Genomic DNA, 265,713 nt, shown 5'->3' on the forward strand with positions numbered 1-265,713 from the left:
TTACCCATCATTTGTAAGAAGAGGAAATTCATAGTGAAACACAGTGGAACACGTGTTGTCAGCAAATGGCTGGATACACTACAAAGATAGATAGATTTACTATTTTTCACAAGACCTGAACGGATTTTACAACTTCCATAGAAGATTATTAATGCCTCAATTTAGTTGTACGATTAAAAGTGCAATCATATTCAACATTTTCACATGAACTCTATTTCAACACATTTACTGCAAATTAAAATTCATCACAAATCCTTGAATTCTTCCTGTGCAATCCCTATAGACCTCTCAAATATGAAGTCAGCAATTTATCTTATGTACCTCTAATTCAGGAGCTTTCAATTTCAAAAACAAGTAAATGTGTGTATCAATAAAAAGGGAAGATAATAAGTATAACAATTTGCAATTAGCAAGATATATTTGAATTTAAAGTATGTATTTCGATTATGTACAATTGTTTTTTAATATTTTATTATCCAATACACTGTTTTCAGTTCTTCGAGCATCTGCAATGTATTTAATAAACATCACATACACTAACATAGTGAGAAATATGTATACAAAACTAAGAAAAAGGCTAAAGAAAACAAAATTACCCAAATGTAATCATAATTAAACAAACATACAAAATGTTAATGAGTATATAACATTCTCAACTGGTCATAAAATTCGTACATTTCTAAATTGCACGTATGTATATTTCAAAATTGGATAGACCTCAATCCTTCAATGCACTAATGCGGAAGTGCTGTATTTTTACAACAGTTAATGTCTGTAAAATATGCAAGTTAAAAGCTGATAAGGACTCCGTGTTTTGAAACTGAAAAATTATCATATGAAAAATATAAAAACTAACAACGAAAAAATGTGACTCGCGTATTTCATTCTTTTAGTGTAAAGATCTATCTGAAGACCACCACTTCTGTTACTTTTAAGCTGCAACATGAAGGTTTATTTTCTAAAAGAAGAACACAAAAATTAAATTTCATGCTCTCTAACTAGTGCACCATCTTAAAGAAAGCAAACACTGTACATGAGGTATTGACTAAAGATCAAAATTAGTAATTCTTCATCCCTTAAAAAAATACAAGTTGAAATAAAATCCAGAAATGAGAAAAAAAAAACGGTAAATGAAATGGTTTACTTTGCTGACCAATATTTGATGAGGGATTTACCAGGTCAGTGAGAAGGCACTAAACAACAGTTCAGAAATTATTGGTGCATATAATAAGTTTCATCTTTCTTTTACCACAGAGTTTACTATATTTGAAAGCTTATAAGTATCCATAGGATAGTACAATCAAAATCCATTTATCCGCAATGAGCTCTGGCAAACCTGTCTGACACATCCTGCCAGTTCACTACATCAAAAATTGCTTTTACATAATCAGGTCGCACATTCTTATACTGCAGATAGTAAGCATGCTCCCACACATCAATACCGAAGAGTGGAACAAGACCTGGAAAAGAAAACAGCATGAAGTTGAGTGAACAAATGAATCAAAGAGATAATATTGCAACTAACAAGAATATAGTATATTGACGTAAAAAGTTTTTCCAAAAATTGTAACAACTTTTTGTTATGATATTATGAATTACCATTTTTCTAATAAAACATATGTTGTAAAACTATAAGAAATTATAGTGTGACAATGGAAGGGTAATGGAATAATGATGGTGGTAGAAACAGAAATATTTAAGAGTAGCTTCATCTACCAGAAATTTACTCGAGCTAAGCAGCAAGTACATCTCTCTATGTATAATACATTTACATATTAAATAAAAGTAAATAAATTATGATTTAATTTCCATCTACAGTGGCTGTAGTGAAATATATAGTTATTTATGGGGTACTTGTGAGGTAAGTGCATCTTTATTGTGCGAGTGGAAAGATTTAAGCACGAGGCGTCAGCAGAGTGCTTAAATTACATGAGCGCAATAAAGATCACGCTCAAAAGTGCCATATATAATTTTATCCATGCCCATAACGAAAAATTCTGTTTTATAAAAGAAAATATGTTGAAAATAAGTCCTCATAATATAATCACGTATCATGGCATGGATTTTAGAATCGATACGTGTACTAGGTAAGTCATGATGTAGGAGGCCATGATTAGTGAAGAATGGTATCTAAGGCGTTGGATAAATAACTAATTATAATTAGTTATATAATTTTAATATGTATTTTTTTCATTTTAAATGTGTATTTTCATGAATTTAAATACTATTATAGTCACAATCATGCCATGGTATGAAAGAAAAATTACACAACCTCGAGCGGGAATCGAACCTGCAACTTCCTGTTCTCCGGTCAGACGCTCTACCACTAAGCTATCGAGTTCAGCTCACGCTAAAGGCTTGGAGTTATCCTTTCATACTGGCGACTCTGTTATCGAGTACTGTCCATAAGCGTCTGATCTAGTCAGCACTGATTATGGGTGTGAAGAAACTACGTCACCAAACATCGTAAGATGTAGATTACATTTGTAAAAAGTTTCTTCACACCCATAAGCAGTGCTGACTAGATCAGACGCTATGGACAGTACTCTATAACAGAGTCGTCAGTATGAAAGGATAACTCCAAGCCTTTGGCGTGAGACGAACTCGATAGCTCAGTGATAGAGCGCCTGACAGGAGAACAGGAAGTCGCAGGTTCGATTCCCCCTCGAGGTTGTGTAATTTTTCTTTCATACCATGGTATGATTGTGACTATAATAGTATTTAAATTCATTAATATGTCACATCAACGGACGTACGAGACCTGTCTAAAATGTATCCGACCTTAAATTTTCCCGCGCAAAGTAGTGATTCTAAGGCGGCGCCACTGTGCACGGTGGAAGAAGGAACCGTAATGCGCATGCTTGAATTTTTTCACCGCATTCGCTTGTGCCAGTCACTGGCTGGTGGTCGCCAAGTAAGGTGCTGTTCTAAGTGTTTGTCGGATTTAGTTTTCTCGCAAGATGACTGAACGAATTGAGCAAAGATACTGCATCAAATTTTGTCAAAAGCTTGGTAATTCTCAAAGTCAAACAATTCTTAAGATTCAGCAGGTGTTTGGGGAAGATGCGATGGGTGTAACACAAATTAAGGAGTGGTTCAACCGATTCAAAGATAGCCGCACATCAACGGAGAGTGAGCAGCGTTGTGGCAGGCCCCAAACTGCTCGGAGTGCAGCTGTTGTTGAGAGGGTGCGAAATTTGGTGATGGCAGATCGTCATTTGACCTTGCAGGAGATTGCCGAAGAAGTTGGAGTGAGTAAAGATTCTGCACATGCAATTTTGCGTGATGATTTGAACATGAACCGAGTGGCTGCGAAATTCGTGCTCTTGTTGTCCCCGGAACAAAAAGACCTCCGTCGTGACGTTGCACAGGACCTTCTGGACACCGCCAACACTGATCCTGGGTTTCTAAACACTGTGATAACTGGAGATGAGTCATGGGTGTACGGGTACGACCCAGAAACAAAAAGACAGTCGTCGCAATGGAAGCATCCCGAGTCTCCAAGGCCGAAGAAAGCGCGGCAGGTGCGAAGCAAAATCAAGGTGATGCTGACTGTTTTCTTTGATGTCCGTGGAATTGTGCATCACGAATATGCACCGGAAGGACAAACGGTGACAAAGGAGTACTATCACAATGTTCTCCGGCGACTCCGTGATGCAGTTCGGCGCAAAAGACCAGACATGTGATGGCGAACAACTGGCACTTGCATCACGACAACGCCCCCGCACATTCATCCCAATTAATCCACACTTTCTTGGCCAAACATGGAATTACAACCGTTCGCCAACCTCCCTACTCTCCAGACCTGGCACCTTGCGACTTCTGGTTGTTTCCAAAATTGAAGACACCACTGAAAGGATCCCGTTTTGAGAGTAGAGAAGAGATAATGCGGAACGCGACGACGGAGCTGAACACCATTCCAAAAGAAGACTTCCAGAGGTGTTTCCGGCAGTGGAAGGATCGGTGGGCTAAGTGTGTGCAAGCACAAGGGGCCTACTTTGAAGGGGATTAGGGTCCCAACCCCGTCAGGTATTTGAAATATTTTTTCTGGCTAAAGGTCGGATACTTTTTAGACAGGCCTCGTATATACATCACCAAACATGGTAAGATGTAGTTTACATGTGTATTTTCATGTTTTTGAAGTTTCAGAGATTATTTAGAAGTGTTCATGGGACTAATGTGATTAAAATAATTTCACATTTTACTTCTGTAAAATTAAGAGGAATATTAAAACGTAATTAATTATCGTGTCTGTTTAGCTCAGTTGACTAACGCGTGTTGTTATAAAATCCTATAAATCCAACTTCGCAGGTTCAAGTCTCCTCACCTCCCAAAAGGTAAATTATTACAAATTTAAAAAAAAAAATCATATTAGATATGGATGCAATGCACAAATTACGGCGTAGTAGAGAGAGAAGAGAGAAGGAGAATGAGTGTATGTACATTTAAGAAATGGTAATAAAGAAGTAGAGGTAGTGACATCTAGTAACTAATATATTAACTTCTTGAGTAATAAATAGAATAGTTTAATGGAAAAGTATACATATGTGCCCGGGTACTAGGAAAATAGTAATGAACTGTGAGATAAAGTTCAAACTGTGAGGTAAAGTCTTTATCTCACTAGTGGAATAAAGTAATGTTGAATAAAAGCTTACTTTACAAATGCAAAAGTATTTAGTAAAGGCATGTTTTTCGTTATGGTCATGGATAAAATAATTTATCTTCCACATTGTCATGAAATTTGATTTAAATTTTCAATTAAACCCTTAAAAGAATGTTTTGCAAGTTTCAGTTATATTAATTTTGTCCAGATCAGTTCACTGGATAGGAATACATTAGGTGAAACAATCTATTTCTTTCTTGCCTTTATTTTCAACAAATCTGTTCAATGAAAAGAGCTACAGCTGTAAAACTGTAATTTCTATACCATTACACTAAAGAACCTTTGTGAAGACTTCATAATAATTAAATTATGTAAAATATAGGGGAGGAGAGGGGGAAGTGTTGTCCAGAACCAGAAATGTTAGAATACAATCTACTTTTATACAATTTCTTATATGGTGCTATACTGTTGACCTCACATGGTGTACTGAGGGCAAGACCTACAGCGCGAAAAAAAAACTATGGTGCATTACTCATATATGAGGGTGAAGCACCCCGCAATTAGATAAAAAACAAGAACTTTTTTTATAAAGAAATAAAGTTTAAAGTTTTTGAAATCACATAAAAAAGTACATGTAAAATCTGTCCTACATCCAGTGTCTTACACAAACTAGCATGTACTGAATTTCTAGAACTTTCAGACCATAACGTTACCTGTTGTTGGCTCTAGGGGATCCTGATTAGCACATGCTGCTAATTGAAGTCGCTTTGTTTGCTTGTTGTAACCAAGCCAGCCCCAACCAGATCCCTGGACTCCTACAGACAATGCAGACAGTTGTGCCTTCATGTTATCTAGTGAGCCAAAATCTTTTTTAATGGCATCTGCAAGTTCGCCTGTAAATAATATTTAATAAAATGATTACCATTTGACAACAAAGGAGTCACTTATTACATATCTCAAAAGACATTTTATTTCAGGAATGTGTCTCTTCACCATGTGTCCTAGGATATTACTTTGTCGAAGACAATAGATTTAAACAGGTTGCTTTTGCTCCTGTGTGTTATAACAAGAGACCATATTTTAAAGGGAAAATTTTTCATTAAAAAAAAATAAATAAATAAAAAATAAAAAAAAAGGGGGGGGGGGAAGTTATAGCCAAAAAAACAACTTGAAAAAGGACTATGTTACTCCCCAAAACACACTTCAGCACATTCATCGATACACATAGCACACACATCTTATATTTATCGCTTCACAACATAAGAAAAGTGTTGTATTTGACCACATTCAACATTTCAATATGTTTCAATATGATTCTGCCTCTTCGAATGCAGAATGTCTTTATAAACAGAAAATGACTGTTCAACATCAACTGAAACTAAACGTAAAAATTTTATTTTTATCCTGAACTCTAAATCAGCACACTTTATTAGTTTTTCAATGTCTGGAATCAGAAGAAGAACGATATTTATTTTTGGTTGCTCAGGAAGTTATAGGCCTATCGGAAAAAAATATAGGAAAATTATCTAAATGTTTGCGATATTCTGTCAAAAAAGGACCAAAATAGGAGATGTTTTTAAAAAGGGGGAAGAAAGGGAATTTGGACTAAAAAAGGGAAAAAAGGAAAGTCAAAACCACATAATTTGGTTGGTGGAAGATAGTTTTGAACATAATTAATTATTTCATGTTTCGGGGATTCCCTTTAAAATCCGGTCTCTACTTATAACTAACAGCATTTCGAAAGACCATGAATGTAGAAGTCTAGAATCCATGTAACATTGTGAGCCGTTGTTGCATGAATGCAGCAACATACATATCACAGGGCTTATGACAAAAATAAACTTACTTACATCTTGGTTACAAGATTGCTCTCTATCCGAATTGTCCCACCTCTCTTCTCTCCTTCCCTATTCCTTCCTCCACTCGCCCCACCATTCAATAATTTTCTTTATGTCTTCTGTCTTGTCTCTATCAAATGTTACATTCTATATTAAAGACACTTTTATTTTTACATTTTAAACATATTTATCACTGCAGCCACTACGATCCGAGGCAGTTGAAGACATTACAATAACATATTCCTCATCAGTTGTCTTACATTGCATTACAGTGAACACAGAAGGTTAAAATTATGCCAAGCTGTAAATTGGTTAAAAACAGTGAAATAAGTAGATGTAGAATACCAGCTACAAACAAGATAGCTAGAATCAAACACAAGCACGTAGACTACTAGACGATCAGCATGAAATGTGGAAGTTACAGAAAAAACAAAATGAATTGCTGGTGTATACCAAAACTAGTGGTATTGTGCCCTGGACCTCTATGTGGGAAGAAGGGGCTTGAGTGATGCTTACTATATAATTACCTGTGCATATGATGTGTACAACTGCAGGTGAATGCGTGCAGTAACAGTTCAAATCGTTATATGGATTCTAGACTTTGCAGAACAATAAACGAATTGAATGATAAACTGTTTTATTTCTCAATCTTCTTCACTGCAAATTATTGTCATAAATACTGGCTTAAACATTTGCTAGCCATTGGTTATTTTTGTAGTATAAGAAGCTTAGCATTAACCTACCAGTAAGTGGCAGACATGGTAATGGTATAGGAAAAAAATATAGCTTTGCTATCAGACAGTATGAAATCTTCCTAGATGACAAAACTGCTGAGTTAATATCCCAGTTCAACTTTGGTTAACTTACTGCTTGGATTTCCCCCAGATGGAGACAGATTCTGCCAGAAAATTGTGTGGTTGATGTGACCGCCACCATTAAATCTGAGTGCAGGAGCCAAGCTGATGATCGTTTTAATGCAGTCTGTAAAAGTAATCAAGTTATGAAACAATACACTCGGACTAAGTTAAAGACATTTACACAAGGTTTAATGTGAAATTGACTTCTGTAAGTCATCGGAGACATTGGCTATGAACTGATAAGTTTTCAGATAGCCTTTTAGAAATTCTGAAGTATTTCTGTTAACACCTTAGAAATAAATTTTGAACAGATTTGAACATGTAGTTCTATTATTAATAAAATATTTTCTTTCGTGGATTGTAGTATAAATGTCTCAACCATCACAATGAAATGGGGCTTTTAATGTTCCAGATATGATCAACTAAGACCTTTCTGGAATTACGCTAGCAAGTTTATGGCGGAGTTGAATTCCAGTTCTAAAAGTGAGGCACAACAAAGGCAGAATTCATTACCTCCAATGATACAGTTGAGCATGGATGTCCAAATGTCTATAGAACCAGGAGATATTGCATGTCAAGTATGCTCTGCTAAGGTCAATACCTTTCCATATAAAATAGAAAAAAGATCTTAAAGAATATGTGGTGCGGGTTGCTTATGCCAGGGGTTACCTCGTACGAGTTACATTTGGACATCTATGCAGTAGAGAGTATGACTAACAGAAGAATGTTCGGATTGTTTCTATTTTTAGATATCAGAGAGGACCAATGCGAATTAGCCAACAGAGCCATCTGCACTTGAAAGTAATACTAAAGATTGACAATACAAAGAGTCTCTTAGGAATGCTGCTTATAGTATTAATCTGTAGAAAGTAGCTAGGATTTTTGTATGATAAGTTACAAACAGTGCCACATAGAATCCCTATATATAAGGAAGTAATCCTTCGATATTTTCATAGATGTTTAACCTCTTCCTTGGGCTGCCCGAGCTAGCTTGGCCAATGTGTACTGTCCAAACTTAACTCGGACACAGAACCTTTAAACATACAGTGCTATCCAGGCGCAAGATTGTTTTAGTGTGTGATGACAAACTACTGTTCATAAACAGGTAACTATGTGGTAAGCATTGGGCAGGCCATTTTCTCGCAATAGACGTCCAGGGCACATACACTGCCAGATATATACATATATTTTAAGATAATTATGGAGTTTGATTATTGTGCGGATTTTTAAATAAGGACTCTTGATTACAGGGTAATTTTATAAGGTGAAAACAGTGTTTTGCTTTTTATTTGTCAGAAATGACGGGAACATGTTTTTTGTTGTGCTTTTTTATTATTAATTTATTACGATTTATACAGTTGAATTCGGTGGGTTTTGTGTTGATTGGTGGCTCGCTTTGAGTGAGGGTTGTTGTGATTGGCTGCTGGGTGGGGAGTTCGATTGGTTGATCGATTGCAGTATTGAAGGATCTGTCTTTTGTCTCAACTTCAATTGAAGTGGATCGTGTCTTGTGCACGGGATGTAGAACAAGTGAGGTAGAGTTTATTAGATTGAGGGAAGAAGAATTGCGCGAGTTCTTAATTAATCATGGTGTGTTATCTAATAGTTGTGCGTGTGGCATTTGTGGAGATATTTTGAAAGCAGATTGGAAAAGGAAGTGTTTTAAGTGTCAAAGAAGGGTTAATGGTTTGAATGGGGGGCTGTAATTAGTTTCTGAGTGGGAAGTTCGATTGATCGATCAATTGCAGTATTTGAGGCTCTGTCTTTTGTTTTTTTGATTTGGATCTTGGATGGACGTCTGATGCAGTGGCAGCGTGGTTGTACATCTTGCATATACGAAGGTCAGGTTTGGTTAGTTTAGGTTTTTATCAACCAAGTCCTACCAAGAATAATCATGGTTTGTTGGCTGACAGTTTGGGAATAGTGTGGCTATGTTGAAAGCAGACTGGGAGACGCTATATTCACCACTTCACGTCTAATATTGGTAAGTTGCAGAGCTTATTATATTCGCTGGTAATTATGAATTTTGGACTATTTTTTTTCAAACTTCCATTTTCGCCTTATTTTACCGTCGTAAAAACGATAGAAATACTTTCAATTGTCGGAAATGACATATAATAACGTGTTCTTAGGTTAGGTTAGGTTGTAGTTCATTTTCGACAAATGAAAATATTTCTATCGTTTTTACGGCGAAAATGGAAGTTTGGAAAAAATTTTCCAAAAGTAGTCAAAGTCCATAATTATCTATTTTAATTAATTTTTCAACTTTTCTTATGACTGACATATTGTCAGTCTCTTTACACTCTAATGGAAAAGTTTGTCTCCTGACCTGTATTGCAGGAAGATGGTGGTCTGGCCGATGCTTACTACATAATTACTATGAACAATTCCTATTCGAGTTAAATCCTCCTCAGATGACAAAACCATTGCTTATAAGTTATAATTTCTATGTGAATTAAATCCTCCTTAGATGACAACAACCACTGTTTACAAATTATAACTTCTACGCGAGTTATGACATTCTAATACAAACCAGTAACACAGTAGTTGTGGTCACATCCCAAGTAATGTAAAATTATGTGTATACTGTTTCCGTAATTTCCAACACAGGCTATAGTAAGAAAAAATACCTGAGAAGTCACAAATTACAGTCCATTTATTACTGTTTAAAAAAGTTGAGAGCACTACTAATAAAAATTTTTCAGCATAATGATTCAGCAGAAATTTTATATTATACTGACTTAAGGACTTTCGTGTTCTCCAAGACTCCCTCTCTTCCTGAAGTGTTCCTAGGCTAAGTATCAAGAACTGTAATAGCTTATTAAGGGACTGCCTCACATTGCTCTGTTGTACACCACCTTACCAGGTAACCTTTTCTTCTGTATCTATTTCAAGGATAATGAATAGGCCTATATAATGAGTATTACAATAAAAATAGCAATGTATCGCTTTATTGATTCTAACAACTTACAGTAAATAAAAATTCAATAAAAAATATAAATCTTACTCTTTGCCTGCGCTTCTTGTAGCTTTTCCTCTGCAATATTGAGATTGTTCACATATGCAGCATGATGTTTGGAGTGATGAAGCTTCATAATCTCTGCACTAATAATAGGTTCCAAAGCATTGTAGTCATATGGAAGATCAGGCACAGTATGCTTCTGTCGCTGGCCTCCACTGGAGAGAATTCTGGCATGATTTCCTCTGAACATAAATGAAATGAAAGATATTGTAGTGCTTAAAGATTTTCATCGCAACTGGTCACGTTTACTCTATTTTCAATTACTCTGCCTATTTAAACGGCTTAATGTGGAGTTAAATGTAATTTCACACTTCATCTCAAATATCATATACAGTAAGTACAGATAATTCTTAACTTTATAAGCTAGTATAAATAAATATTATAATTTAACTTCTATTTTATGACATCTACAAGAATAATGCCACACAGTGCATGGTATAAGTTAAATCAGACAATATTTCCATTGAAGTCATTTCTCACATGAAAATATAACTGGACCTCCTAGATTTTTTAAGTTTAATAGTGTAACCACCCAGCAATTTCCATACGTAATTTATTCATTTTAACGTAAATGTATTAAAAGTGCACATAGGCCTATGCTTAGACATAAACGGCATAATTATACATTTTGGGCAGTACCGATACATTGATGTAATAATTACAGTTCCAGCCTAAAAACATAATCAATTAAATCACCTAATTAGTGACACCAGTCCTCGCTTGACAGAAATCATTGCAAGCTTTTTAATAAACACAATTAAATTCTAATATTATTCAAGAACAACTATTAACCGCCTGAAAATCTCTCATGCAAGAAATGGCCGGCCCCTTGAAACGATCACGATGTGATAAAAACTCAGTCACAGACCATAGACTACAGACGTGGCTCTATTATTAACTACGAAATTTCCCTCTCCAAAACGCTTCACTTCAGCTTTATCTATGGTAAGAATATATTGGTGACACTGAATCATAACCAGTAGACAAAAATTACGACCTAGCAGACGAAATGTAACGTAATACAAATATACTTAAAAACCTGTTTACGAACCAGAAAAGCTATATCTCCAAATTAAACTACTTCGACAACCAGTTTCCTTGTCTGTGAGAATGTTTTCCAAGGAAGTTGTTACATTCCTAATTCTGGGTAAGGAAATAAAACTTTGAGGTTAGAGTAGCAATTAAAAACATGTTACATTCGATATAAATATTAACATACTGTCTTGAGCAAAGTTGTTTTTAGTTTATCTGTTTACAGCAATACCATGGTCCTTATCAAGTGAAGTATATATACAAGACAATATTGTTCAAGAAGCAGCAACCATCCACACTGAAAATTCCAATGGAGAGGCCACAAGTGAAATTGACACTCGACCCGATGAATTACAGTCTGTCTCCGTAAATAAATACATTGATGAATTGCATGTAAGCTTTCATCCTAAAATATATTATGTAACTCGCTTTGCAGAATTTTACTAAGCTAGTAATGTCCACTTCTTTTCTCCAACCATTTGTTATATTGCATGCTCTTAGAATAAGTTACTCACTCTATAAAATGTATATAGTTTTACCCGTACATTGCAGAAACAGTTTGAGGAGCAGCAAGCTAAAATTGCGAAGGACAATTTAGAAGCTACCATAGATGATGCTGGTAGTCTTGGAAATATTGAAGTCCTTACTACCGCTCGTGGTGAAGAGCAGCTGTCAGCTGTAACCAGTGAGCAGCAAGACTGTGGAAATGCCACTGTCAATGCTACAGATACAACAGATGATACTACCAACTCAACATCTACTCTAGTTTCTTGTACTACCGGAAAAGAGACAGTTGGTCAGCCAGTGGAGGTAAGCCTCTTTATACACTGCAGCAGTGGTATAGCAGTGTAAAAATCACAAAAGCGTATTTAGGATAAGTAGATTATAGCTTCCATACTTTCCTAACATCAGTGGATATGCTGGGTGAAGCATTCACTATATTCATAAGAGAATCTAATATTTGAAAGATAGTGAATCCCCATGAACCTTCTTTAAGTCATGTCAAGGAGAACAATCCTTTGCTTTTATCCAATATGAATACCAAGTTAAGAGATAGTGAATTGATCAACTGTCAAAAAATCCAAAACCTACTAAGGGAAAGGCGAAACCTGGCGCCTAAAAACGAGGCCCTTCGACTAAGGTATGGAACCCTGACAGAAGAGTCCCTGGTCCTCCAAGTTGGAGGTTGGACGTGGGATTGACAATCCCATCCTGGAAAATTTTATTGTTGAGAAGCCCAAACAGAATGATGCCGGACGGATAGGGATGCCTGGAAATCAGTTTTGAGGGAGGCTATGGCCTGCTTTGGGCTGTTAAGCCGATGATGATGATGATGATGATGATGATGACTTACATTAATTGAGATTCAGAAGCAGAAAATACTGTCGTACAAAGAACCGTGATTTTAAATTATATTTTTCTGGAGATTATGAGTCCTGAAAAGTTACATAACATATAACTGTATATTAGAGACATCTGAAATGAGGTGTCACAGGGAATTCACGTATATGGGGCTGTCTAATATCTAAATGATTAAGCAGACGAAACATAGGATAAATGAAGAAGGTTTATGTTTTCTTTCTCTGCAGTTGGTGAATTCCACGAGATTACTAAACCTCCTGGTAACAGAGCCAAATGTGACAAATCGTCGTTCAGTAGCAGATTGTGTGGCACTGCTATTTTATGCCCGCTGCTGTCCTTTCAGCAGCTTGGCCGCACCTCATTTCAATGCTCTTTCTAGAGCATTCCCTGATATTAAGATGGCAGCTGTGGATGCAATGAAGCATCACAGGTAAATTTACAGAACTGGTTGATTATTGAATTATTCTAGGAAGTACATACTCACTATGAACCTTCACAGCTGTAATTTGAAACGAACTGTGATTGGATTTAACCTTAAACTAGCTATGAATTATGGTATTGAAAGGCCCAGCGCATGAATTCTTATACTATTTTTGGCAGTTCGAGCTAGTGTCATGCACTGTTCGAATATGAAAGGGAATATCAAGATACTACAAACTTCGTCCTACTCCATAGGCATTCCAACAGTATGTGGAAGTGAAGCATGTAAACTAAAGTAACCAAATCCATTGAAAACCGGCAAGAGGCCTTATGTTTGGTTCATGTTTGCCAAGTCTCTGTAGAACCGAAGGTCCCTTTGCATTTGTTCTATTTTTCTCTTTCCTTATATATGAAGAGTCCACTGCAAGAATGATGAATGTCATTTGGAATACATTTTTCAGGAGAAGCAATTGAAAGTTTGAAATGCTTAGCGCTCAAAGCTTATGTGATTTTCCGATCATTACTGGACAATGACTATCAGTGTTAATGCCATATAACTCTCTATGTACATTCTATATGTCTTAAGCTATGCATTGACAGTCATGGTTCATTTTCTACAAGAAAGTGACATCCATCATTCTTGCAGTGGACTCTTCATATGTTCAGTGCCTTTCTTCTTAGTTCCTCCTCTCCCTGCGCCTTTATGCTTTAGCTGCATAAGGATGTCAGGCACATACCTTGCGAAGTTACGTATAGGTAATTTGTCTTGTTATTAATATGACTAAATATTCACAAAAATATGTTGTTGATTTCTAATGCCAGGCGTTTGACAATAAAGTCATTTGGCCTCTTGCACTCCAATATTTTTCAAAGATATATTCACAAAAATATACGTATAAATAAATCAAACAAAAAAAAAAATATATATATATATGTATGTATAAAACGCATATGTTCAAAGTACTGACTAGTAATGTGCAATGTTCAAATGTGAGAGAGGAAACCAAGAAATTACAAACTTCGTCTTATTCCATATGAAAAGCTAATCGCAAGATTTGTGCTGAATCCTTACGTGGTTTAAAATAGTGTCCTGCAAATGTTCGAACATTAGAGAGGCAGCCAAGACTTCGTCTTATTTTAAATGAAAAAAACTAATCGCAAGATTTATGCTAAAATCCTTAAGCAGTTAAACCATGAAGGGGTGGAAGTGGAGGACAGTGAATATTTTTATAACAAGATGGAACAAACACGAGAGGCCTTCTTCTGCAGAGCAAACATCGACGAATGTCGAACTTCGTCATACTCGACTAACTTGAATCGAACATAGTGCCTGTAATGCATCTGTATATCTAGTCAAATATTGCTACCGAACAATTGTGATTTATTTGAATATTATACGAAGAATATAATAATTATAGCTACTTTCTGTCGGTAATTGGTATAGTAACAACTGTTCATGTATTTTTAAAACATAAGTTGATGTACCTATATATATGTATATTTCTGCCGATGTTTAATCATATTTTTTTTTTAAATAAAAATTACCTGTCCTTACATCTAAATAAAACTTCACAAGATTTTTTTCTAAAATCCTTATCCAGCTAAAAGCATTAAGAGATAGGAGGGGAGGGTAGGAGAGGTCAGCAAACTTAAAGGCACAGATCATACAAGGAGCAAGTTCGAGCGAGCTGTGACAGATCTACTTCTTCAAAGCAGACTTCGGGTCTTGTCACATTCGACAAACTTGAACCGAACATAGAGCTTGAAATGCACGACACTAGTTTGAGAGTTTATTTTTTTTCTCTGATCTCTTTGATAGATCAGTTATTCACATAAAATTCTCTTTTTTATCCTTTCAACAGACCTAAAATGAATGATCTTCTTCTCTCTTCTGTGAACACATTCTACCAATCTCAAATCACCTTCGTCTATTGAGCCTTCATGAAAGTGCACTTCTCCCTAGCACCATGTTTACTGAAAAAGAATAAAGTTTTATGATGAAAAAAAATTTGCATGAGTTGTAATTTAACATCTCATAGAAAATTAATTAATTTATACATGAGATTACGTTCAGTTGGTAAACATACCAGATGGATTAGCTGCATGGCAAAGAGTATGTAGACTGGGTTTTAAAAGTCCAAGATTTGATTCAACTATTCAGATAAGTTCCGTCATGCTATTATGTCTTTTGAAGAAAATTTCTGGAAAATTAAAATATATGAACACATTCAGAGGCTTTTTCTTTCCTATTTGCTAATATCATTACTACTACTACTACTACTACTACTACTACTACTACTACTACTACTACTACTACATCATTTAAAGTCTTAGTTTCCCAGGCCTATGGTCTACAAACTGAATAATAATTGTGTATTTTTACTTTAGCTTTAACACACAATATGGGATTGTTGGAGTTCCAACTGTAATGCTGTTCCACAATGGGCGACCAGCAGCAAAGTTCAATGATTCCGAATATAATCTCGAGATGTTTACAAGATTTATAACGAAATATACAGGTAAATGCAGTGAATTTTGATCCCATTGTATTTTAGCATTTAGAAATAATAGTCCACATACTTTATGTCGTAATGTAAATGCTTGTGGACAGGTATGGAGCCCCAAGGAAAGTTGGTTGTGACATCAGCAGACTTCGGAGGACCTGTACCAAGTGTTCCAGTGAAAGAGACTGATTACTGCCTTGCTTTATCATGGATTTTCATACTTGTGTGTGGAGTATATTTCTTCAGTAAATCCACATGGTGGCGGTGGATAGTAGAGACAATACAGAACACCTGGAGAGAAGCAGAAGCTCAACATGAGCACGTTGAATAAGGTGCATGAACTTACACTTCGACTGTGATAGAAAATGAACTGCTGCTGCATGTAAAAAATTATCACAGATATAAAGTTGTACATATTTTCTTCAATTATAATACTTGTGTATATGTCATCCACGGTTTTTATATTATAAAATATGGAGTATAGAACAGAGTTTCATTGGATGTTTTCTCACAACTGTTTACCAAAGTGTACATATATAATAAAATAAATGCGAAAATATTATATATAATGTGCCTATATTATGAGTGAACATCGGTTTATAGACACTAAAAGCTAAGAATATCACCAAGTATACTAGAGTGTATTGTGGTGTCTGTTGGGGGAGTTTTCCAGGCCTGATTCACAAGTCTCCAAATTCTAAATGTAGATAAATGACCCACATGGACTGCAACATGAATCTTGTAAGCCGCACGGTGATGTGTAAACTACGATGAAGACCATTAATGGTATCAAAAGAAAATACAGACAATACACTGTTAATGGTTTTAACCATCAATCACATCAGCATGCTGTGTAAACAGCATGTGGTTTACAAGCTGCATACTGCAGTCTATGTGACTCATTAACCCATTGTTAAATATCAGAGACTTGTGAATCAGGCTTAGAAACCTTCCCAACTGACACCCTATCCACCCTAATATATTCAGTGATATTCTTAGCTTTTAGTGCTTATAACTCTAATGTCTAATTACGAGAGACCAACAAAATATATCAGAATCTATTTAGAAATCGTAAAATTAATACTACAGCAGGTGAGGAACATTTTCTTAAATGACTGCAATACTTTATACTTAAGAAAAATGTATTATGTGTCTTACACGTGTTAAAGGAAACAAAAGACAGATCCAAAACCTACATCAACACATAAACAAAATATACTCAAAGCTACACTACACATTGGAAATTGAAAACAGCAAATCCATAACTTTTCTAGACATCACAATAACAAAAGTCGACAACAAACACATTCAAAGTCTACAGAAAACCAACAACACACATACACAACGCATCCAATCACCCAACACAACACAAACAAGCTGCATGCCAAACAATGATACACAGACTACTCAACATACCAATGAACCAACATGATTACAAAGAAGAGCTAAACACAATCAAATACATAGCACAAGAAAACGGATACAACCCCAACATAATAGACAACATAATACGAAAGACAAAACACAATCACAAAAAAACCTAAGAATACAACACAAACACAAGAACACAAAAAAATACATCACACTAACATACGAAAACAAAAAAAACACAAGATTGCAACCTCATTCAAGAAATTAAATTACAACATCGCATATAGAGCAAATAATACTCTACAAAAATATCTCAACACGCAAACAAATACAATCACACAGGTGTATACAAACTCAAATTTAACACCTGCAACAACTTATACATAGGACAGACAGGCAGATCATTTCAAATACGTCACAGCCATAACAAAATTACAAAACACTTCCATATATGCAGACCACATCACAAATGCTAACCACACCTACAGAGACATCAACACAGACATGGAAATTCTACACATCCAACCAAAAAGCCAGAAACTAAACACACTAGAACAATACGAAATATGCAAACACACAAAAACACATCCAAATGAAATTCTCAACACACACTCTTTGACTCCACATTGCACTACACAAACACACCCTCACAGGAAACAAAACAAAAGGTGCCAAGACCAGCAACAACCAGTTCTAAAGATGGCCAATAGCAGGTCGAAACATGTTAATAAGGTAATATAAAATTTAACACGTGAAAGATACATAATATGTTTTCCGAAGTGATATAGTGTTAAAAGTTGTGTAATCAAGATTTACTTACAAATGACTTAGAGAACACAGAGATTCACTGTCGCACTCACATAAGCCTGCCATCAGTACCTATCCTAAGCAATATTAATCCAGTCCCTAGCATCATATCCCACCTCCCTCAAATCCATTTTAATATTATCCTCGCATCTACGTTTCGGCCTCCCCAAAGGTTTTCTTCCTTCAGGTCTTCCAACCAGCATACTATGCCACTTGTTTTCAACCTGTGGTACGTGTATATTTTATGGAACACTCAATTAAATAGACCCTGAAAAAGACACATGACGCTTTCCCATAATAAATTTGGTAAGTGGTGGAGCAAATTTCATAAGTTAAGAATGGTGGTACATCATTAAAAAAGGTTGAGAACCGCTGCTCTATGCAATATTTTATACTAGGTGAGTAAATTATTTATCATGAATCGGTAAATTAGCTAGAGAGAGCATCTTATCAATGGTTTGACAAGACCCAAAACTACTTACTTAAAATATTAACTATACACAATTAGAAAATTATGCACTTGCCCAAATTAACAAGGAGATGCTGAAACTGCCTGTTCTCTTGCTCCAAACATTTATGATACCCTGTGTAAGAAATTATGCATCACTTGCTGCTGCTCCTTTTGAGATAACAAAATTTCTGTTAGTGATTGTGTCGCAATTTCAATTTATCTTATTCTTAGTGAAAGCCGAGACGAGATTAGTGTTGTACACATGTGTTTGTTTTTATATTTCTGGCTTAAAATGGTATTTTATTAAACACCTAGTGTATTTACGATAATTGTGTTTTAAATTGGGCTCACGAAGTTCGAAGATGATATCAGGAAAAATTCCCTGGTGTTAATATCCCAATGCCCACTTTCTCGAACAAAGAGATATCCATTTGGTTACTATAGATTTGTTAAATCTTTGTAGTATTTCTTGAACATCGCAGGCTCTAACTTATCGATCTCTCTACAATTGATTGGTTGATGAAGTTTCACAAATATCTGCTAGATGCCATGACCATCTAATTTGCATTTTATGCGTTTATTTATTATCCCATTTAATTTTTAGGCTCATAGATATAAACAGGGAAATATCCTTTTTTATTTAAATTTTCTTTATAGAATTTAGTAACCTTTATATGAAACGAGTCAAAATCAGGATAAGAGAAGAAATGTCAGAAGGAAGTGAAATAGGGAGAGGAGTACAAGGATACCCTTTATCACCTACTCTATTCAACATCTACTTGGAGGATTTAGTAAAGAACTGTTTTCAGAATATGGGAGGGGTAAAAGTAGAAGGCAGAAGAATAAAGTGCATAAGATTTGCTGATGATATGGTGTTAGCAGAAGAGGAGATGATACTAAGGGATACGCTACTGGAGCTAAATGACAGCTGTGAGCAGTATGGAATGAAGATAAATGCCAACAAGACGAAGACCATGGTCATAGGAAGAAAAGTAAAGAAGGTAAACTTGCGAATTCTATATGAGCCAGTAGAGCAACTGGACAGCTTCAAATACTTGGGGTGTACTATAAACAGTAACATGAGCTGCTGCCAAGAAGTCAAAAGGAGAATAGCAATGGCAAAGGAAGCTTTTAATAGAAAAAGGAGCATCACCTGTGGACCTCTGGAGAAAGAACTAAGGAAGAGTCTAGTGAAGTGCTTGGTGTGGAGTGTAGCATTGTATGGGGCAGAAACGTGGACATTACGACAAAGTGAAGAGAAGCGAATAGAAACATTTGAAATGTGGATATGGAGAAGGATGAAGCATGTGAAATGGACACAGTAAGAAACGAAGCTGTGTTGGAAAGAATGGATGAAGAAAGAACGATGCTGAAACTGATCAGAAACAGGAAAAGGAATTGGCTGGGTCAATGGTTGAGAAGACACTGCCTACTGAAGGATGCACTGGAAAGAATGGTGAACAGGAGAAGCGTTTAGGGCAGAAAAAGATATCACATGATAGATGACATTAAGATATATAGATCATATGCGGAGACAAAGAGGAAGGCAGAAGATTGGAAAGACTGGAGAATGCTGGGTTTGCAGTGAAAGACCTGCCCTTGGGCAGAATAAGAATGAATGAAAGTCTTCCTCTTCTTCTTCTTCTTCTTCTTCTTCTTCTAATGGCCTTCCTTAGGGGTTCTCTAGTCCATTTGGAATCTGGCATCCCAATAGAGGTGCGAGATCATGTTAGTACATAAAGTTCCATGGTCTATTCATTATACTTCTCATTTGGTCTTTACTTAACTAATATCTAATTTCAATTCCACAGTGTGTCAGCCAGATTGCTTCACATAGATGACTCTGGACCAATGAAAAGTACGAATCAATATGTTTCCATTCTTTCATCAGAAGTCTTCCCAATCGTTATCATGAACACATCTGCTTAATCAAGAGTTCAAAACAGATTTGGGGTTTGGATATAGAATTCTTTTCTTTATTCACCTTAGAATTGTTTCCTTTATACACAGACAGAGAGACTCTTGACATGCGATAAATACAGTGCATGGAACCAACAGCATTATCTCTTTAACCAATGAAATTTAATTTTCTTCGCCTAAATATTCACTGCTCGTGTCGAACTTGCATACACTAACTTATGGCAAGCAATGGCAACCACGATACCACGAGCATCATCCTCATAAAAATAAATGGGGGAAGGGGGAGGATCAAAATGAAACCGACTATAGAGATGCTGCAAAAACTCTGAATTTTTCACTATAAATATTACAAATGAAGAGTTTATACATTATATTGTGACGGCCACTTCGAGACTCGAACACGCGTCCCACAAGAGTCGCGCGGGAATCGACACGGGCTCCACGGAGCACTGGGGGGGGGGGGGGCGGCATGGAGAGGAGAGGAGAAACGGCGGCATTCTGGGCCACGGGAGAGAGGGGAAGTAGCAGCTGGTGACTGAGCGGAGAAATCCAGTGAAGTCTGGGCGTCTGTGGATTGTTCGCGAGATCGCGAACTCTCCAGAAACTATGGTTTGGGTTATAAAAGAAGAGATGCGAGTGAATTTGAGTAGTTAGTTAGTCAGTCAGTCAGTCAGTAAGCCAGTGTTGTTACAGGCAGATTTGGACAGTAAGCGAGTTAGTCTTGTGTAGCAGTGAAGCCAGCTTCGAGACCAGAGCGCGACTTGAGTGTGTCCGTAACTGTGGAGCCTGAAGCCCAGAGTTCGAATGCAGTGAACCGCAGTTGGGGGACCTGAGTTCGAAGTTCAGCGGATCGTCTCTGAAGGTCTGGGGTTCGAGATTCTGTGAACGCGAGTGACTGAGCTAGAAGAACTAGCCAAGACAAACGAGCTGTGAACTGAGAACTGACAGTTGTGTTGTAAATAGTGCTTTGTGAATATTAGTTAAGATTAACAGTTCATTGTTGTTCGTAATAGTCCAAGTAAATTGTCATTGTCGTCTGTGGAGTGCACTAACGAATACTGTGTTACTGTATGGAGAGCAAATCCTATTGTTGAGATAATAAAATTACATTGTTGTTCAGTATAAAAATTTACAATATTTAAAAATTTGGTAATTATGCAGGACACATTGACAAGGCCGCCTCATATTGTAAATTATTTATTTAGGAAGTATGTGCCGTGGACTTCTACTGCAGGAAGCAATCATTTAAGTACACAAGCTTGTGAAATGCTAATATGCAGTAACACCAGTGAGGGAAGTGCGATGGTATGGAATACCGCCACTGGTTTCTATGGCCAGAAAACATACTGTTGGTGAAAAATGACATACCGTCACTGAAAAAATATAATCGCAAAAATTTGTTTATACATTTCTTCACAAAATCTAAACCACAGCCTTCTGCAACTGTATTCAGTGTGTATTAAGACACGCTTATTTGATAAGCTCAACCCCTGGAATGCTTACAATGGTAGTATTTCAAGTATAGAAGGCTGTGATCTGTACCTCGTGGTGGTCATTGTTGCCAATTTAGTGAGTGTCATATTTTTGTTGCACTTTTTATTAATAATTAAGTAAGGCACTTTGAAGCTTTAACATTATTTTAAATTATGTCTCAAAAGACATTGTAAAATGATCTAGTAAATAACCGAAGTAACTTGAAATTATTTTATTAAGAAATTTAATGTGCTGCGTAAACTTCAAAGATTCGCGTTACTGACTGCATGAAACAATTTATTGTATACATCATTTATGTCTATGTTGTAAGGGAGGGGATATGCCTTCTTTTAAATCAAGGTATGCCAGAGGAAAATCTTGGGGTAGCATACTGCCTCTGGTGCTTTCCCACTTCTCTCACTGAGTAACACACACACACAAAAGTTTGTATATAGAAGTGAGAAAGATGCATCCTGCATAATTACCAAAAATGTACTTAAGTAGAGCAGGAACTCTGCCTACAAACTCTCCGAATAGCTCTATGTGACTCTTTCTACAGGTGTCGGGAAGGGTATCATAAATTTCAGAGAGAAATTGTAGTTCTACAATATATGAGTAATTACAATAGTTTCCTTACTTTATAAACTTAATACATTTAACAATACAGTTGTACTCTGTGACCCAAAGGTAGTCACAGACATGCATGCTTTAGCACGAGTTTGAATTCCAAAAATTACGAAATTTACATATATATACTATGTGATGTGATTAAACAAATACAAATTTTTAGTAAGAAAACTGTTCTGCAATGGAAATGATACTGCACACATACTAGTAGAAAAGAGGGATAAAATCCAACAATCAGAAATGCAATTATGTTATACATAACCAAATATTCTCATATATTTAATCTGAGAAAAAACTTCGTGATTGCAACTCATGTGAGTCCAAGAAATTCAAAATGGCAGAAACTTTTATATAATAAAAATTAAATCCCTAATTATTTCACAGATAGTTGTTTGGGCTTATCTTGTAAAACTTCTACACAGTTGGGAAATTATTTTTTGTCTTCGTGTATTAAGTAATGGACAACAAGAAAAATGAAGAACTGCTACATATTATAACACTAGATCTAACTAGATGGAACAGTCTAAATTTAACGTATTCTCTCTATTTCTCTCTCGGGATAACAAAAATTAAGGTACTGTGACACAAACAAAACAAAATCAGGCCCAGAAACAAAATTTGGGCCACCTGAATTTTCCAAGTTCCAATTATAACATACTGTGCTTGCTCAGTGAAAATTCAGGTGACCCAAATTTTGTTTCTAGGCCTGTACAAAAGTTTAAATGCAATAAATTCTGTCCAATGAAAGAGTAAAGTGATGTAAACATATGTACATGTTCTTGATCTCTGATTGGCTCTTGGATGCATCACACATTTTGTCCCATAAAATAAGCCTAGAAAATTGTTTCTATTTTATGTATATTATATATTTTTAAAAATTGCTTAAAATATATTACATAAAAATACAAAAAAGAATGTTTTTCTTTCGTTTGTTGCCATGTGAACACATAATATATTGAATATACAGAGCGACCCATATTTATATCCAACTTTTTATTGCACTGTAGTAGCGTAAACAATCAGATTAAGTGACCCATTCCACCGCTAAAATGTACTGTGTTCCATACCATTTGAAGTAAATATGAAGATTTAATTTTATTTTATTCTCAGTGTGGTCCGAAACATGTGCACTCAATCAGAAAATTTACTGGAAAATGTTTTATATAAAGAAATAAATCTTGAAGGAATAACCATGGCGACAAGACTGTGTATGATCGTACCAAAATTTCCTCTCAAATGGAACTGGAGTGACGCTGATGTTGTGCACTTCATGCATGACGGTGCACTGCCCCATTTTGCATTGATAACATGGGGATGGGTTACCAATGCGTTTCCTGGACGAATCATGGGGCTCCGTGGGAATGTCGAATGGCCTGCAAGAAGCCCAGATTTAACACTGTTGGACTTTTTTCCTGTGGGGATATCTTAAAGAAAAGGTTTACGCCAGGAAACCTCGGGATGTGATTACTTTAGAAGCGGTAATTTGAGAGGAGTATGGTCGGAAGCCAAATTATATACATCTTGATTACACAACTTTTAACACTGTATCACTTCGGAATATGTATTATATGACTTTCTTGTGTTAAATTCTATTGTACCTAGTTTACATGTTTTGACCTATTATGGGTCAGCCTCAGAACTGGTCGTTGTTGGTTTTGGCACCTCTTGTTTTGTTTCCTGTAAGGGTATGTTTGTGTGGTGTAATGTGTGTCAAAGAGTGTGTGTGTTCTGAAATTGAGTTGTGTGTTGAGAATTTCATTGGGGTATGTTTTTGCGTGTCTGTATATTTCATACTGTTCTAGTGTGTTTAGTTTCTGGCTTTTTGGTTGGATATGTAATATTTTCATGTCTGTTGATGTCTCACAGCCATAACAAAATTACAAAACACCTCCACATATGCAGAACACATCACAAATGCTAACCACACCTACAGAGACATCAACACAGACATGGAAATACTACACATCCAACCAAAAAGCTATAAACTAAACACACTAGAACATTATGAAATATGAGTCATTCCACGTCAAATCGCACAAATTTAGTCTCGAATTGATATTCATGTCTTTGATTTAGATAAAACAAATTTTACACATTCTAAGGATTGAGAAAATAAATACATGTTTTATTATTGTTGTCTATATCGATTATTGTAGTAGATATGTGTTATCAAAGATTCTGAAATAGTTCACGCATCATTATTGTTAAACGTGATTATCTCCACTAATAATCATCACAGAGATTTGCTCTTTGTCTCAATTTGAAGGTGACAGTACACACTTTATTCTTCGCATAATAATATAAAAATATAAGTTTGTTAACTTTGTTTTAAAAAACATTTAAATGTATAAAAATATGTTTTAATGGCAGAGACTTACTTTAAAATTACAGAAAAAATCCTTAAATACCTTGAAATTATTTTAACTGCCCTTAAAAAAATCAGAACGCTACTCCGAGCCGTTGAAGAATAATTAAATGACTCACCAAGCTGCGCGTCTTGAGTTTGCGGGCTGCATAAGTACTGTTGCAAGATGATGTGCAGGTGCAGCTCTGGATGAGAGTCGTGTGACCACTTTACACTGTTCCACGGTCAGAATATCACTCTTTTACGTAATTCACATAACACAATACTGTATTTAAATATTGTTTTTGTAAAATCTTTCTATTTTGAGATTTCTGTCGTCTGTTTCATGGAAGGAGTCTATCAGTTCCTGTATTATATCTGAATTATTTGAATTTTCAGCTAAAGTTGAGTCTTCTGTGATATGAAATATTTTATGTTTAAGTGTATCTGTAACTTTCTGCATTTTTTGTTTTGGATATTTTTTTTAGATAATTTTCTCTTCTTCATTGGCGATTCTCCAATCGTCACTAAGCTCTCATTTAGTTTCTCTACGTCTACGTCAACGATACCGACTGAACTACCAGAAGATGAGATAGGGGTATAACTCTTCACAATTTCTATTACCACGTTCACATCATTAGTACCAGGTGCACACAATTCACTTACACTTTGTTCCTTAGGAAGTTTTGAAATTTTAACACTGCAACTTTTACACACTTTCGGATCAGATGACAAGTTTATGTCTTGCATTTTCAGTTTCACAAGCATTGCAGATGTCACACGCCTTAATATTTTACTTCTTTTTCTGTGATTAGGCAGTTTGATCGGATTGAAATAGTAACTGTAACTTCGTTTTACCATGTCACTCATGATTGCAGCAACACAACACACTTCTGATCTTATAGAGTCTCAACTGGATCGTTTGTTGATACAGAAACTGTTGGGGTTGCTGGAGGGCGCCTTGCAAGTTATTAATACTCTTTCACATCCCTTCAACATGCTCGCCTTACCAAGGTCCAAGGTCAGATTCTTGTCACTCGATACAGTATGCATAGCACCACTGGTGCACCGCGAACACATCTTCAAAAAATTATTTTTAGTTATTTCTTACTCGAAATCGATCTGAAACCAACGTAGTTCTATGTAAAATATAATAGATTGTAGGTATATTTTTTTGCGTTTTTAAAGTAAGCTGTTATTATAAAAAAATATTAAGTTATGTTTAAAAAATGACCCTCTAAAACAACCCCATTTGTATTTCAACTTATACTTAAAAAAAAATTAATATAATAGTTCATTTCTTCCCATTTCAGATGGCACCAAAACTCAACGTCCATGATGCATAGAATCTTAACAATGAGCATTTTCATACTGCGTCGTGCATGAATTTGTCATATAATTAAAAGAGTATAAATAGTAAAATATTAAAGTATGATCCCAGAAAAAATTACAAACCTCTTATTTTGATCTGCACAACATATTTTAGAAGATTTAAGCAAATACTAAATGGTCACGTTTCGTATACAGGTGTTTGATTTGACATGCACACAACACAACACGATACCTACTTTGAAAGACTTAGGAATTATTGTTAGATAAATTAAAGGGAAACTGCTAAGTGTTGAAGGGACATTACGTGCTTTTAGAACTAGAGGTTATCTGTTTATTTACGTAAAGTAACACCGCACCATTGATAATGTATTACTCACTCTCGCTGCGGCTATCGCAGCTGCATGCTCCGCCACGCGGTCTCACTCAATCCGAGCCTTCCGATCCGAACACACCATCAGTAAATTATTTGTACAGCGACTTCTTATTCGAATAGCATTCTAAAACCAACGCAGTTCTACGTAAAACATTTCAAAGAATATAATGATATTTTTTCCCCTTTTTAGAAGTAAGTCCCTGATATATGAAAACGTATTTAAAAAATATAATCCCCTAAAAGGGGCCCATTTTATATTTTGATTGAACACCAAAAATTAGTATATAATACTAATTATTGCACTTTAAAATGATATAAATACGAAATTTCTACGATTTATTGAATCTTCAGTATAACCATTTTCATAATACGTTGCATCCTAATTTACGGAAAAAGTAACATTTAATAAATGACTAAATAAGTGTGTCAGTCCGAAAAAATTACACATGGGTTATTTAATTTCATAAATAAAATATATAAAAAAAAAATTGGAGCAAATATTAAGTTGTCATGTTCCGTAGGTGTTCGATTTGACATGGAATGACTCATATACAGACACACAAAAACACACCCCAATGAAATTCTCAACACACATCTCAATTTCAGAACACACACACTCTTTGACTCCACATTACACCACACAAACACGCCATCACAGGAAACAAAACAAGAGGCACCAAGACCAACAACAACCAGTTCTGAGGATGACCCATAATAGGTCGAAACATGTAAACCAAGTACGACAGAATTTAACACAAGAAAGTCATATAATACATATTCCAAATTATATGTTTGTGTGGGCAGTACGAAATGTTCAGCCACGTCTGGAAAAATGTGCAACAAATGCTTGTGCTTACATTTAATTTTAAGTAATCCTAATGACTGTACTACTGTTTCATTATAATTTGATCCTCTCATGTAATGTCATTTATGTATAATAAATGGATGAAAAGTTGGATATAAATATGAATCACTCTGTAACGACCATTTATTGCATTTAAACTCTTGTACAGACCCAGAAACAAAATATGGTGTCATAAATATTTAACAACAAAGTGATACATTCCGGTTTGTAATAATTGGAGCATTCAGAGCACAAGGGAATCGAGTCCACTTTCGGTCAAATGGAAGATATTTCGACTGTACATACTTTAGATGAGGCTACTTTCAGAGCATAAAAGAATCATGTCCTCACAATCTTTGCAATGGTGCAGATGTTTAAAATCACACTCACCTTTAATGGGTTATTAACTATACATAAAGACTTTGGGTGCTATTCATAGACATTTCGCAGCACGCGCTACGAGCATACTAAGCTAGCCCTGGCTATCCACTGGTTACTTGTACAGAATTCAAATCATATCCTATCGCTAACACTGATTTATGAATACGAAAAACACTGATCATCCACCGGAAACCCGCGCTAAAAATGTCTATGAAAACAGCCCTATAAGTCTAATTTTCAGAAAAGTTTATTTTTGTGACTTGATTTCCTTGTGCTCTTAATGCCCCAATTATGGTTTACATCACTTTCCTCTTTCACTGCAAACCTCCATTCCACTTTAAAATGCATATGATTGATTATTAACTCCAGATTCTGGCAAGATATTTGCTATCACAAAGGATAATGTTAAACAGTGCAATTTTGAATGCATGTGGACTTAGGAGTATATAGTCCTTCTTTTACAATGTAATGAGAGATTCATTTCACAATATATTTTTAAATTATGTTCACAGACTTTTACTCAAACTGTGAAGTTTCTCTTGAGAACAAAAACAGGTAAAAACATTATTAAGAAGCTAAATCTATAAAGTTAATGTAAATCAGGACTTATTACAAATACACTGTTACTGATATGGAGATCACTATAAAGGATGATATGAATTCAATTTATCACATCACACACAGAAGTAGGTATATGTCCATTATAATGAAACTGAATAATTGGAAATCTGATATTATATGCCAAATAGAAATTCATAGTGAAACATGTGTTGTCAGCAAATGGCTGGATACACTACGAAGATTGAAGATATGCTAAATACAGTAGTTTAGATCACAGAGCTAAGAAACTGATTTATTTAATGGCTTGGTTCACATCAGTTGTTGAAAACACTTCAGCCAAAGTAAAGGGGCAACAATTTAAGTTGTGCCAACTTAATAGGATTGTTATTTACATAAGCAAATAACACAGAAGTATTGGAATCAGACCTTAGCAATATGGAGACAGACATAATCAAAATTTGTAAATTCTATGATACAAGTTACCAGTATCACTAACTTACATATGAATGTTTCTTTCATTTTTCGTAATTTCAAAATATATGTAGCAAAAATATTAAATATTGCTATTTTCAAGTACAGTAAGGTTCAAAAGTACATTTTATTTCATTGGTCCCTCAGTTATCCCCTTCTCCTTCCTCAGTTATTACACCAACAATGGACATGTAATATAACTTTGGTCTAATACAATTTCGCGCATTTACAGGAACAAAAAAGTGTGCACGAAAGTATTAGTCGTTTCCTTTCATCTGAAAAATAAAAGTTTAGTCTGACCATACCATCTGTTGTTCATGGTTGTAAGTGTAATATCTACAATAATAAAAATGTTAATTTCAGAGGCGTCATTTGGGGGAGGGGGGAAAGGGTAGAGAAACCCCCCCCCCTCCGAGTTTAATATTTACAAAAATTAATCATAAAATTAAGTATTGATAGTAGTACTACTAAAGAAAAAGAGAACTGTAGCATTTCTGTATTAATTTCTGTTGCTGCATGGTGTCACCTGTTGGAAAGGGAATATTTAGGCTCAGCCTGTAATAGAATTTGAGCACATGAAATCGGAAATTTTAGATAGACTAATTTTTACAATTTAACTGCACAGCCAATCACAAAAAAAAAAAAAAAAATCATATCTTAAAGCAACAATGCTGTTAGCTTATTTTCTAACAATTAAAGACTTAAACATGATTTTTTAAACGAGGAAATAACTATGACACTATTTACCTATTTTAGGCTGAAGACATACAGCAACACAACTCACCCACTTAACAGTGGACCATTGGAATTGCCCATTCAACCAGTCACAAATTTTCCTCAAACCAACAGTAGAAAATTTTCTGCTCTATAGTGTAGTGTAGCTGAAGATGCTATGTATTGTTTCCCATGTCTCTTAAAATCTATAGTTCACTCAGGTGAAACATAAGAGAACCGTACATTAATGAACAAAGGATTCAAGAAGTGGAAGGATGCTTCGGCTCTTTTTCAGTAACATGAAATGAAAGTGAAGGGCGCAAAATGTCGGTGACTGCCTGGGCTGATCTAAAAAGCCGAAGTTCAATTCAGTTGTCAGTAGCCTCTCTGTTAGACTCCGAACATCCGAAATCGAAGAAAACTGAAGCCATGTGAAGAAACTTCTGAAAGTGGTCACTTTTTTGGACTGGACAAGGCTTAGGATTCAGAGACCACGATGAGTTGGAAGATTCTGTGAATAAAGGAAATCTTCTGGAAATAAACACTCTGTAAAGACGATCTCAAACTCAAAGAAAGAATGAGTCATCAATACGGCCATTACAGCTCTCCTTTGATAACTACTCAAAGTTTAAATAATGTGATTGGAAAAGCAAAAAAGTCCGGCTTTACTCAATTATGGCTGATGAATTCAAAGATTTCTTCAAAACGGAACAATTGATCATTCATTCTAATTAGATATGTTGATTGCAACCAGTGAGGGAAGTGAGACAGTATGCGCCGGTATGGAATACTGCCACTGGTTTCTACGGCCAGAAAACATACCATTAGTGAAGAATGACATACCGTCACTGAAAAAATATGATCCGTAAACATTTATTTATACATTTTTTTACAGCAAAGAGTACTTATCTACTTGGTTAGTAAATCTAAACCACAGCCTTCTGGAACTGTATTCAACGTATATTTAGACACGTTTATTTGATAAGTCAATCCCTGGAATGCTTACAACGGTAGTATTTCAAGCTACAGAAAAAAGGCTGTGGTCTGCAGCTTGTGGTGGCCATTGTTGCCAGTTTAGTGACTGTGTTATTTTTGTTGTTGCACTTTTTATTAATAATTAAGTAAGACACTTTGAAGCTTTAACATTATTTTAAATTATAAGTCTCAGAAATTCAATGTGTTGCGTAAACTCTAAAGATTTGTGTTACTGATTGCACGAAACAATTTATTGTATACATCATTTATGTGTATGTTGTAAGGGAGGTATGCCAGGGAAAAATCCTGAAGTAGCACACTGCCTCTGGTTTTTTTCCCTTCTTCCCTCACTGGTTGCAAGGATAGAAAACTGAAAGAGTAATGGATTTAACCATTTAAAAGATTGCAGTACAGAGAATATTACAAACACTTTTCCCTTACTTCAGAATTAGGACAACATTGAATACTGTGCTAGACAGTGTCATGATGGTACCAAGGTGGTGATAAGAGCTGAAAATACCAGTATCAGAGCTAAAATACAGCAACTGGGCATTACATATTCCCTCTTCCAGCAGCTTCAATTCCAGGATTTAGATTTGAAGACAACTGAGTGCCTGATCAAAAGCATCAAAAAAGAATTGGTAAGAAGTGACGACAAAATAAATGAAGAATTAGTGGAAAAGGCAAAGTTGCAGGCCAATAATAGCAACATAGAAAGGACTGTGACAAAATGACAAAGAAATATGACATCACATCTAACGGGTAGCATAGTCCTTACTTCAGTGGGACAAAGTGAAAGAAACACGATGTCCCTCTACTGGATACAATTATGGATGAGTTTGACAGCCGACTATCACAGAATTAAGACGTTATAAAATCAACTTGTGTGCTTAAAAAAGTTATTTTCCTGGGTGGTGAAGTTTTGAAACCTCTAATCAATAAATATCAGACTTCTCTAAATGCTGGCCTGTTGGAAAAGCTGCTTCTTCTGGCAACAAACTTTCTTCGACTTATCATTGATTCAGTCTCTCCTACTGAATACTTATAGAACCTACAGAAGCTTCCAGTACCATATTCAGAAGTAACTTCTCTAATAACAATTTTTCTCACATTACCAATCACTTTTTTTTTTTACTTGGTTATTTAACGACGCTCTGTCAACTATGAGGTTATTTAGAGTCGATGGGATTGGTGATAGCGAATGATATTTGGCGAAATGAGGCCGAGAATTCACCATAGATTACCTGACAGGTGCTTATGGTTGGGAAAAACCTCAGAAAAAACCCAACCAGGTAATCAGCCCAAGCGGGAATCGAACCCACACCCGAATGCAACTCCAGATCGGCAGGCAAGCACCTTAGCCAAATGAGCTATACCGGTGGCTCATTACCAATCATAACGGCCTGTAACAAACGATTGTTTTTCTATTCTAAAGAGAGCGAAGAATTACCTCCAACCATCTTCCAATGCTCAAAAAAACGAAATGACGCCCCTGGTTAATTTACATCATACTGTACAACATTGTGTGATATATCAACAATGTATGCTACTGACTGCGCAGAATTGTCCTCTTCACAACGTAATTTACACCACTGTCAGTGCACAAAGACTCAATACCAAACATGAGTAGTTGATCATTTGCCTTTGTCAAGTCAACAAGAGTCTGCCTTACTTTTCTACGTGTTTCAGGATCTCTAAGGAAAGACCATACTGTACAACCTGTAACAATGTAACAAACAAATATTATGTAACAGGGAAATAATTTGAACATTTCTGCTGTACATACAGTTAATGAAGGACATATAATTCAATAATCAAATAACTGGAATACATTAAATAAGCATATCAATCAAGCTCACAATGTAACAGATAATATGGCAGTAGATTCTCTCTCAGATAGGCATAACAGAAAATAAAGCAGTAGACATGCTCGCAAAAAAGAAACATCAATAATTTACAAACAACCCAGAGGAGTACGTCAAGAATGCCCTTTATCATTTATAATGTTCAACATCTACTTGAAGGATTCAGTAAAAAAACTATTTCCAGAACATGGGAGGAGTGATAGCAGGAGGAAGAAGAATAAAGGGCATAAGATTTGCTGATGATATGGCATTATTAGCAGAAGAGAAAATGATGCTAAGGGATATGCTACTGGAGCTAAATGACAGCTGTGAACAGTGTGGATGAAGATAAATGCAAATAAGACGAAGACAATGGTCATAGGAAGAAAAATAAAGGAGGCAAACTTGCGAATTCTAAATGAGACAGTAAAGTGGACAGCTTCAAATACTTGGGATGTACTATAAGCAGTAATATGAGCTGGTCCTAGGAAGTGAAAAGGAGGATAGCAATGGCCAAGGACGATTTTAACAGAAAAAGGAGCATCTTCTGCAGACCTCTGCAAAAAGAACTAAGGAAGAGACTAGTGAAGTGCTTTGTATGGAGTGTGGCATTGTATGGGTCAGAAACATGGACATTACGACGAATTGAAGAGAAGTGACTAGAAGCATTGGAAATGTGGATATGGAGAAGAATGGAACGTGTGAAGTGGACAGACAGAATACGAAATGAAGTTGTACTGGAAAGAGTGGGTGAAGAAACTATGATGCTGAAACTGTTCAGGAAGAGAAAAATGAATTGGCTGGGTCACTGGCTAAGAAAAAACTATCTACTGAAGGATGCACTGGAAGGAATGGTGAACGGGAGAAGAGTTTGGGGCAGAAGATATCAGATGATATACGACATTAAGATTATGGCCCGATTGCATAAAACTTGAGATATCTACTACATAGCTATCCATTTTATATCTTTTTTCTAATGGATAAACACACGTCCGTTTCTGAAAGCAAATCAACAGATGAAATAACAATGCATTGGATAAGAAGTTACTTCTGCTGCTAATAGATGTCGACACTTGTATTTGCATGGTTGTACCATGGTTGAATATCCATGGTTAGATTCTCTCTGATCACGTGGTCAGGGGCATTACATATTACTACTGGACGAAATTTAAAATAAAAGTATTGCTATTGATATTAATTACACAATGGCTGCTAAACGTGGCAAGAATTTCGACGATTTTGAAAAGAACTTTCTGATTGAATTAATCGCCGATTACAAGTACATAATTGAAAATAAAAAGACCGATTCTGTAACCGTAAGAACAAAAAACAAAGCATGGGAAGAGATCGCTATTAAATACAATGCGTCTTGCCGTACAGGGCCACGCTCTGCAAAGCAGCTTCATGCTTTGTACAACTGTATGAAAAAAGCAGCTAGAAAGGATTAAAAAGAGACAAGGTAAGAATAATTTTAAACATACAATGCTCGTCGAAAATGGTGAGTGTGTATCTCTTATGACAGTCTGTATAAAATAATGGTTTCTGTTTAATTAATTGCAGATGGAGAGGTACAAAACTGGTGGTGGGGTATTCATTCCTAACCTGAGTGAAACGGGTTCAAAAATAATAAACTTGCTTCAGCCTCAGTTTAAACCACTAGACACGGCATATGATTCAAGTGCACAATACTTTGGTCATGGTAAGTCACGTAAATTTATGTAGGAATGAGTCCTAAATATATGAACATCCCAGTAATTTTACACGTTTAAGTTTTATGTTATTACGTTTACGTTTAACTTTCATTGTGAATGGGCCTTAAATTTCAATACTTTTTATTTTTAGACGATGTGATATACGAAGTAGAGGTGGATGCAGCTGACTATTTAGGAACATCTGGAGCACAAGACAATCAAGTAGACCTGTGTGTATTAGAAGATGCATCGCTTCGTGTTTTGGACTCACAATCAGAAGAAACTGCAGTACCGGTACATCAACCTTCAACAGCCTGTACCACACAATCAACAGTATCATCAGTCCCTCATCTTACAACTATTTCAACACAAACAACACTAGACACAATACCACACCCTTCAACTGACACATCACAGTCAACACCAACTACCACACAGTCTCATCCTACAACTGGAACTTCACAACAGAAAGGTGCTGTACGAAAGTGCATAAACAAAAACAGTACGATCGAAATAAAACTGAAAAAAGCAGAAGAAGAAATACGTTTAATTCAAGAAGAACATAAGGTAAAATTACAGCATATGGAAATGGAACATAAAGCGAAAATGCAATTAATTGAGTATGAAATTGAATTAAAAAAACTAGAGATAGAATACAAGAAAGCTGAATATAAAGCAAAATGTTTGGATTAGGCTATATTTTGTAATTTGTGTCCAATAAGTCCAATTATATTATAAGTATTAATTGAAAAATGTGTTAATTATTTCCATTCGTACTGCATTCCCTTCAGCATCATTGTTATGAACAGCATGGTCATAATCCACGTCAGGTAATTGTTCATGTAACTCATCAGGTAGGTCATCTCTCTTCGCCATGTTATGTAGTACAGCTGTTGCTACTATTACAGCTGCTGTAGTTTGCAATTTTGTCCTCATTCCTAAAGACAAGCAAGGAAACCTCCTCTTCCATATTCCAATTGTTCTCTCCACACAATTCCTCGTCTTTGTGTGAGCTGTATTGTACCTGATTTCGGCCGCTGTTCCTGGATTAATAATAGGTGTCATAAGATACCCTCGGCAAGGATAGGCACTATCACCAAGAATGTAACTGCTAACTATTTCTCCTGTCTCTAAACAGGCACGAAGATGTGAAGAATCGAAAACAGTACTGTCATGAGTTGAGCCTTGCCACCGGGAAACAATGTCACATATTTCTAGCTTTGCATTACACACCACTTGCACATTCAAAGAAAAATATCCTTTTCTATTTCTATACACTTCGGCATTGTCTCCACCAGGAGACTGAATTCGCACATGCGTACCATCCACACATCCGAGCACACCAGGAAACCCCGCAATATTAAAAAACCGTGTTTTAGTGTTAGTCACCCCTGCATCAGTTTCTGGCATTTTTACATAATTGGGTCGAAGTAGGGCGATATAATGTGTCACTTTCCTAATGATCCTGCTAACTGTAGATTTATTAACATTTATACTGTCCCCAATCACAATCTGAAAACTGCCACACGCATAGAAACGAAGACATAAAAGCAGCCGGTTCATTCCTGATATCGCCATATTTCTTCTTGTTCTTGGTTCCAGATGTGGGCCAATTTCATGAAGGAGATTCATTACAAGTTCTTTCGATAACCGGAATCGTTTCTTGAATTCACCATCATCATATACATCAAAAGGGTTATTTTGGTCACGAAATTGTCGCTGTCGTATTGGCATTAACATTTCTTCTTCTGACGAGGAAGATGATGATGATGAGGATGAAGAAATGTTCATCTTGCTATTAATACGATATTTACTAGCAATTTGTAACATTTACGCATTCGCCATATTGTATAACTTATTCAGTGGATAAAGAGTTATTCCTTCATTTTTCGGGGGATAAGTTACTCTGAGATTTATACATTGGATGAACGCTATCTCACATTTCGGCAACACTTCTCCATTGGATAAAGCTATATAGTGGATATCATATGTTTCAGAAACCGGGCCTATATGAATCATATGAGGCGAGAAAGAGGAAGGCAAAAAATAGGAAAGATTGGAGAAAGCTGAGTTTGCAGTGAAAGACCTGCCCTTCGGCAGAACATTGAATGAATGAATGAATGAATGAATGAATGAATGAATGAATGAATGAATGAACCCAGAAAACATAATTCAAAAAATAAAAACTAGTTAAAATTAAAATTCCAACAAACAGTGCATAAAAATTGAAAGTAAGTATATATTAAAATATTCCATTAGAGGCTTTAAATATACCCAAAAATTCAGCAGAACTTGCGTTCAGATTTCAAGCTAGCCATGATTGCTTGCTATAATATCCTACAGAGAATGGGATGCATAATATACCTAAGTTGCATAATATACACAAACTCTGAATGAAGAATACTTCTTGACTCGCCAAAAATGGGAAATAAGCAACTATGACCTGACATTTGTTTTTAATCATAATCAGAAAAACAATAGAAAAATGCAGTAGGTCAGTTAGCCTTATCACTACTTGACAATCACTGCAAAAGATATACAAAACTGAAAATATGGAGTTGTTAAAGTACTTGATCAAGCCCTTCTGAAATCCTTAGCAATATAAATGAGTATCATTTGTCACTAGAAAATGAGATTCTGAAAAAGGAAGGTGAAGTGAGCTAATAAATGCATATTTCGAACTTTATGCTTGTCAGTAGCAAAGTTAGTAAACGATTAGTCATCTTCTTTTGGCATTAGTGATGTAAGTACAAATTCCTGAGAGTTCAAGTAAGATTTGTAAGAAGGTGCTAGAGTATGTTTCCTCAGGGCAACACTATTTACCCCAGCAATATTTTATCAATTCTCCATCGTCTGTTATCATCCTTTTCAGTCAGAAAATTTGCTTCAAATCTGACAGCTGAAAACAGACTGAAAGAGAGAAAGAGAAAAAACTAGCATACAGTCTGCTACTTATTGTCACTGTTGTTGGTGGTGGTGGTCATGGTGGGAATGGGGGATGGTAGTAGTAGTAATCGTAGTTGTGGTAGTGATGGTGTTGGTTGAATTGTATCCCATAGCTCACGACCATTAAAATGGAAAAATGATGAAATGGCAATAGACGAAACAAGAGTATCCTAAGAAATAGTGATCATGATCATCATCTTTGTCCACAAATTTCTCTTGGACGTCCTGGGACCTGAAACTGGACTCTCAGCTTGGAAAGCAGATACAATAACCATAGAGTGAGTCGAACTTGTGTTAGTGGCAGTACTAAGCCATAAGGTTGCTTTTTCATGGGCAGTCCCAGTTTTAAGGAAATCCACCAGAGTACATCACGCATGTCCCAAAACATCATCAATAGGACTTTTTTCGCAGACTGAGTGACTCTGAATTTCTTCAGTAGCAGGAAATAGGAATGTTTTCATATCACACTGATCTTTGTCTCAGGCGTGTAATGGTAAGTCTAAGACTCATCACCAGTCACTAGAAAGTCATGACCTCCTCCGTTGTAACGCATCAAGTGGTCCATGCAATACATCATTCTCTGGCCCATCTGCTCATCCAACAGATCGTTAGCCATCCCACATGCACTGACTTTACAAAATCGCAATCTATCATACACATTGTCACACTGTCCCATACAAAGTCTAAATTGTTCCACCAGGGTTCGAAGATGGATCCACCAATCGTTTCAAATTACCACCTTAATGCCTGTGACCCTGGAAAGATTTGCAGCAGTCACTGGTCAGCTGGAACATGGTTCATCAGTATGGTTTACTCGGTCCTCTTTAAAAAAAATAACTACGCCATTATTTGGAGATGTTGCTATGGTCTACACAATCAGCACTATACATGTCTAACATTTCCCTGTGGATTTCACTCGAACTTTTCCTTTTTGTCCACAAAAACAGACTACACCTCACTGCTCTTCACACGAAGATGATGTTAGTAAACACATTATCTACTCAGTAGTTACTGCCAGGGTGACACCTGATAGAGCCATTGCTGTCTGTAGTGCAATATTCAAATTGTCTACTAACTTTGAACGTCTGGACCAAAATAATATTCTTTAAAAAAATTGTTGTGTGTTACTTTCCAATCCTTCCCAATATATTTATTTGCTTTTAATCTGAACTTAGGAATATAAATAAAGTGTTATTCTTACCTAGAAATTCTACTGCATTTTCAGAACAAACTGTTGCAATGAGTTTATCATTGCTCTCATCTTCGAGATGTAGGTAAAATAAAAAAGATAACACAACTACGACTTGTGTCCCTGTAAAACAATGAAAACATTGAAAACAGTCACTGTTAGCTGTCACCATTTGAATTATCTAATTAATGTCACAGCGTGTACAGGATGAACTATAAGTAATGTCATTAATTTCAAGGGGTTATTCTTTGAGATATTTCAAACAAACAAACTTCATACAATTTTGCACGTTTTTGCTTCCTTTTCGAGATAAAAACTGCTTTAAATTAAATATCTCGCAGTGTGTTTTTGGAAAGCCATTGATTTAATTCCCAATATGCTCAGTCACTTTAAGAGAGCAGTGTATTACGATAATACATAACTGAAAGAATTGTAGTTTTGTCCTTTAAATGCGTAGATATTTGAACAAATGTAACATTTTAAAATTCCTTTGCAGAAGGAAAAGTTACATTTGTTCAGATCAAATTTCTCCACATTTAAAGGACAAAACTAAAATTCTTTCAATCATTTATTATCATAATACAATGATTTCTTAAATTGACGGCTTTCCTAAAACATGCTACGAAATGTTTCATATGATACAATTTTTATCTTGAAAAGGAAGCAAAAGCGAGATTAAACTTTGTTTGAAATATCTGAAAGAATAACCCTATGAAATTAATTACATTACTTACGGTTCACCCTGTATATATTACTTAATATTTCTAATAATAGTGAATGCAGCACTTCACCTTTTAGTTTACTTTGTATAGGAAACATTTTCATGACAGTGGCAAAAGAAAATGACGAACTTATTAAAAAAAACTTAAAACTTTTGAACTACACTGCACTGGGAACAGGGCAATACTATGCACATGTGAGATCTCAACCCTCTCGAGACAAACCTAAGACCAACCATACACATGGCGACCATATCTCTCACGAACTGACATGGAGCCACATGAATCTATATAGGAAGTGTGAGGTCTAAAAAATAAGTTTGGTTTTATAAATCCAGTATACAGAATATCACCAAGGGACTGTGAATAGTTTCTAAAACCGATAAAGTTTCAAGGCTGTTTAATGAACTCTATCCTTCTGTTGTAAGATAATGGGCTCATCTGAATTCAAATGCTGAAGTGTCGTCAGTCAAAAAAGGTTGGGAACCACTCTTCTAAACCATTCCTCCTTGTAGTATGGGAACACGAATTTTCCAGTTTCACTATGTGTTGAATGCAACAATTAACACTAAAAACATTTTCATATTTCATACAAATCTTCAGGTTCCCCCCGCCCCCCTTAGTATTTCTATAACTGCTACTGAACCGACCTTTCTAGATACATATTATAAGAGGACAACAGAGATGTTTTCCATAAAACACTTGAAAACCCCAAGTCACACATTTCACTAACATTCCGGAATTCCCAAGAGCAAGTGAAAACTCTTGACCTAAGTTCTTGTTACTGGATAAAAAAAAATTAGTTACGTGTAACCTATAAATCCACATTCTGATAAAAAGTGAATGCCCTTTTTCTACCATAAAACTTGGTACTTTCTGGACTATATGCTACTACAAGGCTACAGCAGAGTCAAGCTCTTCATGGAAATACATATAATATGAGTTTCACTAACCTTTCTTAAAACAAGACATACACAACAGCTGACCAGCTTCAAGCGTTGTAACTAATGAACTGTATGCAGCTGGAATCCCACATAAAGGACAAAAGCTGGTAATGATGTTTGTTGCTGTCAAGTCATCTGTAAAGGTTAATGGTAAAGTATATTTCATTATTATTGTATTATTATACAAAATGACAATGCTCAAACCATAAGTATCCACATAGGCAAAAATAACGAAGTTTCTTCCACCTACTGGTCTGAAAAAAATAGAAATCCAGTTACTTTAGTATGTCTTCATACAAGTGTCAAAAGTTGTAGAACTTACTGCAATTTTTGTGGTCTATTTGTGTTAAATTTGTAATAACTTAAACACATATAAGACAATTAAATAGAAGCCACCGAGATAAATATATAGTGGACACGAAACACAACTGACATGAAAGATAAGATAAAACATATAAATTCATACAAAACAAACCAAGAACAAGACAAGACAAAGGAAACTAAAAAATCACCACACTGAAAATTTCAAGAGAACCTAAACACATCTAGATTCTTGGCATTGACAGCAGCTATTTTTCTAAGAGATGACTTCCTAAACAGTATCAGATTTTATGTCTAGGTACCTATCGATATCAGAAAGAATGGCTGAAAAGATAGCAATGTAACTAGTATGCATTAGACCCTAGTTAGAAACTTTGGATTTTTACTTTCCGCTTTTTATTATTTTATATTGTTCATTAAACTTTACACTATCATTGTAATAATGATATTTTATATTTCACGTGTTTAAACACATTTCTTGCTTATATATAACTACGGAAACTCATGGCTCGTTAAAAAAGTGTTTTTAGCTAGCTATTTAACAATGCTGTATCAGCTACTAGGTTATTTAGCGTCAATGGAATTTGTGATAGTGAAATGGTATTTGGCGAGATGAGGCAGAGAATTCGCCAGATTACCTGACATTCGCCTTATAGCCAGAGAAAACGTCAGAAAAAACCCAACCAGGTAATCAACCCAAGCGGGAATCGAACCCACACTCAAAATAAAAATATTAAAAATGAAAATTCAATAAAAAAAGTTTCAATATAATAATAATAATAATAATAATAATAATAATAATAATAATAATAATATAAAAAATATTGAAAGTAGAAACCACAGTCTACTATATACAGTCACGAAGCTTGAGTTTTGAGGGTGCTAGAAACAATAGACTGTGATGGTACTATTTTGCATTGCCTGTAATGAGGCGATATTAGCGATCCTAGTGGTGAGCAACTATCTAATGTTTGCATATTTACTACGTATTGAGCTTCGCGACTGTATATACTAGACTGTGGTAGAAACCATTACAAAAATACCCCTTGGAGTGTGGAGAACTGAACCAGAACTGTCATGTATACTGGTTTACATCATTATAAGTTCAGCTATTCTGACATGTGGCAAAGAGTTGGAACCAAAGGGTATAAAACATCCATTTTAAAGGAAAAAAATATCTGATCACTTGTGCCTAATGTTACTCTTCAAAATCTTGCAATTTAACAAGTGTTCGTGTTTTCTGTCAGACACCCTTCCCTATGACTTACAAGAACTCTTTTCCTCTTGTACCATCTTTTACTTGGACATCTAACAGGTTTCTTCTGCTTTGTGGTGTATAACAGTGCTTGAAGTGGGCCAGTATGAGCCAGGTACACATCCAAAACCTGGTAAATGACCCGGTATGGCATGTGATAGGTTCTCGCAAAGGGTAGGAATTAGCAGACTGTGTTCTGCTCTGCTGTGCATTATTCTGCTTGTGATTGGTTCTCACGAAGGACAGGAATTAGCAGACTGCCCCGTTCTGCTGTGTGTATGTTATTCTGTTTGCGATTGGTTCTTGCAGAGGGCGGGAATTAGCAGATGAATAGGAATGCAGCTTCATGTAGACGTGGTGAGAGAGGGGGAATCATGTGGTACTGAGGCAGCAGCATTGCCAAGTCATTGATTCTTTAAAAAAATTTGTATTTCATGCATTCAATTGAAATGCATTTATTTTTGCATTAATCGAGATTTTAAAAAATCATTTCAGAACAATTTTTAACAAAAAATGCGGGTTTCACAGCAAAGAAAATAACGTTAAATCGAATATAAAAATATATTACTCATATGTAGTAATTACTGGGACCGTGAATTTCAATGTTAAATGCGGAAAAAATGTTACATGGAGGTTGCCTAAAATCGGGGTGCTACTTATTTCATATTTTAGTTAATAACTATTGATATAGTACATAAATACACTTCTACTGACAATAACAGAAAACAAAGGATAAGACTCTTTCGTTACTTACAAAGTACACAATGAAAATGTATTTTTCTAATGAAGTTCATTGCTATAGCATTTCACTTTTATTCATTTCTGTAAAATGTCTACTTAAGATAATTTTCAATAAATCAAAGTCTTCATTACTTTTAAATCCCTACAAAGTTTTATTACAACAAGATCACAACTTACCATTTATATCAGGATCCATGTGTGTGACCCTTGCCTTCAGTTTATAAATACAAGGCATTTTCAATCTAGAATTTTTAACGGCAAAAATATTTGCCGTAATCAACTTTTCTCCTTGGAAGGAAAAAAAAAAAAAAAGGAATATTAGTATGAAATAAATCTACAGTTGTAATTATTTTACAGGCTGCGTCAAAAACACCTGACGGTTTTTGCAATGCAATACAAATCATACCCGCTGAATGTCGCTGGGTGTCCTTGTGTTGTGTACGTTTTGGAGTTTAGTTGAGATGGAACATTGGTCGCAATACCTTGGTATTGTGTGTAGCAAAATGGCGTACAGAGAGGTCATTAAAGGATACCAAGCCACTAGAACGTCCTCATTCGGCTCGTACACCTGCAAATGTGGAATGGGTTCTGAAAGCAGTGCGTCGTAGTCCCAGGTGGTCAACTCTGCGACATGCTGTCGCTCTTCGTTTGCAATCTTCTAAGAAGGCCATGGAGATCCTAGATGTGTGAGCTGTTGCTCCATCTTGCTGGAACCACCACTCACGATGACCACGGACGAAATTCGGAGGAAGAGTTTCCAGCATGTTCATATAACACTCAGACTTCAGTAACTGTTGCTCCTTCCTCATCCTCGAAGAAATAAAGCCCAATGATGCCATCCGAACAATTTCCGCATCAGACTGTCACCTTTTCACTGTGCAGTGGGAGTTCATGCAGTTCCTGAGAATTGTTGGGAGCCCAGTATCGGTAATTCTGCTTGTTGACATATCCACAGAGGTGGAAGCGTGCTTCATCGGACATGATTAACGTACCCACAATACCAAGGTATTGCGACTAGGTGCATGATGTGTATCAAACTGCAGTCGAAACCCACGCTGCATAGCAGTAACGGACTCTGTTTTGATGAACAACTTCTACTGCAGCAATGTGGTGTTCAGTAGATTAACATTCCATCTCAACTGAACTTCAAAACATACACAATACAAGAACACCCAGTACAGCAGTGACATTCAGCGGGTATGATTTCTATTACATTGCAAAAACTATCAGGTGTTTTTGACGCACACTGTATTTCTCTAATATTTTAAACTAAGAATCTCATATTAACAAACAAGGATGTTAACTTAACAATTAAAATCTATATTACAAAACACAATCAAAAATAAAATTCTAGCATCTGGCATAAAAAAAATTAAACAAAGCACAACAAAACATTTACTCAACATTAATCTAGAAACAAATTCAGAATAAAAACAGAGATCATTTAGGGACAGTAAAATATGATGACAATGTAACAATTCTACTAATATGAGACTAAAGAGGGTAATTACAGTGCTTGGAATGATACCTATTCACAGCCATGCATTCATCATTAATTTCCTAAGGATTGAATTCTCTGATTCCTTTGTTCAGACACAATCATCTGACTGAACTGTGTCTTGCCCAGGTAAGAACGAACAATAAAATTATACTGTTTTTTTTATGATGGGTACTTAACTGTTCGTCATTCACCTATATGAAGCCAGTTTCAATTCAATACCAATACCAATTTCACTTCATCAAAGAGATCAAAGGACAAAAATAGCCTTCTAGATAACATTGCAGATTGAAAGGGATGACAGGGTACACTTCAATGAATAGGAAATTTATATTACATTTTGTGATTAAATGCAATGTTAATTAGAAAATTAAGTTTGAAGTTTCAGTAGTCCGGCAACATCACCATTAACACACACTACTCGTGATACAGATGTAAGAGGTCAACGAACTCTGTGTGTCTCTGTAGGTGAGCTGCTCTCTGCCATGACATTGCCACTTCCTAGCATCGTGCAATGGCTTGAAATTAGAGGTTCTTTAAATTAAATTTACACAAAAACCGTTCATGCTATTGAAATATGCCAGAGGGGTTAAACATTTGGGAAAAAACTTTTTTTTCCCGAAAAAAAAAAAAACTATGAACTTTCCACCAATATGATATTATAATTTTTTCTTACACACAACATGAGCTATTTGCTCTGAAAATCTTCAAGGCTATTTCATTTCCATCCTGCGCGCGCGCACGCGCGCACGCACGCACGCGCGCACGCACGCACGCACGCACGCACACACACACACACACACACACAATTTGGGGGTTATATATATATATATCTAACCCCCAAATTCTATTTAATTCTTTTAATGCCTATAGTGTTGTATTAAAAGTTTTTTTGCTCACTATAAACTGTAATGTAAGGAGGGAAACAAAAGGTTTCGGGAGTAATGTAAAAAATTCACTAACCTGCAAGACAAATTTCAGTAACAATGTTCCTTGATAATGAACAGCTTTGTTTCGACTGATCACGGTTTCTTGTTATCTTAGGTTTTTCTCCTGATGAATCAATCAGTGGTAGACATTCCATCAAGCTATGTACTTCATCTGTCACTGTACAATCTTGATCACATTCAGAATGTTGCGACAATGATAAGACTGGAAATTCTGTACTATTCTCATGAAGTCTAGATGAAGTGGGAAAAGTGCCTTTCGACCTAAAGACATGTTTTATTTCTTCACTGCCACTTTTATTATCATATCTTGCATTAGTAGTGAGCAAGTCAAGGGAATTATCACAATTACCATACTTTACTGAAGAAATGTTTGCCTCAATGGAACAATCCATGTCTTCTATTTTGTCAATACTTCTGCTTCTTGATTCAAGTGCTATTCTCATCAGGTGCTGCACTTTTGTGGCTCTACTAGTAATAGAGCTGAAACACTCTGTTGCTCTAGACGCAGAAACCTGAGGATGCTCAATCTTTCTTTTCTCCTGTTGACTTCCCATGCATGTACTTGAGTCTATCATGCTTTCTGTATCAGATAATATAACACTATTCTCCTCGTCAGACAAATCAGTTTCATTCTCAAGTACATCCATCTTCCTGCCAAGTTCCAAACCTGGCCACTTCTTGGGGGAAGTAGAATATACTTCTGCGGTTTTATATAACTGTTTCAGGCAATTTTTATATCCCATGAGCAAACGCCTAGAAAAAAAGTAGTAAAACATTTATATTGATAATGTGTAAAAATGAGAATTTACAGTGTATAACTGAAGTTCGATGGTCTAACAACATGGCAGTGTAACAAGCGTACTTACTGTTTCGCCATATTGTATTGTTCTATAGAAAATCTTAACCTTAAATGACAAGAATATTTAATTCAATTTTATTATTAACAGTAATATACCTCTTTTTGGTTTCAGTTAAAAATAAGGATAATATTTATCTAAATATCAGGTCGAAACTGATTGCAATTAATTGCTTCTTATTTAAGATAGATTGAATAATCAATACTTTTTGAATGCAACCCAAATGTTATATTTAACTACTATCCTATGAAAGTAAATGAAGAATTTTTCTCTTTTTCTAACACATGAGTTTTACCATTAGTGCTCTACTTTTCAGATACTGCTATGTTGCCAAATAGGCTTAATATTACAAATTTAAATGTACAGTAGGAAATTTAAAGCAGTGAATATTCCGTAAAGGCTTTTACATTATATCTGATAGATGACAGATTCATGATACCATATACAAATTATGAGTCAGAAGTTTTCAATTGAGATATGTGCAGTGTGACACCATCTGTCACCAAGTTGAACATTAATTTTTGCACGTTATCATTGGGATATCAGATTGAAGTTCTACCGCTACACAAATTCTGAACTTCTGAAAAGGTGACAAAAATACGTATATCTTAATAGTGATTTCACAGAGAAGTGGAGAGAGAAGAGTCTGACATTTTTTCCATATAACAACATATATTTATGTGGATTCCTTTCTATCATCATAATATCAATATGCTTGTGCCTTCAATATAAATTTTGTAATCCTATAGCATTTAAATATGATATAATAAACAAAACATAAAGGTTATGTAACATTTTTGCCAAAGAAACTTACTTTTTCAATTCACGAACTTTAGGTTCTGTATTCCTCAAAATCTCGACAGAACCAGAATTTGTACCAAGTCTAAAGGTGAAAATAGGGTGACACATAATATTGTCCCCTGGAACAACATTCACTTGCACGCACACATTTGTCAGCTTTATGAATTTACCAACCTGAAAAAAAATTGGCTATATACATTACACTGACCAGGAAAGAAATACAATATATGATATAACAAAATAATCAGTTGGATTCTCGACAGTTTCAATACCTCTATACTTGGAGGGATAGGAGGTTATTTGAAAATAACCGGTTATTTTAAAATTAATTTAAGCTGTAGGAGTTAACCAATCAAAAATAACCGATTAACAGCTTATTTTCCGGTTATTATTTTTTTAACATTTTTAAGTCACCAAACTAGTCAGGAAAACAGTATGAGAGGTTAGAAATCAAAGAACAATTTTTAATAAACTGTAAATCAACCATAAGATAGTTAAAAGAGCATCATTAGATGCTGAATTTCAATGACGTCCCTAAACAAAATACAAGTAAGAGGTTATGAAATTGCATTTAGTTAATTACTTCACTCACATAAAAGATGTAGGTAAGATAAATAAAAAAATAATACAAATTACATAATTTTTACAATAATAATCTTGATTATGATACATTTCAACGAGCAATCTTTTCTCCAATAACCTATAAATACATAAATCAAAGTTTCTTGCCGTATGGATAGAAAACATCTACAACAATGTCCAACACTGAAGATCACATGTGAAACTGATCGCTATTGGGAAGCTAGAGATCTAACAGGACGATGATATTTATATCAACAACCTATGCCCTTAAAAAAAAAGGTTCCCACCGTTTGAAATGCGCCAACACCCATAAATGTAAGCTTATATTATAAATCAATCAGGGAAAGTCAGCAATTAAGACAGACATATATTACAGTACTGACATCGATTTGCAGACGCATTTCATTTTGCCATCTATGGACAGATGTAGTAAGTAAAGCAGTAACCCATACCCCATATAGGAATGGCCAACGAGACAATTTGTATACGGGGTTGATTACATAGAGTACAAAATAATAAAAGGAAATGATGTTCGACTGACATTAAATTTTAGATAAACTTAAAATACATTTGATTCGGTGTATGTTTTAAAAAATAACCGGTCATTCAGTTGAGGAAAATAACCAGTTATCAGGTTAAACAAGCAAGCAAAAAAACCACTAATTAACCGGTTAACCATATGAGAATAACTAGTTATTTTTGCCCATCCCTAGTACTTGGGAGGATCAGAGTAATGAATACTTCTGGGAAAAGGAATCAATACTTTTTAGGGGCTTCTCTTTTTTTTTTTTAAATCCATTTCAGTGATGGTTAGAATTTTATTACAATAATGTTATAGAATCATATAGCATATTCAAATCTATTCCACGTTTTACTGAAATTTGTCTTTTCCACCTTTCAAAATTAGTTTATAACAGAAAGCTGTAAAATAATCATCACCCTTAGTGAACCAAAAGTTCCGATAAATCCTGTAGTGGGGTTAGGAAATCCTTTAGCAGCAATGTGTGAGAGCAAATCCTAGGGAAATTCAAAACATTGTAAAATGCTTAGAATTGTCATCATTTATCCAAAATGGTTTTGTCAAATATAGTGTAAATGAACTGCATGTGTAACTAAAACTGTAAAGTCCTATATTCTGCAGAAAAATAATTCACTTAAGCCCAGAAATTCCTTACCTGCTTCATATACAAGACGTGATCAATGAGGATCAGAATATATTAGTAAAGTGTTATTAAGCACAAGTGATTTGGTGTTTCAAACAATTGTAATTGTTACTATCAAACCTCTAAAACAGACTTAGGCCAGTTTGGAATTCACCTCTTCAATTGAGGTATGGTGTGCTGTAAATGCATACAAAAATAATAGGGCCTATATTTCATTTCATGAGAATATCATCACAGAGATATAGCCATAACTCACTATTCTTCAAACAATTATCAGACACTGAATGCCAATATGCAATTTTTTCAACAAGACCCTGTTTCTGTGCACACAGCTGATAACTGAGGAAATTTTATAAGATTTGGTCATTAGTAAAGAATTAAGGCCAGCTACAACCCCAGATCTCAATGTGTGTGATTTTTATCAATGGGGGGAACTTGAAAAATAAAGTGTATATAAATAACCCACACTGGAGGAGAATATAAGGAGAGAATCTGCAGCGATTTCAGAAGATGGACTAATGTGCATGTGGATGCAAACTTTCTCACAAGATTTTAAAAATGTGTAACAATACAAGGACAATATTTCCAACACCTTCTGTGACAAAGGTAGGCGATTACTTTAATTGTAATTGTGAAATACTATAAAATATTTTAATTAAAATAAAGCTATGCATAGAGTTGAGGGGTTATATAACCATTTTTATAGCAGTCAACGTGCTTTCTGCTAATATGCAGGCCATGTTCTAACATGAAGATACTCTAGAAAAAAAAACAGAGAATTCAATTTGTCAACATTCATGGCCATCATAGGCTGTGAAAAGGCTTCTCATAATGTTGAAAGAATGAAGTTATGGAATATAATGAAGCAGGAAAACGTTCCTGGACATCTGACCATAGCTATACACAAGTTACATTTTGAGAACAATTTTAATTAACATTAGTTTTAACAACGAATTCCAACTAATCGGGAAATAAGACAATGTCCTAGAAGCAGCATCAGTGGCAGTGATGGCAGCAGCAGCAATAATGAACATTCAAAAAGAAAGACTACAACAGTATCTTAATGATGTTTCATATTTCAAATATGCCCACAATACCAATATAAAAAGATGTGAATGTGATAAAAGCTTACCTTAAGTTTCAGCATCTCATTGTTAGGATTAACAATAAAAATCTTTACTGTAAGAGTTTGATATTTTTCACTGTAAGAATATGGTGTATAGCAGATTGGGGTGCCATCTGTGACAGTCAAAATTAACATGTGTGGACTCAAAATGTTTACACCACAAACCTAAAACAAAAAATAGCATAATAAAAAGTGTTCTTTTTCGTTAGTTATTTCTATGTGAAACAAAATAATATCACAACTTCTTGATATTTGATGCCAAATTCTAAAATAAAAATTAAAAGTTCAATATCTTACAGTTAATGCTACATACTTTCTCTGATCATGTTACAGTGCACACAGCTTTCATGATCACATCAGAATGCTGCTAATATAACATTAACTGATAACAATGACTGAAAAAAGTTGTTTTCAGTTTTCGAAGTTACTTACTCAAAAAATAAGCTTATTCACTAAAATACAGCACACTGTAATAGAATATATAAAACTGCAAGACAATTAATAAGTCGTTTATTGTTAATTTTTCACCAAAATCAAGTAGACTGACATTGCAATACAATAAAAAACTGCAAAGATAACTTACATTACCAGCACTTAAATGAATCTTCTATTGTTGTTTGTTTTTCATTAAAATCAAAAAGGCTTACACAGTAATACAATATAAAACTGCAAGACAAAATTATATTATTAGCACTTATATATAAATAAATCATCTGCTCACCACACGTTTGTACACAATATTTTCTCATTTCTTCCATCAGTGAAACCATACTTCTATTGCTACAAAATCGTCTTTTCCCATTTTCTTAGCAAGTTCCTCTGCTTTTTATCACATGAAGGGTCCATCAACTTGAGGATCTTGTTCACGAACATTGGTAGACCATAGCTTTAAAGCTGACTCAACCTGACTGTCTTTCCCACCACAGTTCCGCTTTTCTCTGTTGCTCTTAGGGCACTATCTTGGTTTTTTAACAGCTTGCACAAAAAAGACTGTGAAATTTGTAACTGCACTGCTGCATTGCGTTGATTAATTTTCGGTAATTTGTGATAGTGTTCATTAATTGAGAGTTTATCTTTAATGTTGAAGTCTTTATGTTTATTTTCCACATTTTCCATAGTTTCACTGCACTGATATGACCATCACAGATCAAAAACTGAAGCTATACTGTTGATATCTTTGATTTTACAGCTGTTAGCACACGATTTGAAAAATGAAAAGCTACTATAGCTCCTATCAAGTTTTTTACAGTGTTAAGTGCTGTCTCTTCTCACTTTATAGATCTCTTGGATATGGAATAACAAGTTTTGATGGAGAAATCATTGCAATAAGTGAAAGTCTCAGGAATCTTCTATACCACATCAATAAATTTAAGAATGCAGTTATATTGTCAGACTCCAAAGCAGCTATTCTATCAATAGTCTCTAAACACACACCTTCATCTCAAACAGCAGAAATAACTAAAATGCTCTCTCAATTAACATCACTCAATAAAAGAATTGTATTCCAATGGATACCATCCCATTGTGGAATCCTGGGAAACGAGAAAGCAGATGCTTTGGCAAAGAAGGGCAGCACTGCTACTTACAGACCTGTTACTAAATCTACTTCTTACTCTGTGAAAAGATTCATTAAATCTACACACTTAGACTTCAACAAACAAAATTTGATAGCACAATCTCAAGGGAAAAAATGGAACTCTCTGCATCATAATCTACAGTTAATTCCCGATTTACCACGAAAATCATCTGTTGCTGCATTTAGACTGACAACAGGCCATGACTGTTTGGCCAAACACCTGCATAGAATTGGAATATATCAGCCCCCTAACTGCCCATTGTGCAACTCAAACCAAGAAATGGATTCGGAACACCTCAAAATCTGTGCTTCAGTGGCTGACTATGATAATAGCTTTGAAAAATATTGGAGTGAAAGAGGTCAAATGACTTTATTGTCAAATGCCCCGCATTAGAAAACAACAACAATAGTGTTCGGATGTCAGGAGGGAGGCAAATGTGACTGCATTGTGTTTCTATCCCATCCGTTCTTAAAAGTTTATGCAACACAGACAATATGAGTTTTATGGCTTGAGAGAGAAAATCACCTCAACTGGTGATTATTCTTGAAAGATTGGAACATTTACCAGAGACACATACTACAGTACAGTAATCCAATGCATATCCAGGCAAATCCATATATCGGCAAAAAAGTGGTAACATAAACCAAATTATTGATTACAATAAACAACTTTTTTGCAATGTTTTAGTGTCTCTCAGTACTACAGCATTAGCCAACTCATAACATTATCAGTGGTTACAATAAGCAGCAGGCACTGCACACTCTAATAGCCAACATTTTAACTCTGTAAAGTTATTAAAATTTAATAAACATGTTTCAAATTATTCCTTTTGTTACAACGATAATTTTCCATACATCCATACATATTTTCCTCTGAAGAGAAATAATTATTTCATGAAGATTCAACCAATTCAGAAGTATACTTGTAAAATGTAACTCTCTTCAAAAATTAGTCACTTACTTAGTTACCATTAAAGGACTCAGACATGAGTATTCCAAGATGATTCCAAATATGTGATACAAATTCTCTCTCTGAAAATAACAATACGTAACAAATAGTTTTAAAAGTAATTTCCTACAGCTTGAAAAGAATACATACCTTACAGTGGAGAATATAACTTCCTTCCTTTTTCAAATTCTTGAGAAGAACTTCAACAGGCTCCTTTTTGCAAACTTGGCCTGTACTTCTTAAATCAAAAACACTATTGGCAGAAAGGTTGCTGGTAGTAGCAGCAACAACAGTAGCACTGTTAGTAGCGATTGCAACTGTGGTTGTGGTTGCAACAGTAGCACTATCAGTAGCAGTCCCGGCTGTGGTTGTGATTGCAACAGTAGCAATGCCAGCAGCAGCTGTGGCTGTGGTTGCAACAGCACCAATGCTAGCAGTACTATCAGTAGCAGTAGCATCAGTCATTACTACAGAAGCAGCAGGAATAGTAGTAACAGTGCTACCAGTAACAGCAGTAGTAGTTGTAGAATGTGGACTTATATGTCTACCAACATCTAGTGACAGAAAATACATTAAGTGCTTCAATGCAAAGGTAAGAACACAAGGTTAGAATGAGATAGTCCAAAGCCATACTTTTAACAAAATTGTTTTTTTGTGCGAGTTCATTTCTTACACACATGGAGAAATTACTAGTAAAATATTATAAAAAAATGACGTAAGTATATGCCAAAGAAATTATGATACCGCACCTAATAGCATTGGACTCTAAACCTTTAACATGCTCTCCTTTAAAGACAGAGAGACAGACAGACAGATTTATTCGTTCCATAATATTCTTACATTTGCTTTATAGCACAGAATAAAGAACATGTCCAATTCTTACGTTTAACATATAAAATGCAATACATATGTATAAAATGCAAATATGAAATATGTACAGAATTAATACCTTAATAACAATAATATTTTATACAATGTAATATGTTTACCATTTAATAGTATTAAAATATTTACACAGTTCTGTGAAATGTCAAGAATTTATCTACAGAATAGAAAGTATGAGATATTATGTAATTTTTTAGTTTTATCTTAAATAATGAAGGGTTTTGGCTATGATTCTTAATGTCTTCGGGAAGACTATTGACCATTTTTATCGCCATGTAATGTACTCCCCTTTGATAGCATGATAAATTTGATGATGGCGTATGAAAATCATTCTTTCTACGGGTATTTATACTATGTATGGCTGAATTAGTTGGAAAATTTTCTTTATTACATAAGAGGAAATCTATTATAGAATATATGTACTGATTTGTTAAGGTTAGAATCTCTAATTTTTTTTTTAAATAATCTACATGATTCTCTAGCCTTTGCTCCAACTATTATTCTAATGGCTCTTTTTTGTAATAAGAATATATTTTTACTATCTGCAGAAATTCCCCAAAATATTATTCTGTAGAACATAATGGAATGAAAATAGGCAAAATATATTGCTGTTAGAAATTGTTGAAACGACTTAATTGCAAAGCATGCTGAGCTAAGTTTGGGGGTTATTTCTTTGATATGATTTTTCCAATTTATTGTATTATTAATAATGCAAACCAAGAAATTTGGTTGTTGATGTTTCTAGTAGAGGTATATTGTTGATAGTTATGTCTAATGTTTCAGAGATTAAATTTGAAGTGGTTTTAAATTGAATTATGTTAATTTTATTAATGTTTAATGCTAGTTTATTGGTTGTAAACCAGTCATAAATTTTAAGGAGAATTATTTCTGTTTTATATTTTAATGTGGCAAAGTTCTTGTCTGTAATTATGATACTTGTGTCATCTGCAAATAGTATAGGATAACCTATTCCTTTTATGGGGCCAAGGTCATTTATAAAAATTAGGAAAAGAAGAGGCCCTAATATAATTATATTTGTGTGGCTTAAGGCTCGTCCCCACTATTAAACATTTCACAACAACATGTTAAATATAATACGTTGAATTTAATATGTATATGGACATTTCAAGTCTCAATTGACTTAACATGTTGACTGAGTATATTGAAGTTAACACTTTTAACATGTTGGTGTGTTTTCCAGCAGCAATGGAAAACATGTCAAATCAATTCATTTGCTCGTGCAGCGTCGATACAGTTCAGCAAAGTTCGTACAGTTTCCATAGCAACAACTAACTTCCGATTTTGTGGTGCGTATCTTGATCATTTTTATACTATCATTGGTCCTTGGTGATGGCTGTAAGTTGTTCGAAGTAATGGAGTGGACAAAAGAAAATACGTTAGAATAAAATTAATGCACTGATGGAAAGGCCTTGTTTGTGGGATGTGTCTGCAACAGAATACAGACACAAAACAAAGGTGGCAGACTGTTTCAGAGAACTGGAATTATATTATTTAATTGTTCTCGAGAATACAATAGAGAGTTTTCGCACTCTCGTCATACACTAAATGTTAATGCTATGTTGACGTCAGTAATGGTCGTATTTGGTGATGTGTGTTGTTGTTCTAAAACTTCGGAAAGAATAATTAATTATATGATATTACCCTCCTTTAACATTTATCATGTCATAGGTCTTATGATAGTCAATCAATCGCGCTGTAATTTTTTTAATTGATATGAAATGGCTGTTCTTAATTGTGTGTCTTTCTTTGATGTAACAGGAAGTATTTTTGCAGCACTATATTAAAATCGTGTTCTGACATTCTCAGCAAATTTTTGAATCCAAATCCATCTTCAACTTTAAGCTCATTTAGAATGTCTTCTGCATATTGTCTTTTACTAAGATATTGCCACACCCACATTCTCATTTTCTTCCTTTTCATTCATTCATTCATTCATTTATTTTATTCCATAGATCTTACATGAGCAATGAAGCTTTAAGATGTGGAACATGTCAACATTTTACAATATTACAATTACAATTTTTACAAATTTTTATAGTTTTACAATTTAGTAATTTTCTACAATTTTTACAATGTTGTACAATTTTTTTTTTTTTTTTTTACATTTTGGCGAGATGTAGTGAGATGAAATGAGGTCCGAGGATTCGCCAAAATATTACCCGACATTTGCCTTTTCGGTGGGGGAAACCTCGGAAAAACCCAACCAGGTAATCAAATCAAAGGGGGTAATCAATCAAAGGTGTTGATGCCAAGGACTCGCCATAGACCATCCGGCTTCAGTCCCACGGCCTTGTAACACGCAATAAAAGCAATTACAAAAGTCAAATCTTCATCTGAGTCCATTGTCCAAGGTTTGAAAATAAGACATTATCTACATTAAAATCTCATAGACTGTTTGCGGTTGACTATGCAAAGAAAGACAAGTTTAACATGTTTAACAGTGTGGACAAAGTGTTAAATGAAATTAGCATTAACATGTTCAATCAACATGTTGGGATGTTAACGGTAAACAATTTAACATTTAACATGTTGTTGTCAAATGTTTAATAGTGGGTATTCCACTGTGCCCTGGAATTTGACATTACCAACGTTTTGGAGTCACTTACAGGTTCCATCATCAGGGCAGATAGGTGAGACCAGAGGACTCATTATGCCAGGCTAAACTAGATCACTGAGCTCATTAGAAGTAAGTAATTCTGAAACAATGGAAATGTCAAATTCCAGAACATGGTGGAATACCCAGAAGCCTACTTCTAATCAGAGTCACATTTGAAACAAATTAATTCTCATATAAAATATTATAATCAATGTCCTTAATGTATCGAGAAAGAATAAAATAACTCAGCTAATTCACAATATTAATGAGGATGAGCTCGAGCTAGTGTCCCAGAACTTCATATGTTGCTCAATATTATTCTGTACAGAATGTGATGGGGGGGGGGGATATTCAATCAAGATTCTCTTCATTTCCTTAAATAATTCACTAGTTACACAAATGATCATTTGTCAGACTGTAGCACTGAGAAATGTAGGAATGCTGAATCCTTAGGATTTACTCTCTTTGTATACGTGTGTCAAATAGTGTAAATGTTTGATTAAAAAATCTAAAGGCAACACTTAAAATGAAAAAAAGTTAAAACCACAGTAAATACCGTCACATCAAAAATCCTCATACAGTAAAACCTGTCTGAAAGACCACCCCTATTGAGAGATCACTCTTCCTAAAGATCGATTTTTTTTAAGAACCGAATTAAAAATTCTTAAAACCAATGTAAACCACAACCCTTCTAAGAGATCACCTCTCTTCCCGATCACTGACCAGTGATTGAATAGCCATTTCCTTAATTTTACCCCTTTTAAAAGACCATACTGTATTTTAAAAATTTACAATTTAGTATTTTATTACATTACTGTAGAGTAAATAAATTCCAAGAAATTCGTACAGTACCAGAAGTTAAAATGATGTTTGGCAATGTTGTTAAGTGATACCATATTCACGTTGAATGTCCATCTCTGTCCTTAATCCCCAAGGAATGTTGGGGATTGCTATGACAAAGGTACAATGACCGCTTGCAAATGGCGTCTGAGGTATGACAAAGGGTTATTTGCACTGCTGTTTAACAGTTTCTTGAAAGGTAAGATTTCTCATGCCGTATGACAGTTTTACTTTTCGTTTTGTACATTAAAAATCAAATCGTTACTTGTTAATTACAGTGCAATAATTTATTTTTTCGTCCTCCTACCTATTAGAAAAATCCGGTGATCAACCCACTGATGACGAGGATGAAGGCAAGAGAGAATTTCAATTCGAAAAAATGTGACTAGAACAAGCCTTATGTAATATTGAGTTAATTCAACAACCAGCACCACTGAAAGACTGTATAAATCGAGAACGTACAAATGAATTCTTAACATGTTAAAGAACAGTTTTGAAAATGAGATTGTAAAAAGGAAATGTAAAAAACTTAATCAGAGTTCAATTTATGATTTTGTGAAGGGGATTCAAAGGAGAAAATTGGAAACGTAAAATAGAAATAAAGTTCTGATTTCAAGCTTCTATTATTAGTAATATTTTACACATTTTTATAGAAACGTTTTAACCCATTATTTGTGTAAAATAACTGCCCTAATTGAGAGACCATCTCTCTGAAAGACCAGTTTTTCATGGAACCAGCAGAGGTCGTTTAATACAGATTTTACTGTATAAAAATATACTGACTCATATTTAATTAAAGATAAAATAACTGCCTGAAAATTAGATATGTAAGACAAAGGTGTCTGCATTATCTGCAGTGCTAAAGTGTGTAGCATATGCCTCTCAAATCTGAATGTTCCATAGTAAAGAGAAAGAATGTACATCAGTTTAGCTGATGACCGTCAGTCTGTTTCCATGCCATGGCATAGAGTGCCAGTTTTGCGTTTTGTTTCAATCTTATCTACGTTATATTTTAATCAAGTATTCACGTGTGCATTATATATTACGGCAGAAAATTGTAAAAGTGTGATCTTTATGCAAACAAACACAAACAATGATATATGAATTGCTCCAGTACTTCAAATTCAGTCTCATAGCATGCAAGACATGCTTTATAGAACGATATGTGGGAACCACAGTTTTTATTTTGTTTCTATTTGTGGAACTGGATTTTGCAGGGTGCTACAAAATTGCAAGAGAAGCTGCAATTATTAATGGAAGTGGATCTCTTGTTTTCGATCACCTGGGAAACATAGTAAGTAATTAAAATTGATCTGAGAAAGGTGGGATATGATTGTAGAGGTTGCATTAATCTTGCTCAGGATAGGGACCAATAGTGGGCTTCTGTGAGAGCAACAATGAACCTCCAGGTTTCTTAAAAGCCATAAGTAAGTCTCATTTTCTGGTGATATGTTGGCTTCTTGTATGGAGGCCACATCAATGTGTACTATGCAAAAAGCCAGATTCAAGAATGAATAGGAATTATCTTCCTTAATGGGAAGCCATTCTGAACATCTAAGATGATATTTCAATAAAGCTCAATTACTATTTGAAAGCCAGATGAAAAATAGATGAATTTCAATTTCGCGAGTAACAGTATACTTTGAAGTGTACTTTCAGTTGACGTGTTCCATGGCGTGTACACAACATCACAATATTATTCTCCCATTCCTGTACAAACAAGTTTCGTTTACTCTATAGATATATCCTGTGCTGGCACAGGGTTTCCCCTTCTCCCTCCCTCATCTTCATCATCATCCTCACCCATTCCTTACACTACACTTATAGAAACACTAAACACATACACTCACCCTAGTACACGACATAACTCTCCACAGATATATCCTGTGCTGGCACAGGGTTTCCCCTTCTCCCTCCCACATCTTCATCATCATCCTCACCCATTCCTTACACTACACTTACAGAAACACTAAACACATACACTCACCCTAGTACACGACATAACTCTCCACAGATATATCCTGTGCTGACACAGGGTTTCCCCTTCTCCCTCCCACATCATCATCATCCTCACCCATTCCTTACACTACACTTACAGAAACACTAAACACATACACTCACCCTAGTACACGACATAACTCTCCACAGATATATCCTGTGCTGGCACAGGGTTTCCCCTTCTCCCTCCCACATCTTCATCATCATCCTCACCCATTCCTTACACTACACTTACAGAAACACTAAACACATACACTCACCCTAGTACACGACATAACTCTCCACAGATATATCCTGTGCTGGCACAGGGTTTCCCCTTCTCCCTCCCACATCTTCATCATCATCCTCACCCATTCCTTACACTACACTTACAGAAACACTAAACACATACACTCACCCTAGTACACGACATAACTCTCCACAGATATATCCTGTGCTGGCATAGGGTTTCCCCTTCTCCCTCCCACATCTTCATCATCATCCTCACCCATTCCTTACACTACACTTACAGAAACACTAAACACATACACTCACCCTAGTACACGACATAACTCTCCACAGATATATCCTGTGCTGGCACAGGGTTTCCCCTTCTCCCTCCCACATCATCATCATCCTCACCCATTCCTTACACTACACTTACAGAAACACTAAACACATACACTCACCCTAGTACACGACATAACTCTCCACAGATATATCCTGTGCTGGCACAGGGTTTCCCCTTCTCCCTCCCACATCTTCATCATCATCCTAACCCATTCCTTACACTACACTTACAGAAACACTAAACACATACACTCACCCTAGTACACGACATAACTCTCCACAGATATATCCTGTGCTGGCACAGGGTTTCCCCTTCTCCCTCCCACATCTTCATCATCATCCTCACCCATTCCTTACACTACACTTACAGAAACACTAAACACATACACTCACCCTAGTACACGACATAACTCTCCACAGATATATCCTGTGCTGGCACAGGGTTTCCCCTTCTCCCTCCCACATCTTCATCATCATCCTCACCCATTCCTTACACTACACTTAGAGAAACACTAAACACATACACTCACCCTAGTACACGACATAACTCTCCACAGATATATCCTGTGCTGGCAAAGGGTTTCCCCTTCTCCCTCCCACATCTTCATCATCATCCTCACCCATTCCTTACACTACACTTACAGAAACACTAAACACATACACTCACCCTAGTACACGACATAACTCTCCACAGATATATCCTGTGCTGGCACAGGGTTTCCCCTTCTCCCTCCCACATCTTCATCATCATCCTCACCCATTCCTTACACTACACTTACAGAAACACTAAACACATACACTCACCCTAGTACACGACATAACTCTCCACAGATATATCCTGTGCTGGCAAAGGGTTTCCCCTTCTCCCTCCCACATCTTCATCATCATCCTCACCCATTCCTTACACTACACTTACAGAAACACTAAACACATACACTCACCCTAGTACACGACATAACTCTCCACAGATATATCCTGTGCTGGCAAAGGGTTTCCCCTTCTCCCTCCCACATCTTCATCATCATCCTCACCCATTCCTTACACTATACTTACAGAAACACTAAACACATACACTCACCCTAGTACACGACATAACTCTCCACAGATATATCCTGTGCTGACACAGGGTTTCCCCTTCTCCCTCCCACATCTTCATCATCATCCTCACCCATTCCTTACACTACACTTACAGAAACACTAAACACATACACTCACCCTAGTACACGACATAACTCTCCACAGATATATCCTGTGCTGGCAAAGGGTTTCCCCTTCTCCCTCCCACATCTTCATCATCATCCTCACCCATTCCTTACACTACACTTACAGAAACACTAAACACATACACTCACCCTAGTACGCGACATAACTCTCCACAGATATATCCTGTGCTGGCACAGGGTTTCCCCTTCTCCCTCCCACATCTTCATCATCATCCTCACCCATTCCTTACACTACACTTACAGAAACACTAAACACATACACTCACCCTAGTACACGACATAACTCTCCACAGATATATCCTGTGCTGGCAAAGGGTTTCCCCTTCTCCCTCCCACATCTTCATCATCATCCTCACCCATTCCTTACACTACACTTACAGAAACACTAAACACATACACTCACCCTAGTACACGACATAACTCTCCACAGATATATCCTGTGCTGGCACAGGGTTTCCCCTTCTCCCTCCCACATCTTCATCATCATCCTCACCCATTCCTTACACTACACTTACAGAAACACTAAACACATACACTCACCCTAGTACACGACATAACTCTCCACAGATATATCCTGTGCTGGCAAAGGGTTTCCCCTTCTCCCTCCCACATCTTCATCATCATCCTCACCCATTCCTTACACTACACTTACAGAAACACTAAACACATACACTCACCCTAGTACACGACATAACTCTCCACAGATATATCCTGTGCTGGCACAGGGTTTCCCCTTCTCCCTCCCACATCTTCATCATCATCCTCACCCATTCCCTACACTACACTTACAGAAACACTAAACACATACACTCACCCTAGTACACGACATAACTCTCCACAGATACACATCATACACAGCGTGGCCTGCCAAAATGGTGTGCAACTTGAAAATGCGTCAGTCCTGCCATCTATCACCAATATGCGAAACCAAGAAAATAAAAAAAACACGCATGCGCACACACTCTCTCTCTCTATCACTCACACTCACACTCACACTCACTCACTCACTCTCTCTCTTTGCCTCTCTTAAAATGAATTTAATGTAGGTCAACAGAGTAATGTGCACTTACTGAAAAATAGATTGAGTGCGTTTTCAGAGCATATTTTGTGTAAGTCACGTTTATAATACCATAATACACGAAAATATTCAATTCAGTGGTTTCCTCATCAAACATATTATATTTTCTGCAGAAGGTATACCTGTATCTCCAGGCAAGTTACCAACATATGGAGTAACTTCAACCTTCGCTGAATGGGATGGAAGTTCTGGCTGCACTGTTGAATCATCAGAAGACTTACTTAGAAGCGAGCGGCATAGCACTTGTGGTGCTGTTTCAATACTAGAGACTGCCTGAAGAGGGAGGGGGGAAAAAAGTTAACACCTCAGTAAATATCTTCACATCAAAAATCCTCATATAAAAATATGATGAATCATAAACAACAACAACCACTGTTGTTGTTGTTGTTGTTATTATTATTATTATTATTATTATTATTATTATTACACCCTTTTTTGACTAATCACTGTTGCCTAGCACATTAATGACGATAATAATAATAATAATAATAATAATAATAATAATAATAATAATAATAATACATGCTTATGGTAAATACTGTTACTGTGATGCAAGCAATGGAACAGAAAGTTTGTAGTACCATTATAGGGCATGCAGAGTATGGATTCAATGAAGGCTGCATGCAAAAGTAGTATAAGTTGCGAAGTGTTTAAAACAATTTCTTTTTACTATAGTTCTTTTCTAGGCTTATGGTGGCCGGCCCACATACTGTGAAGGGGAGCAAATTCCTCATGAGAGTACCTCTCAGTGCCACCACTAGGTAACCTGTTCCCTGATTGGTCAGAGGCATCTTCCCTGCTCCGCACTTTCCTTCACAGCATGTAGGCCTGCCAAAAGGAATAGTATAATGGCGGGTACTTATACTGACCAATTGACGAAAAAGTGACACGACTATAACTACATTAATCAGTGATTCATAATTAGCATTTTATATAATTTTCATCAAAATCGAGATCTTGCAGTTCATGTCCTTCCCTTGTTAGTAAATATCAGCTGAAAGATAGGTATCAATAAAAGATAAGACTATTCTATGAAAAGTAGTGATTTACACTACATAAAAATTGCAGTAGTACAAGAAGTAGAATATACACACATTAAGTTGAAATGTGAAAAGGAAATGCAAAACAAAAAAGAATGTAAAAATGAAGAGAAAGTGAATACTTAAAAAGATAAATAAATACAAATAATAAAATTAAGTAGAAATAATTAATAAAAAAAAGATACATTGGAGTATGAGGCCTATGAAAATAGTATCAAGATTGAATTCTGACCATATAAAACAATTACAGTAAACTCACTTTCTTAATTTTACTTATGCAGAATATTCTTGACTGCTTATTTGAAGAAAAATCCAATAACACCTCCAAGAAATGGAAATCTTTTCGAAGAAAATCCCTTCTTGGGTTCTCTTCAATGGATGCAGCGCGAACACCAACATAGTCACCTATCTGAAGACCAACTGCTACCAGGGGTTTAATAAATTCTCCGAAGCAATGTATTCCATAATCTTTACCTACTATCCCGTTTGAAAAAACTGAAAGAGAAAAAACAGTAATGATACACAGAATGCAAATCAGGTGTAGCTCCCTATGAAGCTGATTTGAATAATTTCAAGAAAAAAATTGTTCCATGGCCGGGTATCGAACCCGGGACCATTGGCTAAACGGGCCAAGGCTCTACCAACTGAAGTCTGTGGATATAAGGGGAAAAAATTGAGTAGGGGTCTGGTATAGTTCCTGGGAAGTTCAGTTGGTAGAGTCTTGGCAAGCTTAGCCAAAGGTCCCGGGTTTGATACCTGGCTCCAGGAACAATTCTTCCCTTGAAAAAAAAAAATGATACACAGAATGTACCGCAATTCTCTAGATAGAATTTAAAGCCATGCTTGGAAGAAGTGTTTTTCAAGATACAGAGCCAATGATCATCAGAACCTTGTTTCACAATAACATAAATTATTCTTGTAAATACTCTTCACATCACGTCTTACAATTGCATTATCTTCTACTTTTTGCCTCTCTCATCTTTCATAATACCTCTCTCACACTGCCTTTCTCGTTCCATAACTTCAATAAATTACAAGTTATCCTCACTTACATGATAAATTTCTACAAAGTTTACAATGAGTGATCTTCATTTGCACATTTTGCAATGATAGAGTACTAATATTTCTAGTAAATTTCTATTGTTTCTGCAAACTTGAATGGAAGAAAACTGTATTATTAAATTCAGGTTTAAGTCACGAAGGCAAATTTTTCAGTATTTAGCAAAAACCTTCAGAGACGAACTTATGATAATTAAAAAAATTGTTTTTTCATTGTTACATAGTTAAATGTTGTACATTTAGTTCCCTCGATATTTAATAGTTATTTATGCAACAACTGGACAATCTTGATGATTATGGCATGAGTGAATATTTGTCGCACTCACTATTGTTTGTGTGACAATTTTCACTATTGTCATAATAAGATTATCCACGAGTTGAATACAACACTTTATGACATCTTAGCATTATAAATTGTATGAAGTAAATTATAAATCATCCATAGCTGACAAAGTCTTCATACGTTCGTATCGATTAGCTGCACCTGGCATTGGCGTTGAATAGAGAAATGGAGGACCTTGCAGGCATTACAAACTCTAGTTATAGGTTAGGTATCAAATTTTATGTTACAAATGTTCCTTTAGTTTGTTATATAGTTCCTCTGAACCACAGAACTGTTTTATGTGATATTACAAAAGTGATACAAAATTGTTAAAGATTGAAAATAAATTATACATTACTCTGCATTTCATTTCTTGTTACATGGTGCGTGTCATAATAAGCCGATTACGAATTATATTGGATGTAGTAACAACCTGTTTATAATGCTAGGATGGTATAAAATCTATTTCGTAATTAATATACTTTTGTGCGAGATCGTGCATATTTGCTTGGTTTCCGCACAAAACCAATCCGCAGAAAGTCTAAAATTCCACATTCAGTATTCCCAACCTAACACACATAACAATTTCCCTCTTCTTACCGCTTAAGTGACATATTGATTTTACTGTTTTAGGCTTTTAACAAATTATTTTTAGAGACGTTCAATATAGTAATAATTATAAATTGGAAACTTACCACTGCAATTTCACCTAAATTGCACAGTTAATTATTGTTTTTAAATATTTGCAAAAATTAAGTAAACTCTACAACTCCACTAAAGTTACTGCATTCGTGATGCAAGTAACCTTACCATTTGTTTTAAGTTCGCATTTATAGAGTGGGGGAAAAAAAAAGACAGACGTATATCACGGCCTGCTGGAGTATAGTAAACACAGAAAACATTTTAAAGCAACAATGTTGAAGATAGATATTTTTGTTTTGCAAATTTGCCGTCATTAAACAGAAACCAAGATGGAGATTTCATTGCAACTAATTAGAAATTCCTCTTTCAGGTATGTAATAAACAAAATAATGTACGATACACGAGCGGTTTTCTTTCAATTCTCGGAAATTAAAAAGGCTCAACTATGTTTCGCTTTTTCAAACTTTTCCTCGAACATGAAAACTTCAACATACCACTCTTGTAACGCATATTACTATTTTACTTGTTTTTAATTTTGACTTGGCCGGTTTTGTTACAACTTTATGCAAGACAACCAGCAGCTTCATTAACAGAGAATCCACAGTGTGCCGGTATGCACTGAAAAACTACCCCTTTGTTAAGCTTCATCAGATGGTTTATATTTTCCAACAATCAGTTGCTTTCTTTACTTTTAGGTGACAGATTGGTTGTCATAGTGATAATAGCTGCTTTAGAATCGCTGATTATAACAGCTTGTTGAAAATAAGAGCTCTGATAAAACAGATTTTCAAGTATCGAATAGATGGTCTCCACTGCTCCATTAAAATTTATAGCTCCATAACCTAAGGATTTAAAAAAATGAAAAAAGTGGACATGTAGCAGAAGTACCTGCTCCATTTTGGTTTGACAGTAGGAATCCATTAGTAAAAGTACGAAATTATTCTTTGTTAGAGAATCTACTAGGAATAGTTTTCAATGCTAACAATTTAGGATATCTTTTCGAGTGTCACTTTTCTTGGTATCTTCAACCAGATCCAGATAAATGATCTTCTCTATTGCTTGTGTAGAGTTAGTTTAATGAATGAGATTTTCTTTACTCTTTCTTTTTATTGCGTTATTTTACGACGCTGTATCAACATCTAGGTTATTTAGCATCTGAATGAAATGGTGATAATGCCGGTGAAATGAGTCCGGGGTCCAGCACCGAAAGTTACCCAGCATTTGCTCGTATTGGGTTGAGGGAAAACCAGGTAACTTGCCCCGACCGGGATTCGAACCCGGGCCACCTGGTTTCGCGGCCAGACGCGCTGACCGTTACTCCACAGGTGTGGACTCTTTACTCTTGTTGAGAGATTTATCCCTTTCCTAATTTCATGTATCTACTTTAGAGAGAAAGTTTTCTTGGGATTTAAAGTTAACTGGAATGTTTCTTAGTTCCCAATTGTTAACCGACTACAAAGAAGGCAGTCTAAATTTGTAACACAATTCAATTAAGGTAAAAATAGAAGTCAAGGTAGTTATGGATTATGTACAGTTTAAACAGAGCAGCAACTTCCTATCAATGTCTGTCAAGAATACTGAGAAGTTTATTTCTTTAGATTTCATTTCTCTTTCCCATTTTCAGTATTTCTTTTAAACCTTCGATGTTTCAAAGCCTATACATCACAGCAGAAATAAATTTGTTTTGAATCATTGCCTTTTTGTAGTTCATTAAACAACATAACTTATGTGAGATTAGTACTCCCATGTTTTAGTGAAAATGGAAGATTTGAGACTTACAATGGCTCGAACTGCAATTATCGTAAAATATGTTAACTCTAGGGATTTTTGGTCAGTAAATGAGCTACAGTAATATAGCACATAAATGTAATATATTTTTATATTACATTTTTAACTTAACTGTCAAAAACTGTATTGTTGCAACAAACTTGTATTCATATAAAATCAGAATAAATCGGAAAATTCTTGCTCTTGACATGAATTCCTTTGAAGTTTACTATCAGAGTAAATGTGGAGCCACTCATATGATGGACATGCTGAATGGTTTCTATTACACAAATTTGAATTAATTTATAATTTTGACTAGTGCTGTCGATCGATCAAAATATTTAATTGATTAACTATTTGAATTTAATCGATTAATCGAGCTTTGATCGATTTGAAAAAAAGTTTTAATATGCTGCAATACACAATTATTGTTAAATTTAAGTTGTGTTCGGTGATAAGCATAAGTATAAAATGTTGTATATCTATATATATTGTATCATTATACGAGGCCTGTCTAAAATGTATCCGACCTTAAATTTTCCCGCGCAAAGTAGTGATTCTAAGGCGGCGCCACTGTGCACGGTGGAAGGAGGAACCGTAATGCGCATGCTTGAATTTTTTCACCGCATTCACTTGTGCCAGTCACTGGCTGGTGGTCGCCAAGTAAGGTGCTGTTCTAAGTGTTTGCCGGATTTAGTTTTCTCGCAAGATGACTGAACGAATTGAGCAAAGATACTGCATCAAATTTTGTCAAAAGCTTGGTGATTCTCAAAGTCAAACAATTCGTAAGATTCAGCAGGTGTTTGGGGAAGATGCGATGGGTGTAACACAAATTAAGGAGTGGTTCAACCGATTCAAAGATGGCAGCACATCAGCGGAGAGTGAGCAGCGTTGTGGCAGGCCCCAAACTGCTCGGAGTGCAGCTGTTGTTGAGAGGGTGCGAAATTTGGTGATGGCAGATCGTCGTTTGACCATGCGGGAGATTGCCGAAGAGGTTGGAGTGAGTAAAGATTCTGCACATGCAATTTTACGTGATGATTTGAACATGAACCGAGTGGCTGCGAAATTCGTGCCCTTGTTGTTGTCCCCGGAACAAAAAGACCTCCGTCGTGACGTTGCACAGGACCTTCTGGACACCGCCAACACTGATCCTGGGTTTCTGAACACCGTGATAACTGGAGATGAGTCATGGGGATACGGGTACGACCCAGAAACAAAAAGACAGTCGTCGCAATGGAAGCATCCCGAAAGCAAAATCAAGGTGATGCTGACTGTTTTCTTTGATGTCCGTGGAATTGTGCATCACGAATACGCACCGGAAGGACAAACGGTGACAAAGGAGTACTATCACGATGTTCTCCGGCGACTCCGTGATGCAGTTCGGCGCAAAAGACCAGACATGTGGACGGCGAACAACTGGCACTTGCATCACGACAACGCCCCCGCATATTCATCCCAATTGATCCACACTCTCTTGGCCAAACATGGAATTACAACCATTCGCCAACCTCCCTACTCTCCAGACCTGGCTCCTTGCGACTTCTGGTTGTTTCCAAAATTGAAGACACCACTGAAAGGATCCTGTTTTGAGAGTAGAGAAGAGATAATGTGGAACGCGACGACGGAGCTGAACACCATTCCAAAAGAAGACTTCCAGAGGTGTTTCCGGCAGTGGAAGGATCGGTGGGCTAAGTGTGTGCAAGCAAAAGGGGCCTACTTTGAAGGGGATTAAGGTCCCAACCCCGTCAGGTATTTGAAATATTTTTTCTGGCTAAAGGTCGGATACTTTTTAGACAGGCCTCGTATTACAAAACAGCTATTTTAATTATTTACTAACATATTTATTATGAGGCTTATGTGTCAATTTCTCCGGCAATTTTTGAAACAAACACAAATAAGAAAAGTATGAAGACTAGTTAATACTGCTTCATCCATGATTTTAAACATGTGAGTGCATTCACATGCTCCAAATTAAGTTTACCTCTCAAATTCTCATAAGTCATAATAGAAATCTTTTTTCTTTAGCCAACTAAACACACAAGCTTCATCTAGAAACTCAGTAAAGAAACTGCAACAAAACGGCAGACTGGTTCCTATTGTAATCGGGTTACAAAATTTTAGAAAGAGAAGAAGAAGAAGGTTACTCTCTCACTTGCACACAGAGTAGCCATGACTAAAAGATGAGGAGGGCGAATCCCAGAAAAGTATGTATTTCATATGCTAAGAAGACGAGCTGACAAAAAGGTGAAAGTTTTTTTGAAAATCATAAAACTTATAAGGGTTTCGCGTTGTGTTTCAACTTTCAATAGGGGTAGACTATCCTCATATCTCCATTTCTTTCTGAAGTGTTTCTGCAAAGATTTGCTGTAACAGTACTATTGTGCTTTGAAGTAAGCAATTTCTGAGAGACGGATGTTGTCTGAGTTTGCATTAACAAATTAATAATTAATTAATATCAAGTACAACCAATTAATTTTAATTGACTCGATTATTCGATTAAATATATTTGATCAATTAATCTTACAACATAAATTGATCGATTAATCGATTAAATCCCACAACACTAATTTTGACCCAATATAATTTGAGTCATGTTAAGACTTATAACCAGGGAACGGATTTATATGGACTAAAAATATATGAAATATGTAAATATATATGTAGTTATTTTTACCAAAATATGGAATTAAATATGGATTTTTACCAAAATATGGAATTAAATATGGACTTAAAATTATAAAAAAATGACTATGTACGTTAAATATTGGTACATTTTAATCAAACTAAACAAAAAATATAATGGACGTACCTTATCTTCCAATGTAGTTTCAACAAAACACAATTTTTATTGTCTGTTACCATAACAATAGGTTACAAACATTTCTTTCAAGTGCTGAAAAGTGAATCTTCTTCTATTGTCTCTGAGGATAGATTTATACTGACTAAAAGAGCGTTCGACGTCACAAGAAGTAACTGGTACATAATTCAATTTCACAATGTCTGCTGGGGATAAGTCCAAGTTAATCTTCACTGTTGATTCACCACTCATCACAGCAACAACCTTTTGTAGTTCTTCATATCCAGGGTTTTTTGAAAGTACAGTGTCCACCTTAGCTCTTACTGCATCTGCAACTTTACCTCTACCACGATTCAGTTGTTCCACAGTACTATTTATAATTTCAAAACTTTCAGATAGTGAAAGGTGCCTATTTTGGAGACTTTTGAGCGTTTTTATGATGCATGAAAATGTATGCTGAATGTGAGCTAAGTCATTCTTCACACTTATGTCACAGGTAACTGTTTTCGCAGTATCAATTGAGACTGCATCTTCAGAGTCCAATGCAAGGAGAACATTGTTAATAGAGTCTACATGTTCGGCATAATATTCAACTGCTTCTAGCCATGTACCCCATCTAGTTAAAATTGGCTTTGGTGGCAATGGAATTTCAGGGTACATTTCTTTCAACACGTTAACTCTACTGGGAGCTTTGAGAAATACTTTTTTCACTGATGAAATCAACAAATCTACTTTAGGGAAATTGTCTCTGACCACTTCTGCCACACGATGAAATGCATGCGCCACACAAGTAAAATGAGTCAATTTAGGATATACAACAGATAATGCTTGTCCAGCTTTGACCATATAAGGGGCAGCATCGCTAATAAAGAATAACACATTATCGTACATAATACCCTTTGGCCACAGGATACCCATAGCTTCGTTGAACAGTTTAACTATAGTTTTGTTATTGCACTTTTCTAGAACATCACAATGTAAAAGAATTCGTTCAGAATATTGTTCACTTAACAAACCGATAACTACATTACCAACAAGTCTACCTTCTTTGTCGGGAGTCTCATCAATGGAAACCCAAATTGAACTATCTTTAATTTCATCTCTTATCTTCTGTATTGTCTCATCGTAGATGGATGGAGCATACGTCTTCCTAAGTGTTGACTCATCCGGGATTGTATGTTGAGTATATTTTTCAAGGAATTCCCTGAAGACCTTATTCTTTAGTTTGTAGAGAGGAATATCAGCAGAGATGAGAGAACGGCACAGGTCGATGTTAAACTCAGATCTTACATTCGATGTTGTTGGTTGTGTTAAAAACAATTGTCTCTGCTTGGAATTTAGTTGTTTGTTGGCCTGATGTTTACTAGTTGTAATGTGTTGTTGCACCAGGAACTTTTGTGTAGATGATACTGCACACTGACACAAATTACAAAATAATATTTTATTGTCAGTTGATAAACCATCTTCTTTAAATTCTGAAATGTAACTTGTTAGTTTTGATTTTAAATTGACTGAATGACGTACTTTTGGCATATTTACCGTCTTTATAGTATGATTTACAAAACTGAACCTATGTGTACTCTGACTGGCATTTAACTGTTGAGCTGCACAACTGAAGTCTGTTAAAAATTTTAAATTAAATTAATACAGTTTTGTAACTTACTTTCCCATTGTTGATAGGACTGCTAATTTTCAAATAACTCTGATGTTAAAGGGATTACTGAACATGTGTTTAAATCTCTATTGTTGAAATGTATTTTTAAAAGTTAATGGAATTTTGTTTTGTTTTATTGTTAAACCTAATATAATATGGACTGTTTTATATGAAATATGGAAAATATATGGAAATTAACGAAAATATGTACTAAACTCTAAAATATGGAAAAATATGGAAAATAAAAGTAGGATTTTTCAACCCTACACATTGTGAAACATAAAGATAATGCAAAATATAAATTATATTAGCTTTATAAGTAAATATGTATTTACATATAAATCCTTTCCCTGCTTATAACATAGTGTATATCCATATATTATGGTTCTCTGTTAGAAACTAAGGTTTACATAGGTACTTACCAGTACACCACTTCAACATTACTGCACCTACACTATGATACAAACCTTCTTTCATGAGGATAGATGCTCGTAGGTGATGTCCATTGTCAACGACTATGCAAGGAGACATGATTTTACCCTGAAAGGAGATGAAATTATAACATTTGAACCGTAACATTTCATAAAGATTAGAAACTTACTACAAAAAGCACACTAACCACCAAAGGCACATTGTTAGCCGAACAGCTAGAGTGTTGTCAGTTTTCCACGCTGATAAGCCTGGGTTCTAATCCCAGCAGGTCTAACTGAAACATTTTTTGGTGGAGAAAGACAGTGTTTGGTGGTAGATTTTCGTGGGGTACTCCCATTTCCCCTACTGGCATTCCACTACTGTTTCATAAATTATTCGTCATCAAACAGCGTTACTTAGTTCGCCTCCTATGGTGTACCAAGGATGCCTGCATGGCAACTGAAAGAATATAACCTTCAGTGTGTCACTCACTAGATGGGGACACTTGAGTGAATGATGCAATTCAAATGCTAGTTCAAAAAATATCAATAAAATAAATCTTGAACCATTTATTGGCAGGTAAATATTTTATGTAGAAAACTACATGTACTGTACACCATAATTTTAATGAAAATAACTGCATTATAAAATCGATCTTTATTAATTGTACCATTTATATCATAATTTTAATCTATTTAATTTTAATTCAACATGTTCTCAAAGATTAGCACAGTGTAATAAGATAATACATCCTTTAATTCAATACTTAAGAATCCAGAATTAGATTAAATCGTCAACATAGTGTTCATTATAAATAATAATAATAATAATAATAATAATAATAATAATAATAATAATAATAATAATGACCTGAAGATCAAAGCGAAAACGTTAGTCCAAATATAGTAATGTATAATAAGTTGTAACATCAATGTATTCACCTAATGATAAGTAAAGACTGAAATATTGAAAAGAAATTTGTTATACAAATACTTATCGGAATAGAAAAATGGCATTGAAAATCATGGCACTTTGCCAGATTAATACTTACCATAAAATGAGGGGAATAGAGACAGTTTTTAACGTTTCTCATATATAAATCTAGTAATATTAGAAGCTATGTTTATTTTTTATTTTATTTCGAAACATAGGGTATTAATAGACTGTTTTTTGCTTACCCTGCTTCCAAAGTGTCACAATAACATTATATATTTATGTTCAAAATGTGTCCCTATTCACCCCAAACATGGGGTCAATAGGAACAATGCAATAAGAATATTGTTTGTCCCTATACAAACATGTACTGAGGATAAGAGGGCAAAGCACCATGAGTTCATGGATGCAAACAGTAATAGCAGTGGGGGAGACCTACAGCAGTTGACCAACAAAAACATCGGAAACATTATTTGCTGAGACTGCACAAACAAAACTGAAATTATTAATAAAGACCATGGAAGTAATAACATTTACAGATATGTGAGCAGTAAAATTACAGAAAAAAAAAAAAAAATATATATATATATATATTCCCCCCCCCCCCCAATAATTCTCAGTAACATTTACAGAAATGTGGACAGTAAAATTACAGAATATATTTTATTTTTTTTTTATTAATCCTCATTACAGTGCCAGTTCAAAAAAGTTATTTTCATCCTCCTTTCATCTGTATTCCTAGTAGGCCTGTCTTTTTTATAAAAATAAAGGACTATTATGCCATTTTAGTCAAATACTCACTTGAAAAATATTCCTTGAATCCTTTAAAAATATCTGTTTCATGTGAATATTCTACAACTTTGTTGAAGTTTTGTATTACCTATGGTGTATGCATTTGATCCCATTATAATACTAACTTTTTTCTTGTACTTACCAAAACAATTCCTCTGTTCTTCCTTGGTCCTGGAGCCCTCCATAACTTGTCAAGTGAGCTAATTTTACCTTTCTTTTTCAATTTCTTAATGAATGTAAACAAAGTTGCTGGCTCGCACAATATATCTTGGACCAGTAAATCATCCATGTTTTATCTGAAAATACAAACAATAAGATGAAAATTATTTCTCGATGTCACTGACTATGACTAACAGAACTGGAATATTGAGAAACTCCACATGTCTAGAAACCTAAACTGTTCAGAAGATACAAAAACATCTCAGGTCCTAGATTTATGCTCAAGTTATTTTTTTCTTAGCACTTCAGTTAAAATGAATGTTGATGAGAATATGTGGGGTTTCTCTTCAGAATATCATGAGTCTACATGTTTAGAATACGAAATAATAGGCCTATATAACTGAATTTCATAAAAAAAAAAATGGATATGTGGAGTTTCTCAATATTGTGATTCAATTACGGGAGTGGATTTTCCCCAAAATACCTCAGTCTTCATTTAAACATTTTATATAGCCTATAATGTCGACAGCACTTCCTTTTATTTGCTTCTTCTCCAACACAGTTTCAGTTCAGAATAACCAGAAACTAATTTCGAACTTCATATAATTCAGCTTGTTGTGTCACAAGCCCAGAGTTAATGTCTATCACCATGATGTACTTTGGGTCGAAGATGGTCAGCTTCTCAAAAATGTTTAATTGGGTCAGATGACATCAATCAACAAAGTTTTGTTGAGGTCTCTATCATAGTCTGTGTAAATGTGGCCTTAAGAGCAGCAGTTGTATCAGTCATGGAAATGTCATCTGTTACATTCTCAAAATTTGTTTCAAGTTTTTTTTTTTTTTTCAGTTCAGTGTGCTGTGGGATAATTAGAACCCTCCAACATTATTAGGTCTACTAAACATTTTGCAAGTTCACGAACGAACACTGTTTGAGTATGAATTTCAGATAGCCTACGAGTTACATCCAGGAAATAAGTTCCAGTGACAGATTAAAAAAAAAAAACAAAAACATCAATAAGTAAGAAATATTTTTTGCACTATTTACAAAGATTCACTGCCTACTTCACAACATAGTCACCACCGTTGTTGAGGCATTTATCATACCGGTGAACCAACGTTTGTATGCTCGTGTCATAGGAGTCTACCTCCAACGTCTGAAGCCATGAAGTCACTGCTGTCTGTACCTCAGCATCGTTGTGGAAACTTTTCCCTGCCAGAAAGTGCTTCATGAGACGAAAGAGATGAAAGTCATTTGACGCGGAGCTGTATGGAAAAACGGTCGAAGATCTCCCATCCAAACTGAAGCAACAGATTTCGTGTGGCTTTGGCTGTATAGGGTCGTGCATTGTTGTGCATAAGCGTACTGCCTATTATCTGCATTCCACGTCTCTTGTTGTGGATCACCCTCCTCAGATTTCGCAATATCTGACAACACCGCTCAGCATAAACAGTCTCTTCTCGCAGTAGTGTGACACGCCACATTGTGGGGGGTGACAAGGTTAAGTACTTTATGTTTCGTCTTTCATGTGGAGATAGGTTAATGACAACTGAATATCAGGCCCATTATCAGCATTGTCCATCTGTTTCATATACTAAATTTATTTTGGTATAATCCAATAAACTGTTGCCAAGGCGAACTGTCATGGCGGACGCGCGCAAGGCTACTACGTAAATCAAATTAAGCATGTATGCATGGGAGCCAACACTACACTCCTTAGCGATAGCGATGAGAGAAAAGCTGCCATCATGTATTTGAAAAGGTAATAAGTTGTAACTGTATTAAATCGTGGACGTAGTTTACAGACAGAACACCAGAGTCGCAATGACACTATGCTTACAGCTCAAGCTACCCGTACGGCAAAGAACTGTACAACAAACAAATTATTACCCGGGTTCGAACCCCGAATAAATGCAATCCCAAAAAATATGTATGAGTATGACAGATATGCAAATTGTTGCAAAACCAGATCATATAATCCCCAATGACAGGAAAGGAAATACACTGAGAGCACATACAGTGGACTGAGAGGACAGAGAATGGACTGAAAGAACACTGCGTGGACTGAGAGGACATAAAGTGGACTAAGAATTCAGACAGGGGAATATGAGTACAGAGAGAGTACTGGTTTGACTGTGAGTGAACTGAGAGGAAGCAGACAGGACTGAGAGGACAGAGAGTGGACTGAGTGCACATAGAGTGGACTGAGAGGACAGAGAGAGGAGTCCAAGCTCAGAGAGGGGACTCAGTGGGCAGAAAATGGACTCAGAGGACAGAGAGTGGACTGAGAGGAACCACATTGGACTAAGATGAGAGAGAGAGAGTGGACGGAGAAGAAAGAGTGGCCTGACAGGACATTGAGTGGACTGAGAGGACATAGAGTAGAGTGACAACTCAGAGAGTGAACTGGTGGGACTCTGAGCAGACAGAGAAGAACCAGATATGACTGAGAGGAGAGAGAGAGTGGGCCCAGAGCACATAGAGTGGAATAAGAGCACATAGAGTGGACTGAGAGGACATACAGTGGACTGAGAGCATACAGAGTGGATTTAGAGCACATTGAGTGGACTCAGAGGACATAGAGTGGACTAAGAGGACATAGAGAGGACTGAGAGGACATAGAGTGGACTGAGAGGACAGGGAGAAAAACTAAGAGGACATTGAGTGGACTCAGAAGACAGGGGGTGGACTGAGAAGACAGGGAGTGGACTGTGAAGACAGGGAGTGGACTGGGAGGACATAGAGTGGACTGAAGGGACATAGAGTGGACTGAGAAGACAGGGAGTGGACTAAGAGGACATAGAGTGGACTGAGAAGTCAGGGAGTGGACTGAGAGAACATAGATTGGACTGAGAAAGCAGGGAACTAAGAGGACATAGAGTGGACTGAGAACACAGGGAGAGGACTGAGAGGACATAGAGTGGACTGAGAGGACATAGAGTGGACTGAGAACACAGGGAGTGTGTTCTGAGAGGACATACTGTGGACTGAGAAGACGGAGTGCACTCAGACGACATAGAGTGGACTGAGAAGACTGGGAGTGGACTGAGAGGACATAGAGTGGACTCAGAAGACAGGGAGCGGACTGAGAGGACATGGAGTGGATTGAGAGGACATAGAGTGGACTGAGAAGACAGGGAGAGGACTGAGAGGACATAGAGTGGACTGAGAAACAGGGAGTAAACTGAGAGGACATAGAGTGGACTGAGAAGAAATAGAGTGGACTGAGAAGCCATTGAGTGGACTGAGAAGACAGAATGTGGACTGAGAGGACACAGAGTGGACTAAGAGGACATAGAGTGGACTGAGAGGACATAGAGTGGACTAAGAGGACATAGAGTGGACTGAGAGGACAGAGAGTGGACTAAGAGGACATAGATTGGACCGAGAAGACATGGAGTGGACTGAGAGGACATAGATTGGACTGAGAAGACATAGAGTGGACTGAGAAGACTTAGATTGGACTGAGAAGACATAGAGTGGACTGAGAAGGCATATAGTGGACTGAGAAGACAGGGAGTGGACTGAGAGGACATAGAGTGGACTGAGAAGACAGGGAGTGGACAGAGAGGACAAAGAGTGGACTGAGAGGACATAGAGTGGACTGATAATACATGGAGTGGACTGAGAGGACAGCGAGTGGACTAAAGGACATAGAGTGGATTGAGAAGACAGGGAGTGGACTGAGAGGACATAGAGTGGAATGAGAAGACAGGGAGTGGACTGAGACGACATAGAGTCGACTGAGAAGACAGGGAGTGGACTGTGAGGACATAGAGTGGACTGAGTAGACAGGGAGTGGACTGAGAGGACATAGAGTGGACTGAGAAGACAGCGTGGACTGAGAGGACACAGAGTCAAGTGAGAAGACAGGGAGTTGACTCAGAGGACATAGAGCGGACTGAGAAGACAGGGCGTGGACTGAGAGGACATAGAGTGGGCTGAGAAGACAGGGATTGGACTGAGAGGACATAGAGTGGACTGAGAGGAGATAGAGTGGACTGAGAACACAGGGAGAGGATTGAGAGGACATAGAGTGGACAGAGAGGACATAGAGTCGACCGAGAACACAGGGAGTGTACTGAGAGGACATACTGTGGACTGAGAAGACAGGAAGTGGACTCAGACGACATAGAGTGGACTGAGAAGACTGGGAGTGGACTGAGAGGACATAGAGTGGACTAAAAGGACATAGAGTGGATTGAGAAGACAGGGAGTGGACTGAGAGTACATAGAGTGGAATGAGAAGACATGGAGTGGACTGAGAGGACATAGAGTGGACTGAGAAGACATAGAGTGGACTGAGAACACAGGGAGTGGACTAAGAGGGCATAGACTGGACTGCGAAGACAGCGAGTGGACTGAGAGGACATAGAGTGGACTGAGAGTGAACAGAGAAGACATAGAGTGGACTGAGAGTGAACATAGAAGACATAGAGTGGACTGAAAAGACTGGGAGTGGACTCAGAGGACATAGAGTGGACTGAGAAGTCAGGGCGTGGACGGAGAGGACACAGAGTGGACGGAGAGGACATAGAGTGGACTGAGAGGTCAGGGAGTAGACTGAGAGTACATTGAGTGGACTGAGAAGACAGGGAGTGGACTGAGAGGACTTAGAGTGGACTGAGAAGACGGGGAGTGGACTGAGAGGACATGGAGTGTACTGAGAAGACAGGGAGTGGACTCAGACGACATAGAGTGGACTGAGAGTACATAGAGTGGACTAAAAGGACATAGAGTGGATTGAGAAAACAGGGAGTGGACTGAGAGTACATAGAGTGGACTGAAAATTCAGGGCGTGGACTGAGAGGACGTAGAGTGTACTGACAGGTCAGGGAGTAGACTGAGAGGACATTGAGTGGACTGAGAAGACAGGGAGTGGACTGAGAGGACTTAGAGTGGACTGAGAAGACGGGGAGTGGACTGAGAGGACATGGAGTGGACTGAGAGGACATAGAGTGGACTGAGAAGACATGGACTGGACTGAGAAAACATAGTGTGGACTGAGAGGACATAGTGTGGACTGAGAACACAGGGAGTGTACTGAGAGGACATACTGTGGACTGAGAAGACAGGGAGTGGACTCAGACGACATAGAGTGGACTGAGAAGACTGGGAGTGGACTGAGAGGACATAGAGTGGACTAAAAGGACATAGAGTGCATAGAGAAGACAGGGAGTGGACTGAGAGTACATAGAGTGGACTGAGAAGACGGGGAGTGGACTGAGAGGACATGGAGTGTACTGAGAGGACATAGAGTGGACTGAGAAGACAGGGAGTGGACTCAGACGACATAGAGTGGACTGAGAAGACTTGGAGTGGACTGAGAGGACGTAGAGTGGACTAAAAGGACATAGAGTGGATTGAGAAGACAGGGAGTGGACTGAGAGTACATAGAGTGGAATGAGAAGACATGGAGTGGACTGAGAGGACATAGAGTGGACTGAGAAGACATAGAGTGGACTGAGAACACAGGGAGTGGACTAAGAGGGCATAGACTGGACTGAGAAGACAGCGAGTGGACTGAGAGTGAACAGAGAAGACATACAGTGGACTGAGAAGACTGGGAGTGGACTCAGAGGACATAGAGTGGACTGAGAAGTCCGGGCGTGGACTGAGAGGACACAGAGTGGACTGAGAGGACATAGAGTGGACTGAGAGGTCAGGGAGTAGACTGAGAGGACATTGAGTGGACTGAGAAGACAGGGAGTGGACTGAGAGGACTTAGAGTGGACTGAGAAGACGGGGAGTGGACTGAGAGGACATGGAGTGGACTGAGAGGACATAGAGTGGAATGAGAAGACACGTATTGGACTGAGAGGACATAGAGTGGACTGAGAAGACATGGAGTGGACTGAGAACACAGGGAGTGGACTAAGAGGGCATAGATTGGACTGCGAAGACAGCGACTGGACTGAGAGGACATAGAGTGGACTGAGAGTGAACAGAGAAGAAATAGAGTGGACTGAGAAGACTGGGAGTGGACTCATAGGACATAGATTGGACTGAGAGGACATAGAGTGGACTGAGAAGACAGGGAGTGGACTCAGACGACATAGAGTGGACTGAGAAGACTTGGAGTGGACTGAGAGGACGCAGAGTGGACTAAAAGGACATAGAGTGGATTGAGAAGACAGGGAGTGGACTGAGAGTACATAGAGTGGAATGAGAAGACATGGAGTGGACTGAGAGGACATAGAGTGGACTGAGAAGACATAGAGTGGACTGAGAACACAGGGAGTGGACTAAGAGGGCATAGACTGGACTGAGAAGACAGCGAGTGGACTGAGAGGACATAGAGTGGACTGAGAGTGAACAGAGAAGACAGAGAGTGGACTGAGAAGACTGGGAGTGGACTCAGAGGATATAGAGTGGACTGAGAATTCCGGGCGTGGACTGAGAGGACACAGAGTGGACTGAGAGGACATAGAGTGGACTGAGAGGTCAGGGAGTATACTGAGAGGACATTGAGTGGACTGAGAAGACAGGGAGTGGACTGAGAGGACTTAGAGTGGACTGAGAAGACGGGGAGTGGACTGAGAGGACTTGGAGTGGACTGAGAGGACGTAGAGTGGAATGAGAAGACATGGATTGGACTGAGAGGACATAGAGTGGACAGAGAAGACATGGAGTGGACTGAGAACACAGGGAGTGGACTAAGAGGGCATAGACTGGACTGCGAAGACATCGAGTGGACTGAGAGGGCATAGAGTGGACTGAGAGTGAACAGAGAAGAAATAGAGTGGACTGAGAAGACTGGGAGTGGACTCATAGGACATAGATTGGACTGAGAGGACATAGAGTGGACTGAGAACACAGGGAGTGGACTAAGAGGGCATAGACTGGACTGCGAAGACAGCGAGTGGACTGAGAGGACAGAGTGGAATGAGAGTGAACAGAGAAGACATATAGTGGACTGAGAAGACTGGGAGTGGACTGAGAGGACATAGAGTGGACTGAGAAGTCAGGGCGTGGACTGAGAGGACACAGAGTGGACTGAGAGGACATAGACTGGACTGAGAGGTCAGGGAGCAGACTGAGAGGACATTGAGTGGACTGTGGAGACAGGGAGTGGACTGAGAGGACTTAGAGTGGACTGAGAAGATACTTAGTAGTGATACTGGTGAAACAATTATGTGTGTGTTATGTATGTGTGCATTAAAAAAGATAACAAAACAATTCGTTAGAAAATTAATGTAATACACAGTAAATTCCGCCTCACATATGTCATATGACTTTTGCCAGGATTTGTGTCGAATGATAAGTTTGCAATAATCTATTCAAAATGTTGAACAATACTCACTTTGAAGGGTTTATAGAAAAATTTACAGAATATGCTATTGCAATAGTTATAACAACGTACAACCTATATTCAGTGATTATTCCGAGGGTAAATTTACATTTCCCTCCGGCCTATACCTGCACGTGCCTCTAGTATGCCTACTGTGCTTATGTAGACAACAACCCTCTGACGAGACAAATTAGTTGTGTTGTAGTTACATTCACATCCGAATGACTTTTTTTCCACTGTCTAGTGATAATCATGCACATTTTGACACATAATTGTTACAGTGCCGAAAAATATTACCATGCCTACTAAAAAGTAATGACTTGCCAACTTGCAGTGACGAAATTCTTAAGAGCTTTTGAGACTTATCCTACCGGTTCCCACATTTATTTAAGTTATTATACCTAGTAACAATAGGCCAGTAAGTTCGTAACATCGATGTATCGTACCACTTGATTACACTCCAATCCTTCCAAAAAAATAAGTACACTGTTGGCACTCCTTCCAGTATGGAGAGTTCATTGCGAGGGGCTTGTGGCACATGCGTCTTAAAGACGGTAGCTACGACCTTGATTCGCAATGTAGAGGGGGATTCTGGGGAGGAGATATCGATTCGCTACATTTCCATACAAAACATCACTAGCCTCTCATTCACAATTTGATATGTCACTTTATATTTGGGGCTCTGTATATGCACTGTGTTGTTGAGTGTTAGTTTCGTTGAGAGTCCATGCCTGTGAGTGTTACATATTTTCTGTATTATGAATCTTAATGAGAGAACATTAAGGTAGATTTAAAAGCTAAACAGTTTTCAAGTTGGATGTATGAAACATAAGTGTGCTTAGAAAGTTAGTGATGGACTCCACATTTACACTTTAAGATCAGTGCTGTAGTTGGGCCGGTATGGGCCAATACGCCATACCGTCTAAAATAAAAACTTGCTGTTACCATACCAGCAAAAAATATAGACTTGAAAACATTCATTATGTTCAACTAGTCTTTCATACACTTTGAAATGAAGGATGTTAGATATCTGAAAAAAATTTAGTTCTGATTTCTGGCATAACAGTAACAGCTGGTATCTCATATCCTTTGCTTACACACTTGTATATTCGTTGTCTTATTGAAAACTATGGTCTGGCACCTCATGAATAGTAGTTATCTGTTAATTTCAAGCCTGTCGTGATATTTCTAATTAATAGGTCTACTAATTTGACGACACGACACCTCACAACTGAAGTTTCCCATTATATTAATAATAAGTTAAGAGACTCTGAATTAATTAAGGTCTAAATACGCAAGTTTTCCTGAAATTACAATGTCTGATGATTTTGTTCAGAATATGGCAGTAGTTGTGATGGCCTTATTATGAGACATATAACAATTTCGTAAGCTTAATAGCATACTGTACTGTTAAGGTCTTTGATTCTATGGTACATTCGCCTGGATCTTATGTTGAAGAGGCATTTTCTTCTTCATAATAGGAAGTTTTCAAAGATAGTGAGCTACATTGCAGGACAAATATAGCTAATATAAAACCTAGTCATTTTTACAGAACCCTGGCAGAAAATTTCAATCAGAGGCTTTTCAATCCCACAGTAACATCCTACTTATGTTGACAGTCTGAGATTAGTATTATAGAATGGAAGACACGTAAAATAGAGAATGTTGAAAGATTTCATTTGTAAATACAAACATTTACGTGTAGGCCTACCTATAACCTGTACTAATATGTTCATCTTAAACTTGTATGAGCATTTCCATTTTGAAGAAAAGCGAAAGTACATTCTGGCCTTTAGGGATTATACTGACTTCAATATGAAACCTCCAGACCTTCGTAATTTGTAACATAGACCTATAATGCATTCTATTCTAATTTCAACTTCAGAATACAAAGGCGCTTTAGTGTAATGAACGATATTTCGACTAAGAATAGGAATACTCTTCTAGTAAAATAAATCCTAGGCTTTTGTTCTCAATCCTGTGTTGGGCCATCATTGTCAACATTTAACCCCATGCCTTATGTGCTATTGTGGCTGCGATCTGGATGGCGATCTCCAACCTAGGAGATTTGAACAGTACCCCTAAAATTATTTTCCAACTACAGCACTGATTAAAACAGCGGATGGAGGAAGACTAAATGTAAATATTCTATTGCCTTGGTGTTAGAAATATCTTTGGTTAACTGGGAGTTCTTGGTCATATAGTTCAAATTGTTTTACCCGTATTCTATTGGATTTTTTTTTTTTTTGAGGGGATTATGTAACTATATTTGTCTTCAAAATGCCGTGAATCATCTAATGTATAAGATGATAGAAGGATAACAGATTTATATCACCCTATTTAGTTTTGACACATTTGCTTCGCCACTGTTACCTTGTCCCTTAATGTTAATACATATGAAAGTATTTTCTGTGCAGTTTTGTGCATTATTCACTTTTTCTTTGCAAACACATTTTTCCTACGTTAGGGAATTATATCGAAATACCATCCTTTACAGTTCATGCTATTTCCTTATTTTTAATGTTTATATTGGTGTTGTAAAATAATTGCATCTGCAACGCGTTTTTAATGTTTTACCGTAATTGCATTCATCATTACCTAAACATTGTCTTGCAATAAGGTATCGGTACTGGTATAACATTATTTATTAGTTTCTTCGTATATTGTGTACTCAAATCTGTTGTTTATTATTGATTATACAAGTATTGGTTAGGATTGTTCAATATGTGTACAATAAATATTGGTATTGGTACTAGTTTCATGATTAATGTCTCCCTTTCCCTGTGGATCACTTTCCCTCATACTAGGCCTATCCTTACCATCTCTGCCAACTGTTGTTATTAGATCACATTATTCCACTCAAGAAAATAATGCCCTTCCAGGTGCGATACTAAGGATATTTTAGTATATGGGCAGATATCATGTATAAGCCTAATAAACTTCCAATTTTTTTGGCTCTCCATACATACACTTATATCTTATAAGTTCACTATTCTCGAACTTAGGGATTAATGCCCTCTCAGCCTTAAATCAACTGCCTATTACCATTTCGCACCGGGACTTCTTTACAATTTCTGCATTTTTTAGAATACTAACTCCTTAATAGCCATACTAATGTCACATGATTACACTAGACATGAATTAGGAAAGTTATTCTTTACTTCAAAGTACGGCCTGTTACCATTCCAGTAACGGCATTTATATTTACAAATTCTACAATTTTTTTTTTTTTGCATTTTCTTCATACCTGTACCGGCTCAACCTGTCATTCATAAGTTTACATGGATCGAATTATGGAAATAATGTCTTGAGAGTATTCTAACTAAGGCCTGCCAATACGTGGTCATGGGACATTATGTTTAGAAACATTGCCCTCAATGAGTCAGTCCACTTTCTGTCCTCTCAGTCCACTCTATGTCCTCTCAGTCCACTCTATGTGCTCTCACTCCATTCTCTGTCATCTCAGTCCACTCAATGTCCTCTCAGTCTACTCCCTGACCTCTCAGTCCACTCTATGTCCTCTCAGTCCACTCTGTGTCCTCTCAGTCCACGCCCTGACTTCTCAGTCCACTCTATGTCCTCTGAGTCCACTCCCAGTCTTCTCAGTCCACTCTATGTCTTCTATGTTCACTCTCAGTCCACTCTATGTCTTCTCTGTTCACTCTCAGTCCACTCTATGTCCTCTCAGTCCACTCGCTGTCTTCGCAGTCCAGTCTATGCCCTCTTAGTCCACTCCCTGTGTTCTCAGTCCACTCCATGTCTTCTCAGTCCCCTCTATGTCCTCTCAGTCCAATCCATGTCTTCTCATTCCACTCTATGTCCTCTCAGTCCACTCCCTGTCTTCTCAATCCACTCTATGTCCTTTTAGTCCACTCTACGTCCTCTCAGTCCACTCCAAGTCTTCTCAGTCCACTCTATGTCGTCTGAGTCCACTCCCTGTCTTCTCAGTCCACTCTATGTCCTCTCAGTACACTCCATGTCCTCTCAGTCCACTCCATGTCTTCTCATTCCACTCTATGTCCTCTCAGTCCACTCCATGTCCTCTCAGTCCATTCCCCGTCTTCTCAGTCCACTCTAAGTCCTCTCAGTCCCCTGCCTGACTTCTCAGTCCACTCAATGTCCTCTCAGTCTACTCCCTGACCTCTCAGTCCACTCTATGTCCTCTCAGTCCACTCTGTGTCCTCTCAGTCCACGCCCGGAATTCTCGGTCCACTCTATGTCCTATGAGTCCACTCCCAGTCTTCTCAGTCCACTCTGTGTCTTCTCTGTTCACTCTCAGTCCACTCTATGTCCTCTCAGTCCACTCGCTGTCTTCGCAGTCCAGTCTATGCCCTCTTAGTCCACTCCCTGTGTTCTCAGTCCACTCTATGTCCTCTCAGTCCACTCCATGTCTTCTCATTCCACTCTATGTACTCTCAGTCCACTCCCTGTCTTCTCAATCCACTCTATGTCCTTTTAGTCCACTCTACGTCCTCTCAGTCCACTCCAAGTCCTCTCAGTCCACTCCCTGTCTTCTCAGTCCACTCAATGTCCTCTCAGTCTACTCCCTGACCTCTCAGTCCACTCTATGTCCTCTCAGTCCACTCTGTGTCCTCTCAGTCCACGCCCGGACTTCTCAGTCCACTCTATGTCCTCTGAGTCCACTCCCAGTCTTCTCAGTCCACTGTATGTCTTCTCTGTTCACTCTCAGTCCACTCGCTGTCTTCTCAGTCCAGTCTATGCCCTCTTAGTCCACTCCCTGTGTTCTCAGCCCACTCTATGTCTTCTCAGTCCACTCTATGTCCTCTCAGTCCACTCCATGTCTTCTCATTCCACTCTATGTACTCTCAGTCCACTCCCTGTCTTCTCAATCCACTCTATGTCCTTTTAGTCCACTCTACGTCCTCTCAGTCCACTCCAAGTCTTCTCAGTCCACTCTATGTCGTCTGAGTCCACTCCCTGTCTTCTCAGTCCACTCTATGTCCTCTCAGTACACTCCATGTCCTCTCAGTCCACTCCCCGTCTTCTCAGTCCACTCTATGTACTCTCAGTCCACTCCCTGTCTTCTCTATGCACTCTATGTCCTTTTAGTCCACTCTATGTCCTCTCAGTCCACTCCCAGTCTTCTCAGTCCACTCTATGTCGTCTGAGTCCACTCCCTGTCTTCTCAGTCCACAGTATGTCCTCTCAGTACACTCCCTGTGTTCTCAGTCCACACTATGTCCTCTCAGTCCACACTATGTTTTCTCAGTCCAGTCCATGTCTTCTCAGTCCACTCTATGTCCTCTCAGTCCACTCCATGTCCTCTCAGTCCACTCCCCGTCTTCTCAGTCCACTCTAAGTCCTCTCAGTCCACTCCCTGTCTTCTCAGTCCACTCAATGTCCTCTCAGTCTACTCCCTGACCTGTCAGTACACTCTACGTCCTCTCAGTCCACGCCCTGAATTTTCAGTCCACTCTATGTACTCTCAGTCCACTCCCTGTCTTCTCAATCCACTCTATGTCCTTTTAGTCCACTCTATGTCCTCTCAGTCCACTCCCAGTCTTCTCAGTCCACTCTATGTCGTCTGAGTCCACTTCCTGTCTTCTCAGTCCACAGTATGTCCTCTCAGTACACTCCCTGTGTTCTCGGTCGACTCTATGTCCTCTCTGTCCACTCTATGTCCTCTCAATCCTCTCCCTGTGTTCTCAGTCCACTCTATCTCCTCTCAGTCCACTCTATGTCCTCTCAGTCCAATCCCTGTCTTCTCAGCCCACTCTATGTCCTCTCAGTCCACGCCCTGTCTTCTCAGTCCGCTCTATGTCCTCTGAGTCAACTCCCTGTCTTCTCACTTGACTCTGTGTCCTCTCAGTCCACGCTGTCTTCTCAGTCCACTCTATGTCCTCTCAGTCCACTCCCTGTCTACTCAGTCCACTCTATGTCCTCACAGTCCACTCCCTGTCTTCTCAGTCGACTCTATATCGTCTCAGTCCACTCCCTGTCTTCTCATTCCACTCTATGTCCTCTCAGTCCACTCCCTGTCTTCTCAATCCACTCTATGTCCTTTAGTCCACTCGCTGTCCTCTCAGTCCACTCCATGTATTATCAGTCCACTCTATGTCCTCTCAGTCCACTCTTTGTCCTCTCTGTCCACTCCCTGTCTTCTCAGTCCACTCTATGTCCTCTCAGTCCACTCCCTGTCTTCTCAGTCCACTATATGCCTTCTCAGTCCACTCTATGTCTTCTCAGTCCAATCTAAGTCTTCTCAGTCCACTCTATGTCTTCTCAGTCCAATCTATGTCCTCTCAGTCCACTCCATGTCTTCTCGGTCCAATCTATGTCCTCTTAGTCCACTCTCTGTCCTCTCAGTCCACTCTATGTCCTCTTAGTCCACTCTATGTCCTCTCAGTCCACTCTATGTCCTCTTAGTCCACTCTGTGTCCTCTCAGTCCACATTCTGTCTTCTCAGTCCACTCAATGGCTTCTCAGTCCACTCTATTTCTTCTCAGTCCACTCTATGTCCTCTCAGTTTACTCCCTGTTTCTCAGTCCACTCTATGTCCTCTCAGTCCTCTCCCTGTCTTCTCAGTCCACTCTATGTCCTCTCAATCCACTCCATGTCCTCTCAGTCCACTCCCTGTCTTCTGAGTCCACTCTATGTCCTCTCAGTCCACTCCCAGTCTTCTCAGTCCACTCTATGTCGTCTGAGTGCACTCCGTCTTCTCAGTCCACAGTATGTCCTCTCAGAACACACTCCCTGTGTTCTCAGTCCACTCTATGTCCTCTCAGTCCACTCTATGTCCTCTCAGTCCTCTCCCTGTGTTCTCAGTCCACTCTATGTCCTCTTAGTTCCCTCTATGTCCTCTCAGTCCACTCCCTGCTTTCTCAGTCCAATCTATGTTCTCTCAGTCCACTCCCTGACTTCTCAGTCCACTCTATGTCCTCTTAGTCCACTCCCTGTCTTCTCAGTCCACTCTATGTCCCTTCAGTCCACTCTATGTCCTCCCAGTCCACTCCCTGTCTTCACAGTCCACTCCCTGTCTTCTCAGTCCACCCCCTGTCTTCTGAGTCCACTCAATGTCCTCTTAGTTTTTCTCCCTGTCCTCTCAGTCCACTCTATGTCCTCTCAGTCCTCTCTATGTCCTCTTAGTCCACTCTATGTCCTCTGAGTCCACTCAATGTGCTCTAAATCCACTCTGTATGCTCTCAGTCCACTGTATGTCCTCTCAGTCCACTCTATGTGCTCTTATTCCACTCTATGTGCTCTGGGCCCACTCTCTCTCTCCTCTCAGTCATATCTGGTTCTTCTCTGTCCGCTCAGAGTCCCACCAGTTCACTCTCTGAGTTGTCACTCTACTCTATGTCCTCTCAGTCCACTCAATGTCCTGTCAGGCCACTCTTTCTTCTCCGTCCACTCTTCTCTCTCATCTTAGTCCAATGTGGTTCCTCTCAGTCCACTCTCTGTCCTCTGAGTCCATTTTCTGCCCACTGAGTCTCCTCTCTGAGCTTGGACTCCTCTCTCTGTCCTCTCAGTCCACTCTATGTGCACTCAGTCCACTCTCTGTCCTCTCAGTCCTATCTGCTTCCTCTCAGTTCACTCACAGTCAAACCAGTACTCTCTCTGTACTCATATTCCCCTGTCTGAATTCTTAGTCCACTTTATGTCCTCTCAGTCCACGCAGTGTTCTTTCAGTCCATTCTCTGTCCTCTCAGTCCACTGTATGTGCTCTCAGTGTATTTCCTTTCCTGTCATTGGGGATTATATGATCTGGTTTTGCAACAATTTGCATATCTGTCATACTCATACATATTTTTTGGGATTGCATTTATTCGGGGTTCGAACCCGGGTAATAATTTGTTTGTTGTACAGTTCTTTGCCGTACGGGTATCTTGAGCTGTAAGCATAGTGTCATTGCGACTCTGGTGTTCTGTCTGTAAACTACGTCCACGATTTAATACAGTTACAACTTATTACCTTTTCAAATACATGATGGCAGCTTTTCTCTCATCGCTATCGCTAAGGAGTGTAGTGTTGGCTCCCATGCATACATGCTTAATTTGATTTACGTAGTAGCCTTGCGCGCGTCCGCCATGACAGTTCGCCTTGGCAACAGTTTATTGGATTATACCTTTATTTTAATTGACGACTTTATTGTTTACATACACATTGGCTATTGCATGAAAATGAACTTCATTGCTTACTTACACATAAGCTACTGCATATGGAAATAAACATTTTCAAAGTAATGAGTAACGTTTTAGCATTTCCTGTCACTTGTTCTGTCATAATAAGTACGCGTCGTGGATTATTATTGAAACTAACGTAGAAACTTGTTCCTCTATCCTGATCCTCGAAATGTAGGCCTATGTGCAAGGTGATTGGATTACGGTAGACATGTATTGGGACTACTAATTACTAATGATAACATTATTACATCTTTAAAATCGGAATAATATCGCACTAAAGAGGCAATTAACGTATACGTTTTACTTACCTTGTACTATAAAACCATTTATAACAATCAACACTCCGCCGTTGCAATTTCCACTTGCACTTTTATTCTCCACTTCTCCAGAAATTGGCGCGTATTTCAATAGACAGTGCTGCCAACAGCGTCGCCAACTCGACTTAAAAACTCGCTAAGAAAAGTACAGAAATCGCTAAATTGCTATATTGTTGTTAGGATGGGGGGGGGGGGAGGGAAACCGTATTTTGTGGAGATTTGAGTCCCAAAACGGAGGTAGGGATATTTTTAGAAATTGTTTTTCTCTCTCGCAGCGGCATATATTATATATATATATATATATATATATATATATATATATATATATATATATATATATATAAGCTAATGGTTTAACGACGCTCGCAACTGCAGAGGTTATATCAGTGTCGCTGGTGTGCCGGAATTTTGTCCCGGAGTTCTTTTACATGCCAGTAAATCTACTGTCATGTGCCTGTCACATTTAAACACACATAAATTCCATCGACCTGGGCTGGGATCGAACTCGCAACCTCGAGCATAGAAGGCCAGCGCTATATATATGTCCGGCTGCTGGCCTCACGTCCACATGCCGAAGCAGTGGTGGACGATCATCAAACCAATATGGAAGTATCGTGTGGTTAGCACGATGATCTCCCCCAGCTGTTACAGCTGGTTTGCGAAACTGGATTTTCACTACCTACTGTAGCTCCCCAACGACATCACGATGATGGGTGGGCACCGATCCTATACACTGGCGAAATTTCATGAGAAAATTTCTTCCCCCATGAGGACTCGAACCAGCAAGTCGTAAGTAGGATGTCTTAGACCATGATGCCACAGCACAGGATATATATTAAATTTAGCGATTTCTGCACGGTTTTGTAGCATGTTTTCTAAAATCGAATTGGCAACACACCAATTGAGATACAAGAAATCCGATCTGTGTTGCTAACATAATTACAGTAGGCCTATAACAATTTTTTTTTGTACATTTCACAGCCATAAACTTATCTGTTTGCGGCGCGAAAGCCCATGAAGAGTCAAGGGCGACTAACAGATTGCTGGCTCCATGCTTACATGCTTCAGTAGAGGTGAACGATCATCCAACCAGTGGGGGTGGGGGATCATGTAAGATGGCCAATTTTTAAAATCGAAATGTCTGGACTCTATAACTACGGTACATATTTTGTAGGGAGGAGCCGTTAATAAAAACATGAATTTGCCTTTAATTTTATTGATACTCTTGTTGCTCCTGTGGTCTTTTGAAGATATATTTCTGATTAGTAGTTGAAGCCTTTAAAAGATGTTTTTCTTTGATAAGGTGATAAACTGATGAAACTCCATACAAGTCATCCTATAGTTGAAGTTCACTCTCAACTGTTTTAACAGGAAGTCTTGTGCTTATCTGTCCACAGGTTTTTCATTATCGAGAACACGTGTTCACCTGCAGCACTGCTCATGTGAATATACAGAACAAATTTGACTATTTTAAGCACTTCTACTGTATTTAATAAGAAAAACTCCACTCGTTTATGACCCGTTGGTGTATTCTTTATTAATTTTTGGAACACTATGTAAAACTTGCTGTGATTGGTGCTTCCAGTGGTCATTCACTTTACAGGAATCATGTAAATAGAAACTTCGACTTTGGAACAATGTATGTGTCTGCTGACTTAGAAAAGATTATAATGTTGCTTCATATTAACAGTTTAAAAAATCTTCATTAATATGCTTATCACTTATAACAAGATGTTTGCACCTGTAGGAATACATCAGAGCAAGATATACCCTTTTGCTACTTTGTTACATGAAAATATAAGAGGAGAGGGAAGGAAGAGTTCATAATGTTTCACAGGATTCAGAACAATTCATATTTTGGCTAGATAATATTGTACTGCCCAAAATAAAAATTGAACCTTTTATTTTTTCTTGTTTATACAGTAAATTCTTCAAAAGTGAGTGAAAAGTCAATCAAAGTGAATTATTTTGAATTCTAACATACATTTGTCTTGTGACAGTTTTTCCATCAAGTAGAACTATTGTTGTAGCATCAAGAGAAAACATAATAATGGCTATGATTTCATCACTACTGTACAGACAGAAAATGAAGGTAAAATGATTAAGTGATGAACATTTCATACTTCTAACATTTTTTGGATTTTTCTTCAGTAAATAGTAAATACAATAGTCCAAGAAAAGAAATTTGCTACTGCTATAATAACACCTACAAATAATAGTGCTTAATATATAATACCAAATCTGGACCAATTAGGCTACTTTCCTATAAGAGACAAGTTTGTAGAAGATACAGACGATTTCGGCAAGCAGAAGATAAAACAGAAGTAAATGCTCTGACCAAACGAATTCATAACTTAAGTTTAAGCCATCGTCTCAAACTATTAGATGATGACATTGAAGAGGCAGTTTCAAAAAACAATATCTAGTCAGTGGTGAAACATTTTAAGTCCAGAACTAAAATGCGTTCAAATGCTATTAAAGGATGTAATGGCATATTATATCTACCCAAAGATAAAGTAGACGCAATAGCAGACGTTTTACAAGAACAGTTCCAGCCTCATCCTCCTCATGATGATTTAGATACCAGAAGAAATCATCAGGAAATAGGATCTGCTGTACTTGATTTTTTAAATAAACCATCATCTGTTGGTGACATTACTATAACAGCATCTCAAATAAAACTGTACATAAAATATACAAATTCTAAAAAGTCTCCAGGTCCTGATAATATTACCAATAAAATTCTCAAAAATCTTCATGTTGTCATAAAATACATTACAGAATTAATAATCAAGGCACTTTCTTTTAATTATTTTCCAAAACCTTGGAAAATTGCGCATATCATCTCAATTCCAAAGCCTGGAAAAAACGCAATATATCCTCGGAATCGGAGACCAATTAGTCTCTTAAGTAGTATTGGAAAAATATATGAAAAAGTAATTCTTGCTCACATGACAGCCATAATAGATTCTGTTATATCCAGTATCCAATTTGGTTTCATGCCACATTGTTCAATAACCCAGCAACTCGTAAGAGTTGTAGAATAAATTCAATCAGGATTTAACTCACAAGAACATACAACAGTAGCTTTCTTGGACTCGAAAAGGCATTTGACACTGTATGGCACACTGGGCTTCTATACAAATTAATACAATTAAAATTTTCAGAATCTATTATTTTCATACTTGCATCATATTTACAAGATAGACCTTTTCAAGTGAAAATGGAAACAAAATTGTCATGACCCAGAAAAAATTTTATAATCACGAAATCAGATGATAATGAGGTTGCTAACAGCTGCTATCTTAAAGCAATCAGAAAGGTACATCACACAACTTATATTTTTTTCAAGATTATAATCCTAACAGTCTCTGAAAAAGAAAATTATATATACGCACTTTTAACATTGGTAAGCTAGGACTTATCCGGAAACTCGTACAAAGGTAGCTTCATTAACTCGGTCGTGATCTAATTTGACCCACTTGATAATAAAACTTCACTTTTGTTTGCCGTTATAATCTAATTATATACTATAAACAAAGAACGTATCAAATATTATATGGTTAAGAGTATTCCATTTTTTTCTCTAAACAAAATCGGGACATCTATACGAAATACTGGCAAAAGGAAAAAGAATGATAATTTGCTAAGTTGCATTATTAAATCGAAGCAAATGGATCAACCTATAAAAGTAATTATTATAGGTTAGCATGTTTATTGCACCAGTAGCAAAATAAGGTCAAAGTTTTATCTTCCTTTTTTATCATTATTGTTTGTTTAAACTTCCAGAGTACCTATTAAATACCATACTGCAATTTGAAGAGCTGTCAATTTAAATATGTATATATGTGATTTATCGATGACAGTTGTGCAATTTTTGCTAAAAATACGTGCCTAGCGATTCTGTATTACGAAACAAACAAGAAAGTGTGAGTCCTTCATGAAATTAGGGACATATGGAATTCCTATTATCATAAGATCTTCTATAACATAATAACTATTTTGCAATGTTTTGGTAGCAACAAGATGGCGTCAGGTCCATCAAACCGGCTTCACTCCGTCCAATGGTATTAAGATGCTAGTGTCTACTCTATGTATTCTGTGCTCGTTGGCTAAAACAAATGACTACACCAACTAAAGGCACATTCAGTAAACTTTCATACAATCACTGTTTCTTTGATTCCTGTTACATTACTCTTAACATCATGTTACCTAACCAAAGTACCTCAAATGATTGATGAAACAGTATTACACTAACAGGATGTTTAACAACATGTTAGTTAACATGCTGTTAGTATTATTTTAACGAAGTTTGGTGAAACTGGGCCTTAATCGCATAATTTTATTGCAATAAATTACTCTGAAGTACGTATAAAAACATGCACTTAGTACAACTTTATGTGGATTTCAACAATTTGCAAAGAAAAAAAAAACAATAATGTAATGAATACCATTGCAACGTTCCTTCTGCTAACTTTGTGAACTTTCAACATCACATTTTTAAACATATGAACTTACCATATACTCTGAACAACACGACAATAAAACAATGTCTTTCGCTTTTTGTACTATTAATTGTGAACACATTTAATGCACATACATATACTCACATAAGTGTTTACAAAAAAAAAAAAATCAAAATAAAGATCTCCTACCCTTCTTTTTTCTATCACACTTGAGCAAATTCCATAAAGCCAGACATAAAATCTGGATAAGTACCTGACAAAATCTGGAGAAGTACTCCTCTCGTAGCTGTCATAAATATAGTACACATGCATTGAGATTCTTTGAATAGTTCATTAGGTCTTTAAACAAGCACTGTCAGTCTTCTTCAAATTGCAAGTATTCTTTTACATTATCGTATCCTTCACTCTTGACAAATGGGACCAGAATTCCTGTTGGCTTTTTACCTTTCCTTGTACGGCAAATAGAACAGTTGCATAATCCTCGGCATGGTGGACAAGCCCAATCCTAAAAAAGACAGAAAATACGCACATCAATAACAGGAACAGGACAGTTAATTTTAATTTGGTCAACGCACCAATTGATATTTTTCACAACTTCAAATCTAAAAGTACGAAATTCTTTGCTTAGATAACAACTATTGTGATCACTGGTTCTTTGTCATGCTTATCACATAACAATATTGATGTGATGATCACTGACTGTAAGGACAGGACTGACTGCATGATCAACACAAAAATGTTAAATGGGTTTTAAGAGTTGTTAAAAAAAAAAGTTGTGGCATTCTACCACTTTACAGCCTGACAACCTTAAGGCTTTTTTTCCTACACATTTATATCGTATCATATATCATTATGATATATGTCATAACATATCATCGCACTCATAATCGTAATTCTACGGAGTATAAGAGAGTGCTTTTCTGGCCTTAATATGTTACAGTTCACCACTGTGGAGTAATCGTTAGCATGTCTAACTATGAAATGTGCGAACCTGGATTCAAATCCTGGTTGGGACAAGTTACCTCGACGTTTTTCCGGGATTTTCCCTCGACCTATTAAGAGAAAATTCTGAGTAACTTTCGGTGCTGGACCGTGGACTCATTTCACTGGCATTATCACCTTCATTTCAGTCAGAGACTAGATAACCATCGCAGGTGATATAAAGTGCTGTTAAATAAACCATATACAGAGTGTATCAAAAAGGATGACGCAAACTTACACAGTTGAAAAGTACACGATAATAGAAACAAAAAAGTCCCAGTAAACAACGGTCCTCAAACAAGCCGTTTGTGAGAAAATTACGAATGTATGCTTACAAGCCACCACTGACTTCATTGTAAACATCGTCCTAGTTGGTACAAATTAATTTGAATTTAGAATTTACTATTAATTTTTCATCTGATCCATTTTCTCTGAGGTGCTGATGGACTCTTGCAAATGTATGACTTTCGAAGTATCTTCAATCAGGATGGGTTTCTTGGTACAAGTGTGCAGCCTCCCGTGCATTGCTGTTAGCCCTACCATATATGATATGCATATCCGCATACTCTTCGTTACTGTAAGGTTCCATTGTAACTGCAGTACAGCACAACTGGCACTCCTCAGACAAGTGAAGTGACTGATACCTTTTGAGACTGTGTACTGCATCCGTCCGTCCTATATGTTCTGCGTACATGGTTTGATTACAACTCCACCTCTCGGCATTGTTCAGTTTTGTAAACAAAGAGCATAGGACCGTTTCTAGTGCGCAAGGAGTAAACCATACGATATTATGAAAGTTTGCGCCATCTTTTTTGATACACTCTGCAAATCTGTTATATTTCCTTATGTCTTTTCAGTTACTCTAATTCCTTTTCCTGACAGTTAAAGCCAGCAATGGAGTCTATTTCTATTCTTTCTTGATTTTTCAATACATGTTTTTATAAACTCCTGTTTAGAGAAACAAAATTCTTGATTTGACTTCATATGTCCCTCATTTTTCTTTGTTGTCCACATCTCACGACCATGTAAAAGTATCAGAATATTCACGGTCTTCTATTTTCTTGTTAATATGCTATGACACTCGGCCAACATAAGTGCACGAATTAAAATTAAATACCCATCACCACCACATTGCCACTGTGATTACCACCACCATTATCACCATCACTACTACCACCACACCACCACAACCAAACAAGGTTTAGGCCACTAGAGCCTGTTCCATGTCTCGAAACTGATCATTAATCTCCTTTCAGACCTTCCAACAGTATGCATTGTAATGCCTTCTTAGGGATCTCGAATCCTCCTTTGTCTTAACATTGTTCTTCTATCACATATTCATTATATATGAGGTCTCGCCTACCTCATTGAATATTACACGACTACTATGAAGTAGCCAATGTGTATTATCATAATTTAATTCGAGAAAAATTCGTTCCGGCACCGGGAATCGAACCCGGGACCTCTCAGCTCTGCGCGCTGAGTGCTCTTTCCACCTGAGCTATGCCGGGACACGAATTTTTCTCGAATTAAATGATGATAATACACATTGGCTACTCCATAGTAGTCATGTAATATTCAATGAGGTAGGCGAGACCTCATATATAATGAATATGTGATGTATTAACTGTTAGCAGTTGTCACAAACTGAGATTGAATATGATCATAAAGTCATTTAAATATGCGCTCCTGCATGTATGACTTACATTGTCTAAAGTGCAGGTAGTAAGGCCGTAAAACATTACAACGAGAGGAGTTCGGCCAGCACCGTGGATCGTGTCCCGGCATAGCTCAGTTGGAAAGAGCACTCAGCGTGCAGAGCTGAGAGGTCCCGGGTTCGATTCCCGGTGCCGGAACGAATTTTTCTCGAATTAAATGATAATTGTTCTTCCATTTCGATTAGAAACCACCTGGCAATTACTTTGAGACATATAAGAGCGTTATTTCTTATATGAATGGGAATCCAACTCATTGCACAGCTTCTATATTCAAAGAAAGGGTTTTATTTCCAAGCTTTCTTTCACCTACACCAATTGCCTTCACTACAATTAAGAGTTTGGCCCACTATACCTGTTGGTCCATGGGAGATATTTTATTTTCCTCCTACCCACCACTGTGGCTGAGTCGGGCACTCCCCTATCTGCCACCTGGGCACTCAACCTCTATTGTTATAGATTACATATTCCTGTAGTCAAATATATGCCTTCAGAATTACTGATTAAAGACATTAGTTAAAAGTTCATTCAGCAAATTAAAACGATATCCTAAAATTAAAACAGATTTGGCAAAGACCACTTAGGGGATGAGAAATGTACTGATTTCTTTCAGGTTAAGATCTAGCAGAATGTTTTGGTGAGTTGGGTCCCTCAACCATCTTACAATAGGGATCAACTGAAGGATACGCATTTACTGAATCACTAGAGGATATGGAGGTTGGTGACTGAATTTTAAGGCAGGATCTTCAAAGGTGTAGAATATCAAGAGTATCTCTGCATCAAGATATGGAATCAAATCATCTTAAATGCTAAATTAGCCAGTATAAATTGATTGTATTGTTGTATGTCAAGAGTTCCTGTGGAAGGTAAACAGCAGACTCAAACATACATGCTACAAACTGTTTTCTACTCTCATGCATATTCTGTAAATATCTAGTGGGGCCAACCAAAGCTGATCTCTGACGTCAATTGATGAATTCAGGGCAGTGGCCATGAGGGGAGAGGGATGACTCTCCTGAAACTCGAAAGTTCCCCATCTCCCAGGGATTTCCGTTGAATTTAGCTTAGTTTTAAAACATTTATGATAAATTCAACTTCAAAATACATACTATAAATTAAAAAATAACGAATTGCTTTTATTAAGCCATGCACAGATCATGATGACAATAGTGGCTCTCTTCCACAGAAAATGATCTCTCTGCTTTAATAATTGTCCTAACATAAATTGAGGTGGTATACGGAAAAAAGACACATAGTCCAACATGGCATTCTGAGGAAAAAGCTTTTAAAGTTTTCAATATGTTATACTTATTGTTCTAATTTGTATATCACCGTACCTTTTACAAAAAACTGCATGGCATAATATGCATATTGCTAATATCATAATATTATATTAAAATTAAATAAAGTATGTGTCCCTTCTCCAAAGAACATACTTATTATCATTTAAAATGCAGTTTTTCAACAACATTCTTAATTTATTAAGCTCAGTAATACTGGTAAAAGTGAATTTAATCATCATGAAACATCTTTACTATCCAATTTTTGTCTTCTTCTATTAGAAAAGACTTTCGATGCTTTAAAAACTTAAAATTGTTTAACGACATGTTAAAAGTGTTAACATTTTTAAAAAAGGTTATGTACCTTAGACGGCCCATTTCGACGCCGGTGCTGCATCAACTTCAGTGTCCTATGAACTACTTTAAAAAATTGTAATACTTTTAACGTGTCGTTAAACAATTTTAAGTTTTTAAACAAAGTGTTAACATGAACCAAAATCAATGTTTTGATGCTTTGTATGATTGGTCATATTATGTTCTCCGTTCCACTTCATATAAACTTCACTGTTTGGTCGTAACACAATGTACTCTGTAGGTCTATTAATTGATCTGAAGATGGTTCCTTCGAACCGAAAATGTTTATCATTATCTTTCATTATGTAAAAATAGCATCTGTGTGTTCAATCACATTTGTATACTGATAAGTTTGATGGTTGTTACAATACATTTTGAATATTATTGTACAGCTTGTCAGACCCAACGTGGTTTTCAAATTTATAAAACTTGTGCAGGTCACAGATAACCATCCCTTCACCTTTTGTTTTTTTGTTTCCATACTAACTTCACTTTGTTGCAAAATTTAACTTCTTAACTTTTCAAACTTTTCTACATGTTTCTTACTTTCCCTCACTTCTATGTGAGACAGAATTAATACTGCACGAGCTGCTTATGCTATTATAAAGTTACTTATTATACAAATTTTCAAATAAATTATTTTTGCATATATCATTATTCGTAATCCCTTGGACTTTGTAGTTTATTATTGCAGTATTTTAAACAGTTTACAATATATTTAAGGAATTATCTGTCAGCAGTGCTCAGAATTTCTGATTTACCAAGTTGAAATCAAATTTTCAGTATATAATTTTATCTTTCATCATACACAGACCATGTGTTTTATCCACAATACATGGCACAAATCAACTTTGGCTGCTCCTCCCCAAATATACAGAATTATTTTTATATGACATTTACTGAAGGTTTATTTATATATATCTTTTTCTTTTTACACATTCTAATAAATAGTGTAATATTTAATACTGGGAAGATGTAAGTGAGATTCAGATTGCATTTCTACTTAATTCTAGCAAGAAAATATGTCACATAAAAAGCCTGTCAGCACCGTAAATCAAATCATATGGTACCTAGTGAATAGGAGGCAGATTTGATGACCTAAAAATCTACTTAAAATGATCATTAAAATGCCCTTAAACTAATGGAAAAATGACATAAAATTAAAAGAAAATGGCATTTAAATATTATTCAAAGTAGTCGCACCACAACTTCTTAAAAATTAGCCACCTTGTTTCAATAACTCTCGGAGAGAGAAGGCAACTTCCTGGAATTTGGCCAAGATAAAGGAAAAGAGCATGCAACAAAATGAAGGTTCTAAGGGAAAACTATAGATTTTAATGAGGGTTTACAATGTGTTTCAATCGGTGGTCCATGTCAGTGCCTTCATTCTCCGTCTCCTCCTTCTTGCATTCTTCACTTTTGTTAGCAGATCTTCCAGATGGGGGAGTGTGGTGCAGCTTGCATTCTTGCAATCTTTGTGTTAAAAATACTGTCCTTCCCTTCTATGGGAACACAACGTCCTGTCCAGGATACGGTGAAAGTTTCTCCTCTTCCAAACATAAATTCTAAAGACACCCTCGTACTGATAAAAGAACAGTAGAGGTCAAAGCCCTCACTTAAACTAAGCTGTTGTCAAGCATTTTATATTACGTCCGTTGTGTGAGGTGAAGCCTTCAGTGGAATGAGGGATGGTCTTTACAGTTTCTTTCAAATTATAAAACTCAAACTTCACTGTTATTCATTTATTCAGTAGGTAATTACTACTGACCTATTTGCTTAGAAAAAGATTTAACAGACCTATCGGTAAAGAAGAAAGTAAATGCATTCCAAATGATCTAAAAGTTCTTCAAAGTATTAAAAATTACCAAAAAAAAAAAAATGCCAAAAAAAAAAAAAATATAAAAATGACCTCTTAGTTAAAAAACGTCGAAAAATGCAATAAATGCAATATAATAAATTAATTTTTTACGTTGATATTAACGTAGAAAGGATTTTTATATTAATAGGCATCATCCTAATGTGAAAATTAAGAAGATGACTTTTCATCAACATCCGCCTCCTACTAATGAATATAACTCAACATATTTACTTTATATTGTGAAGAGAAACTTTTAAAAGGAAAATAAGTTTAAAGTTTAGTTAGTAAAGGAATAGTTATTTAACAAATAACTACAGAAAGTATCTCAAATAAAGTGGTATATTTACCGGATCTTTCAAAGCTTTTTCTGCACTTTCCCCGTATCTGTTTTTAAGACAGGGGCCACAAAACTGTCCTCGAACACCTATACAATTACCCGAACGACACATAGTTTTGGTGTCCAAGGTCTTCTGTCTGTAAGTAAACATAATAAGTAAATATACAATTATATTAAAGCTATTTTTGTTTTTTTATCATTAGGATTCTCAAACATAATACATATTCAGCTGTAAAAGTAACAAGCAATATTTTCCTACCTGCATTGATGACAACATGTGCCACGTTCTGATGAATAAGTTTTGCCTCCAGTTTTTTGAGCAACATTTCTTAAGTGTTCTTCTGTTATCTCCTCAGGTGGCAGAACAATTGCCATATCTGTTACACGTTTAACAACTCGTCTCTCTTGTGAATGTTCTTTATCCAGATCCTATAGAAATGAGAAATATTCCAGTTATTTGTGTGTTTAAATACTTCACAATGGCTGGACAGGCAGTTCCCAGCCACTGGATCAGCTGACAAGGACTCATCAATTGGCCACCCTGCTCCCAAGATCTCAGACACCTTGATTTTTACATCTGAGGTCATCTCAAGTAGCAGACCTACTAGAAGAAAATCCGGAACTTGCACTATCTGCAGGCCTGCATCATCGACACCTGCGATCATGTGATGCTGGACATGTTGCAGCATTTGCTTCAGAACTAGATGGAATGCATTGACCTGTGCATTATTCTCGAAGACTGCCATGTTGGGCACATTATGTGACACTTCTCTATATTGAACTGACGTAACTATATATGAAGACTTTTTGTAGAAATAAAGTATAATTTTAAAACTAAATTAAATTTCATGAAATAATTATAATGATGTGAAGATATGCGATGGATTAGTGGATTTAATTGACTGTCAGAAGGAATCTCTGAAGAGTGAGAAAGAAAAAAAAACATTGAACAGCTTCTGTTGGAAGTATGTAATTTGCAGCAGGCACATTAGGTACCTCTCAGCAAAATTAATAGTCACTTCTCGCCCAAAGTTGAATTTTAATGCTACATAACCCAGTTGTTGAAAAGAGTTGTTAAATAGGACAATACTAAATATAACGGATATCTATAATATCAGTGGTGTATTTCTAAATAGAAAAGTGCACTGGCTCTGGGATTTAGGTAGTATCGGTAGTAATTGTTTTTGTCATCATCACATCTTTTCTTCTTAATAATAATTATCATCTTTATTGATGAAAAAATCTGTTAAATTGAATGTATGTAAGTTTATTTCCTCAAATACGAATGTTCTAATTGTTTATTTTAATCTCTTAACCCTATTCATTGCCCAGCCCTGGACTAGAGCATCAGCTTTACATGCTGGTAACCTGGGTTTGATTCCCAGTGAAATTTGTGGTGTACAAAGATTGTACTTGGTAGTAGGTTTTCACAGGGTACTCCTGTTTCTCCTACCAACATTCCACAATTGCTCCATTAATCATCGTGCAGTGCTATGTTGTTGTTGTTTTCTAATGTCAGGCGTTTGGCAATAAAGTCTTTTGACCTCTTGCACTCCAATGTTTTTCAAAGATATTGTCATGGTCAGCCACTGAAGCACAGATTTTGAGCTGTTCCGAATCCATTTCTTGATTTGAATTGCACAATGGGCAGTTAGGGGACTAATATATTCCAATTCTATGCAGGTGCTTGGCCAAACAGTCATGGCCTGTTGCCAATTTAAATGTGTTACAGATGATTTGCGTGGTAAATTGGCAATTAACTGTGGATTATGATGCAGAGAGTTCCATTTTTTCCCTTGAGATTGTGTTATCAAATTTTGTTTGTTGAAGTCTAAGTATGTAGATTTAATAAATCTTTTCATAGAGTAATACGTAGATTTAGTAACAGGTCTGTGAGTAGCAGTGCTGCCCTTCTTTGCTAAAGCATCCGCATTCTCATTTCCTAGGATTCCACAATGGGATGGTATCCATTGGAATACAATTCTTTTATAGAGTGTTATTGAGTAAGCATTTTAGTTACTTCTGCTGTATTTGCAGTGCTATGTAATTCACTTCCCATGGTGCACCAAGGTCAACACTTATCAGCTAAAATAACTTGAGCTTCGATGTGTCACCTGCACATGCTTGGGTGAATGACGGAAATCAAGTACGCACCCCTGGGAGAGGGGAGGAAGTATTACTTGAAGATGTTTAATTTAGAAAATCTCTTGAGTGTAGGTATCCAAAAAGATTAATGTAATTGACTGTTCAGAGGAAACATTTTTCTACACAAGGAGAATGAAAGGGCTGAGAACACTGACATTGCCTCGACATGCTTGAAATCAGATTTTCAATGTCTTCTTGCAGAAGATTATCCCAAACCTGAATTAGAACAGTCTGGAAGTCTGAAATGTTATCTACTTAGTATATTCTCCATACATGGTATTACAGCCCTATGAAGTTCATCCCATGCATGTTCTATGGGATTAAGATCCGGAGACTGACATTGTGAGCAGGCCAAGGCAGTATAGAAATCTTTTCTTGCTGAAACCATTCACAAACTGCTTGAGCAGTATGACCGTGGGCATTGCCATGCATAAGAATAAAATGTTCTCCCAAGGGAATAGCAACTGGTCTCAAGGCTTCTATACACTCAATAGGTTATCTCATTTTTCATTAGCCAATCAAATGGCTAGTTGGCTGATGAAGCGCGAAGAGTCCATGCTCATTGGTCCTTCTCTGGTGGTTGCAGTTAGGGCACAAATGCAGGTATATTATACTATACTATATTTCGGGTCTCTGCATATACATCTCACATCGTAATTATGTATGAAGTATGGTACAATATTCTATACTCTCAGGACTCAGGGGAGTATATGTATTTCTCTATTTAAGCCACACAAATTATGACTTAATAGGCATGAACTGGATGTCAAAATATTAGTTGTTTGATAGCCAGCAGTGATTTTCATAACAATTTGTTGACAATTAAATGAAGTTCTTTTAATGAAGAATAATGTGACCGAATAATGTACTAAAATTTAAAGAGGGCCAAGATGGTGGTGTTTTTGTTTATGTATGTTTATAAAAATCTAACATTGAATGATTTTGATATCTCATTCTAAAGTTCGGAAAAAGGAGCATTAACCGGTAGTAAAATGTCAGCTACACATTCATTTACAATAATCATTATAACTGAACAATTGTCACTGGAGGCTTTTATGATTAACCCACTGAATATGCCATAAGGACAAAATGTCATAAATCGTTAATATAAAATCAATACGAGAATTATAGTGAAAAAACATCACTGGTATCAGTTGCTAACCCTCTACCCCTTTGGTATAAGTAGCATGATTATTTTGTTACTTGTAAGTTATGCACGACCCAGCAGAGATTACAAAATGAAAGAAAATAATCTGAAGGTTAACATAGATGAACCTAACCTAATTATTATGCAAAGCTAGTATTAATGTAGGCTACTTATATAGGCCTACATGATTTATTTAAACTTACCTGTAGGTTTTAACATTCTCGGTTGTTTCGGTTTTATTTTCATTAATGCTGCTCGAAAATCAGGAACAAAATCGTCGTCTTTAAAATGATCAGAGCATACTCTGCATGTATCAGAACAGAATTTATCCTGTCTTTTGCACGCAATTACTCATTTTTTTTCTAATTCCTAATTCTTTAGGAATGGTAAGGAAAGACAACTCTTTATTTTTATCATTAGAATTGTTGCATACCGCAACAGCACACCTTTGACCTAGTATAATTCATTTAAAACAACATAAATAAGAAAAAACACGAAATACTGCTTTGAAGCATTTGAGCGTTTAGCAATCTTGTGATGTCAGAATCACTCTCCTTTCCCCATCGATCCCTCACCATCAAGCTCGATACTAATGCAACCTATGAGAAGTTTAGAAGCCTTGAACTGGTCTCACAATTGGTTGCAGAACAGAATTTAAACACACATTATGATTCATTGTCCCTTCCAGGAAAACTAGCCATGTTCTTCTGTCCATCATTACTCCTGCCAACACCATGACTAAACCAGCTCAGTAGCTATGGATTTCCTGAACATAAAGTCTTTCTGCTGACCCAGGTTGATGCCAAACCCTGATACACTTTTCATTGAAGTGAAAGCAGAATCTAGACTCATCAGAAAACAAAACATGAGCCCATTTCTTCATAACCCCAATTGACATGTTCTTGTGCCCATGTTAGACACACTGTTCGATTCTTTCTCTGAAAGGCTGATACTCTAAGAGGGCGTCGAGAGAAGAGTGATGCTTCATGAAGTCAGTTTCTCATAGTCTGGTCACTTACAACAACTCCTGGAGGACAGATACAACTTGCCTGGCAGTGAAAGTCCGCTGATGCTTAGTGTAAAAACCAGAAATCGGTCCTGCCATGCTGTTGTTTTCCTTCCTCAGCCTTGATAATATTCCTTAACCTCACCTGTGACTTGATAACATAGTCATAATCGGTTAATAGCACTCCATGATGTGTTCAATACTCGAGTAACATAGCCTGGCTTTGACCACCATCTATCATTACAACAGCTCTGATCATTTCAGAAGTTGCATGATTAAATTAAATGACTTCGTAAGATTATAGGAAGAAAACAAGAAGATATCTTAAAAATGTTACATTGAAGAACCAAACAAAAATCTTTAACAGGATAAAATGTATAAAATAAACAATTAATTGTTCAAAATGTTATCACGGAAATTCCACGGAGTAAGTATTGACTGATGTCATTAACAGAAATGTAGCATAAAATACACAAGAAATGTGGTACAAATTATAATTCTTTGGTCAGCGGGAAAAGGCACATAAGTAAAAAAAGTCGATTTTTCTGTTGTACTTAATCACATAAGTCTAATATTTTTTCTAATTTTTTAAATAATAAATTTTCTTGTATTTTAAATTGAAAAGGGTTTTACTTTAACATACATGAATTTCATTATTATACTTATATTCAGTTAAGAGTAAATTAAAAAGAAAGTCTCTCCTGAAAAATTATTATTTTTTTACTTATGTGCCTTTTCCCGCTGACCAAAGAATTGTCTCAGACTTTTTTGAGCAGTGTATTCCAGTTTCCTTTGCCATTCAAATGTTTCCATTATCGCCATGATATCTCAAAACTGAGAAAAGTCTCTCTAAATTGAAAGAATCACATCTAGACAACTGCCTTACACATACTTATGTTGCTGCTCTGTGTTTCTTATATATATAAAAATGGTCTCAAGAAATAAAGAAATAATATTTTTCTGTATTATTTACAATTTCTACAGCATATAAATTTGTAACAACGTGATGGCCGAAAGAACAGAAAAAAGTAAAGTTTCACGAAATTACTTATCAAACTGAAAAATATCTTTGTAATGTATCTCTACTTACATTGAAGGAAGTATGAAAAACGAAATGCAGTTCATTAAATAAACACACATATACACATTCATTCACTCACTCCTAAATAGAAATTAATTGCACACAGAAGAAAAGTATATCAGTACCGATGGAATCATAATTACAATTCGTTATGTTACTTTATAAATTAAGATGCAACTTAAACATGTATTACCTCATCTTCCTCCCCTTCCCACACGTCAATAACTTCATTTCGGTTAACATCTACTCTGTATTTTACTTGAGAAGGAAAACACACAACAAGTCTGTTTTTTGGGTCATAATTTTCATCATCATAATCGTAGTCAGAATCATCTTCAGATTCATCTTCTGAATCACACCTATAATCTGCATCATCCTCTCTGCAAAAAAAAATAAATAAATAAAATCCTTGAAAACTGTTTCTCAATATGCAGGCACCACAGAATCAAACTGAACCAATTAATATCTATCTCTGTGTGTGGGAGAGAGAGAGAAAGGTATCACATTAGAGGAAGTAATACAATGCACAGAATCAACATGAGAAAGAGATCTATAATCCATAACAATATCACTTAATTCATGGGCTGTGGCAAAACTTGCAGGAATAAATTAACTATCATGTAGCTAGAATAAAATGGTAAAAAAAAAAAAAAAAAACAATTACAAAACTTTTTACATTCTTTGATGCTGACATTCTGATCAACAGCACTTAACAAATTAGCCAGTTAATTCTGCCAGTCAATAATGCCTTACAAAAAACGCACGCATACACGAGGTGCAGTCATATGCAGTCAGACTGAATTTTTCATGCAAGAATAAATCATTAGTTCCACAATGGTATTAATTGGCTATAGTACCGCTCTGGTGGGGTAGGCTGATGTGTGGAATACTGCTGTTCTGTGTGAACTGAGCAACATCAGTTGAATACCCCCCACCCCCAGAATAAGGGTCTAAGTACATAGGGAAACCATGCACCATAAACCCTTATTCCGGGGGGGGGGGGGGGATTCAGTTGTTTTGAATGCAGGCTATATGCGATTTTCGCCATGGCCCATTTTCGTCTTCAAAACCCAACCATGCTTTAAAAATAAGCATTTATTGTTTTGATAGGTTTCATTTACTTAAAGGGACAGACTAAAATGTTTAGTCAGTTGTCTCCAGTCTTTTCCATTGGATTTTTGTAACAGAAATTGGATCCCCACTTAACATAAAGAAACTATTGTGTCGCCACCTTTTTCGTAGAATATAGAAAAGACAAGTGGAAAAAATGTGTTGATCATGTTAAAAATAACGAAGAACAATATTCTTCTAGTGCTAATGTAATAGACAGTGACACTGACGGAATAATTTTGTTAGGAGAATGTTTAACTGATAGCAGTGATGCATCAGATGACTTGTCAATCAATAGCGACAATGCTTCAGATTAATGGAGGGAAACTTCGACTCTGCCTCCAGCGCAGTGGTGAGGTTTAGTAACTTCCCTTAGCAGAGTTTTGCCAGTTGTTAACCTATACATGCCTATATCAGGAGTAAAAACGTGTAATTTTGTTGTCAAAGGAAAACCAAAAGAGATTGCTAGCCATGAAGTTACTAATGCAGTGCAACCTGTGTATTTGTGCTGGAGAGCTTGTAGACACAGTGGGTAGAAGGGAAAAGATAATTAGTTTCTATGCGAACACAAAGTGAGATTCACTGGTCTCGTGACGTCATGAACCTTCTCTCGTATGAAATAGCACACTCCCACGATATTGGAGAGATAAATAAAGTGCGTGAATGGCAAGGAAAAAATGCACACTGTCCAAATTTCCTTATGTATTATTGTTTAAAATAAAGAAAACTCGCACAGTTTGAAATACATTCACCTCTGGATATAGTGAACTCGGTTACAGTAAACAATCGGCTATAGTGAACCTAAATCATTGGTCCTGATCCACAAACATTAAAACGTACATTAATATTTCCAGGAAGCTTTACCTGAAAGATTAGATTTGCATATTAATATTTCCGTTTATAGTAGACCCTCACTTCAGTTATAGTGAACTTTGTATTCCGACAAATTATTATTTGAAGTCAGACCTTTTTGTATAATATTTAAAGAATGTGTTGAGAACAACATTCTAAATTTCTTACTCCTTTAGTCAAAGGACAAAGGTAGGATTAGTGATTCCTAGACAATGAGCTGTACTGTAAATCCAGGCAACTCGTGACGACCTTGCCTCACTCCACTACCGAAGGGTTGACATTCTGTTCTTAGGCACTCTACTCTACTGTTATTCCTAATCCTCCATCGTCAAAGGGTTGCCTTTTGTTCTCAGAAACATTTCTATCATAACAGATAGCATCGAAACAACGGAAAATAAAATTGCCTTCTTTTATTAAAAGGAGACGGCATTATGTCCAGAGCATAAATGAAGGTAAGATTCCGATGGCTTTCTCAAACTCCATCAACCCTCTCCCAGTTTCCATTAAGTGACCCAGGAAATTCCAAGGCTGAGTACGCAGTCACACCATAACAGTCATTTCTATGTCGAAGCATAAAGTGTTTTTTTTTGAGGGGGGGGGGAGATAAGGCGAATATTATAAGTGACATTGAACATGGTCTTTCGTAAGCAGACTTGGGCCAACAGCATAGTTTAAGTAAATCAACTGTGAGTAACAGTATACAGTGTGATTCATTCCACAAAAATTAAATATTTTATTTTCTTGTTCACAATTTCATTCATTTCTGTCATTTGAGGTTAGGAAAGAGACACTACGGGTATAGTGAACTTCGGATATAGTGAATGAAATATTCAAGTCCGCAGAGGTTCACTATATCCAGAGTTAACTGTATAAAGTTTTTCTTTCTTTTCTTTCCTTTTTTTTTCAAAATTAACTGTGTTGCAGTACCCCAACACATATGGAGCAGTGCCACTGTTTACAACTTAATATTTTATTGCATTATAAGTTAAATATAGAACATGAAGATGGAATATATTTTAATATATACACATCCTACGTAAAAGTGCTATAAAAATAGTCACAATCAAATATGTGAAGCACATTCCTCTCTTCAATGTGAGGGTGAAATATGTTCATTATTACAGTACGGTATTTCAAAATCATTAAGAAAATCACACATTATAATCACTATGACTACTATTACTGGAGAAAGAACCACTCAACACAACATGAATATTTACTGTTCGATTCCACCACCTATACCATAAAATCATCTGGTCTCTGATGAATAAGTACACTGTCATGGAATATATAAGTATTATCATGATAAGAAAAAAACTGACCACAACACCCATCCAGAACCGTGATATGCCAAACTTAAGCCCATTCACCACAAAGTGTCGAAGTCCCATCACACACACTCCCACTAGACCCAATGCAAAGAGCGAAAGTAAACCTATAATAATGAGACATGTTCGAACATGTGGCCAATTCCTAGGATGCCGCATCCAGATACATAAAGAATGACACAGTCCGTAACGTCTTGTCTCAATTGTTGTATAGCGATACTTGCACAGCTCACAATAATTACGTTCTGTTTGATTCAGCCATTTATCCAAACACGAAATATGTACATATGCCAAAGTTCCTTTACAGTTACAAGGTGATATTATAGGTTCTGGCCCCTCGTTTAATTGACATATTCGACAAACATATGACTCAACACTAGGCAAGGTATGTTTAGATTCTGCCTGGTCTGCAAAATTTGTTTCAGGAATCACTTCAATTTTATCGGGATCCGAATCTCCCTCAGCCTTTGTATTTACTTTTCTTCTATTAGCACTAGCTACCACAGAATCTAGCAAATTGGATTCAATTTCTGTGAAGGAAATAATGTCTTCTGCTAACTCCACATTTTGGTTAATTTCCACTGTTTCTGAATCTTGTCTAGGTGTTGATGAGGAAGTAAGTACATTTGGAGAAGTCAGTTGGTTATCTTTTGAAATGTGATCTTTACTCATTACCTTAGCTTTACAAATGAACTGTTTTACTTATATTAATTCCTAAAACAATCACATTACAATGATCACTAAAACAAATACATTTCATCGCATTCCTGTTAGATAAAAAGGACATTCAAAGTTTAAAGCTAATGAAAACAAAGAAGCTTGCAGAAATCATAAACCATGTAACAATGAATTTCTGCATCCTCTTTTGTTTCAAACCAACCATGGCCAACTATGACGACCTATTTGACTTATATTCATGAACTTCATAAATCACGTTTATGCTGGCTATGTACTATGTATATAGACTAATTTTTAAGTCTAATATGAGTGGGTTTTTACTACAAACTATTTAATTTATGTGAGGTAGTATCACATTAAAGTAATTGCAATGTAACGTCCTTTGGCAACTTTTTTATAGATTGCAGTATTCCTATTTCCAGATAATTTGTTCAATAAAAAAATTTACGGAAAATGAGCCATAAAAAAGGAACATCTGCAATGTCTTTAAAGTGACATGGTAACACAGTGGATACAATTACCAAGGACTTAAATTTATAACACCTTTAATCATATGTACTGTAAATTTATACCCTAGAATAATTTTACAACATACAAACTCATTAAGAAAATAGTTTCTTACATTATTACAGTACCACGACTGAAATATAAATTTAGGGAGCACTCTACATAGTTCCCTTTTCAACTAATAGCAGTATTTATCTCAGACATAAAACTACATTAACTTCCTTTAACTATAGTATTAGCAAACTGATCAAATGATCATGAAGTGATTCGTGAATAATATTTGATATTAATTAATATAGTGATTAATGACATGAGCACATGACTAATGAGGATTATGTAAGTAAGCCCAATTATAATTTAATTACAAAATAAATTCAATGAAAGAATAACATAATTCCATTTTTATCATTAATTCATTACATTTATTACTTGAATAAATTTATGAGAAAATTGTGAATTTCACTGAAAATCAACACTTTTCTTGGTGCATATTTCTCAATTTTTAGAGCATATTTTCAACGTTTTTACTGCATAAATGCATGCATATATTCAATAGTTTCAGTGCATATAAATCCGCCCTCTATTGATAAGACATCTTGCAGCGCAGTGGACAAACTTTGCAAAACTGCCTACTGTAATAACTAAGTTGGGAACTCTGGACCTACCACTTGTTGATTCTCTTGGAATTATTGATGATGTTCAAATGTCATTAGAATCTGCTTATGTGGATGAAGGTACGTCACCTTTCAACAAACTGGACAAAGTCATTAATGGAAATCCCAATTATAAAAAAAAAAAAAACTAATTTCTGGTAAAAATGTTGAAAACATAATTTGCCTCACTTCGTCTCAAATTTTATAATTTAAATTTGCACGTCACTTCTTTTGACATAGGAAGGTTATTTTCTAGGTACAAAAACATTTTGACAGATAAATGTATGAACTTGACTTCACTACTTAAAATTTGGAAAGGCTATTAACAGTACATGGTGCCATTCCAAAATAAATAAAATTAAGTTTCAATTTTGACAGTGCATATTTTTAGTGTTTTTTTCCTTCATTGTGCATATTTGGTTATTTGAGAGTGCATGAATGCATACATATTTTACGATTTGATGGTGCATAAAAATTCTGTCCCTAGTTTGACTGTTATGACTAGAGACGAAAATTCCATGCATATGCATGTTTTTATAGGAACATATGACATAGCTCAAACTTAGTACTTATCCAGTTCATTATTTTCCGGTTCCAAATATGTGTACTTTCTCCATGCATATTTGCATGTTTTGGCCTTTTTGAAGATGAAAACATGCATAATGCATATTTAAGCAATTTTTAGCTTAATAATGCATATAATATACATTATATTCAGTTTAAATGCATGTTTTAATGGTTTTGAGTGGACACCTCAGTTTCTCGATTTCTATGTCCCTTATTTTAGCTTCAGGAATCAGGAGTGAAGAAGGAAAAGAAAGAAAAAACCAAATAACAGAAAAAGGTTCATTCAAGTTTACACCCATAACTTCTTGCGATGTAGAGAGGTCATTCTCTGCCTACAAAAACATATTGACTGACAAGCGCAGGAACCTCATAGAAACTAATTTATAAATGTTGGTAGTTGTTAACTGTGCAAAAAAAGTGAAGTGAAATAAGAAATTTGGAACAAAAATAAAAGTGCATATTTTAATGTATTTTCTGCTTGATCGTGCATGTTTCATAGTTTGATAGTGCATGAATGAATGCATATTTTGAGATTTTATAGTGCATGAAATTCTCGTCTCTAGTTACGACATTGCATCACGAAATGGTGTTTTCGAGTCTCGTGGCTTTTCTTTTTTAATTTTATGGAGTTTTACTTGTATTTTTACCTACAAATATAAAGTTTCTCCTATTTTCGAATTGTCTACATATTATGAGATTATATATTTTCCATTAAATAGCCAATTTTTTATGGAAAATAAAGATTAGAAGTTATGTGTCGTACTTCTATGATACCTACACATAAAAAATTTTTTATCCCTAATGGAAAGGATTCCAAGTAAAATTACTGACCAGCTGTCTCTCATTCCAGCGTGGTCTCTATTCTGTGGATAATAACTCTTCAGGTCAATAAGTATATAATTTTAAACTCCAGATATCTCTGGAGATGTCTTATAAAACTACAGAATCCCGTGACAAATAAAGCAGAAAAAAAAATGGGAAATGTGAGATAGACATAAAAAGCTGCCATGTATTTGGGACTAGATCGTGAATAAGTTCTCGAAAGAAAAATAAACCGAAGATTGTAGAAGTGATTTCAGCTACATAATACACATCACTATTTTCTTCCGAATACGATAATTCATCACTGTTGTGACTACTGTTAAGCGTTTCTTAAAATAACTTAATCACTTATGGCTTAAGCGAACCACAATGCAAATCGTAGGCTACCTTTCTACCGGCACTTACTGTTTTAGTCTTGTAGATCGTCTGATTCTAACAGATCTTCGTATTCGATTTAAAGGAAGAGGAGAATATGAACTTCTTTGCTTTGAAGCTGAATGTCGCTGAGCAGATTTTGTATTGGATGACTCGAGAGATTTCTTGATTGGTTCACTAAGATCTCTCAGCTCTTTGAAGAGGGTGGAAAACTGAAAATAGAAAAAAAGATGCTTATACCACATCACAATCTTCTAAAAAATAATCAGCATCGTGTGACGAACAATTAGTCAGATGAACCTTATAAAAGACAAATTCAGATCGTCATTAGAAATAAACATTTTATCTCATTGGATTATGTATAATATGAATGGACCTACAGTAAAGGAATTTGATCCTGCAAGGCCTGTGAAGCAGTGGTTTTTAGTAGCAAGATCACAAGGCTCATCCATGGCCACAAACAACCATGCAAGAAATAGTATATCATTATTATATAAGACTGTAAGTCCACATTGAATATTTTTTTGCAATTTGTAAAATGTAGATTGCACTAGTAATCGTTTAAAGTCAAATAACATTTCATAATTATTATTACTAATTATAAATCAATAACTAAAATAATTACTTAAATCCTCTAAAATTGGGAAATAAAAAATACATAATAAACTAAATACCAAACCACGAAAAAAATATATAAATAAAAACCGAAAATCTCCATACAATTTAACCAACTCATCAACTTTTTACTTTATGCCCAATATGGCGTTGTTCGCAGAAGAGGAGATGATACCACCACAGTCTAGTATATACAGTCACGAAGCTCAATACGTAATAAATATGCATACATAGATAGTTGCTAACCACTAGGACCGCTACTATCGCCTCATTACAGACAATGCGAAATAGTACCGGCACAGTCTATTGTTCCTAGCACCCTCACAACTCAAGCTTCATGACTATATATACTAGACTGTGATGATACTAAAGAGTACCGGTATGCTACTAGAGATAGATAACAGCTGTGAGCAGGGGATGATAAATGCAAATATTATGAAGACTATAGTTGTGAAATAATTCTTCTTGGGTTCTCAGCCAGGTGAGTTGGATTGTTGCTACCAAGTTTTCGATTACTAGCTCTGACATCATCTTCCGGGATTGAAGATGGCAGAGCTAGTCATCGAAAGCTTGAAAGCAACAATCCAACTCACCTGGCTGAGAACCCAAGAATTATTCCATATCCAACACTGGGAAAGCCTCAAGTCTTACAAGACATGGTTATAAGAAGAAAAATAAAGAAGGTAAACATGCGAATTCGAAATGAGCCAGTAGAACAAGTGGACAGCTTCAAATACTTGAGGTATACTGGAAGTAGTAACATGAGCTACTGCCAGGAAGTCAGGAGGAGAGTAGCAATCGCAAACGATGCTTTAAATAGAAAAAGGAGCATCTTCTGCGGACCTCTGGAAGAAAATTTAAGAAAGAGACTAGTGAAATGCTTTGTGTGAAGTGTGGCATTTGAATGGGAAAGGAACGTGGACATTATGAAGAAGTAAAGAGAAATGACTGAAAGCATTTGAAATGTGGATATGGAGAAGAATGAGAGATGAAAGAATAATCCTGAAACTAATTAGGAAGAGAAAAAAAAATTGGCTGGGTCAGTGGGTCATTGGCTAAGGAAAAAAATGCTGCTAAGTGGAGAATTAGGTACAGCACTTATAACTGTTTCGTTACGATGAGAGTCAACTGTAACTAAGTACATGATGTCGCCAACACATGGGCACAATGTTTACCTGTGACATCGTTGCCAGTAGAAATTTCCTATCTTTTCTCTCTCCCTTCATCGTTCTTAATGAGGAGATATATTAGTGTCAATCAGACGCACCGTTAGTGTTAAAATTAGAGTTTGATAAGGGTATATATTAGTGAAATGTAGGTCCACTATCAGTGACAAGGTTAGGTAAGGTTCGGTGAGGAGATATATTAATGACAAGTGCTTCGCGAAAAAAAGACACAAGTGAATGTTACGTCCATTATTCCTTTGATATAGTATTTTCGTTCCTAAAAGCAGTCGATTTCAATTATATTCCCTCAACCACATCATATTTCTCCTTCATTTTGCTGTGTTACATTCTTTAGTCTGATTAGTGTAATATGTAACTAGTCAGCGATGTAATGAAGGAGGAAAGGAACTGACCACTCAACTCCATGATCTCCTGGCTTAGTTGCCTCATGACTCATGAGTAATGCCTTCTTGGTGTTACCTACGAAGTTCTGATCTGTCTCCGGATAGTTGACTAAGCAACATCAACAGCAGTAACAACAATAACGTGTTACGATATCCTCGAAAACGTGAATTTTCTTTTAGTGCCTTAAAAATTCCTATACGGTACACGAAAGAATGAAGCTTTTTTTTTTTTACTTGGTTATTTAACAACGTTGTATCAACTCTTCGGTGGAATTTGTAATAGCGAGATATTTGGCAAGATGAGACAGAGGATTCGCATAGATTACCTGACATTTGCCTTACGATTCGGGAAAACCTCGGAAGAAACACAAGCGGGAATCGAACCCGCGCCCGAGCGCAACTCCGAATCGGCAGAGAAGTGCGTTAGCCGAATGAGCTACGCTGATGGTTGAATGAAGATTTACAGTTCTGCCGATATTCGAGTTCGATTTATACCAAGCGCAAATATCACACTTTTGGATTTGTATATCATCGTGTTTACTACCTTCAAAGCAATAAAATTAGAAAATGCAGGCCTACTTACTAATATTTAATAATATAATACGTATTACTTACAAGTGCTTCCCTTTCTTGGACATTTTTATTTCGAAGATATTCATATTCGCTAATACCAGTCATTATAGTATATTTCAGACACACAACAGACAATATAAACGTATCCTACATGAAGTCCCACCAAAATCCTCTTGAGCTTTCAGCTTTGAAGTACTTTGAACAATGATTTGCGCGCCAATAAGCAGCTGATACGTATTACGTAATATCTCTTCACAGTATCGCCAACATAACTCTCAAGTCAATCAACGTGGAACATAGCACAAGAAATACAGCTATCAATTGGTTCCAAATCCGCCGCTAGAAGCGGTGTTTGATACAAAAGAATCATTAAGTCATGTAAGAAACATAACCAAAGTATATTTATGTCACAATATGAGAAGTTGTGAAACAGCTGTTTATAATTGGAAATGTTGATTATCGGTAACAACAAATACGCAGATAGCAAAGATGTGATGTAATGCGCCCATGTGTGCACGCCCACACCTCGCATTATACTTGTTTTGGCGTGCCCTTGTTCTTTTTTAAAGACGGGACATGACAGGACGTGCCCTTGTTCTTTTTTAAAGACGGGACATGACAGGAACGTTGCGGTCGGAAAAACAACTGAATATCACATAGCTTGGTAGGCCTGTTGCAACGAGTTAGAAAGAGAAGATCTCTCTCTTTCTAAAGCCCGGTTCAGACGGTGCGTGTTTCTGTGATGGATTCCAAGGTGGCTGCGCGGATGGGTCGCCTGCGTGGTCACTCACCGTTAATAATGCGCTGTGGTGGCTCCGTGGATGGCTAGCTTGCTGGATTTCGAGGATAGGTTCCTTGCTATTTTTCCTGCGTGCTTCCCTAGATCATATATACTAACAGATAGCTCTTTTATATAGGCTTTAGGGTTTGCAGTCGAGGCCGGCTTGATGTAGTTCAATAATCGTCAACAGATGGCACAATGACCAACACCACCACGAGACACGAACTCTGAACCGGTCTGGTCGGTCTAAATCGATTATTTCATGCTTACGAGATATTCTACTGTCGACAATTGATGACCTTGGATAAATATTATTGGCCTATATGACCTAGGCAAGTTCGGAACGAGGGAGTTCTAATTATAGTTGTCACGTGGGCGAAGCGGAGAGATAAGATAAAGTACGCCTTTGTATTGAATAGAATACAATGCAGAGTCTCGCGCAAAGCCAATCTACCTAGAATTTTTAGACCATGTTATAAAGTTATCGGTGGGCTAAATTATGATTCGTTATCTCTCCTGTTTTTATATATTTGTCGTGAATATTATTTATATTATCAACTGAGTGTATAACATAATTTATCCGTTAATTGATATTTCACTAATGATAAATCCAAAGAACAATGGGAAATAAGGGACTAACACTGAAAAATAAATAAAATAAGAGAATTTGACGTTCATAATTATAATGTTGTCGGAGTTTTGTCATACTTTACTTTGAATTATTTTAATTTGCACCACAAAAACTTATGGAAATTAATGTTAACATTACCTATTTAGTTATGATAGTAGTATATTGGAAAATTTGTGCATATAGCCTGATTACAATATATAAGTAATCCTATCCTAACCTAACCAATGGTAGTCTTGTTTATTTCATACATGTTCGTATAATTATACAAAAACAAGAATAATCTAGTTTGCAGCCTGTGATATTGTCTCGTTTACAGTATTATATAATATACATATTACGATATTTACTAGGTACTTTAACAATATATAGTTAATAATATTATAAAATATACGGGCCTAATCCATTACCAAGAAATAGCCCTTCCCTCACATGTTCAATACTGTTTACGTCAAAAGGCCTTCAAACCTTAAAAACTATTAGAAACTGGATTAAAATAGTCATGTTGATGTAGGCCTACAACATTACATTTTTTGTCACTACTCCTGATCCCATTCTAACAGTTTCAGGTTTTGTAATTTGTAACAATACTAACAATACTGATGGGTCATTCCATAGTCACACACGTAACATTTTCGAAGTAACTATAATCTTCACAGGATACTTAATCAAATACTTAGGAGTTCATGAAAGACACATCACTGTTTTTTAACGTAAGCATTCCAAAATATAAACAGAAAATCATAATGAAAAGGAATAATTAATAATGTAAAAAATATTAAATATTATATGGTGTGACACATGAACATTTTCTTGCCACTTAATTTATTACCAAAATGGAAAATGTTCATATTATTGTGCCAAATGTCATAAATGCATTTAGTTGTTTTTGAAACAATTAAGACATTTGTGAAGTACATGTAACTGCTAAATCGCATACTTTAATAAAAATAACAGTGCCATTAACAAATAAAATATTACAAATTATATTGTGACACACGAACATTTCTGTCAAGTTGATTACTAATCTTTTCAAATGCATATAGAGATTTACCGTATACACTGTGCCTACAGTTCTTATTATACAAAGCAACACTTGATTACACTAAAGTGTCCACACCTGTGGAGTAACGGTCAGCACGTCTGACTGCGAAACCAGGTGGCCCGGGTTCGAATCCCGGTCGGGGCAAGTTACCTGGTTGAGGTTTTTTCCGGGGTTTTCCCTCAACCCAATACGAGCAAATGCTGGATAACTTTCGGTGCTGGACCCCGGACTCATTTCACCGGCATTATCACCTTCATATCATTCAGACGCTAAATAATTTAGATGTTGATACAGCGTCATAAAATAACCCAATAAAAAAAAATTACACTAAAGTACACTTTCAGATTTAAAATATCCACGGTTGTTTACAACTATATGTGGTGATATCTCCTGTGTAATGTCACGTAACAAATACATCAATATAGGCTATCCACTTTTTCTGCCATTTGTAGTACTTCCCTTTTTTTAACAACACAGACGCTTTAAATTCTTCGCCACTACAAGCTTTTGTAACTTCCTCTGCTTATCTGACGTCTTTTTTTAAATTGATTATTTAACGATGTTGTATCAACTACTAGGTTATTTAGCCTCGATGGAATTGATGACAGTGAAATGATATTTGGCGAGATGAGGTTGAGGATTCGCCATAGATTACATGACATTCGCCTTACAATTGTGGAAAACCTCGGAAAAAACCTCAACCAGGTAACTTGCCCCAATCAGGATTTGAACCCGGGCCCACTCATTTCACGGTCAGATGTGCCTACCATTACTCCACAGCAGTGGACCGAACATGGGTTATGTACATTAATTCTTTTGACTTTCGGTTAGCTTTCTTAAGAATACGCATAAAGAAATGTAGTGTTTTCCAGGCTATCCTTGTAATATTAGTGACTTATTTCAACCAGTTTGTTACTAAAATATATACAGTACCTAAGTGTTTACTTGTGACACTGGTGATCCATTTAATTGGTATATGAGACGAATTTAATTTTGTGTTTTACAGAAGGATACATATTGATTTACATTTGCTCACATTGATTTTAATTTTATTTGTTGTAGTCCAGTTTTCAATAACGTCAAGCTAGTTTTGCAAGGCGGTGATATAAGATTTATCACTAATTTTTTCTGTATATTATACAGTCATCCACGAATAACCTTGCCTGAGAAGTGACATTTCTATTCAAATCCTACAATAATTTTCAGTAAATATTTTGCACCGAGAAGCTATTATACATTTAATTTTACTTCTGAGACCAGTGAAATATATGCCAATTTTATTAGAAAGGCGCATGTATAATTATCCAATAGCATGATATTATCTGCAACAAAAACCAAAGGGCATGAAAGAAAAGAAGAAAACATTAATGCTGTGGTTCTTAGAGTTCCATTAGAGTTACACGTTCATTGTCCACTGAAAGTTGTATTTCTCTATTGAAGTGTAAAAGAGAAACTCTCATAAATTATGTCAGAAACAAAGAAAGGCACCACCCAAATATGTGGGATAATTAATTTAATAATGTTATTACCGGGACTTGAAAAAAGCAATCATATGTAATGGGTGGGGAAAAAAATACTTTTTAATCGCGCTTCTATAGTTCGACAATGCTGACTATTCAGAGTTTTGCCTGACAGGGTGAGCTACCATAAATTCCTTGAAGTCCTAGTTATTACTGAAGCCAAATGTGTGTCTCTTGTCAAGAGTCCATTTTATTTATATTTGTTAAGACATCATTCATAGACTAGTTACCGCTTTCAGTTTTGATACTACATACACTGAAATTAATTTATTATTATTCGTCCTATTTATACATTTATATTGAATGATTCGGTCTACCTTCATAACACATCTCATCAACATTACTCGATAAGAGTTGAATTAGCTTCCATGCTGCGTTGTATTTATTTTGTCATGTTCCTATAGCAGGAATATTAAATAGGAATTCCTTAAAACAGATTTATATTCACTCCTATGCCTTTATATAGAATACCAGTACATATACTGTATTTCTTAAGATTTGGTTACTTTATAAACAGTATGTTAGTGCAAGAACTCTTTTTTTCATATTTAATAATTCTGGCATGTGTCAATAAATATGCTTGAGACCTCTGTCTCTCTGAATTACTCTTTACTAACTGGAAACATATTCCAAATTTATACTTTAAATAAGTATTAAAATATCCTCACAATTTAGAGCATAACAATTCCCGAAATAATCATCCTACATTAAATTATTAAGATAAAAATGATTCAATCTATCGCTTGTAACAATACCTTTATGGTCCAAATAAATTAAGAAATAATTTACATCCAACAGATTTATTTTAAAATGGCCTGCAGTTATTATTTTGAATTTTATTTTACCTTAATAAATTGAGTTAAGGTACAATAAAATTTCATCAAGTTTCAAACAAAGTAATTCCATCTTTCCAACAGGGGGACAATAAATACTTAAAGTAATGCTAAACTCGAAAAACTTATTGATGCAACTTAATTTCATATTCTATACCACTAACACCAAAAAAAAGTGTCCTATTATTCATACTGATACAAGATGAATAGTTTCTTAGTGTTTGTCCATTCCACTTTTTTTATTGCCCTTCCCATTTCTGTTTCTCTCATATTTAGTAGGTACTTCACATGTAGTATATGTTTTATTTTAATACATATAATAACCATGAAGATATTTGGATATGTCTTACAAAATTCTTGCTGAAGACCATTGTGGTAATATTCTGCCGCATCTGTAGTTTGTACATTTCGAAATTTTCGTGCTTCAGCCCAGAATTCAGGCGGGGGGAGGGGAGGTTGATGTGCCAATGTAGTTTTCCAGAATATAATTATATTCAAAACATTCTCTAATAGGAGGGGCCTCTGATATTAGCTCTGCAAAAAATCTGATACCGGTACTTCTGTTGCTGGTAAATAAGAAAGAACGAAATATAAACATTTTTAACCACTTTCGAATTTCAGGTGCTTTGTGTCTCAGCTGCTGGTTTGATATACTGTTTGTTTCCTTTAATTTTCCAGAGCAAAACTGTCCTAAGCGAAATTTACACTCTGTAATTTTAACACTGGGAACATTTATTTTGGCAGCATTGTGTGATGCAATTTCATAATATAACAAGAGCTTTGAAATGATTAACTGCTAACTACTTACCTGGGTGAAGCGGTTCCTGTGATTTCTGAAGTGAAAACCGTTCAATTTATAAGGAATTTTTTTGTGGAGATGCATTTGATTGTATATGCAAGGTGTAAAAGTGCCTAAACTAACTGACCCCAGTGCTGTCATGGAGGCCACACCAGGCCATATATCGTATGGAACCTACAATTTTTTTTAATTAATCGTATGGGGAAATTAAAATTTTGTCTGTAAGGAGCCATACGGCATATGGGTGCCTAAGTTTTGTACGTGGAGATCTATACAGATCTTAGATGATCTCTTCCTGTTCCTACTGTACCTACCGCCTATTTTGTTTGATGTTCATAAACAAAAATTATCCACCTCTTCAGCACTGGAATCCAGAATTATATAAAATAATGGTTGAAAAACAAGAAGTGCTGCAAATATACACTCCAAGATTCATCGAGACAAGTGTGCATCTATGGTGGTGCTACATGGTGTATTCTTTAAATCAAACTTGTACAATTAAATTGTAAAGCAAAACAATTTCTTTACTTCTTCTTTAATATTAAAAAAAATAATTAAATGACAATTGGAGAAATAGAGAGGAGAGTAAAATATATTTCAAGGGAGAAAACAAGGGGTGGAGTGTATCACCAAGAAAAAAATTACCATGACAGCACTGACCAAACCTAACCTGTTACAGACTCATGTATGTAAGGTGAATAAGCTGAGTATGAAGGAAACTACCTCAGCGCTAATTTAACTCTTATAGATGAACTATATAAAGAACTTCAAGTGTCAATATTGTCTCAAAGGTTTCTGTGTAACAAACTTCATTTAGAAATGCCCATCTGCGATTATGTTAACTGTAGAAGAAGGAAGAAATATTGTCGTCATATGAAGTTACTCAAATTTCCAATTAAGGACAAGGAAAGGCTACAAAAGTTATTTTTGATTTCACCCTTATAAATTGAACGATTTTCACTTCAGAAATCACCGTAACTACCTCAGCACTAGTTTCAGTAATTTAAGGACCAGTATAAAGTAAATTTGATTAAAGTGAGAAAGAAATTCGTAAGGGAGGCGGTCAGGAGGGATTGAGGTTGTCTACTAATTCGTTGCAAACAACTATTATAGGCTATTTCATTTGACTAACGATGATTTGTAGAGAGCAAAATACCTACAGTAGGGTAAAGAATCTAAATCAGTACGTTTGAGAACGGATATAAAAGTGTCAGGAAAATAACAGAATTACCGTATATTGCAATTAACTCTGCATTGGCAGAGAAACTGCACAGGGTATCGTAAATCTGCTGAAAATTGTGTAAAAAAAAATGCATTCAGAGCGAATTTTCCAGCCTGACAATATCTCGCCCACGTTATGGACATAATTCAATACCGTAAGACTGATATAAAACGAATACTAGAACAATTTGTTAACCAAAGACGATGTTCAGTAGTTATTTAACAACATACAGGGCAAATAAAAACACAAACGCATATTCTAGCAATAGTTCAGATGAAAAGAAAATGATTAGTACGACCGCTTATTCGTAAAAAGAACACTGCCGGCTGTGTAGCCTACATGAAGCAATATATCAGGTCTACGTTATGAACACGTTGAATTTAATGTGGACGAGAAACGTACAGTTATTATTTATCTGCTTCCATATCGCATCATATAATACACCTGTAAAATGAAAACATATAGGCCTAGAAAAGAGGAAACATGTTTGGGGATAGGGAGTTGTAATTCTTCCCCTTTCGGATAAATTTCAGAAGAGGGATACCTGCTTTTCCTTCATATTCAAAAATTGTAATCTTGTTCACACAAAATAAATTAGTGCCTTTTCGTGAGCATCATGATGTGCATTCAACAAACGCAGACAAATCTGCTCTTTTTAGTATTTTGTGATAATTGTTGCTAGGGAGGTATTGTATACTGAAAATTAAAAACAATTAGATTTCGTACATCAAATGATGACAGATTATATATTGAACGCAAACAACATTATATCAGCCATGTACCAAAATGTCATCTATGTGTGTTGATGAATTTGGGTAAAGCAAACTTCTGTATACTACAATTTAGCGACACATCAAAGTCTTATTGTAACATAACCTCACATTACAATGAGAAAGAAATTTGGAGGTGGCATGACGTAAAAAAGTCATCCCACAGTCGTATTACTCTATGTACTGTTCAGGTACTCTGCCATCTAGTGTTTGTTATTGCAAGCTCATTTCTCGACACTAGCGACGCATAGCGTCCGTTATTTTCCAGTTGCGTCTAAATTTAATATAAGCTTGAGCAATCTGTTTTATATATGATCTAGGGTGCTTCTGTGCTGGTTCAGTGTCACCAAAATAGTTGTTCTCCAACTAAATCTTTTTTTTTTTATGTATTTCTTAGTTTCTAAGGATAGAATAATCAAATTTAGAACTTTAGTTGTTTTAAACTTCTTGTTTAATTACTTTGTTGCAACATTTACTATTGTTAATGTAGAATTTTAGTTGTTTTCCACTTATGGTTAGTTTCTTATTTATGATGAGTGTTATCAGTCTGTTCTGGGACCTTGGGAGCGAAAAAACAACAGTGTGGAACAACCTCGGGAAGGTTGCAGAAGCTACTATTTTAAGGGAAGAGGATGGTATTTTGATGAAAAATTACTAAATTAAAAGAAAATTTATATTCTTTAAAATACCCTGTGATATGTGTGGATCGCCATTTTTAAACTTCCTGCATTATGGATTTTTAAATCACTCGTCCACTTTTATTGTTGTTTCCGGTAAATTAAATTTTCAAAAAGTTGTTTTTTTTTTCTTTAAAATACCCTTTGATATGTGTGGAATACATTGCATAACATTTTGTGGGTATTTGTGCCCTTATCGGATGTTGAGACGTCATTTTTAAACTTCCTTTGCTATGGATTTTAAAATCACACGCCCGCTTTTATTGGTTTCCAGTAACTTCATTCTTTTTTTTTTTTTTTTGCTACATTGCCAGACAAAATGAATATAATTTCTGAACTATTAAAGATACATGCATGATATTTAGAACACGTATTCTTTAGACTATTAGGAAACTTTCCTGTGTAACAGAATTTTGTTAATTGATTTCATTTTAGAAATACGTGCGTTGTTTGCAAGAAAGGAAATCAGAAAATTGTTATTAAATTTTAATTATTTATTTTACCAACGTGGGGACTAATATCAAAATTCTGTTACAGACAGTTTGTAGAACATACTTTTGCAAATACCTACATTGCAAAAACTGTTTGAATCTATCTTTAAAAACGGTTTAGATATATCGGTTTTAGTACAATCCTGCATTGGGTATGTATATATATATATATATATATATATATATATATATATTTTTTTTTTCAAAATATTTTTATTTGGTTGAGTTGCCACAGCTATGAGCTCTCTACATACAAAAATTTAATAATTTACACCAAATAGGAAAAAAGTTTTGAAAAATACCATCCTCTCCCCTTAAGAGCAAGTCGAAAATTTTGATTATGAATTCCTACGGTTGGACCAAAGATCAAGTCAGAACTTTAATTGAGGCGTACAGAGAAGAAACATGTTTATATGCTATACAAACAGCATTGTTAAGACATCTTGGCCCGTATTTCTACGCAGTAACCATTCTCGGCTCCACCTTCTACTCTTTTTAATTTGATCCGTCTCCTCAGCGTTAAAAGCTAGCTGCTAAACGTCTTCTTCGTACAGCTTCACATACAGCTTCCATATTTGATGTTTACAAATCGTACCGCGCCAGCAGCATCTCCAACTTCCGAACTGGGATCCAGCCAAACAGTTTGTAATACTTCAAACTCTTTGGATCCAGCATGCAAGGCAGCTCGCTCCGTGTGAACGAAAACCATCACCGCAGCCACCACGGAACCCAGCACCGTAGCCACCACGGCACCCAGCCTGCTAGCCACCTTGGAATCCATCACAGAAACACGCATCGTCTGAACCAGGCTTAACTCGTTGGCCTGTTGCTATGATAAAACGGTTGAGTTGCCAAACTTACAGTTCGCACGTGGCGAATGCTTAATAGCTCTCTTGGCGACATTTATTGTGCAATAATGTTAGCATTGTTACGTTTCAGCTTTGATTCTCTGTCGATTTTTGTATTGTTTTCTTACCTTCACGTCAATTGTCAATGAATGTTTTAACGTCATCCATCTGCTACCTTCCATCAGCTGGCAGCGTGGTAGTCCATATTGGCAACATGGCACTGTAGTTCCAAGCTCGGCCGCTTAACTGTCATGTCCCATCTTTCAAAAAAACAAGTTATAGTGCCTAGCTACCAACGAGTTAGAAAGTCTTTCTAACTCGTTGCTAGCTACTCCTCAGCCAGAGCAGCGAATAGGGATTATAAAGAATGGACACTTCGCGTCGGTACCTTTGATGTAGCCGGACCGATTTCAATGGCCTTCAAGCCAGCTAGAGCGTCAGATTCAGCTTTCTCCCTAGAGTTGGCGCTGACATCACACCAGCTAGCAGTCGATACAGCGGAAATATAACACATATAATTAATACATCTAGGTACATTATGTACTCAAATAAAATAAATTGGATCCATAAAATAATAAATCCTTCATTAACTGTAATGTCTAGACTCTAGAGTTCCTTTATAATGAGAGTTCAGACGTTGACCCCAATAACAATTAAAATATGTAATGATTTGATAGCGCTGAAAATGGAAAAACAAAACTCTCACGAGAAGAAAAACCATATACCTATATTATATTATATTACAAAATATTAAACGAGTTTGATGTTTAATTTTATAATGTATTATATTATTTTATAATATAATTTATGATATCTGAAATATAAAATATTATTATAACTAGTTTGTCACTGAGAAATAAGGAAAAGTTGTTAACTTGAATTTATTTGAAGCAAAGCGTTACTGGATTATGCAATGAGGTAGGCGATGTTTGGATCCTGTGTCTCAACTCTATTCTCAATTATTATCACAGTCTAATAGATACAGTCACGCAACTCATACGTATAAAATATGCCAACATTTGACAGCTGGCGCGACAGTAGCCCTCTAGCGGCAGGCAAGTTAAAATTGTGCACACGACATATGATAACACATCAGAAAACGGGTTTTGCGTAATTAATTTTATATGTTTATGCTATACAATAAGTGTATATGGTTCTTATTAATTGTACTTTAGAATCCTGGAAGAATTTCACACGCAGTTAATCTACAACTTTCAGAAGCTGGGAATAAACGTAATTCTTTCTGCTCCTTACAACTGAACCATGGCCCTGATCACGTATCATGGTTTGAAATAATATAACTGTTCGTGCGTGGTCGGTTAACTAAATTGATTCCTAAATATATTTATGAATCATTGGAACTTTGTATTTCCTGTGAGAAGAGTAAAAATTAGTAGCTTCAAAAATTGTAGGGCATATCTCGTAGGGTACATCGCGTGGTGAACTCCTCTCACCATTTCCTGAGAAATTAACTATTTTCCATACCGCAAATTGTGGTAAACTCGGCCGCTGAGGTAAACTTGAAAATAAAGAAAAGGGGAGAATTTAAACCTTAATATGAAGTTCATTATTTTTCCATTTCTTAAGAACCGGTATTTCCTTTATTATTTTGAGTCGCAAATAGTGCTGATGTATGGTTTAAATTTTTATGGCAAGTTTACTGCATTTTACATTACATTTCCAGTTTTCACACATAATACCCAATTTTAACGTATCCTACCTATATAATACGTAATTTACATGCACTTACTGTTAATATGACGTAGGTGAGAACAAATAAATGAACACATAATTTTGTTGAAAAAATTGTAACTTCAATTAACTCAGAAAATGTAGGCCTAATTTTATTTTCAGAGCAGAAGTGGTGTAAGTCAAAAATGGGTAATGAGGGGTTAAAGTAAACATTCTGTAAAATACAGCGCAAAGTGGCAGTTAATATTGAATGTATTTAAACTATTAATAGTCAGTGAATAGCACGAAGGATATATTAATTGCTACTTTGCGCTGTATTTTTACAGAATTTTTACTTTAAACCTCATTACCTGATTTTGACTTACACCACTTCTGCACTGAACGGCTCAAATAATAACTGGGAATGTAAAATCAACACCAATAACAGTCATGCAAATTATTACAGAAAAGATTGCTTTTTATATTAAATTTAAAAAGGCTGTTTTATTTCTTGAGAACTTAATACGTCTGCCACATGAATCTACACCAACACATCAGAAATTTACCGACACAGTTTGGATTTATTCAAGAAGTGAATATTTTGCAAAAGGATTACTATACTCCATGAATTCTTGCAAAATTAACACCATGATACCTACTTGAATGCTATATAACATTCTTGAAAAATATAAAGAAAAAAAAAACACGAATACAAAACTTATGGAATTACTTGCATTAAAAACTGTAGATATATTATCCAAAATCGGAATGGTTACACATTTACACATATGATCTCTGCAAAAAAATAATATACTGTAACAGGTATTTACTTTTTTTTTATTTAAACTGTCCTCCCTGACATACAAATAGGTAACTGATAAGTAATAAATGTTTTATAGAACACAATACGTAGGCTACCTACAACGTGGATTGTTGCTTATGAGTTATGATTTTCTCTTGGTCTTCAGGGAATCTGAAGAACGACAAATTCGGAGATTTAAATTTGCAGTTACTGCAATTTTCGTCATTGCACACATTGCCTTTATTCCGACGCATGATTAAAACGTTATTATAACATCTCGCATCCCTTTAAAGCACGTGCTGGCTGTATCAACCCTATGATCAGTGCCTTGCCTGCCGCTTGGGCGCTAGTGTCGCGAATGTTGGCTAAAAAAAGTGTTGAAGTTGCGCGACTGTATATATTAGACTGTGTTATTATGTTAGCGTATGCTCGATTACACTACCTCTAGCGCTTGAAAGTGGAACCAGCGAATAGGGATTATAAAGAATGGACACTGAGCGAATTTTCCTGTGTTTTGTTTGCATCAGTTGGCTGTGGTACGCGGTGGAGAGCAGTGCTAGTCAGTTAGTAGCTGCGTCTTGTTGCGTACAGTGCTTACATTGTGTTTAACTTTCACTAGTGTTCAGATTATTTAAAATTTGTGCTGAAAGCATGTTCTTAATTTTTGTGTGTTAATTACAATTATTATATTTATTTGAGTTACATTCTCTTCGTTTTTGGGCCGTCTGTAGACGGACCCATTGTGTTGTTTATTCAATATGACTTCTAATGAAAATTCGAGTGATTTCAGTGAAATTATAACTACTGCTCAGGTTCATTCAGACATCTATGATGCTGCTATAAATCCACAACTGGAGAAGAATGCCATTTCTTCGCATATTGATGAAGTTCATAACTCTTCTGGAACACGGCGTAAAGTCGGAAAAATGTCCTCAGCTAGAGAAGCCGACATACATGAATTTAAATTCAAGTCAGTACATAGTAAAATGAAGGGAGTTCTTCCCCGAACTTCAGCTACTCGTTTGTATAAGAAAATGGGAACTACAGTTCCGGTGAAAACTAGCAATGTTTTCCAACCACTATTAGAAGATCCAGAAATTGAAATAGATAATTCTATAAGTCAACAACCTACATCACAAATGGATTTTTCCACCACAGAAGAAAAATCTGCAAATTCCCAAAATGGAAGTCGGAAACATAAGCCACCACCCCCTATTGTGGTAACAAGTAAAGTTGATTACTTTAAGTTGCAACAAACTTTGAAGAACTCGCTTAAAATATTAGCAGAAGGAAAGTTTAGTCCTGTCGGTCTGAAACTATATGTTTCAACAAAAGATGATTTTGAGAAATTACAAGATTATTTGATTCTCCAAAAATATAATTTCTATACCTTTCCTTATAACATTTCAAAAGTATTGAAGTTGTTCTAAAAGGACTTCCAAATGAATCCTCGTCTGAAGAAATCCTAACTGAACTTCGGAGTTTAAATTATCCTATTGAGTCAGTTCGACAATTAAGGAAAAAAGTCCAAGATGAAAACACAGGCTTAATGACACGGTTGCCTATGCCAATTTGGGTCCTGACAGTAAATCAATTACAAGACAAACCCGATATTCGTCAGTTACGCAGTCTTTGCCATCTTAGAGTGGAAATTGAAGATTACATCTCCCGGCAAGGGGCGATTCAATGTTACAAGTGTCAAGGGTTTGGCCACAAGGCTCATTCATGCCACATCCAACCACGATGTGTTAAATGTGGTGAGAACCATGAATCATATTCTTGTCAAAAACCTACTTCTATTCCTGCAAAATGTGCAAATTGCCAAGGGGATCATCCTGCTAATTTTAGACAGTGTCCAAAATACCAAGCTTACGTAAATGGAGTGAAAACCAGGAATCCTACCCATAAGAAGCAGCCAGATCTTTCTGCCCAGTCTTTTCCTCCACTTCCTGTCACTCAACAGGTTATTAAAGGATTCCGAAAGGTAAATATTGATAATAATACTCGACAGGCACCAGATCAATTTGCTGACAGTTCATCTTTTAGTCAATTTTTTCATGAATTGAGAGAATGGTGGAACTTTTTAAAAACATTCAACATCAGTTATTATTTAAGATGTTTACATCAAACCTTCTTGCAAGTGAAGCAACAAAATGATATTTTTAATAAAATATCAGTGTTCATTGATGGTGTTTCTAGTCTGTTTGGAAATGGAACAAAATAAACCCAGACAAACGTTACACAAGCCACTAAAAATAGTGACCTGGAATGCCAATGGAGTGACTAGGGATAAAAATGTACTTGACAACTTTTTACATCAGCATGATATAGATGTGTTTTTAATCACAGAAACTCAATTAACACCTAATAAGAGACTCAGCGTTAAAAATTATACAGTGTATCGCTCTGATGGAAGTAATGGCCCTTTTGGTGGAACAGCTATCTTAATTAAAAATTGTATTAGACATTACAGAATACAATCACCCCAGCTTACACACATATCTATAACTTTAATTGAAATTCAGTACAATAACGAAACCATTTTAATTGGATCGATGTATTGCTCTCCAAATAAGCCTTTCTTAGTTTCAGAACTTGATGCAATATCCTGTATATCAAATAATTTTATAATTGGCGGTGACTTCAACGCTAAGAACATTGAGTGGAATTCACGCGTAACAACAACCAGAGGTCGCATACTCTCAAAACATGCTGACAAGCACGGCTATCAAATCTTAGCTCCTAACAAACCTACTTTCTACCCTCAAAATGCAAATCATAAACCAGATGTACTTGATGGATTTCTTTTCAGATGTAATACTGTACCTCTGTTTATAGACACTTTACAAGAACTGTCCTCTGATCATAACCCTGTTGTTTTAATCATTGAAAGAGCAACTACTGAGAGGCTATTTCCTCAAGCTTTCTTAAGCAGCATGGATTGGTCGTCCTATCGGGGATATATTTCACAATCAATTTCTGCTAATCCATTGATTACAACAAAAGAAGACATTGATGAAGGAATTAAAATCTTTGAAAATACTTTGAAAGCAGCAAAATATGCTTCACTAGAGAAAGAACCAATACAAAGTTATCTCCATCAAAACTCGAATTTACGTCTACTAAGAATGGCTAAACAGAGAGCTCGTAAGCGCTGGCAAAAAACTAGATCACAAATTGACAAAAACGTATATAACATTATGAAAAATAGAGTGCACAAAATGGCACTAGAAATCAAAGTTTCGAAATTTGAAAAAGATGTTGCTGATGCAGGACAGTCAAATAAAATTTGGACAATCACCAAACGGTTAACCAAACATGATTCCTACTCTAAAAATCAACCTTTACATGGCAAAGATGGCCCAGTTTATAAGTCTTGTGAAAAAGCTGAACTTATAGCCGATTGTTTTGAGAACCAATTTAAACCTGCTACTGAATGTGACAGCTTAGTTGAACATTATCGCCATGTCGAGGAAACTGTCAGCACATTCCTACTATGTCCCGTATCCCAGTACATTTGTTTAACGAGCCCGTCAGAAGTCAGAACCATTATTAAACGCCTTAAACCAAAAAAGGCACCAGGTCCTGATAAAATTAACAACATGGAACTTAAAAACTTACCTAGAAAGGCACTTATGTATATTACCAAGCTTTTCAATCAGTGTATAGCTCATCGATATTTTCCAGATGCTTGGAAACTTGCATATATTACTGCCATTCCCAAACAAAAGAAAAATCCAAAGGTTCCAGCAAATCGCAGACCAATAAGTTTGATTAATGCCCTTGGCAAAGTATTCGAACGAATTCTTATGACCAGACTTCTACAAAGTGCACCAAACCTTATTCCACCCTATCAGGCTGCATATCAACAAGGTCTCTCTACAACACACCAACTGCTGCGTCTTGTTGAACAAACAACTATCGGTTTCAACAACAGAGCTACTACCGTAGCAATATTTCTCGATGTCAAAAGTGCATTTGACTCTGTGTGGCATACTGGTATAATTTATAAATTAATCCAATCAGAGGTTCCTGATGCACTGATTCATATTATTGCTGATTTTCTTCGGAACAGACGATTCTGTGTTAAGGAAGACGGCTGTTTATCAAGACAAAAGAAAATTCAAGGAGGAGTTCCGCAAGGCTCAGTACTGGGCCCTTACTTATATTGTGCATATACTTCAGATCTTCCAGAAACTGACGTCACCAGGTTAGCCTTATATGCAGATGATACACTAGCATACACTACACATCGTAATGCCGATCTAGCCATTGGTCGACTTCAACGGCATGTCCACCTTTTAGAAGAATGGTTCCAACATTGGCGCTTAACTGTAAATACAATGAAGAGTCAAGTCATAGCCTTCAGTAGAACTCGAAGTGTACCACAAACTAAACTCACACTGTATGGTACTGCCCTTGAATTTCAGGATTCTGTTAAGTATCTTGGAATCCATTTGGACAGTCGTCTGTTATGGCATACGAACATTGCAAATATACGAGCAAAAACAATAGCAAGAATGGTACAACTGTATCCCCTTTTAAAAACACGTGCATTGTCAACATCTAAAAAAGTAACAATTTATAAATTGCTGATTAGATCAGTGCTTTTGTATGGTTCTACAGTATGGGGATACGCACCTAAGACAACATTAGATCCCATTCGAGTTGTACAAAATAAAGTATTACGTGTAATTCATAACAGCGGTTGGTACACAAGAAACGAAGAGATACATCAAGATCTAAAAGTGGAAAGTATCCCAGTTATCATTAGGAGATTCGCTGAAACATTTTATAAACAGGCACATTCCCACCAAAATGTGTATGTATCAAAACTAGGAACTTATAACCCTCAGTACTACACAAGACATCGTACACCTTTGTTCCTCTTCTCACAGTTATCTGTCAAATTTGTTTTCATGCTGTTCATCCTGGTTATGACGGGAGTGCAGCATCATAAATGAACTACCTCTCAGCAATAAGTAAAAGTAATTAGGAACAGTCGGGAGATCACCCAAGATTTCGATACTGTATCCAAAAGTTGACGAATTAAAAAAAAAAAAAAAAAAAAAAAATGTGTTTTGTTTCTCCGTGCGCCACGGCTAGTTCCACTTTCAAGCGCTAGAGGTAGTGTAATCGAGCATACGCTAAGATAATAGAGTTGAGACACAGGATCCAAACATCGCCCTAGATCATATATACTAACAGATAGCTCTTTTATATAGGCTTTAGGGTTTGCAGTCGAGGCCGGCTTGATGTAGTTCAATAATCGTCAACAGATGGCACAATGACCAACACCACCACGAGACACGAACTCTGAACCGGTCTGGTCGGTCTAAATCGATTATTTCTTGCTTACGAGATATTCTACTGTCGACAATTGATGACCATGGATAAATATTATTGGCCTATATGACCTAGGCAAGTTCGGAACGAGGGAGTTCTAATTATAGTTGTCACGTGGGCGAAGCGGAGAGATAAGATAAAGTACGCCTTTGTATTGAATAGAATACAATGCAGAGTCTCGCGCAAAGCCAATCTACCTAGAATTTTTAGACCATGTTATAAAGTTATCGGTGGGCTAAATTATGATTCGTTATCTCTCCTGTTTTTATATATTTGTCGTGAATATTATTTATATTATCAACTGAGTGTATAACATAATTTATCCGTTAATTAATATTTCACTAATGATAAATCCAAAGAACAATGGGAAATAAGGGACTAACACTGAAAAATAAATAAAATAAGAGAATTTGACGTTCATAATTATAATGTTGTCGGAGTTTTGCTATACTTTACTTTGAATTATTTTAATTTGCACCACAAAAACCTATGGAAATTAATGTTAACATTACCTATTTAGTTATGATAGTAGTATATTGGAAAATTTGTGCATATAGCCTGATTACAATATATAAGTAATCCTATCCTAACCTAACCAATGGTAGTCTTGTTTATTTCAGACATGTTCGTATAATTATACAAAAACAAGAATAATCTAGTTTGCAGCCTGTGATATTGTCTCGTTTACAGTATTATATAATATACATATTACGATATTTACTAGGTACTTTAACAATATATAGTTAATAATATTATAAAATATACGGGCCTAATCCATTACCAAGAAATAGCCCTTCCCTCACATGTTCAATACTGTTTACGGCAAAAGGCCTTCAAACCTTAAAAGCTATTAGAAACTGGATTAAAATAGTCATGTTGATGTAGGCCTACAACATTACATTTTTTGTCACTACTCCTGATCCCATTCTAACAGTTTCAGGTTTTGTAATTTGTAACAATACTAACAATACTGATGGGTCATTCCATAGTCACACACGTAACATTTTCGAAGTAACTATGATCTTCACAGGATACTTAATCAAATACTTAGGAGTTCATGAAAGACACATCACTGTTTTTTAACGTAAGCATTCCAAAATATAAACAGAAAATCATAATGAAAAGGAATAATTAATAATGTAAAAAATATTAAATATTATATGGTGTGACACATGAACATTTTCTTGCCACTTAATTTATTACCAAAATGGAAAATGTTCATATTATTGTGCCAAATGTCATAAATGCATTTAGTTGTTTTTGAAACAATTAAGACATTTGTGAAGTACATGTAACTGCTAAATCGCATACTTTAATAAAAATAACAGTGCCATTAACAAATAAAATATTACAAATTATATTGTGACACACGAACATTTCTGTCAAGTTGATTACTAATCTTTTCAAATGCATATAGAGATTTACCGTATACACTGTGCCTACAGTTCTTATTATACAAAGCAACACTTGATTACACTAAAGTGTCCATACCTGTGGAGTAACGGTCAGCACATCTGACCGTGAAATGAGTGGGCCCGGGTTCAAATCCTGATTGGGGCAAGTTACCTGGTTGAGGTTTTTTCCGGGGTTTTCCCTCAACCCAAGCAAATGCTGGTTAACTTTCGGTGCTGGACCCCGGACTCATTTCACCGGCATTATCACCTTCATATCATTCAGACGCTAAATAATTTAGATGTTGATACAGCGTCATAAAATAACCCAATAAAAAAAATTACACTAAAGTACACTTTCAGATTTAAAATATCCACGGTTGTTTACAACTATAAGTGGTGATATCTCCTGTGTAATGTCACGTAACAAATACATCAATATAGGCTATCCACTTTTTCTGCCATTTATAGTACCTCCCTTTTTTTCACAACACAGACGCTTTAAATTCTTCGCCACTACAAGCTTTTGTAACTTCCTGTGCTTATCTGACATCTTTTTTTAAATTGATTATTTAACGATGTTGTATCAACTACTAGGTTATTTAGCCTCGATGGAATTGATGACAGTGAAATGATATTTGGCGAGATGAGGTTGAGGATTCGCCATAGATTACATGACATTCGCCTTACAATTGGGGAAAACCTCGGAAAAAACCTCAACCAGGTAACTTGCCCCAATCAGGATTTGAACCCGGGCCCACTCATTTCACGGTCAGATGTGCCTACCATTACTCCACAGCAGTGGACCGAACATGGGTTATGTACATTAATTCTTTTGACTTTCGGTTAGCTTTCTTAAGAATACGCATAAAGAAATGTAGTGTTTTCCAGGCTATCCTTGTAATATTAGTGACTTATTTCAACCAGTTTGTTACTAAAATATATACAGTACCTAAGTGTTTACTTGTGACACTGGTGATCCATTTAATTGGTATATGAGACGAATTTAATTTTGTGTTTTACAGAAGGATACATATTGATTTACTTTTGCTCACATTGATTTTAATTTTATTTGTTGTAGTCCAGTTTTCAATAACGTCAAGCTAGTTTTGCAAGGCGGTGATATGAGATTTATCACTAATTTTTTCTGTATATTATACAGTCATCCACGAATAACCTTGCCTGAGAAGTGACATTTCTATTCAAATCCTACAATAATTTTCAGTAAATATTTTGCACCGAGAAGCTATTATACATTTAATTTTACTTCTGAGACCAGTGAAATATATGCCAATTTTATTAGAAAGGTGCATGTATAATTATCCAATAGCATGATATTATCTGCAACAAAAACTAAAGGGCATGAAAGAAAAGAAGAAAACATTAATGCTGTGGTTCTTAGAGTTCCATTAGAGTTACACGTTCATTGTCCACTGAAAGTTGTATTTCTCTATTGAAGTGTAAAAGAGAAACTCTCATGAATTATGTCAGAAACAAAGAAAGGCACCACCCAAATATGTAGGATAATTAATTTCATAATGTTATTACCGGGACTTGAAAAAAGCAATCATATGTAATGGGTGGGGAAAAAATACTTTTTAATCGCGCTTCTATAGTTCGACTATGCTGACTATTCAGAGTTTTGCCTGACAGGTGAGCTACCATAAATTCCTTGAAGTCCTAGTTATTACTGAAGCCAAATGTGTGTCTATTGTCAAGAGTCCATTTTATTTATACTTGTTAAGACATCATTCATAGACTAGTTACCGCTTTCGAATTTCAGGTGCTTTGTGTCTCAGCTGCTGGTTTGATATACTGTTTGTTTCCTTTAATTTTCCAGAGCAAAACTGTCCTAAGCGAAATTTACACTCTGTAATTTTAACACTGGGAACATTTATTTTGGCAGCATTGTGTGATGCAATTTCATAATATAACAAGAGCTTTGAAATGATTAACTGCTAACTACTTACCTGGGTGAAAGTAGCACTGAAGTGGTTCCTGTGATTTCTGAAGTGAAAACCGTTCAATTTATAAGGAATTTTTTTTGTGGAGATGCAGTTGATTGTATATGCAAGCCTAGATCATATATTGTAAAAGTGCCTAAACTAACTGACCCCAGTGCTGTCATGGAGGCCACACGAGGCCATATATCGTATGGAACCTACAATTTTTTTTAATTAATCGTATGGGGAAATGAAAATTTTGTCTGTAAGGAGCCATACGGCATATGGGTGCCTAAGTTTTGTATGTGGAGATCTATACAGATCTTAGATCATCTCTTGTTGTTCCTACTGTACCTACCGGTATTTTGTTTGATGTTCATAAACAAAAATTATCCACCTCTTCAGCACTGGAATCCAGAATTATATAAAATAATGGTTGAAAAACAAGAAGTGCTGCAAATATACACTCCAAGATTCATTGAGACAAGTGTGCATCAATGGTGGTGCTACATGGTGTATTCTTTAAATCAAACTTGTACAATTAAATTTTAAAGCAAAGCAATTTTACTTCTTCTTTAATATAAAAAAAAATAATAATTAAATGACAATTGGAGAGATAGAAAGAGGAGAGTGAAATATATTTCAAGGGGGAAAACAAGGGGTGGGGTGCATGGCCAAGAAAAAAATTACCATGACAGCACTGACCAAACCTAACCTGTTACTGGCTCATGTATGCAAGGTGAAGAAGCAGAGTATGAAGGAAACTACCTCAGCGCTAGTTTAACTCTTATAGATGAACTATATATATATATATATATATATATATATATATATATATATAAAGAACTCCAAGTGTCAATATTGTCTCAAAGGTTTCTGTGTAACAAACTTAATTTAGAAATGTCCATCTGCGATTATGTTAACTGCAGAAGAAGGAAGAAATATTGTCGTCATATGAAGTTACTCAAATTTCCAATTAAGGACAAGGAAAGGCTACAAAAATTATTTTTGATTTCATCTTTATAAATTGAACGATTTTCACTTCAGAAATCACCGTAACTACCTCAGCACTAGTTTAAGTAATTTAAGGACCAGTATAAATGAAATTTGATTAAAGTGAGAAAGAAATTCGTAAGGGAGGCGGTCAGGAGGGACTCAGGTTGTCTACTAATTCCTTACAAACAACTATTATTGACTACTTCATTTGACTAACAATGATTTGTAGAGAGCAAAATACCTACAGTAGGGTAAAGATTCTAAATCAGTACGTTTATGAGAACGGATAATAAAGTGTCAGGAAAATAACAGAATTACCGTATATTGCAATTAACTCTGCATTGGCAGAGAAACCGCACAGGGTATCGTAAATCTGCTGAAAATTAGAAAATTGTGTAAAAAAAATGCATTCTGAGCGAATTTTCCAGCCTGATATCATCTCGCCCACGTTATGGACATAATTCAATACCGTAAGACTGATATGAAACGAATACTAGAACAATTTGTTAACCAAAGACGATGTTCAGTAGTTATTTAACAACATACAGAGCAAATAAAAACACAAACGCATATTCTAGCAATAGTTCAGATGAAAAGAAAATTATTAGTACGACCGCTTATTCGTAAAATGAACATTGCCAGCTGTGTAGCCTACATGAAGCAATATATCAGGCCTACGTTAAGAACACGTTGAATTTAATGTGGACGAGAAACGTACAGTTATTATTTATCTGCTTCCATATCGCATCATATAATACACCTGTAAAATGAGAACATGTAGGCCTAGCAAAGAGGAAACATTTTTGGGGGGAGGGAGTTGTAATTCTTCCCCTTTCGGATAAATTTCAGAAAAGGGATACCTGCTTTTCCTTCATATTCAAAAATTGTAATCTTGTGCACACAAAATAAATTAGTGCCTTTTCGTGAGCATCATGATGTGCATTCAACAAACGCAGACAAATCTACTCTTTTTAGTATTTTGTGATAATTGTTGCTAGTGAGGTATTGTATACTGAAAATTAAAAACAATTAGATATCGTACATCAAATGATGACAGATTATATATTGAACGCATACAACATTATATCAGCCATGTACCAAAATGTCATCTATGTGTGTTTATGAATTTGGTTAAAACAAGCTTCTGTATGCTACAATTTAGCAACACATCAAAGTAACATAACCTCACATTACAATGAGAAAGAAATTTGGAGGTGGCATGACGTAAAAAAGTCATCCCACAGTCGTATTACTCTATGTACTTTTCAGGTACTCTGCCATCTAGTGTTGGTTATTGCAAGCTCATTTCTCGACACTAGCGACGCATAGCGTCCGTTATTTTCCAGTTGCGTCTAAATTTAATATAAGCTTGGTCAATCTGTTTTATATATGATCTAGGACATCGCCTACCTCATTGCATAATCCAGTAACGCTTTGCTTCAAATAAATTCAAGTTAACAGCTTTTCCTTATTTCTCAGTGACAAACTAGTTGTAATAATAATATTTTATATTTCAGATATCATAAATTATATTGTAAAATAATATAATACATTATAAAATTAAGTATCGAATTCGTTTAATATTTGTATATAATATTATATAGGTATATGGTTTTACTTCTCGTAACAGTTTTGTTTTTCCATTTTCAGCGCTATCAAATCATTACATATTTTAATTGTTGTTGGGGTCAACGTCTCAACTCTCATTATAAAGGAACTCTAGAGTCTAGATATTATAGTTAATGAAGGATTTTTTATTTTATGGATCCAATTTATTTTATTTGAGTACATAATGTACCTAGATGTATTAATTATATATGTTATATTTCCGCTGTGTCGACTGCTAGCTGGTTTGATGTCAGCGCCAACTCTAGGGAGAAAGCTGAATCTGACGCTCTAGCTGGCTTGAAGGTCATTGAAATCGGTCCGGCTACATCAAAGGTACCGACGCGAAGTGTCCATTCTTTATAATCCCTATTCGCTGGTGGAACTATCCGCTGGCGCACAGAAAAACAAAACACAGGAAAATTCGCTCAGTGTCCATTCTTTATAATCCCTATTCGCTGCATGACAACTCTGCTCCCCCTTCTCTGTAAACTGTCAAGTCGGAAGTAGTTTTGGTCAAGGTTATAATATGATGTTTTTTTGTAAATGAATTCGTAAATCCGAATTGTATTTGAACGATACCGCACACCCTTCCAAGCACTTGAAGACACAAACATCTTTGTCATATTCAATGACTTCTTTTTCTCTACAATCGTGAACTTCTCTTTTGTGTCTATTCACATTAGTCTGGTTTGAAAAAATCTTGTTACATAACAAGCAGGCAACACCTATTTGTCGTCCACGTGGCATACGTGTCGCGTGAATAACGGTGATACAATGGCCATGGATGATTATATATTTATCCATGCAATGGCCTATCGACGTGGCGGGCGCAGTTCTGGTAACGTCCGCGTGGTTAACGTAGCTTGTGCCGTCACTTCCGCGCATGCGTACTTACTGGAACTCGTTCCTGCAATCCGTGCGTTTTTTTTAAACCACTTCACTGAAGCGCTTCATGCCTGCTGCAGCAAAATGAGGGTCGAAAAAAACGTAAGTAGGTCAACTGACTGCAAAATGGTGGACAATTAATATTGGCTTCTATTTCTGCCGTAATAAATTTAACCCTAAAAGAACCAAACATGTTAAATAATTTCGACTTCCATGATAATGATATGGAATTATTATTACTAGACGATTTCGACAATAATAAACGTTGCAAAAGACCAAAACACACATTCCGCCATGATGGATCGTGCAGCAAACTCGTAAAGCGAAGTTCTGATTTGCTGCACGCTTGCTACAGCGCTGCTGCAGCGACGGTGAAGCAAATGTAATAAAAGAACGGTCTTGCTGCAGCGCTTTACGTCTTGCTTTAAAAAAAACGCAAGGTTTGCTGCACGCTTGCTACAGCGCTGTTGCAGCGACGGTGAAGCAAATGTAATAAAAGAACGGTCTTGCTGCAGCGCTTTACATCTTGCTTTAAAAAAAAAACGCAAGGAATTAGTCGCTGCTTAAAAAAGTACCGTCACAGTAGTGATGGGCGAAGTTGTTCTTTTCCCGGAACAGTTCCGACGGTTCCGGTTCCGAAAAAATACTATGTTCCAAATAACAGTTCCGAAATAACAGTCACCAGTGGTGATGAGTTGGAGTCGTTCATTGATACGACGTGCCTTCTCTTGTTTCTTTCGAGGAGTCGTTCAAACGAACGGTACAGTATGCAGCTCACACTGGAGCATGACATAGTACACATTCTTATCTATAGATGACACTGCAATGCACATTCGAATTGATTTTGGAAAATTGCTGTGCATGCGGACAGAACTCAAAAGCTTAATGTTAGTAATTAAACAGCTGTTGCCTACAAGGACAGAATACAACACTTTGTTTTCGTACATAAAGTTATAAAGACATGGTAGCCAACTAAAAAAAAATTAACATGACATTTAAAACATGTGGTATGTAATTTCTGTTCTCTCTATTACATAATAAAAAAACAAATCATTAATTTTTATTTTTACTTTTCTTAATGCACAGTTATAATAATAATAATAATAATAATAATAATAATAATAATAATAATTACAATTTCATAAATAATAATAATTATATATATATATATATATATATATATATATATATATATATATATATTTGCAGTACTACTGAAACCTGGAAACCCCGCAGTGGGTTAATAAAATGTTGGAAACGCATCTTTACCAAAGTGTAATTTAAATTTCGCATTAAACCTCGCTCTCCAAATCAGTACTTATATGGGCAGTTTCCAACAAATAATGCTACAACATTTTTGTCGTTCTTTGATAACAGAGAAGATATCACAAAAACTTGTGTTTGTCAGACTTAACCTCAACAAACGACATGCAGACATTGTAACTAAACCACTCATTACTATTTACGACTTTAACCTTACATGTATAGAATCAGCTGATCAATGAATTAATAATAGTATGCATACTTTATGACTTTGTAGAATGTTTATAAAACAGAATTAGTCAACTAATGGTGAAATAAACTATAAAGCGGGAATTAACAATGAATATTACAGATTATTAAATACTTACTATAACATTACAGATGATTGGCCAGTCTTCCAATTGTTGATATTAAAGTTCGCGCCACCGCAAGGATTTCAGTTTCCATGCGTCCCCCTCCAACCACGTGAGAGTTTCAAGTACCAACTTCATCCAACGAAGTTCCAAGTACAACATAAGGAACAACGAGAACAGTGTAACCGCAGCTGTCATTGGTTCATCGGAACGAGCTCCGACGTTCAGACTGTTATCTCGGAGTCGGAACATACCTTGTGCAACGCAGTACTGCGAGCCCGCAACAGCTGGGCAAGTGAGCAGCTCAGAGTCGGAACACTGTTATTTCGGAACAGGAGGTTCCGACCTACTGTTCATTTTTGCAACAGTTCCGAGACCGGAACAGTTCCAAAATAACTGTTGTGTTATTTTTTACCCATCTCTACGTCACAGTCTATTGTTTGTAGCACCCTCAAAACTCAAGCTTCGTGACTGTATGTATATATATATATATATATATATATATATATATATATATATATATATATATATATATATATATATATATAAGGCTGTGGTTTTACTTCTCGTAAGAGTTTTGTTTTTCTATTTTCAGCGCTATCAAATCATTACATATTTTAATTGTTGTTGGAGTCAACGTCTCAACTCGCATTATAAAGGAACTCTAGAGTCTAGACATTACAGTTAATGACGGATTTATTATTTTATGGATCCAATTTATTTTATTTGAGTACATAATGTACCTTACTTACTGGCTTTTAAGGAACCCGGAGGTTCATTGCCGCCATTGGTCCCTATCCTGAGCAAGATTAATCCATTCTCAATCATCATATCCCACCTCCCTCAAATCCATTTTAATATTACCTTCCATCTACGTCTCGGTCTCCCTAAAGGTCTTTTTCCCTCCGGCCTCCCAACTAACACTCTATATGCATTTCTGGATCCGCCCATACGTGCTACATGCCCTGCCCATCTCATACGTCTGGATTTAATGTTCCTAATTATGTTAGGTGAAGAATACAATGTGTGCAGTTCTGTGTTGTGTAACTTTCTCCATTCTCCTGTAACTTCATCCCTCATAGCCCCAAATATTTTCCTAAGCACCTTATTCTCAAATACCCTTAACCTATGTTCCTCTCTCAAAGTGAGAGTCCAAGTTTCACAACCATAAAGAACAACCGGTAATATAACTGTTTTATAAATTCTAACTTTCAGAGTTTTTGACAGCAGACTGGATGATAAAAGCTTTTCAACCAAATAATAACAGGCATTTCCCATATTTATTCTGTGTTTAATTTCCTCCCGAGTATCATTTATATTTGTTAGTGTTGCTCTAAGATATTTGAACTTCTCCACCTCTTCAAAAGATAAATTTCCAATTTTTATATTTCCATTTCGTACAATATTCTCGTCACGAGACATAATCATATACTTTGTCTTTTCGTGATTTACTTCCAAACCTATCTCTTTACTTGCTTCCAATAAAATTCCCGTGTTTTCCCTAATTGTTTGTGGATTTTCTCCTAACATATTCACATCATCCGCATAGACAAGCAGCTGATGTAATCCGTTCAATTCCAAACCCTCTCTGTTATCCTGGACTTTCCTAATGGCATAGTCTAGAGCAAAGTTAAAAAGTAAAGGTGATAGTGCATCTCCTTGCTTTAGCCCACAGTGAATTGGAAACGCATCTGACAGAAACTGACCTATACGAACTCTGCTGTATGTTTCACTGAGACACATTTTAATTAATCGAACTAGTTTCTTGGGAATACCAAATTCAATAAGAATATCATATAAAACTTCTCTCTTAACCGAGTCATATGCCTTTTTGAAATCTATGAATAACTGATGCACTGTATCCTTATACTCCCATTTTTTCTCCAATATCTGTCGAATACAAAATATCTGGTCAATAGTTGATCTATTACGCCTAAAACCACACTGATGATCCCCAATAATTTCATCTACATATGGAGTTAATCTTCTCAAAAGAATATTGGACAAAATTTTGTACGACGTCAACAAAAGTGATATTCCTCGAAAGTTACTACAGTTAGTCTTGTCCCCCTTCTTAAAGATAGGTACGATTATAGACTCCTTCCATTGTTCTGGTACAATTTCCTTTTCCCAAATAGCACGTACAAGCTTATAAATTTCGTTAGATAATGCCCTTCCACCCTCTTGTATTAATTCTGCTGGAATTTAATCGATACCTGGAGACTTATAATTTTTCAGAGTTTCTATCGCAATTTCGACTTCAGGAAGTGTGGCTCAGCAGTTTGTATTTCAATTTCGTCCCAATCATTTCTATTTGGAATATGTACATTTGTACATAATGTACCTAGGGAGAAAGCAGAATCTCACGCTTTAGCTGGCTTGAAGGTCATTGAAATCAGCCCAGCTACATCAAAGGTACCGACGCGAATTGTCCATTCTTTATAATCCCTATTCGCTCGCCAGATAACAGGCTACCATCTCGGGCCTCAATAAATGCTCCTTTCTGTATGTTACAAGAATGAATAAATACAGATTGCTTCTATGAATTTGAGCTACTCTCATGAAGGATTACATTATAACAATTTCTCAAATTTATTACTTTAAAATGAAAGAAGAGTCAGTGTCCTTCGCCATCTAAATAGAATTTGTATTCGACTCAAGACAGTAAATCATGTAGGAGTTCGTTAAATACATCAAGATCACTTCAATAATATTGGCAACAAAAAGTGGCCGTGATTTTCGTTTCAGAAAATAATGGAAGAAGATGATGGTTTTTCTACTGGTCATCAAGATGTGAGATTAAAAAAATTTGATATCTGGTAAAATTGGGACGTTATCTTGCTGTGAATTGATTTTTTTCATTAAAATATTATCTTTTTAACTACAGCAATTTTGAATTTGCAGTATTACATGTACATGTAGACTAGTTGATATAATAATAATAATAATAATAATAATAATAATAATAATAATAATGATAATAATAATATTTTTTTACAAAAAAATGAAATGATATATGATTCATACAGTTAAACACACTTTCATATCAACATTATGTGCACGTGACGTTCTATTCTGGAATGTCCTCTCTAAAAATTAACAGCTATGGACACTGAGAAATTAAGAGATGAAGAAAAGACTATATGGATGTTTCCAACAGAATAATGCTGCCATGTATGCCAGGCTCCATCATTATATTGCCCTACCAAGTCTGCACGGGGTGAATGAATCAAGGTCGAGCACCGTATGGCTATGATGCTTGTTATCACTGCAGTTATTCCTACTATTTATACACAACGTAACCTCTCCTCTGCCTGCTCACTGACCACGGAGGGGAAATGTACCCACTGCCCAGAATTGTGCTATCTGACAGTGACTGATGTATGCTGTTAATCTAAAGAGGGAGAAAGGAATGACACATTGTTTAGAAGAGGTATAGACTGTGTCAGTTAAGCAGATTTAGCCGTTTGCAACAACTCCAACACATAGTTTGTCCTCACACAATCTTTTCACCTGAAGACGAAAATAAAAGAAATCTTTGAAATGCTGTCAGTTTCTTATTCATTAACAGCAATAGATAAAGTCCAACCAGTTAACTGCTGTGGAGTAACAGCATGCCCGACTGCAAAATGAGCAGGATCGGGTTCAAATCTGGTTGGGACAAGTTACCTGAGTGTGGTTTTTTCCGGGGTTTTCATTCAATCTATTAAGAGCAAATGCTGTGTAACTTTTGGTGCTGGACCCTGGACTTATCTCGCTAGCATTATCATCTTCATCTCATTCAGACGCTAGATAATCATAACAGTTGATAAAGCATCGTAAAATAACCAACTAAAAAAATGAAGTTCAACCTATACCTATTCTAAATATACAGGGTGTTTCCAGGCTGGTGTTACGAACTTTCAGGGATGATGGCGAAGGGCACCTGTATCAATTTGAGATAAGGAACCATGGTCCGGAAATGATTGAGTCGAAAGTTATAAGCAAAAATAGTTGTGTGGAAGTGGAATTGTAATTTGCCACCACGTGCCCTCCTTCCCTTAACCTTTGGAACAGTCGTGGAAAGATGGTATTGGTCTAATGACTCCTACATGGGTACTTGGCCCGATACATTGTGAGTTTGTCTACTGTTCCCATTGGCTCATCCGTATTCGAAAATCAGGTCTGCTTATTTCGCTCTCGTGTACTCCTACATTTCACTAGGACTGATCAACTGCACACTGCAACTTGTACACCTATACTGCTGTCTACAGACGTGCATATCAGGACCGACCATGTCCGTTACACATTACGCCATCTGCATTGCTTTAGTGTAGTTTCCTGTCCCCATCCCTCAGACAGCGCACTGAATGGAATACTGTAAGTAGACAACGTAAACAACGTCAGATGAATACAGTATGTGTACAGATAAATACACATAAATAAGGTGTACAGAGGAATAAAATTATTTCATTTCCACACAACTATTTTTGCTTGTAACTTTCGACTCGGTCATTTCTGGACCAGGGTTCCTTATCTCAAATTGATACATGTGCCCTTCCCCATCATCCCTGAAAGTTTGTAACACTAGCCTGGAAACACCCTGCATATGCTGTTAGTTATTCCATGCATATATAGTGTGTGTGTTTTTTGATCAGCTAAGTCACATTGTATGGTCACAAACATCTTTTCATCTTAAATTATGAGGGTTTTACCTGTAGAGAGATTTTAAAGACAGGTTATATGAGGGGAGGGGGGAACCTTGCGAACTGCAATATCTGAAAAGTAATAACTTACAATCAGACTAATTACACTTGTTGAGCACTGTATGTGCCTTAGCTTTTATTCACGGGGAGGGCGGCATTTAACAAGAGGGCAGACATTTTCAGTAGTACATGTAATGGTGAAGTGCTGATTTTAATGAAATTATACTGTTTTGGTTACCAGTGCCATTTAACAAGATATCTTCTTACTGGGACCTGACCTCTAGTTTGCTGTCATCACTATCAATTCATATTCCATCACAGTGGAACAAAGCTGTTAACAAAACCTTTACACAATGAAAATCTCGCTAGAAACAACATTTATTTTATCAAGATGTCTAATATTGCACAATAAAATTCTCTGTAAGAAAACAGAAATTATTAATTTTGAAGAGAAGTTGGTTTTACTTTTTATAAAATGGAATAATTTCTGTTCACCTTTGTTTCACTTATTTTGTTATTTTTATTAATAATTTTATTCTTGCCATTTTTCACTTTTACTTTTGCTTTTGTTTTGGCATAATATAAAAATACAAATTGAATCCATAAAATTGAATAGTTCAATCAATTTAAGCGAAAGAAATGAACATCTTATTGCTCAGTATATATTTATACGATAATCGAAGTTTGTAACAATTCAAAATGTATGGTTAAGAAAGATACATTGTGAGCAATGGCACAATCATCATATATTGGCATATACTATAGTATGATACAAGTAGAGAGGCGAGATCATATGCTCTTATATACACGTTGCATACAACATAATATGCAAAATATATTTTCAACCTTTCATTTGAAGCAATGAAATAAAACGTCAGGCACCATAGCAGTAATACTGAGATGTTAACTCTATACAGTACATAAACTGTCATTCGAAGTCTGTTTTTAATCTTTACTTAAGGACGACACATTATTGCAAGTTTACTCATTTTATGTCGTGCCTAAGATTAAACAAGCATCACTTATACAATAAGCTGTATCAATAAGAGAGATTAGTAGTTTGGCTCAATTTTTAAAAACTAATGATAATTAATTAAACAACCCTGTCAATGAGCTTATACTTTACAGGGATACACGAAGCTGTCCAACTGCTCAATGAGCTTCAAAATAATATATTCAATAATTCAATATAATACTGAAATATAGACTTTTGTATTTTATCATATATGAACAGAAATAATCAATCCATGACAAGATCACAACCCACTTTCTATAATTTACTCGCATTATTATATTATTTTCCTTCTCTATGGTTTAGTATATTTTCTTTGTATGCAAGTGATGTTACCTTCCTTAGAGTATTCGAGAGAGTGAATAATTCAAATAGTATATCTACAAAAATAAGATTAGAAGTTGTTACTGTGAAATGTACTTGAATTCAAAGTTTAGTATGAACTACGAGTACAACTGAACTGTACTATATCACATAAGAATATAATACAATAATTATCTGTCCTTTCGAGAAAGGTAATACACGTAAATTTTCCACTTTTTCATATTTATTCAATGTACAAAAATATGTAATTTCGTATGAATTAAAAACACTTTTTCATTATTATTATTATTATTATTATTATTATTATTATTATTATTATTATTATTATTATAATATATATATATATATATATATTTTTTTTTTACAATGTGTCAACTGCAGAGGCTATTGATATCGCGATTTAGGATGAAAGATTTTGTGTTTCAAGGAGTGATGAATGTGCCCAACTTACAGATATGAAGCATCACTTACCTATGAGCAGAATTTTCAATTCCTTGAACTTGATTCTATGATAATGGCAATATTAAACTTACTATAAGCATATGAATTTAGCAATAAAGTTAAAATCTAATACTCTGGAAATATATAGCACTGATATTGAAATCTGTCTAGCTAGGATAATTCTTATCTTAAATGAAAATAGTTACATAACTTACCTATATGTTTATATTCATCACAAAAGATAGTATCTTAGCATAAGTTTCCTAATTTAAAGACAAAGCACCTTACAAAATGGCAATATCTTATGAATCCAATTCAGAAATTTACGTCTTCACAATACAGGAAGAGACTCAATTGTAATATAAACATAACTTAGAACAGATATGCCCTATAAATTCATGAACAATAATTAATTAGCAATTAGTTCACAGTCTATTCAGTGAAAGACAAATGATCTCATAAAACTTTATTCCTCTTTAACAGATGGTAGAGAAAAATTAATAACAGTAGTAATATTGTCAATACAAGATGAAATTGTAATGTTGAATCAATAATTGAAGGATTCAGAGCTATAGTGGGCCAAGCGCCATTTATTAAAAATGGAGAAAACAAAGATTAAAATTAAGTGATTATCACAATTTAATTAAACATATAACTAGGGCTAGGATTTTTAGGTAAATATTTTATTTGCACTGTAATAGAAACTCGTAATTGCGTTTTAAGTTCTGTACAAGGTCACCTGAGTATATATTTTTAGTTTTATTTCACATAACACATATTTTGATTTTTTTTATATAAATATATATTTTCAAATATTCACATAAAAACACGTACAAATTAAGTTTTCATCAAATAATTTTCGACAAAAGCCCCATTCCAGATTAATCACCATCAGTGCAGTTGCTTAGACGTGACAGCTGACAATTGTTTCTCGAAATTGCCTATCTGTGGACCTGTGGAAATGCAGTATGCTCTGTCACCACTAAAACATTGTACGGTAACTAACACACATAAACACTGATGTGTCATTTAGGAATTCTTTGTAAATTATCATAACACTGATTCAGGAAGCAATAAACATCAACTGCCTCTGTTTTCGTGTCGAATCATAAACATGTCTCTAAAGAATGTGTTTTTATCTTAATGGCCAGGGCACTCTTTTTCCCAGTATGGCGCAGTGTTCTGCAATAATAGTCAGTCATTTGTGATGGACAACTTGAGAATTAATCTCATTGTGCACTGTAATTCTTCAGCAGTTGGCAAGACAGCATAATTTATACTGGTGAATACTGCATATTGATTTATTCACATAAAATAATTGAAACATAATTAAATATTTTTTCCTTTTTAGTCACATATTTTCCCGATTTTTAGCACCTAAAAATCCGGGCCTTATATATATAGCAAGTAATATAAAGCATGCACATTAAAACTAAATGATATTTCAATCTTCATTAAAATGTGGTATTCACTTAACTTTAACCCTTGATTCTCCATTTTTAATAAATGGCATTTGGCCCACTATGGCTTTGAACCTTTTGAAAATGGGTAGTTATTTTCGATAAAAAAGTAGTAGAGAGCTCGAGTTGTGAAGTGGAAAAATTGTATCTAATTTAAAGACACTGGAAAAAGTATTAAATTGTGGTGGGTATGGTAGGAAACATAGTTTGCAAAAGCTAAGTTTACGGTTCGAAAATCCTATGTTATTACAATAACCATACATAAGTAGTCTGCCATAATGCAGAGCAATCTTTGCTTATATTCTGAATACCATTAAGACAGACAGACCATGATCACAATACAGTAAGATGCTACCTGACATCTTCAGCATATCTTGTAACTACTGCTTACATATCCTCGTTTAAACATCAACACTTAGATTTGACCAGTCACTTACTACCACATGTAAAACACACACTGGGCTCTATATAAAAAAAAAGGTATAACGTATAACATAGGAGTAATGTAACAATTTGATTTGAACTCAGTGAAATTTTAAGTTTATTTGAAGGTACAGACTTAGTATAAATAGCCTGTAAGACTCCTAGCTACTTACTTAATATTAAAAATAACCACTTGAATGAATGGTGATAAAGTCTTACTGTGATACAAAGTTGTTTCTACAGCGCGAAAATTTGAGACTCTATAGTTGTTTCAATATGTACAGTAGCTTATTTTTATTTCAGTAAACAATGTACGTTAGTACATTAACAAATTTAATGTATTAATGAATCTACTTCAGAAACTTTTTAATGATGATGATGATGATGATGATGATGATGATGATGATGATGATGATGAAGAATAACAATAATGAAGAAGTGGTGGAATGTTGGTAGGATGTTGAGAGTACTTCGTGGAAAACCTGTCCTATACACAGTCTTTATCCACAACAAATTCAATTTGAACTAATCGGAATTTGAACCTAGGTCTCTGATGTAGAAAACAACTGGTTAGAAAAAATTATATGCCTTCTGTAGCACGTGTGTGTAATAATTTTATAATGAGAAAAAAAAAATTTCAGAATCACTTTAATAACCAATGTTGACTTACACAGAATTAGATATTTCAAAGTGATTTTGTCGTGAGATATCTGTGTATTTTCATTGTGGAGTGGAAGAAACTGTCTCCAATGGTTCGGAAAATGTTCCTTGTGATTTTTATAAATAAATAAAGATAGCTGCAGTGCCTCGCAAATCGTGCAATTTTTAATATTCACCTTACGAAGAATAGTCTATTCTGCTGGGTCTATTATGCCCATAATTCTAAATTCGCATAAGAGACCATACTGCACAACTACACTTCACAAGACGCATTTTGCTGTCAGAGAATCGAAATCATCCCTGTAGAAAACGTATGCTATTGTCACCCTTTCTCTAGATAAAGTAGTAATACAAATGCTAATAGGAAAAAATGTTGTTATTCAGGGAATCTTAAAAACAATCTCTGTTAATGATATGGTGCCTGATCATTGCCACCACAATACAATGTATTTATTTACAAATGACTAGAAAAGGAACCACACATCACGTTGCAAATGGATTTAAGTTCTTATCATAATCGTCTTCATCATCATCTCCACTAAATGGATTCAAACTCTCTTCATCAGCAAACGGATTTTTACTTTCATCATAGTCATCTTCCTCAAATGGATTCTTGGAATGCTCAGTTCGTGGCTTGGATGGGGGAGTGGTTCTAGCAGATGGTGAGTGGCGAGGAGTTAAGGTCTTGTTGATAGGAGGCTGAATATTTCGAACAGGAACAGGTGAACCTCGGGCAGGGGAGCCTCTTGCTGGTGATGGCGACTTTCGAGGGGAGGATTCAGTCAGATTGCGGGTCAAGTTGGCTTCAAGAGAAGAACTATACTGGTCAGAACGGCGACTCTCCTCCAGCCTCATCCTACCCTCTGCAGGAGTGATGATGGTGCTGACATTATTGGGATTCCTTCGATCACCTGGACCTGCACGACCGTCAACTGCTGAAAAATGTATAAAATGTTAATAATACGCATCAGAGTTCAAGTTTTATAATAACGTAATGTCTGCGGCATTACCTAAATTACACGACATCCAAGATTGTACTTTATGTACTTTCTTCAGAATTAAGGTACGGTCACACGTCGCTACTTTTGCAGCGCTGCAATACAAAAAACTGCGCAACTCTCGTACTGCGACATGTGAACAACGGTGCAACTCGAAAAGTAGCAGCTGCCGAACCTGCTGCCTGCTACTTTTCCATGCTGCGTGCAGCTTAGAAGTAGCGATGTGTGAACAGGGTTCTCAGGGTTGCAGCCGCAGCATTTTTGATATCAGTTTTGTTGAAACTTTTGCTGCGGTTGTAACCAGTGTTGCCACCCAAATGTGCCAATGATACTTTTATTGTTTGGATATATTTTAATGTTAGATGTGATGAAAATAAATTATTTGTAACAGTTATTAAATACACAACACAGTCTGAGCATAATTGCTGACGATATAATTCATTTTTTTTAATTTTCTGTAGCATAGTTTCAAACAGGAGGGTTGCCAACATTGATTACGTGAATATGCTGTTGGTTATCATTTAAGTATATAGACGTTTTTAAAAGCTTTATAGTAAAAATAATGCCAATTTCTGAATACTAGTTAGGACAGAAAAGCAAATAATAGATAAGGAAGCTTTCGCATGAGTTTCTTAATAATGAGAACATAACCACAAAATGTATATTGAGAAGTCAACACGGAAATGGAAACCTGCAGCATGACTGCAGCTGCAAAAGTAGCGCCTAGTGTGTGAACAGACTCGCAACCTCTAGTTGAAACTTTTGCAGCACTCGGGTTGCGCAGCACGAAAAGTAGCGTGCAGTGCGCTACTTTTGGTTTACTTGTGAACACGACACACAACTTTTGCAGCTGCAGTACAAAAGTTGCGCAGCGATGTGTGACCGTACCTTTAGAAAGGAACTGACAACTCAGTGGTTCCATGCTGTCTCCATGGTAACCATTCGGATGAAGCAATCAGAAGTGGCCAGTTATGGAAACAGTTTGAATGATCACGTCATAGGCAGCTAATTTGAAAAGTTACTTTTGGCATGGAGGAGGAGGGAGGGGGAGGGAGGGAGAGAGAGGGGGAGGGGGAGAGGGAGAGAGAGAGGGGGGGAGGGAGAGAGAGATATTTTGTTTCTATACCAATCTACACGCTTTGACCGATATGCTACATAGGCTACATTAAAATTGTGCAAATGGAACTTAAATTAATTAAATATATAAAAAATTAATTAAATATATAAAAAATAAAAATAAATAGATCAAATATTCATGTATTATATTAAAATTCAAAATCTTCTACAGTCAGTTGTTCTTTATTATTGTCTGTTGTATTCAACATCGACTTTCACGAGGCCTTGGAAATTTTAACACCAAATTAAATTACATTGTTGTTACACATCATGAAACTAGATAATTCATGCAATAAGTATCTTTACGCAGTCCAGGACCGTATTATGAATTCCTCGATGCAGTTTTGTAGGTAGTGAGCAGACTGTTTTATCCAATTGAATTCTAGAATTCTTTCAAACTACAAGGATTGCTACCACATAATTTACTTAATATTGAATAGCCATAGTAGACCTATTATTGCGAAATATTGACTCACCAAAATTATGCACTAACAAAAATTTGTGTCAAAAGCTCATGCGAAACGTAATATGAGTGCCAATATTAACTGGAAAAACGAAAGAAGATTATGTTTTTATCCCACGTATTGCTATTATAGCCATTCGATTTCAAGCAATTATTATAAGTTATAGTAATATTTGTGATAATATTATAATATTGCAATAATAATATAGAGCCTATTTTACTGTTACTGTTAACCCGTCTCTTATTAATAAGTTATGGCCACTAATGACTTGGCTGTTTATAGAAAAATATGATTTTCTGTTGCAGTAGTGTTCTACATTGCCTTCTCCAGGAGAGTGAATTCTGATGAGTATAGTCTCCGTTACTGCAAAACACCCTGAAATCCATGTATTTGATAGAATCCATCCGTTACCGATTGTAGTTTGGCCTTGAAGGAAATTAAATATATTGTGGGCAGAAAGACTTAATAATGCATAATGCCGTGGTACGATAATTATTATCATCAATCACAATGTTAAATATCTTAAATATCCCTGTAGGATAAGGTCTTAATGTTGTTAAAGCTCTATTCATAGGTGAGATGGAATTATTTCGATTAGTCAGTTTCTTTGGATATTAGTGGCACTTTCTTTAATATTCGTCACTAGGGAGGAGAAAACAAGTAAATATGGTTCATTTTGGTTTTATATAGTTCCCTTGCCGAGGTCTCCGATAAGTCTAATAAAACAGTTTATTTAGAAATAGACCAAAATTTAAAGCCCGGGCAACGCCGGATAATTTAAGCTAGTTTTGTAATAAAATAGATATTAACATACTTTTAATATGATATAAGCCTAAATCTGTACTGTAAATATTTTTTAATAAAATAGATATTAGCATAATTTAAAGTATAGTATAATATAGGCCTAAACCTAAATCTAAGTACATATTTTGTCCTTTTTTTTCAAACGATGTCCTCGTTTTTTAAGCTTTGTGTCCTCTTTTTTATCGATGTGAATCTGGTCACCCTAGTAGAACCTCTATTCGTGATAATGAAGGGGATAGAATGAACAGTTAATCGAAAAAAAAAAAAGATAATCAGGACCGTAAAAGATTTTCATAACTTATGTTCACAATACTTAACTTACAGTTTCATAATTTTCTCCGTAGTTTTGCTTTTAACATGTAGGTAGTGTATCAAAAGTTTACCAATTTAGGTCCTGTTGTCAGCGACTGATTTTTAAGGGCAAGGAAACTCCTTGTGATGATTGTTCATGGAAAAATAGAACAGGAGAGATTTCGTGTTGTAGATTTACATACTTTATAAATTTTATCTTTACTGTTAAAGTCACCAACTATTATAAACTTGCGATCAGATGGGATCAATTGTTCTATATCATCCATTACTAGGTTTAGGCCTGGAGGTCTATATACATTGACAAGTGAAAATGAAATGTTATTTTAAAGTAATAATTTTGTCTTAATGTATTCAATTTAGCCTTTAAATTGTTGTTTAAATTCAATTACATGGAGTTGTGGATCATGGTAACAACACCTCTACCCCCTCTATCTTCACGAAACAGATTAAAAATTTTGTAGTCAGCATACATACTTTATAAATTTTATCTTTTTTTTCACCCCTCATTTCTCGTGAAAAACAACAACTGAATAGACTACAGTGGACTATAGTGGACTTTATGTTGTCAGCAAACAGCTGGATACATTAAGAAGACTGATAAATTTTATCTTTGTTTCTTTATTAAATCGCTCACAGTTGTAACACTAGACTCGTATTCTGTTGCACGGTTTCTTCTTTTCCAAACTGCTAAATTATTTGCACATTTTCTTTTAACACCCATGGTTTACTTTTGCATAGAATTATACATAATGACCACTTGAACAGTAGGACAGTGAATGGTGCACAGATATTGCAATTATGTGGAAGTTCTTGGGCGTCACTTCTTTGAAATCAGAGAGTGGCTATTTTCCAAGTTGGAGAAATACCCCCTCCCACAAGTAACTGTACCTAATGCCGCTAGTGCCAGCATCCTATTACATACTATGTAAAATGGTATAGACTATAATAACCCTTTCTAGAAAAAAAATACAGTACTACTAAGATTTATTTTAAATAAAAATGTACATTACTTCATTTTCCCTCATTTTTTTTTTTTCTGAAAAAAAAAAAAAAATCTGAGAGATATAGTCTGATAGTCTGCCAATTGCTTAAAGACAACTACACTTTAAGCTTTTAAATTTCGATAGTTAAAGTATTCATAGGTCATTGAGATTTTTGTTGTTATTGTAGACGCATAGGGTTCATCATCACTTTTAAAATTATATGTCTGAAGACAGGTAAATGTAATTTGAAATTCAAAAGTGGGGGAGGGGGTAAAAAGGTGGAACAGAAAATTCAGTCAGCAGTGGTTTTTAACTCTCACTTCGAAAACTAGATTGACGCATTTTCCCTCAAAATCGTGTTCCCTGCACATCTAAAATTATTCAAGGTGGGAGGTATTGAAATAAACACACGATATAATTACAACACTGTCATAGAGGAAGAGCGGAGACAGTTGAAAACAAATTTTAAATAATATAAATCGACTTTAAATATAGTAGTTCGTAGGTTATCGAGAATGCTCAGAAAAAATATATACCGGTATATATACATACACAAATGGTCACACAATTATTTCAGCATAAAACGTCGAAACGCAATTTAGAATTTATTACCCAACAACAAATTTAAATTAATGGCCTTTCATGGAAAATGTCCAAGAGTATAATGTAGATAATAGTAATAAACCAAATGCTATGGGCAAATCGGTAATTTAAATTAGCTACTCGGATTGTGATATATTTTGTTATAAGGATGAATTCTTCCAAATACAATGTATTAATTTCAATATAATGCGACATCATATTATGAAGAACTTTTAAAAGCAAAATATGAAGACCCAACTGACATTTTATGACGTACTAGCAACAGCAAATAATTCTGTATGATGTAACATTTTAACATTCAATACAGTATCTACAAAAAGAAAAAAAAAATGTAAAAATTAATTGCTTTAGATACGTTGCTGAATGTAAATTTATATTGAAAACTTATTAAATGATAAGAAAGAAAGGAGGATAAATCTGTTATCAAATTAGATATATTATCTTTCATGATTCATAACCTTAACATTTATAGACCTCTCTATGTAGCATAAAACAATTCCATAATTTTTTAATGCTCGTTATTTTGAAAGGAGTATGCAGATAATGTGATAACACTTACTGAACAAATTAGTAATGAGTAAAATAGAAATCTAGCAAGAAAGAAACTGAAAACATCGTTTGTACTTACCAGTTCGGGACATCTGTCCCTCTCCCAGTCTCAGACGAGCCTCAGCTCCTGGACCATATGTTAATGTGTTCACATCTGGAGGTTTGCTAGACACTGGAAAAAACAAAGAAAACAAACAGCTCATGACTTCTATACACCTTAGCTTTCAGTTCTCAACTGAAAAAAAAAAAAGCTTGTATTTTGTTCGAGCTCAAGTAATAAGCCAGGGACTGATAGGTTATCAGATACCTATACTAATGGTATTCAAACGACTGTGTTTTATCAATAATAACCTATTTGTAGCGACACACTTGAGTAATGTTTACTTAACCTTGAATACAGAGAACAGGGGTGTCCAGATATTATATATTTACTTACTTATATTCAGTTTATCTTTCATTGGCGAATCAGTGATAACTGTTAACTTGTTGAATACTCCACGGCCAAAATAATCTGCCACCAATGAAAAGCCATCTTCAGCTCGCTCCAACTGACTATGGAATGTTTCATGTAAGTCTCGACTTTGTTCCTGCAAAGAAGAATGAACTTGCTTGGTAACAATATTTTACCTGTACCATATTGTACATTAACACAAAGACAAGGTGTGTGATATAACATTATATTAAAAGTTATCTAAACCACATACACGAAGGAGAAACATATGTTAGTATAATGGTATTTCCAAATGTAAATAATGAGTTGATGGATGCCAACGCCTCTAAATATGTTTTACTAATATTTTTGTGAACTCTATTACTCGACAGTATAAAGACTCCCCACTTCTCACAGAATTATGAATTTTTACCATGCTGAAGTAATAGCTGGTATAATTAATTAACTAGTGGACTTACTCGTGTTAATTATGTAAGATTTGTCCGGCTTACAGCTGTTTCAGTGCTTCACGCACCATCTTCAGAGCCTACTAGATCACGGCGTCATCTCGAACTTCTCTGCTTGTTATGTGGGTGTGTTTGATTGTTGAAAGGTGTTGAAGAGTGGAGTCAAATAGTGTGTGTGTGTGTACTGAAATTGATCTGTGTGTTGAGAATTTGATCGGGATGTGTTTTAGTGTGTTTGTATATTTCGTATTGTTCTAGTGTGTTGAGTTTTTGGTTCTTGGGTTGTATGTGTAGGATTTCCATGTCCGTATTTATGTTATTGTATGTATGGTTAGCATTGGTTATGTGTTCGGCGTATGTAGATGTATTGTGTCCTCTGGTTATTGCTTTAATGTATTCTTTGTAGCGTGTTTGGAATGATCTGCAATAGCAATAACCAGAGGACACAATACATCTACATACGCCAAACACATAACCAATGCTAACCATACATACAATAACATAAATATGGACATGGAAATCCTACACATACAACCCAAAAAACCAAAAACTCAACACACTAGAACAATACGAAATATACAAACACACTAAAACACACCCCGATCAAATTCTCAACACACAGATCAATTTCAGTACACACACACACACACACACACACACACACACACACACACTATTTGACTCCACTCTTCAACATCTTTCAACAATCAAACACACCCACATAACAGGCTCTGAAGATGGTGCGTGAAGCACTGAAACAGCTGTAAGCCGGACAAATCTTACATAATTAACACGAGTAAGTCCACTACTTAATCAATTAATTATATTCAAGTGTTAAAAGTAGTGTACGCAAGATTCAAAATGGAATAGCTAGTAATTGTACATAGGAAACCCTCTATTACGCATGAACAGTTCAACAGCTAAAAACCCTGTCCCTGCTGTTCCTACATTTATAACATCAAAAGGGCGATGGTAACTTAACAGTCTTTAAAAAATACATCAGTTGGAGAAGTTTATTCACAATCCCTTTAGGTGATTCTGCACAAAATTTAATATATCAAAGAATGGACCCTTTCTGAAGCTTAATGTATTAAATTCCAAGATTTGCAGGCCAAGCAGTTTCTTCTTCTAGCTCACAAATTTCACATTTGTGGGTTCTCTCACAGATTTCTATCTTCTAAATTAATTTTCTAAGGATATAATGCCTTCTTAATAGGACCATAATAATCCCCTATTTGGCTCATACTCTTCAAATATTCGTCCACTAAATCATCTTGGTTCTCATAGGCTAAAGAATTGAATATACTATGTTGTGTTTTTTTCATTATAATTATGTCATTGGCATATATACAATGTATTGTTGCACGTGATAAGGTAAACATAGATTAAGAGAAAACTAATTTATGAATTTAAGTCAATTTCTTCAGAAGAATCAAGTCATTTCTTTAGTTTTTTCCAGAGGATTTTACACTGAACATTCTAGCAGAATTTTTTTAGAGTTTCAGTTTCAGTTTGACAATCTTGCAAAGTGGGATATCTCATTCTTGTTCATGTTTCAGATGCTTGTTTGAATGCTGTGCCTTAATCACTACAAATATAGATAATGTTTGGGGTAATTTTTAATATTATATAACATACTTATACAAGAAGACGTTTGTTATGACAATAGACATTCGTGAAATTCGCGAGATATGGTAACACAAATCGTTCTCATTTTGAAAATTTTGACTTCCTCTAACTCAAAAAAACGCACTTTTGAATTGCTAAATAACGCGAATTCGTATAGTAACGTGGAGAAAACATAATTAAAGTTTTTAAAGGAATTCCAGCGATACTTGTTTAATTTGCGAAATCATAGCAAGAATCTGTTTTTAATTAATATTTTTACAATTTCATTTTTTTTTTGTGGCACTTTTATTCTACCATTTTGATAAATGAATGCAGCCGTGTATTAAAATGTATAAAGATGTAGAAACTAAAAATGGATGCTGAAAACACTGCATATACCACTCTTACCATGTTCAATTTCTTTATCCATGATTGGTATCTAAACTCGTCCTTATTCCACCGCCCTTACAACTAAAACAATGGTTTTATTCACAGAAGTGAATTAAAAGATTTTAATTCACTTGTTGAGTTAATAGTAATATGCGTTACAAGAGCGGTATGTTGACGTTTTCATGTTCGAGGAAAAGATTGAAAAAGCGAAACGTAGTTGAGCTTTTTTAATTTCCAAGAACTTGAAAACAAACATACCGCTCGTGTATCGTACATTATTTTGTGCGAAGATCGTTTATTACATACCCGAAAGAGGAATTTCTAATTAGTTGCAATGAAATCTCCATCTTGGTTTCTGTTCAATGACGGCAACTTTGGAAAATATATCTATCTTCAACATTGTTGCTATAAAATGATTTCTGTGTTTACTGTATTCCAGTCTATAAATGCGAACTTAAAACAAACGGTAAGGTTATGTAATGATTTATTTTTCATTTTAATATTTTAACAATATTATTTATATAACATATTGCAGTAATAACATCGGCATCTCTGGAATCTTGTTAATTTTTTCACAGCTTCCTTAATGTTACTTGCATTACAAATGCAGTAACTTTTGTGGTGTTGTAGGGTTTACTTAATTTTTGCAAATATTTAAAAACAATAATTAACAGTGCAATTTAGGTGAAATTGCAGTGGTAAGTTTCCAATTTATAATTATCACTATGTTAAACGTCTCTAAAAATAATATGTTAAAAGCCTAAAGCAGTAAAATGAATATGGCGCTTAAGCGGTAAGAAGAGGGAAATTGTTGTGTGTGTTACGTTGGGAATACTGAATGTGGTATTTCACACTTACCGCGTATTGGTTTTGTGCGGAAAGCAAGCAAATACACACAATCTCGCACAAAAGTTTTTAATTCACCCTTTCCTTGACAACCAACACATTAAGCAACAATAAAATCAAAACATTCATTCATTTATAACTTCTTCACAAACAACACATTACAAAGATAATGCCTACAATTTAAAATAAAATTTAAATACCAGTAATGGTTAAAATATTGTATAACACACGAAAGTAAACAGATTTTATGTGCTCGTGGAAATTATCAACCTCGGCTTCACCTCAGGCACTAAACTTTCCACTTGTGGATAAAATCTAATTTTACTCTCACAGTATAAATTACTACCACTATCATGAAACTTGCATATGATTATTTTAAAATATCACAGTCAAATTGACAATAACACAAAATATTGACATTTTAAAACGAATTCTCTTTAAAAAATAAAACTACTTTTACGAGACTCTAGTTATTACTATCTATTATCACATTGATTACTTATTTTGTTGGTAGTGTAATTAAATGTTCAAATTCGTCTGGAGCAGGTAGTAAATTTGAAGCTTGAAGGTAACAATCTAAAATAAATATGATTTCAATTTACCTGAGATTTGATGATATCCAGTATCTTCTTGTTGTTTGGAAGGCAAGCTGGACATTCATTTTCATTCTCTGCATAGCTTTGGAAGCAGCTGTAATAATTAACATACCCATTACATCTTATCTCCATTAATTTATCATTCTGCGCCTTATGTGATGATTATTCCAGTCTAACAGGTGGCCTAAGTGGCATTCGTGACTCTGATGCTGATAGATGGGTCATCCTCAGCCCTGACAATACCAGATGTCATCCCCAGATGAATACCAGCTAGGGATCGTCGCCATGCACGTCATGCTGTTATCAAGGTGGTCAAAATGTTAAAATAAATCCTTCTGTGTATGTTAAGCAAACAACTGATTGTTTTCTACCATTCTCAGATATGGTCAATTAAGAAAGTTTGGAATTCTGCTAAGAATTCTAAAGTGATGGCAACTAGTGTCCTGCAATGTTCGAATATGGCAGAGGCAACCAAGACACTACAAACTTCGCCTATTTCATATGAAAAACTAATCACAAGATCTGTGCTACAATCCTTAAGCAGTGGGGTCCACACCTGTGGAGTAACGGTCAGCGCATCTGGCCGCGAAACCAGATGGCCCGGGTTCGATTCCCAGTCGGGGCAAGTTACCTGGTTGAGGTTTTTTCCGGGGTTTTCCCTCAACCCAAAATGAGCAAATGCTGGGTAACTTTCGGTGCTGGACCCCGGACTCATTTCACCGGCATTATCACCTTCATCTCATTCAGAGGCTAAATAACCAAAGATGTTGATAAAGTGTCGTAAAATAACCTACTAAAATAAAAAAAAATAAATAAATAAGCAGTGGGAGTGGAGGACAGTGAATAACATGATGGAATAAACGTGATAGGGCTCTTTCTGCAGAGCAAACATCCGCGAATATCGAACTTGAACAAAACACAATGTCTGTAATACACAACACTAGTGGCAACTACAATTTGGAGGCTTACTGTATATGTAGGGATGATGTCTAGTTGAGGAATTATTATAACATTCCTATTTTTAGAGATCAGAGGATAAGACAGGATTAGCCATTAGAGTCCTCTGCACTCAGAAGTAGGAACTGTATGCATTATTCCATATTGTAAAAAGAAATCTTAGGTAAACAAACATTTTATGCATAATGTATTATGCTGCCATAATACTGTATGTAACCTAATTCATCTTTACTATGTAGTATGTTAACTCATCATATGGTACAGTCTGTTAATATTAGTAATAGTTGTTACAGTGAAAAACAGCAAGTTTCGTTTAGATATTTTTTTCAACTTTCTTCAGTGGCGAAGCTAAGGTGTAAACACTGGACAGGCTGAAAAAATCTGCTTACCTTGTATCTTTTTCTAGGGTAGATTGTTCATCAGCTTTTCTATCAACATTTTTTGTGACACAGACTCCACAAGAAGATGATGACTACTCATTTCCACCCCCAAACAGAATACAGGTAAAACAATATAACTTATTTGTTTCAGAGCACCCTGTTAGCCGAGGATATTTCTTACACCATGAAAATTGGAAATTTATATTTTGTCTTCCTCTATCCGCTATTTTAATATGTAAACGTGGTGTCGATCTCCTATCCTTGTAAGCACATTTAGTTTCATACGTCCAACTTGAAAACAGTTTCTCTTTTAATTCTACAAATAATTACCTCAATGTTCTCTCAGTATGAGCCATTTTAAACAAAATTAATATGTAAAACACACACATGCACTTTTGATTAAACTAAACTCAACAACGCAGCACTTTCAGAGAACATCAATATAGCACGACATAATATTGTGATGAAGGCTAACCTCGTTTCATATGGAGATGTAGTAAATCAATACCCCCTCTCTGGTCCCCCCCTCCCCCAAGCTTGCGAGTCAAGATCATACACACATCTTCTGTCACTAACATCTCAGACTGTACTAAGCTGTGGCAATGACCGATAACATACAGACCCGTGCAGCCTTGAAGCATGAAGCAATTAGCAGTTGGGACCTTTCTGCATTCTTCGGATCAAGCATGACGTGACCGCACTGTACTTGAGTCCAAGAACAAATACTGTAACAATTAGGCCACTAACAACGACTTTTGGGGGAAAGCAGGAACACTGATGACATTTCTTATAAACTGATGAAACAAATGTTTGATATAAGAGAATAGTATAAAAAGATGAAGAGAAGAGAAATGCTATAAAATACTGCAATTATTTAAAATCTAAGTCAATATACTCACTGCTGATGGAAGGAATGTTGGCAAAGGAAGTGAATAGATGGCAGTTCCAGCTGGTGATTGCAAGCATTACACCTGGACCCCTGGAATATCATTGTGCTGCAACAAAGAACAAATTCCTTATTCCCTAACCACTATGTATGATAAAGCAAGAGCCACTGCAGATGAATAGTTTCACATACCTAGTTTGGATAGAATTGATTTGAGCACGAATCCGTTCTGTCTCTTGCCGGTATTTATTTATCAGTTGCTGTTCCTGTTCTGTGAGCTCACTCTCTGACTGCAGAACACTCAATAAGTAGTTGCGCACTTCACCTAGTGTTGCTGTTGAAGAATTAGACAGAGCATCCACTACCAGCAATGGAGATAAAAGTCGCTCTTTTTCTGTGAAGCATAACATTCTAATTATAAATTACGGCTTGCAAAAGATGTGATAGAAACTACTCAATAGTATACTTTATTAATTTATATTAGTTATACACAAAATTTACTAAGCACTAACGAGGTGGAAGGTTAAGTATCAGGTTGAAACCGAAAAGAGGTCCTGGTGGACTTTTTTCTCCTTTTATCCTAATCAATCAAACGTCTGGGAAAATATAAGTACGAATATCTGACAATCAAATGCTAGATATTATTCACATGTTCATATAAGATTTCAAAATTTGTTTTTGAAAATGTTGTAGTTCTATTATGAAATTTGGAAAATGTAAAGCAATATGTTTATAATAAAATACCGGTAGTTCACATCTGTCAAAATATTAAACATCGATTTTTGTGGCACTTGCATATCTTATTTCACGTAATATTAAAATGAAAAAAAATATATATAGTATTATAGCATATATTGATGGCTAAGAAGTGATACCGTACCTCATATCTTTAAATTTGCATGTGAATAAAAATCAATATATATACAGTATATGTTTCTGCTTTACAAGATCTTCTACTTGAGGACAAAATATACTTAAATGTCAAATTTTCTGAACACAATAATAATATAATAAGGGGTGTAAGGGATAGTGATGCGTCTCCTATCCAAACCCAATCTCTACCTGCTCGCTGTACACCCTGCTTTATCGAATGAGGATATGGGGACAGAGTAACAGCGGTATAACAGTATCATCTCAATGGAGGAAATGCCATTAAATATTCTAATAAATCTGGTCTGTCACGGCGTGGAGGGACGTCCCCCAGGTGGCAGATGGGGGAATGGTCAGTGGATTTACTTATGTAATCCTCCTGGCTAGGTCCGAGGGACCCAATGACCAAAGACAGATGTGGTCCTCCATTCATATTGGGGGGTTTTTTTTGGGCGATGTAACCATAGACAAATGTAACTGCCAAAATGTAAAACTGATGCCCGGTAAAAACAGTTATGATCCTGCCAATGAATGCTAATGGCTTCATTGCTAGATGCAAGGCATTCAAACATCAACATAATAATAGTAATAATAATAATAATAATAATAATAATAATAATAATAATAATATAGTTAATCTAAATAATAACGTAATTAAACTAAATTACCATTCTTGTAGATACGAGGTATCATTTCTTAGCCATCAATATGTAGAAAAACAGTTTTCCTTAAATTTGTTTACTTTTATGGATATTTCATTATAATAATCCGTGGTACTACAGCCCTTTAAGGGCCCAGACTGATCAGCCAGCTGCTGGTCTCATGCCCACATGCCAAAGTAGGGAATGGACAATCATTCAACCAGAACAAAGATATCTGCTACCTTTTGTAGCTCCCCAAGTGCACCATAACTGCTGGGTGGGCACTGGTTTCATACAATGGCCGAAATTTCATGAGAAAATTTCTTTCCCATGAGAACACGAACCAGTGCGCATTCCGTAATGCAAGTCTCATGCAACATTCTGAAATGTTTCTTCCATAACATTTTACGAGTAATTAAAAATTGAAGCTCCAACTTCAAGAGAGGAATCTTTACTGACATATTAGTGTCTGATAAGTAGGGGGCGGATGTTGATGAAAAGTCATCTTATTTTTCACATTAGGACGATGCCTATTAATATAGAAATCCTTTCTATGTTAATATCAACGCAAGAAGGTAATTTCTTACATTGCGTTTTTTTTTATTTTTGAACTAATAGGTAACTTTTATATTTTTTCGGCATTTTTTGGTCATTTTTAATACTTTGAAGAACTTTTAGATAATTTGGAATTCATTTTACTTTCTTCTTTACCAATAGGTCTGTTAAATCATTTTCTAAGCAAATAGGTCAGTACTGGTAGTAATTACCTGCTGAATAAGTGAATAACAGTGAAGTTTAAGTTTTATAGTTTGGAATAGACTCTAAAGTCCATCCCTCATTCCACTGAAGGCTTCACTTCACAGAACGGAAGTAATATAAAATGCTTAGTTTAAGTGAGGACTTTGACCACTACTGTTCTTTTGTCGGTACGAGGGTGTCTTTAGAATTTATGTTTGGAAGGGGGGAAAACTTTCACCATGTCCTGGACAGGACGTTATGTCCTCAACATGGTTCGGAAGGGATGTCTATTGTAGTAGACAGTATTTTTAACACAAAGATTGCAAGAATGCACGCTGTGCCCACAATTTGTTTTGCCATTCACACTCCCTCATCTGGAAGATCTGGCAACAAAAGTGAAGTGCGGAAGGAGGAAGAGACGGAGAATGAAGGCACTAATATGGACCATCCCTGATTGAAATACATTGTAAACCCTCATTAAAATCTATAGTTTTCCCTTAAAACCTTCATTTGTTGCATGTTCTTTTCCTTTATCTTAGCCAAATTCCAGGAAGTTGCCTCCTCTCTCCGAGATTTGCAAGGCAGTCATTGAAACAAGGTGACTAATTTTAAGAAGTTGTGGTCTGAATAGTGTGAAAATTATTTAAATGTCATTTTTCTTTTAATTTCATGTCATTTTTCCATTAGTTTAAGTGCATATTAATGATCATTTTAAGCAGATTTTTAGGTCATCAACATCTGCCCCCTACTGATAAGTTACTTACTAAAATGAATAAACTTTGTATTATTGATCCATCTATAATTATCATTCGTAAATATATTTAAACATTAGACATATCTTAGTTTCATCTGGACAAACGTTTTCAACTTTACTAAGTTATCTTCAGGTCAAGTGATTACACTGTAAATGTAATGAAAAGTAAATAGGAGAGGAGTTTAACTAAAAAAAAATTAAAAGTCTTGACAAGAGAGTAATTTCGCACCAAGGACAGTTCTTTTCACCTTAATAATAGCTACTTAAAATGTACTGGCCATTTACCTATGACACTAAGAATCTCAGCAAGAAGAGAACTGGGCATATTAGGATCCTTGGCACAGGACCAGAGTGCCTGCACCCACAGACTTGGGTCCTGGTGGCCAAACCGACGACAACTTGCAAGCACTGCCTTGTGATCCTGTTGTCTGATATGGTACTGCACTATCTGTTGATACCTGACAACACAATAATATTATTTTAATGATTAATTTAGGATTTAATGTTATTGTTATTATTATTATTATTATATCATACTTACTTACTTACTGGCTTTTAAGGAACCCGGAGATTCATTGCCACCCTCACATAAGCCCACCATTGGTCCCTATCCTGAGCAAGATTAATCCAGTCTCTACCATCATCTCCCACCTCCCTCAAATCCATTTTAATATTATCTTCCCACCTACGTCTCGGCCTCCCCAGAGGTCTTTTTCCCTCTGGCCTCCCAACTAACACTCTATATGCATTTCTGGATTCGCCCATACGTGCTATATGTCCTGCCCATCTCAAACGTCTGGATTTTATGTTCCTAATTATGTCAGGTGAAGAATATAATGCGTGCAGCTCTGCGTTGTGTAACTTTCTCCATGCTCCTGTAACTTCATCCCTCTTAGCCCCAAATATTTTCCTAAGAACCTTATTATATCATACACTTCTCTATTTTTTGTCTCAAATTATCAGTCATTTGTTAGTGAATTTATATGGAAATTATTATATATTTTCCACCATTAATTTTAATTTCTGCATGTTCAAACAATATTGTCAGTTGCTTTCCTGTCAACTGTTCCCTCTGTACTGGTGAAAATTACTTTTTATGTTTTTTTTTTCTTTCTTTAATTTTTACATTTATAAAAAATAAAATCACTGACAAGAAACAAAATATATGGCTGGCCTTTTTCTTTTTTTTTCCAAATACAGTCGACTCACGGTAATTAATGCACAAACTTCTGCGAAATATCGAAAATCGCAAATTATATGCAACGTTTTTTTATTATTATTTGAAGTTCAGTAAAAGTTACTCTCACAGGTTAAATTACTAAAATACACTTCAAAATGAAGTGCAAAATGTGAAACAGTGCAAAATATCTTGAAACTGTGTAACATTATGCAGTACTACAGTGGAATTGAATCTTAAAACAGGAGACATAAGTTTTATAAAATATCGTAAGACACTAGTTTAACAGAAATAATCTTCTTTTGTTTCTTAGAGGATTATTCATTTTTTCTGATTTTAGATCGCAAATTTCTTAAGAGGAAAGGAGAAAGCATAAATCGAGCAAGAACAGAAATGGCGTAACTTCGCCCCCCTCTCTGCCAAAAAGGATTGCAAATTACTCACAAAGCGAATTAACCCACGCAAATTATCGGGAGTCAACTGTACTTGAAAACTATGACATTAGTTCTTCTCAACTCATTTCGACTTAATTTATATCTCTTTTCGATTTGTATATTATACCTATTGCTAGTACATTGATGAGATCATTACACAGATGACTCAGGACCAGAGATTATGAATCAACATTATTATTGTGACATGTTACTTGTACTAAGGGTTTAGAATTGAGTAATGGCAGATTTTGATATAGAATCGTGCTTTCAATCAACTTTATTCATGAACAAAGGAATGGCTGTACTTTATCATATAAAAGAGGCGCACTTTCGCCTAAAAATACATCTCTCTAGGTCAGGAATGAATACCTTGGATCCAAAGCAAATCATAACCAAGGACAATAACATAGATAAATTCACGTATTTAAAATTTTAGTCACCTATTGGGATCCATCAATTTTTCTCGTCTAATTAGGATTTCTCGCAATTCCAGAGGTTTCTGGAAAGTGTAACCTTAACTGAGTTAAGTGGATAAACAGTTGAAAGCAGCTATCTCTAGATGTGATTCTTAATAGTAAAGTTCTACAGAACTGTTCTCTGTTATGCAAGCGAAACTTGGACATTATCTAAGGAGACAGAAGCTAAACTAGGTATATTTGAACGCAAAATACTCAGAAGAATTTCTGGACTAGGGCAAGAAAATATGCAATGGAGAATACGTTATAATAATGAGCTATATAAATTATACAGAAGTTTCGATATTTGTCTGTCTATAATCTGCCTATGAAGCTTACTTTTCGTTTGTATGAGCTTCTGGAAGTTAGATTTCTTGAAATTAAGAATATGATGGATAATAACAATATCTAATTCATCATTTATTAGAAACGATGATGTTAAAAATCATAACAGTGAATTTCCTTCCTTAGTCGATCAAAATGAAGTGGATCAAAGTGTTTTGAACTTTAACACATGCTGTGCACGAATCAGTTTCGATATTGTTACTTTCATCAAATTGGAAGACCCAAAAAGAGATGTATAGATGCGGTAACGATTGATTCTCAGGACTATCTCGGAAAAGCTGCCTGGAGAAGATTAGCACAGGACAGGGACAGTTAGAGGAAGAAAATTGAGGAGGCTAAGCCTCGACATTGGGCTGTGATGTCATCGTAGTAGTAGTAGTCTATAAAACTGCAGATTTTGCAATGTTTAACCAGAGTTTCTTAAAAGACAATATAGCTGATATATCTGTTAACGAAACTTGTAATTAGTACACTTTGTTGTAACCTTTCAGTGGTCGTTTATTGTTGTCTTTAATTACTTACAGTTTGCTCTCCTCGTAGAGATAAAGAATGCCGCTCTTGAAATTGTGGATCTGACAGAGAATAAGAGTCTGATCTTTGTCGTAGTTTGCTTCTGAGTTCTGCAATAGACGCACAACTTTTTGCTCATACTGTGTCTTACTGGTTGGATCACTCAATGATGCCCATACATGTAGGTAGTGCTCAATAAGTGTATTGTACACAAGAGTGCTCCACCGAGGCTGAACCTGTAATAAAATTGCTTTTGTTAAATTTGGTAAGCTTGAAACTGAATGCTGATTATTTTTTTTTAATATGAGATTTTAGTATAATGAAGGCATAAATTAATTTTATATTTATTTTCACATCAAGCAAATGTAGATGAAGTAATTTTTACTACTTGCTATCTGAAGTTTATTCAAATGCCTTTCCCTTTAAGTTTTGTTGGTATATTTTGTGACAGTTACTTTTATTTTTCTTAGTTTGTTGTATAAAACGCTTATTACATTCTAAATTCAAAATCATCAGAATTTTCCTCTTAAAATACATAATTCTTGGGATAGATTCATGTTCATTTACAAATAGAATTAATTTATACTTCATTAGATTAGATTAGATTGAAAGGGGCAGTATTGTATTGTTTTGTATTGTATTGTATTTATTAACATTCCAACATGGCAACAGGCCATGATTGTTTCGCCAAACACCTGCATAGAATTGAAATATATCAGTCCCCTAACTGCCCATTGTGCAACTCGAACCAAGAAATGGATTCAGAACACCTCAAAATCTCTGCTTCAGTGGCTGGTCATGATAATATCTTTGAAAAATATTGGAGTGCAAGAGGTCAAATGACTTTATTGTCAAACACCTGGCATTAGAAAACAACAACAACATTCCATGGTATTCATACATTGCTTACAGCTAGAATATGGAACAAGTCAAAAAACTTAATACTATTATAAAATCTTAATTTATAGTCATAATCTAGATGAAATATATACAGACGAGATTTACAATATAGTCTACTAGTACAACACAAAGTTTCAGTATCAATTTCATGAAGTATTATTGAATGTCATGAATTCACCTACAGAATAGAAGGCGTGAGAAATTAGGTACTTCTTTAATTTGGCCCTAAATAATTTTATGTTTTGAGTTTCATTTTTTATATCGATAGGGAGGCTATTAAAAATTTGTACTGCCATATAACACATTCCTTTTTGATAGCACGATAGACTTGCCAATGGAGTATGAAAGTCATTTTTTTGACGTGTATTTATGCTATGAACTGTTGAATTAGTTCCAAAGTTTTCACGATTACATACGAGGAAGATTATTAATGAAAAGATATACTGACAAGCCATGGGGATTATAGTTTTTTTTTTTTAAATAGTCCTACACGATTCCTTAGATTTTCCTACACGAGTCAATTAACCTTTAGCACAACGTCCATTTTTAACACAGTATTTACTAGTGTAATTTCGCAAAATTCGAAGGCGAAAAATCAGGACACATTAATAAAAAAAAGTCAAATAAAAACATAATAAACTAACACAAACATAAAATGACGATAAAAACATAACAATTAACATATCACAATACCAACACACACAAAATGCAATAACACTAAAGAGCCTATTGATTGTAAATATTAACTTGCACTATGTATTTTATAGTTTTCTTCTTCAATACATAGTCATCGTGGTTCATTGATATGTTAATCAATTTGTGTACAATGTACGGAAAGCTGCCTGTTTGCCTTCTTGTTTTAATTTGTTATTTTATGACGCTTTTTCAACTGCTATGGTTATATAGCATCTGAATGAGATGAAAGTGATAATGCCAGCAAAATGAGTCCAGAGTCCAGTGCTGGAAGTTATCCAGCATTTGCTCTTAATGGACTGAGGAAAACCCCCAGAAAAACCAGGTAACTTGTCTCAACCAGGATTTGAACCCGGGCCCGCTCAGTTTGTGTTCTATGGGAGGGTTTGAACTGTTGTGTATGTGTATTATGGTTGTTGTGGGTTTTCTCTATATCTCAAATTCGTTCTTATAGTTTCCTTTTGTTATCGTAATGTCTAAAAAATTTATAGATTGTTTGTGTTCTATTTCTGTCATGGACATTTTGATATTGTAAACATGAGTTTCAGCAATAAAATAAATTTTTGAAAATATTCAACATTTTTTTTCCTCCATTACTGTGTCTTGTACAATAATGAAAATTGGTATGTGTAAAACACATAGGCCTAGGATGAATTTTGTTAGGTGTTGATGTAAATTTTCTATTTTTTGTCCTTTATTGCCTTTGTATAGAACTAGTATATCATCTATGTATCTGTGCCAGTGTGTTATTTTCTCTGCATGTTTATTATTCTCGTTGCTGGTATTTAGTAAGTGTATTTGTTATGTATTGTGTATGAATATTTCTGCTAATATGCTTGATATGGGTGAACTCTTTGGTAATCCTTCTGTTTGTGTCTAATATTTATTGTTGCATTGGGTGATTCTGTTTTGTAATGATCTCTATCTGTACCTTAAGGGGTTAGGTACAGCTTGCAGAAGTAAAATTTTTGGAAATATTCAACATTTTTTTTTTCCTCCATTACTGTGTCTTGTACAATAATGAAAATTGGTACGTGTAAAACACTGTCCTTCTGCTATATGAAAAAAATATTTTTACGATTTAAAATTATTTATATTTATTTTTTCAAAATTCAAAATGTTGGCAGTTCACTGTGCAGTGATGAAGCGTTTCCTTATAATTCATAACCTTGTTAACTTTTTCATGTTCTCTCTCTTTTATTTTATTGCTGAAACTCATGTTTATAATATCATGCTCTTTCAACTACATTCCTTAATAAATATTTTTTTTTTATTTTGTGTTAGAAGAAAAGACTGATATTTGATAATTTTTTAAAATGAATTTATTTCTTATCAGACAATCTATCAAAGGCGGAGAAGTGATTTTGCATCATATTGTAGATATGACAGGCATAAATACACACAAAAAATTTCATCACAGTTTTTTAGTTATGTGGGAAATGCTTCATAACTGCACAATGAACTGAATTTGGGGGGGGGGGGGGAAATGTAAATAATTTTTTTTAAATTGTAAAAATATTTTTTTCATATAGCAGAAGGACAGTATTTTACACATTAATTAATTAATTTTCATTAACTTATTGTACAAGATACAGTAATGGAGAGAAAAAATGTTGAATATTTCCAAAATTTTACTGCTGTAAGCTGTACCTAATCCCTTATTATGATGTGTGTGATTTCGTTAATATGTAGATTTAATGATTTGCAGGTGGATATGTATCAGTACTATGCTAGAATTAAGAGTAGTTATATCTGAACTATTTGTGGTTATCGTGAAAGCCTCTACAACAGACAGATTGATGGATCTAATGTCTTTGCGTCAGTTATAGGTATCTTTTCTGGGCTTGGGTATGTCGACCATTTTAACTTGTCTACTTAATTGTAACACTACTGCAATATGAAGCAGAAAATTCATGTAAAATCATATAGAGTTATCTTCAATTCCGTGAAGATATAATGCTGTATTGCAAATGCCTTACAGTGCAACTATTACAAGCTGTCCAAAAAAATCACTATTACATACCTTGACTAGATGCTCCAGGAACTCCACCAATCTTTCTGAATTATTGAGAAATAAATGAATGAAGTCTTCTGGATTTGCTCGTTCAACATGAGGGATATTTGATCCATCTAGCATACTCTATAAGAAAAGAGATGTTAAATAATTCACAAATATATAAACAATTTTTTAAATCCATGTTGAATCTTTCGTACACTACTTTTAACACTTGAATATAAATAATTGATTAAATGGCGATCTTACTCGTTAATTAACATAATTAACACGAGTAAGATCGCCATTTAATCAATTATTTAATTTTTTAAACATTAACTTCAGAACACAATTCAATAATTCACTAGTGAGACAAATGAGACTAACACGAAGTACTACTGGAAAGTTAAGAAAAAAAAAACTTTCTTCCACAATTCTTATAATGACCATATCAGAAACTAGGATTCATGGACTTTGATTAATCACTATTTACCACTTATCCTTATTAATCATTACTTAGTTGTTTATTATTATTGAATCTCCAGATAAATAGAAACCCTATTTCACACCATAAGGTATGTTAAGAGTTATAGTTTGATACACAGTTAAAAACATACATATAACTAGTGTTGGACAAGCACGTGGTTCAGGCAACACAGGGGTTTTCTCTGGGTACTTCATTTCCCTCCATGACATCCAACATTTCTCCATCATCATCACTCATTACGAATGTAAAGTAGGTCCATCATCTTGGTGGACTCTGGATAGTCTTTGACAAAGTGGTCTACACTTCTTGGCACTAGTGGCATCTATGAGCTCACAAATATAAAGGCAAGTTAAGGACCCTATCACTGGACCAAAAAAAAAAATCGTAATTCTAATTGAATTTTTTAATCTAGTCTTCACTAATTAAGATTACTAAATAAATAACAATAATAATTTTTTTAAGATTTGGTAAATTTGTTATAAAAAGAACTTTCCTGTGTTAATTTGGAACTATGATTTTATAACAAATCTTAAGTGATGAAAGTGTGTAATCAAGATGTATATTTAAGACGATAATAATTTTTGTTTTATAAAACATATTTTGTAAATCCTTATATAGCTTTTCGATCTTTTTGACAGCTAATTCTATTTTACGGCCAGTTCCACAGCCCGCAAAATAAAATTGTATAGAACCCACGGAATAATTCAAATCTTAAATTATACTAGTTTTTAAAGAAATCAAACTTCATTCAAATATTTATTAATAAACAACTGGTACTCACTTGATCCACAAGAGGCTTATTGCTCGGTCTATAATCAGTGCACAGCTTTTTGAGGAACTGAGTGGACTCTTCAGATGCATTCTGAAGCAGGATGTTGCCATATTTCTTCATATTGGATTCTGCCTGCAATTTGCATGCTGAAGTATTATAATCCAAAGATTGCTAACTAATTTATTAATACAGTACATTAAACCAGCTTGCAAAACAAACTAAAATTCTCACTTCACCAAACTGTCCTATACATGGAGGATCATCCAATGCATGCAAATCACTTATTGGGATTGTGAAGATCATATTAATAGTATTTATTATTATTATTATTATTATTATTATTATTATAATTGTCACTGCTACTATTACTATTTCTATTGCTGTATTATAATAATAATTATTATTTAAATCAGTACTAGGTTGCAAGACAGTGGGTAGCTTCATTGTCAAATTCAGACAGGAAGGAATTAAATGTCAAAAACAGAATGTTATTCTGGACCCATAAATACAGAGAGTCATATCTAAAGAACTGGCATACCTGCCATCTCTCAGCACTACAGTCTGCCAAACAGATTGCCAGCTCTCATGGGTAACGTTCTTGCAATCTCATGTCACTACATTGTGGCAAATGATATTTCACGTAACTACTGAATTATTTATTATTTATTTAAGCAAATGAAAAAAATCTTACCTGAATTTCAGAACAGTTGCACAAAATGCCCTCCATTATGTCCAGACGCATGGTTATTTATTATTATTATTATTATTATTATTATTATTATTATTATTATTATCACTATTATTATCAGTCACTATTTATTATTATTATTATTATTATTATTCAAATATTATCGTAATAAACCTATGAAAAATATGGTCATGTCTCATTATTACAATGATATCTGAATGTCACTGAACACTACACTTTTAATTACAAGAAAAACAATTGAAAAATTATTTACAATCATTAATTTTATTCTTTAACAAACAGTTACTATTCTCCGCAGCAAATCTCCTGCATATAAGGAGAACCAATCGGAGATCGCTAAGGCATTGTATTATAGATGGCTTGTGCGAGAGAGTGACATCTCGTGTGAGAATGAGACAGTGATACCGGAGCCAGAGAGAGGGAGAAATCAGTTTCCTGCTGCATGAAATATTTATCACGTTGTAAGATCAATCAATCGCACTGTAATGTTTATGATCGATAGGTAAATGTCTGAGAAAAGCATGGAAAAAAATTTGAAATCAAAATCTTTTTTGGAAACAGAAAGAAAAAATAGTAACTTCGAAGTATCTGTTCAAAATAGACATTTACATCTTCAGAAGTTGGTAAGCAGCAAACTTTTTTGTTTTTCACATTAGATAGGGGGGCCAAAGTGAGAGAAATGTTGAAAAAGAATGGAAATTATTTTTAAAAGTTATTGCTACTCAAAATCTTTACTGGTTTCCGAGTTATGGCGAGTTAAACGACAGTTTTCGCTTTGTTGAATGACTCAAGTCTCAGTCTTTTGTCTGTTAAAAGAGAAAGAACGCTGGAATAAAAAAAAAATCATAAACTCTAAATATCAATTGTGCGTAGTCTGCATAGAACACAACCTTCTATCCCTCTTTTATCACTATCACTTACTTTACGGAATGACAAGGTGTAAAAGAAATATTCTTTGACATGAACAAGAAATAACCTGTGTTTTGTGCAAATATAAATACAGAGGAAGAATGATAAGTGTGTGTCAGCTTTCTTGTATATACGTGTCTTGAGTAATGCAGGTGTTCTAAACAATAGCATTATTCTTCTGGAATGTATTAAGATTGAACACTGCGTATAACTCATATCCTTGTAATAACAGTACAGAGGGAACAGTTTGTCCTAAAATTACGGTTTTTTAAACGTACTTATAAATGCATTCTCTTTATATCTGGCAAGCTACTGAATTTCAGAATTAAATAAATGTTTGACCACCAATGTCCACTTTGATAGCGATATTCCTTTAATAGGTAATGCTGCACTCCTGTGATTTGCGGGATCTGTGAAGTTACTGAAGGTCATATGCAGGAGGTTTACCGCAGAGAATAATATCAATTGTTCTGTTACGTCCTTCCTTGCACCATGTTGACCACTCAGTCAAAATGATAAGTGATAAAACTTTTGCTATCACTAAGCTTATGTCCACATCCTCAAACTCATTAAATGTATCTTCAGAAATCAGATTAAATATTTGAAAATATCTGAATGGAAAGCAATGCAAAATTAAATTCACCTCCTCAAACTCGAGACTACTGATGTATTCCAGAGCTTCTCTGTATTTGCCACGATCCTCAATCTGGATCTTGAGGTACCAATCATGCATCCCATGCTTCTTTGCGAGCATTAACGCATCTTCTGATGATGCCTGACGACATACTTTGATGGCAATTTCCACATCGAAATCTACCTCACGATCTTTTGTCTGAAATATGAATTCAATATTAACATTAAATGAGGGACATTATTCTCACATATTTGCAACTGAACACATATTGCACTCACCATGATAAATTCCTTCAGTTTCTCAGTGTTGTTCAGCTTAGTGTAACAATTCAGCAGTAAAGTTGTGTGATCTTCTGTTGCCAAACCTTGCTTATGAAGTGCTTGTAAATATGTTGTAAGCTTGTCTATGTGTTGGGAGTCTAGGAACTGTAACAGAAATTTTCTTCATTTTTAGATACACTCTTTTAACACTTATATAATCACTGATTAACTTTATAACTTCTTTACTGTGTTAACATTAGAAAATTACCTAGTTGACTAGTTTCAAAGTGGTATTCTTCATTGTCTGAAGCATAGTGAAAATCCCACGCTATCTTCTGGTGGGGTGTGTTCATGATTGTATCGAAAAGGGTGTGTGTTTTGAAATTGAGTTGAATGTTCAGGATGTGATGTGTGTGTTTTTGTATATTTGTAAATTTCATATTGTTCTAGAGTGTCAAGTTTCTGGTTTCTTGGCCGGATATATAGTATTTTCATGTCAGTGTCTATGTTGCTGTAGTTGTAATTGGAGTTTGTGATGTGTTCTGCGTAGGTTGAATTGTTGTGTGGTTTGGTTATGGCTGTGATATGTTCCTTGTAATGTGTTTGAAATGATGTTCCAGTCTGTCCAATGTAGATGTCATTTCAACTATTGCATGATAGTTTGTATACACCTGTTAAGTTGTATTTATTTGTGTGTCTGTGTGTTAAGATGTTTTATAGTGTGTTCTGTATGCAATATTGTATATCCCACACCACTTCATCCCACCACAACAGGAAACCAGAAGATAGCACAGGACCTTCATTAAGCTTCGGACAATGAAGAATATCACTTCGAAACTAGTCAGCCAGATAATTTTATAATGTCAAAACAGTAAATAAGTTATAAGGCTACAGAAATGATCTAATCGAAATCTATACCAGCGTTATTTGAACTAGATATCTTGGTGCAATCAAAAGGGTTGAAAAACAGAAATACCTTAATGTGTACAAATGGAACACATTTTCTAAGAAAAAACGAACACATTTATTACACACAAAATTGTTAAAACACGTTATTAAAAACTTCAGTCCAATTTTTTAATGTGTGACTTCTGTGAGCTAAATTTCCATATTCACTTCTACAGAAAAATCCACAACTTAACTAAATTTTCCAATGTAAATTGTAGTTGTAATGTTTTAGCAGCCAACAGTTTGATGAGTTGGTTGTGACTCACAATTCATAATTGCAACTGCAACAGCATTTTCATGAAAAGGACTGATTAAGTTTATCTATCTCTTCGAGAAATCATGATCATCTGGGAAATAATCCAACAAATGAATTCTCAGCTAATGTAAAAAAGTCATTATACTCTTCAACATGCTATCAATAATAGACTCTCCTTGTCCCATATTTTTCTCAATATAATCGTCAGTGTAAACATGTAAAAAGTTATTTTTTCAAGACAGATAATCAAAATTCCAAGTTTTTAATGAAAGTATTGAGTCTGTCATTAACAAAATGTTTTTGTCACGCCTTTTTATATTCTAATTTAGGTCATTTAATTGCGAAAATGTATCAACTAAGTAAGCAATATAGTCATTATTTTGTAAAATATCTGTAAATGAAGTTTGTTGATCCTGGAAAAATATGATCAATTCATCTCGCAATTCAAAAAGTCTAGCTAACACTCTTATCCCCATTTGCCCAAAAAAACTACTTGACCTTTATGTGGAAAAGGAGTATTATGTTGTTTGTACCCATTTCATCGCGTGGTTTAGCACAGGGATGGACAGACTTGGCTAAAATAGCCAAATATGTCACAGCATGACATACTGCCTTTCCCCCACCACTTTAGCAAAGGCACACTCTACCTGCAGAACAGAGGACAGTGGCATGAGTGTTATACCAAATGAAGGAACAGATGGGTCGCAATGAACTGTTTCATTTTCCATCTCTGAAAGCTTTGCCAGATATTTCAGATGACAGATATAAAGAATATGGTAATGGCCTTGAAAATCTATAAGAAATGAAGAAAAATATTCCAAGATAAGAAAAATTGAGAAAAGTTTACAAATGGAAGTAACTGAACAAACATGACATGCACATCAGGAATGAATATTGATTTTAGAGGAAAGATAAATACCCACATAAGTATGCTTTTAGAGCCAGGATAATGACAATATTTAGATCTATGCATGTTTGTGAGAAATTCTTGTCACACATGTACATCACGAGATTTGTAAGGTCAAACATAAGCAACATACGCTTGAATTCGGCTCTGAAATTTGTGACATCAAATAATTCGCCATAATAATTCACAGAAAATGTAAATCTGCTTTTCGTAACACTAATACTATGTACACTATTAAATTAAAAAGCTGATTTATAAAATAACTGATTAATAATTTATTTAATGCAGAAATTGTAAAGAAGTCTTACGTTCATTTTATTGTATATTGCATTGTATCAGCTAACAAGCAAACATTCTGATGGGGGCAGATAAGAAAGTTAAATTTTTTTCTTCCACCATGTTAATAATGTCAAAAGAAATGCTTATACAATTTTTGGCCACTCGACGGAAATTACGAGGCCGCCCAGAAAATTATTTTTCCTGTGGCCGTTTACAGAAAAAAGCAGAATTGTATGGAAAGATTTATTGAAACAGTTACATCAATTGAAGCGTCGGCTGGAACAACGTTATTTTCATTCGGCTGTTTCCGTGTAATAATGTTGTATGTCATGTTACCTTGCTATACTCTTTGGCTTGCAACTGTCCATCAGTGCAGTATGTGAAATTTGTCCACTCAAAAGTTTGCTACCCTATAAGAACAACGTTGTACGTGTACACATTTTTGTTGCTCCTGTAAATTTTACCAAATATAACTTGTAACGCTGTTCCAGCCGACGCTTCAATTGTTGCGCTAGTTGTCAACATATCCCCCACTGGAATAGAGACATTTGTCATACCATGGGATCAATTTTTGTATCCTTGTGTCCCGCGTGGGATCAGAACCAGCATTTGACAGCCATCTGCACCTCTCTGTCGATCCCATGATATGAAAAATGTCTCAATTCCGGTGGGGAATATGTTGAAAAATAGCTCAACAATTACTGTGTCTGTTTCAATAAATTTTTCCAATGAAATTGTGGTTTCTTTCTGTTAAAGGCCCCTGGCAAACATATTTCTTTACAGCCCTTGTAATTGTGATCGAGTGGCCAAAATTTGTATAAGCACTTATTTTGACATTATTAACATGGTGAAAGGAAAAAATTTAACTTTCTTATCTGCCAGCATCAGATTACTTTTCATCAATGGTTTAGTTTGAACGTTCTACCACAGTCTATTATATACAGAGATGAAGCTTGAGTTGTGAGGGTAATAGGAACAATAGACTGTGCTGGTATTATTTCGCATTGTCTGTGATGAGGCGATAGTAGCGATCGTAGTGGTTAGCAACTATCTATGGATGCATTATTGAGCTTCGTGACTGTATATATTAGACTGTGGTTCTACTGTGCTATGTTGTATGATTAAACTTAAAATTTAAAATAATTCATACATATATGGGTGATTATTGTGTTATATCTAATAATAAGCTATATAATAAATATACCATCATTTATGCTTGAAATAAATGTCAATATAAAACGTCGTTTGCAGTCTGATTCTTTCTCTCTTTCTATCAAACCTGTTTTCAAGCTTTGTGTGCCCTCCCTTCTTCCCCTACCATGTCCATGCCTGGTTTAGCAAACAGTACTATGTAATGACAGACTTTTACTAAAATTAGCCATTCTTATAGCTTCACATAGAATATTTTTCAGATCCCTAAGCATAATTTTTGTGGAAAAGTATAAATCTGTGAATATGGCTATGGATATGTGAAATTATGAATTAAAATATTTCCACATGCTTCCAATAGACGTCTCCTCAATCATTATTAAGATGGCTACCAAATTAAAGAGTCAAGAACAGAGTAATTGTGGGTATATAACATAAGACCAAAAATTACCTTTCTAATAACGTATGAAGGTTCCAACTTTCCAATTGTTTTTATGTACTGTTCAATGGCTGCATTATGATCTCCTTTGGTATATAGATGATCCCCATACTGCCGGAAGATATCAATCAGACCCTCTGAATCATACTGTTGACTCTTTGCGATCCTATACAGAAGAAAGCATACTACACTAAATAATTTTAATCAACTCTTTCTTACTTCAGATCTAAAATATAACTCACTAATAAAAACAATTACACTCAAATGTTTGAACCCAATGAAACCTTCAAACGTGTTTATATATAGTCTACATTTTTATAGGCTACAGTCGTAATTGCAAATAAACACTAAATAAACGTTACACATTTCTCAGTTATTAAATATGTTCAACACATTTGTTCCTGCCAACATAGTGGAATTCAATCAGCGCCTCAAAGGTATAACATTAATGTCAGCTTCTATTTTTTGCTGAAATAAACGAGTTAGAACGTGCTTGCCACCTTCATCCACAAGAAAATACCTCTGGTACTCATTTCTGTTAGAAGATGAGTGAAATCCACGGCCATAATGCAGCCTGAAGGATTAGATAAATATAGAAAATCTATAACCCCATCAGAATCTAAGCTGCGACCTTCTGACTTTCAATGCAATGCTTAAATGCGTCCCCAAGACAATAAGTGATTACTATTTAAAAAAAAATTGTTGTCAAAAGATCATGCCCAAAAGAATAATTTTTCTACAAATAACTGTAATTTCACACACAGAAATTCAAAACAGACACTTTAATTAATTAACTAGCAGCAATAAAAGAAATACAAAAGTTGTCCCTGAAGGTTAAGATTCCATCTCATTTTGATTTAACATAATTTCTTGCAAAATTACAATAAATTCGGACTTACCTTATAGAAACATCATACAGATTTTTCTTGAACAGAAGAGCCAACTTAGACTGCAAATCCTTTTCTTGGAGGTGGTAGAGTTTCTTATCACCCCCCAGCACATAGAATGAGCCCCATTCTGTGAGAACAGCCTGCACCTCACGCATTGGAGCGGAGAACACAATGAACTTGTTCTGAATGTCCAACACTGTCACCATGTGCTTCTCCATGTCACCATCATTACTGCAAAGTAAAATCGAGGTTTGTGGATTGCGAACAGAAAAAGGAACATATAACCACAGTCTAGTATATACAGTCACGAAGCTCGAGTTGTGAGGGCACTAGGAACAATAGACTGTGCCGGTAATATTTCGCACTGTCTGTAATGAGGCGATATCAGCGATCCTAGTGGTTAGCAACTATCTGTGGATGCATATTTACTATATACTGAGCTTCGTGACTGTTTATACTAGACTGTGATATAACCATGTTCCTGTTTGGTATTCACACTTCAAAAGCCTGAGGCTGAATTAATATTATTAATACTATAATATATTATTATCAATATATTAATATTATTAATATTTTAACGTAACCAATTTATCATTACTGGGACTTTTAAGATGAAACAATATATATAGTAAGAAATCTCTGGAATCGAAACCTTATTTGTATGTATGTATTTATTCACACTGCAAATGGGTGTATACCTGGTGGCAGTGGTAACTAATTACACTAATAATGACAATTAATAATAATAAACACAACTAATAAAATACAATTAATAATAATAATAATAATAATAATAATAATAATAATAATAATAATAATAATAACAAGGAGCATCCTAAATTAAATGAAGCAGGATCACTTAAAATAACATTTAAAGTAAATCTAATTTGTATCTTAACCCTAAGTTCGAACTAAAACCCACAAGTATGACATGTTCATACCTGCACAAGTATCTTTCAGCACTACACTTATTTCGCTGTTAACTCACTCACTGCACTGGAACTACGACACATTTCACTGATTCTATCCTGATTTCACTAGCACTTCAAAAATATTTCACTGTTCAAATACTTTGCACTTCACTTAAACAACACACTTCACTGACACATCACACTTCACTGACACAACACACTTCTTCACTGATACAACACTTCAAATAACAAAATATCAATTACACCCTTTAAATAGTGTGTATACTAATACTACCGTCTATTAGTAAAGTCCTTAAGCCTATTTTTAAATACATTTTTGGTTATCAAATACATTTTTGGCAAAGATGTAACCATTATAACAGAACAAGTTATCAACATGAAAGCAAGACTAATGTTTCATAATAATAAAACGTGAAAACAGGGGAAACACTGACCAAACCTCATAATTTCACATTCATTCATAGTTTTCTGCCCAAGGACAAGTCTTTCACTGCGAACCCTGCATCCTCCAATCCTTCCTATTTTCTGCCTTCTTCTTTGCCTCCACATATGATCCATATATCTTAATGTCGTCTATCATCTGATATCTTCTTCTGCCCCAAACCCTTCTCCTGTCCACCATTCCTTCCAGTGCATCCTTCAGCAGACAGTTTCTTCTCGGCCAGTGACTCAACCACTAATTTCGCATAATACTCGTACTACAGTATTTTTAAATATTTTTTATGCTCGACCATGCCGAAATGTAGTAATTATACACCTGGTAGCAGATCTTTAATGCATGTCATTAAAGTACACCTACTCATTAAAGGTCAGGTCTTTCAGCCAATGACGACTCAGGTTACAACTGTTCAGCCAATGACAGGTCAGCTTTCTACCGTTATAAAACCGCAAGTATCGATTATTCTCGGATATGTAATCGAAAGAGAATTAGCGAAAAGTCATGGAGGCTGGAAATCCAATACTGTCGCAGAAGGTTATGTTCTGTTACTATAATAATTAGCGTTAATTGTAAATAATACTCAAATAAATTCAATTTGTCATCTCGTTTTTCAATGTCTAATTTAATTTGAATGTTATCTCTGTAGGTTCTTATGGCCTAGCAAGGTCAATGTGGACATCTGTTCCTCGGAAAAAATCAATATTTTCGCGTCTGCGCACATCTCACAACATACGGGACATTGGTCAAGGTCAGATACAAAGAAAATTAATAATATCAAGTTAGAAATATGGTCAAGCATAAAAAGTCGTATGAAACTCGCCTATAATGGTAATTAAGAAACCCGTATGAAAATTATGAAACGAGCGCAAGCGAATTTCATAAATATCCACACTCGCTTCTTAATTACCTTCATTATAGGCTCGTTGCATAATGTACTATTATCATTTATTTAACAATAGTGTATTAATTATTATTTACTTATTTATTTATTTATTTATTTAATACTTTACACTTGAGCTACATTAGGCATTGCAGCCCGAAAGAGCAGAAGCTCATGCTCGGGCGCAGTTCAGATCAGTTATACAAAATATATCACAAAATTAAGAGAGTTCATTGAGCACAATAGCATTAATAAATGGTAAAATAATACAGCATGTAATAATAGGGTCTATATACAAATAGAAAATACAAAAGTACATAAATATTAGGGTATCAATTTTTAACTCAATTAGCTTAAACAATTAAATAATTAATCTGATTTGTTTCTTAAATCTATGTGTGTTAAGTGTACTTAGCTCAGGGTAAGCTCGAATTAATTCATTATATTGTGACAGTGACGTGAGATTCGAACTCACGACCAGCGTCCCACAAGAAAGCAGATCGAGCGGGCTTCACGGAGCACTGATGGACGGCGCGCGGCGGGGAAGGGGGAAAGGGCCTACGCGGCGAGAGAGTGGAGAGAGAGTGCGCGCGCAACTGCTGCGTATGGAGTAAAGGGGGGGGCGGACCCTCCCGACTCTTCGAGAAGTCCGTCGAAGTGGAGATATCCAGATAATTCTCTGCACACCTGTAGAAATTTCTCGCAACTATGATTTCGCTATAAAAGAAGAAACGCCAGCGAACTCGAGCAGTTTTCAGTTTATTCAGCCATTCAGTGAGTAAGCCAGAGCAAGCAAGCAAGCCAGTATTGTGTACTGGAGTTCGACTCGAGTGTGCGTCCGCAACTGTATCAGCATCCGAAGGCCTGAGTTCGAGTGCAGTGGACCGCAGTTGGAGGGACCTGAGTTCGAGTGCAGTGGACCACAGTTGGAGGGACCCGAGTTCGAGTACAGTGAACTGTCTCTGAAGGTCTGTGGTTCGAGATACTGTGAACTCGAGTGACTGAGATAGAAGAACTGTGAACTGAGAACTGATAGTTCTGATTTGTAAATAGTGCTTTGTAAATATTAGTTAAGATTAACAGTTCATTGTTGTTCGTAATAGTCCAAGTAAATTGTCATTGCTGTCAGTGGAGTGCTATAACGAATACTGTGTTGAGTGAAACTTCTATTGTTGACGAGAGCGTTTAAGGTGAATTGTAGAAAGGAATTATTGTTGGAAGAATAAAATCCTATTGTTGAGTTGAAATAAAATTCACAATATATTTTGGGTCCAAAATTTCTGCTGTGTTTTAAATCAGCAGTTGTGTAGCATTTCGGAGTATTTAGAAAGAAACTGTAATTTTGTCTCATATGGTATTCGTGAGGATCAAATTTAAATTTATTGTGGTTTTTATGGAAGTAAATCAGCAATGTTTGTTTATAAATTTGTTCTAGATTTGATACACCAAATTCCTGAAAAATTAATTTTGTTGGGTAATCAAACGGTTTATATAGACAAATTTTGGTAATTCTTTTTTTGGAGCAAATTTAAAGGATGGAGAGTCGATTTTGCCATTCCTCTCCAACCTAAAATATCATACTGAATTATTGATTGAAACAGAGCTAAGTACGCAGTACGCAGTATTAGGTTATGTAATGTCAATTGAATTGGTGACAGTGGGATAGTATTTGGCGAGATGAGTCTGATTTGCCATGACATTACTTGGTATTCACCTTACAGTTGCAGAATACCCAATAATTTTCACACAAACATGAAATGGTCTTTATTTGAAATCAAAAGCATAACAGTGACTCAGTCAAAATGAGGTGTAACAATTTGTTTTTAATTCTGCTTCTTATATGAAATGAAAATATATAGTCATTATGATCGTCAGAGTAATTAATTATCACTTACAGAAAATATTTTGAAATTTCTCTGAAGAATGATCAAAATAAATTTGAGATGTACAACTCAATAAAGAGCTATTCTCGAAAATCCACAAGCTGTACAATGAAGTGTCGTGTTAATGAATATGCCTGAGGAAGTCTAGGTGGTATAGTGTATTCAGAACTCTGCATAAGCCTTCTCAAGGATTCTTTCACTTCGTTTCTATACTTACTTAGTGGTTGTAGTTGGGACAGTCGTAGTAGCTCGAGTAACAGTCTTTGTATCTTTGGCAATAATAACAAGGTAACTCCGGAACCATTGCAGCATTATCTTCTGTCCTTCCACAGCATAACATGGCCCACGACCATCTGGAGTATAGCAGTACACTGCCTGAAATAATCAATCACCTTATGTTTACTTTGAAACGTTCTCAGAGAGCTGCATTAATATATTAATTTATCACTATTCAACTGTTTAATTTTCCAATTTGAAACTAATATGCTTGTTAACACGTAATTTACTGTTTCAGCTCAATATTTTCAAATTGTGGGTTGTGTCATACTTTGTTATCATGACAGACAGCTGAATAATGTTGCAATATTTGCATTACTGACAAGCAAACCTTCAAAAACCTGTCGTGTAGAATTTTCCATTCGAATTTTGTATGCAGGAAAGTCTTGTAAAGATAAAGTTTATAACAACAAATGAACTTTTAATAAAAACTGCAAAGCCCTCTAAATGGAGGCTGAAAATTTTGAAGATAACTTGGGTAATCCTTTCAATTGGTGCTTATGGCAAGTAAGAGGTGCACATTTCTTTAATGAGTCAAATTCAGATAATCGAAGCAATAAAGCTGAATGAAGGTGGGAAGGAACTGTATTCTTTGCTAGCTAATATGTATATGTTTGTATTTCTGCCAGTAGAATATTTCCTGCTGTTGCAAATGTAAGATTTAATTGTGTCTTATCCATTTAGTCAATTGTTAAATCCATTAAATGTTCTTCTTGCCGCGAAATACTTTATGTGCGAAAAATGTCAAAGAAATTACAGTTAACTTTGTACAAATTATCAAATGAGAGAAAATGTAAATTTAATTAAACTCTGTAAAGTAATTTCAGATGAGGATACTAATTCTTTAAAATTCAATAATAATGATGGTTTTTACTACTTACTTAATATTGTGTTATGACTTTCATATTTCAGAAAAAAAAATGTAATATAAGATTCTTCAGCTTAAATTAAAACTGAAGGACAACCTATTTTTAATTATTTTTGTACCTCTAACTTAAATAATATCAGACCATGTTTGTAATTTTATTTTTCCAAATAAAAACATGTATAATTTGATGAAATTTTTTTGTGTATTGATTTTATGCTACATCTGTGACACCATTTTGTAAACATAATACCTGGGTATATTAATATTCAGTTGATGCAGTACACTTCCTTATTTCCTGCATGTACACTTTGTCAATAAGAATCTATCTTCGTAGTGTACCCAGCTATTTGCTGACAACACGTGTTCCACTATGTTTCACTATGAATTTCCTCTTCTTACAAATGATGAGTAAAAACACGATGCTGGTTGTATATTTCAGCAGCCACATTCCAAAGATGAGTTGTATTCAGAATATATTGGAGAGAATTGTCCAAGGTTACAGGGATTGCAGATTTTAGATTAGTTCTATGGATGTTTGTGACAGGGCAGTTTAAGAGGATATGTTCCAAATCTTCTTCGTTATTGTTGCACCAGCAACAACTACTAGAATCTTGTCAATAAGAAGAGTACTCAACAATTTTTTAGAAATATTTTTACCTCCTTAAAAAGGGGCCTCGCAGTTTTGGTCACAACCTAATTTTTTATAAGTCTTTTCTTTACATGACTTTTGCATGTACAAAATCTGAACAAGAATTTCAACACAACACTGATAACAGTTCCCTTGCGAGGACATCAAGATCCAAAACTGCAGTAGCAGCAACAGTGGCAGTTGCGACAATAGCAGGGGTAGTATAAAAGGCGTGTAGCAGAGTTAATGGATTTGGCTCTTTATGTAGGGTTTGGAATTGAACGGGTTACATCAGCTTCTTGTCTATGCGGATGACGTGAATATGTTAGGAGAAAATACACAAACGATTAGGGAAAACACGGAAATTTTACTTGAAGCAAGTAGAGCGATCGGTTTGGAAGTAAATCCCGAAAAGACAAAGTATATGATTATGTCTCGTGACCAGAATATTGTACGAAATGGAAATATAAAAATTGGAGATTTATCCTTCGAAGAGGTGGAAAAATTCAAATATCTTGGAGCAACAGTAACAAATATAAATGACACTCGGGAGGAAATTAAACGCAGAATAAATATGGGAAATGCGTGTTATTATTCGGTTGAGAAGCTCTTATCATCCAGTCTGCTGTCCAAAAATCTGAAAGTTAGAATTTATAAAACAGTTATATTACCGGTTCTTCTGTATGGTTGTGAAACTTGGACTCTCACTCTGAGAGAGGAACATAGGTTCAGGGTGTTTGAGAATAAGGTGCTAAGGAAAATATTTGGGGCTAAGCGGGATGAAGTTACAGGAGAATGAAGAAAGTTACACAACACAGAACTGCACGCATTGTATTCTTCACCTGACATAATTAGGAACATAAAATCGAGACGTTTGAGATGGGCAGGGCATGTAGCACGTATGGGCGAATCCAGAAATGCATATAGAGTGTTAGTTGGGAGACCGGAGGGAAAAAGACCTTTAGGGAGGCCGAGACGTAGATGGGAGGATAATATTAAAATGGATTTGAGGGAGGTGGGGTATGATGATAGAGACTGGATTAATCTTGCACAGGATAGGGACCGCTGGCGGGCTTATGTGAGGGCGGCAATGAACCTTCGGGTTCCTTAAAAGCCATTTGTAAGTAAGTAAGTAAGGCTCTTTATGTAACTATGTAGCCTTTCATAACATTTCAAGCTGTTTGAGAGAATGGGAATATGCTTACCACTGTAGCCCTTCCTAATACTATTTTTGAGCACAGGCCAGAATTGTAAATAGCTTCACCTGGAAAACTGTATATTTTCCAAGACTAAAGTTAATGTTTGTTGTTGGAGTTAAGACTATATGTGTTAACACTAGGCTATCTTTCTACACGAGAGCCACTTGCAAACCAGATTAGATGCTCCTGGACATCTTTTATTATTTGTCTCTGAAGTTAGTCAGTTCTAGGCCCAAGCTGAATCTCAAATAATCAATCAAAATAATACTTTGTCGTCATAAGATCTGATCTCAGTTCACCAATTCTAAGTTTTTCATAACAGCATCTGTTATTAGAGTATGTCCACTTCTTCAACTATCTGTACATAATTAATAATCAATAAGTTGTTAGTCTTGCAGTGGTGGCAGTCCAAACAGAATTTCTACTGCAGCTGCAAGTCTGCTTTTAAAAGCTCCCTTAGTGCACAGATAGGCAAATCTTTACAGGCTCGCCAGTTTAGTTACCATAGTGAGTGGTTTATAGTGTTTTGGACATCACACCAAAATGCCATGGTCCACATACAGTCAGACAACTGCAACAGTTAGCCACTTGCATGTCTGAAGCTTTGAACCCCTGCTACTTTAAATTAAGTTTGCCCCCCCCCCCTTCTTTAAGCTATTTGATATAGGTTTGCATTGGAAGAAAGTTATTTCCAGCTTTTTTCCTAACTCCTAGATATAAAAGACTTTTACACTAAACTGAATTCATGTTTGAGCAAAACAATCATGACAAACAACTGGCCCCATTGAAACACAAAACTGCCTTTTAAACAAAATTAAACTAACACTGGTACTATATTTCAGTAATATACACAATGATACCTGGCAATGATGTTACGCACAACTTATGCACATGTACATATTTTTCATGACCATTTCACTGATGCTATTCCATTTTTTTAAGGCAGTTATTAACGACGCTGTATCAACTATTAGGTTATTTAATGTCGAAATTGGTGATAGCGAGATGGTATATGAAGAGATGAGGCCGAGGATTCACTATGAATTACCTAATATTCGCCTTACAGTTGCAGGAACTTCGGAAAAAACCCTACCATGTAATCAGTTCAAGCTGTTTTGAACTCATACCCAAGTCTTGGATCAACAGGCAAATGTGCCCACTATCTCAGTTATGCTATCACATTCTACAACACTGATAACTGCTGATGAGCAAACACATTCGTCTCAGCAGTGGACTAATTTCCACATTTCAATAAACTAAATAAAGGAATAAATTTTATTCAACGAAATAATCAATGTTCTAGATCCAATTATAACGTAAAGAGTAGCTGCTATCCATTGTAACTTACATCATTTCTCCCAATCATGAAGTGACTGTCCTGCATGGATTCAGCTAGTACTGAGCAACGTCGAGCACAGCCCATGCCATCTAGGTGAATCTGAAAATATAAGACTTATTCAAGCACTTATTTAAGCAATACACTCATACTGGACACAACAGACAATGGGAAGAATAAATATAAGAAAAAACTTTATATTATTATACTGTGATAAAAGGAAAATATGTATTCTAGCCCACAAATAATTTAGAATAAAAAATTAAGAGTACAAGCATTTGCTTTATATATTATTGATACAATGGAACTAAATAGCACAACAACGTGGGAAGACAATGGTTGAAAAAAAGAAAATGTGTAAAGATAGAGAGATTTGGAAGAGATGGATGGAGAGAGGTGAACCCGACGCCTAACAGAAGAAGAAGAAGAAGATACAACGGAACTAAAAGAAATTAACAATTCACAATGAAGATTTTGGTAATCAGGGTATCCTTCCAAGCTGCATCTTATAACATTCATTTAATCACATAAAAAAATTCCAATTAATGACTTTCTGATACGGTATTATGTTGATCCAAATGACAGTAGGACGACAGTGAACTGTATAACTGCTGTCAGAATCCATGGATTTTAGTAAAGTACTGCAATTAAACAATTGTTATTTCATTTCAGTGTGCCAAGGATAGGATTATTTCAAATAAAACTCATATATTTTCAATATTGTAAAAGGAAAAGACTTTGTAAAAATATTACCTGGGCAATCCCTGTAAATCCCAAAGTACGAAACTTAGCTTATTATATGAACTTTAAGACTTAAACAGATATGTGTAATTAATTTTGCACAAATTGACAATTTGTGCTATAATATAAGATTAGTCAGGAGCATCATACATTACTGTACACTATAAGAAACCTGCTGATTCAGACATTAGCAGCAATCTAAGATGCCCTAATGTCTACTCGTCTCATAAGAATCTTATAAAAATCAAATACCTTTTGTTCTTTGTCCTTCACTGCGATGTTATATAGATACACATTGTTCAATGTTGCGACAAACAGATAGGTTAATTTTGCCGTTGTTCGAAAGGCCAATCCAGTGACAGGAGAATTTCCATCCTTCAATACTTTTTGTTTGTTTGTGCGTTCTCTTGTAATATCACCTGAAAATAAACATTATATGAATAAATAAATATTGCCCTCGCATTAAGGAAAACTAACATGAGCCATAGAAAAAAAGCCCTAGATTGGAACCCTCAAGGAGTAAAGAAAAAGTCGACTGAGGAATACATGGAGCAGGACAGTGGAAGAGGAGATTGTTGGAAATGGGAACGACCCAGGGAGAAATGAAAACAATGGCAGTGAAGAGAACAAAATGCAGACATTTGACAGATTAACTATGCTCTAAGGGAGAAAACTGAATTACGATTATGTAAAAATACATCATCATCATCATCATCATCATCATCATCATCATCATTATCCTCTTATCATGTCCTCCTTTCAGAAGGTCGATTCCAAATATGCCTCCATTCGTCTCTGTCTTCCCAAGCTTTTTTACTATTTCATTCCATTTATATCCCCGCTCTTGTAAGCTCTTCTGGATTTGAACTATCCATCTTTCCCATGGTCTTTCTATTGGTCGTCTTCCTTTAACTTTTAAATTTAATATTCTCTTTGGCAGCCTTTCCCTTTCTATTCTTTTAAGGTGTCCAAACCATTGTAATCTCTTATTTTCTAATTGTTGTTAATTTTTTAATCTTCAGAGTTTCCCTAATTATGTAATTTCGTATCCTGTCTCTTCATGTCTTTTGTACAATACCTCGCAGAATTTTCATCTCTGAGGCTTGAATTCTGCTCAGATCTTTTCTGGTGTATGTTCAGGTTTCTCAAGCATATGTCAAAATTAGCTTGAAATATATTTTATACATTGCCATTTTGCTCTTTAAGGGTACATCTTTATTCCAAATTAAATGTTTGGTTAAATTGTATACATTTGAACTTTTCTGTATTCTTTTGCTAATTTCATGTTGTATTTTTCCAGTTGAAGTAATTTCTGTTCCCAAATAGATAAACTTCTCTGCCTTTTTCAAATTTGTGCCTGATAACGCCCTTCTTTAAAGCTAAAATTTTAATATCTTATTTCAAAGAGAATCTCACTAGTTTCGAAATTATTCTTCAGTAAAACTACTTATGACAGCAAGAAATTTCCTCTCCTAAATACAATATCTAGACGAGTGAAACATAGACAGTAATTAGAGATTTAACTTAGAAAAGTATTAGAAACTTATCAGAGTCAGCAAAACCAATTGCAATCATTAAAATTTGTATACAGAGTTCCATATGCGTTCAGACTAAGACTGGTCTTTTTATGTCTTAAGATTACTGACTAAAATATTAAAACTGCTGCATTTTCTACACTTGAAATAGCTTCACTACATATTCAAAATAAAAAGTGCCTACCTGTATCGAACTCTTTTAGTCAGCTATTTAACGACACTGTATTAATTACTACACTATTTAGCATCATTCAGCGCCGAAATTGGTGATATTGAGATAGTATTTTGCTAGAGGCCAAGGATATGCCTTAGTGTTACATGACATTCGCCTTAGAGCTGGGGAAAACCTCGGAAAAAACCCAATCATGTAATCAGCCCAAGCTGGAATCGAACTCAAGCCCAAGCGAGTTATAGATTAGCAGGCAAACATGCTTACAGCCTGAGCTACACGAATGAATTGACATCTTCAATTATGTGTGTGTTTGTATAATGCTCAATATTTAACAGTGAAGTCATTCTCCTTCTTGTTTCCCAATATTTAGATGTAAGGTCCATAAAATTTTCCAGATTCACAGATATTTAGATGTTTCATGTCCATGGCATCTTCTTTATTGCACAATGTTTTGTAAGACAGTCATGACCAGTAATCAGTCTGAACATGGCCACAGCAGGTTTTCGTGGTAGATCAGGAATGGATTTTAAATCTTGTAGCAAATGGTTCCATTTTGAATTTTGATGTTCACTTGGAGAATTAGTGTGGTAATTGCTGTTAATTTTCCTTTTGATAACTCGTTTTATGGACTCATATGAAAAACTGTAGTTCTTTTTTACGTTTATTCTAGTTCCTTTCTTGGCCAACATATCAGCTTTCTCATTACCATATATTCCACAATGGGCTAGGATCCATTGGAGAACTAAGGTCTTATTCAAATTTTGAATCTGCCTTAACATACAATGGATAACTTTAATTTTTTCTCTTCTCTTCTTCTTCTTCCATTCAAGTATTAGGCCATATGGCCTGTTACGATCTCACAGTTGAATTTTCAATCCAGTGCTTAATTTTTTTTGATTTAGCAAAAGTAGTTGTACAATATGGACAAGTAACACCTGCTCCAGCTCCTTCATCTGGATTCATGAGTGAGCCATCAGTGTAAAAATGTAATCAATCATCCTGTGGGTATCTTGTGTTAAGAGTCTGAAGAGTAATGAATTCTGCTATTTCTGAGTGAGGATCACTTTCGTGGAAGGTTTCATCTAGATCGAGATGAAATGGAGGAAATTATTAACATTCCTACTAACTACATCCATTGTCCTATTTATGTGATTAAAATATGTTGGAACTAAAATACTATATCTACAAGCTGGATTACAAGCTTTAGATGTGTATTCATTAATTCTGTAACAAAATCATTATAGTAAATACCAACACAATAAAACCTATTTTAACGAAAACTATTGGGGACTAATTATTTTTTCCTCAAATGCGGGTTTTCCTTAAAAAGAGGATCTCATTTAATATAAGCAAGAAAGGGCTGCAGGCAGAAACTGAAATACCCTTAGGCCACTTGACTACTTCATATTTATAAATTCTTAATATCCATTAATATTGTTATTAGCAGCAAACACACTTTAAGAAACTACTGCAAACACAAAGTATGATATTTAAAAAAAATGACAATAACATATTTTTAAGTACTGTAATTACATGTACAATTTTCGTATGCAAACACAATAACATAGACTGCAGGGAATGCACCTTTCACAGAAACTGATCACAAACAATTTGAAATAGCTTCAAAATTTTGCTAAACAAGTTATGCATTCGAAAATCCATTCAAAAGTATTCTTTAAAATGGAATTTCTTAAAAGCACAAATCAATTACATTGCTTTCATAGTAGTTCTACCGGGACTTTTGAATCATTTCTTAAAAATGGAAACATTAAAACAAGGTCTTACTGTACCTACTATATTTTTTCGTAACCTAGAAAAATCATATTAAGTCTTACCTCTGTAGAGTAATATGGACCCATCACCAAACCCAACAGCCATAAGATTCAGGTTATCATGAACTGAGAGGGCAGTGGCAGGACTTGGCTTATTATTAGGGATGGCACGGGAAATCCGCACACACATTGGATGTCCCTGCTTATCAAGCTTTTCCAAATTCCATACCTTCACAACCGGATTCACCCCAGGTTCATCTTCCTATAATGAAATTACAGAAACAGTTTTTACTCTACTTCACATCTTCTCTGCATTATACATATATCTTGCCCATTATAAGGAATACAGTTATTGTGTAAAAGCAAGGAATCAACAGGAGCACAGTTTCACTATGCTGCGTACCTTTACAAAGAACTACGTGTGGGTGAGATCACCTTTCGACAGGTGCATAGCTTTACCATGCTGCTTATCTTTACATAGAACTATGTGTCGGTGGTGCGAGAAATGAAATGAGATTGTGTTCGTATTTATCATTGTTGGGCAACAATTCTACAGATTCAATGGAATCATACACAGCAAGACAAGAACAAGGAGAAGACATGGGAAACAAGGGAATATAAGGAGAACAAGGTAAATACAAGAAGAACAAAGGGAATACAAAGAGAACAAGGGAATGACAAGGAGAACAAGGGGAAGACATGGAGAACAAGGGGAAGACATGGAGAACAAGGGGAAGACATGGAGAAGGGAAAAACATGTAGAACAAGGGGAACACACAGAGAACAAGAGCAAGACAAGGAGAACAAGGGGAGGACAAGAGAAATACAAGGAGAAGTAGGTGAATATAGGGAGAACAAGGGGATGACAAGAAGAACAAGGAAAAAACAGGAAGAACAAGATGAATACAAGGACTGCCAGGGTAATACAAGGAGAAATAGGTGAATACAAGGAAGAGAGTTGGGGGAAGGGAAGGAGAACAAGGGCAGGGGTGTGTGTGTGTCTTTGTGCGTGCGTGCGTTAATGTTTTCAACATGCATGTCATAGCCTGTTAAATCGAGATGTTTTTATTTTTCCGTACAGAGTATCTGAAAACTTGAGGCAGCATTATATCGGAAATTGTACTAGTTTCGACCAGTAAAGTAATGAAAATATTGTGAAGCTGCAAAAATTATGCTTAAGATTCAGACGTAAATACGTATTCACTATGTTTCTGTCCATCCATCAGGTAAGAAACGAGTAACAATATAAGGAGTAAAAAAGTACAATTTTTAAAAGAATAAAATTTATATTATATGCACACTATTAAATAAATAAATAAATTGCTAACTTTCTAAGCATTTTCTGTTACTTGACACGAATTTAAAATCTAGTGACGAAAAAACATCTACTAAGTCTGCAAGAAAATATGTAGTAGAAGAGAATATACAGGGACTAGCCATACAAGGAAATGTTCGGCAAATTGATATCATTGCCATTAGCTATCAATGTCAATTAATTCGTAGCTATTATTTTTCTCCCTGTATATGGCATTCAAATTTTTCTGATGATACAATTATTCCTTGCTTAACTGCAAATGAGCATGTATGCTATTTAGGTGTACATTTTTCTGACATTTTATAATAATATTCGATTCCCTAACTGTTTCAAATGTTAAATCTTTTTACCTTTTAGGTATATTTTCAAAATTATGTATAATACGCTTTGTCAAACCTGGCAACCTTTTCATAAAGGAAGCTTAATTGTTGTTGTTGTTGGCCATCTAACAAGAAGGTGTGTTGAAATGGCAACTAAAAGATGAATTTTTCTGTGAAATACCAGTAGTCATCACAGAAAGATAGGCCTATATTACAATTTGGAACCTATACAATGCATTAAATCCTCATGTAATGAGAACTATTACCAATTATAATAAATATGTTGTCTAAGAAACAAACGTCTTTCATTTTTATAAAATATCAACAAACTCACCCCAACTGTGACAAGCAGAGCGATATGATGAAGCTGTTCTGCTAATGTCACATTCAATTCATAGGCTCTAAATGTAGTCACTTGAAATAATCGACTCACAAGATGGACATTCCCTTCTGTATCACCGAATACCAGATGACCATGGCCACTTGTTGCAATGCTCACCTTGGCATCCTAAAAAAGGTATGACAATGCACTGTAAAATTCTAAATTTTGTTAATCGGATTTAACACAAATTAATTCAGAAGTAACTTACTTTAAGTGTTTCAGCAATTTTTCCAGAGTCGACATCCTTGTTCAGTTCAAAGAAATTGAAACGTCTCCACTGAAAAAAAAAATATATATACATCAGATTCACATCAACGCTGCACGGTGTTTGGCAGGAAAGAAAGGAATAAAAAGAGAAGTCACATGGATCCCCGTGAGAGAGTAGAATCCGCTCTTGGTGCCTAGTCCTATGACTAGCATGAAATTTTCGTAATGTCACTAATTAAAGTTAGAGTTCTAAACAGCTGAAGGTGTATAAGCGAAGTACGAGAATTAACTCAACGCTAGTTTTGCCACAATTAATTTGTGCTATATTAGTCCAAGCAGATTAGGGCCTATCTGTTTATAAGAGTTAGTCCACAACACTTCCATTAATATTGTCCGTTTTTGTACGTACATTTAAGAAAATGTACAGGTACAAGAACAGAATGTTAAAAAATTGTTGGGAGTTATTGGCAGAGGTAGGAGAATCTCATGGAGTGTAAAAATAACAAAAGAACTACAATATTGCATGTTCAACTGCGTCAAATACATAATCCTTACAATCCTCGTCTCCTGTCACTTACCCATCTAACCTACTCTAACCTTGTCATAGTCCTCGGCCTCCTATTATTTAGCTATCGGCGTATGTGCCAACATCGTGCCGAAGATCCACTATTTTAAAATGATGGTAACAAACTAGAACTCGGCTCTTCAAGCGAAAATTGTTTAATAGCTTTTATAACAAACTATTAGATATGAAAAGTGTATTATATAAACAAACCTGTGTATACCAAAAAGTGTAAAAGAGATGGGCCAGAAAGTACAATTTTTTTTATATTTTCCCGTGCGCCTCAATTATGTCCACTATATCCTGAATGGGAAGGGAATATATGTCATTACCAAAAATGTATAAAGCATATTATAAACGCACAAGTATTTACGTTGATACATAGGCCTAAGTAATAGTCAACAGTTTGTTTCCCAAATCCAGCCTTCCAAATTGCACTGGTGCCTAAACTTCAGTAAGTACTATGCATTAAGTGCAACATTCCAATTTGAGGATACTATTAATCAATACGTACCTCAAGAAATGCCATAGCTCAATCGTAAGACCGTTTCTCTACTAAATTTTAGGTTAGCATTGACAGTTGGCCAAATTTTATGCAACGAATTAAATTGAATGTGTAAAATATGGATTGAATGACAAACATGTAGCTCAAATATTTAATAACTAAATGCACGGTTAATGTCATTCAATAATACTTGTACAATAACATTAATGACAATCACTCGCACCGACTCCATTACAGATTCCTCCCACTACTCGCTATGACGTTTACATAGCAGCCAACAGTCGCCTTCAAATGATAAATATATACCAACGAATAGGGATAATTCCCTATACGATGTGCTGTCCACCATTTTACAATCAGCTGGCTGAATTGCAGTTTTTTTCGATCCGCTTTTTGCTGCAGCAAGGCATGAAGCGCTTAAAAAAATGCACGAAACATTGCGAGGCGCTGTTTTCGTTGTTAACTTCAAATTCCACTTCTTAACAGCCTCCTGTCTCACGTCCTTTGCTCTGTAATTTGTGTGTTTGAGACTGAAGAAGACACGTTTTTCATTTGTCAACGACGGCATTGCATGTTCCAAGTCGTTTTTAAATTCAATAGGAATGTCTTCAATGCTTATTGGAAACATTCTTAAAAATAATAGGAAATAAACTCATTGTTTACGAAAAGAAGACGTCAACAATTTTTGCTCTATTCCACATAATTATGTTGTAATGAAATAAAACCGAACACAGGGCGATTGAGGATAAGTTAATCCCTTAAAGTGAGCTAGTGAAAATTTAAATTTGCTATGCTGCAAGTAAAACGCTTGAGACTGGTGACATTTGACGTAACAGAGACATTGTTAAATTTCCGAACATCTCCTGCAGAGAAGTATGCTCAAGTCGGAGCTCAATTTGGTGTACATGTAGATCCAGGGGAAATAACCTCCAACTTCAAGCAACAGTTTCGTGGTATGAGTGTCAGTCACCCAAACTTTGGATACAAAACTGGTCTTGGTTGGGAAAAATGGTGGAAACAATTGATTCGCAGAACATTTGAAGCTACAGGAAAATGCACTCATATAGATGGCACGATACTTGACAGAATCGGAGATCACCTCCTCGAGATATATAAAACAGCTGAATGTTGGGAGGTCATGAAAGGCGCACATCAACTACTTTCGCACCTCAATACACAGGATATTGCATTAGGAATAATATCCAACAATGATGAACGACTAGAAACTGTTCTTATGGCCATGGACTTGCGTCACTATTTTCAGTTTGTGATAAACTCATATAGTGCAGGTTTTGAAAAACCCGACGTTCGTATCTTGGAATTGGCTATGTATCAACTCGGAAATAAAACAGTAAAAGCGAATGAGGCGCTTCATGTTGGTAATTCTCCAGCTTTAGACTATATGGGTGCAATAAATGCTGGCTGGAATGCTGCATTAGTTCATCAGAATGCTACAAAGGTGACGCATGATCATCAGGACATCAATCCAGAATTTGTGTTTGAAACTCTTCAAGATCTACAGTCATACATAACAAAGCTTCAACTTGCAATTTAGAATTATCTGTTGTTCTTGTCTAGTCAACTGTGAAGATAGGTTGGAACCTTATAAATGACACCAATAAGGCATCACTGGTGAGGCAACAGCCAAGAGATAATGGGGTAGGGGCCCACTTCCTTTTCCCCTCCATTGCATACATCGCTGACTAATGGTTCTTTTATTATAGGTTGGTCTAGCCATCAAAATGATTTACATGATTGATTCCTAATAACAATAGGCTAGTTCATTTTCTCATAGAACCAGTGCTGTAGTTGGTCGATATGCTGTACCGCTGAAAATAAAAACTTGCTGTTATCATACGGGAAAAAATATAGACTCGAAAATATTATATTATGTTTAAATACTCTTTAATAGACTTTTAAATGCAGGATGTTAGCTAGTTGAAAAAAATTTTGATTTTGATATATGGCATAGAAGTAGTGGCTGACATCATATTCTTTGCTTAAATGCTAGTCCATTCTTTGTTTTATCGAAAAACATGGTCTGGCACTTCAGTAATTGTGATTTGTTAATTTCAAGTTTGCATACCGCCACTGTATTTATATACCTAAGTAATTAACACTAACTTCATGGCATAGCGCATCAAGAAATCTGCTACACTGATTCGCTAATTTCAAAACTTGCGTAGATGCCTTCACATAACACTAATTTTATGATGTGATGCCTCACGAATTCTGCTTTACTGATTCATTAATTTCAAAACCCGCTCAGACATAATGCTAGAGGAGGGAAATGGTTACTTTTAGTCCAGTTACATATTATAGATTCTATTTCAACTAAAGAATATGAATGAGCATTACTGTAATGAATGATACCTGCACTAAAAGGAATACCAGTACTCTTCCAGTAAAAGAGTTCCTAGGCATTTCTTTCTAAAAAGAGTTGGGCCACCAGTGTCAGCGTTTAATTTCTTGCCTTATGTGCAGTTCTGACTGCGATCTGGAAGGAGGTCTGCAGAGGAGATTGCATGACAAAGAAGTAATCTTGAAAAAGAAGTGCAGTAAGAGTCCATACAGTCTAATCTGACCAAGGAGATATCAACAGTACCCCCTAAAATTTGTTTCCAACTACGGCACTGCATAGAACTCATTTATAATTTCTTCCCTTTTCCATGTGATTTTTCTCGGTTTCTCTTCCTTTTCACTTGGATACGAATTCAGCACACTTTTGTTCTTTGATATGTCAGAAATAATGTAAAATTTCTAAAGGAAGCAAATAATATATACTATATGCAAAATGTAATTAACCTTGTGTATACTATGTAAGAGCACCAAATGGTGAAGCTGTTATAGTCGTACTGTATCTTATTTTTGTTACAATAAAAAGATCAATATTTATGTCTTAAGTCTTTTTAATGTACTATATTAAGAGTACCAATACCGACATGTGTAGGTGAATGAAGCACATCCACATGAGTGATATTGCAACTTATTTGTAACATTGAAATCTGTGTGGAGCACATCAATCCAAAGAATCTGTAGCTCCCTTTCGTTTTTACAGTGATCGAGATTAAAGTATAAGTTTTATCCTTTTTTTCACTTTATTATACCTTCCAGCTTTGAAACATTACAGTACACCTTATTTTTAAATAAAACCCAAAGAGCACCCTGTCCAGTATCCTACATAAATGATAATGTAAGCTTTCCGGCTCTGAAAGTCTTACAGTTTATGTTTAAATACAAAAAAAGCTGAGAATAAAACCCACAGAGACTCCTATTCTGATTCTAGATAAACGTAAGCATCTTATTCTGAGTTTTTTCGTGAACTTAACCCAAGCTATGGTATGGACGATGATGATGATGATGATATGTGAATTAGTCCACACCTGTGCATTAACGGTTAGCACATCTGGGAATCAAAAGGCTCGGGTTCGAATCCTGGTCGGGCAAGTTACCTGGTTGAGGTTTTTTCCAGTGTTTTCCCTCAACCCAATGAGCAAATGCTGAGTAATTATCGGTGCTGGACCTTGGATTCATTTCACTGGCAATATCACCTTCATTTCATTCGCTAAATAACGTGAGATGTTGATACAGCATCGTAAAATAACCCACTAAAAATATGTGAATTAATATTAGCAAAATGAGTCAGAGGTCCGCCAAAAGTTACCCAGCAATTCTTCTTCGATTGGTTGAAGGAAAACCCCAACCAGGATTTGAACCCAGGTCCACTCATTCCACAGTTAGACGTGCTAATCATTACTAAACAGCAGTGGACTAAATAGGTATCTAATGTTATTTTTGTATTATTGATTAACTCTAGTTTTCTACATTAATTTTCTTATGAATAATTAGCATAATATCAGTAAGTTAAAGTTTCTTTTTTGCATAAAATTAGAAAAAAAAAATGGATAATAATTACAAAAAAAACATTGTCTATTATAGCTGGGTTAAGTATCGTGGTGAAGCTTTCAGTTTCTGCAATTTGTATTCACTTTTTTTTATTCCTTCAGTACCAGAAGCAAAGAACAACTGGCACATGCTCCTTGCATAGTGGTATGAGACGGCACAATTTGTATGTGTGTGTGCCGATTTTCTTCTTAGGGCAGAAGCTACTTTTTTTTTTCAGGTAGTTTGGAAGACCCAGCAACTGCAGAATCACCGACAATGCTTTTTATCTGTCTGAAAATGAAGAGGCAAGTATCCCATGTTGCTCTATTGGTGAGATGTGAATTGTAGAATTCCATTGTCACCTGGTTAACAATGAAAAGAACATTTCCCCTAAAGAATTCAAACATTTCATCACAAAAGGACAGCCCTGTCTCATCAGCATTAAAAATATTCTTAGGAGAATAACCACTGATGAGTGAATGCAACTTTTCTTCCCAGTTCGTAACTATAACTTTTCTTCCCAGTTCGTAACTATCTCCATATCGACACGAGAAGATTCTCCACAAATACACCTGAATTTGATGTCATGACGCTTTCTAAATTTTTCAAGCCAGCCATTCAAAGCTTTGAATTTGTAATCACCCAATTCAGCTGTGAATTCTAATGCTTTAGCTTGAATCGTTGGTTCCAATACAGGAACATTTTGACTTCTGATTCTGCTGAACCACTCTATGACAGCCTTGATAATAAGGGCACCATTCCCACTTTGAAACTGTCGGATGCGCTGCTCATTACCATTAAAATGCCAATCCCTGAGAAGTTGGTCTTGTTTCTTCACAATTTATCCTGCCTGTTTTTTCCCTATCTTGAACATTTATGAGTTTTTTTGCTCCGCACTTTTCACGTCTATGATAGTCTATGTCCACCTTTTCTTTTAACGTTAAAGATTTGTGCAGAGCCATCACAAACACGTCCTTACCAGTTCATTTGTTACTGCATACTATAAATACCGAGGCAATGGATTTGTCAACCACTTGTATGACCTTGCCACACTTTGTTTATTTCTATTAAGATGGTTTTCACCAACCTTACAAAATAGAGAGTGTCAAATATTTATGTCTCTCTCTACTGGAAAAATACGATAACTCTGTTAAGTTACTGTATTTCTCACAAATAATAGCAGCCAGTCCCATTAGGTTTGTGGACTGTGAGAGGAGTGAGAGTAAAGCCTCCCAAGAAGCCAGAGTGAAAGTACTGTGGTAGAGGCTGCTTCAAAAATATGTTTACACATAACACGTATGTTCCAATGTACATTTATTCGAATATTTTTGTAAGCGGTGTTCGTTAAGAGAGGTTTGGATCGTCATTTTGGTATATACTTTGTGTCTGTATCCATAATAGCGAGCGTCTGTCTTAGAGACATTAATTAATATGGAGTTTCGATATATGGACCAATAAAATCGTCCATTAAGAAGAAGTATCCACTATAAAGAGGTGCCCATTTAGGAAGGTTTCACTAGTGCCGGATTTAGGCCTAGGCAGTTGCCAAGAGCGGCATTTTCTCTCTCTCTTCCTTTTTTCATTCTTTCTTTTCTTTTCATTTTACAGTGAAATTGGTTTTTAAAACACTTGTTGGTAAACCTTTTCTGAAGTTTGTTCTTGAAATCTTGTGGAAGTCAGATATTGTTGGTTATTGCATTGTCGTGGTGAGAATAAAAGGAAAGTGTACAGCTGCTTAATTATTATTCTAATGCCGGTATCATGTTGTGCTATGAAACTGCTTACATTTAACTGCTTGTATAAACAAGAATGTATTGTTGAAAATCAAATTGAATGTGTGTTGATTAATGAATTTAAATACTATTATAGTCACAATCATGCCATGGTATGAAAGAAAAATTTCACATCCTCGAGCGGGAATCGAACCTGCGACTTCCTGTTCTCCGGTCAGGCGCTCTACCACTGAGCTATCGCGTTCGTCTCATGCCAAAGGCTTGGAATTATCCTTTCATACTGGCGACTCTGTTATAGAGTACTGTCCATAGCATCTGATCTAGTCAGCACTGCTTATGGGTGTGAAGAAACTTTACAAATGTAATCTTCATCTCACGATGATACCATACCATGGCATGATTGTGACTATAATAGTATTTAAATTAATTAATATGTCACATCAACGGACGTATATACGTCATCCACATCGTAAGATGAAGATTACATTGTGTGTTTATTATTTATTGTTATGAATAGTAACCACAACTCTCAGTTACATTTCCAATGTGTGTCGTCAACAATACTATTTGTTCACTTTCCATCATGTGCACTATATAATTCCATATGAAACGTTTATTTCGCAAAGATTTGGAGTTTATTTTTCAATTTACTTTATACTTCCTATCGAAGTAAGAAATACTCGTAATAATTATACCACCAACAACAAAATCAATGCTTAAAAATAAACCACAGCTTGGTTTTAACAAATCAATTTTGTTTCAACAATGAATAAGTTTGAATAATTATGTGTTTCTTTGCATCGAGTCTGATGTGCTTCGTCAGATAGATTTTGATAACATCATCAATGCTTTCTCTGCTAAGAAAGTGCGAAGAAAATCTTTATAATTCATAAGTGAGATGCATGTATTCTGATTCCAGTAATTTGTTTCCTGAAATGTAACATTTCATTTAAAACAAATTTCAACTAAGCATGGCCTGTATAATACTTACTTACTTATGGCTTTTAAGGAACCCGGAGGTTCATTGCTGCTCTCACATAAGCCCACCATTAGTCCCTATCCTAAGCAAGATTAATCCAGTCCCTACCATCATATCCCACCTCCTTCAAATCCATTTTAATATTATCCTCCTATCTACGTCTCGGCCTCCCCAAAGGTCTTATTCTCTCCGGTCTCCCAACTAACACTCTATATGCATTTCTGGATTTGCCCACATGTGCTACATGCCCTGCCCACCTCAAACGTCTGGAATTAATATTCCTAATTATGTCAGGTGAAGAATACAATGTGTCCAGTTGTGTAACTTTCTCCATTCTCCTGTAACTTCAGTCCTCTTAGCCCCAAATATTTTCCTAAGAACCTTATTCTCAAACACCCTTAATCTCTGTTCCTCTCTCAAAGTGAGAGTTCAAGTTTCACAACCATACATAAAAACCGGTAATATAACTGTTTTATAAATTCTAACTTTCAGATTTTTTGACAGCAGACTAGATGAGAAAAGCTACTCAACCAAATAATAACACGCATTTCCCATTGGCCTGTATAATAGCTGCTCATAAATTGTTTGTGGGAGTTGGGGGCAGAAAATTTTAGCACTGCCTAGGGGCGGCACCATACCTAAATCTGGCCCTGGGTTTCACTGTATATAGTTTAGAAAATACACATACTGCGATAATTCATATTATTGGAATATTCATTCTGCACTAGCTTGCAGTTGTGATATTCTTGGTATTTTGTTGTGCGCTTGTTTCTCAGTGTTAAGCGTTAATCTGAGATAAATTTCTGTAAAAATGAGATACTTTCCTTATTAAAAAATTGAGCCTTTTGAGATCTTCGTAAAAATAAACATTTCCTCCTACTCAGAATTAAAAGCTGTAGATGTTGATGACGTTTGTTCAGAACATCCTGCACACTTATTTTCATTCATAGTTGTGATATTAACTAAATTTAAAACTATCGTAGCTATAATAAAATAATATTTATTAGATACTGACCAGCCAACATTGTAGGTATTTCCAGTAGTACTATTGCTAGTATTTCTCCACCATGTAACATCCCTTCCCTTTTCCGCTCACTGCTGCCCAGGAAGGGGAAAACTGCCCGCACCCAGAATCATCTTACCTGATGGTGACTGGTTTAAATGATGATGATGATGATGAAGTTCTGCTATGTGCTGTACATCTACAAAATGTAACTCTCGTCTTTATTTCACTTTCGAAAGAAGGCAGTTGAGCCTGGACTCCTGAATTTCAGATTCAATGACAAACATGATAATTATTAGACCAGGAAGGACGAGAGTGTACAATTTTATGGATACTACAACAAATATATGGAATACCTCACAAAAACTACAGATATTTTGAAAACGGATATCATATTCGTTAAAAATTATTTTATTGTCCCCTATGAATTAAATTAACTCACACTTTCATTAAATTAAGAGTCAATAAAGAATTTCATAAAACTGAATCGGTCAGAGTTGAAAGGTATTAAGTCAAAATTGGATTTGTTAGCATTATGAACTATTTAAGCAAGACCTATCGATTGGTGCAAGATAGAATTAAATCAGCCTTCTCCTTGTACAAGAAACTGTTGCTACTGGTAACGTGAACAGACGAGGAAAGCATTAAGTCACTGACTTCCTGCCTTTCAGCACTGTGCCGCACCATGCGAGGTTGATCTCGCCAATCTCGCGGCCTTGTTTTCTTTTTAGTGGATTATTTTACGACACTGTATCAACATCTCAGGTTATTTAGCACATGAATGAAATGAAGGTGATGTTGGTGAAATGAGTCCAGGGTTCAGCACTGATAGTTACCCAGCATTTGCTCATATTGGGTTGAGGGAAAACCTTGGAAAAAACCCCAACCAAGTAACTTGCCCCAACCGGGATTCGAATCCGTGTCACCTGATTTCGCAATCAGATGTACTAATTGTTACTCCACAAGTGTGGATCCGCGTCCTTGTGATATCAATATTTCAGTGTAATGCAAGTCATAAGTGACATTGTTTTTCTTACCCTACTTTAATCTACTTAGCTTGTATTTTGCTACATCATAAGGGAAGTTGTAATTTATAACAACCTTTTCATTGAATGTAGGTGGTATTTATGTTACAAATAAGTATAACTAAAATATCATGTAATATTTAAATATATAGAGCATTTATGAAGTGTAAGTAGCAACCACAGAGCTTAAAAGCACTTAGGCAATTTTTCTAAATAATTTTTTTAATGTGTATGAAGTACTGAATTTGTCTTTTTATTGTGGCACACATAAGGCTAGGGAATTATTATAAGGCTAGCTTAACATAAACATTCAATAAATTTGTTTTTTTTTTTTCACGATGTTTTTTTTTTCTCCTCCTGAAAAGTTGCAAAAACTGACAATGCCTTTCAGCTCCGACCGATTCAATTGTAATGGTCAAGTCATGAACTTGTATGCTTTCAATTTGCATATAAAATCTTAATAGAAGACGAGATTTTCAACATCATTTTATTCTGCTGTATTATCTTCACTTAAAAGAAAACAAGATTTGAGTGTCCTGCTTTTAATATTTGAAGTTCTTGAATGAGTTTGTTCATGTTTCTTACGGTCTCCATTTTGCTTAAAACTACGGCCACAAATACTGCATGAAAAGGGACGTTCTCCAGTGTGAGTACGTAAATGAACATCAAGAATGTCTTGCCGCTTAAAACTTTTATCACAAAGCTTGCACTGAAATGGTCGGTTTTCTGAATGAACTAGTACATGTGCTTTCAGGTTATTCCGAGAATGAAACTTCTTATTACAGACACTGCAAGTATAGGGCCGTTCCCCAGTATGTAGGCGCTCGTGAGTGATGACAGCATGTTTGAAAGGATATCTTTTCATGCAAAAACGACATCCATATGGTTTTTCACCTGTATGAATCAGTCGATGAGTGTGTAGCTGTGTTTTCAACTTGAATGTCTTCCCACATGTTTCACAAATAAATAGTTTTTCACTGTTGTGCATGTCCTGATGCCGTTTCAGAATGGACATTAGTCGAAAACACTTTCCACATGTTTCGCAGATGAAAGGCTTTTCAGATGTATGTATCATCGTCACATGGCTTTCCAACGTGATATTGTTCGCTAGATGTTTACCACAAATATGACAAATAAATCTCGTTTTCTTGACGGTTTGATTTCCTGTTTTCGTTATTTCTGATCTCACAAGTTCTTCTTCACTGTGTGTCTTACGGTGAGTATTAAATTCCCTCAATGATTTAAAAATATGACTAGGCCTACATATGTCACAAGTATATTCACTAGGTCTTTGATGTATGAGGAGGTGAACTCTCAGATGTTGCCGATGGAAGAAAGCTTTACCACATACTGAGCATTTATGCCGATGTGTGTTAGTGTGACGCAATGTATGAGAAGACAACTGACGTCTGACTCGGAAACTTTCTCCACATAGTGTACAAGTGAAGGGGCGTTCGTTAGTGTGAAATCTGATGTGACTCTTAAGCGCACGCCTGCAAAAGGAAAATATCAAGAATTAAAAATTCAAATATTATAACTAAAAAAAAAAAGAATTAAGTCAGTATACAGGTACTCTTCAATGATAGCGGATTTAATGTAGGATTATTATAATATTCGATGTATTATTTAGTTGAACGACATGAATGGTAAGATGTAATGAAATAACAAATTACTTTAATATACTGTTCACTGCAAATCAGTGAAATGGACAAACTGCAACATACAAGTTGCAATATTTTCCGATTTTATTGAAGATCTCTTGTCTGTAACATCATTATCACTTACATAAAACCCATGGCTACGGTATTACAACACACGAGAAGACGCACTTATTTCGATTTTTTGCTCAATCTTCACACCATCACTTCACTTTGGGAACTGTTTAACTTAAAAAGTACAGTACAATTATTTAGTCCTGACAGTCACCGGCGATCTGCACCTGGGTCAGGCGAGTCCATTTAGTTATGCCAAGGGGTGTTTGGGTTATTCACTCGCTTGCCTTCGGAGTGATCGGATGTCATGCGTGTGGTATGTTTCCAGTACAATTAAGCTGTACTGCATTCCTTTACCGACCGCTCGCCCTTATGTCTACTCCGGAACTCTCCCCACTCCTCCTATTACTTCCCCTCTTTCGCGTTGCTGAGCTGTCAGGACTAAATAATCGGTCTGTACTGTAGAATGGAAATGGTTTACAAAGATTCATTGCCTGGCGTAAGTTATGTTAAATTCCATCTTTTGTGCTGAAAATGTGGACATGTTTGACAAACACTCATTGTCTGAAGTACTATTAAAATCCCTCTTTTATGTTCATACAGGCCGAAAGCAACGTTCCCAAGGTGTGGTCAAGCTATGAACTATCAGACAAACATATTTTTAGCCAGGCTCAACATATATTAATAAGAGAAAGTGAAAAGTTCAAGTGTAAACCAAAAGTATTTCCACGAAAATTTGGACATTATAATTAATATGATAAACATTTGCCTTTGATTCGTAATAATCTATTTCCATAAAAATTTCAGTAATGTGGGGCACAAGAAAAGAGAGTTGCCCACCTTGATAAAATTCTGCAGATCTGAATGGCTCTTGCCCAAAATTAAAAATGCTAGAGCCATCATTTGAATCATGCCATAGCATCATGGTCTAAAGGTACAGTCACACGTCGCTATTTTTACAGCATTGTAGTACAAAAAACTGCGCAACTCTCGTACTGTGACATGTGAACAACAGTGCAACCCGAAAAGTAGTGGCTGCTGAACCAGCTGCCCACTACTTTTCCATGCTGCGCGCAGTTTATAAGTAGCAATGTGTGAACAGGTTCTCAGGGTTGCAACTGCAGCATTTTTGATATTGGTCTTGTTGAAACTTTTGCTGCGGTTGTGACCAGTGTTGACACTCAAATGTGCTAATGATACTTTTATTGTTTGGATATATTTTAGTGTTAGATGTGATGAAAATAAATTATTTGTAACAGTTACTAAATGTACAACACAATCTGAGTATATTTGCTGATGATATAATTCATATTTTTTAATTTTCCGTAGTGTAGTTTCAAACAGGAAGGTTGCCAACACTGATTACTTGAATATGCTATTGGTTATCATTAAGTATATAGGCGTTTTTAATAGCTTTATAGAAATAATGCCAATTTCTGAATATTAGTTAGGACAGAAAAGCAAATAATAGATAAGTAAGCTATCGCATGAGTTCCTTAATAATGCGAACATAACCACAAAATATATATTGAAAACCTGCTGCTGCAAAAGTAGCGCCTTGTATGTGAACAGACACGCAACCTCCAGTTGCAACTTTTGCAGTGCTCGGGTTGCGCGTGTAGCACGCTACTTTTGGCTTACATGTGAACACAACACACAACTTTTGCAGCTGCAGTACAAAAGTTGCGCAGCAAAAGTAGCGACGTATGACCGTACCTTAAGACAACATGCCTGGACTCGGGTTACAGAATGCAACTGGCTCGATTCCTCTTGGGGAAGGAACTTTCACACGAAATTTCAGCCAGTGTATGGGATTAGTGCCCACCCAGCATCGTGATGAATTTGGGGAGCTATGATAGGTAATGAAATTCGGATTCAAAAATAGCTATTAACAGCTGGGAGACTCGTGGTGACCACATGTTATCTCCATTCTGGTTGGATAATCGCACCTCTGCTGAGGCATGTGGACATGAGGCCAGCAGGCCTTCATGGACTGTCCTCACCATGATTCAGAGCTGTCATTTAGCGTACCCATAAATAGGAACATTGTCACTAAGTGAGGAAAAATTTTGTTCATTCTGTACATTCATACCTGATAGCAGTGATTCTCAACCTTTCAGAGACTGTGGCTCGGTACATTCTTTTTCTATAAGATGAGGGCAGGTTCCAACAAATTTACTCGTAAATACCTTTCCAATTTTTTTAAGTTCATACATTTAACTACAGTAACTATTAATAATTAAGTACTCTCGGCTCCACAAGTAAAGAACCCTGACCTCATACCACTTCTACACAGATTACAGTGATTGACAGGCCAGTTAGGGGAGGTGAACTTGCTAAAACTTTCAGCTGTTGCCATGTTTGCGCTTGGCTTGACTCTTTAAATATATTTTCTTTCACAACTGGTTGGATTCTTTCAAAAATGGAAAATTCACAACACAGCATTCTCGGCGGTCTTCTGGCGGTATCTTTGTCCACAGTTTCACTAATTGGGGGAGCGTGTCAGTCAGATTTATGGCTTCCTGAACCCAACCCTGCAACGAAGGTTCTTTACTTGTGAAACCAAGAGTATGGTGTAATCTTCAGACTTCACTGTGCTGGTACATTATGAAAACGGTGTGATTGAGGGAGGCTAGTGAGACTTATGTTGCTGTTTTCTGTCTGTTAGCGTGTTAATTCTAGGATGGGTCAGGATACTCGTGTTGTGAAACAAGCTTACACACTGCAATGCAAACGTGCAAAGCAATAGTATTCATTATACCTTAATCTTCAATTTAAGTGAACAAATTTTGCTTAAACTTCCCAATGATTATTAGAGGAGAAAAATTCGTTCCAGCGCCGGAAATCGAACCTGGGTCCTTGGTTCTACGTACCAAGTGTTCTAACCACTGATCTACACCGAAGTTCAATCCACAGCACCAGATCGAATCCCCCCTCCTCTAGTATTTTTCGCTTTGTGGCCTGACTCCAAGTTCGACATATATATTGACATATATTAAGTCAACTGCCATTATACAGGGAGCGCACTCAATTGAGTGACTTGGTGGTCGGTATTCCACAGTATTATGCACTGTTGGGCAAAGAATCTAGATAAAGATTAATTTTTGGTCCTACAAAATATATCTGTTATGGTAACAATGATACTGGGGATTGATCTTCGACATAGCTCAGTGGTTAGAGCACTTGGTATGTAGAACTAAGGACCCGGGTTCGATCCCTGGCACCAGAACGAATTTTTTTCCTCTAATAATCATTGTTACCATAAGATATATTCTGCAGGACCAAAAATTAATCTTTATCTTAAACTTCCCAATTGGTCACTGTTATTTTGTTGAGTTTTGAGAACAGAGGATTTGCCACTTGCAGGCAGTTTTTTTTTTTTTGACCAGTCATATACAACGATATTCCCTTTCTCGAATGTAGAAAGATTTTTAAGCCTGAAAAATTTCTGATCATTAAAAAATAAGTGGCTTGGTCACACAGGTGTTATTTGGTTAGATTTTAGAGTTTAGAGATGATCTGGATCTGTGCTTTCCGACACAATCATGGAAATTATTCTACTAAGAATATTTCCACTGCAAATTATTTATTCGTGAAACGTACTTAGAAAAGTAAAACAACAAATTCCAGGAGAATATCTCGTGGCCCAGTGGTTGAGAAACACTGCCTTATAGGATACCTATACTGAAAAGGAGGTATAATATAAACAAATTACATATACTGAAAGTCTGAGATTGTATAATATTTTAAGGATGTAATAAATAATTTACATACCTATCTTTATACTTCTTCGAACAAAATGTACAGGATTGTTGTGCCAGACTGGGATCAGCACATAAGCGCCTATGTTTTTTCAAATTGCCGAAGTGTTTTATACTTTTGCCACAGGTATCACAGAGATACATAGCTCCATCATGACTGATAATATGAGAATCATACCCTTGTTTTGTTGCAAACGTCTTACCACATTCTTGACATTTAAACTTATATCCTTCTGAATTGTATTCACAGTAATGGTTTTCAAACGAGTATTGTAGACGGAAATTTTTTCCACAAAATTCACACATGTAACGTTTTTCTCTACAATGCTTGGACAAATGCTGCTCATATCTCTCCTTAAAAAGGTACTCCTTCTTACAATACTGACATTGATGTATTGTTGAATGTATCGTGCGAATATGATCACGCAAAGCTTTATATATACTGAACACATCAGGGCATTGCGAGCATTTCCAAATGGATCGCACTTGTGGCACAATAGGTGTAGCTTTCAGTTCAAGAGGTTTAGGTTTCACTACTTTTTCTTTTACTTCCTTTTGAGGCAGAATCAATTTTTTCACTTTTATCACTTTCTTGACTTTTTTTGCAGCTGTTTTTAGCAAAATTTCTTCATTTCTTTTAATTATATTGTCAATACTTTCTATTATTTTTGCTGCATCAGTACCATCAATGTTTTCGAACTTATTTATTTTCGTTGATGACTCACAATCTTTCACATTTTCTTCTGACAACTGTTTATCAGTTACTGGCAATTCAGACAATAGCGAAGTAGTAGTAGAATCAAGTTGGGTCTCTGGAGTGGGTAATCTGCATCTCTGAGATTCATTCTCAAACTCATTCTTATTCGTTGGAAATAATTGGAGTCTTTTCAAAATGACAACTGGTTGAAACATGGGATTTTTAGAAATACTGGAAAACAAGTTTTCTTCATCAACAAATGTAGATTTTGATTTCTTTGAGCGTGTATTCCTATGCTTTTTGGATCTACCGTTGAAAGTTTTATCATTCTTACTTTCGGAACATCGAACTATTTTATTTTTATAAATATCTTTATCTTTAGAAGAAATATTGTCTTCAGTTAATCTTTCCTTCTTAAATTGGAGTTCTCGATGAATGTTGGTGGTAGCATCCTTACCAGTGCTCTCAAAAATGCTGTCTGAAATAATATTGCTCTGAAACGTAAGTGAATCTCTGGTGTTAAGATTGCAGGTTGATTGTCCTTGTGTATCATTCAAGTTTGCAATCGTAGATACATTGACAATTTTCAGAGCTAAAGGGTTTATATCAGTCTCGGCAACACTACTGTTTGATTTTGAAGTAATGTTGTTATGACTGTTCCATTGATTTTCATGGTTTCGTAATGCATCTTGCTGCTCTAGAGACTCACTGAAAAGTAAATACAACATAGTTAATGATTCAATATAAACTATACAGAACATGTTCACATTATAATTTTTTCAGTGGATTATTTTACGATGCTGTATCAACATCCCAGGCTATTTAGAGTCTGAATGAAATTAAAGTGATAATGCCGGTGAAATGAGTTTGGGATCCAGCACCGAAAGTTACCCGCATTTGCTCGTATTGGGTTGAGGGAAAACCCCAGAAAAAATCTCAACCAGGTAACTTGCCACAACTGGGATTCCAACCTGGGCCAATTGGTTTTGCGATCAAATGTGCTAACCATTACTCCACAGATGTGGACTTAACATTATAAAAGTAGCAATTGTGGCTTTCTTAATTTATCTGTGGTAACACTTCAACTCCAGAGTAAATGTTACTACTAAGTACAAATTGTATTATTAACTATGCAGTGCTAAAATGCCTCTAAAGAAATGAGTACAGAAGGAGAAAGATATGCACTGGTACTTCCAATAGGACATAAATAGTAATGGACTTTATATGCAATACTATTTTTTTGGACTTCTCTTCATTTCAGTAACTACATTGTGCATACATACCAAAACATCATATTGGAAAAGAATCTGGCTTTCGTAGAGTATAAAAATTGCACTAATTATTTAATTAAAAGTTATATAAGAAAAAATGTAATATATCACATACCTATTACTTATGCAAGCTCTCAAAATTAAAAATAACACAACAATAAAAATAATTACATATTTATGAACTAAGTTTATTAACTTTTTAATTGGTTTACTAGAACAGGTATCGTTTAGGAAAAATGACTTAATAGGGGAATTAAACAAGACAAAGAAAAAACCGGGAAAGATAGATGATCTTTTCATGAAGATTAAAAAGTAATTTCATTGTATGTGTTAATTGTGATGAAGGGAATAACAATATTGGTGAAAGTGTGATAAATTGTAATTGGCTAAAAAGTGGACTTAAATAATTATATTGCTAGGGATAGAGACAAATGAAATAATCGAAAGAGTGGTAGAATGGAGCGAACACTAGAGAAGGACGTGATCTGGTCGAGAGAATCCAAAGTGTGGAAATGTGCGCGAAATTCTTATTAGAAATATGTGAATGAATTGTAATAAAGATTAGGGTGGTAGTATTATACAATCGACTTGCAAAACGAATAACAGTTAAGACTAATATGTGTCAATAGGAAGCCCCAGATACTGACTGAAAAAATGAGAAAATTCGTCTGTTATTACGCGGTTACAAATGAAGGGACAAAGCTGTAATTGTAATACCAATAGTAACGAAGTTCTAGTTCTAATAGTTAAGCTATAGTTAATTAGAGTACCTAAAGGATTAATACATAGGACGTCCCTATCATGTATATGCTTTGACAACGGTATGTAAATGTAAGTATAGTTATGATGAGTACCTGTATACAGCAATGTGAAGGTGCACCATTACTTGTATGATTTTTTTGATGAACATTAAATATATATTATATCATATATATCATATTAACTTTTTAATGAGTATAAGTTTATATTTATCAAAATAGTAAGTCCAAAATACGTCGTCGTCGTCTTTCTAACAAGTATTAGGCCAAGTGACCTGTTACGGTCTCAAACTAGAATTTTCAGTCCATCTCTTCTTTGGATGGCCTAGAGATCTTTTGCCATACGGATGATAATGAAACAATGATTTTGGAATTCTGCATCGATTCATTCGTTCGAGATGATCCTTCCACTGAAGTTGATATTTGCTGATGAACTGCATAATGGGTTCTATTTGAAGTTCTTGCATTATGTCCTCATTTTTTTTATGATTATGTCCTCATTTTTTTTATGATCCCAGCGAGTATATCCAGCTGTTGCTCTCATAAACATCATCTCACTTGCTGTTATTCTACTGACATCTTTATTCTTCACAGTCCACGCTTCACTACCATAGCTTAATACTGGCTGTGCTAAGGTTTTATACAAGCCTATTCTTGTGTGTCTTGGTACTAGTGAAGGTTTCATGATTTTATTAATGACCCCCATTGTTTTATTATATTTACATATTTTTTCAGCAATATCTACTTCACCATAAGGTGATAGTGTATAGCCAAGGTAAGTGAAGGTATTTACTCTTTCTATTATTTTATTATTCAAACAGATTTTATTTGGTACAGGGAATTTCCCACAAAATGACATGATTTTCGTTTTTTCAACATTAATTTCCATGTTATATTTTTCACTGACCATATTTAAATTGTGTACTGAATATTGTAAATCATCTTCAATTGATGCCATGAGAACTAAATCATCAGCGAAAAGTAAAGCATCAAGCTGCAAATTTCGATTAATTGGAATAAATCCATGGCGTGTCTGTCGCCAACAGAAGTGGTGAAAGGCCACAGCCTTGTCGTACTCCACTATAAATGGGTCGCCAATGTGAAAGTTTATTGTTGCTTCAAATTGCTATGATGGTTGTTTTATATATGTTGTAAATATTTTGTATAATCTGTTGAGGCACTTGATCATCTGCCAAAATCTGAAGTAATTTATTCCAATTAACTTTATCAAAAGCCTTTTTAAAGTCAATCAATGCCATATGCATTTCTAGATTAAATTCTCTATGTTTCTCAACCAGTAATTTCAATGCAAAATATCCATCACAACAGGATCTTCCTCGACGAAAACCATTTTGTTCCTCACTAATAATATTGTCGTAATGTTTATTGAGTTTGTTTTTCAAAATATTTGCATAAATTTTATATCCTGCATTCAATAAACTTATTCCTCTATAATTATCCGTAATTTTCAAATCTCCTCTCTTATGTATAGGGATTACAATAGATTTAGTCCAACTTTCTGGAAATCCTTGTCCCTCCCATATCAAATTTAAAAATCTAAAAAATCTTTGAAGAAATTTATGGCTAGCATATTTAAATAATTCACTATTTATTAAATCTTCTCCTGGAGATTTATTGTTTTTCAATTTAGCCAAGACTCTTTGTAGTTCATCCATAGAAATTAACCCCATTAAAGGATTAGTTGAAAATGGAAGCGTGAGAGCTTGTGTTGATGTAGACCATAGTTGTTGAAAATACAAACATTTAAAATGGAAAATGCATGTATACATTTTAAAGATTTGAAGTAGAATAACATAAAAATTATTGAAGTATGTGTGAAAAAAGCATGTACCTTTTTTACATACAACCTGTACACAAAGTTATGATTTATTTGGAAAGAGTCAGGTTTCATGATTGTTCAATATCGTGTAGAATAACCGATATACCAGTATAATTGAAGAGTGTGATCCAAAAACTCGCTCAGTTCATTTGGCCATTTCTACAATTTACATATAGATGATTATATTTGAGACCTCTATCATTATATTTTAAGCTTGTTTTCTTTGGAAACAACGCCAATCCTTGTCTAAAAGTCTGTGTTATTGTGGATGTCACTTGAAAACTTGCTCAGTCTGTAGACCAGTGGATAAAAAAAAAACTAGCCAAGTTCTTTCATAAAAAATGGACGTAAATGGAAGAAACATGCATAAAGAGTAAAAAAAAAAAATAAAAAAAAGGAAGCTTATCTAGGTAGGTATCTAATGCTCTTGATTTAACAATCGAGTTATTTTCTCTCTTACTTCCCAGAATTTAGACGTAAGACTTCATATTTTCTTGAGCAAATTACAGCTGCCTTTTTTTTTTCTTTTGGGACACCTGGTTTTTTACGATTAGGCATAATTCAATTTCAACGCTCAATATGAATGGAGGACAGCACCTACCATTGTCAGCAGGTTGCTCCAACCTAGTCGGGAGGACTGGCATCACTAGGGAGCGGATTCTTATGTGCTAAAAAACTTAAATAGATTTATTTTTTATGTGCTAAAAAGTACAGAAATATTTGCTAAAAATAAAAAAAAAAATATATATATATTTTTAAATATGACAAAAATACCTTACTTAGCTTGGGAAAAAAAAAAAAAATGTTACTAGGTACTCACCAACCACACTCGAGTGCTAGTAGTTGGCCGAGAATTGTAGTGAACAACAAAGGTCATCTCCAAATTCTCCATCACAAATGCATGCCGATTATCTCTGAGCAACGACTTATACTGTGAAAACGATATTTCCACAGCACAGGACATCAGATGTGCATATTTAAAAAGAGGAATGTCACAAACACAAACACCGTCAGTTTCACCTACAGGCACACCCTCCAATACTTGAGCAACTTTACACTTTTTTTTTATATCCACTGTTTTTCCCCAAACACACTCTGGAATTTGTCCCTTAGTACTTGTACTTCTGAACCTGGTAGTGAGTCTAGTTTAATTTCCACGGCACGAACCTCCCTGTTTCAGACAACAGGTTTTTGGATGTTTCGAGTTTTTTATGGTGTCACACAAAAAGCTTAGATTTGCTAATAGGAAAGCCAAATCGTTTTTTAAATAACCATCTTTCAGTATATCTTGAAGGATATCGATTGATGAAGCCCGATAACAGGGAATCCCAACATGACGTATTGGCTTACTTGATGGACATGAGCGAGAGGGGAGAGATTTGTTTAAATTAAATAATGTTCATACCCGAGCTCTTATCTGTTCTGTTTCACAAACAAAGCGTGGAATGAAATCATCTTCAGCAACAATATGTGTTGCAAGATCTCTCTAGCTTGTCCATGTTAATTTATTCTCTAATAATAACATTGATATGCTGCCTAACAGTTCTCGGAACTTGAGGCGATACTATTTACAAAAATGGATGACCGATACACCACACAGCACTTAGAAACACGAAGCAACCAAGAATTCTTAAAAAGATAACGTACTTCAGAGTGACATAATTGACTTAGCTTTAAAATGTTTAAAAGTTCTTGTAAAAAGTTATTTAAGTAAAAAAGCTCCAAGATTTATGTGTTTATAATAGATTTCCTGAAAATATGTATTTACTTAATTTTTTTGTGAAAATATGTGTTTTTATGTGAAATAAAATTCGGGTTTTAAACTTGAAACTTCATGTTCGGAATTTTTAACTATGTTAATTGTGTTTTATCACACGCAAAAATAATATTTAATTACATAGAAATCCGCTCCTTAGTCATCACTCATCACATATCCATTGACTTTATTTCCTATTTGCCATTTAGCAAGCATTTTGATGCTGTGGTAGACCAGCATGGTGAAATGGCATTTCCTCCATTTCTGATGGAACAGTTATACCGCTTTGACTTGGTCCCCAGATCCTCGTTTGTTAAAAACAGGTTGCACCACGGGAAGGAGAGGATGGGAATTGAGTAGCAGAAATTATGGAATGCACTTCACTACTCCTTGCAACCCATATATAAGGTACCCATTATTAGGAGTTTTGGAGACCAGAATGAAGATGGACAGATTGATCTAAGTTTGAATACATACATTATTATTATTATTATTATTATTATTATTATTATTCAATTATCATCATCATCTGGCCTTGTAGGATCAACGTATTTGTCTGTGTAACTTCCAAACAAATGTCAATCAATCTTCTTAATGTATCCAGCTGTTTGCTCACAACATAAAGTCCACTATAATCCGCTGTAGTCTATTCAGTTGATTTTCACGAGAAATGAGGGCTATTTTGATCAGTGTTCATTACAGATACCTGTTGCTAGTAGCCAGAAGTGCAGTGTAGTCAATATATACTGCAGGGCTGTGTCTTCTGCAACTGGTACTGATGATTTTAATTTACTTCTTTTGTGGTTTATGGATGGACAGTATAGAAGAATGTGTTCCAGATCTTCATCATGATTATTACACCACAGACAAGTAGGATTATCAGAAATGTGAAATCGGTGTAGGTACAATTGTGTGACAATATGACCTGTTCTGGCTCTTGTTTAAAATGTTTGAACATGTCTGGGCAAGTTTTTGTACATTTCCAGGTCATTTGGTTTCTTTTGTACAGACTGTAAAATTTTTCCTTTGTCAGAAGAGAGCCAATTGTTGATCCATAGGTTTGTAAAATGAGACTTTACTGAAGCAAAAGCATTGGATAGAGATATCACACGAAGAGGTCTTGGTTGCAAATATGTTGCCTGTTTTGCAATATTATCGACTTTCTCGTTTTCAGGTATATCACAATGACTAGGTATCGAAACAAATGTGATGATTTAAAAAAAATTCTGTAGGCTATGAAGCCAGTGAAATATATTCGGAAGCTGATTTTATTTCACTAATCGAATATGCTGTGCATTCTATTTTTCTTTTTACTGGAAATACTTCAAAAAAATAAAAAAGTTCTTCCTGCTTCTTCCTCCTATACATGTTTTATTTATTTTTTTATTTTATTGGGTTATTTTACGATGCTGTATCAACATCTCAGGTTATCTATACATGTTAGGTATTGAGATTTGTTATGGGTAAGTACAATACAGAATTTGTTAACATGCTATTTATGATTAGCAAATTAAAGTTCAGTACATTCGAAGACATATGATTTAGAAGTATGAAACTTTGAATATCTGGACCACCTTTCCAAGTAAAGCTATGGTTCCACTATGGTGATTACTGCTGAGCGAACACACTATGGTGATTACTGCTGAGTGAACAACACTGCTTGATTAGCTGTACATATAAATAAATGAGCTGGTTTCTTTACAACGTGCTGCATGGGCTGCAACGACCTACTGGCATCAATCACTCTGGACTGACTTGGCTTCAAATTGATAATGATCACCATTCATTTAGAAAATAAACTAATGACGATATCATAAATATGGCTGCAAAACATCGTGTATTCAGTAATTTCTCACAAATAAATGAAAAAACTTTAATTAACCATGTTTACAATCATCCTACCCTGTACGATATGAGTTCAAGAAATGCAGAGATACCCATAAGAAGGAAATGTTGTGGAATGAAGTTGGTGAAATTGTAGGCAAGATTGATAAAGTATCTGTATTTCAACACAGGTTAATTATATATATATTAGAGAAAGAATAAAATTAAAATATTATTTATTTTTAAAGCCAGTGTTTATAAGTGCATTTTTCTCTGAAACTATTGAATAAATTTCCATGAAATTTTTACAGTGTTTTCTGCAGCCTGTATTCTACATAGTAGACCTATGGGTTTAGGAATATCATAGACATAAAACGAGAAAAAAAAATGCTTTGAAAGAATTGCAGAAATGTTAAACAAAGTTAAATATTTTTTCTGCTTCACTAGGAGTGAAATATTTAACTAAATTTTGCTTTAGATTTTACGATATACATTATTAGATAACTTAAAAAATACAAGGTATATGAATGAAGATTGTAACAGGTAATGTGCACCTGAAGAATGAGGTACAATAAGCAAAGTTTGAAAGCAGGTTATCAGTTAGGACCTTTCTTTTGAACTTGGGTACGAAACTAATTAGTTGTCTTTTATACCACTGCAGAATGATTGATTGTATAAGCATGGAAATTTTTATTCCACTCTGAGCACTGAAAGCCTAGAAATATTGAACTAAACTTTTGTACTGAAATTTTTTAATCATACAGGAATCATTACCCAGTCCCCTTAACCATCATTATCACCTTCCTAACAGGTGATAAACCTAGAAGGACTGTTCTGGTCTACAAAAGTTTTTCCGCCATCTCTTCACAGGGTGACCCAGTGATCTTTTCCCTATTGGTCTGTAGTTCAGTCTTTAATAACGACGATTAATGTAACCAATTACTTGAGATCATTTTAAAATCCTAATGAAGTATGTTTTAGAATTATTTTTAAGTTGAATAGCTTGGACAAAAGCTTGTATTGTAATCACTATAATTTAGAATGAATGATGTAATTAATTTTGACACAGATAGCTCGCTCGGAAAATAATTTAAATATACAGTATGTCTCTTTTTAAAGTAGCATAAATACAACAGTGTAGCTCTATCTTCTTTACTATAAAAATATGCCTTAAACTTCTCTCCTCCAATGCTAAATGATTCAGCAGAATTCTTCTTCTTCTTCTTCTTCTTCTTCTTCTTTTGGCATACAGCTCTTATAGTTTAGCTAAAGCCTCCTTTGAAACAATAGCCCAATCACTTCTGTCCTCTGCCCTCTTCCTCCATCTCCTTATTCCCACTTTCCTCAAATCTTCTCAATACAGTCTAACCATCTCAATCTGGGACGACCCCTATCTCTCTTTCCTTCCAGTGTTCCAGTGAAGATCATCTTCGTCATTCTTTCGTCCTCCATTCTAATTAAGTGACCTACCCACTCAAGTCTTCTTCTAATTTTTATCGAAGTTACTATACTAATTTTTATCGAAGTTACTATATTAGGTTCCTTAAATACTTGTTCTAATTCCAAGTTACTAAGGATTCTCTAATCATTTTGTTCTTTAAGAGAATTTTCAGCAGAATTACTGCCTCCAAACTTAGTGTTATCTAATTGTCTGATGGCATAGGCCCTAATACTTTCAATAGGAAAGACGACAATGTTCGCTGTAAAAGAAACAGCTCAGCTGACATTTGCTCGGCGATTATCGCCACAGTAGAACCATACCTTAAACTTTCTGAAAAAGAATCGAGAAAGAGAAATTGCAGCCATGTTAATGAAATAAGGTGCACCAAGTCATGAGACCACCAATCTAATATCATTATAAGTAGTGTACACAGTTTTTCACTTGCTGTGTGTTGATGAATGAAACTCATTTTGCGATTTCTTGTACTTGTCAAAAAGAATGCTTCTGAAGAGCAACGAATTTGCATTAAGTTTTGTTTCAATGAAGTTGATGAAGTTGTTTTCCATTCATCAGCGACATCTTTTCCACTTGGCATTCCTGATATTTCCATACATCACGGCAGCAAAGAACTATGGTAGACAAGGAGAGGGGGGAAGAAGTTTTCTTGTATATTTAAATTCTTAGATACTGACACTTGGAAATTCGTCCTCGTGGGGGATGGACAAGAAACTCGAAAATTCGTTCCCATGAGGGATAGACAAGAAACACAGAAGGTCGTTGTTGTTGAGACAAAGGTTGGAACTTCGACATCGTGGCAGACATATGTTTAGGAACAAGTTACAATTTGGAAGGTTCCACATTATGAATAGACATATGGATTATAGTGAGATTCGTCTGGTAGCGTAATATGAACTCTTGTACTTATTAAATTGTTAGAAATACTCCTCCTCACGTTTATCTACCTCATGGTTGAAAGAGATGTAATACTGTACAGATATAAATATATGGTTATTTTTCTTTGAGATAGTTTTGTATATTTTATTGGGCACAGTTTAATGTAAATTCTGCGAGGTGCTGTGGGTATCGGCTATTACATTATTATTATTAACTTCTTTTACATTCCTATATAATTATTATTATTATTATTATTATTATTATTATTACTCTTGTTCTTTTATTTCATTTAATTACTGTTATATGTATTTGTATTCTTTTATTCAATTATATTTTACTAGTGGCTTGTGCAGCAAATACTGCTGCAAACTAAGTTCGTTAGACGTTCAAATAAAAATTTTTCAGATTTATTTTCAATGAAGAATACTTGTCTTTTTGATAGTTATTTGCTTCCATAATAATGAAACCTACTCCCTCTGAATGGATTTTTTTAGGCCAAATACTTTTTCTTGAACCTATCCAACTTCAGTTTTTGAGTTTCAACGCGAAAACGCAAGTATCAATGTCAGGACGATAGCAGTAGCTATTTCAGGTCATTGTGGATTGTAGGCAAAAGTTAAAAAAATGTCAAGTTTGCTAAGCTTTCGAACAATAGCATTTTCATATAGCTGCTGCATGTAGAACTTGAAATGTAGAGCATAAAATCATTTTATCCTACTAAGAGATCTTGCTGAAATGATCTGGAGACTACAAAATTTTCCAGGCCTCTTATTTTATCAGTAAGTAATACCTTTTGATCTTTCCTTAGGAACTGTAATTTTTGCGCTCTCTCGAGCCAATACTGAAGACAATGACACATATCAATATCTACACTACACCGCCATTAAGTATATGAAAAAGACCCAACCCCACTGGGTTAATAAGTATAAAAATATTTGATTTTAATAACACTATTATTATCTTACTTAAGTTTTTTAGTTATATATAGCAGCTACTAAGTAAATTATAGAAATGAAGATCTAAATTAAGATATTCTCTACATTTACTTACATAACCACAAAACGTTTCACTTTCATATCATCAATATAGCATCAATATTATGTACAATTAATGAAAAAAAGATGCGTCATGATATTAACTATAATATATTTAATTCCTAATAGTAATAATGTCATCAAACCACCTCAAGTTTCGTAGATTTGAATATCCGATACACAGCTATACTCAGAAAATTATACTCTGCAGAATCAGTTTTTAATAACAAATTGAATTGAGCTCTAAATATGTCGGCAATCCTGCAGGTCATGGCCTTCGTGTAATAGCCTATTGTTTATTGTAGTGTGTGTTTTGTTCTGAAATTCAATCAAGTCGGCCATGAGTCGATACAATTAGTTCTCAAAACTGACAACAGATGGATTTTGGAAAATAGGAAAATTATGTAGGAAAATTGACATTTCACTGAAAACTACTACTTTTCCGAAAAACTTTGGATGCCAGGCATGAAAATGAGGGGTCACTCATTAAAATCCGTTCAGCCGTTTTCCCGTAATTTCCATTACCAGTTCAAATTATATATATATATATATATATATATATATATATATATATATATATATATATATATAAGATTATGCATTATCTAATATCCAGCCTTGGTTTTATTTGTTTGCTTCCACTGCGCTATGCTGATCAAATCCATAACCACCCCTTACATCTGACCCAGTTGATGTAACCAATATGCTGTGAGGCATTTCACATATGGTCTTAGAGACTGAATTGTTAGATGCGTTGTATGTGGAACATTTCATAAATTACAAACTGGCAAATGATCATGTGGTTTTCATGATTCTGAGGTGGCCAATATCCAATGGTGGTACTGATAAACATTTGGATGATACTCCACAAAGAAAATGGATAAAAAATATGGAAAGAGTGTGGGAAATATTTCTTCATGACAAGGATTACACCACTTCTAAATCATTTGGGCTTGTCATGAGGAAGTCAAAATTGTTTACCAATTCATCAGTCATCATTCTACAGAGAGAGGCAGTAAAAAGTTACCACACTATACAGGGGATGTCGGGTAACAGATTGCCCGCAATGTATTGCTCTATTCACCGGTAAGTTGTGGCAGCATGGACAGGCATTCAGTTTCATTACAGCAGGCCTAAAATTCCCGAGTGGTGGAGATGAAGTGTGCAGACAGCGGGAAATGTACAAAGTGTTTGGTTGACGAGTGCAGTATTTGTTGAGCACACATTATTATGTAGTGTTGAATTACTGTACTTGTTATTGAACATTACTGTTCTCCAACCAGGAGATCAACCGTGAAAGGAATGTTGTTACTATTGCGACATGTATTGGAGCGAAGTAGATATATAATATTATCGTTATGTCTGTTAAAAACCATCTGCTCTCCTGCACTTGTTATTTCCTGTATGGAGAGATTAAAAGACCAGGAGATTAACAGTGATCTAATTTTGTAACTAGGGTAGTATAAACATGTGTGTATCAATGTTATTGTTTGTGCTGTGACAGCGAGCCAATAGAGATATGAGTACCCACGTGTGTGACCTTATGACAGCTTATGACATCAACATTCATTCACAGCATTACTCCCTTTCGTCTCAGTCGGCAGAGACTTTCTCGTGGTTGGAGCACAATATTTGTGTTTGCTATCAGTATGGTGATGTATAGTAAAGCACAACGGGTATTTCTAGTTGAGAAATTTCAAGAACAATCCATATACTCTTGAAGCCCTGGAGAATGAAATTTCAGAGGCAGAGATACGAGTGTTTCGAAATTTTTTAACACGATGCAACGTTTGTATTGAGAACATTGGACATCATTCTCAATAGCTGCTTTGATGAAAAGTAAGATATACATCAGTTTTCAACGTCATTCATTCATTAGGTAACTCTTAATTAATAATTTAGGCCTACAGTAATGAAACTGAATGCCCGCCTGTGCTGCTACAGTTTACCGGTGAGTCTAGCAATGGATTGCAGGCAATCTGTTCCCTGACGTCCCCTGCATAGTGCGGTAACTTTTCGCTCCCTTTCTATGTAGCCTATTATATAATAGTTTGGTCGGAAATAAATTAGAATATGCATCAATAATTTGAGACTGATTTCAGAGAGACAAAAAACAATCATATGGAATTATTCAAAATAAATTCCTAAGAGATCTGTATTTTAAACTGTACAGAATTGCATGCCCCATTCAAATAACAAGAATATTGTTACGATCAATGTTCAATATGCAATCCCTTCATCACAGGATATTGACATACACAGTTCTCTTCTTGAGGAGAATCGTCACAAATGAAATAGATTTACCAGAAATTTTGAAATTACTTCCTTTTTATGTACCATTCATCAAGTCACGTAAAAATGTACTTTTTCAAATCCCAAGCTGAAGCACTATCAGTAACAACAATTCACCTCTAATTAGAATGCTGCCTCTTTTCAGCACAGGAAGTTATTTGAAATGTTATGTTTTATTTAACGATCCTCGAAACTACCGAGGTTATAACAGCGTCACCAATGTACCGGAATTTTGTCCAGCAGGAGTTCTTTTACATGCCAGTAAATCTACTGACATGAGCCTGTCGTATTTAAGCACACTTATATGCCATCGACCTGTCCCGGGATCGAACCCGCAACCTCGGGCATAGAAGGCCAGTGCTATACCAACTGAGCCAACCAGGCCGACTTAAAAGTTATTTGAATAATACTGATTTATTTTCGGGAACAAATGATGCATTTAAAAAACAAATTTACTCAAACATGACTAATTAAACAGCTGCTCTTCTCTGTACATATTATACATTGCTCACTGTACATATTATAAATTCTGCTTAAGCATAGTGTTTTGTTTATGTATTATTATTTATTTTGTAATGAAGTTATTTATGTGAAGAAGGTGCTTTTATGGACAACATGTCTGTGTACATTCGAATAAGATTAAATAAATAAATAAATGTCTCTCTAGATCCTATGCAAATGCTTAACAATAATAACTGGACATATGCTACAAAAAGGAACATACCTGACATGAAAAACTGAAGGAATATCTATATTTTGGAATGGATGAAGATCTATCTTTGTACTTTGTTTCATATCTACATCAGTATTAATCTGCTGAGATTGATTAAAACACTTATTTTCCTGTAATAGGAAGAATACATTATTTCAATTATGAAATATAAACTGGAGTTAAAATTTAATGCATGCACAAAATGTATTTGTAAATGCACTCTGACATAACAATTCTTCCAAATGAACTCACAATATAAATAAAATGATAATAATATGAAAATTAATTCTAGTACATTACATAGTTTTGAATGACATAAAATTATGAATCCTGATAGAATTCAGAAAGGTTTTCTGTTGGTTGTTGCTCTTTTGTGTATGCCATTTTTAATAATCATTTTAAGTGATACATAAGGCATTTTACCAATAACGGAATTAACTGAATGTGATAACACACTGATAACAGCTAATAATAATAATAATAATAATGACGATGATGGTGGTGGTGGTGATGATGATGATAATGGCAAAAGAAAATCTATTTTTGTATTATAAATTCGAGTAGCACTGCTTGAAGGAGGTACACTACACCATTTCATGATCTTGATTCATTCTTCATTGCACTTGTGTCTTACTCTGCAGCTTGGAAAAAATATTTTTGTTTTATGATTAACTTTACACAAGACAAATTGTGAAGATTTCGAACAAAACTGGTCATTTCCAAAATAGTATTTTTTTCAGAAGTAGAAAAAACTATATTAAGCCTTCACTTTATCCCAAAGTGTTATTCTAATAGTGTCAATAATAATGATTTTAGTTATTTTCTATGCATTTTATAGACAAAAATATTTTGGAAATGTCCGGTTTTGTTTGGAAATTTGAGGGAAACGTTCACTTTTGTTCGAAAAATGACATGTATAACAGTAAAACATACACGTCACTTACATTAACTGTATCATAGAGTAATGAATATAAAATTACATGGTAATTATGTAGTAAGCATCGGCCAGGCACTCTTCCAGCAGTAGGAGTTCAAAAAACATAGGCTTACATTACCAAATATTACATATAAATTAAATTTTGAACATTTTCTTATGACTAAGATATTGTGAGCCCCTTTACACTCTAATAGGAAAACATGTGCCCAAGACCACTACTGTGGGTAGATGATGCCCTGGTTGATGCTTACTACATAATCACCCGTACTGTAACACTTTCACAATAATTTCAATTAGCAATAAGATATTATCACTCTTGCACACAGAAGTGGAAATGACTGATTTTTAATGGATTGGTAATTGCAATAGATACCAAGTGTTGGAAATGTCCGTTTTTTGATACAAAAAAAAAAAAAGACAATGAAAATATTGGCATTATAGTCGTGTCGCTGTTATTTCCGGCGTGACTCCTCCTCTTTGCTTACACCTTGGAAAGTGAAGGCTCTTATTATGTCTAGGTAAGTAGTATCGTTCGCCATTTTTGTTCTTTAGTTGCTGAGCTACCAGAAAAGGAATCTATTTGCTGCACCATTAAACATTATCATGTCGTAGCACCGTTATTGAGCTAATAACTGAGCGGCAAATAACGTCCTCATGTGCTTTCTGCAAACGCCAATGAAAGAACAAAAATGGCGGATGATTATATTAAGTATTTATCGAGCCTTAGGAGGTACACATAATCAGCAGCGAATCACAAGATGCACACATTTAAATGTAACCAACCTGCAACATGATTGGCTGTCGGAAATAAGAGCGACGGGACTATAGTATGATATGGAGTTATCCGATTTTGATTGAAAATACTGACTTTACCATACTGTTTCTCATGGAAATGACAGAGTTAGAATAAAAACAGTAACATATTCAGAAAAATGCACTTCTAAACATACCAAAACTGTAAAAACTCATTTTTTTGTTTTTGGTGGAAATGACCGGTTTTGTTAGCAAACGCAAATAATAATAATAATAATAATAATAATAATAATAATAATAATCGCGATGATCATAATGGTAAAAGAAAATCCATTTTTATACTATAAATTGGAGAAGCATTGCTTGCAGGAGGTACACTACACCATTTCATGATCTTCATTTATTCTTCATTGTGCTTATCTATTACTCTGCAGCTTGGAAAAATATTTTTGTTTTATGATTAACTTTACACAAGATACGAGAATATATCAGCTTCCAATCACAATGTGTTCAGAATAGAGACCATTTTGCTGTTAAAAAATCTGCTGAAAAATTGTCTACAGTTGCAGTCTTAGTTCAGGATTCTCATATTTTATTATGTTTTATCAGCACAACATTAGTGAATAGCTCAATTTAACATAACAAAATAAAAATAAATTTTAAGTGTTCTATGAGTGATACAATAGCGTGCAAATTAATTCGAACAAGACATATTTTTACATTTTCTGTCATTGTTGGCCTCACAGCTGCTCATACCGCTTTAATTGACATCTGTAGTACGTGTAATTCCATTGTTGAAGGTCTGTCGTTATTATTTTTTTTATAATATGTGACTTTTGCCTGTCGTTTTATACTTATAAGCATTTCAGTTGTGTTGAAGACTTAATACTGCAATCCTGTGTACATTCTGTCGTCTTCACAAATGGATACAACTCCACAAAAACGGTCTAAAATTATAACATTAGCAGAGCATTCTTCTATGACACAGAGGCAAATTGCTGCAGAATGTCACATCGGTTTGGCTACTGTTAATTCGATCATAAAACGATACAGGGAGACTGGATCCATCACACCCCAGAAAAAAGGAAACTGTGGCCGGAAAAGGAAGACTTCACCTGCAGATGATCGTTTAATTGTCAGGAAAAGTAAATTAAATCCTAGACTAACTGCTGTCGACTTAACCCGCGAGTTAATGGCTACCACTGGGGCGAATATTCACATCACAACAGTGCGGCATAGGGTTTTGGAAGCTGGACGAAGGGTTCGTAAGCCTATTAAGAAGCAACTGCCAACCCCTGTTATGTGCAAAAAACGCTTAATGTGGGCAAAATTACATCAACACTGGACAGTGAATGACTGGAAGAATGTACTTTTTTCCGATGAGTCTCATTTCGAGGTCCACGGCCACCGTGTTTCTTACGTACGGAAAGGATCTGAAAAAGTAGCAGCAGCTCATCTCCAACAAGCACCCAAATACCCCCCTAAAGTAATGTTTTGGGGTTGTTTTACACATGAAGGGCCTGGAGCATTAATACCTATCAAGGGAATGATGAATTCTGACAAATATATTCACTTATTGGAAACCAGAATCGTACCCCAGCTGCAAAAATCATTTCCGGATGGCAGAGGTGTGTTCCAACAGACCTGGCACCATGCCATATGTTTCGAAAAACTACAGAATTCTTCAACAAGAAGAATATTCAGGTACTCCCCTGGCCAGGCAACTCACCCGGCATCAACCCCATTGAGAACTTGTGGTCAATTTGCAAAAGAAGAATGCAAAAAATGGATTGTTCTACAAAGGAGAAGATGATTTCTGCCCTCATTGGTGTATGGTTTCGCGATGAAGAAATGAAGAATATTTGTGGGAAATTAGTGGAATCCATGCCAAATCGTCTCAGAGCTGTTATTAGGAACAAGGGAGGCCACATAGATTACTGAGGTATGTCTTAGATCCTTTTTTTTTATCCCGTTTGAGTGTTTTTGCATAAGTAATTGCGTTGTTCGGATTAATTAATTTGCACGCACGCACAAGTGATTAAGTGTGCATTTGCTTGTTCTCTAGTGTGAATTTCTATAGCACAAAAGTTTGTAATTCATATGTTGCGAAGATACAATAAGATCCAAGAAGAACATTCTGCTGCTTGTTCAATTTTATGTCACATTACTTACCAATGGGTCCTTTGTTGACTTTACACTGTTTTCGCAGTGTACGTGATTCAGAGAAGTGGGAACCATTACAACATAGTTACTGGCATCAGCATTTTGTATCAAATACTCATTTTGTATATTATTCTCACATGAAATCTGCAAAATCGAGCCTTCTTGAACAGACTCTTCATTTACATCTTTGTTAGTTTGAATTCCAACATATGTATTTAACAATATATTGTCCTCTTCAGATTTCAATGCAACATCAACTTGGTGATCAGTTGAATTCATCTCATTTGCTGAGTCTATTATGTAACTAGGATCAATGAATATATTATGATGAACTGAGTCTTCCATAGTTTGATACTCTCCATTCTCAAGCAGCTTCTCTTTTATCTTCACAGCATCATAACTTTCAGGTAACTGAGAATGTGTACTGAACCCAACCTGCACGCAAATACCAAGTATCATATATTATTTTCTGAAATTTGTGGTTATGAATTCATTTTAATTTTATCAAGATAATAAAAATAGAGATATCTATTCCTACATTAATTATACACCACATATAGTCTTAGAATAAAGTTTTGTCGCACAGGTACTTCATAAGTCCCAGGAAGAAGGCAGTGCATATGATCAGAGAATATGCGACCTGGTTTACAAGAGAACTAGTTGAGGTAATAAAATTAGTTTTGTTTCGTTGTATGTCTGATCTTGTGCACTGCCTCCTTTCTGGGACTTATAAATTATCTGTACGACAAAACTTTTTTCTAAGACTGTACGTAAATAATAACAGTAACTTTTTGGGGACAAAATACGAGAACTACAAAGCTTATCTATAAATAACTGGTAGACTAGACGGCATTTCGGAAGGTGGTCAGCTGCTATATGCACCATAGCATTTCTAGGATGTGACGTCCAAGCTTGTACAGTAGAACCAATCGGAATCAGTCTATAACTAGTGCTTCCCGAGTTCATTTGTTCACATGTGAGTGTTTCAGTACATTGAATAAATAAAACTAACATTTACTGGGTGTGTGTAAGATAAATAAATGGAATAAGAGACTGTAAAAAGACAAGTACTGCACAGGCACAGAAAATAAGTGTTTAAGGTGTATAATTATTTTAAAAACGTTGACGAGCAGAACGCTGCCGGCTATCTTGATTCTGGCTACAACATTGCCAACGCGCAAGAAACGACTGCAGAAGCGTGTGGTGTGGGATTGAGAAACGTGCAAAGAATATTGTTAGTGAAGGAAAGAGGGTTTGTTTGGTGTTATGCTTACAGTAATCAACGACTAAGGTCATTATTGTCTTTTGATAATTTAAATTCTCTCCTGTGCTATTTGTATTGCACATGAGCATGAAGTACGATGTGGCAATGTTGTACACTGCCTTGCTCTCTCTATCTGTCTCTCTCAACACAAACGCAAACAGACTACTGCCTTCCGAATTGCCGTTGACTCTAGCAACAAAAAGTTAAGCTCTCAAAGATTTCAAAATTGGTGGTATATCTCCATAATACTTATCCTTACCGCCATGCTTTGTCTTTCTTTTGAAACTGAAAGATGCTCGTAACATGACGTAATAATCTCGATTGTTATTTGTTTACCTTCCTCATGATATTTTTTTTTATGGGGTTACGAAGGATAAAGTGTTTGTGCCACTTCTACCAATGGATATTGATGGATCAATTACAGCTGCAATCAGGAGTATTGAAGGGAACATGTTAAGAATATGGGACGAGCTGGATTACAGACTGAACATTAAATCTGTCAAGTGATGAATGGAGCTTACATTGAGCATCTTTCAAGTACCAAAATTTTCAGTGTTTATTTTTCAAACTATCATAATTACAACTGTATAGCTGTAATACTTACCTTGGTATAACATTAAAAGTGTAAATCATTTACATACACTTTATATTGATATGTCATATTATTGATTTGGTATAGCTAAAAGGAATTAACAATTACTTTGAATTTCTATATGGATGAAAAATGTCAAATAACTGTTACGGTAGGTACTGATTTCGTAGTTTTTGCTCTTTACATTCTCGAGTAAATTAAAATTTCGGTACAATACTCTCTAAGAAAAATAAGAAACATATTTCTTCTATCTCTTGAGTTCGAAATTACAGCTATGTTTTAATTGAAGGGTAAAGGAAAAAACCAGGGAATTACCATTTTTAGCGATTTTATGATGTAGGCTTGTAGCTCATTCTATTGGTGGCAACTGGGACTACAGAAATGTCCAATCACAAAGGATTTAAATGTGAAAATGCTTATATAAGGTAAAGTTAAAACATTTGGTGCACTGGTTAAAAAAGCATGAATGTCATGGGTATTAAAACTTGATTTCCTCACTAATGCTGTTCTGTGATATTTCCTATTTTTTCCCCTTCACTTTATTACACTAGATAGTCCTATTTCTATGAGTCTTTTTTAACTTTTTTTTTTTACATACAGTGATTCTGATAAACTTGCTGTGAGCTAATCATTGGACTTATAAATTTTATTTTTATAAGTCCAGTGACGATACCAACATTTCTCCATAAAAGGGAAATTTCCCTCTCATGGAAAAATATTGGCATCATTTTTTTGACAGAAAAGGGAAAGAGAGAAAACTGGGCATTTGGCTAAAAGTCGGGAATATTTCGAAGTTCGAGAATATATAAAATAAATTTGTAACATTAACAAGACATTTTCTTTGATAAGTCGCAACTGAATTGTTGTTTCGTAAACTGTCCACGATAGGTCTGGACCTCACAAGTGATACCAAAAAGCACCACTTACGAGGCAAATAGGCCAGGAGATAACGGGGTAGGGTGGTGGCCAGTTCCTATCCCCTCCATTGCATACATCACCAATTAGCTACATGTTACACTAATCAGATTTCAGATGCATACAAACAATTGTTTTCTCTCTGACACATATCGTCAAGTGAGATGTATTCTCTGATAATAGAGGTACATATCAGCCAGAACCTCAATCAGAGGATTGCAATTGAATTATGCTTTAAATATAACCCTTCAATAGTGGACACCATTCAGCACACTATAACTGTTCTTTATACAGTTATATGTATGCTCGAGTTAAAGGTACCGAAAGTATATATCTACATACAGGTATCATCTTTCCAAATAAATCGAAATAAATAATTGCTAATAAGAACAATAAATAAAAAATAAAATTACCTTCAGTGGTCTTCCACCAACCAGCATAATACATTTATCAAATTGACAAGGGAACTGACAATGAGCTCAAGTTACAACTTCCTCTCAAACTGCGCACAATATTTGATCTCCACATCAGACAATTATATAAAAATTAACTTCCCATACTAACTCAAAGATTGCAAAATAAATGATTGTCAAAAAATTGAATGGCTCACTCAACTTGCGCATTCTGCTTAGTGCACAACCTTAACTCGCATGTCACGTGACAGAGTTGGCATTTCCAACAGTAAACTTCAAGTAAGTCTCAATATTACCTAAGAGTTAAAATGACTATGCAAGGTGGCTCATGTGATAAGCAAGGAACTCGCCTTCGGGACATCCGTGGTTCAAAACCGTAGACCAACGAACCTCACTGTGGTTTTTCCGTGATTTTCCACAGTTACTTAGGCAAATTCCGGGTTGGAAATTTCATTGCCATACTGCATTTCTCTTCCTCTTCCTTGTAGAAACAGAATTTAGATTTCATTTCATATCATTCATCTTCATCATCTCATTCCATAAGCATAATGAGGTCATGATCTATATCTTCGTCCGCTTGGAGGAGGGGTATCCTCTCCAAAACCGTCTCTATGTTCCAAGTCTTCTGCAATATCTCTGCCAGAATTCCTTCCTTAAGAGCACTTCCGAGGGTGCTTCAACACCTTAGAAGGTCTGTTAGAATGGATCCTGTGCTGCTTGGTCACCTTGGCGATATGAACTTAAGGTGAAGGGGAGTGTAGGGGGCCCGTTGGGTGAGCAGGTGAGGGATCTCAAGCGGCTGGTGGGCCGGTACACCTCATTCTCATTCATTCCATAATTCAGGGTGCACAATAGGCCACTGTCGAGCCATGTGCTGAAGGGTCATCTCTAATCTGCCCCTAGCCGCCACCGCCACCACTACTGCTGCTGCTGCCACCGCCGCCGCCAACACCACGACGACGACTACTACTACTACTAAAGTGACTATAAATAACGATAAAAAAAATACAAACTATAACTCAGCCATTTTCAGCCAGTGTGTCTGGGAACACTAGTGTGCTGCAAATGATCTGCTGGTGTGCCACAAGGAAATGAAAATAGTAAATGTTGTCATAGTAAAAATTGGAAAAAAAATAAAAGTGAAAAGAGTAGTAAAAAAGTGAGTCCACAACAGTCAACATTTAGTGAACACGCATAAGTCAATATTCAGTAAACACTATCAATATCTGTATCATTATTAATATTCAAAAAAGTCCTTGCTTAACTTTCAACTCAGTGCTCTTGTCCACCTCAGACCACAGAGGAACGTGCTTTAGTGAAGGCCAATAGAAAATCTTCAAGTCCTTGAAGTATTTGTTACACGGCTGGTCTACACATTTCTTTTGTTACTGATTTGGACATAATAAATTTATCAGCACTGACACATTGAGAGAAAATTCAGAAGGAGTTACATCTGCTGCCCTCAAGAAAGAAGTTCTGAATTTCCTAATAAGAATTGTAAAAATACAAAATTAATTTCGCTAGGATAAATAAGTTTTCTATTTTGGCAACAATCGTAGAAAACAAATACAATAATATTTCCTGAATAAAAATCAACTATTTAGTGGCAATAAATTAATAAATATAAATAATTAGTATTATAGTATGCTTACCTCACTATTTTCCAACTCATAAATTGATTTCAATTTTGTATCAGCACTGAGACACCCAACAACAAATTCATGACACAGTTCAAGTTTCCAAATGCAAGTTGTGCAGAGGGTAACAGGAAGTAAGTCTTCAGAAGTTACCTACATAAAACACATCACTGTTAGTTTGTGGCATACACAAACTGTGAAACTTGTAGTTGTTAACTTACAGAGAGCACTATAAGGTTACGTTTACTGGACATGGTCCAAGAACAAAAATACCTACAACTATAGGAGAAATTTTCAAGATGGTTATATTTTATCAACTAGATATGTAAGCAATCCATTGAGACTTCCGAAACATCCCCCCTAGAAGTGTGAAATTCTAAAGGTTTCAAGAAACTCTCTCCTTTCAAAGGGACATAATCTCCCGAAAAAAATGCCCTACTTTCATAAGGAAAGTTCTGGAACTTACCTACCTTCAAACTTAAGCTAATAGGTTTGCATACAAAGTCTTTGATGCTTAAGTGCCCAGGTGATAATAATCAGTCACGCTCCAATATAATCAATTAATTCAATGCAGAAATACGCAGTTTGTCATTGTGTGCGACTGGAATGATGACGAAAGGATGTATGTTGTATCGTGTATAATTGATGGAACTTACAACTTTGTTTTAATTTACTTCTTTTATCCAAGATAATTATTTTAATGTAACAACATGTTAAACAAAATGTTTACTGTTACATGAAAACGCAGAACAATTACAATAAAATTTTATAAATTATTAATTCGTTATTTACATATAATAAGTACAGAATTACTGAACTTATAAACAGTTTTCAGTGTACAACTGAATGATTAATGATCCTCCTGATATGGATAACAATAATGGTTAAGCCTAATTGATGTTAAACAGATAAGCAGATACTACACATCGCACTGAAAAGTAAATAACTGAACATTTTTTAATTGGTTATTTTACAACACTTTAGCAACTGCTATGGTTATCTAGTGTCTGAGTAAGATGAAATGATAATGCCAGTGAAATAAATCCAGGATCCAACACCGAAAGTTACCCAGCATTTGCTCTTAATGGGCTGAGGAAAAACCCAAGAAAAAACCTCAACCAACATCTGAACCCGGGTCCGCTCATTTCACAGTCAGGCACAGCAGTGGACACAACTGAACACATTTGAACAAAATGAAATATATAAACAGACAATAACTAGGGACCGTATTTTTTGGTGAAATAGAATGGGTGAATTCAATGTTGAACCTTTCACTATTTCGGTAGCTATTTCGTGAATTGGTGGGTACTTCGTGGAATAAGTTGTCACATGTATTATGTTATATTTAATATAAAGTCCGGCGTCGTGGTCTAAGGCATCCTGCCTAGGACTCGCGTTATGGAATGCACGCTGGTTCGAGTCCTCATGGAGGAAGAAATTTTCTCATGAAATTTCGGCCAGTATATGGGACCAGAGCCCACCCAGCATCGTGATGCACTTGGGGAGCTATGATAGGAAGCAAAATCAGATTGCGAATACCAGCTGTAACAGCTGGGGGGATCATCGTGCTAACCAAACGCTATCTCCATTCTGGTTGGATGATCGTTCACCTCTAATCGGCATGTGTGCATGAGGCCAGCAGCCGGCTGGTTGGTCTAGGCCCTTCACGGGCTGTAGCGCCACGGATTATTATTAATATAAAAGTTTTTGTTACTTTTTCTTTTTGCTTACACATATCACATATCAGCAAACTATAAACTAAGCATGGTTTCTAAATTGTCTGCAGATTTGTGGAACAGTCATTGAGTATTTTCGTGTGTGCAAAAAAGTCCTTCTCACTGTCCACATTAGATGTAGGGAATCTATATATTAAAAACTTCAAAATGACTCAGTAGATAGAACATATTAAACACAGCTTTACTCACCATTATTGGAAGATGTACATGAATTTTTTCTAGTAGCTGTAACTCTAAGCCCTTCTCTTCAAATACTGAAACTAATTCTGTACTCATACACGCACAGAGGCGACACATAGGATGAGGAAGTTCTTCTGATTGTCTTCTTATCTGGACGTCAGCAGGCTTACATTCTATAATGGAAAGTTTTCACAATCAAAAATAAGATGCATTCTGACTAAATGTAAAAGCCACGTTCATATTAGAGCAGAGTAGAGTACAATACAATAATTTATTGCCACATTTCTTTCACATTAATTAGTTTAGGTAAACTGGAGAAAAATTGGTGACTTGTCAAAAAGTGGACTTACCCGTGCTAGTAATTTTTCTAAAATACAGAACTTGTGTACTAGAATTAATCTAAAGCTAATGTTTGAGCTATTCCTTAGAAGGAAAGCTTAACATTTATCTAATAACTAGTAAATAAGATACAAGAAAACATATTTTTTGTGCATGGTTAACACAAAACAGTTAAAATATTAAAATTTTCTTCTTCAAGATATTCATTCACCGAGTAGTATGCTTTATTAAGACACAGTGAGAGGAGGTCAGTATGCCAGAAAGTAGGAGACCTCATGCACGTCTGTTCTGAGTTTCAAATTCTTAAGCAAAACTAGTTTTACTCAGTTTTCCGAAGAAAACTTCTCAGGTATGAATTATCTTCTTTTCAGTTCGTTGTCTGCTCCAGAACTGACAAATCCACACTGAAGAGTTCATCACAATACTTCCATATTTTATTTTTTGAAGTTGCGTCCACACTACACATACAGTAGAACCCCGATTATCTGTCACCCTACTAACCGATCAGTGGATTATCCGACTGTCTTTCCCTAGTTTTTTTTTTCTGCAGAAAAAAATATGAAGTACTGTACATTATATTAGTATATACTTTTTAGAGAGAGTCCGCTGAGTTAGCTCTGTGGTAGCGTGTCTGCCTCCAGACTAGCTGGCCCGGGTTCGATTCCCGGTGGGGTCAGAAATTTTTCATGTAAAATTTCTACCTCGGGACTAGGAGAGATGGCGGTGCACAACTTCTAATCACTAGATTGTGCACCAATATGCCTGAGTTAAATTCCAAATCTCTCCGCAGCGCATATGAAGAGAAGGCATATGTCTCTGTTGATAGTGATTCGTCTGTCGGATGGGGATGTAAAGCCTGGCGGCCTCCTTGGTGCTATTCGACAGGAGTAGGCTACGTGCTGGCACTGGGTTTCCACTTCTCCCTTCCTCATCTTCATCACCATCACTCATTCCAGACACTACACTTACACATACAGTCACCCTAATACACGACATAACTCTCCACAGATACACATCATGTACAGTGTGACCCACCGAGGTGGTGTACAACTAGAAAATGGGTCACAGTTCTGCCATACATCCGCAGTATGCAGAACCCGAATCACGCAAGTGAAGTGGGTGGGCATTGGATACACACATACACTTTTTAGAGAGGGTTATTACAAGCCTTTATCATTACACAGTATGTAATAGGAATGGTGCCTCTATCAGCAACGGAAAGAGTTACTTGTGGGAAAGAGGGTGTTTTTCCCAACTTGTTAGTCTTTATCAGCTTTCAAAGAAGAATTTCCACACAATAAATAATTGCAAACCCGTGCACCATGTAGTACCCTACTGTGTGAGTGGCTGTAATGTACAGTAATTTCTAGGTAAAATGTCTTCAAGTGTCAAAATATCGTTGTCGTAAGTATCGAAACAAAAGTGCAAATACAGTAATTTAGCGGTTTCGAACAGAAGGAGCTGTGACTCATCTTGCATCAGAATACGAGACTGGTGACACAACTGTGCGCGATTTAGGCTAATAAAAAAAGGTTAAAATGCTATGTATTACTGTACTTCACTGTGTTACAACCAGCGAGAAACTGTAGTTCATCTTGCATCAGAATATAAAATTGGTGTTACAACTGTGCGCGATTTAATAAAAAAAAATATAAAAAAGAAGGATAAAGTGCTACATATTAGTATTAGGGTTTGTTGGAAGACCGGAGGGAAAAGACCTTCGGGGAGGCTGAGACGTAGATGGGAGGATAATATTAAAATGGATTTGAGGGAAGTGGGATATGATGATAGAGACTGGATTAATCTTGCAAAGGATAGGGATCGATGGTGGGCTTATGTGAGGGCAGCAATGAACCTGCAGGTTCCTCAAAAGCCATTTGTAAATAAGTAATGGTTGCAGTATGGCAAGAGCTTCAAATTACGAAAATGTACGTATTATGCACTAATTTATGAAAATCTTTTATGGTACGAGTTGTCCGATTTTTTTCTATTAACTGCTCAATACGCCCCCTTCATTACCATGGATAATAGAGATTCTACTGTACTTGAATTTAAATGACTTTGTGCAGCTCCAGAGTAATGTGGACAGGGAGACAAATCAAGCGAGCAACACAAGCCTGGGACTCGTGGGGATCAAAACCAGTTTTGGTACGTCAAAGGGGCTTGTGAGTTGTGCAAGTCATGTGGACAACGACGAGCCTCTAGTTTCCATTAGAGGTGGAGTGTGACAGAGATTTCCTGCCACAGCTCCGAAAAATCGCTGTGACAGATAATAGCGATTTTTCAGTGTAATCTTTGTGTTCGGATGATTCTTCGCGATTGCAAATGTTTCCCATCACAAGCCGACAGATGTTTATGTTTACTGCTCTTCTGTGAATTGGTATACCGGTGCCATAAGTATTATATAAAAAATACCGATAGATGCTATGAGCAGGGGCGGCCTGTCCTTATGTGCTACAGTACAATGATAATTTTTGCTCAAATAATGTATTTGCAATACCATAGTATTTGATCTGTCATTTGACAATTTCCCGTAGTTATGTTCATGACGCATTATAGAGTGTTTAGTCTTCGCTCTTTGGTGCCTCAGGGGGTATGTTGTGCTTCTCAAAACTCTACATGAAAATGTAGACAATTAATACGCCTGTGTAAAGCTGAAATCACTGCTATGATTGGCTATTTTTATGCGGGGAAGTGCTGTAGTCAGCTTCAGCATGACACATCATGAAGATTGCAAAAGTAAAGCGTAACAAAAGAATGCTTGTTTGTGGAAGAACTCGGAATTATGTACTATGTATTTGGTAATTCAAGTGTCCAATTGCTGCTGCCATCTACCTGTTTTCTGAAGTTCCTCCTGAATCAGTCAGCAAGCAACAGAGAATGGAATCCCAGAAAACTGAAGCCAAGGAAGTATGTGACCGTATAATTCAGAAACTATTTATCGTTTCCAGTCTTTAAGCTATCTAGACGCAACAAAATTTTTAAACAGCAATTTTTTTGACAATTTTTCGCACAATTTTCCTGAGCGTGAACTTGAAGTTCTGTCAACAGCTATAATGTACTGAACAAAAGAATGTTAAAGACACAACTTGGAGTTCTATACGGAAGACCCGACTTCCGAAATATAGATGGAGCTGTTCAATTGTTACGATACATAGCCTCCAACAATTCACAGGATCCATTCTGTGAAGCAACGAAGTTGTTAAATATTTTGGTTACAACACTAATGACCACTGCTGAGCCAGAAAGATATTTTTCTTGCTTGAAACGCATAAAAACGTTTTTAAGAACACTATGTCCCAGGATCGCCTCACTGCTCTTGGAATACTGCCAATAGAAAAGAGTATGATGTCCAAGATGGAGGGGTTTAACACCAGGGTAACTGACAAGTTCTGCAGTAGGAAGGAACATCGTATGGACTTCATATTTCGTCACTAGGTGAATCTCAAATTAAGATAAATACATATAAGTGTATACAGTAGGCCGATATAGAGATTGTAGCACACTCATTATTTTGACCACCAGCCGCTACTGGCTATGAGCAGTGTTTTCTTGCTATTAGTATGTATTAGCTACTATTATAATAAGGTATAGTTTTGGATAGTTAGCACAAACAACAGCGTTGTAATGACAGAAATTATTTTAATCACATTGAGAATGTGCGTCCTCAAATTTAACCACTTTTCCATGTTACTTGTGCCCGACTTGCAAGTCCTAGGTGGCTCGTTCACATCTTGGGTCAGGCTCTTCTGGTCTACATCCATACTGACTTCACGAGGCTTTGGTTCAATAGGATCCAACAATGAATTATAAAAGTTACAGTAGCGAGTGCGAGTTTTCTCGTACAATTTTAGCATAATAATGATCACTGGAAATTATAATTAAGTACCTGTTTCTTCAGAAAATATTTCTGGAAGTGCATAAATCGAAAGTTTCTTTCTCTTCCTGGATAAGTAAGAACTATCGTGAAAATGATCTGAACAAAGCCTGTATTCAGCATGAAGAACATCAACGCCTTTCTCTAATAGATGTAGGCAACCAGCACGTTCAGCCCATTGCTGACATCTGAAACATGAAATTCAATCTTAACTAGGCCTATACATGCTGAAATATTTAAGGAGAAAATTATGGGTGAGGCAAAAGGAAATGTGTAAATTTTCATAAAGTTTCTTTCATCAGAGAGATTATATTATAATGCATGATAATTTAATTGCAATTATCAATTTTCGATATTGGCATACCACAATTTCTTCCAGACTTTCATTTGAAATAACATCACACGCACGTGTACCTTATGATTTATACCTACACTGTATTGTAATAAAAGTAGTAGTAGCATCTACTGCCCATTCACCTTCAAGCTTCCCAGTATAATTTAGAGTCCGAATTTATGCCAAAGCTGGACATTTTCGTAAATGTTCTTGATTCATCGAAGAGTCTTCTAGGTTACACAAGATTCATTTTGGTGAACCAAAAATTCCAATTTTAAACAGGTGTGCTCCTGCTACACAGTCATGACCAGTGAGCATTCGAAATTTTGCTACTGCATCATGTCGAGGAGAATTAGGTATGTATGTTCTTTTTCAGTAAGCAATACTGACCAAGATTTATTATTACTATTTTCTTTGAAATTCCTATAGAATTTTGATTTGAAATTGTCTTTGTATGAACAATTTGGCACTGTGGTAAGATATTTTTTTCAAGGGTACTTGTAATATTTTAATTCCTTTCTTTGCCAAACAATCTGCAATCTCTTGCCTATAATACCACAATGCACAGGGATCCATTGGAAATACAGGTTTTTATTTTGTTTTGCCAGTATGTGTATAGATGATTAAATTTCTGTGATTTTGGAATTTGTAGGAATATTGATTGAAGCTATGGCTTGGATTGCAGAAATTGAGTCACTAAATATAACAGCATTTTTGAACATATTAATTTGATAAATAAGTTGTGTTAATACCCTGTTGATTGCTGCAATTTCTCCATCAAAGTGAGTATCTTAGGACTTCCCACAGATAAATAAAAACTGAATAATTTGGAATATATTCCAGCCCCAGCTGGTTCATCATTTTGATATTTGGAGCCATCTGTATAAATGTGTAATCAATCTGTGTCAGGGTAGAATGTACTTATAGTTTCAAGAGTAACTTGTTTTAATTCAAGTGTAGATGATTCTTCTCTCTTCAAATCCTTAATTAAATTTGTATTATAATTTATATTGTCATATTGTAATGGTTATTTAGGTAATAGGAACTCTTCTGGCTTTAAATTAAAATTAAATAGGTCCTAATATATCTCTTAGTTTCTGGATTGCCTGTAAAAACCCATTTTGCGTTTTCAATTTTCTGCATCTGAATTAGTAGCTTAACCAGTATGTGTCATGTGGTAACCTTATCATTCTTTCATATTGCAACAGTGATCTTTTATGTATCTTCTCTTTTACGGGATAGTTCTTTGTTATTAGATTTAACTCACCAGTGATTAATCTCATAGCATTATTTTGTGCCACTTCTAATTTGTCAATAGTTTTTGTTGATGCTGTAAGTAAGTTTTCACATGCATAAAGAATTTGTGGTTTTATATATGTTTTATAAGTTGTATTCAATACTGATCTTGAACACCCCCACTTCGTTCTTGCAAGTCTTTTCAGTACATTGCATCTTGAGTTGGCTTTATCAACTGTATTATTAACATGTTTTTTCCAATTAAGTTTATGATCAAAGTATACTTCTAAGTATTTTGGATTTTGCTGTTGAGAGAGTTTATGTCCATCTACTAGTAATTGAAAATTGGGCAATTTATGACATAAGGAGAAAGTCTGATAAAAGATTTTATTGATATTAATAGTCATTTTTTTAATTACGTACCAAGTAGATAAGGATTTCAGAACATCATTCATATGTTCTGTTAGCTTGTGTTGTTGATTATGGGGACTTGAAATCCATATAACCAGATCATCAGCATATAAGTAATACACATTTAACAAATCTATTTTTACTAGATAGGCCTAATTCATAAGGTAGATCATTAATCATTATATTAAATAACATTGGACTGAGCAATGAACCCTGGGGTAAACCTTTTCTGGATTGTCGAAATTTAGATATAGCTTCTCCATGCTTTGTACAATATAATCTTCGATTAATAAAGTTGTATATCCATCAGAGTAATTTACCATCTATACTCTCTTATTTAATTTTGCAAGCAATTTTATTCTCCAAACTGATCCATAAGCATCTTTGAAGGTAACAAAAACAGCTAATGTGGTTTCTTTGTTATCCATGTTGTCTTTTATATCCTGACTTAGCATAAGTGGCTGTTGTATAATAGTCTGATGGACTCAGAAGCATGCCTGTGCTGATGTTATCAAGCTTTTATTTTCCAAATGCCAGTTAAGTCTTGTATGTACCATTTTCTCCATTGTTTTTCAAAAACACAAATGAGAGATATAGGGTGATAGCTTATAGCCTCGGGGTGTATTATAAGCAGTAACATGAGCTGTTGCCAGGAAGTCAAAAGGCCAAGGAACTTTTAACAGAAAAAGGAGCATTTTCTGTGGAGCTGTAGAAAAAGAATGGTAATTAAAAAAAAGAGACTAGCGAAATGCTTCATGTGAAGCGTGGCAGTGTATGTGGCAGAAACACAGATGTTACGACAAAGTGAAAAGAAACGACTAGAAGCATTTGAAATGTGAATATGGAGAAGGAAGCATGTGACATGAACAGACAGAATAAAAAATGAAGCTGTGCTAGAAAGAATGGGTGAAGAAAAAATAATCCTGAAAATGGTCAGGAACAAAAAAAGGAATTGTCTCGATCACTGGCTGAGAAGAAACTGCCTACTGAAGGATGAACTTGATGGAATGGTGAATGGGAGAAAAGTTCGGGACAGAAGAAGATATCGGATGATAGATAACATTAAGATCACTGATCAGAAAGAGAAAAGCAAGCAAATTGTCTGGGTCACTGACTGAGAAGAAATTGCCTAGGGCTACTGAAGGATGGACTTCAAGGAATGATGAATGGGAGAAAAGTTCGGGGCAGAAGAAGATATCAGATGATAGACGACATTAAGATGCATGGTTTGCAAGAGAAAGGCAGAAAATAGGAAAGTTTGGAGAATGATGAGTTTGCAGTGAAAGACCTGCTCTTGGGCAGAAAACTATGAATGAATAATAGTTTATTGTTGCAGTAGCATGCTTCAAAGACCAAAGATTTTCTGATCGCTTTGATGACGTCTAGAGACCAAATTTCCATTGCAACTATAATACGTAATAAGTTGTACTTAAAGTAGCAGTTGATTTAGGCAAACCATTACAGAATAGATTGGCCTATAGCTAAACGTAAATTATGCAAGCTGCACATAATCAATAAAATAAACAGAATGACATTTATTAATCTTCACTTTAGTTCCGAAGCTTGGCTAAATTAACTAAATGTTTATAAAAACGGCACTTTCGCCCCAAAAAAATGCATGGATTTATTTTTTGACTAACCCCAGATCACCATGGCAAATTGGGTCGAATCCGATACCAGATGTTGGAACTATTTTCTTATGTGTTGTCTGTGATGTTGACGTAACTTATGTTGTGTTCCTTCACGTTATTGGTTATTCATTGCTGTGTTACAGAATAGAAGTCTGTTGGTTTAGTAGGCAGTGAATTTCAGTTTTTACGTTTTCGATTTTTTATTTTGGCTTGACTGGAGTTTAGAATTTTATTTGACTGCTGTGCTATTCGAGAATGGTTTATTCGATAGTGGATGTGAGTAAAGGGACTGACGTCAGATTTGCGTTTTGTTATGGGCTAGATGGGTTAAATGAAGGGATAGCTAACTGACATGAGAATGTAAAAAGGTTTGAACAATGAGTTATGGTTTGAATGATGTAAGTACGTTTTCTCTTCCGTGTGTAGTGTGGGGAGATATTGAAGTTGCATCTTATTTTGTTCATACAAAAGGTAATTTCCTAGTATCGGTAATTGAATATATGACGTCATGTATTGCGAGCACTTCGTATTTCCAAGCCGAGGTATGTGACAAGGTTGGTGGGTTAATTGGGAGGATTATTTAAGTGATATGAGACCGAGGAATTGTGTAGTGTGGGGAAATACCGAAGTTTGTATGTAGTAAATTACAGGTAGGCTTATATTATTATATTTTACTGAAATTTACATTGAGTTTATTTTACGATACCACTATTTATAAAGGTATTAACAGTATCATTATTAATTCCTTTGAATGTCTCAACCAAAAACCCCGGAAAAAGGGAGGTAACCGTGTTCTGAAATGTATCCTCTTTTATTGGTGATGTCGCCGTCTTGTGACGTCATAATCTCTGTGTAATGCCTTGTGCACACAAAATAAATTATTAGCATCTAAAAGTGCCTTTTCGTCATTCCACAAACACAGACAAATCTGCTCTTTTTAGTATTTTAGGCTAAGATAATTGTTGTCAGTGAGGTATCCGTGTACTGAAATTTTCCCTTATGGAGTTTCATACACGGTTATCGTAATGTATAACTATTCCTGGCGAATTAAGGTTAGGTTAGCTTTATAGTATCAAAACACAGTATTCTGGGTTAGAGCACTACACGTCTATCACAATAAATGGAAGACTTTCTTATAAATATTTATTCATCAAACTTACCTTTTAAAATCTTTCGGAAAAGGATGCGTTATAGATGAAGTACTGTTGCAGTTGACTGCTGCACATTGCTTTTTATCAAATGACATGTTTACTTTTCAAATACTTTAAATAAGATTCACATCGGCTTTTCTTTATCGTAAAGTTACTATACATCATTTCATACTGAATATACTTATTTCATAGACATCGTAATCATTAGCAAAATTTTGACAGTAGCACTTATTACAAACTTCACCACACACCAAACAAGCACCAAACAAACGAATACCGGCATACAGAGTTACCACTAATCAAAAATAAAATATACCAGATTTTACAGAAAATTGTACCAAACTGTACTTTTTTTTTTTATTTGTTTATTATATAATGCACCGTGGAGGGAGCAAAGAGTTTGTATTACAAACTCTTTGGGAGGAAGTAAGAAGCGATACATTTTGTGGCAATGAAACTTCTCTTAGTTTCAATTACTGAAAATTTGTGCTAAATTAGAAACAAATGGTAGGCGCAGAATTTAAAAAACAACACTGGAAAAATTCATATTTGTGGATATTGAGACTTTAGGTAACCAAACACAGGACTCTAGTGATGACAATAAATGTCTTCAAATACAATTTCAATAAAGGATCCCTATAATGCGTTCGTTAAAACGGCTTCAAGAATGTCGGTCAGTCTTGTTGTTGTTTACTGACATTTCTGGCTTAGAGCCAGAGACGCAGGACGCCCTCTCCAGTATTTAAATGAAATTATAGCTATTTAATAATATTTGTTATTAAAAACATTCTAAATTTTTTCTTTTTCTTGAAAATTAAAATTATCTCAGTTACAATGACATCGTATGATTTAAATTATAATTATCAGTCCACACCTGTGGAGTAATTAGAATAATAGTAGGTGCCAAATCTAGGGAATCTTGTAGGACTATTTTAAAAAAACTACAAATAATGCCCATGGCTTGTCAGTATATCTTTTCATTAATAATCATCCTCGTATGTAATCATGAAAACGTTCTAACTATAATAATATAATATAATATAATATAATATAATATAATATAATATAATATAATATAATATAATATAATATATCATATCATTCAACAGTTCATAGCATAAATACACGTCAAAAATGACTTTCATACTCCATCGGCAAGTATATGTGCTATCAAAAAGGAGTGCGTTATATGGCAGTAAAAATTTTTAATAGCCTCCCTATCGATATAAAAAATGAAACTCAAAACATAAAATTATTTAGGGCCAAATTAAAGAAGTACCTGATTTCTCACGCCTTCTATTCTGTAGGTGAATACATGACGTTCAATAACACTTCATGAAATTGATACTAAAACTGTGTTGTAGACAATATTGTAAATCTCGTCTGTATATATTTCATTTAGACTGTGACTATAAATTAAGACTTTATAATAGTATTAAGTTTTTTGACTTGTTCCATATTCTAGCTGTAAGCATGTATGAATACCATGGAATGTTAATAAATACAATACAATACAACGGCTAACGCGTCTGGCAGCGAAAGCAAATGGTCCGGGTTCGATTCCCGGTTGGAGCAAGTTACCTGGTTGAGGTTTTCCGGGGTTTTCCCTTAACCCAATATGAGCAAATGCTGGGTAACTTTCAGTGTTGGACCCAATGATGTTATAGTTACTGTTGGACCCCGGACTCATTTCACCAGCATTATCACCTTCATCTCATTCAGACGCAAAGTAGCCTAGATGTTGATGAAGCGTCGTAAAGTAACTACTAAAAAAATAAAAAATAAATAATTATCATTTGTTAAAATATGTCGCATAATTACGTATTTTAATATATATATATATATATATATATATATATATATATTTCATAATTAGTGACATGTATTCATTCATTTTTATATTACAATTTTTATTTTTGTATTGTGAATTTTATTAGTAACAACAATGTAATTTATTCGTCACAACAATAATTCCTTTCTACAATTCACCTTAACGCTCTCGTCAACAATTGGATCTTCACTCAACACAGTATTCGTTATAGCACTCCACCGACGACAATGACAATTTACTTGGACTATTACGCACAACAATGAACTGTTAATCTTAACTAATATTTACAAAGCACTATTTACAAATCAGAACTACCAGTTCTCAGTTCACAGTTCTTCTATCTCAATCACTCGAGTTCACAGTATCTCGAACCACAGACTTTCAGAGACAGTTCACTGTACTCGAACTCGGGTCCCTCCAACTGCGGTCCACTGCACTCGAACTCAGGTCCCTCCAACTGCGGTCCACTGCACTCGAACTCAGGCCTTCGGATGCTGACGCAGATGCGGACGCACACTCGAGTCGAACTCCGGCACACCAGTCTGGCTTGCTTGCTCTGGCTTTCTCACTGACTGAATAACTGAAAACTGAAAACTGCTGTCGTTCCTTCGCGTCCGTAATTTATAACCACAGCGACGTAGCCTCGAAGGTTCCACGCGTCTCTAGAGATGGCACTCCAGAAAAATCCCGAGCCCTCTCCTCTCTACCAGCACCAGATGCGCGCGCACTCTCTCTCCACTCTCTCGCCGCGTTGGCCCTTTCCCCTCTTCGCCGCGCGCCATCCCAAAGTGCTCCGCGCGATCTGCTTTCTTGCGGGACGCTGGTCGTGAGTTCGAATCTCACGTCGCTGTCACAGTATTGTCTGTAACTATTAGCAATTATTATGAAAACCAATCTCATTGTGCTCGCGCAGGACTCTCTAAAACTCCATTTTAACGTTCTTAAGGAAATAAAAAAAATAGCTTAGCCATCTGAGCTATTGAAACAAACGGAATGCTTGTGTTCTGCGAGGCAAGTCGATCTCGTCCTGAAGGCTCATATTCCGATGTTACTGCACGGATTATATATATATATATATATATATATATATATATATATATATATATATATATATATATACAGGCTACATGTATATATTACAAAACTTTTTTTTGTCAAATGAGTTTCGGAACTAGTTTCAACAATAAACCAAACAGACTGTATCTTGTGTATCTGGGTTCCGAACCTCCGATCATGTGCAGTGTCTTATATCTAGGACTTAGAGTATTCCAGGGTCTCATTTTTGGGAGGGACTGTACAATAGTATATCCTAGTAATTCTTAAACTATGATTCGCGGACTACTGGAAGTCCGAGAGCTAATAGTCAGGGCTCCGTATATGAGTTTTCAAAATAAAATTTGATTTGTTATTTCATTATGAAAACTATAACAGAAATACTATATAATTCTAGCAATAAATGTATGGTATCTTAATTTCCATTAAAAAATAAATGTTGTATTATTACTTTTTTATTAACAAAGCTAATTTTGCGAAGTTCGTAAACTATTGAGTTTATTAATAATTTATAAAGTGGAAACTAAACAGCTTTAGGTATACAGAGTGTTAAAAAAAGAGTATCCAATAGTTTAGGAGGTGATAGCATGCATCAAAACAAGAAAATAATGTCTAATAAACATGGGTCCTACAACACATACTTTCTGAGATCTGAACACTTGTTCATAGGAGGTGTTTAGTGTGACGTCCATTCATGGCAATGCATTGCTCTGCCCTGTAATACAGCAGACTACCCGATAATCATACCGTAGTTGACATCCTCGGCATAGAATAATGATACATCGCAAGGAATAATGAAAACAAAAGTCTGGTTGCGGATATGAGCGAATTCAGCAAAGATGATGTGAATTTTCGTAATCGGCATGTGTCGGCTGATGAAAATGCCCATGCAGCTGAAGAAACAAGGCATCAACACCGATTCTCAATCAACGTATGGGAGGCATTCTTGGTGATAGATTAATAGGACCATACGTGCTGCCACGGAGACTTCAAGGACGTTCTTATTAACGTATTTCCTGCCTTGCTGGAGAATGTGCCATGTCAGCAGAGACTAAAGATGTGGTTCATGCACGATGGCGCACCAGCACATTTTCTCCGCAATGTGCGTGAACACCTGACGCTGACATTTCAAGACCGCTGGATTGGTCGGGGAAACCCCACTCCTTGGCCTGCTCGTTCCCCAAACCTAAATCCCTTAGACTTTTGGTTATGGGGGCACGTGAAGGAACCGGGTCAATTTCAAAGAGTGCGTGATTCCTTACCCCGAAGGGCAGAGGAATGCATTGCCATGAGTGGACGTCACATTGAGCACCTCCTATGAACAAGTGTTCAGGTCTCAGAAAGTGTGTGTTGTAGGACCCATGTTTATTAGACATTATTTTCTTGTTTTGATGGATACTAGCACCTCCTAAAATATTGGATACTTTTTTTAACACCCTGTATATCGGTACAGCTGTCAAGAGAAAAAGTGGCCGCTCTCCTGAAATAAAGTTCCCTTCGGGTATCTTCGCTACAATTCGGAGACAGGCGATGTTACATGTTGTTGGACCACGTTGCCTGATATCTACAGTTATAATTGAAGTATTCTGTGTGTAATCGATAGCATAATGGTAGCGTTCAGGCCTCTTATTCATAAGGTCCTGCGTTCGACTACAACCCCGTGCTTTTTATGTTCTTTTTTGTTCTGTTTTGAGAGAGACAAACTATACATAATGGCTCCTTTCTCTTTTACGATTATTTTAGTAATTAACATCAGGTTCATTAATATATTATGCCATGACTTTATCATTATGATATTGTGGCTGCAAATGGAAAGAAAAAAGATTTTATTCTCAATAAAATATCTTTCGTGGCATAAACAAAACAAATTTACTGGCATCGGCCTTAAAACATTCAAACAATTAAGCGTTCAAAAAACAAAACAAAGAGCCACAATTCAATATTTAGTCTATCTTCCTCTTAGCTCGATCATCTTGCAGTCGAGTGGGCATGGAATTGACTAGTCTTTGCAAATAGCGACTGTTTTTAGACACGATATTCCAGGCATTCTGAACATACATACATAAGTGTTCTGTCCATGGGCAGGTCTTTCATTGCAAACCCAGCAATCTCCAATCTTTCCTATTTTCTGCCTTCCTCTTAGTCTCCGCATATGATCCACATATCCTAATGTCGTCTATTATTCTTCTCAACCAGAGACCCAACCAATTACTTTTTCTCTTTCTAATCAGTTTCAGCATCATTCTTTCTTCACTCACTTTTTCAAACACAATTTTATTTCTTATTCTTATTCTTCACACGCACCGTTCTTCTCCACATCCACATTTCAAATGCTTCAATTCGTTTCTCTTCATGTCGTCGTAATGTCCATGTTCCTTCCCCATACAATGCCACACTCCACACAAAGCACTCCAGAGGTCCGCAGAAGATCCTCCTTCTATTAAAAGCTTCCTTTGTTTATGTCTGCAGTTTTTCTTGGGAAGGATAGGTCTAAATGCGGTAACATCCCGTTGCTTGCCGCACACCACTGTCTCTTTCGCATCTTATTAAATTCCAGGGGGCCCAAGTGTGGAGATGAGGAGAGTGGATTTGACTAATTGGGCCCTCCGGACTTCACCGAAAGTCACGGCAAGGGTTAAATATTAATTCTATCAGGATGTTTGACCCTATCAGAGATCGGGAAATCTCAATTAGCCTTTGCCCCCCGCATCCTGGACTAGCTTCTACGAATCATCAGAAAATCTTGGAGTGTGATTGGGCCAATTTTTCCGAAAATGTTTCCACACTTTTGCCCTCGTAGCTCAGCGGACGAACGTCGGAATTTAGATGTCAACGTCTCAGGTTCAATTCCTCGTTACTCCTTTTCATTTTATTGTGGTTCAAGATAGTATAATGTAATAATACAAAAAGAAAAACTAATAGCAGTATTATGCAACTGGATTTTTCCAAACCTAATATTAAATTTATGTTATTAATATCGTTAAAGAACGATTTCAATATAAATAACTTGAATATTATTTATACAGTATCACTAAAGAACGATAACACAATATTGTGACAGCGACGTGAGAATCGAACTCACGACCAGCGTCCCGCAAGAAAGCAGATCGCACAGGCTCCACGGAACATTGAGTGACGTCGCGCGGTGGAGAGAAGAGAGAGGGTGTATTACGTCAACGCAACGAGTCTGCGCGCAGCTGCTACTTGACGCAGTGGATGTGGAACGACCTTCTCGACTATTCCAGACGTCTGTCGATGTAGAGATATTGAGATAATTCTCTACACACCTGTAGAAGGTTCTCGCAACTATGATTTTGCTATAAAAGAGCAGGCGCCAGCGAACTAGAGCAGAGTTTTCAGTTATTCAGTCAGTGAGAAAGCCAGAGCAAGCAAGCCAGACTGGTGTGCCGGAGTTCGACTCGAGTGTGCGTCCGCATCTGCGTCAGCATCCGAAGGCCTGAGTTCGAGTGCAGTGGACCGCAGTTGGAGGGACCTGAGTTCGAGTGCAGTGGACCGCAGTTGGAGGGACCCGAGTTCGAGTACAGTGAACTGTCTCTGAAGGTCTGTGGTTCGAGATACCGTGAACTCGAGTGACTGAGATAGAAGAACTGTGAACTGAGAACTGGTAGTTCTGATTTGTAAATAGTGCTTTGTAAATATTAGTTAAGATTAACAGTTCATTGTTGTGCGTAATAGTCCAAGTCAATTGTCATTGTCGTCGGTGGAGTGCTATAACGAATACTGTGTGAGTGAAGATCCAATTGTTGACGAGAGCGTTTAAGGTGTATTGTAGAAAGGAATTATTGTTGTGACGAATAAATTACATTGTTGTTACTAATAAAATTAACAATATAAATGATAAATATCGGTTTGTTTAATTAATATAAGATATTATATAATACGTATTTAATTGTCTAAATAAAATAACCTATTTTACAAAGAAAGATGTTTATTTGTGTTATAATAATTACTTACATAAAATACAGATTATTTATATTGCGAAAGAACAATAACAATATAAATAACTTGAATATTATTTTATAATGCTAATGAAGGAAAACAATATAAATGATAATTTGAATATTATTTATATCGCTAAAGAACGATAACAATATAAAAAACGTGAATATTATTCATTTCGGAATTTCACAGATTTATTACAGATGTATTTAAGAAATTGTAGAAGAACAGTAATTAGTAACAGTGTCCCATTTATTCTTCTTGGAGCCAAATTTGTAACTTTTAAAAGTGTGGTTACTATGTTGAAGTGTATGTGTTGCAACGGATGCTTCATTTGTTATGTATGTGAGTCAGTTATGGGATGCTTGATGTCGTCGCAATGTCGTAATTATAGTTTGATTGTGTTTGTGTGACTATTGTGTATTAATTTATGGTGTAAGGCACGGAAAGCTGCATATTTGTGTTATAGAAGTGTTACGTATGTGTGTTGTTAATGTTTTTGTATGTTTCAAATTGTTAACTGATATTTGTTTTGCAATCGCAATGCCTAATTTAAGGATTGTTTATGTTTTGTTTACATCGCGTAAGCTAATTTAATTTTCTTTTCCATTTCTATTTATACTTATCTTTTTTGTGTATAAAACTATAGCCCTAACATACATATGTAAAATAGGGCTAACCCCCATTGGAGATACTGTAGCTACAATAGTAATAATTATTATTCATATCGTTATAAAACGATAACAGAATGCAAATGATGACTTGAATTTTATTCATATCTCTAAAGAACGATAACCAAATATGAATAACGTGATATCCATAAAGAACGATAACTGGATATAAATGATAATTTGAATATCATTTACATCGCTAAAGAACGATTAAACAATAAAATGAAAACTTGAAGAAGGCGCGAACCCAGAACCTTTGAATCATTAAACAAGCACTCTACCGCTGGTCTGTGAGGAGCAGATATGGAACACTTTCATAGTTCCGGAACTGCTTGTACAAGCACATGCATCGTGTAACATCGCCGCGATCCGAAGTGGACTTTGAAAATATTCGCTGTTCACGAGTGCGGCCACTTTTTTTTTTTTTGACAGCTGTACATGAAAATATTTTCTGACCTCGTACTAAGCAAAAGTATAAAGTTAGTGTGTTAAGAGGACATGAGGTAAAACTCCATGTTTTCTTGATTTCGGCACTAGAATGAGGTGGTGTGGTCAGCACCACGCTCCAACCGTCTTTTAGAAACTTGGAGTTAGAATTTGTTTTGTGCTTTTTTACGAATACTTTGCAAGTTGAAGCTACATCTTCTTCTTCTTCTTCTACGTCACGGTTTAGGCCTTTCACTAGCCTGTTCCGGCTCCAAATTGTTGCTGCCTCCATCTTTTCTTAGGTCTTCCTAAGTTCCTTTTTCCTCGTGGTGAGTAATTGTATGCTGCTTTTGGTATTCCATTGTCCGTCATCCTTGTTAGGTGGTTTTCCCAATTTGTTCTATATTTCACTATTGTTGTATTTAGTTCCTCTACTTTTAGTTGATGTCTTATTTCTGTATTGTGTTTTTTGTCTGTTCTTTGATATCCTGCTATTGGCCTGAGGAATTTCATTTCAGCAGCTTGTATTCTAGCTATATGTTGTGCCGTCATTGTCCATGTTTCGGATCCATAAATAATTGTAGGAACTGCCATCGTCTTATATAATGTTATTAAGGAGTCTTTTCTGGCTTTATTTTTCAAGGTTCTTTTTAGTGTTCCTGTTATATAGTTAAACTTGTTTAACTTGTTATTTATATCTGTTTCTGTTGTGTATGATATTTCGCAACCTAGGAAATTGAATTTTGAGACTTGTTCTATTGCTTTATTTTCTAAAATTATCTTTGTCCGAACTGGATAAGAGCCCTTAAAAGCCATTGCCTTTGTTTTTCCTGATGATATTTCCATGTTGTATTTTTTTTATATTTCGTTTAATTTATATAGCATTCTCTGCATTTCATCCTCTGTTTTTGCAATTAAAATCTGATCATCTGCAAAGGCTAACGTTTTTATTATCATATTTCCTAAATTAATTCCTCCTGTTGTTATTTGTTTCCATGATCTTATCATGTCGTCCAGATATATATTAAAAAGAGTGGTTGATAATGGACAACCTTGTCTAACTCCTCCTGTTATTCTTATAGGTTCTCTTTGGTTTATTTTTATTTTTGTTTTTCCGTACATATCTTTAATTACTTCTATCAAATGTAATGGGATTCCCTTTTCATTTAATATATTCCACAATTTTGGTCTAGACACTTTGTCAAAAGCCTTCTTATAATCTAAGAAAAGGATATGAGTTTCTAAGTTGAATTCCCTTCTTTTCTCAATTATTTGCTTTAAGGTAAAAACGTTATCTATGCAGCTTCTCCTTTTCCTAAAACCTGTCTGCTCTTCTGATATTATTATGTCGACTATATTTGATAGTCTTTGGCTTATCATTTTTGCGTATACTTTATATGTTGTACATAGTAAGCTACATCTTTATGCTAAATTATGTTTCTTTTTGCTTTGCATTGAGATAACGTTTTCAACTTAGAACAACATACGGATTCTCATATCTTTAAAAGATGCGGCGTCACGAAACTGTACGGCGCGGCGGAGTGTGTGTGATCTGGAACGTACCAGTTCGTCCGATAACCTACGCCACGCTGACCTCTGCACTCGGACTGTTCCACAAAGTCATGACATAAGTTAGCCGGTTCGGTCCAGTTTTGCGATGTGTGACTGAATCGTGCATCAGGAGGTGTCCTGTTAAATCATTCTGTTATTAATATTAAATGTTTGATCATAAAGCTGTTTCCAACAAGGTTCCGGTGATTTGTGATGTCTTTCAACCTGGTTTCGGAAAGAAAACATTGTGACATAGAGACTTTGTACGCGTGTTTGTATTTGATAATGTTTTGTTATGCATGCAAAAATAAATACTGACATGTGGATGTAAATATGAACTGACACTGCTAAAATACGCACTACAAACATGAAAATGCATGTAATATTATTACTTCGGAATATGTATGATAAGACTTTGTGTTAAATTCTAACGTACCTTGTTTACATGTTTCGACCTATTTATGGGTCATCCTCAGAACTGGTCGTTGTTGGTCTTGTTTTGTTTCCTGTGAGGGTGTGTTCTTGTGGTATAATGTAGAGTCAAAGAGTGTGTGTGTTCTGAAATTGAGTTGTGTGTTGAGAATTTCGTTGGGGCGTGTTTTCGTGTGTCTGTATATTTCATATTGTTCTAGTGTGTTTAGTTTCTGGCTTTTTGGTTGGATGTGTAGTATTTCCATGTCTGTGTTGATGTCTCTGTGGGTGTGGTTAGCATTTGTGAAGTGTTCTGCATATGTGGAGGTGTTTTGTAATTTTGTTATGGCTGTGGTGTGTTCTTTGCAACGTGTTTGAAATGATCTGCCTGTCTGTCTTATGCAGAAGTTATTGCAGGTGTTACATTTTAGATTGTATACGCTTGTGTGGTTGTATTTGTTTGTTTATGTGTTGAGATGTTTTTGTAGAGTGTTATTTGTTCTGTATGCGTTACAAATAACACATCACAGCCATAACAAAATTACAAAACACCTCCACATATGCAGAACACATCACAAATGCTAACCACACCCACAGATACATCAACACAGACATGGAAATATTACACATCCAACCAAAAAGCCATAAACTAAACACACTAGAACAATATGAAATATACAGACACACGAAAACACACCCCAACAAAATTCTTAACACACAACTCAATTTAAGAACACACACACTCTTTGACTCTACATTATACCACAAGAACACACCCTCACAGGAAACAAAACAAGACCAACAACGACCAATTCTGAGGATGACTCATAAATAGGTCGAAACATGTAAACAAGGTACGTTGGAATTTAATACAAGAAAGTCTTATCATACATATTCAGAAGTGATACAGTGTTAAAAGTAGTGTAATCAAGATGTATGAATATTATTACAATTGAATAGACGTTACATACATAAATGCAGGGCAACGTACAAAAACCAACATTTTTTGTATCAAGGATGCTGTGTAAATTAATATTTCAGTCAAAGTCCCGAAATCTATTTTTGGTGCATCACAAAATAGTAAAAATAGCATGAGTCAACTATTCTTAAGGAAATATGTAGAGTACGAAGTGTTCCTTGAGATCTAGTACTGACTCTAGCAGACATCGTAGAAGAGGTGAAAATTACGAGTAAGGTTTAAATTCAGGTGCGTTTAAAAGGCAGAAAATGGAAGAAGAAGAAAAGAATCATAGAATAATTCCTGAAATATTAACAAATAAAGTGAAGAAAACTGCGAAGATGTCAGCCGTCGGTGATTATGGAAAACGCACATTCCAATAAAAGCACTTGATAATGATATGTAAGTGAATTAGATGTTACGAGTAAAAGATGATGAAGATCATGTTTTCTGGACACTATTACAAATCTAAAGGTGTATATACACGGTTCAACTTTCCTTTTACCTTCACGCATTCAAGCAATGCACGCAAGAGTGAATGAAACGCATTCAATTGTGCATACCTATTTCCACTAAAATTGAGAGCGCATGCAGCAATTGAAAGCTACCCATCCCCGCAGGTATCTTGTGCACGCTGAAATACGCCAGAGGGATAAATTAGAGAATTATTAAATTTCCTACCGATATGGACAAAAATCACGATCCTAATCGCATTAGTTACCGAAAAAGAGATTGTTGAACATTTCGGAAAAAAAAAAAACATTTTTTTCTGGAAAAACTATGAACTTTCCACCTATATGATATTATAGTTTGTCAGTTTTTCTTATGGTATTGTCGTTCTGAAATAGATCTTAATTTTATGTTCAAAAGTTCATTTCAGAAGATGTGGTAGTTTTTCTTTTCAATATCAATAGCGGCCGGTGACCGGAATCTTCGGTTAGGCCTCATGTAACTAGTTTAAGTACCTCCCATAGAGAATGTTTATTATTCATGATATTAATTGTTATTATGTTAATATCATTATTAGTGTATTATTATTGTTCTTATATCATTATTACATTATTATTATTATTATTATTATTATTAATTAAAATACTGCCACTCACCAAATCAATTGGTACTGTATGCTATGTGTTTCAGTGACGGTTTGATTGTGATGAACAATGCATATTATGCTCGACTGAAGAAGTTATGTGTTGAAATTCCCCTGGAAAAATTTTTCAAGTCGCTGAAGTATTCAGGAGAGACACTGTTATTTTATTATTATTATTATTATTATTATTATTATTATTATTATTATTATTGTTTTTTCTTCGACAGCAATATGCAAGGCCAACAGAAAAGTTTATTTCACATCACATTACGAGATAATCATTTATGTTACCCATTCCAGGATGCATTAGAAGCTCGCGTTTTAAGATTATATCTTTCTGAAAAATTGTCAATGATGGCGTATGTATCTCTTTATTTAAAACTTCCTTCTTTCAATATCATTCTTCCTGAAAAAAGGATATTCTAACAATGAATTCATTATACTCCTTTTTTTCTCGCATCTGTTTCTGTTTCCCGAATGGACCACACTCACTACTGTACTACGAAGTACAAGAGCACACCATCCTCGCATAAGTCATAAAATGAGATATAAGGAAAGAGAACAGTGTGGGCTAGTACGTGCTAACCAGAGAGAAATTTTATGTTATTTATGACTTTATTAAGAAAACGAGCCGCCATTGCCATTCTCAACCCGTTCTACCCTTGAAAAAGGTCTATGGATGGAAGAAGTGAAAGCTGACGAGGCCGGAAGAATTGTTCCTCAGTTACAGCTTTTCAAGTGCGACCTCAAGATCCGCGAAAACATACGAAATGCGGAAGCCAGACCCGGCACGAGACGTCTGGCTTCAGGAAGAGAATTTTATTGCAAAACAGGTCTATATACATCACAAAGTTTTCAATATTTCTACAACATTATATGCTTCATTCAAATAACTAACATATTAATTATATAAAAACACAAAATTTGAGTTCAATGAAGCCAAGTGACTGAGTCCGGCCTCACTTGCCTCAATCAATCAGCCGCCACTGTTCAATATACAAACATTTGAACACACTTCACAGAGTTTTTGTTGTACAAATAATGTCAACATATTTTATATCGGAAATATGACAAGGGATAACTTGCACTTAAAGTTCCTCACAAGACGCTGTATCAACTAAGTGGTTATTTAGCGTCGATGAGATTGGTGATAGCGAGATGGTATTTGGCGAGATGAAGCCGAGAATTCATCATAGATTACCTGGCATTCACCTTACGGTTGGGGAAAACCTCGGAAAAAACCCAACCACGTAATAAGCCCAAGCGGGGATCGAACCCACGCTCAAGCGCAACTTCAGACCGGCAGACAAGCGCCTTAACCGACTGAGCCACGCCGGTGACTTTACTGATGTTAATAGTAGTATATACGAGTATTAATATTTACTTGAGGTCAGCCTTGACGAAATTATAATGTCATTAAAGTTAGGCTATGTAACTTGAAATTATATCCGAATGTTAAGGCAGACGGCAGTTTAAATTAGAACTTCAACACATGGACAGTCCCAATTAGTGTATGAATGTATCTTATGCCTATTCCACTTTACGTGATTCGGGTTTCGCATATTGCGGATAGATGGCAGGACTGTGACCCATTTTCTAGTTCCACACCACTTCGGCATGCTGTACATGATGTGTATCTTTGGAGAGTTATATCGTGTAATAGGATGAGTGTATGTGTAAGTATAGTGTATGGAATGAGTGATGATGAAGATAAGTACGGGAGAAGGGGAACCCGGTGCCGGGACGTAGCCTACTCCTGTCGAATAGTACCAAAGGAGCCACCAGGCTTAACGTCCCAGTCCGACGGACGAATCACTATAAACAGCAGGGTTGCCAGATGTCCCGATTTGGCGGAACATGTCCCGATTTTCATATAAAAATTCCGACTCCCGCTTCGATTCGAGGCGGGACGCAAAAAGTCCCTCCTTCAGAAAATTAACATCACTTGTATAATTTTCTCATTACCTAGTAACTATTTTCTAGGTCTAAATAATTACATTAAATTTAAATTACTTTTCTTAACAATGTAGGTTTGCACATTGGAAAAATCGAATGTTTTGGCAAGTGCAAGTTTTGTGACAGTGAATTCGGTGGTGAATATAATATTTCTTGACATTTAAAAAGAGACGTTCATCAGAAATGTCTAGTACAAAAAAAAAAAAAAAAAAAAAAAAAAAAAAAAAAAAAAAAAAAAAAACTTGTTGAAAATGCTGAAGTCTAGTGATAAACATGTATAATAATCTCCGAAGATGTATACTGTAATTATGTCAAATAGTGGCCTTGGAGCACTAATATGCTGTCACAAAATTAAATTTTATGCCATTGTAATCAAAATAAACATTGCAATATAATGTAGGCTATTTTGTGCATGTGATGCCATCTTTTGGAATTTGTGCTTTACAATCAATAATAAACAGCCTGGGAGAGCCTATGAGACAGAACTACTATTAAGTTATGAAGTTAATAATTTGGCATGACATAATATTGCCACAAGCCCTTCACAAAGATGCGAGAGGAACGTGATGTACTAACACAAAACAATACACTATTTATTTGGCTGTAAGTCAGCCACATAAATATTGTTTTGTACTTGGAAACCTGTACCTACAATATATTCTTTTATTAAAATTGAAATTTTGGGATTCATATTAGCCACTTAAACTGCATGTAGACGGTTAATTTTTATTCATTTTTCTTTAACAAAACAAGTGCTGTATATGATGAAGAAAAGATATCCCTCCTTGGTATATCTAAAATCTGGCAACCTTGATAAACAGTGACATATGCCTTCTCTTCATCTGTACTGCGGAGAGATTTGGGATTTAACCCAGGCATACTGATGCACAATCTGGTGATTAGAAATTGTGCACCACTATCTCTCCTAGTCCCATCGGAAATCGAACCCGGGCCGGCTAGTCTGGAGGTAGACACGCTACTACAAAGCTACGTCCCAGTAAGTATTGTGCAATCGAAATCAGAGAGCTGTCACACTTGACAAACAACTTTCTCATGATCAAAGCATGATAATTTTGCTTCACTTAATTTATTTTCTAGTTTTCGTTTTATTCTTAAGCTCGACATTCACCCTAACCAGAACGCTGTATCAGAGAACTGGTATGTTCCGGTTTGCCGTTTCTGACTTCCCAGCACGGGGTCAGCTTAATCGTTGTCCGTGTAAACAACGTCTCAAAAGTCTGATGTAACAGCTCTCTTTGTCAGTAGAATATATCAATACGAAAACAAATAGTTATTTTTAACTACAAGTTCATCTTGGATTCACTATGCAAACAAGTAGTCGTTTGCAGAACATATGTTTATTAGGTGCTTGCTTGAATTTTTCAGGGCCGGATCCTTACTTGGCTTAGTTTTTCGAGGACTGGACCTGGGACGGATCCTTGCACTTTGGCCTATTGTGTGCCCTATATGCGATGATTTTCCAAGTCCGACAGGTGGTCTGAGTGGCATCCGCCAATCCAATGCTGACAGGTGGGCCATCCTGCCTCAGCCCTAACAGAGTCAAATCCCATCCTCAGACGCCCCAAGCCTTTCCCATAACATCATCGCAAACCCATACTACCCAAAGATTTCACCTTCATCCACTTTTAACTACTGCAGATATATGAAATGGTCAGTGGCGTAGCATGAAATTTTGAGCAGGGGAAGCTAATTCAAGTTGTCTTTCATGCAATATGAGAAAACGTATTACAAAAATATAGTCTTAAAATAAATAGTAGTCAATGTCAAGTCAGCAGTCGAAGATTGGTTGGAACCTCATAAGTAACATCAATAAGGCATGACCTCAAATGGTACGTAGTAAAATATGATTTCACGGTTTACACATATCTCTAACAAATAGACACGTATACGTATAACATTAGCTCACTCCCTGTCATAGTTAGAGGAATCACAATATTAACGGTCAATAGATACAGTATTAGTATCATTACGTATGTATGCATCTGTCTTTTGGTTGTATCCTTCATTGACAGCTAGGGAGTCGGTCATTTGTTTTTTAGATCACACTTTTATTCGTGTCTTGATAATAGAATTGTCCTAAAAAATTCAAGTAAATTGGTGTCAGGAACTGTTATTTCACTCATTATTTATTATATCAGCCACAATGCACACTAACACTTCAACTGAATACAACTGACGAAAAGGGATAACTCGGAAACTACTTATTTTCAATGTTAAAGTTAGCTTCTTGCTAGCCTTGCGACCAGGATAGTTTAGTTAGAAAGGGATGGAAAATCTGCGGGGTGGGTTACACAGAAGAATGATGTGAGAAACCAGTCTGCTTGGAAGCTGGTGTGTGCAGGCTTCTAGTTTATTGCTGCATCACAAATCATCCTGAGCTGCCGCATCACAATATTTAACGCGTAATTATAAGTTCTATTAAAATTAATAAATAATTTTGTCCATAGACTGCAGGTTTATTATGAAATTATTATTAACTGGGGAAGCTAAGGTTATTAGCTTACATTGACGCTTCGCCACTGGAAATGGGGAAGGTGGAGTGAGTTGGTGAAATGTTATGGGAAACGGGAGAAAGACCCTATGCAACGTTTGTTTTATCCACCATAAATTCCATCACGACCTGGCGGAGATCGAATCCGGATCGTCTGGACGGAAAACCAGCATGTTAACGCTTGAGTCATAGGATAGGACTAACACAGAATTAAATGATGTGAGAACTCAGGAATCTCCACACTGAAGGCCAAGGCAGAGCTATTAGCTTCCGGAATCCAGCAATGGAACCTACTTGCCGAAAACGTACGCTTATAAGTAGCTTATAATTTTTCGTGAACTTCAAAAGCGTTTGGAGAAATATTTCTCTATAGGCCTAGAAGGTCATCTTGTGTTTCAATGGAGGCTTCAAACATTAAGCATATCATAGTAAGTATCGTCCTTAGCGCAGTAATGGTTATTGTGATTACTTGCGTCCGGACCATCTATTGTGATTGTGATTGATTTTTTACGAAGAAATCTAAAAGTAGGCCTACTTATCTCTCCCGGGGTAAAAAGAAAGTTACGACTCATATCTTACACAATACGTGGTATAGGAAAAAATTTTGCAGTTATATGTGGTAAACAAAATTCTTAACCATCTCTACATCATTTGCTTACAGTCAGGCTATTACTTTTATATTCATACTAAATTCCTTAATGTTATTCTTTACTGTTTAAAATTTGCAGCGATTTTAACACCCTATTACCGGAGACAATGAATGAGCTGCCCTTTGCATTTCGTGCCCGCCAAAATCAGAAATGGAATTCAACCTAATCAAGCCAACAGAATATATCTGAAAATAATTAAGCTCTCTCAAAATGTAAAAAATTCACACAAAGGCCTATACTACTATTATACTTATGTCACCAAAAACAGCAGAAATATATTCAATTTTAAAGATTCTATGGGGGATCAATAGAAGAATTTTGGGCTTTTACAAAAAATTTTCACGTATTTAAAGTGTCTTCTTTCTAATTCCGAGGTTCAAGTCTACGAGGTTGTGTTGTTGCAGCTGGTCTAACACTTTTTTTTTTTTTTTTTTTCTGAGTATAGGTATGTGAGGTCTTATACACGTCAGGATATGATTTGGTGAGGTTGGTTCTGTATTGCATTTTGTACAGTGGTGGCAAAAAAAAAAACAGACCGACCCTTGTAGCTGATTCAGAGCCTTGTTCACTCCAGAGCACGATAGACTGGTAACTAAGACTTTCGTGGTTCGAATCCTGCCTGGGAAGGAAACATTTTGTTTTTGTTCCTTATTCAAATTTATTCCCAATGCATTTCGATTGCTGGTAAAATTAATGTTCTGGGAATAATAAGTTAATTAAGTAGTAAAATATCGCTGCAATGTTCGCAGCCGAACCTGACCGAGTTTAACCGAAAAATCGTATTTTTTCGTCCGGCTTGTATTATTTGTTTATTTATAAAGTCTTTGATATAATGTTCAGCAAAGAATTTCAGTCGAGCAGTTTTGAAGTCGAAACCGCAGATGCTGGAAACTACGAAGATCCACCACACAAAAACAAATGCATAATTGTAACACAAAGTTGAGGTAAGTTCAAAATAAATTGAAATATAGTATTTAAGAATAATACGTTTTGCGCTATGGTTCAGTTTTTCCTGCTGCTTGTCCTGAATGCCATTTATTGTCTCCTTTTCATTATTGTAATGATTATTCTGCATAAATTCCTGAAATACAGCTCAGTCTAATATATACAGTCGCGCAACTTCAACACTTTTTTTGCCAACATTCACGACACTAGCGCTCAAGCGGCAGGCAAGGCACTGGTCATAGGGTTGATACAGCCAGCAGTGCTTTAGAGGTATGCGAGATGTTATAATAACGTTTTAATCATGCGTCGGAATAAAGGCAATGTGTGCAATGACGAAAATTGCAGTAACAACAAGTTTAAATCTCCGAATTTATCGTTCTTCAGATTCCCTAAAGACCAAGAGAAAATCATAACTCAGTCATAACCTGTTGTAGGTAACCTGCGTATTGTGTTCTATAAAACATTTATTAGTTATCAGTTACCTATTTGTATGTCAGGAAGGAGGGTTTAAATAAAAACAAAGTAAATACCTGTTACAGTATATTATTGTTTTGCAGAGATCATGTGTAAATGTGTAACCATTCCGATTTTGGATAATGTATCTACAGTTTTTAATGCAAGTAATTCCATAATTTTTGTATTCGTGTTTTTTTCTTTATATTTTTTCAAAAGTTGAATGTTATATTGCATTCAAGTAGGGATTATGGTGTTAATTTTTCAAGAATTCATGCGTATTATAATCCTTTTTCAAAATATTCACTTCTTGAATAAATCCAGACTGTGTCGATAAATTTATGATGTGTTGGTGTAGATTCATGTGGCAGACGTATTAAGTTCTCAAGAAATAAAAGAGCCTTTTTAAATTTAATATAAAAAGCAATCTTTTCTGTAATAATTTGCTTGACTGTTATTGGTGTTGATTTTACATTACCAGTGATTATTTGAGCCGTTCAGAGCAGAAGTGGTATAAGTCAAAATTAGGTAATGAGGTTTAAAGTAAAAATTCTGCAAAATACAGCGCAAAGTAGCAATTAATATATCCTTCGTGCTATTCACTGACTACTAATAGTTTAAACAAATGCAATATTAACTGCTACTTTGCGCTGTATTTTACAGAATGTTTACTTTAACCCTCATTACCCATTTTTGACTTACAGCACTTCTGCTCTGAAAATAAAATTAGGCCTACATTTTGTGAATTAAGTGAAGTTACAATTTTTTCAACAAAATTGTGTATTCATTTGTTCTCACCTTCACACCTACGTCATAATAACAGTAAGTGCATGTAAATTACGTATTATATAGGTAGGGTAAATTAAAATTAAGCTTATGTGTGAAAACTGGAAATGTAATGTAAAATGCGGTAAACTTTCCATAAACATTTAAACCATAATATCAGCACTATTAGCGACTCAAAATAATAATAAAAACAATGGAAAAATAATGAACTTCATAAATCAATGTCTGCCAAATTAAGGTTTAAATCGTCCCCTTTTATATTTTTAAGTTTACCTCAGCGGCCGAGTTTATCCCAATTTGCGGTATGGAAAATAGTTAATTTCTTAGGAAATAGGGAGAGGAGTTCACCACGCGATGTACCCTACGAGATATGCCCTACAATTTTGACTCTTCTCACAGGAAATATAGAGTTCCAATGGTTCATAAATATTTTTAGGAATGAATTGAATTAACCGTCCACGTACAAACAATTATATTATTTCAAACCATGATACGTGATCAGGGCCATGATTCAGTTGTAAGGAGCAGAAAGAATTACGTTTATTCCCAGCTTCTGAAACTTGTAGATTAACTGCGTGTGAAATTCTTCTAGGATTCTAAAGTAAAATTAATAAGAACATATACACTTACATATGAGCAAATGCTGGGTAACTTTCGGTGCTGGACCCCGGACTCATTTCACCGGCATTATCACCATCTCATTCAGACGCTAAATAACCAAAGCTGTTGATAAAGCGTCGTAAAATAACCTAGTAAAATAAAAAAAAATATACACTTACTGTATAGCATAAAAATATAAAATAAATTACACAAAACCCGTTTTCTGATGTGTTACCATATGTCTTGTGCACACTTTTAACTTGCCTGCCGCTAGAGGGCTACTGTCGCGCCATCTGTCAAATGTTGGCATATTTTATACGTATGAGTTGCGTGACTGTATCTATTAGACTGTGGTGCAAGTTCGTAGTAACATGTATCGTAACGCTTGGTTTCACTCCGATCCTTCCATATATTAAATTCACTGTTGGCAGTCATTCCACTGCGAGAGGCTTGTGGCAAAAGCCTCGTAGTGAGGCGCGATGGCCGCGCTCACAGACAGCGGCACTCGCAAGCTTGAGGGAAGGATCCCTCGATTCGATACGACTCAGTAACAGGATGCGGTGCTATAATATGCTGCGCTATGTTGGTTTTCTATGACTGCGCTGCATTAATGAGTGTTAGTTTAATCAAAAGTGCATGCGTGTGTGTGTGTGTGTTTGTTACATATTAATTTTGTGTAAAATGGCTGAGATCATTATTTGCAGAATTAAAACTGGGCGTATGAAACAAAGTGAGGTTACAAAGATAAGAGATCGACACTACATTTACATATTAAAATAGCGGATGAAGACAAAATAGAAAATTTTCAATTTTAATGGTATAAGAAATATCCTCGGCCAGTGGCGGCTCGTGCGTATTGAATTAAGGGGGGCTGCATACAAAAATAAACCAAGCAACTTACTTTACTTAAAGATTAGTTCCATGCGCCTTATCTTGTAAGTTGTGTTTAAATGAGACAGGCTCATGTCAATAGATTTACTGGCATTTAAAAGAATCCTGCGGACAAAATTCCGGCACACCGGCGACGCTGATATAACCCCTGCAGTTGCGAGTGCCGTTAAATAAACCATAATTTAATTTTTTATATGCAGATTTCAACCTTAGAAATATCTAACTGGCGATATTGTAGTTGGTTGTATAATATATATATATATATATATATATATATATATATATATATATATATATATATATATATATATACATGATACATCAATAAATCAATAAAATAACTGAGCCAGAAATTGAATTCAGGATATTCAAGAGTACGCAACAGGGCGCTTGCCTCATTTATTGTGATGATGTTAGATGTTTCAGATTCCATTATGGTTTGAAAACATTCTAGCAATGGCTCCTTCTCATGAACAACATTTACTGTTGTTATTTTAAATCCATCTTGTTGCCCTAGCTGATGGAATTGTCTTTGAAACACATTAATGTAATAGAGACTGAGTGGAGATCGAGAGAAGAAAGCAGGAATACTGGATAAATGAGCAAAAAATATGCGAGCCTTTGTATTTTGTTTAGCGGCTCTTTCCAGTATGAGATTCAACTGATGGGCACTTAATTTCACATTTCTCCTAAATTGTTAAGGTACTGAACTGAATAGACTGTAAATATTGTACAGAATTAAACATTGCTGCACTTGTTATACTCACAACATTAAAGAAAATGTAGGCCTTAAAACTGCGCGCTACTGACAAACTGCTGCAAATTTTGCAGCGCCTAGAAACTCTGGATTCATGGCAAGGGGTAGCAGGGAGGAGGGGTAAAACTAATGCGCAAAGCATCCGAGACAAGCCTGGCAGCTCCAGGGGAGGAAGTGGCTTCACCCTATAGTCCTTGTCTCTGATTTCGCTCTGGCAGCACCAGGGGAGGAAGCGACTTCACAAACGATTGCGTGCATGTCATTGAGAGCGAAACTTTTTTAAAAATTCGAGCCGCTAAATAGAGACTGTATAATAAATGTTTTTCACAACATAAAACAAGTCAAGAGCCACAAATGTCTGGGGTTGCTGCAGCTCCGCAGCCCCTCTTCGAAAGCCGCCCCTGTCCTCGGCTATCAAAGGTGCTCTGAGACAAGTTATATTGTTATAACAGTACTCTGTTGGGAGTGAAAATGAGTGATCATCATCTTCTTGTAGGATGTCACAAAAAAAAAAATTTGATAGAAAAGCTGAGAAGCATCTAATGAATAAAAAGAGATAAGATAAGCAGATTTTTTTTCAGCATACCCAGTATTTACACTTTAGCTTCGTCACTACAAAATACGTACGGTATCTACTGTAGTTAAATTAAAATATGGACATTTAGTTAAGTTCTCCCTCCTCATTT

At 35.6% G+C, this 265,713-nt stretch overlaps 7 protein-coding genes, 1 long non-coding RNA gene and 1 other non-coding gene across 14 annotated transcripts; 3 read left to right on the forward strand and 6 right to left on the reverse strand.

Moving 5' to 3' along the window:
- Positions 1-399: 399 nt before the first annotated feature.
- On the reverse strand, positions 400-11,221 carry Sod2 (superoxide dismutase 2). Its single transcript, XM_069849522.1, has 5 exons — positions 11,017-11,221; positions 10,306-10,502; positions 7,309-7,422; positions 5,317-5,496; positions 400-1,460 (listed from the first exon to the last, which is right to left on the reverse strand). The coding sequence occupies exons 1-5, from the start codon at positions 11,052-11,054 to the stop codon at positions 1,312-1,314; spliced, it is 678 nt and encodes a 225-aa protein (XP_069705623.1). The 5' UTR covers positions 11,055-11,221; the 3' UTR covers positions 400-1,311.
- A 58-nt stretch (positions 11,222-11,279) lies between these two features.
- Positions 11,280-16,087, forward strand: bug (thioredoxin domain-containing protein bug). 2 transcript variants are annotated; one of them, XM_069849519.1, is made up of 6 exons: positions 11,280-11,467; positions 11,564-11,745; positions 11,905-12,162; positions 12,942-13,144; positions 15,523-15,653; positions 15,746-16,087. In XM_069849519.1, exons 1-6 carry the CDS (start codon positions 11,431-11,433, stop codon positions 15,967-15,969), a joined length of 1,035 nt encoding a protein of 344 aa, XP_069705620.1. In that variant the 5' UTR covers positions 11,280-11,430; the 3' UTR covers positions 15,970-16,087. The 2 variants fall into 2 exon arrangements, with proteins under 2 accessions (XP_069705620.1, XP_069705621.1); XM_069849520.1 differs by having other exon boundaries at positions 11,579-11,745.
- LOC138716433 (uncharacterized) lies at positions 15,021-15,850 on the reverse strand. The gene is made up of 3 exons (XR_011336664.1): positions 15,715-15,850; positions 15,222-15,335; positions 15,021-15,108 (listed from the first exon to the last, which is right to left on the reverse strand). It is a non-coding gene; the product is annotated as an uncharacterized lncRNA (long non-coding RNA).
- Positions 16,088-22,533: 6,446 nt separating the features above from the next.
- LOC138716430 (uncharacterized) lies at positions 22,534-88,033 on the reverse strand. The gene is made up of 13 exons (XM_069849518.1): positions 87,942-88,033; positions 72,184-72,337; positions 70,373-70,445; positions 61,924-62,159; positions 60,747-60,897; positions 51,585-51,988; positions 48,916-49,074; positions 46,052-46,212; positions 44,394-45,133; positions 42,110-42,220; positions 39,625-39,750; positions 37,965-38,075; positions 22,534-32,001 (listed from the first exon to the last, which is right to left on the reverse strand). Exons 2-13 carry the CDS (start codon positions 72,328-72,330, stop codon positions 31,829-31,831), a joined length of 2,592 nt encoding a protein of 863 aa, XP_069705619.1. The 5' UTR covers positions 72,331-72,337; positions 87,942-88,033; the 3' UTR covers positions 22,534-31,828.
- Positions 88,034-89,836: 1,803 nt separating this feature from the next.
- Positions 89,837-123,932, reverse strand: LOC138716434 (cell division cycle-associated protein 7-like). Of its 2 annotated transcripts, none has more exons than XM_069849524.1 (6): positions 123,713-123,932; positions 111,243-111,424; positions 104,514-104,700; positions 99,201-99,370; positions 98,952-99,078; positions 89,837-92,921 (listed from the first exon to the last, which is right to left on the reverse strand). In XM_069849524.1, the coding sequence occupies exons 1-6, from the start codon at positions 123,764-123,766 to the stop codon at positions 92,772-92,774; spliced, it is 870 nt and encodes a 289-aa protein (XP_069705625.1). In that variant the 5' UTR covers positions 123,767-123,932; the 3' UTR covers positions 89,837-92,771. The 2 variants fall into 2 exon arrangements, with proteins under 2 accessions (XP_069705625.1, XP_069705624.1); XM_069849523.1 differs by lacking the exon at positions 123,713-123,932 and adding an exon at positions 114,013-114,236.
- On the forward strand, positions 95,177-95,253 carry TRNAC-GCA (transfer RNA cysteine (anticodon GCA)). Its single transcript has one exon. It is a non-coding gene; the product is annotated as a tRNA-Cys (tRNA).
- Positions 123,933-148,221: 24,289 nt separating the features above from the next.
- Vps11 (vacuolar protein sorting 11) lies at positions 148,222-195,677 on the reverse strand. Of its 2 annotated transcripts, none has more exons than XM_069849527.1 (21): positions 195,347-195,677; positions 194,272-194,340; positions 194,016-194,189; positions 192,110-192,308; positions 188,820-188,986; positions 187,839-187,928; positions 183,737-183,894; positions 179,395-179,616; positions 178,508-178,661; positions 174,536-174,682; positions 174,267-174,455; positions 172,015-172,137; positions 170,777-170,893; positions 167,173-167,396; positions 164,525-164,697; positions 161,429-161,630; positions 161,250-161,345; positions 159,020-159,107; positions 155,113-155,263; positions 154,756-154,848; positions 148,222-149,782 (listed from the first exon to the last, which is right to left on the reverse strand). In XM_069849527.1, exons 1-21 carry the CDS (start codon positions 195,359-195,361, stop codon positions 149,331-149,333), a joined length of 3,303 nt encoding a protein of 1,100 aa, XP_069705628.1. In that variant the 5' UTR covers positions 195,362-195,677; the 3' UTR covers positions 148,222-149,330. The 2 variants fall into 2 exon arrangements, with proteins under 2 accessions (XP_069705628.1, XP_069705629.1); XM_069849528.1 differs by having other exon boundaries at positions 149,206-149,779.
- Positions 195,678-195,990: 313 nt separating this feature from the next.
- Positions 195,991-197,032, forward strand: LOC138716437 (rhythmically expressed gene 2 protein-like). The gene has a single exon (XM_069849530.1). The coding sequence runs from the start codon at positions 196,128-196,130 to the stop codon at positions 196,890-196,892; it is 765 nt and encodes a 254-aa protein (XP_069705631.1). The 5' UTR covers positions 195,991-196,127; the 3' UTR covers positions 196,893-197,032.
- A 7,248-nt stretch (positions 197,033-204,280) lies between these two features.
- Positions 204,281-243,801, reverse strand: LOC138716438 (zinc finger protein 852-like). Of its 3 annotated transcripts, XM_069849531.1 has the most exons (8): positions 243,533-243,801; positions 238,773-238,948; positions 234,554-234,717; positions 232,644-232,781; positions 227,817-228,242; positions 223,967-224,085; positions 209,449-210,840; positions 204,281-205,455 (listed from the first exon to the last, which is right to left on the reverse strand). In XM_069849531.1, the coding sequence occupies exons 1-8, from the start codon at positions 243,616-243,618 to the stop codon at positions 204,450-204,452; spliced, it is 3,507 nt and encodes a 1,168-aa protein (XP_069705632.1). In that variant the 5' UTR covers positions 243,619-243,801; the 3' UTR covers positions 204,281-204,449. The 3 variants fall into 3 exon arrangements, with proteins under 3 accessions (XP_069705632.1, XP_069705633.1, XP_069705634.1); XM_069849532.1 differs by lacking the exon at positions 227,817-228,242; XM_069849533.1 differs by lacking the exon at positions 209,449-210,840.
- Between the last annotated feature and the right edge of the window lie 21,912 nt (positions 243,802-265,713).

Source organism: Periplaneta americana, chromosome 16 (genome assembly GCF_040183065.1).
Source record: "Periplaneta americana isolate PAMFEO1 chromosome 16, P.americana_PAMFEO1_priV1, whole genome shotgun sequence".
Classification (NCBI taxonomy): Eukaryota; Metazoa; Arthropoda; class Insecta; order Blattodea; family Blattidae; genus Periplaneta; species Periplaneta americana.

Excerpts from the sequence above, each read along its gene's own strand:
- Vps11 (XM_069849527.1), bottom strand. Across the intron at positions 172,138-174,266 it reads GTAGTCTCGAGTTTGAGGAG|GCAGAATCCAATATGAAGAA; the intron begins GTGAATTTAATT and ends TGCAAATTGCAG. Across the intron at positions 159,108-161,249 it reads CAACATTCCTTCCATCAGCA|CTGCTTCCAAAGCTATGCAG; the intron begins GTGAGTATATTG and ends TAATTATTACAG.
- Sod2 (XM_069849522.1), bottom strand. The coding sequence starts at position 11,054 with ATGATTTCTGTCAAGCGAGGACTGGTGTCACTAATTAG. Across the intron at positions 7,423-10,305 it reads ACAAGAAGCGCAGGCAAAGA|ACTGCATTAAAACGATCATC; the intron begins GTAAGATTTATA and ends TTACTTTTACAG. Across the intron at positions 1,461-5,316 it reads TCCCCTAGAGCCAACAACAG|GTCTTGTTCCACTCTTCGGT; the intron begins GTAACGTTATGG and ends TTTCTTTTCCAG.
- LOC138716430 (XM_069849518.1), bottom strand. The coding sequence starts at position 72,330 with ATGGATGATTTACTGGTCCAAGATATATTGTGCGAGCCAGCAACTTTG. Across the intron at positions 51,989-60,746 it reads TAACTTGCCTGGAGATACAG|ATGTTGGTAGACATATAAGT; the intron begins GTATACCTTCTG and ends TTCTGTCACTAG. Across the intron at positions 42,221-44,393 it reads TACTGAAATTTGTCTTGCAG|GAGAAAAGTTGATTACGGCA; the intron begins GTTAGTGAATTT and ends TTTCCTTCCAAG.
- LOC138716437 (XM_069849530.1), top strand. The coding sequence starts at position 196,128 with ATGCTGCAAGTAAAACGCTTGAGACTGGTGACATTTGACGTAACAGAG.
- LOC138716438 (XM_069849531.1), bottom strand. The coding sequence starts at position 243,618 with ATGTCATTTGATAAAAAGCAATGTGCAGCAGTCAACTGCAACAGTACT. Across the intron at positions 238,949-243,532 it reads TTTCCGAAAGATTTTAAAAG|ATGTCAGCAATGGGCTGAAC; the intron begins GTAAGTTTGATG and ends TTCATGTTTCAG. Across the intron at positions 228,243-232,643 it reads ATGAGTTGGAAAATAGTGAG|GTTGGGTTCAGTACACATTC; the intron begins GTAAGCATACTA and ends ATTTGCGTGCAG.
- LOC138716434 (XM_069849523.1), bottom strand. The coding sequence starts at position 114,075 with ATGACTGGTATTAGCGAATATGAATATCTTCGAAATAAAAATGTCCAA. Across the intron at positions 111,425-114,012 it reads TCCAAGAAAGGGAAGCACTT|TTTTCCACCCTCTTCAAAGA; the intron begins GTAAGTAATACG and ends TTCTATTTTCAG. Across the intron at positions 104,701-111,242 it reads CGATCTACAAGACTAAAACA|AGAGGATGATGCAGATTATA; the intron begins GTAAGTGCCGGT and ends TTTTTTTTGCAG.
- bug (XM_069849519.1), top strand. The coding sequence starts at position 11,431 with ATGTTTTCCAAGGAAGTTGTTACATTCCTAATTCTGG. Across the intron at positions 11,468-11,563 it reads TGTTACATTCCTAATTCTGG|TTTATCTGTTTACAGCAATA; the intron begins GTAAGGAAATAA and ends AGTTGTTTTTAG. Across the intron at positions 13,145-15,522 it reads GATGCAATGAAGCATCACAG|CTTTAACACACAATATGGGA; the intron begins GTAAATTTACAG and ends TTTTTACTTTAG.